Source organism: Maylandia zebra, linkage group LG18, assembly GCF_041146795.1.
Source record: "Maylandia zebra isolate NMK-2024a linkage group LG18, Mzebra_GT3a, whole genome shotgun sequence".
Taxonomy (NCBI): domain Eukaryota; kingdom Metazoa; phylum Chordata; class Actinopteri; order Cichliformes; family Cichlidae; genus Maylandia; species Maylandia zebra.
In genome coordinates this window covers 2,856,175-3,093,972 of record NC_135184.1, presented here as the reverse complement: position 1 = coordinate 3,093,972, position 237,798 = coordinate 2,856,175, and the positions used below count along the sequence as shown (strand labels likewise).

The following is a 237,798-nucleotide window of genomic DNA, read 5'->3' as shown; positions in this document are numbered from 1 at the left end:
ATTTGTCTGACCTTGTAAGGCATCTCTACCTGTCACATCACGTTGGGCTGCAAGTTTTTCTTCCCTCTCATGCGAATGCTGTCTGTTTACCTTGAGCTGCACCTCCCTGACATTAAACAGCTGCTCTAATGAAGACTTATTTTAGTAAACAGAGATTTCTTAGCAGCTCGTTTGGGTTTCAGCCAGTCAGACACAAATTTGTTCTGAAATAACTGCAGAGGAGAAATGTGCAGCCTGTACGCTCGAAATTCTGCTCAATAAGCAGCACAAAATGAACTTAAAGTATCCAAAACTTTGTCATATTTTACTGTTACATAATTATTCATGAGTATATCACGTTAATGTTGCAGCTGGAGATGGTTTCTAATGATTTCATCTGTAATAATTTTACCGTGCAGGATGACACGATGCCTGTTCAAATCATCTCAGACCGGTTTCCAGGGAGTTCAGCCTCCACAGGCACCAGGCCTCCGTCAGCTCCTTCAGGATGTAGTGGAACAGAGATTTCCATCATGGACGTGAAGTGATGCTGTCATGTGAGTACAGACCTGGAGCTCTATGTTGAGAACACTTGGTGTTGAAATGTGCTGCAGTGTAGTTCAGCTCTGTGTCCTCGCTCCGTCTTTCATCCCCGTCACTTTACATGTTCAGGAAACTGCTCGGATATTTACCTGCATGATTTACACACCCGTGCGCAGTAAATAGAAGCTGAACACCGGGCCTTAAAATAGTTTCTATCAGGTCATCTATCTATCGTAAGTTAAGGTGAAATGAATCATAAACCATATTATTAAACTATGTGACAGCTTTGTTACATGTTCTGCATGACAGACGTATTTTTTCCTGCATTTGAAGGTCAAAATAAACATTATTATAGAAATGAAAGCTTAGTACAAACCTAGTTTAGTGATACCCTCTGTCCAGAATCCTGTTATGAAATAAACCAATTTTTTAATCAATGAATTTATTGATAAGCACATTTAAAAACAACACAGGTTGACCAAAGTGCTGTACAAAGTAAAACGTAGAACTAACACACATAGAGAACAAAAGAAAAACTCAGTCACAATTAAAAGCAGGTGAGTAAATATGAGTTTTCAGACGGGTTTTAAAGAAATCGAGTGTTGGAGAGGCAGACTATTCCAAAGTTTGGGCGCAGCAATCCCAAAGGCCTGGCCTCCTCCAACGTTTAGTCTGCTTCAGTCAGAAGCAACTTATCGGCTGACCTCATAGTTCTAGTTGGAGTATTTTTAGTTAGAAGATCAGAGAGGCAGAGCTAATCCATTTAAACAAGCAATACAATCTTAAAATCAGTTCTATAACGTACAGGAAGCGTAAACGAGCCAAAACTGGGGAAATGTGGTGGTGTTTATGAGTGACTGTGAAGAGTCGGCTGCAGCACGCTGAACAAGCTGAATATGAGAGAGCAGAGCCTGGCTCACACCAACATATACACTATTACAGTCGTCAAGCCTGATATACTGATCCCAAACAAAAACCACATCCGTAATATGAAGCGTCTGCTGAATGAGGCCACGATGTTTCCTCCAACACCTCAGAAGGATTCAGATTTGAAAACTGGCACAAACAGAAGATTATTTAAAATTAGACTTTAACAACTCCGACAGAGAAAAAAATAATATATGGATGAAATCAAATTCACATCACATATATGTGAAGAAAAACACGTCTGAGTATCAAGAAACAAAAAAAAAGTAAAAAAAAGATGACAATAATAGCAATAATAATGATGGGCAGTGATAACCACATTAAGTGTGTGCTGCAGCGTGAAGCTGCTCTCCTCTCCTGGTTTTCTGCATCACGCAGACGACAACAGCACAAAGCATCAGCTGCAGGCCGCTGAGCAGCATCCACCTGACTCTGTAGAAGGTGGAGTAAACTCCAAAGGGCTCTCTGTAGACCAGCAGAGTCGTCGATGATGACAGGCAGCGCTGATGTGAGTCCAACACTGCACACATATACTCTCCTGCGTCCTGCGCTGAGGTGTTGATGAGCACCAGGCTGTTATTGGGTTGGTTTGTTGTGCCCTCCTGTGTTTCATTGATGTGAACGACTTTCTCTCCTGTTTGGATCGACTTCCTGAACCACTCAAACCACGCCTGTGACGTCCACTGAGCACATCCGAGAGTGACGTTATCACCCTCCGAGAAGACCTCCAGGGCAGGCGGGCCAAACTTTGGGCACACCACAAGCAAGTACCGCTCGTTTATGTTGGGCCCGCCACAGCCGTACCAGCCTGAATCGTTTAACGTCAGCAATGGAAACACCAGCGAGTGGTTTCGCCCGACTTCGAGGTCAGTGTTGGAATAATTTTCCAGCTTCCACCAAACCGGGACTGAACCAGCGAAGGCGCAATGCAGCACAGCCGGCTCTCCCACTGGGCGGTAGATTAGCATTGGTAGCTTGAACAGATGTGCAGAGTGGCTGCTCACACACTGCTGTTGGTTCATCACCAGGCAGATGTATAACGTGTAAAATGTGACGTCGGACACGTGAAGAACTGATGTGTTCTTCACGTCCATGAAGCTGTCTCTTATACTGTCCACCTCCAGAGTCGTTCTGTTGCTTAAAACCCTCGACTGTTTGTCTTTTCCAAACCTGAACTCATATCTGATCCACTCAACTGCCACACTGCCGCCTGCTCCTTCACAATGGATGTCTGATGTTTGTCGACCTTTTACTACTTTCATACTAACTGCAGCACAAACAGTCAGGCTGACGGTTTCCTCATACATGACTTCGCCCTCGCTACGGCACACATGTTGGTACAGGCCAGAGTCCGAGTGGGTCAGGTTGTGGAGAGTAAATGAAAAAGCCTCGGATGTTTCTGAGACCGAGAGTCGTCCCATCAGATCCTCACACTCTGTGATGTTTATGTTCTCAAAGTGAGAGATGTTCCACAGGACCAGCATTTCTTCACCGGCACGTCTGGAGGTCACGCAGGAGCTCTTCTGCCTTGGCAGCCAAAATTCGAAAGATTCTCCTTCCTCTCGTATGGCGATGATTTCTCCTGCACAAATGTCGCAGATCAGAGCGAAGAGCAGGGGGAAGCAGAGCTGAGCGGCTGCAGCCATCCTGCTCAGAGGTCACCTCACGAGTGCTGTGCAAACGCTGCTCGCTTCGTAAGCTTCCCGTGCCTGCTGGAGGACGGACGTGACTTCTTTATCACAACATCGATGGACACTGAAACACGTACCTCAGTATCAGCAATCTGCTTAATGTTATGAAACAACACAAACAAGAAAAAAAGGAAGGTTTAGTAAAAGCTTCTGATCCTAAAACTGAACTCAAAGCCAGCGAGAATCCGAAGAATGACGCTCCAACCTGAAAACATCCTCAGATCCTGCGAACAGTCCCACACAAAAGTCTCTCATTTCTTTATATTTTTCTATGAAGATGTGAAACAGGTTCAGAGATTCATGGAAACATGTTCAAACGGAGGTGGATGCTTCTGTGATTTGTTCCGTTCTCTGTCAGGATGATCCCACACTGCTTCGGTAACGTTGAGGTTCTGGAGAGAACAATAACTGATGTGGTTTTGTCTGCAGCTATGCTTTTACTGCATTGGCCGTGTGTTTGCGGTCACTGACCTGCTGGAAAATGAAGCCACTGCCAGTCAAACATTTTCCGGATGGATCTAGATGGTGGTCAAACGCTGATGGTACTTTTCTGTGTTCATAATTGACCAAAAGAAAGAGATCTTAGCTACAAGGGGCAGAAATGAGTTTCCTTCGAAGAGAGGGCGAAGAGCTCCGCCACTCGAGCTCGCATCTCCTCCACATCTTGGTGGCCCCCCAGACTTCTCCGCTGAGACTGGTGCCCCCACAACCCAAACCTGGATCATTGATGCAACGATGGATAATTCCATCATTTCTGACACGATCTCCAACACCACTGACTCAAATGCAGCCCCACATCATGACTGTTGTGGCTCTCCTACTGTACTCACAGTGATTTCAACCAAAAATGTCAAATTTGTTTTTATTATTCTATTGCTGCAGATTTTCAGTCCGATTCTTGTGTAATTTGGCATCACTCAGACTGTTTTTCCTGTTTCCCTTCCTGAAGAATGGACCCTGAGAGTGTTTCTGATGAGGCTTCAGTGAACAGTAGATGGATCAGCTGAAGGGTCTTTGCTGGATTTATCACCGGTTTCTTCACAACATGACTTTCAAATAGTTGTCACCTGCTGTAGGTGCTTTGTAGGCCCGTCAGTTGAAGACACACTGCACACCTCGCTGAGATATGCAGGTTTTCAGCTAAAAGCTCTTTGAGTATCGCTTTGTCGGTAGGAAATACTATTTTATGTCTGTCAAACGGTGTATTCCATAAAATTTGTCATTGATTCAACTAAAGAAATGGGAACAAATGTGTTTTTATGACAGGCTGCTAGTAACAAAGTGTCTAAAGATACAACTTAAAATTGGTTCTTTGCCAGTTTGTCTGTTATAAGCGAAACAACACCAGTTCATCTTTGAGTTTGGAGCCGTTTTAATGCTCAAATGAAACATTCCTCTGAAAACGGTCAGGTGATAAATGAGTAAAGGGTTAAAGTGGCTCTGAATGATGTTTTGGCTCTTTCACTTAAAGAGAAATTAAATGTGAAAGTTTGCCTGTCCTTCCAGCTCAGAGCACACCTGCACATCCTTCCCCTCCTCATCCCTGACGTGCGTTCACGTGGGAGGACAACAATAAAGTTTTGGTTGTGGTACTTCAGCGTCTAGCTAACTCTGCTGAGAGCATAAATGAAGTAACTTTGCACACAATCAGTCTGCTAGCTGGAGCTACAGCTGCTGTTTAACAGAGAGAGAAAGGTTTGTGTGTGATAAGCTCACAGCAAGAGATAAAGAAATGAGAGGACAGGCGAGGACGACGGGAGATTTCTTTCAGAGATAAGCACTGATCTGCGAGCGGCCTATGATAAACTGGAAGCTTGAAGATTACATGTAATGTCCTAATGCTCATTTCCTATTAAGAAATGTCTTTGATACCAAATTAAAATAAAATACCTTCGTGTCATTCAAGGTAATAGTGGACAGTTAGAGCGGGTTAAACTGAGCAGCTCACAGTGATGGACCTGTGCAGGGCAGCAGAGACATTATTACAGACAGAGATACTGAAATAAATCTAAACGGAGGATTTTACAGCAGCAAAGGTGGTGGGAGTCAAACCTCCAGAGAAAAAAGCTTTTAAAAGTTTATTTGTGGGCAAAGAGTCAAGAGGTTTTTATCAGAGCTGACTGGATCGTCTGGACGTGTCGTTTTTATGCCCGTTGACCAATGAAATGAAAGTTAATTTAGATAAGGATTAAAAATAACAGCCAGTGTGTTTCAGGGTTGCTGCTGAACAACTGAAGGAAGAAATGTGCTGCTTGTAGAAGGACTTTGAATCTAACGATGTTCTTGGGGCTGCATGCACCCAGGGAAAGTCAACACCAACAACACAGCACGCAGTGTGACCGATGCCTTTGTGAACAACACAAATCTCTGCTGTCTGAAGAAGAAGTGTCACAAACAGCAGCTCGTGTGGAGGGCGAGAGCACCCAAAGTGCAGGACGCTGGAGGAAGCTTTGTCCAAAAATATAAAGTGCAAGAAATCTGAACGTTCAAAACAGCAACAGAAATAACGAACCGCAATCAAACACACAGAGACAAACGGTAACGACACACACAACAAAGGGAAAACTAGACATTTATACACAGTGAGACTAATCAGAGGGAGTGGAGCCACCTGCGTGCTGTAACAACTGTTATCATGGCACAGTAGGGGAGTGTCGTTCCACTATTGTGGGAGTGAGCATGCGCATAGCCATTACAGATGAGCATGCTGCTCTCTTCTCACCTGCTTATCAGAGAGACCTTACCCTTGTAACAGGCTGGCGTGGGCATCTACCTGCCCCCGACACATATGTGGGCAGATTGTGTAGAGCCGTGGAGACCTGGATTGTGTGGTCTTGTTACTGGTGATGCCAAATAAAGGCCTGCTGTCCTACCTACCTGACTAGCCTCCGAGTTGTCTGGTTGACTTCCACGCTGCGCTCCTGCTGGACCAAACTGCTGTTTGGTAGGAATAATGGAATCATGGGGACAAAGAACTACCAAAATAAAACAGGAAGTAACTAAAAATAGAGAATCCACCACTCTATAACCATGTTGACATGACAGCGTCACACAGCTGCTGCACACCTATGATGAGACACTCATCAGTTTGAGCAGCTGGAACCAGCCTGTGGTGTTTAACCGTGTGCTCCTCACCTTCATACCACCAGCAGCTGGAACCATCGATACAAGGCAGGATGGATCCATGCTTTCATGCTGTTCGCACCAAATTCTGACTCCACCATCTGAATGCAGCAGCAGAAATCGAGACTCATCAGAGCATGTTGCAGTTAACTGCTGGGTGGCTTAGGATCACTCACTATGTAAAATCCTGATCTGAGGGCTTAGATGTCCTGTGGAAGTGTTTGGATATTTGGTGTCTGGGAGACGGTGGGCTGTATTCACACTGTCAGTGTTTAAAACCTAAAGACATGATACACGTTAACAGTGCTGATAAAAAGCCGGAGAGGCTGAATAGTTTTTGTGTCACTGTAGCACATTAAAAAGACAAAAACATTGTTATATACTTGAACTGGAAGTCAGTACTTTAGCGTTTTACAAGCTTAGGTACTGACTTAAATCAAACAAGCACCAGGCTGCACGTTCATGTGATACCAATTTATACCACAAGATGGCGCAGTGAGCAAATGTAACATTTAGGAGATTCGTTAAGCACACGCTCTGACTGACAATGAAAGGCTGCAAAAGGAAAAACCCAAACAAATATAAAAATAAAAGGTCTTATGAGGATATAAATGTGGTTGGGCCAAGAAGAAGAATGCAAAAAAAAAAAAAAAGGAGCAGAAACAAAAGTCTGAAAACATCTGCCCCCTGGTGGTGGTAAAGTTATTTTAAAGGAGGCAATCAATTAACTATCTTTAACACTACAGAGTTCAGCTGAGGATAACATGACTGATTTTGATCAATAAAAACATGACTTTATGTGTTACTAGTTCTTGTGACTAAAAGACATAAAGGTCACATGATTTTTGTCCAAAAAGCGGAAATAATCCTAAAAGAACTGAAAATGAATCTTGATTAAATGTGAAGGTAAACAAGTGAATGATTGTGCCATTGTACCAACATTTTAATATTTTAACTTTCACCTAAAAGTGCCATCTCAACCATCTCGTCAAGCAGAACGTGTCAGAATTCAACAGATAAGTAATAATAAATAATAGTAAAGCTTTTATCGGACCTTTCAAAAGTAAAAAAAAACACACAATAAAATGCAAACAAAATAAATGTAAAGAATGTCAAAATATTAAGAATATTAAAAATGAATTAGTTCACATAGTTTAAAAAAATGTAGACTTAAAATAAAATAGAACAGGATCAAATAGTGTGTTTAACACTTAAAATTAAATAAAAATCATCTATAAATGCAGTTTAAAGAATAAAGTGAAGGTAAACTAATACATTTATAATAAGTGTATAATAATGACCTGCTAAATATGAGTGATTTATAAGATAAAGAATAAGCACAGATGTATAGTTTTTATTAACATGAAACAGCTGGAGGAGCTGCTGCATGCTGTAAAACTGATTGGTGGTTATGAGCTGTAGTTCAGACTGCTGGCTGACAGAGGTCAGCAAAGGTCAGAGATAACGGGGAAGCAGCAGGAGGCGGTGTGATGCTGGTAATTGCCTCTGCTGTGTGAGCAGATGTGAGGCTGACTCACAGCTATCCTCCGCCATCGAGGCGCCGCTCATTTGCCTAACGGAAGGTGTCACATCTGAAAAACGACAGATTCGTAAAGAAAACGCCGTCTTTCTCACAGCTGATGAGCCATCATGTTGACTGACAGTTAGAGCTGTTAGCTCACACACACACACACACACACACACAGATCAAAACACTGACAGAATCCATGGATGGCAGGCTTTTGAGTGTCCTTGCAAAGAAAGGTGGCTATATTGGTCGCTGATTTGTTTTTGTTTTGTTTTTGAATGTCAGAAATGTATATTTGTGAATGTGGAGATGTTATATTGGTTTCACTGGTAAAAATAAATAATTGAAATGGGTATATATTTGTTTTTTGTTAAGTTGCCTAATAATTCTGCACAGTAATAGTCACCTGCACACACAGATATCCCCCTAAAATAGCTGAAACTAAAAACAAACTAAAAACTACTTCCAAAAACATTCAGCTTTGATATTAATGAGTTTTTTGGGTTCATTGAGAACATGGTTGTTGTTCAATAATAAAATTATTCCTCAAAAATACAACTTGCCTAATAATTCTGCACTCCCTGTATGGAAGCCAAGTGATGCCAATATTAACCTGAGAAAGCTACAAATCTGATACATTACTGAATGTAACATAAATATAAAACTGAACAACAGAAATAGTCTGGTTATAATAATGATAAAAAAAATCTGTATGTATATATATTATTTTAAGTATGTCAACAAAAAGCATGTCCCCCCTGTTTTTTACGTTTTCTATTTTTAATATTTTATTAAATGTAAGGTTTTTCCAATTGATTATTTTTACTGATATTTAAACTGGTTTTAAAAAAGTAATATTTGATTTTGTTTTATGTATTAAACACTTTTTAATGCTTTTATAACTTAACTTGAAAAATGACACCCAGGAGGTTATCTTACTGTTTGCTTTTTTAAGAATGCTTAGGAGCATTTAACTAAATATTAGTGTGTTTATGCATATTTGATCCTGTATGTGACCTCGTGTGGATTAGAGAAAATCCAAAATAAGTTCAAACTTCATGTCTCATCACTGTCTTGGCCAACGCTAACTCGAACACTCAGGCCTCAGGCACAGAGGCACAGACACCTTCACTGAAATCTGGGAAATGGGTTCAGGAGGATCGTGTCAGTCGCTAGCAAGGTTATTATAGCCACCTTTATTATAGCAACTTTATTTGTAATGTCTCAAATCAATACTACAGTTGTCTCAAAGTGCTTTATATTGTAAGGTAAAGAATATAATAATAGAACTATAACTATAAATAATACGAAACTAAAACCTAAAACCTAAATGTGAAAAAAAACCTTTTAGTTAAATAAAATGAAAATAAAAAATAGACTTTTAAAAACAATGAAAACTGCCTGAAATAATCTGGAAAACAAACTAAAATAACATTAAAAATATAAAGGAAATGAATGTAGTTTTATTATCTGTTAGCTTAATAAGAATCACTCTGATGTTGACAAAACTGTGAGTCAGCTGTTTCCAAAAAGTTACTTGTTTCCCAAATCTTGCCTTTGATGTTTGCTCTCCATTTAAAACTAGTTAAAAAGACTAAAACTAATATTGGAACTAAGAAAAAGTCAAACTAACCACCCTCAGGCTCCTAGTATAAATCTAATAATGCAAGGGGACTTTCAAAGACTGACCTGATTCAAACTTTACTAGATGCAGCTGTGGTACGAATTTTAAAATCGTACGTCACCTAGTTCACGAGTTAGCGCGTTCACAAACTTGGCGGTTGCCATCCTGTCAGCCTTTCACAGCCGAGAGGTAAAAACTAAAGTGAAACGCTCTGGAGACAAACTGAAACTAAACCGAATCAAAAACAAAAAGTCAAACAAAAAAAAATCAAACCTAATTAGAAAATACAAAACTGTAATAACTGGGGTGCAGCGTGACATCGAGCGCTCTCAGGCCGATGTGACTGCGGCTTAAACAACCACAGGCTTCATTAATAACACCAGTTCTCTGAGGGAACTCGGAGCTCCGTTAACTCCAAACAGTCAAAGTGAAAAAGTAAACGTCAGCTCTGACATTTACTTTAATTTACTGAAGTTGTTTTACAGATTTTCTTGTGCACTGAGGGATCGTCAGTGACATTTCGGATGCTCACCTTCGCACCGTAAATGTATTTAAACAGTGTGGAAAAGCCGCCGGTGTGGACATAAGCACTCTGCAGTCATAATGCGACACTTTATAATTTCTCAGATATGGATCCAGACAGATTAAACACCTGCTGCTTCTGCGACGAGGCCAAATCGATGCTGTGAAAACAGAGCAGTTAATGTGGTTTTATCATCACTCTGAGGCTTAAATACTTCTCTCTTCCTCCTGTTCTGTCTCTATACGAGCTTTCTGTTGCAGACTTTCAGTGTATACTCGTAATTTATTAAAGACAGAACTGTTTTTTTCTGGCGCTGGTGTTTGCTGAAGGTGCAGAAAGTTTCCTTTCTTCACTGCCTTCGTCAGTCGGTTGCTCTTCGTCTGTGGCTTTGTAGCTGTCACGGCGAACAAAGGGGAAACGTTAGCGACTGAACATTTCAAGTAAGACTTTACATCGTAGCCTGAGAGCTTTTCACCTGAAACATGAAGCGAAATAAAAGAGAGAAGGGAGCCTTAAATCCGGCGCAGCTCTTCAACTTCACCCCCGTCGTACAAAATGTAAATCCTACCTGTGAACGCATGTTACGGCGCCAAAAGAACACATTTGACAAGTCAATCTCAGAGAGTCCTCAGGAAAAACCAGTGCAGCCTATTCAAGAGTTTCTGGCTCAGAGGAGGAAGAAGTGTTCGCACTCTGAAGGAGAAAATGAAAACATGTTAATGGAACTCCTCTTTTCCTTCCCCGCACTCCACCCGAGGCCGTTTCTCTTCAACAGATTGCTTGAAGAGCTCAATTGTGCTCAGCTAATGCATAACAAACAGATGGAGCCGAGCGCAATCGCTCCAGAGTGGCGTCTCCGTCTCTTTCTCTCCGAAGCGCTGAAATAAATCAAAATTATGGTTTTTGGCATCGGTGAAGCTGCGCGGGAGGAGAGACGGTGCAGAGAAACACACAGTCACACATCACTGGGATGACGAGCGTTTTAATTACCGCCGTTTTTGCTCCACTTCTCTCAAAACTTTGATGGGTACGGTTGCTGTGACAACCTGGTAGCAGGTGAAGCGTGGCCGAAGCGCGGGTTTCCGCAGGTGTGGGCTGATTTCTACGTGGAGGAGTCATCGCTTGCCAAGTTTGCCAAGGTTATGAAAAGCAGCAGCGCTGAAATTAGACAGAGCCGCTGCAGCTCATTTACACTGAGACTCACCCACTCAACACTGTAACGCAGCACTGGCAGCTAATCAAAGCTCCACCAGCTGTTACAACTCCAAACCATCACAGGTTAGATTTACAGTGTTTTGGTGACCTCTGTGTCGTTTCCTTGACGACAGATGTGATCATAGAAAAGGAACAAACGCAACAAATATAAACGGAAAGGTTGTGAAAGGGTGACTTGGCTAACAAAGTGATGATAAACAATGGGACTTAATTGTGGTTAATGACAGTAACAGAGCATTTATGATGAGTGAAATTTCATCGAGCCAGCTTTTTGATGGATGCAGGATATACGGGGTGTTCCTGATGTCCTTCTTCCCAGATGCATTCTTCCAGTTCTTCCTCGGGCATTTATAGGAGCTCCCAGTTCAGACGAGAGGCTGAGGCTTTGCAGAAACGTAACCACTAACTGTGTTACATTAACTTGGACGTGTGACAATACTGGTGCAGGATATGGTGAAAAAGGCCCCACACAGACCACTCAGCAGCCACTGGTGATGATGGAAACCAGGATTCCCCAACCAGCTGTGAGTCACTGCTGAACTTAGGCCTGCAGACTGGTCGGCTAATAGTTAGCAAGTATTAGCAGACAAACATGAGAAACCAAAAGTAACCGTGACAACCAAAGCAGTTAATCTTAAAATCTGATTTCACCCAATGAGAGAAGCCTCCAGGAACTACTGCCAACCAGCGGGAGAATACATGTGTTTCCATAGCAACCAGCGGTTGTTTCAACTTGCGAGCATGTGTGCATGACGTCACGTGAGAAACCTCAGTATCCGGTCGTTAAGTCTGACGTCACTAGCCGTGTCTGGGCCTAAACTCCGCTGCAGGTCCATATATCAAACGATCACTGTGGCATTACTGAGAGTTGAAAAACTGTCTAAAGTCTTTCATCTTTAATAAAATGATCAGCGTTCTGCTCTACCAGGTGTAACAATTGAGTTTAACATCCAGGCATCCATGAAAACGGAATTTATGACATTTAACGGAGTTAGAAGTTAGCAGGGAGTTAGCTCGCTAGCTTCTATCTAAATACAATATAGCATGTCCTGACTGCAGGGTTTTGGAAACAAATTAAAACGTACAGTTCTGTTATCACTTCCAGCATAAATGAAGACAGAAAACTAAACAGCAGTGACGTTTGTAGGGTTACTGAAGTTTGGCTAGCTGGTATATAATGATGTGCTACGTGACCGCTAGCGACACAGCTATGTTAGCATAATATAAACAAGCTAACTTTTTTTCCACTCGATAAAAGTTAACGTGAGTGTTCTCGGTGGTCAGGAACAAATGTAATCGCATGGCAGGATGCTGTAAAAGGACCAAACTTCAGCCAGGAGAACAACTGAGATAATCCATCAACAATACGAGGTTAGTCATTCATATACTGCTGCATGGGCTGGGCTGTAGTTACATCCTAAGGTTTTAAAAACTGAGCTTAAATAAATGATTAGCGGTAATAAAAGCCGAGGGAGGTCAACAGTGATCACTGACTGTTTTAGGAGCTTTTTGAGATTAAATAGAAGAAAATACAAAACATTAAACATGTTAACAACACAAAAGCCATATTAAACGCAGACTACTTTAGGCCCGGAAGTAGGATTCACTCACGTCATCACTTAACGACCGGATAATCTCTCCAGCAGGTAGTTGGACGTAGGTAGGAGGCGCACAGGAGAAATCCCAATAATGTGCCCGAACTGCCTCAGCTGACTCGGGGATTTGCCTCCGTGCTCCCTCCGGATGTCCGAGATCATCGCTCTCTCTGAGGCGGAGCTGAGAAGACTCCTTTCGTCTGTTTGCATTTGTGACTGCCGGCGAGGGTCTCTGTGTAACTTCTAAAACTTCACCACTTATATCAGACTTTTTTGTTATGAAGATTTAAATCAGCAAAACTTTTTTGTATCAGGTTGTAAACGTTTTTCTTCGTGCTGTCGGACTGTGGGGACTGACCGGCTTTGCAAACGTTCTCCCTGATCCTGGAGTTTTCAGGTATCAGCTGCTGCCTGCAGGCTCACCGTTTGCCTCGGCCTCTAATTTTGTCTTTGTTCACAAATTGGTTTGTTCCAAGAGCCTCGAAGTTCCTCAGCTGAACAAAACATATTTCAGTCGGCGTGTGACAGATGAAATAACAATGTTTTCCTTTCAAAATAAAGCTCTGACCGGGATGCACTCTACAGATAATTGTATTATCCAGAGCCTCTTTGATCGTCCTTCATCTTTACAGGGTTTGTGTTGCAGCCGGTCAGTTTGATTGGACTCTTTTAGGAAATAAGAGCCCCGGGGTTTGTAATAAATGTAATAAATTCATACTTGACAAACTGCAGCGGTCTCTGGCCATGCAGAGACGAGTCGCACTGTAAATCCCCTCTGGAGCGAAGCGTGGTGATTGGCGTTTCATTTGGAGGCCGGCGGCGGCAGCCGAGGGGTGACTCGGCGGGACTCTGCTGACTCGGTTGAGCAATCTTGTTTTACCGGTGCTGACGTCCCGGCAGTAATTTAATTTGAGCCACAGACAGTTGCGATCAGAGAGGAGGGATGATCAGAGCTTCTGTTAAACAGATGTTACTGACAAAATCATACATCTGTAAAAATATGAGCGTCAAAGAGTGAAACCTGATGAAAGTCAGAAATCTAATTACAGCAATATGAATTGTAATCTGCCCACAGGGACCGATGGAGCTCAGCAGTGATTTTATCGATCTGAGCTGTCCTGCATTAACCTGATGAGTTAATGGAGTTCTGAATTGAGTTTAAGTTTTTAATTAAAGAAAAATATCTCAAGCTTTCACATGAATACAAACAAGGAAGAGCCGGAGAAGTGTATGGGCTCAAAATGTGGTCATAAATATTTTGTACTTGTAAAAAAGGTTTGTATGTGTAAAAAAGATTTGTATGTGTAAAAAAGATTTGTGTGCGTAAAAAAGATTTGTATGTGTAAAAAGAATTTGTGTGTGCGTAAAAAAGATTTGTGTGTGGACTTAGAAAAAAAAAAACCCAAGTTACAAGTACGGATTTTGACCCTATTTTTCTTCCTTTCATCTGATTGGTCAATGTCATGTCAATCACAAATGTAACAATCCAATCAGAGAACAGATGGGTTTAGCTGTCGGAGGGGCGCTTTTTTGAACTGCAGGTCCTTGAAGGGTGATACAGTTTGAAGCTGGAGGATCGCTATATAAATATCCGATAGCAGTTAGGTCCCCTAACTTTCAGTAGCTGTTGAAAGGAAAAAGTTGTGGTATATCAGTGGTTAGAAATACCATTATTACTTTAGGATTAGTTTAACACAAAGTCAGGGCTGACCCGGGACCATTGCTGTGAGTCACAGTGCGCAGCATAAAAGTCCTTTCACATCGGACGCAGGATGTGCTGCTAATGCTAACTGCTAACTAAAAGCAAAGGATCCAGAATTTGTTACGCTGGCTGCTGGGCTCTGTGGGTTTTTGCAGCAGCTCTACCTGCACTAGATGCACCTGCTCCTTGTCGTTTCTATCTCTGACTTTATGTCCTCTACAAGAGTTTGTTTTTTTGCTGGTTCTTCAAATGTTCAATAAAAACATGTATGCTAATTCATGACGAAGAAAGCTTTGTAATTAAGATTGTCATTTCCAAAACACTGCCCGCCCCCACCCCGCGGTCCGCAGCGCTGTTGAAAAGGCTGTGGAAGTCCCTGTATTAAACATGTAGACCTGTGACACAAAAATCACCAAACTCGGACGACCACAGACTGTTTTCCTTCGTGGTGATGAAGGAAAACGCTGGGTTGGCATGTAAAAGGGCATTTATTCCCTTCAAAGACCTGCAGTTCAAAAAAAGCGCCCCTCGACAGCCAAACCCATCTGTTCTCTGATTGGATTGTTACATTTGTGATTGACATGACATTGACCAATCAGATGAAAGGAAGAAAAATAGGGTCAAAATCCGTAAGTGTAACTTGCAGGGGTTTTTTTTCTAAGTCCACACACAAATCTTTTTTACACACACACAAATCTTTTTTACACATACAAATCTTTTTTACGCACACACAAATCTTTTTTACGCACACACAAATCTTTTTTACACATACAAATCTTTTTTACGCACACACAAATCTTTTTTACACACACACAAATCTTTTTTACACATACAAATCTTTTTTACGCACACACAAATCTTTTTTACACATACAAATCTTTTTTACATATACAAATCTTTTTTACACATACAAATCTTTTTTACAAGTACAAAATATTTATGACCACATTTTGAGCCCATAGAAGTGGACCCACCACATCGGGCTGAAAAATGAATCAACACTGCAGTTCCTCTAACGTCCACTAGAGGCTGCTTTTAAAGGTGAGTCACTGCCCATAGACTTCTATTTAAAAATGAGCAATTTTACAGCAGAAATTAACAATTAACAATGAACAAAATTAACATTCAACCCGATGCAAACAATATTTTTGGTCTTCTCTCCTCATATCAACAGTACAGAGGCCGTATTTGTTTACAACTCACCTACCTTTTAAGCTAGCGGAGGTGTAGCATCTCGGCTAAACAGAGTGGCTGAAGTGGACGTGTGCGCATGTCTGTGCTGGAGGTGCAACAGAACTTTATCTCTTGATGTTCATTGCTGAACAGTGAACCCTGAATACGTCTGTGTGGCAGCTGATAAAAGTGAAAGTTCAGTTTATCAGGATCTCCGTTAGCTATAGCGGTGCAGCAGCTGGTCTTCCCGGGGTCCACGGAACAATCTATTGTCTCGCTGGCTCATACTGCTGGGAAATGATTAATGTTTATGTAAGGTTTTGTGTCTAAAATGCGCGCAGTTCTAACTGTAGAAATGAAAACTTTGATAAAACCCTGGCAGCACTAGTATGGAAGCCAGGAGAAACCTGATGGCTAAACTAACTAAACTTGAGCTGTGAGGTCTAGCACCATCATTCTGAAGCCAAAAATGTCGTAATGATTGTTGACACTGGTCGTCTTTTGTCTGTGACAGCCCAAAGTCACACAGCATTCCCAGTTTATGGATTTTAACACCGTAGAGGACGACCTGTTCTCCTGCTGGCCTGCATCTGTTTTATATGACTGTATTTAATCTGCTAGAAGACTCGGGCAGACTAGAGTCCTTTATGCCCCCCCCCAGTGGAGTTCATAAAACTTTATTATTGTTTCCTGACACCTTTTTCTTTTTTCACTCACTGATGTGTCCTTGTTGAGTTAATTACAAACTGTTTGCCTGATTATAAATGCTTTATGCTTCTCAGGGCGCTCTTGAAAAGATGTCTTCAGTCTCAACGAGATGACCTGATTAATAGATTGTTGAGAAGGAAGGGACCCAAAGTGGAGACAGAACAAATCACTCTGTTCAATCATTCTGTTACAGTGTCACATATTTAAATGTAGTGTTTTACCGTACAGCTGGCTGAATAGGGTACAGAGACATTGTAGAAACCCTGTAAATAAAAAAAGTGCAAAGTATCAGTCCTGACTTTAAGCCAAAATAAAAGCTAATTGGGTGAGTTAGACCTGTGCAGGTGTAAACAAACGTTTTCTGTATCAGGTTGGGAGTCAATGGGCCCGAGTCATCGCTGGAGACAGCTTCTAGTGGACATTAGAGGAACTGCAGCTGTAGTCAGGTTTCATTATTCAGCCCTGGATGTTGGTCTCTCGGTCATAATTAGAGCTCTGACTTGATCAAACTGTGTGTGGACGCTGTATGAATAAAGGTTTAATAACAAAGGAAAGAATAAGCAACAAGGTTTCACAAGAACTTTATTTATAGAAAAATGAAATAAAGTGAACAAAGGCAGCTGTTTTTCATCGTGTGGCTGATTATTGTAAAAATGGAAGCTGAGCTGTAATCAAACGTGAAAAAAGAAAAGCAAGAAGTGAATCCAAATATAATCTACTGCATTAAACTCTCTCAGCAAGCATAAGTAGTAAGATACACAGGAAGTGTATTTTCAAAATAAGGCACAGCACTAATGTATCACGGCAGCCCTATGAAAGCAAAGCCTCTAAAGAGTATCTGATGACTGAAACGTGGAAAACTTTAAATCCTGTGATCCTGATGGAGGCGGCGACCTCAGTAATCACTGCAGGAGAATAAACTCAGCGTGCTCACTGAACTTCAAAAGAACCTATGAATATCAAGCAGCAAAAAATAAAACATTCATACGCCAAAATCTCTCACAAACCTTTGAAGCCACCAACACCAGAGCTCAGACCGCCTCAAATCCACCACATTCAATTTCAGACAGTAATTACAGTCTGGCTAATGTCACTGCTAGAAGGGGCTGCGCCGCTCTCGACTCCATGCAAACTTTTTATTAGTTTTAGCACCAGATCCTGCATCTGCTCCTCTATTAAACCTAAAGCTGCACCTAGAAAATATTTAATGAAACGCGTTTGACGGCTTTAATCAAACTTTATTTAAATTCTCTTGGACGTCCCAAAGTTTCTGATGTTGTTTCAGGAGAAAAACAACCATAAAGATGTCCGTTTGGGGAGTTTGGGGGGGTTTCGTGGAATGATGCAGCCAAAGAAAACACGGGTTACTCGGTTTAAATATTTAACCTGCTGTAAACAAAGATGTAAAACAACATGTATCTTTAACCGGTTCACGCTGAGCAGCCTGGCGCAGATTTAAAGGTATTTTCTGTAAAAAATTTAATGAAAACTTTAACCACAAGGTGGCAGTGTTCCAGCTCTAAATACTGCGCCGATGTTACAGTTTCTCTCCATGTTTGACATTCTTAACACTTCCTGTGTTCTTCTGCATGTTAAGTTGACACTTTTACTAAATTTTAAACGGTTTTAAACCATCTTTAAATGATTTAAGCTCCTTTCTGAAAAATGTTTTATTAAATATGACTTCAAACGGAGCCCATAAAGTAATCTGGAAGTTTAGTGAGGTCACAAACCCCTGAAACTGAGGGCTTACTTATAGAGGAGGCGCCCCCTGCTGGTCAGAGAATCCAGGTTTATTCTGCATTGGCTTCAGGACAGCGTTGTCCATCCTTTATGTACAGTCTCTAGACAAATAGTTCCTAAAATTGGATATGTCACTTCCTGCTTGGCACCACGTCTCATAAACACTTTCAAAAACCTTCTCAGTGGCTTCTGTGAGGTCATTGGTTTATTTAAAGTTAAAGCGCTGGCTGATGTCGCCTCCAACTCTACAGGGTTACCTTTGCACACTGAAACCAGCCTGACATCGACTCTGTGTTGGTGTCTTTTCCCAACAGGCTTCTCAGAGACCAGCTGAGGCCAGTTTTACCTCTCCTGTGTAAATATATATATATATGTATACTGTATATGAGCATCCTGATAAAAAAATCTCAAACTTTTGTTGTATTTCTCTAAGTTCTCATCAACATCTGACGTCTTTCGTTTCCGTTGTGCAATTAAACCTCGACCTCATCTGCACCTTTCACACTTTATGGACCTTTGATTTAAAGAAACCTGAATTTGTCTCCGTGCATCAGCTGATTTAAATATCTAGCGAACCTTTTAAATAACCAGTTGATATTCTGATGAATTTTCTGGTGTCAGTACCAATTTCTTCCTTTAAACAGTCAGACAAATAAAATGTCCTCCAATGATGTCGACCAATCACAGACCTTCTCTTTGATGTGTCCTACTTTGGGCCTTCTACTTCCTGTGATCTTCCTCTGCTATCCGGGTGGCACCAGCTTCCTCCACAGGCCCCTCCCTCTTGCTCTCCAGTGCGACCTCGGTGTAGGTGACCCCCTCTTCCGGCTTGCTCTCCTTCCCTTGGAGCTCGGCCTCGGCGCCCTCCTGGCCCTCGGCGACAACTCTCTCCTTCTTCAGCTTGATGCGGAAGGCCTCCTTGCTTGGAGCTTTCTTGGCGATGTTCTCTTTGAGCCGCTCGCCAGACTGCTTCAGCCGCTCGCCAGCCTGGTGCATCTTCTCCCTCCGCTCGGGTGGCATCACCTTCTCGCCCAGGTGGTGGAACTTGGTGCCCAGGTTATCTTTGGTTTTGCTCATGTTCTCCTTTGAGAAGGCGGCCTTCAGTGTTTCCGTGCTCTTCATGACCGACTTCTTGAGTCGAGCAGCTCGCGAGGGGTCGGCTTCTTCCAGACTCAGGTACTCCTCGTCAGAGGAGAGGTCGGCGGGGACGTCGTAAGAGTCCGGCTCCATATCCAGCCCCTCCAGGCCGGGTCCTTTAGGGGACTTGGTGACGGCCACTGACGGGACCTCTGTCTCACCCTGCAGATTAAATGAAAGTTAATTAAATATTAGAGATTTATTATCGAATGTTTTTATTATTCCTGTTTTTAATGATTCTGTGTTACTGTCCCATCTGCTGAGTGTAAAAGAGATTTTAATCTCAATTAGAGATGCACAGAGTTCATTTCTTTTGTTTCCGCTTCCATGTTACAGACAGAAAACTTAGATTTTGGCTTTAGATTGAGACACGTTGGTGGTTACAGTTTTTAACAGAGCTTAAATGTGTTTGTTCAGCCCTGAAAACATCACATGGAAATAACTTATTTTCTTGAGACTGATTTTATGAGAAACAACCCAACAGGACCCGTAATGTTGATTTTCTGCTTTTGTTTCCAGTTTAGTTGAAGTCAGGCTAAAACACTTCTTATTTCTGTCCTGGATGAATAGAGGTGAAACACATATCCAGTTAAAGCATCTGAGTCTGTGGAGGACAGACATCCATCTCAAATGTGCTTTAAAGATCTGGAGTTTGATTTTTATCCGTCTAAAGTGCTCATTAATCTTAAATATGCTTGACTCCTTACACTTTTGCAGCAGAAGTCATCATTCATTAGCAAAGCGCCTCGTCTATCTCGGGATAAACACACGCAGTTGAAACTGATATCCATCTGTCTCTTCTATCCACTGAGGATAAATTACTCTGCTGCTCGTAAAGCTGAAGGGAGCTCGCACAGAAAACTCGATATTCCTCTGAGATACTCTGTGAGACTCAACCTACAAGCTCTGAAAACACCGGCAGCGTCATAAGATCCAGTTTTTCTATTTTTGCACATGGCGAGTAACCAAGGAAGCGGCTGGCAGGAACGACACCTGGAACACAGAAATACTAACTGCACCACCCGGTGAAGTCGGAATTCTGGTCCCTGTTGGACTGAACTGTTATCACAGCTGATTCGAACAACTTCTCATCTCATTCTGTCAGATTAGCATCTCGCATGTGAAACAGTGGCCGCAGTATACCGTCCACCAAGAGACAGTCGTGTTTTACAGCTCGTCCACGTCAGGAGACGAGGGGCGGTGGTGGCATACGCCCACGAGACACCGATCCCAGTCTGGACCTTTGAGTATTACGCTCTCTGTTCAACTTGATGATCACGGCAAAATGTGTAGCAGACATGTGGACATGCACACAGAAGATGCACTACCAGCAGGGGGCGATAGTGTATTTAAAGCCCAGAAGTTGGTAGCAAAAAAACCTCATATGAAGTACACTGCAGGGTCCTTAATCGCCAAAGATTAAGCTAAGTGGCTAACATGTACATATAAGTTAATATGTTAATAATATGTGTTTAAACACTTTCCTGTGATTATTTTCATGGTGGCTTGAAATAAAATGTCCCTCTGCTGTTACTGCAGCGTCTGCATGATGCACCGACGTGTCCGTGTCACGCTTTGCCATCATATCAGGCTGATCTGTTACTTTAGCTTTCACTCACTGAAAGATTTGCTAAAAACTTCTCGCCTCAATTCAGGCGCTAAAAATATCTCAGCTAGTTTTAGGTGCCAAAAACTGCTTGGCTAGCTCTGGGCACAAAAACAGATTGTTTAAATTCAGGTGCTAAAAACCGTAAAGAGGCTTGATTTGTTACTAGTTTGCTAATGCTAACTAACTTATTGTATTTTCGGACAGTAGAAGGAGAATTTGGTGAGTAAAATAAATGAGAAAAGGAGGAATTAAATGTCTCACATCCAAAGTTTAGTGCCCTCCTTAGTGCATGATGGAAACCTGTGTCCATGTGCTCGGGTTTTACAGCGACCAAGAGTTTTAATTGTTTTCGCGTCTTTACTCTTTCAAATGGCCGACACAACGGAGCAGCCGCTGGAGGAAGCTCGTCGCAGGCCTGCTCCACCTGCTGCGCCCTACAGGTGACTTTGGATGTGAAAGCCAATTAATCCTAATTAAGCCGTGGCCACCTGAGACGATGACACTCATTAATCAGGGCGGAGTCGTCAGAGCGTATCCACACGCTGTGAATGACACAATAATTACACCGGCAGGGAATGTGGGTCGAAGTATGTATTAATAACCTCGCCAGTAAAGGAGGAAGAAGAAACGGAGAGAAACCATCAGAGCTTTTAATTATGTTAACACACTCAGCCACACTCGAATCCCAACCTTTATGCGTTTAAATCATGAACGGGGTCTACCGCGTGCAGCAGCAGGGGCCAGGGGTCAGCCTCTAGTGAGCGTTAAAAAGAAACACAAAGCCACTTCCAAGAATCACGCGAACAAATTAAAGAATGACAAGAAAATCACAGCAGAGAGACGCAAAGGACAACAGAAACACGCAAAACAGGTAAAAAGAAACACGGAGAAGCACGAAGAGTCCAAAAGTGTCTGCAGAGAAGCACAAGGTGATTACAAGTGACCACAAAGAAACACAAAACAACCAAAAAGACACAAAAAACCCTCAAGGAGAAGCACAAAACAACTATAGACACATAATAAAAGAACACAATGACACCAACACAAACAAAGTAAAAGCACAAAATTACACAAAAATATCTTAAAAGTCAAATTAAATTACTTCAACATGACGACTGGATGGAAAATAAACACAAAGAAACAAATAAATAAAATAAACAAAGTATTGATGATCACTATGAGGCCCGTCGTGGTTAACAAAGCTGCACAGTGAAGCTGTGAGTACGTGTTCAAATCTCAGCCGTATTTGTGGCGTTTGAAGAGCTTCCTGCTGCGGCGCCTCCTGTTAGCAGGGTGACCTCCTTTAATCGTGTTTGTTCACTCCTCATCGTCTCCCTGCAGAAACATCACAAACTAAAAGCCATCAGCTGCTCTAAAATTACACATTGTCCTCTGATGTCCGCCGCGCGCACCACAGCGGCCCTGAGAGTAAACCGGCGGCCATTTATCTTTTTCTTATTACTGCCCACCGTCCGCCCGTCATCATTCAGCCGCCGGCAGGCGACGAGCGTCTCTAACAAAGCGCTCGCTGCTTCCTGGTTAAACGGCCGCAGCCGAAGCTCTATATTAGGAGACGAAGGGAGGCCTCAGAATAATGACAGCACATCGGTCATGTGGAAACTCAACACTGCAACTGTCTGCAGAGGCACCGCCCGGGACCAGGCTGAGCTACAGCTGGGCTCGCTGTGAAGAAGGACAGCAGTATCTCATGTACTGTAGCTGGGAACACGCACAACACAGCAGATATGAATCATCGTCCATATGCGCACACGGCCTGGGGCGCGGTCATCGAGTGAAGAACTGCTGTATGATTTAATGATTTAACCCTTGTATGGTGTTCGGGTCTGTGAGACCCGTGTTCAGTTTTTTTCAAAAGAAAAATTAAACAATTAATTATTTTTTCACGTGTAAATGTGTTGTGTCTTTCCACTCACTCCACTTGATTATAACTGATTTATTTATAACATTTTATATAAAAGAAAAACGAGAAGCACATTAATTCATAAATATGATCTAACAAAGGTAAAGGGAAAAAATTAACCATGTTTACTGTTCATATGTCTTGTAATTGGGATGAAGTAAACATCTGTTGAGTAATTTAACATAAAATTGTTTGATAGTGTTAATTTGGAAAGCCAAAACTCTAGCGGGTCCACCAGACCCATGAACACTGGCTGAGTAACAAAAATACGAACACCACACAAGGGTTAATAATGACCATCAAATTAAATCAAATCACTGTTATTGTCACATCACATGTGCAGGTACACTGGTACAGCACATGTGAGTGAAATTCTTGTGCGAGCTTCACAAGCAACAGAGTTGTGCAAAAATACAATAACGTAAAACAAGCAAAATATAAGAATGGCTAAATCTGAGACTAATAAATATATGTACAATATATAACAGTATATGCATTACTGGATGTCAGAAATCAGTCAGAAACGAGAGGGTTAAAGGGTTCATGAGAAACATGATGAGTTCAAATTACCCATGATGCACTGGAAAGTAAGAACTGTATTAACGATGGACATGAAACATGAAGATGGTCCACTGGTTTGTGGACATGTTTTAGCCTCATGTTAGCATTTTGGCAGCTCCCATGTTGTTTTTTGGAGACAGAAATGTAGTTAAGTGCTAAGTTAGCCGCTAATGTTAGCCAGCTTGGTTCAGTCTACATTCATAGACTGTATAAGTTCATCACACAGACACAGATAACTGCTAATTAACGCAAAGTAACAAATAAGAGAGCACTGAAATATTACAGTTTCACTCATCAACACAGTTTTTACTGCATAGCGCCCGCATTACCCCATACGGAAAAGAAATAGAAAAAACTTATAAAAGACTTGTATGAGCTTTAGCTTGCTTCATATAGTGAATCATATCAGGCTTACATGATTTACTCATGAAAGTGGCCACTTTCTCATTACTTTCATATATTGTTTTTAGGAGGTGTCCATAACATACAAGTTTCATTTATACAACTTTTCAAGGGATCTTATATGTGTTTTCACTCTTGTATGCTTTTCATACAAGTGTCACACAAGACAGATACAAACTTTATAAGATTTATATATATCTTTTCCATATGGGTCTGGTCAGAACACTGCATTAAAAATGCTCCAACAGCAAACCAGAGATTGAATAGAAAGTGAAAACAAGCAGACAGCTAGCAGCTACAGCAACCTGTAACTGCGTCTACTGACACAGTCGGTGGGAAAAGGTCAGTCAAAAAGACACCACCCCAAATAATCCATCCATTCACTTCTGCTTATCCTTTTTCAGGGTCGACCCCAAATAATGCAAATGTTAAGTCTCAATACAACTTAAATAGGTGTGGTACAAACTAAAAAACTAAAAACTAAAATCAGCCCCTCTGTAGTTTTTATAACAGAGGAAAAAAGCAAAAGAAATATATGCAAAAGGATACAAAATTAATTTTTAAAAACTTTGGAAAAAATTACAAAATTAAAGCACATGACCGCAAAGACACGCAAAACAGTTATACATGCAAAACATACAAGACAAACTACTTTTAAAAAACCCACAAAACACACCAAAGTCATGCAAAGCTGCTTGAAAACATTAAAAAAACATAAAAGTATCTAAAAAGAAAGAGTTTAAATGATCACAGAAACATGCAAAATGTCCACCTATGTCACAAAAAGACCACAAAACTGCACAAAAATGTTAACAAAGAGACAAAAAACTACATGAAAACGACTTCAAGCAGAGGTTAAACGAACAACTACAGACACAAACTGTTTTTTTTGTTATTTCCAGAGTAAAAGTTCTTCTGAAACGACCTCAAAGAGATAAACAGGTCCAAATGTTTCCACAGTTTAATCGTGCACAGCATTTTCTTAAATACTGTAACCATGGCAACCCAATGCTGCTCAGATTTGCAGCAGCGCAGAGATGTGACCTGGACACCTGGAGGACTCTGACTTTCTCGCTCTGCAAGACTGTAAACTGTGTCTGCTCACAAACTCCCGTCAAACACAAGCAGGCCGAAGACGCGTTCAGCGGTTCGAACTGTGAAATGTGACGGCGCAGGCGAGAAGAACAAAACCCACCAAACAAAGTTGAGTGGAGCCCATAACCCTCCGCCCTCCCGTCTCTTTTTTAATACAGACTCATCTCACAGGATTTTTTATCTTCTGTTATCCTTCATCTCTTTGGCTGCTTTTTAGCAGCCGGTCAGGTTGATTGACGTCTCGTTTCTCGCCACATCCTGACCGCTGTGATAAGCTGACATATCAGAGCCTGACTCTGGCTGACAGCAGTTTATGGCCTGTCCCTGCCGGCAAAGAGGGAGAACGCTGTGATCCCAGAATAGGCCCCTCTGTCACGGATCCACAGCAGCTGTTAGCAGCACACACAGAGCTCCGGTTACTATTCTGAAGTCTGAAGACATTATTGAGGACAGCAGGACCTGCAACTCACTGCTCAACTTATCTCTGCAGAGCTGCATGGAAAAGAGAGCAGGGCAGCTCCCACAGCTTCCCACTGGAAATGTGTGAAGGCTGCTTTTTGATTACAGGCCCAAAATATTTTCTTTATCAGCGCTGTAATGGACTCATTTCACTGTGATCTGATGTCAGTCACGTCTATAACTCTGCAAAACTCATACAGTGAATCTGACAAGAAAATTAATCTAATAAAAATCTGTAGCACTGGCATAAAACACTAAAAAAGCACAAACACTCCAGTTTCAACCAGTGAGAACGAGCTCTGCAGCCAACTGTCTTTGAAGTCAACCCAGTTTAAGACTTTAACTGTCTTCAACAGTTAAATGCAGACTTTGGCTTTTAGTTGTCTTTGTACAGAAATAACCAGGCTAAAGGTTTCAAGTCTCTGTGCTAACCCAGGATAAACACGCCGTCACTACAGGCCGAATAAATAGGTCCAACTCTGAATGATCGATGACGCGCCGCGCTCTGACTGAAGTACTCTTAAAACAAACTAGAACATAGAAATACCAGCAGCGTTTGGAGGATCAGTGAGCCGGTTAGTTGACACACAGTGATGTGCTACCTGGAGCTATAGCTAGGCCAACGTGAACACAGTCAGTGGCTACATCCATGTTTGACACTATCTGTGTTTGGCACTTTAAATCTTATAGCTTATGATCCTGTTAAATGGACAGATGAGAGTAAATAGCACAAACTAAAGCTTTAAAATACACGACACGTACATTTGCATCCCAAATATAATGGAGTAGAAGAAGAAAGCATCATGACACAGAAACACAATATTGTAAGATTAAAAGTACTGCAGTCTAATGTTATACATCTCAAGTTTTCAGGCCCCTCTTCAGGAGACAGACACTATCTCTATTTTAAGGCCTGCTGAGGCCTCAGTTTTAGGCTTCAAACTTTCCTTTTTGCTAAAGCATATAGTTAGGGCTGGATCAGGTGACCCTGAATCCTCCCTTAGTTATGCTGCAACAGGCTGCTGGGGGATTCCCATGATGCACTGGGTGTTTCTTCTTCACCCACTATGAGTTAACAAACCTCTGCATTGAATCATATCTGTTATTAACCTCTGTCTCTCTTCCACAGCATGTCTTTATCCCGTCTTCCTTCTCTCACCCCAACCAGTCACAGCAGATGGCCCCGCCCCTCCCTGAGCCTGGTTCTGTTGGAGGTTTCTTCCTGTTAAAAGGGAGTTTTTCCTTCCCACTGTCGCCAAAGTGCTTGCTCATAGGGGGTCATATGATTGTTGGGTTTTTCTCTGTATGTATTATTGTAGGGTCTAGCTCACAATATAAAGCACCTTGAGGCGACTGTATAAATAAAGCTGAATCATCAGTAGGTGACGTGTACGAGTCTGTGATCTACATCTGTGATCCTTTTAACGAGGACTAAACACAAGACTGTAAGTTCATGCTGCTGATTGTTAGCACCATCACTAAACAAACAGTCGAGCACTCCAGTCTAAATGTTCCTGATTGAGATTTAAAATCCGACACAGCTGTCATCTGACAAAAGCTGAACTTATAAGGCCCGCAGCTACGAACACCGAGTCTTTGATCACCGTTATAAATCTTTCAGTTCGCAGAAATGTTTTTTTATTTTCTGTCCATCATCCGACCAGCTCCTTCAGCAGAAAATCCCACCGCACTGCGGCTCCCAGCTGCCGTCTCTTCACGACTGTTTCACAGCATTCGGACTCACTCTGTGCCCTTAGAATATCATGTCTCCTTGGAAGTGACGCTCATAGTTTAGCTTTAATTTTCCAGCCGTTCAGGGAAGACTCGACAGGAGCTTTTATTCTTGTAAATGTTGCTGTGCTTTCTAAATTAAAGAGTTCAGTCGAGTGTTTCTTATTAAAACTTTGAAGTGAATCCACCTGATCTGATTAAGGTCGCCCACACTTTGGCTGAAAGTGCGCCCTCTCAACATAACGAGGATGCTTTTCTATTAATTGCCAATGTTTTGGAGTCGAGGGTTCTTATGAGTTTGAACTTAATCCGCCCTTCATTTCCTCACATCGACGCTTGCGCCTCTCACTGCGTCCACCGCTTAATGAACCGAGTCAGAGTTCATCCAGTTAAGATCTCGCTGCTTGGCACAGACTTGGTCTACTTCATTTCTGATGCTTAATCATTCTCCAGTTGCTCGTAAACAAAAATTTGGATGTAGCTCAGAGATCTTCTCTGGGGACTAAATTCAGATTTTATCTGCTTTTTTAACTCATTCCACCGTTTAACTAATGTTCTTTAGCAGCTCCGCAGCACCGAAGGACAAAAGAGTCATTTTACACCAAATTTAAGGGTTGAGCTTTGGCCTCTTTTTTCCACGTGGAATAATGAGATGCCGTCCTAATAAAGCACATTAGGTCTCAGTCATGCAGGTCTAGAGACCGTCAGCGAGTCCACTGTCAATCACTGGACACTGGAAAAGAAAAGGGGAATTCCCAGTTCCAGAGTTGTTGCTGTGGTGGTTATTCTGGTCTCTTTTGCTTTTTGTTGCTTAACTATCCTCTTAAAGTCTGATAAACCCTGAAATTACTCAATTCAGCAATTAGCCAGCCCGTGCCAGTTATTTGCTGGTCATTTGATTAAGCTTGCTCTAATAAGAAGAGAGTTAGTGGCTCCCAAACATTCAAGATTTCTCTGCTTATTGCCTCTCAAGACGTGACATCATTCAGAAAATTCAACAACTTTTGTGAGAAATTCTAGAAAATAGACTCTTCTGATTTCCCGCGCTGAAAATTTATTTATTTTCCTTGATTAACTAAATCTGTTTAAGTCCTGATGAGGTCATCGTCAGAGAGACTTTGTGCTTCTGCACAACTATCTAACTGGTACTGGTACCAGTTAGATAGTTTTAGTACCAACATCTTCCAATCAGACGTTGTCAGGCTGAAATGTGACACTTAAAACTCCAAACATGATTGTTTCTACTTTTCTATTCAGCTTCTAATGTGAAAATTTAAAAATATTCTGATTGGCTGGGTCATGAATCCTCTTCTATAAATTAGTTTATTGGATTACTGAGTGAAGACTGTTGACTTTGCTGTTATTTAGCTGCAGTTGTTCAGCTTCCCTTTAATATATTTTTGGTTTCTTTTGGTTTTCATTGATTAATTGTGTCCATTTAAGTCTTCAAAGATGTCAGTGTGGCACAATAATAAGTCTTTCTAAGAGAGAATCTATCTAAACCCTGCAGTTAAGCCATTAACCCACAGGCTCACTGTGGTGTGTTCAATGGGAAGAATTCATAAAGTCAACGTTTAAACATCCGACTCTGAGAAACTCTGCTGACCTGGTAGATGACGACTCTGAACTTGTTGCGGGTGAGCAGCTCATCCTGCGTGGACTCCACCTTCTTGACTCGGACGTTTTGCTTCTCCACGCGTGTCCGGACCTCCTTGACGTTGGCGCTGACTTTGCGGGTTTTCTGCAGGAGCTTCTCCACAGTGCCGCTGGTGTCGGTGTGGTCCTTTGCCAGCTTCAGGACGTCCCCCTGGATGGTCTTGATGTTGTTCTCCAGATCCTGCTGACGCTCCTCCATGCGCTGCTGGGAGGACTGGACGTTATCGATGATGCTGGCCACGCGCTCCAGCAAAGACAGGATGGTCAGGGCGCTGATGGGGTTCCCGGCCTCATCCTCCATCCCGGCGATCTCCAGCTTCTCCTGGATGCCTGCGCTGTGGTACTTGAGCTGATCCATTATCAGGACTCCTGAGATTCAAACTTAAGTTGTAAGAAAAGTTGTGGTTGTGCAGAACAGAACCAGGATCGTTGGGGTTACCGTCAGGGAGACCAGGGCAGCAGCACCGAGCACTTTGACCCAAACTCCGGTCTGGGGACGGGAGAGAGGAGCAAACTCCACCTACTCCTTTTAAAAAAGGCTTCGGATCCAAAGGGAGCCTGATTCAGTCCTCATCGGGATGTGGGCCAGGTGATAAACTTAGAGGGGAGCAGCAGTGCTCACACGAAACCCCCCTGCAGCTAAAAATAAAAACTCTTTGTAAGGCGACACGCTGACATTTTGGGAAATGCAAAGCAGGAGATGATGGAAATTCCCATTCAAGTCCCACTTTTCGATGCCAGCCCCACACAAGACTGATTCATAATTTTCCGTCAGTTTCACACGTTACACGCCAGCAGCTGTGAAACATGTACATCAGCAGCAGCTTAGGAGTCACTCTGCAGGCCTGCAGGGGCAGATGCAGCGAAGTCCCAGTTGTCTGGTGTGATTACACAGCGCGGGAATGTTTAGGGGATTAAACACTGCAGCTCTGCCCTTTTTGCTTTCCCAGGACGACAGAGTCCAAACATTGACTGAGATTCAGATCTGAGGCTCTTTATAGAGATGACTGACAGTTCCAGAGCGTGAGGAGGAGTATCAGAGCGACACTATTTTAATACCTGGTCCTCTGAAGCGGCACCGCACAGAGGGGTTTATTTAGTCTGCACTGTTCAGTGTGCAGCACACGTGTGTTAATATGTTGTATTTAGTGCTCGTTGCTTCACAGTCTGACAGCATGAAACCAAACGCGCAGGCTACACTTCATCCTTCAATGACGTGCTGAAAAATGGGTGTTATGAATTAATACACCTTCGCTTAAAGCCCCTTCATCATGTACCAGCAAACTGAAAACAGTCTCACAGCAGTCTGTGAAATACTCACAAAATGTAATCTATTGATTTGTGTTCCTGAACACCAATTTTACATTTTGTAGAAAAAAAACATGTTTGTTTGTTTGTTTTTTTTACAGTCCAGACTTTCTATTGATTCACATGTCAGAACAGGAAGTGGAATTTTTCCAGACGTAACCTCTGAGGTCTAACTCATTGTAGGTAATAACCCTCACCTAATACTATACTTTGGACAAAAGCAAAACTGACCTTTCGGAAATGAAATTTTTATATCAGGTAGAATTAATGTTATCCTCATTCCCAGATTGTCAAAATTTGGACAAATGAGGGCTTAACATTAAAAAAATCTGTATGTAGGAGCGTGATGTGACACTCATGCTTCTGCATAAAGTAGTAGGCATGTCCCCGCTCTGAAACTCTATACTGTAAGTTGACGGGCACCTCCCTAGAAATGTGACCGATGCAGCCCACAAAGACCACGATTGGCCCCTTCAGTACTAACAGTATTAACCCCCTGTGCATTTCCTGCTATCTCTTATTTTGCTGTTAGTTTTTTAAATGGAACGAAAGAGAATTTACGAACTCATGCTTTCATGTCAAGCTTGCACTTGACTCCTTTTATGAACCAAAACTACTTACTACAGACATACACAGACATTAGCTAAATGCAGCCTGTCTGTGGGAAGGAAAAAACCAGCATGAGTAAAGACTGGACGTCTTATGAGTCGCTGTTAATTATGAATAGCTTTTCTCAGTCATTAGCACAAATTTAAAGAGGACATAAAAGGATTTTATAAATAATTACTATTGTTGGAATTTATTTAGTGAAAAACTGGGATTTAAATTGATTACTTGTTAAATTATAATTGATTTTCGTGTAATAGAAACTTTCTGGCTCAGTGACCACATCACAGGCTTGGTTAGTTGTACAGCATTACCAGAAGAAGACGAGGCTGGCAGGCATTTCAACAACATACCGAGACTCCTTATATATACTTTCCAGTCGAGCAGGAGGAGAGAAAGAGTTAGCTCGGAGGAACTGGGTATTCAGAGGGGTTGGGCAGCATCACCTGGTGCAGGTGTGGACAGTGCATGGAAATGCCGATCAGCTGTCAGGGTACTGGTGTGGATCACATGCTTGTTTCCCCATGACCGACATTTACCAGATGTTCTGCTGCTGATGTTGGAAATGGGCATGCATCAGCAGCAGGTACGCTAACAATAACTAATGATAGCTTGTTAGCATCTAAAATGTGACAAAATGATGTCTGAAACATGAAACTTTATAATTTAAGTATGTCACAAATTCTGAGTTGCCACATACACTATCACTGTTTGGTTAATAAAACGTTCTTTGACCTGCTAGTTTGCTAACTAGCAGTAGTTCTGAGGTATGGCTGAGATATGGCACAAAAAGCATAAAATTATAGATGTTCTACAAAAACTAGCCTTGACTTATTTATGGCTTGTTTGACCCTGTGGTTAAACGAGGCTAACTGCACAGACAGTCTAACCTAAAGTGCTCCTACAAACCCTAGCATTGTGGCTAGCTATCACTTTTGTGCAGCTAGACAATAATGAGGAATCACTCGCTGCTTAAGTGGTAAAGAGAGCAGATGGACTGTGTCTCCTTGGTTTTTACCTCTATTAAATTAATTGCTGCAGCGATGACTATGGCCAAGTCCAGGAATATCGACATCTATATAGTTATCTGGATATTTGCTGAGATCTCTGCTCTGTAGCCTGCCACATCTGTCCCAGATGTGAAGTATACTTTAGCTTCAAATCAAAACTTTGTGTTATTTCCATTCAGTCACTGCTTTAAGTGATGTATACATCAAATGAAACCAGTAGAATTTGATCAGCACAGAATACCATATTATTACCTTTGTTGTCATCCTTGTGTCTGATTGGTACACAGTGTTAACCAGCAGTGTTTGACAAATTTTGCAGCAAATCTAATCTGATCATTTATCTGAAGCCCTGTCATAGCTGGCAAATGACTTCAGTGCTGCATTTGTCCTGAACTCACTGTTATACTGTACACAGGGTAAAGTAGGTTCATTTAATATTTATATGGATTTTGGTTTGTTTAGAAACAGCTCTCATATAAATCAGTTTAATTACACAACAACAAACATTTATAAAGTTACTGTTTTCTTTCTTCTAATTCGCTGTAAGTCCAGTTCAATAAAGACCAAACATATTAAATCAGCAGTTGCTCGCTCTGCCTTTATTTAAGCATTTCCTATGTTACATAACTACAGTCCATCCTTGTTTATGGAGAATAAACTACCTCTGGAGGCTGTTGAATGAGTGAAGGTTTGATCCTGGTAGGTTTTCTTTTCACTGGCTGATAGTTTGGAGCTGACTGACTGCTGAGTCTGGTCGACTGAAATCAGCAGCTGCTGCTGTCCCTGAATACCCCCCAACCCACCCAGCTCTGCTTCTGCACCCACCACCTCCAGTCTGCATCTCTATATTTACCCGGGGTGGCGTGCCTGAGGCCCCGCCACTGACAGAAATGTATGACACCTATAATGTGGCGGGTTTATTTTCATATGGCGAGCAGTGACCTCTGACATCTGCACACCAGGAGAATTCGGTTGGACAGTCGACGCTCCTGTGAGGGGGGGGTGCAGCGATAGTGGGAGCTGAAAGTACGACTTTCATATCCAACATCTGTGTTTGTTTTCAAACCACAAACTCCCACATCAGGGCTGATGCACGTAAACACTGTAACCACGCTCTGTCATTTGAACACTATTATACTGAGATACGCACGACTCTGGCAGCTCCACTTAATGACTAATTAAATCTGATAGGTGAGTACAAAATACCATGAGCCAAGTTCATTTTCATGTGCTGCAGCCTGGTGGTCGTGCCAGATGATGCTGCACAGATATTAGAAAGTAAAGTCATCCCACAGTCCAGCTTTTACCGCCATTACTGTCTTTGTATCAGGAGAATATGAGGAAGATCCTGAAAAACTTTTTTTGTAGACTCAGCTTCTTCACACCTGCCTCATGCCTTCATCTGTCTCCTGACCCTAATCATTTTGACATTTATCAAATTATGAATTTATTCTAAGGGCAGAGTTACCTATTTTTTCAAAGTATTAAAATACCCGTGTGTGTGTGTGTGTGTGTGTGTGGATAGGGCCAGAGAGTCTAATTATTAGTGAAAATAACATCAGCCTGTTACGGCAGATGGCCCCACCCCTCCCTGAGCCTGGTTCAATATACAGTACAATATATAGTACCTTGAGGCGACTGTTGCTGTGACTTGGCGCTGTATAATAGATGGATGGTGTTTCCAGGTCTTAAAGTTAAGTGCCTTAAACCTGCATTCTTTTTATGTGCCAGCAGGGGGCGACTCTTTTCATCCCTAAAAACAGGTGGTTGAACACAAGTCTGTAGGTACGGAACCCCGCAGGGGACATGGGAGAAAAAAAATTAAGACGGACTTCGAGTTTGTTTTAAACGCGTGCTGCGTTTAAAGCGTGGAAGTACTGACCTTACTTTGAGTTTGATTCCATAAAAAGTGACAAAAACATTAGCGTCCGCTGTGCGTGGGAAGAAAACTTCTTTTTACAGTGAAAAAAACCCCCTAAACTTCCAAGCAAGCACAGAGTGCGCTACGAAGTAATGTAAAATTCACAGAGAAACTCACGGATTCTTCAACTGACAGCTGCGCACACCTGCACCAGGGTAAACCTCCGCCTACCGCAGTCCTGCTTTACAGGTGAAAATAGAGCAACAGGACTGCTAGTCTTTGATTTTATTTATTTTCTGCTGTGTTTTACTTGCATCTATTTGAAAGACTGAGTGTAAACACACAAAATATTTTATTTTATGTGCTGGAATGTGCAGAAAATAGGTTTAAATGTTAAACTAATTTCTTCCAGTCAGAGAATGTTGCATATAATTTAATGTTTGCTTGATGCATAAAGTTAAAAGATTAAAACTAATAAAACAAGTTTTAAAAAAAGACTTTTCCATTTGATTACATTTTGTATGATGATTATGTAGAAAAAGTAGAATTGGGCTTTATCACCTCTTCAGGTTGTAAATCGTGTTTTTAAAAAGTAACTAAGTAACTAAGTAATTAATTACTTTTGAAAAGAAGTAATCAGTAAAGTAACGGGATTACTTTTTTGGGGAAGTAATGAGTAATTAGTTACTGATTACTTTTTTCAAGTAACTTGACCAACACTGCTTATAAATACATTGAAATTTAAAATTCACAGAGTGATTAGAAACTACTAAACAGAGTTATTGAATCAAAAGCTGTTCTGACTTTTATATGAGGTTTAACAGAGACGAGCTGGATGCTGATGAAGGGGCAGAGATGGTGTATGATGTGTAATTTTAGTGTTCAGTATGAAATGAGGACATCGTGTCTGTACAGGAAAAACAAAACTGTCTCTGGTCTCCAGCGACTGATGATGAAGGTCATCTCAACACTCAGTTTAAAAAACATCATTAATTCATCACAGGGCGTCGAGTGTGCCGTAACACGAGAGCATCAGTCACGAGAAGACGCAGAAATCGAAGAGAAAGCTCACAGGACACTCAATCAAATGACGCCACAGCACTCCGGTGTACATTAAAAAAACATTTTTTCTTTTTTTTATTTCGTCAGAGACCAAAAATAGCCTCGCCGAGTCTACATGCAGAATATAACATGTCAAACACATTCTAGTCACATTTAGAGAAGTCACGGCTGCGATGGTCGACAACAAGTAGAAACACGTTGCTCAGCAGAGGGGTGGGGGGAGGGGCTGACCTACAACCTGTAAATGTAGACTAAGACGGTACAGAAAACGTCAAATCAGAAACATACAGAGAAGAAAACAAACCTCCCTGGACCTGGGCACAGCCTCGGGGGCGTGGTCATGAAATCTGGCGGCATCACCTGCTCATGTCTCACCTTTACCAGCAAATACAGTAAATTATTTACAGTTATTCAGTCGTTTTTGTGTATTAGCTGAACCAAAGGACTGTTTGGTCTCAGTGGATGATGTGAGTTCGCTGCTGGTGGATGGTTTCTGAATTAAATTTTAGAAGTAAATCAGCTGACACTTTTGTTTGCATTAAATACATGAGGATATTTTTCTTGTGTTGTATTCCCACAGACAAACTCTCTGACCAACTTCAACTTTAAATACAGCGTAAATGAGTCAGACCTTAAGAAAGTTGGCAACTTGGTGAAAAACAGATTTAAGGATTTTCTGACCTCTTGAATTATTACAACACGACTTAAAATTAGTGCTGTCGGCGTTAATCTCGTTAAAATGACGCTAACGCCATAAGGTGGCAAATCTCCATTTGCCACCTTAACGCGGGTCGCCCCGTGCGAGCGGCTGCACAGCGTCGATGCACAAGTTAGCTTGTTAATGCGTTAGCGCCGTGCAGCCCCTCGAATGGGGCGATCCGCGTTAACTCTCTAATGGAGATTTGCCACCTTATGGCGTTAACGTCATTTTAACGAGATTAACACTGACAGCACTACTTAAAATGAAATGTTGCACCTTCAGAAATGTGTTAAAGTTCACTTTCACTGAAGAATGACATCCTTCAAATTTAACACAATTTGAAATGAAATTTGGATGTTGTGACAAACAAAAACACAAAGCTGGACTCAGAGTCGCACAGGCTCGTGACGGTCAGGGACACGAGGAACGACACAGAACTCATTCACCAGATGACACAAAGATCCCACGGAAACGTCGGCGTGATTGCTGTCGGAGCAAACCTCAAATGTGTTTTCTTGTCGTACGTTGCATTCACACAAAAAATAACACCAAATTAGCTCCAACTGCTCTTGTCATGGTATCACCTCTTAAGCCTTGATTACAGTCTGTTGTGGACTCGGACAGCCGGAGACGGCACGGCCGACTCGTCAGTCCAGTCAGTTTTCTGCATTTCCACCAACTGGGGTGCAAACGTAGTTGGTGCATCGGAAACTCTCACAGAAACTTGCAGGCACGTCCACGAGGTGACGTTTACGTCACTCAGACTCTAGCAGACGGGCAAAGCTTTAACATTAGCCGGCGTGCTGGCGACCTGCTCGGGGCTGTGGTTTTAGCCACGAGCACACTCTCAGAATCTAGACGATGCTGCCGCATGGAAGTCAAACAGGTGAAACGTCCATTACAAAAATAATCAAAACTTTACATCGAAACAGAACAAAAAGAGGAGGCTTGGATTATTTATTAGGATTACTAAATTACTCAGGATACTGATCAGATTTTTCCTCCTCCTCGCCGAAAGTACTTGACTGTGTTTGTGTGAATAACGTAAGGCCAAATGACGCTATGATTTCATCTAAAACCATGAGACACACATGTTCATACCAGAGAACAGAACGCTGCTATATTCTGTATTATTACTGTGTTATTTTTTCTCGTGGGATCGTCTGTGCTTGGAATGTTTTGCTGAGGGGAAAACACAAAACAGAAAACAAAATTATTCCCTCACATTCAGAGAAAATCCTTGATCGAAGCAACCAAGACTTCCGTGAAAATTACCGTCAGGACGTTGACGTCGATTTGAAGTCCAGCCCTTCCTTTACAGTCTTGCATACAGCATTCCTGCCTTTGTGTTCATGGCTTTACTGGTTTTACTTTCCTTTCATCAACGACGGGCAGAAATGCTCGTTGTGTGTTTCCTTGTCTTGATAAAGCCAACATTTGATTTCCAGACAATGCACATTCCTTTTCAGGGAAAAACCCCCAAACCACCCCCCGACTAACGCCTTCGTCCTCCATTCGTCAGTCCAACTTTTAACCGTACCATCGAAGGAGGGGCGGAGGAGGCATCGAGGCCGACAACTTTTCCTTTTAAAAAGTTAAAACTACACCACAGTACACAGTTATCACAAGTCATGCTAATATACATAAACTACAATTTCGAAGAAAAGTTAACATAAAAACTTCCAGTAAAAGCTACTTTCAAGAAAAGAATTCTTCATGGTAAGAATAAATTATTAGCTTGTTTGAACACAGTGAAGTCTTTACATGGACCAAAGGATGAGTGTAAACATATCTATGGTACCAGCTGGCCCCTCTCACCTCTACAAAAAAGGACGGAAACAAAAAACACTGCATTTGGTAATCAGCTGCACGTTATTAGTAAAAAGCAGAAAAGAAAGGGGCAAAGAAATCAACTTTTCAATAAATAGCACATTCCAGAGGGGCAGATGTGACTCTGTTAGCCAGCTCGACAAAGATACCGCAAAGCATTCAACAAAACCTCGTAGCAGGAAAACTGAGACGGCGGACATGGCGGCGATGCAAAGTGACAGCGGGTTGTGTTGAATCGGCTCCTTGAACTATTTGCGGCATTGGAGGAAAAAACTAAAAAATAAATGCGCAAAGATGCCATCCAAAATTAAAAGGAGGGAAAATAAGGCCCCTGAAATAAATATTCTTCTTTTAACAGTTTCCTAGGAGAAAAAGAAAACTCACTACACCTACTGTTAAAAAATGGTATATTCCCGCGCCGTAAGAAAACAATTATCAAAAAAGACCTCCGGCAGACACGGCTATACCATCCTGTTGTTAGTGTCCGAGGAAAAGTGTCCGAGATTTTGTTTTTGCCGGCGACCCCTGTTGTTCTTCGGGCATTTCCTGAAGACAAAGAGAGCGAGAAAGTCGGTGTTACAATTTGTGTCCGTTACTAAAATCAGATTTATATGCTGTGATTGAGTCAATCTCCCAATTTGGTGCCTTTTCTTTTTTAGATTTTAGATTGGCCATTGTACAGTATTGTGCAAAAGTCTTTTTCTTTATATTTTCTTTCCAAGGAGTCAGACTCGTTAGTTAAAGTGGTCTTGGCCAAAACTTCTCCAGGTTTTCTCTGCCTGACCATTTTCAGACAGAGGACGTGTTTTTCTTTCTTTTTGTTTGTCGAGCATAAAAAGGGCACAGATCTCAAGCACTGAACCAGCGTTGTGTCTACAAATAACGGGCAATTTTGCAAAAAAACATTTTTAAATTGTATCTTCGAGGCAGCGTGTCACAAAACCTCATAATGTGTTCCAGTTTATTTAGTTCAGTCCACAAAAATGTCACTGGCAACACATTTTGACAGATATAAAAGAGTATTTTTACACCAACAATGTGATTCCCAGAGAGCTATTTGCTGAACACATATCTTGGCGTGGTGTGTTCTTAAGTGGAGGAATAAAAAGTGACCAGTGAAAAGGAATTATTATTATTATTATTATTCAAGACCTGGACTGAAAATCAGTGACCACAGGTCTCATGACGGGACGAATGTTCAGTTCAGGTTCGGTGAGGGGAGCCATCTGTAAAACATGGCGGAGGCTCTGTTGTGTTTGGAGCTGTACTTCATGCAGTCGTGTTGGAGATCGTCACAACTGATGGTGTATTAATGCAGAAAGTTACCACCAGGCTTTTCATTAGCATGTAATGATCCCAATGATCCACACTGCCACTGCAGGAAAACCAACCAGCTCAACATTGTACAAACTCTGCTTTTGCCTTATTTACTGTGACTTCATGTTTCAGTCAACTCGCTGCATCTAGTTTTCTAGTAAAGTATAAAATAATTAACACAATACTACTGCTATTACAGTGTTGAGGCTCCTGTGAAAGAAATGTCGCTCTTTTGATAAATACTGTAAGGACACAAAAGCTTTGTATCAAGCAGAAATGCTAAAGACTAAAATCAGTTAACACTTTGTAAGTATTTTAATGAGACGTAAAGACATAAATATTTGACAACTAAAACTTTAAACACTATTTTTTTCTTTGCACTTGAGTACCTTGTGATGCACATCACTACGGCAACAATGATGGCGATCTGCACGGCTCCGATGATGGCGGCGATCAGGACGTAGTGCAGCTTCTGTCCACTGGGGACCACGTAGAGGATGTTGAAGTCCTGAGGCTCGTCACACTGAGGACCTTTGTATCCTGCGTCACATCTGAGTCGGACACACAACAAGACTGTGTGATGTCACATGTTACATACTTTAGGATGGTGTAATAGTTTTGTGTTTGTTTCATGATTTAAACTTTGACATTTCACACTTTTACCACCACACTTCTGATGAGATCCATTAACTTGGACTCTAGTAAAAACAAACGCTTCATTTTTATGTATTTATTTGAAACATTTACAGCGGAGGCCGTTACAAACCTGCAGGTGGCCATGTTGTACTTGTTGATCTCACATTTCCCGTGAACGCAGAAGCCGGAGAAGCTGTCGGCACACGGGATGGACATTCCCGGGTAGAAACCTTCTCCGTGATCCACAATCCTGGTGTCTGAAAGGACGAAACGAGAAATCAGAGACACAAGGTGAGAACAATAAAGGGATTTTTATTATTGATTTACATTTTATTAAATATTGATTTATAGTTTCTGTATCAAACACAAATCTTTACCACAATGCTGATGATGATTTGTTAGATTTTCCTTTGTAAGCTTTTCATTTTCGTTAGTTTCTTCCCTTTTTTCTATATTTAACGGAACAAATCTTCTTCCATAGTTTGTTTTGTGATGTTTATTTGATTGAACTAGGCTGTTTTTCATATTTGGCCTAATCTGATCTCACAGCAGTTTGTGAAACAGTCACAACCTGTAATCTGTTGATGTGTGTTTCTGGACAGCGACCTTGAACACGGCGTTTAATCTTACAGGTCTACAAGTGTGAATGATTTTCCATTTTAAAAGGTAAAAGCAGTTTGTAGTAGGAGCTCGGAGGGATGGTGGTAGAGACCCACGATCAGATTTTCACACATCATTTAAACACAACATAAAGAGACCTGTGCCCCCCAGCTGTGTGGAGTCTTTCATAAACTGTTTATGCTGAGTCTGAGTCTGCAGAGGGTCCCGGTGATGTGGAAGACATCATGCCTCGTCCCTGTACCAAAGACGCCTCGTCCCAGTGGCCCCCAGGATTACAGGCCCGTGGCACTGACCTCCCACATCATGAAGACCCTGGAAAGGCTCATCCTGGACCAGCTGCGACCCATAGTAAGACCACATCTGGATCCCCTTCAGTTCGCTTATCAGCCTCGTCTCGGAACAGAGGACGCCATCATCTACCTGCTCAATCGTGTCTACACCCATCTGGACCAGCCGGCGAGCACTGTGAGGGTCATGTTTTTTGACTTTTCCAGTGCTTTCAACACCATCAGGCCGACCCTCCTGGGTGATAAGTTAGCAGCGATGCAGGTGGATGCTTCTCTGGTGTCCTGGATTGTTGATTACCTGACAGGAAGACCACAATATGTACGTCTCCCACAGTGTGTGTCTGACAAGGTGATTAGCAACACAGGGGCACCACAGGGTGCCCCTGTCCTCTCCCCCTTCCTCTTCACCCTCTACACCACAGACTTCAGCCACTGCACAGAGACCTGCCATCTTCAGAAGTTTTCTGATGACTCTGCGGTGGTTGGATGCATCAGCAGGGATGATGAAACAGAGTACCGGGCTGTGGTCGACTCCTTTGTCACGTGGTGTGAGCAGAATCATCTGCAGCTCAACGTGGCAAAGACCAAGGAACTGATCGTGGACTTCAGGAAGACCAGGAAACACTTGACCCCTGTTTCAATCCAGGGGGTCAGTGTTGACATTGTGGAGGACTATAAATACCTTGGAGTACACATTGACAATAAACTGGACTGGGCTAAAAACACCACAGCACTTTACAGGAAGGGCCAGAGTCGTCTCTATTTTTTGAGGCGACTGAGGTCCTTCAACATCTGCCAGAAAATGCTGAGGATTTTCTATGAGTCTGTTGTGGCCAGTGCGATCCTCTATGCTGTTGCATGCTGGGGGAGCAGGCTGAGGGTCGCAGATGCCAACAGACTTAATAAACTGATCCGTAAGGCCAGCAATGTTGTGGGGATGGAGCTGGACTCCCTCAAGGTGGTGTCGGAGAGGCGGATGCTGTCCAAGATAAAGACAATGTTGGATAACACCTCCCACCCACTCCATGACATGTTGGTCAGTCACAGGAGCTCGTTCAGTGAGAGACTGAGATTACCGAAAAGCACCACTGAACGACACAGGAAATCATTCCTGCCTGTGGCCATCTCCCTGTACAACGCATCCACTTAACACACTGTTTGCTGCTACAACTACACATGTTTCTTTTCCAAATATTTATTTATAAGTGACTTATGTATGTATGTATGTATATATATGTATATATTGTACTATTCTTAGTTAGCATATTGTCTGTCTTGTCTTAATGTTGGTTTAAAATGGAGCACTGTAACAAAAAATAATTTCCCCCAGGGATCAATAAAGTATTCTGATTCTGATTCTGATAACCAGCAGCCTGTCACCTGGTTTGGCTCAAGTGTTAAACGGTAATTGTTTGGGGTTTGAAAAAGTCACGTTTATTTTAAAGCTTCGTTTGAGCCTCCCCACGGTCTCAACCCCAGATTTGTGCGTCTGACATAAAACATATTTCATGCCAGCGAGGACAAATTTGTGATAAAGTGTTTCAATAGGAAATAAGTCCATTTGTGTGAAATAAAGAGGAGACAATAGATTCACTACATGATGATTTAAAGACCTGAGACTGGGCTATAACAGTGATTTCCCATCTTTGGGATAAATAAAGCACATCTTACTTTATTTGATCTTATATCATAATTTTGTAAAGATATATTTGGTAATTTGAACACACAGACACGTTTCATTGAGTTTGACTGTGACGTCGCTCATCTTACATTCAATTAACGAACATTATTAATATAATAACAATATACTGTTGTTTTTTAATGTTAAAGCTAAATTTGGTAAAAGCAGATCTACATTTTATGCTCCTAATAATAATAATAAATGAAGTGCTGTGCCACAAACGGAGTCATCTGCTGTGCGCTGCAGCGCTGTGCGAGGGCATAAATCCTAATAAGTCACACAGATCTGTCTCTCCGTGCTATGATTCACTGCAGTCTTAGAGGAAAAGCTGACAAAGCAAACTGTGCTGCTCATTAAAGTGACTGAAACGTTATATACCAAATCCACATTAACATGAAGGAAGCTGTTAACAAGAAGCCGCCTGTGTGTGCGTGTCACCAATTTTAAATTCTGCTGTTCGCCATGTTTACGATGGCCGCGATGACATCTCAGAGATTCGCGAGCTTAAGACTGTCTGAGTGCTGCTGGATGAAATGTTTGAACGAGATTATAGGACAACCTGACTGACAGTGAGAGCAGCGCCCCCTGCTGGCTATGAGAAAGGACGCGTGACTTAAATCCGCGTTTTACATCCAGACTGAAGTAAAATCACATAAAGTAGAACAAATGTGCATTCTTTTTAGTGGCAAGCAGGGGGCGCTCTGTGTGGCAGCAAACCCTTCTGTTCCTGTTGGAAAAGGATCCTCTGCTCTGATCCTAGTGAACACTTTCCCGATGAGATAATGAACTTCTCTGCTTTGGCTCATTTTGGAAAAAACATCAAGCCCATCTTATAAATTTCATTCCCTCTCAGAGTCAGAAAAATCGATCTTTTAAGCCGCCTGTGGTAAAACGTTGTTTTAAAAGGTTTTTTTGTGAGTGAACTTCTTCACTCCCTTTTTGAGTTGAGCCTTTTTAACCTTTCACTGTCTTTGGGAGCCGTGAGTGATGAAAGCTTGTAGTGAAGGGCAAGTAGGGACACGCCGCGGTTTGATTCATTCGTCACTGAATGATTTACTTATTTGAAGGACAGGCGCCGATGTGGTGAAGGTCACCTGAACGCGGCACAGAAGGAGAAGCTCAGCCTTTCTCAGCTCTTTATCGGAGGCAGAAATGTGTTGCTGTGTCGTTCCCTGTTTGCGATGTAGACAATGCTGCAGTTTAATCCCGCGCTTCTTTTGTCCGAGTTAAAACTCGGAGCGAAGGAGCTGCGGAGGAATCGCTCCCCCTGAGACGTTTCAGTCGGTGATGTAAATGCACGGCGAGCTCTGCAGATAATAAAACGCTTTCGATTTTGTTTCATCTCCTCTTTGATCTCCAGACTCAACACTTGCGTCGTGCAGCTGATGGTTAAGGCGCTGAAATGCCCTCATTCTGCTCCTCTAATCTGCATGTTGACTTATGAGAAATCACACAGTCGCACCGGGATCAGGCTTAAAAAACTGTGTACTTTCTTTCTTTCAGAGCTGTGCCTTTTGATTTCCTGCACTTTTTTTCTTGCCCCCCTCTGAGGACCTTATTGTGTATTAAGGAGATTTTCATTAGGTTTTATCCTGCTGCTGTTGCTCCTCAGCAGGTTCAGACGCAGGTTAACAGGCTGCCGAAAGGCCGCAGGAAGTTTTACCGCATTAGAGGCAGGAAAAGTGGATTTACAGTGTGGTTATATAATATGAGCAAATACAAACAGAGTCCCAGAGGTTGTTAATGCGCAGACTGCTAGCCATGCTAGCGGCTCAGCTCCGTGCATATCCATCACATAGTGACACAGACTGAATAACAAGTAGAAGCTCGTGTCTGGATGGACGGCGTCCTGTAATTCTTCATTTAATGCCATCGTTAGGTCAACACACCTGTGGTATGAATGCACCTGAGCTGCAAATCTGCACTGACAGGAAACTCTGTCGCTGCCAACAGTAATCTGATTCCTGAAAGTATCTTTTCAAGATTCAGTTTGACTTGTCTCTGTGTTCTCATATATGCATGATGCTAATGATGCTCAGGTTTGAACATAGGGAACAAAGACACTGACGTACAGGTAAAAGCTGTGCTGACACACTGCACAACATCTTCCTAATGGGGTCATTCTTGGCCACTGGAGGCTCCATCCCCACAGACTCTCGGGGGATGTGGGGATGGAGCCTCATGTTAAAATGTCCATAAAGAGTTCATCTTTTAAGGCTTTTCTAACAGCTGGCTGTAGCTGTTAGCGCTCTGCTAGCTGAACTGGACCTCTCATGCATGTTTGTGGTGTTGGAAGGAGTCTGCTCCACTTTTGAGGAGTCAAATTAAACGCTACATTTTTATGTGAATCAGTGCTAATTATCAGGTGCAGTTTACAGACGTATCTTGCAGTGTTAGCTGATAACTTGCTACACTATCCTCTCCTCTAAATCATTTTTTGCTTTGTGATCCACGCTGGAAGTCACACACAGTCAGAGCAGTTTACAGTACATTATTTTTCTTTTTCATTTTTATTGACTATAAATACAAAATCAAGTGTTTGGAAAGCTGCATGGAGCTTTGAGGGTGTTGTGCTATTTTGTGTCTGAACCTCTACAACACAGCTGGAGAGGGCAGTGTTCGTATGACTCACAGGGGCAAAATAATAGGGAAAAAATCAGGTGGAAATAATCTACATTTTCCGTTAACTTGCAGAGTGCAGCAACCTGGCAAAAAAGGAACATGAGGCGTGTTGAGCTTCCTTACCCAGGACGTTTCCTTTGAAAGGGCTGCCGTCGTCTTTCTTGCCCTGTTTTTCTTTGTCAGCTGCAGAAGAAACAGAAGGATGGAGTCGGTTACATTCAGAAATCCTCTCTAAATAAGCTCCAACAGTTTATTTTTTCCCAACGTGATGGAAAACAAAGATTTCAGCGTTTCCATCCAGGCGACGGCTTGAGATCATTTCTATTTCCTCGGGTGAAACAGACACTGCCTGACCGCTTGACTTCCTCTTCGCTGTCTTGCATCGTGTCTTTTGTGATCTCTTTATTGACTCTGTGTGTGTGTCTGTGTGTTTACTCTTCAGGACAGACTAAAGGAAGTGAAAGATGTCGGGGGATGTTTACTCGCCATCTGAGTTTCGCTCTGTTAGAGTCGAGGTGGGTCAGTCTGATGGTCTGTGTGTGCTTTGTGTGGCCAACAGTGGTGGGTGCCAATAAACAAAGAAGCAGCAGGGTTTGGGTTCTTGTGTTGTTGTGGTTATTTTCCTGTTGACAGGCTTCATGTCTTCGTGCCGTCTGCAGGAGGATCTGCTGCGAATGTTAAACAGGGCATACACTCCGGTTTGTACGTCTATCATTGTGGGGACCCTGGTATACATATAGCCCTTATCCACTGGTACCTACTTAGCTCGGCTTGACTCGGTTTGTAGACTTTTCCTATAAGGTGGTAGAACCCGTTTGCTCAGCCCGCGTTAAAAATGGATCCAAAAATGTGGTGTCACCAGTGGCCAGCCAATGGCGTCACTCGACGAGTCATGAGACTGACTCCTTAACAAAAATTAAAATGCCATTTTTGAAACCTGGCAACGAAGGAAATGTGTCGCATACAAATGATGTTACGAGACTTTTGGCCGCATTGCTACAACAACCCCATGCGCACAGGAGGTACAAACAAACCAAACTGAGTAGAGTCGAGTAGATACTGGTGGAAGCGAGGCTGTGGTGGACTCCCAGGACAATGTTTAATCATAACCTTTCGAATCCAGATGTCAGGATCAGAGGTATAGTTTAGTGAGAAACCAAGAACACCGTCTACTCATTAGCTTAATTATGAACTATGTAACTCATTTCAAAGTCTTTACTGAGGTCAGAGAACAAGTTAACCCAGGGCTGTTCTCACAGGGCTTATTTTTTCATACTGTCAATTCATTATTTGATACTTTGGCCATGTTTGATATGATTCTCCACAAGTGGAACAGTGTACACATATAAATGAAAAAAAAAATCCAAGAAAGATTTTATTTCACAGGGAATAAATTATAACAGCACAGCTTTCGTTTGCCTTTACCGACTGACGAAACTTAAAATCTCTGTGTAAGTGATAACAGCGATTATCAGTGATCTCTTCTAAGTTGGGCTTTGTGCTTCAGGCTCTGTGCGTGCTCACATGTGGCAGTGTTTCCTGGGATATATGACTCTTCCACACAAAATGATCCCTATGAGTGTCACCTCCTCCACTCAGGAACATAGAGTGGACACAAAAAGTATAACAGTGAAATGCAACACTGTGCCAGTAGCATGAGAACTGGATACATTTAACCATGAACAGTTACTGTTCCACGGTTTAATACAGACGATGCTTTAGTTTGTCAGCAGATCAAAATGAAATCAGGTGTTCTCGATGCACGGTTCAGCAGTGTGAATAAACTCAGCAGCAGATTAGAATCAAGTATAAAAACATTTACACCGTAACCATGGTGATTTAGCCAGTTAAGATGGGAGACACTTTGAATTTTCTGTTTTATAAGGTCAATACAGTTCACTAAGACATCAGCCTGACTTTTAAGGTCAGGTCCTTATTTTGTCTGTTGATATTTGAAATCACACCCAAAGGGAGGATGTAAAAAACCCACATTCTACAAAGTTGTCCTCATAATGCACCAAAATGCACTTGGTCTCCACATAGACATGTGTACACGCACACACACACACACTCATCCATTTTTAATGCTCCATCATTCCTGAGGAAATATTGACAGAAATCTCTTTGTCTCCATCTTACCCTCCCCCTCCCTCCCTCCATCAGCATCTCCCCAAAGCCTCATTGTTTCCCATCTTTGCTCTTGCTCCGCTTTTTCTGTATTTGCAACCAAAAAATAAAAATCATAAAACAGTCTGCTGATGCAAGAAAAATATGAATGACAAACTGTTATAATAATTTTATGTGGTATAAGCATTAATATATGGACACCCTAGACCAGGGGTGTCCAACTCCAGTCCTCGTCTTCTTCACTTGTTCAGAGTCTTTAGTTATTTCTGGGTCCAAATGAGTCACAGATTATTATGTCAGGGTGATTTCATGCTGCAAGCTTGTAGCTTGTAGCTAGCTTGTAGAATCTCCTGGTCTCGACTCTGTGAGCTTTCTTGTGTAATTGAGTGTAAATATCATCGAATGGCTGAAAGGATCCATCCACATCGTCAGGTTAGTTATTAACATGTTAATGTGTGGTTTGCATCTCTCACTATGAAAAACTCGATTCTAACAAATCATGACTGGTGTTAATAAAAAGCTGGAGCTGTAGAGAATTACAGCTTTTGTAATCAGTTAACAAGCTTACGTGAACCACAGGTCCACATTCGACCAATATTTGGCTCCGCCGCTGTGGAATAACAGGATCAATGTGTTCAAATCCTTTGAATTTGGTTTCTTGGCTGTGGTGCACTGAGTCACTGGCCTGCTGCCCTGAGGAAATAACAGATCAGAGAAGGTGGCAGGTGCTCTTCACCTCAGGGTGCAATACCACCCTCACCACCCACTCACCCTCACCGCCACCTCACTGAGCCAATCAGATCACTGGCCACCTAAAAGCAATAACCACTGACAAGAAATCCATAACTCTTCCCAGGTTAGGGTCTCCTTAAAGTTCTATCTTATCTCTTATCTTATCTTATCTTACATTGTGATTCAAGGTGAGTCCATCAACATAAATCAGACCTGAGGCTCAGAGCTGTGCCGAGGCTGGAGGAGCTCTGGGTGTTGGCACAGACTCTGAAAAACATCACGCAGCAAACTGTGACTGCAAATGAGGTTTGCATCTAACACTTGCACCTCACCCTCGGCTCCTCTGAGAGGAAGAAACCTTCAGTGATGGTTCAGAGGAGCTGTGACTCATCGCAACGGTGTTTTCATCTCTGCCATAAAAAGATGCTCTGCATATTTGAGAATCAAACATGGGATTAAATTTATAAAACTGCGAGAAATCACTCAGAAAAAGAACTAACAGGCAGCCCAAAGCTGGAGGATGCTGATGAACCTTTGGACTCCTTTTTCATGTTTTTTGGCTGTAATTTACTCTCTTTTAAAGCTTCTGAGACAAGAAACCTACAACACTTTAAAGAAGAAAACCTTTAGTTACAAATGTCATTTAGAAGCTAATCAACTTTAAGCTTGAAGTCCAAGTCAGAGTTTTGCAGTCACAAAATGACCAGCAGCTTAAAAAGGTTCAAAGTAGTCTCATTTTCACCAACAGTATTACTATTATGATGCACCACAGTGTTCCCCTTTAATGTACTTAAAGTAATGTCATTTTATTCAAGTTTTCCTCCATTTTATTCAAGAAGAAAGGAAAACCATGAATCCATGACTGTGCATGTGGACATGAACCTCCTTATGCTCAGTAGGGGGCGACTCCTCTTCTTTAAATGCACAGAAATCTGACAGACGAAGGTGACGTCAGCGCACATGTTCTTGGTGAGTTTATGCTGTCAGTCACTAATCTGACTGAATATAACAGGATGGTCCCTCAGTTTGTTCTATGAACTCTTAAGGTTAGGGTTACTAATAAGCAAGATTACAATAACAATGTCCATATATGGTAATGTTAGGGAGGAGTTTGGGGTCAGCGGATGGGTCATTTTGATGACTCATATTTCCTATAATGCTGATCATTCCAGTTCTTAAGAGAACTGCTGTTCATGTTAATCTTCTGTTACAATGAGTCATGCTGCATTTGCGCTCTTTATCTGCAGAGATTCGTGGAAACACTTTGACTGAAGCATCATCGAAACTTTACTAACCAAACGGTGATGTCACAGGGGCAGAATTCATCATAGCATGTTTGACATACCATGTCAGCACCCACCAGTTTGTAAAGCCCTGCTGTGACTCCCTTGAGATTAAATTTTTCCCACCCTGGTGTCTGAAACCAGATGTAATGAGTGAGTCATTACCCAGCGAGCATATCTGGATAATAAGCTTTTTTGACAAGTACAATTACCATAATTTATCAAAAGAACTCAGGGTTTTATTGACCTGAAAGTAGAGACTGAGACCCAAAACTCATCAACAGGAAAGTATTTACAGAGGTTCTTCTACAGGACGTGAAGCCTTTTGGCAACCGGAGGTAGTTTCACTGGTAGCTACCAGAAATAATTCAGGTTTCACTTTTCAGACCCACAAGTCACATCCATCTTTTATACTGTCTGTCTGGACTATGGGTATGCAGCTTACCCAGACATGCTTGTGCACAGTCCTCTAAAAGAGCAGTATGATGATGCTAGGCATCAGCTAAATACAAATGAAAAATTAATAATAAAAGATTAAAACAGCAGTATGAAAAGAACAAAGAAGAAACGGTCGAGTTTTCACTGTTTTCAAAATGAATTCAAATCAGGAGTTGATGATAATTAAGGCAGGCCTACAGATTAGCTAGAGGCCACATGGAACCACTGTTTGGAAGAAAAGTGAGTATCCCCGACCACTTCCTGTATGGCTGACGCTTGCTTATGAAATTGGTCACAAAGAGGTGTTGCACTGGAAAATTGGGATTTTTTTGGGTCTCTGGTAGGCTGCCGCAGTTGCCTTCAGTTTGTATGGAAGATGCCAACGTATCTGCAAACACAAACTACTCACTAAGTAGTTGAAAAGTCTGAATCAAGTACAAGTTTGCAAGTTGTTGTTTAATTAAGGCAGAATTTTTGTTTGGAAGGCAACGTCCTACATTTTCAGGTTTCACTACCTCTCAGTAGTTTGTGTTTGCAGACGAGTTGGTGGCTTCCATGCAAACTACAGGCGACCACAGCAACCTGCTAGTGACCGAGGCAGTTGTAAGGAGGGTTTTGGTTGCAGCACCATGTACCTCTTCTTTCTAATGTGATTTATTTCCCTCTCATTTAAACGACTTAAAATATTTGGCATGAACATCCCTACGGGTTATGCGATTCATATAAAGTCTATTATTTTGGTGGTGTTGTTGCAGACTTCCTGTTTGATTTTGCTGGAAGAAGCTGCAGGCAGCTGGGAACTCTTTCTCATAGTTTTCCGAGTTTTCTGGTAGCTTTGAAGTCTCCCTGCATTTCTGTTGTTTTGATTGTCTTATAGCTTTACCTGATAGTTTTACCCGAGTACTTCAAGGCAGAATGAATTCTGTTGGTTAAGCTAGGCTATAACAAACTATGGCCTTTTGAAATTTGAGAGTTGTTCTTTTAGCGATTGATAAAATGAAAATACTGCACTGGATTTAAATTCATAGGTTATGGCTCATATTACTCTGTAGGTGAAACTGATCTGAACTTGAAGTCTCTGCGTCTGTTCACTGTACTTAAAGTTGCAGTACAACAAACTAACTCTGTATTTCTGACTGATGTTATTTAAACCTGCTGTTGGTGCCAAGCAGGCCCTGCGTGTCAGATTATTTCAGGATGTTAACAAGGTGTGGATTAATTTCTTGCGGATTAAAACTGCGGCTCCTGCTCACTTGATTTGTTTCTTAATTGAAAACACCGGTGATTAGATGCATTAATTTGTCTGACACGGTTTCAATAACGAGGCTGATTTATGAAACGGTCACAGTCGTGCAGTCAGCAGTACTCAGCGAGCCCTGAACGCCATCAGTCCTGCATTTTACTACATCAGCAAGTCAATGTGAAGTAATGACCCACGTCTGCAGCCAGAGGAATAACGCTCAAGCTGGAAGATTTAAACAGCAGCAGTGACGGTCTTCAACTTAAACAAGTTTTTGAAAGTGAGCTGGAAAAACAAAGGAACGAAGAACAAGGTTTCAGTCAAATGAAGCAATAAGGACTAAACAGAAACAGAAGTGGACTCATATAAGAACGTAGAAGGAAAAAGTAAAGAAAGTAAAAAAAGATGGAAAAAGAAAGGAGTTAAAACTGAGGAAGAGAAATAAAAAGAGGAAAGCTTACATTTCTGAGAGAAAGATCAAAGACATCAGGAAAGAAGGAGAGAAAGGGCCGAAGACAAAAGAAGAACATGAAAGTGTGATTAATGGAAGGATGAAAAAACGAATCTGGGAAGAAAAGAAAAGTTCAGTGAGGAAAATAAAGAAGAGTCAAATACAAAGAAGTGAAATGAGTACTAAACTTCTTCGTTTCATCCATTTAGAGTGTTTTTCCTTTCAGGACGGGTTATTGTTGAAGAACGAGCTTATTTCATAATCCACACAGCTGATGGCGACCGTTTTCTGAGATTCGGTGAGATTTTCCAATCTGGATCGGATCAAACAGCCGCGGAGGCGTCAGTGGGCGGATTTCTGTCTGAACACAGAGCGGCGAAGCCGAGAGCTGCTCTCGACTTGCTGCAGTCGAGGTCAAAGGTCGTCGGAGCGGCTCAGACTGTTTACAGATCATCATGGAAGCATCAGCAGAAGCTTCGCTGAGCCACGGGGGACGAGCAGCGAGGGTTTACTACAGGCTTCAGCTCCTCATCGAGACTTCATCTCACAACGTCTTTTGTACCAAAGCCACAAATGTTTGGTCCACGGAGTCACGAGGACGAGAGGCCAGCTGTTGACTAGAAGTTATTTAAACATGCTTTAAATGATGTGATTGTCTCATGTGTGCACCATGAATAAGATCACTTTATCAGGTTTTAGCTTTTCTTCACAGTAACCTGTGATAGTTATCCTTCTGACAGCTGCATTTAATGCACATTTATACTGTCAGACTTAATTATTGTAAGCAGATCAGTTGATCTCAGAACTCAGCTGAGAGAATTCAGACTCAGAAATGAAAATTGGCGTCAACAAGCTAACTTTATGTTCATCAAATGGTTCTGAGTAACAGGAAAAACCAACACAGCATTAAAATGTCTCTTCAAAGAAACCGAAACATGAGGAATCAATCAGTCTGTAAAGTCGGTGATGGTGCCTGATGAGGTTAATCCAGCTTTGCAAAGTGAACGATTCGTTTCCTGTGAATTTGTGACTTCAGACTCGGTAAACTGCAAATCTGTTTCTCTGACTATTTAAGCCTCCTCAGGTTTATTATGAAAAATGGATTCAACTTCCTCCTGTTTCTTATTCGATGCTTAAACAAGCCTCTGGGTATCGTCGAAACGCCTTCACATTCAACTTGAGTGTCTTTAAAAGGTCAGTCGGTGTTTGTTTTCTGAACATTGATCAGCTCTGTGGACACGTGGAGCACAAACCAGCGCTGTGTTTGCTGCAGGTCAGGTTATTAGGAAAAAAAAGGAAACTGAACCATAATTACTGCTTTGTGTGACACTGAATGCCTCATTTCTGTCACACAGGAGGGACGTCTGTTTATCAAAACCCTCCATTTTCTGTCACGATCGTCTCCAGAGATCCGCTCTCCTCACTGGCTGAAAAAGGTGTTGGCGTCACTTATTCACACAGCGCTTCCTGCCGGCCGCCACAAAGCTGCACGTGGAGCTTTGAATCCAGTCGCTCATGCACGTCAGGAAACAGCGTGATGACAGAGAGCTCAGAGAGCTGAACAGACTGTGGGTGGAGGCGTACGCCATCATGATGGAGGTAAATCAAAAGCTTAAAAAACAGACGCTCGGAGATGTTTTACATTTTCACGTGCAAACAAAACCAAAATCACAGCTTGGTATCTCATCGCTCTGTGTCACAGGGCACCACCACTGTCAGAAACAGCTGAAAACACGAGGCATTGACGCAGTCTTATCATGGAAACACACACACACTTAAATAACTCTCTCCTCATGCAGATAATCACACCAATTATTCAGGATTGTTTATGCAACTGAAAAAACCCAAGAAACTCAATATTTCTTCCTCATCTTAGGAGTCAGCAACCATTTTGCTTTTAGTCAGAACAAAACAGCTCTGCTGCAGCTTCTAACTCACCGTGCACCTGCACCAGTGGAATGACCAAAGTATGATGCGCCATTTAAAAGTTCAAACACCTCACTGGATTCAAATTTGCATGCAAAACAGGAACACAGCCAAAGTGACGTCACCCACCCACATTTTTTAAACAAAATCTTCAGCTAGCACACTGAGAATATCGCTCTAATACCAGAATCTTTATTGTCAGTGTAGCATCGAAACACTGAACAATAAACTGAGGCCCAATTCTCAGTATGGACACTGGTGTAATCACGGCTCAAATAAGTGGATCGTATATCAGTAACAAGCCGCTCGGTTCAGTTCAGTGCTCTGTTTGCTGGTGGGAGAGCTTACGTAGCGTGACAGAAACTGAGAGCAGCTTTTATTTCGTCTTTCTCTGTCAGCTCCACATGTGCCAGAAGGTAAGTAGCAGCCAGGTGCTCCTAATCAATGCACCTGATTAACTGATCACGAGCAGGTTTGAGCGCCTCTATAAAAGTGACAGATTTGCTGGTCTGGAGATTCAGGTGTGTGTTAACAAAACACAATCTTCTCAGGAGTTCAAGATCACGCCATGCTGTTCTCAAAGAACGCGCACAAAATCCAAAGAGCTTCATTTTACCCTCTACAGGTCTCAGCATGTTAAAGGCAAAGTTCATGACAAGACAATTAGAAGATTGAACAAGAATCAGTTGTTTGGAAGCGTTTCCAGGAGGAAGGTGCGTCTAAAAAACATGGAACAAAAACATCTGGAGCGATGTTCTTTGGACGGAGGAAATAAAACACTAACACAGCCAAACAAGAACATTTTTAAGTTATCTAAGTGACTTATATATCATGCTTAACCTGAGTAGAGAAAGACTGCAGGGGTCTAAAAATGATGTGCCAGGAGTCCGCTGTTCTCGCCGGCTCTAGTGAGGCTTGAATCCCCGGCTAGCTCTCGAGCTGGTGGGTAACACACGAAAACGTCGGAGCACTTTTGCAAATACGTGATGTCCTGATAAACTGAGCAGATATTTGGAGTTTACACAGCTACATTCTAAAAGTTTATTTTGTGACCCAGAAAGATTAATAAGAGTAATATTTAAACTAATTAGCTGCCGCCATTGTTGGAAACTGGAACTGGCTGTCCTATGAATTCTGGGATAGTTTGGGCCATGAAGGATACACCCGACCCATCCTTTAAATCTGGGGAAATGAAGGAGGCATTTGTCTGCCACGTTTGGAGCAGCCTTCGTCGCCTGGCTGTGACGTAATTGGCTGACAAATGCGGTCTCCGAAAGATGCGGCCAAGGAATTGGGACATACCTATTGAGACTGCCAGCATGGTTGGGGAGGGGTGATGATTTGAGCAGTGAACCCCTCTGTACACCAAAGTATTGTAGAGTCAGGAGGCCGTGTGGCTGACAGCTAAACGCTGGCTAAAAGTAAGTCATGCAACGGTCCAATGATCCCAAGCTGAGCTGCAAATCTCCAAGAAAATGGCTGAAAAAGAAAATGCACCAAAGTCCTGACCTCAGCCTGATTGTAATGTGACACCTCAGGAGAGCTGTGCATAAACAAATGCTGCAAAAACCAGTGAAGTGAAGTGACGCCGTAAAGAAGAGCGTGAAAGACTGATAACATCATGCAGAAGTTACTGCTGCTGAAGGAGGATCTACAAAGCACTGCATCGCGGGTGTAGTTCTTCACAGGACTACAGACAGTCTGGGTTGGACGACGGGGTTCTCTGCAGTCTTAAACAGGCCTTAGAGGGGCTGAACTCTAAGCTGCAACAAGCCTGATAAAACTGCATCGTGTTACTGTATCACCACCTCTGCTTCAGCATGCAGTCATTTATAAACGAGTTACAGTTACAGCCTCATTCTGTGATTTAAGATGAGATTAGCTTCAACGCGTCAACCTGAGCAGCTTTAAACTGCCCACAGAGCTCGTGTAATGCAATCGTGTAATCTCGTTAGGTCTTATGGGGAGGGATAGCTCAGTAGGTAGAGTGGTGGCCCCATGATCGGAAGGTCGGGGGTTCGATTCCCCTGAACAGCTACCCTGAGGTACCCCTGAGCAAGGTACCGTCCCTACACACTGCTCCCCGGGCGCCCAATGGCTGCCCACTGCTTCACTGAGTGAATGGGTTAAATGCAGGACCAATAAAGTACACTTTCTTCTTACCGGGGCACCTGCCCAGGTGTTTGACATCGATCTGCTCCTGCTTCATGCACGAGGCCTCTCTGACCAGGCAGGGGTTGTTGTAGGAGTTTCCGTCAGTGGCGCACACCGGGTTTTCATTGTGACCGCTGCAGTCGATGTTACATATGCACCTGAAGGGAGGAGAGGAGTCGAGTCAGGAGAATAAATGTTGTGTCTTCAGTCTGAACGCGTCTCTGCCACACAATCATTAACTGAAGTGCGTTTAGAGGAACGAAGACGCTGCTCATTAGTCCTCCACAGACCGGCTGCAGATACAAAGAACTAATTTCAATCCCTTTCAAGAACTCCTTCACTCGTGATTAATGGTTTCAAATTTACTCCCAGAGTTCAATGGTGGGACCTAAAAAAAGAACTTTTTGACTCTTATTTCAGTCGATTTATAGTCTTGTTTCGCTACGCTTAATAAGTCAAGTCGAGTTCATTTATGTAGCCCAATATGCCTGGAAGGGGATTGCAATCGATACAGTATAAAAAGCCTGTTGTCCTTAATCAGATCAGAATATCTCCCTTAAAAAACAACTTATAGGTAAAAATATGGAGGAACGCTCACAGAGAGAAGCAAATATATTGCTCACATAGAAATCAGGACCTTTATTTACCTCAACTACAAAAGTCAAACGGCCTTGGAGACGGATCTTATTTGTAAATCTCTCTCTGTGTAAGTCTGTAAAAGCCTCACTTCAGTTTATTTAAGTGGATTTTTCCAGTGTCATATATTTTATTCCTAGAGCAGCTTTGCATGATTGACAGCCCCAAATAATCCTTCTTTATCTCATACCGGGCCTCAGTTTATCCTGTCTGAAACAAGCTGTAAGCTAACTCTATATGATTGGCTGCCGCACACAAACAGAACAGGAGACAAAAAGTGAAGCTTTGGTGTTGTTGGTGTCAGTTTGTATTTACACAAACCTCGGGGGTGAGCTTCGTATGAATGTTACGAGTCGAACACTCACCAGACGTCCTCCGAGTCTTCGTCACACTCTGCTCCGTATTTGCATGTGCTGCACTTGGTGAACTTCTTCCCGACGTCTGAGCCCGAGCCCTCGTCGTCTGAAAGACACAAAGAAGAAAAACTTTGAGTATGAGTGTGCCTTTAAACAATAATGATTATTAATCAGTGTCTTTTCACTTTTTGTAAATCGCTTTGGACCAAAAGACGGTGCAGTGAGCAGTGAGATATACCAAAATGTACCAGTATTATTCACGGAGGCATTAGCTCAATTTTCTACAAAAATCACACACTGGTATCATGTAGCTATATGGAGCATTTTTTTAAAGGAACACACACATTAGATTCCTTAGGGGTCATTTTGAGACAGGACCCCCTTTCAATAAACAGTCGCTACGGGAAAATGTTGTTTCCCAACCAGTAGGTGACTATCTGGAAACCACTGGGTGGAACCTACGGGTTGCTGGCAGTCGCTAATGGGAAGCCAACTGTTGCACCAAAAACTTTGTTGTGATTGCAACTTCTCCTTTGACGGAAGTGTGTGTTACCACTGAAAGCACATTTCAAGAAATGCGGCTTTTACTTTGAAGGTGAGCACTCCCCATTTCTGGTCACATTTCTCGAGCGTCGCTGCAGCTCAGAAAGGAAATGAGCAACTGCAGGAATCTGCCAGCAAAAAAGCAATCGCACTCTCAATAGAAACCAATCATCAACTAGTGGGGGAAGACACAATTTTCCCTTGCAACTAGTGATTACCAGATGGTTGCTGACCAGTGTTTTTATGTGGGACCAAACCTTAGGCCAGCAGTGTCCAACTCCAGGCCTCGAGGGCCGGAGTCCTGCAGGTTTTAGGTGTATCCTTGATCCAACACCTGGTGGTGAAAGTTTTCAGTAAAACAAAAGCTCAGGTCACAGTGATTCACTCTGATCCAAAAGTTCAAGGCCTGAACTACGATACATGCAGGGTTTGTTTCTACTCTTAACTCTGTATGAGGTCAAAGAGGGGAGATTTCCCTAATATGGTCATGTCAGGCACAGGAAGTCCCACCACCTTCTGTTTATCTGGTGCCTTAAAGAGAGCTAAAACAGCTTGTTTCATGCTGCAGGTGAAGCAGAATAGGCCCTCTGTGCCACACTGAGTACTGGTGAACCAGACCTTGACCTGTTTGCTCTTCCAACACATGAACCCAGAACCTGTGACTGTTTAAACACAGTTATAACGTCTGAATAAATTCAGCTTCACTTAAAAGTAAAGACGGGTTGTAAAGGAGGAGCCATGGTGTTGTTGTTGTACACTGTTACTGAGGAGCAGAGATGAGAGCTTGTACTGTGAAAAGTGTGCCGTTATTCACCTGTGACACTCTGCTTGTTGTTTCTCCAAAAAACTCGTTTTAATTTCAGCGCGCCGTCTGTTTTGCTCTGCTGGCTGTGAAACTCTTTATTCATCACTTTCCCCTCATACTTAGCTTTTATTATTATTATTTGTGCACATCTTTCCAGAACAGAAACCTGATTTCATTTCAAAAACAACCTCCAGCTCACATCAGCTTCTGTTCCGGTGAGCGCCGCCGTGCCCTTAACGCCGCAGGCGCCGTTTTCCACCATCAACACGCGACACGGCTCACGCGCTTTTCTATCAGACACAGCTGAACGTGTGAAGAGGCTCCCGAAGCTTATTGGCCAAACGGAAACAGAGACAACGCGTTATCATCTTATGATATTATTATTATTACCATTACAGGGGGATGCGTTTAATACCATCTCGCATGACGGCGTCTATTTTCCAGCAGGGAGCGAGTTCAGAGCAGATGAGGCGGTAACAACCCACAGCATCAAATATCAAAGAGCCGCGGGGATTATCCCAACCCGCCTTTCATCAAGGGAGCAGTTTTCATGATTCATCAAGTGTAATTTTGTCATGTAATAGAGGAAAAGCTCAGAGCCATCAAGGGGACGGAGATTAATCCGCAGGAAATGTAATGAGCATCCTCAAAGCTGCGCCCGGAGCCATTAAAACATCTATTCAACCTTAAAATCCAAAGAAAGGTGAGATCAGAGCTGCAGCTCCACTGCAAACAAGCAGCACCCTCAAAAACACTGGAAATAAAACACGAGTACACGTATAAGCAAGAGAGCCTTTACTCCAAAATCACAGTGTTGGACAAAATCACCAACACTCGTCTTTAAACCTTCAGTCTACTCTGATTAATACACAAGCAGGAGATTTAAATTTACTATGATCCAAAATCAGGATTTAAAATAAAAAAATCAGAAAAGGAAGAATCATGTAAAGATTTCAAGGAAGCTTTAAATTGTAAGTGAAAAAAGTCCTTCAGCACTAGAAGTTGCTTTTGAAACTGACCCCAGAGGATTTTATTTTGAAGGGTTTTCATGTAGGATGACATCAGATGATAATCCGTTTAATCTAATTCTGCACCTGCATCAGATTCATCCTCACTGATTACCTCGTATCCAAGTTTGAAAGATCATATGTTCCTTTCTACTTCTAATTTTAAAATCTTATGAGAATTACTAGATTTTTCTATTGTTGTCAGTGTTTATTGTAATGACTTCATGCAGCCCATTTGCAGTACCTTCATGGCCCGCTGCGGGGCTGCGGGCCACACTTTGGGAATCACTGATTTTGTTAATTTGATTTGGTCCAAATGTAGCTCGACGTTTTATTACTTGTTTAAAAAGATGCTGAAAAAGTGACTTCGACGTATCACAGACTTTTAGGTTTGGCTGAAAGGTGAATGAAGTCGCCTTTTTAGGATGCGGGAAGATCTCCGTATGCATACAAAGCCTCTGAGCAATTTTCTACTCTGATGGTTCCTGAATGATGTGAAAGGCCAAGCTGTGCTTTAGTGGTCGCGGCTGCTTAGAATGCTGCCCCGCAGAGCCACACCTGATGGATGGTGGGTGGGTCCAACCACATGCTAAATAACTGCATTCAGTTTGGTGCAAAACGCTAACTAGTCAGTCTCAATCAAACACAGCTTTGAACAAAAACACGACTGTAACAGGAGCATAAACACAGCAGTGTCTCGAGCACTCACCAACACTTTTATTGTCTCAACAGACTTTAAAACCACAGCAAACACTGCAGTGGAGACATATACGGTACAGCGCTCATATTGTCATACTGCTTTCCTTTAAATGACTGTTCGCTGATGATACAAGACTAAATTTATCCTTAACCCTTAAATCTAAGCAAATGAGAGGTTGTGAGTGAATCAGTCCAGATCATCATCGTTCAGTTCAACGATGCAAAGACATCTGCTTTGTCTGTCTGTGAAACGTTACACAAAACAGCTCCACTGTTCACTTTCAAGGAAGCGAGCATCTGTCCGCACATGTCGCACATCTGCAACCGTTACTGTGAAATGTTGGTTTCACTTAACGGGAGCTGGTCAGCTGACACGTCCACCATCTTGGCATTATTATGAAGGAGGACCGTGGCAATATCTGAGTTTTAGTAAGCAAGTCTAGTTTATTTATGAAGTGTTTTTCACAGACATGCACAACAAAGTACAAAAAAAACTGTAAAAACTATAAAATCAAAACCAAAAGAATAGAAATATTCACAGACTGAAAGGTTTCGTCCTCCGTGTTCTTCAGTCTCTGAAGAGATGAACAAATTCTGAGCCTGCGATTGAAGACTGCGAGCTGCAGTGTGTTTAAGAGAGGCTGGGATTAAAAGATTGTGGCTCAGGAGGCAGCGCAGGAAAGGTTGGTGGTTCAATCCCAGGCTGCTCTAGTCTGCCAAAGTATCTTTAGGCAAGATACTGAACCATCTGAGAGTGATGTTAGATAGAAAGCATGCAGACGTAAGGTATGCTGTACAGAGCATGATATAAGAACCAGTCCGTCCTAAAATCTCTCTTGAACTCACTCAGTAGTCGGTAGTCTGGCTGCGACGCTGGAAACACGATTTCTCTAAACAGGGCGTTCCAGTGTTCGTATCGCTCGTTACAGACACATTTATAGAAGCTTTAAATAAAAAAGTATAATTAAAATTCCTGTTTGTTTAAAAAAACAAACAATTACAGTGTTATTTAAAGTATTATCCTCTGTGGTTTATTAACACAGCCAGACGCTGCTGTTTTATTATTAATGTGTGGCAGCCAGATAACAGCTGGCCACTCATTAAAAAAAGGTGATGCCTCTCTGACAGCCTGTAGCATGTTCACATTATTATGTCCACCTCGAGACACACAGAGCTGCATTATGAGTAAGGATGGAGAGGTCGCGCTCTTATTATTTCTCACTTATTGCAAGATTTCGACAGCAAAAGCATGATTAAAATGACTGGTGAAGACAGACGCTGCAGTGTGTGTGCGTGTGTGTGTGTGTGTGTGTGTGTGTGTGTGTGTGTGTGTGGGCCTGCTGGCTGACAGATTGGCCTGCTGTGTGTGGATGTATTGAACACGGAGAGCTCAGCTGGGGCTCGGAGGCTGCCGATCGATTGACGGGGATCTGCAGCAGAGAGGCTCATTTGTTTCTGTTCAACTCTGCTGACAGCAGGACGCTGCTGCTCCAAGCCGTCTCCACCCACAGCCAGAAACACAGCGACTGCACCAACAGCTAAAGCCTCCTCATATCCACACAGTGTCACATCTGGACTTTCGTGTTTCATCATTGAACGGGTGTAGAAGTGGTGCTCTCTCTGTGTATGAGACTTTGTGTCTGCATGCATGCACATAGTTTATGTAAAGACAAATTCATACACGGCGCAGGTACCAGGCTGTGTACAGAACCACTCTTAACAGTGAAGGAACTACACATCCCATAATGCACTGCAAATGCAAGATTCTAACGCAAATGACTTCCAGTATTCTTATGCAAAGTGATTCAGTATCATAGTGTTTAGTATAGTTTTAGTCTGGTGTGTGTCAGTACCTGTTTATATATCTTTGTGGGGACCAAAAGTTGGAATGTTACTATAGTTGTGGGGACCAACAGTCACAGCCCAAAGTGTCTGTCCTCACGAGTTTGAAGGCATTCTTGAGACTCAAAATGTGGTTTTAGTGTCAAGGTTACAATTAGGTTATTGTTAGGTTTAGGCTGAGGGTTAGGGATTTACTTTTGATATTTAGGGTAAGCGGCTAGGGAAAACATCATGTAAATTACATGTCCTCACTAAGATATCAAAACGAGAATGTGTGTGTGTATACTGAAGTAAAGTACACATGCTCCGATGTGTAAACCGTGTTTTGTTCCCGAGTTCAATCACCGCTCTAATTGTTTCTCAAATTTCATGCTTGCCACTGGGTTTAAACATTGCCATGGTAACAGCCACCTCCATTAATCAGACAAGTCAGTGTTTCAACTTAGAATTGTGGGTAGAGTAGTTCTTTTCCCTGACATCACAAATAAAACGTTGATATCTTCGAGACTTGTGTTTTCTACAGGAGCATCTACAGCCGTTTCACTGTTGTGACTGTAAATAAGTCTAGTTTAGATGGTTACAGCTCATAATTATGACATAGTGGGCGTCTCGCTTTTTTTTTTTTTAGAATTTTGTCATTCAGATATTATAAAGTTCAGGATACTCTATGTGTCATGTCTCCTTTCATAGAGGATTTCATAGATGTTAGCGAGGTTAGCCACGGTTGAATTACGTCACAGCTAAATCTCACATCTTTTGGATCCATCCTCATGTAGAAATCAGTCCACGCGCTTCATCCTATCCTCTGGCTAATGTTAGCTAACAGTAGCCAACATAGCTAACCATAACTTTGTTGCTAACATCATCAGGATGTTATCAGCTGGTTTTTTTTGCCCTCATGAGAAGTTATGTGTGGATGCTGCTCGCTGTTGACAAGAGGTTTTGAGGTAAAACACATGGGAGCAGCTTTAAACATCCCATTGGTTTGGATTTCTGTGGAAAACCCATCTTTGTGGAGTCTTTCATTTAGAAATCAGTCCTCAAGCTTTCCAAGGCAACTGAGAGTCAAGGAAGGCGCCATTTCTTTAAGCTGCGCTACAATCGATTCACACTTTAGCATTAATAAAAATAATTTAACACACGAAAAATATGAAATAGTAAAAGATCCACTGAATCTGATTTTCTGATCATCCAAACCTTAAACCGGTTTTGTGTCCAGAAGTGGACAGAGATCAGGTCTTCATCCTCCCCCTCATCATCACATCGCTGACATCTGTTCAGTTTCAGACCAGGAGGCATCGAGGTTCAACACACACACACACACACACACACACACACACACACACACACACACACACACACACACACACACACACTACAGAGGCAGGAGAAGGCTAATTAGACGTCGACAGAAAAGGTTAAAGTATCAAACTGACAGCTCAGGGTGGAGGCCGAAAGCAGCAGGTCGCCACCCGTGAATCATCCACAGCATCATGTGTTTAATCCAGCGTCTGTTATCATGAAACTAATACGTTTAGCATGACTGCAGATCAGGACAGATGTGACAGTCAAAGACAAAGGAAGGAAACAATAAGCTTTAAATGATTAATGTGACACAGAATTAAAAACTATAAATTATATTCCAGCTACTGTGCGATCAGCGCTGACGCTTAGTGCCAAAAATGCCTCTGAGAAGTTAATGGGTTTGTTGAAATGAAACCGTGTGCGTGACTCGAGCGGCGGAGGTATTTCTGTTCTAACGCAGACGTTATTTATTGGATGAATTATTCACGCCTTGTACAGCTGATTTGTTTGTTGTTGTTTGTGAATGTCAGGCTTCGTTTTATCAGTCCCGAGCAGATGCACTCGCTCCTCCTGTGAAATGGTGTGAAAAACTGCAGTGACCTGCTGTTACAGAGCCTTTTCATTCAGCCGTGTATTTGTGAGCTGAGGTGACTCACAGGTTCTGTATTTTCCAGCTTATTAACTAAAAACTTTCATTAAAAAGTTTTTTTAAGGCTGCAAATTAGATGTAGATTACAGGATACAGGTATATTCTTGCTTGTTGCATTTAAGCTGTTTAAAAGCTTAAATAAACATGAAGTTAGTATGGATTTCCTTCCAGTCACTATAGATCGAGTTGGCTTTGTTTTAGTTAAAGATTTGTCTCACTGACCTGTAAATAATGTGACTTTATTAGGTGATTCTCAGCTGTTTATGGTTTATGTTTGTAATGCACGAACCTTATATTTCTTTCCTTATCTAACATTAAATGTTAAAGCTATTTTCTCAAAAGCTCATATATAATAAATGTATATTTAATGACTTAACCAAGAAGCAGAAACTTCTTTGGAAACCCATTTAGCTGCAATTTAGAGCTAAATCACAGCTGCTATTTAGTTGCTATTACAGCTGCAATTTACTGCTAAAAAAGGTCATGCACTGAAATGATAGATTTTTCCTTTCCTTTGCAGATTACCTGGAAAATAATGAAATAAAATTTCAAACTGCTAAGAATGGAGGGGAAAATAAATCTCATCGCGTATGCTCATATATGAACGAACCCACGGCCTGACACAGGGTTAAATCTGGCTTTGCAGATGCAGAAGCGTCGTGTTAAGACTGGTTAGTGGACAGTTTAAGGTTTCTAAGTTATTGGGGCGATCGTGGCTCAAGAGTTGGGAGTTCGTCTTGTAATCGGAAGGTTGCCGGTTCGAGCCCCGGCTTGGACAGTCTCGGTCGTTGTGTCCTTGGGCAAGACACTTCACCCGTTGCCTACTGGTGGTGGTCAGAGGGCCCGGTGGCGCCAGTGTCCGGCAGCCTCGCCTCTGTCAGTGCGCCCCAGGGCAGCTGTGGCTACAATGTAGCTGCCATCACCAGTGTGTGAATGGGTGGATGACTGGATATGCAAAGCGCTTTGGGGTCCTTAGGGACTAGTAAAGCGCTATATAAATACAGGCCATTTACCATCTGGACAGTCATTCCCAGAATGAAGAATGCTGGAGCCCAATTTTATGGACGTTTTGGATCTTCTAGTGCAGGAGTGTCCAACTCCAGGCCTCGAGGGCCGGAGTCCTGCAGGTTTTAGATGTGTCCTTCATTCATCACAGCTGATTTAAATGGTTAAATGACCTCCTCAACATGTCTTGAAGTTCTCCAGAGGCCTGCTAATGAACTAATCACTTGATTCAGGTGTGTTGACCCACAGTGAAATCTAAAACCTGCAGGACACCGGCCATCGAGGCTGCAGTTGGACACCATTCTAGTGAGTCTTTTGGCGAGTGTGATCTTTCATCAGCAGCTTTCATTTTGTCTCACCACGGCCATCGCTCCATTTAAAACTGTGTGGTGCCACTGCTGTACCCCAAATCATGACCCTCTTGATTGGGAGTCGTCTGAAGGCCGTGTCCTCTGCTGTCATCACCAGTAATCTTGGAGTTGTGTTTGATTAGTCCCTGACACCAATCTAAAGCAGAGCTCTACATGCCTGTTTTTACAATATCAGAATTTTTAGTTGATTGCGTTTCTAAAGAGGAGCTTGCTCATGCACTAATGTAAATGTATGTAATCCTGTATCCACTTTGGTAATTTGAATCTTTCTCACTCAGTAAATCTGCCCTGGATTTCTCACAGACAACTTCAGCCAGCAGGTCAAACACACGGTGTCGTATCACCGCAGTACTAACGCTCCTGCCACAACTTCACAGCTACTGTCACTGTTTACAATTAGAGTTTCTCACCTACGGAGCATGTTACTGTCAGGATCACAGCTGTGTGGTTTCTCAAGTTCTTCGACTTTAAGACGAATGTTTGTTCCACGGCCCATCGATACGGGGTGATGACGTTTCCAATGGCCCTCAAACACTGCCGGTAAACTTGCTGTCGTCTCCTGACAGTCAGTGGCGGCTGGACGATCCACATTCACCCAGCATGGACTGGAATTGATTTACATTTGTGCAGAGATTTTGCAAATAATCGCACCACGAGAAAACCGCTCTGGCTTGGTCAGACACACAGTAATAATGTCTCTGCTTAAACAATCTGACCCACTCTGGATGAATTTTTACAAACTGCCCATCGTTTATAAGGACAAAGCTTTTCAAGCTGGTTTACAAGAGCAACAATTGCTGCTTTTTCTAACATCTACAGATGGGTTTGTTCTCGTTGAGTCACTCTGTGCTGCACTATTGTCAGTAGGGCAGCACAGCAGTGAAAATACATTTTAACGGCCAATGAACAAAATATTTAAACAGCTGAGTGCAAGTAAAAAATATGTTGAATGGTTAAATTCGAACGCAAGTCTGCTTCTTTGTGTTTGAATCCAAAGCTTTGTGCAGACACATTTGTCAGTCAGCCTTTACCAAAGAGAAAACCAAGCCTTTAAACTTGAGCTGTAACAATTTGACCCTCAAAAAATGAACATGAAAGCAGCAAAGCCCAAAGAAAATTACAAATTACAGTGGAGAAGAAGGACTTGGCATCATCATGTCTCCCAATCAAGTCGAAATTATTCACACGGATGATCTGTGAGGAAGGAAAATCACCACATCTCCACGTAATCATTCAAATCACTCTTCATAAAGAACTTATCAGCCCTGAAGGGAACCTTTCAGATTTTAAAGGACAGACATTACACATGAATAGGGTAAAATCTTTTACCTAACAGATCTCATTAGAAAACTCTGCCAGTTGGTTGACCTACTTTAAGGGCATATTTTCTTACCTACTTTCTCTGATTTATTTAGTAGAGATTGCATCCTTCTGAATTCAGCAAGCATCAGTCTCCAGCTCACACCGGAGCAGTTTTCCATCATGGAAAAAGGTGGACTGCCATCTCAGGAGGGAGAGGAGCTGCTGCCTCAAGTTAAGGAGTTCAAGTATCTCAGGGTTCATACGTAGGGGAGGAGTGGAGCAGGATATTGGTGGACAGATTGTCTACTGTGGTAAAGAGAGCTGTGAAGGCAGAGTTGCTGGTTTATTGGTTGATCTATGATCCTATCCTCCTCTGTGCCCACGAGCTTTAGGCACTGACTAAGATAAACAACAGAATAGAATCTGCTTTGGATTTCATTAAAAAGTTCTCCAGACTGTTTCACATCTGTCATATGTGCTCAGGGTGAATCTGCTCTCACTCATTCACAGCACAGGGCGCCAGTGGTGGATCTGCCAGTTCTGGTATTCTATGGCACAACTAGAGGAGTGATTCTCAAACTGTGGTACGCGTACCACTTGTGGTACTTGGGCTCTCTCTGGTGGTAGGCGGGAAATCTCCAATGTTTTTAAAGATTAAATAATGTACCATTGTGGAGGTATGCAAAGACGACACAAGAGTTTCCGAAGCTCTTCTGGCAGCCTGAGTCGACCAAAAATGTCTCCCCGAGCGTGAGTCCTCTATGAAGAGCAGCCTTTCCTTATCGCCAAAGGTTGCGGCTGTTACAAAGCGCTGGCGGGCTGGTTTCCCAGGGTCTTAAAACTGCAAAGGCGGCACAGCGTTGTCACGCTGATGCTTAAAACACTGCCCTTTTCCGCGGTGCCACCGTGCTGCGATCCCAGCCACCATCGATGAGTTGAAGGCCCCCGGGAGAATTGGTGGGGGTTCAGTAGATGCTGTCGGTGAGTCGGGAACTATCGCCTGGATGCCAAAGCGCCTGCTTGCCAGGAGAATCTGATCCGCTTCTGCGAGTGAGCGGTTATTCTTTCGCGGCCAGCAGCGGGGAGTTGGCAAGGCCAGCTCGCACCGGCACCTGTCAGAGGAAGACGTGAGTGAAGAGGAATCCGCCGTCATCCTAGCAAGGACAGTGTACTCTCTGTGGGCTCGAGAGCGGTACCATCACCCAAGCCCGAGAGAGAGAGGAGTTTCTCAGCCGTTCTGCATCGGAGAGGGAATAGCGCAGCACCAGCAGAGCCTTGAGAGCTGCGTATTTCCCTTGGGATCCCGGAGGAGGGTCATCACACGGCGGGTGGACAGCGGATCCAGCAAGGCCACCACAGGATGGTATTTTGTGTCGTTGGCTGAAACGCCACGAAGACCAAACTGAGCTTCGACGTGCACAAACCAGGAAGGCCTGGAAGGCCGCCACAGCAAAAATTTAAACGTGCAGCTCTGCTATCACTTCCAACATAAATGAAGAAAGAAAAATAAACAGCAGCGACACTTGTAGGGTTACTGAAGTCGGGCTAGCTGGTATACAATGAGGTGCTGCGTGGTGGCTAGCTACACAGCTATGGCTAGCATAAACACAGTGAAGCTGGAGGATGAACGCTAACTTTTTTCAATTAAATGACAGTCTTAATAAAGCAGAGTAGTTTGGACAGACAGCGGTCCTGCTGATGGGTTGAGGGCCTTCTATGGTCCTGCCCAGCTCTCCTAGAGTAACTGCCTGTCTCCTGGAGAGACAGATATTGATGTACCATCCTGGAGGAGCAAACTCTGTAGGGCCCAGGTATCACTTCATGATACCATTAGTGACACTGACGGCCAAACTAGTGAAAAAACAGCGAAAAACGATGAGGAGGGAAAACGTGTCAGCGCTCTCTACGTCTAAAAACTGCTCCTGTTTTTGGGGTTGTCTCATTGTTGCCCCTCTTGTGCACCCGTTATAAATTTCATTAACACTAAAGCAGCTGGAAGTGATTAACAACCCCCTGTGATACTTACCTGACCAGATCAATACAACAGACGTTTGATTGAAATGATGAAGTTGAGGTTCCTCAGTCGATGACTTACATAAAGGCTTAGTTTGTAATGTATAAAATTGTATGTTTGAATATAAACGAGGTATTCTCATCATAAATGCACACAGATTTGTGCACATGTACAGTTAACAAAGTGAAATAAAGAACTAAATGTGTGTTTTAGTCAATTTTATTCTGCATGTCACATGCAGCCATGATTTACTGTTAGGAAACAAGTTAACAGGTGTGAACATGTTTAAAGAGCTGCCGTTAGTTTTCCTAACCTTTTCTAATCCTCCATGGATCAGCTCTTCCATCTCCTGCTGCTCAGAGGCCCCGCCCACATGCAGATGGCAGCGGATGGTGGAGGTACTGCCTCTCGAGCAGCCGCCTCCAATTAAAACCCCTCCAGCAGCCAAATTAAACAACAAACACTGTGGTCCGTGCTCACAGATGGTTGCAAAATGTCTCTGTTGCCAAATTTGGCAACAGCGAGGCTTTAAGCTCGACTCCCACAGGACAGACAACACCATCGTGTTCTTCAGGGAGGACTTAATGAAACCTTTATTAGAGGAGTTAACATTCAGCGAGGGGCTGCAGAGGCACAGAAGGACTCACAGAGGCAGAATAAACGGATCTGCGTGGAGGGGTCGTTCAGCCACGTTTTGACCTCAGTGATTAGTTTCTTCATATCACAGACGGCTCACAATACAAGCAGTTAATGTTTGTGCAGGGCAGATAACGACTCTGCTGTAATTGATTTGTGTTTGACTTTCACCCGCAGCAGAAGTGAAGCAGGAAATGAAATCTTTAAATAGCCCAGTGAAAGACAGACACTCACCGTCTCCATCTCCTGAACCAGAACCGGGATCTGCGAAGACACAAGAGACACAAACCATCAGATTTCTGCTTGTTATTAAACCCTTAAACCAACCGTCTCCTGGACGGGAAGCCATGCAGCTTTTTAGTTCCTTTAGTGGTTTATTATATAAAGATCTTTTATTTAAGATATGTGCTTTTACAAACTTCATGTATAAAGTTGTTATTTATTGTAAACCCGAATAGAATTTGCAGCCCTGAACATCCAAGGGAAGATTTCAGATATATGCAAATGCCCTCCATGTTACGGATTCATAAGACTGTATGACTTTTGGGCTTTTTAAAAAGAAATCAATTCCATTACTGACTGATGATGAATTTTCGGTGTGGGCTTGAGCAGGTTTGCAGCATTAAAGCCACTGTTACTGCGATTATCAGGGACTTTGAACATTATTGAAAGAGGTGTGCATGTAAAAATTGTCACTACCATACAGTAAGTGAAAATAAACCTTGGAGATGTTCCAGGGAGTACGCGTACCACTTGTGGTACTTGGGCTCTCTCTGGTGGTAGGCGGGAAATCTCCAATGTTTTTAAAGATTAAATAATATACCATTGTGGAGGTATGCAAAGACGACACAAAAGTTTCCGAAGCTCTTCTGGGAGCCTGAGTCAACCAAAAAATGTCTCCCCGAGCGTGAGTCCTCTATGAAGAGCAGCCTTTCCTTATCGCCAGAGGTCGCGGCTGTTACAAAGCACTGGCGGGCTGGTTTCCCTGGGTCTTAAAACTGCAAAGCCAATTAGTCCAATCCAGTTTCAGTGGATTGGACTAATTGGTACTGGTATAAACAAGAACCAGACCCATTTATATAGCATCAGTACACAGTCACCTACGAGCAAAAACCTGGAGATGGTCGAAAGGAAGAACTCCCGTTCAACAGGAAGTGACCTCCAGCAGAACCGAGCTCATAGACTCTACTTGGATAGACCACCCAAGTGACTAATTTTAGCATTTTTTTTTTATATTTTCAGTGATAATCATGCAAATCATGATCTATTGTTTTGTGTGAATAGCCTCAATGGTTCTGCTTTGATTTACTCAAACCAAGTACTAAATCAAACCCCATAGTTAGTAAAAATAACGCTATTTCACTCAGGGGGACTACAAACTTAAATATTGTTCCATCTATGAGATTTATCAATGGGTTGTGCCTAAAGGCATCAGGTGAGCCATCGGGTTAAAAAGAGCTACAAACCAAGAGCTTATAATTTCCAAATTTGAACAGAAATGAACCAAAATATACTTCAAGCATAATTCAAATGTTTAAACCGGCACAAACATATAAAGGCTGACACATGAAGCTGCAAACATTTGTACTGAACCCCAAAATCAGGGCTATTGATCTTGTACTCATTGATCAACTTTCATTCATTCATCCATTAACAGAGCAAATACATGTCAATCATGGTACAGCAGGTACAGGTATGTGGATGTAAGGGTGTATTCCTCTCTGGCAGCAGGTTTAAATAAACAGGATTATGTTTGCGGCGCCTCGTTGGCTCAGACCTGCGGCTCCATCAGGAAATTGACTGACAGCATAAAACTTGGCACGTCTGCCTCGAATTAAGAAATGGACGCCGCGTTTGGAGTTTCTGGCACGCAGCTGCTGCTGCATTAAGAAATGGACACCGGCTGCTTTGTTCAATTAAATTTCACCTTTAGCTGCTTCACTTCTTTACAAAGTCATGATGAGATTGTTTTTCATGGGAAAGCAGGAAGAAATGGTCCAAGAGTGGGTACAGATATTAATGGTTCTGTCAGTATGGTATTGATTAAACGTTAAGAGTTTGGTTGCAAACTGTAGGTGGGACTCTGCTTCAACCTCTTAAAAGCAAAAAAAAAAAAAAAAAAAAAAAACATCAGTGGGTGAGGGAGATGTTAATTTAGTAAAGAGAAAATTATTTAATGTTCAAGGTGAAGGGTTTAAATCTTTTTCCAAAATCAGTGAGCAGTGGGGCTTGTTCTTTGATGCACTATTTTATGACCAGTATTCAGTGTTTGTAGTCATGTGACTGCTAATGACATGACATTAAGTGTAAAGAGAGCATAAAGAGACGTTGTAGACCGATCTGCAACCACAGGCCAAAAAGGGAACGTTCCCAGTTTCTGTTTGGTGTCCAAGTTTTTCAGGTCAGCTAATAGTTTTTGGCTAGCTAGCCAAATAACATCTCTAATCACATAATATATTTTCATAATAATAACCATAGGTAGCAAAACACAGTTAGTCAGCTAGCTAGAATTAAATTGATAAAGTAACTCACAGTAAAGTATACTCTATTCCAGGAGTTGAATTAGCCAACCACATCTATATTAACATAGTTTGCTAAATAAGAAATCTTAAAGCATGTTTGTGTCAGCTGATAGCCACCTTCATGTGTCCACTTGCTGATATTACAAGGAGAGAATCCAGATAATGAAAAGATCCCGGGTGTGGTGAAGTTGCTTCCTTGTACAGGACTCAGAAAATCATCTTAGGATCAGAAGGTGCTTGATCCCTTACGTAGCACCTAGCTAGCTAACTTTAGCTAAACTTGCTAACATTGTTATTAGCAAAATGCTATCTGAAGCTACAGCAGTGGGGTTTTTTTGTAGTTATGTGGGGTTTGTGAGCTGAGAGACAGCCTTTTATTGACATTTGTTTGACATTTAATCATCTGTAAGCTAATATCATATATTTTAGCATCAAAACTGAACTGAGTTCTTAAAATCAGTCCACAGCCTGTCAGAGAAGTCAAAATGTTACAGTTACAATCTGTTCTAACACTGAAAAAAAAAAAGAACTTGTGAAAACAAGTTACCCAACATACATTTTATGAAATAATGCATTTATAACCACACTTCTGTGTCCTTCATGGTTTAGTTTGATTTCCTACAATCTAATCAAAACCTATAAAACAAGAGCTTGAAACAGACGTTTGTTGGAAACGGGTCTATCAGGGATTTAATTAGATAAACGAAACATTACAACGCTGTATTGATTTGCTGGGGGGGGAGATTTAGTTATACATGAGCGCAGAGCACACTTTAGAAACTGATAACAAGTAATGATTAGAATTGCACTAGATGAGACAAAGAAAGATAAATCACGGAAATATATGCACCGTGGGTAACGAGAGGAGTCAGTTGGTACAGATTGGAAAATAATAAGGAACACGAGTGAAAGTCATACTTTTTTTTCTAAAATCAATTTGGCCTAACTTGAAATAAGAATATAAAACAGAAGCTAATGATCCCTGCTGGGAAATGCAAGGAAATCAGCTGTCAGTCAGACCCCACTGCGCTCACTGACCTGCCGCCATATTTAGCCTATATATGAAAGAGCGATGGGTAACAAACTAACAAGGAATGAAAGTAATTACAGGTGGGAGAAATATACTGAACTCTAAACCTGTTTTTACTGTTTAATTCATACATGATGTGACAAAAGAACAAATAATCCATAGTCCACTGTCATTCCCACACAGCAAATTCAAAAGTGTTAAATGTTTTGGTGTTAGTAGTCTTCTTGCAAAAGTAGAGTTTATTTTACTCTAAGTAGAGTCACATTCTTTTAATGTAACTCTGAGGTGTAAAATGATAGTAGTTAAAATCGAGTGTTAAAAATGAGTGTTTCTATTTCAAATCTGGAGGTGTTACAATGGAAACATTAACTCTTGAACTCTTGAACTCCAACAGGGGCTATGACACCAATAGAGTAAATTCACAGACTCCGCCCCCAGCACCATAGGCTCCAAACGAAGCTGGAGTGAAGCCGTTTCAGAACATTTTGCTCTACATATTTGAGTTGTTTGCCATGCTTGGTAAATCATTTTTTCAAAGATTGTTTCAATTATTATTATTATCTTTTACTTCTGTGGCTCTTTGGAGTTGAGACAAAGCTGTGTGAAAGGCATTAGCCATGTTGCTCCGTGATAGCATAATATTCTGTTTTAGCTAGCTGAAAGGTATTGTTTGCGGGCAAATACCACAGCCTTGAAAAACAGCTTGCATGTGAATTTTCAGTCGAACTTTTGGTCAAATACACCTAAAACAATGTCTAGAATGTGAAATGTTGGTATAATGGTGCCCACATCAAACATTACTGTGTCTGATGTGGGCTTATCTGATCATTACTGTGTTTTCTTTGAAAGTAAAATCTCAGCCCACACAAATATATCAACAGCAGTGATCACAAAACGGTGTATAACTGAAGACAGTAGTGAGATCTTTAACCAGGTCTTCCCATTAACACCTGACCTGTCCAAAGGTTCAGTCAATGAGCTCGTCAATAGCTTTAATGCAAAAATGTTAAATGTAATGGATACTATTGCCCCCATTAAGGTGAAGGTTATCTCTGGAAGGAAAAAGTCTCCATGGAGAAACTCCACACTAGTGAAAAATGAAAAAAGAGAGTGTAGGAAAGCTGAGCGCAGATGGAGAAAAACAAACCTCCAGGTTCATTATGACATCTATAAAGAGAAACTTCACAATTATAATTTACAACTGAGGAGTGCAAGAAGGTCCTACTTCTCTGACATCATCACTAAAAACAGCCATAATGCTCGGGTCTTATTTTCTACAGTTGACAGGCTAACAAACCCCCCTGTGCCAGTGGCAGCTGAACTTCATTCGACCATGGCCTGCAATGACTTTGCCAAATTCTTCACAGACAAAATCAAAAAGATTAGACAAGCAGTTGGTACATCAACAGCAGATCCAGGATATGTACTGTGTCCACCGAAAAACTGTTTAAACACCATCAAACAGTTTGACCCTATTAACAGCAAAGACCTGGAGGACATCTTAGGTCAACTGAACTCCTCCTCTTGCTGTTTAGATGTCCTGCCAACAAGTTTTTTCAAAAAGGTCTCAAAGACTTTGGAGTCAGACCTGTTACAGATCGTCAACTTTTCCTTAATGTCAGGTGTGTTTCCAGAACCACTAAAAACTGCTGTAATCAAACCTATACTGAAAAAGGACAATCTTGACAAGACACAAATGAAAAACTACAGGCCGATCTCAAATCTCCCATTTTTAAGTAAGATCATTGAAAAAGCAGTTTCTCAACAGCTCAATTACTTCTTAAAACAGAATAACTGCTATGATGCCTTCCAGTCAGGTTTTAGACAGAATCACAGCACTGAAACCGCTCTGACCAAAGTGTTCAATGACATATGTCTGAACACAGACAGTGGAAAAATGTCAGTCCTAGTTTTACTGGATCTCAGTGCAGCATTTGATACAGTTGACCACAACATATTACTCAAACGACTGGAGAACTGGGCAGGTCTTTCAGGAACTGTACTAAACTGGTTCAAAACATACGTAGAAAACAGGAAATACTTTGTATCAGGTAACTTCAGGTAACTTCACATCCGAGCAGACAAGTATCACATGTGGAGTTCCCCAAGGTTCCATCTTGGGACCCCCTCTGTTTAACATTTACATGCTCCCACTGGCACAGATTATAAAGAACAACAAAATAAACTACCACAGCTATGCAGATGACACACAAATATATATCACAATGTCACCAGGAGACCGAGGCCCTGTACAGGCTCTTGGTAAATGCATTGAGGAAATTAATGACTGGTTGTGCCACAATTTTCTCCAGCTAAACAAAAACAAAACTGAGGTAATAGTCTTTGGCGCCAAAGAAAAACGATTACAGGTCACCAGAGAACTTCAATCTATACATCTAAAAACCACAAACCAGGCGAGAAATTTGGGTGTAGTGATGGATGCAGACCTAAACTTAGAAAAACACATTAAGACAATAACAAAATCAGCTTACTATCACCTCAAGAATATTTCAAGGATAAAAGATCTGATGTCTCAACAGGACCTGGAAAAACTAGTCCATGCATTCATCTTTAGTAGGCTTGATTACTGTAACAGCATCTTTACAGGTCTACCTAAAAAATCAGTCAGACAACTACAGCTCATTCAGAACTCTGCTGCTCGAGTCCTCACTAAGACCAAAAAAGTGGACCACATCAGTCCAGCTCTGAGGTCTTTACACTGGCTGCCTGTCCGTCAGAGGATAGACTTTAAAGTTCTGATGCTGGCCTATAAAGCTCTGAATGGTTTAGGACCAAAATACATCAGTGACCTCCTGACCCAGTATGAACCTTCCAGATCCCTCAGGTCATCTGGATCCGGTCTTTTATCAGTTCCCAGAGTCAGAACCAGACACGGAGAAGCTGCATTCAGCTTTTATGCTCCTTATATCTGGAACAAACTCCCAGAAAGCCTCAGATCAGCTGAAACACTCAGTTTATTTAAATCCAGGTTGAAGACTCACCTGTTCTCAGCTGCATTTGAATAAAGCACCAAATCCACACTTTTAAGCTTATATTCCAAAACTTACACTAACTACTGATCTTATCTATTTCTGATTTTATCTGTTTTGATTTTATATACTGTTTTGTTTGTTTGTTAAGCTTAAATTTCAAAACTTACATTAACTACTGATTTTATCTACTGTTCTGATTTTATCTGTTTTGATTTTATATACTGTTTTGTTTGTTTGTTTGTTTGTTAAGTGGGTTTAGAGCTCTGGGTAGCTCCCCAGCTGGGTCTAGACTGGGTCTAGAGAGTATTTTAAATTCAGGGAATTTAAAATAGAAAGTAGCTCGTCCACAGAAGGACTGGTAGCTCCCCTTACGATAAGGGTTCAGATTGCGCAAACAGGTGTGAAATGTGTGTGTTTAGTTAGTTAGTTTATTTGCTTGTTTTAATCAATTTTAAATCATGCTTTTTATTTGTTTTTGTTTCTAATGTCTCTGTAAAGCACTTTGAATCACCTTGTTGTTGAATTGTGCTATACAAATAAATTTGCCTTGCCTTGCCTTGCCTTGCCTACTTGAAGCCTGAAAACGATCTCCCATAAAAAAAACCAAAAACGAGCAAACAGCAGTAGCAGACGTCCTGACTGGATTCTACGTTAGCATAGATCCCTCCAGAGTTTTGTGCACATGGTTTAGGTAAAAATGAAAAAGGTTGAGGTTTTACATTTAGTTCAGTATTACCTGTTGCCTGTGTCCTTGTCTTTTGGGAAAATACTTTATACAAGTAATGGCTCAAAGAGGATTCCTTTTTTTTTTTTAACTGTGCTGCAATTGATTACTGGATTATTTGTGTCATTAATTAGTGTCAACTAATTTTTATTCAATCTCCACATAGGATATGCTTGTGAAGATGGAATATGGGGGAGAGCAGAAGTGCGTTGCAGTTCCACAAAGTGATGAATGAAGGACATGCATATTGTATTTTGTATTTATTGAAATAAGTGATGAGAATGCTGTTATTTGCATTTACCATGTCAGACCTTTTGATAAACAAAATTCTAATGAAAGTGAGAACATGTACACTGTTACATCTTTCAGAAAATGTTTTGAAATTGTGGTGCACAGTTCAGAATAAATGTTTTTCAAAAACCATTGCATCTTTTTAGTAAATGTTTATTTCCAAAAGAAATTTCTAGAAGTTCAGAACAGTAAAATTCCTGCTTTTTAGAATGAATTAGAAGATAACTCTTACGTAGTTAAACTAAAATACTCTTTGAGAGTTAATATATAAACTCTTAACACCTAGTTAGCATTAGTAAGTGTTAAATTATCAACTCCAGACAGATTTGGTGTTTAACACTAAATCAGAGTTAACGTACCAACTCTCCAAAAAGAGTTAAATTAACACTCTCTGGTGTGGACCCATATAGACACTTTAATAGTGTTGAAATCAAATCTGACAGTGTTAATTTGGACATGCTGGATTTGCTGTGCAGGACATCTAATACTTGACTGAGTTTGTCAAAGTCATTGATTTTCACAGACGCAGACACGTGGTGTTCCTGAAACGATTTTGTTGCCTTTTCTGACTTTGGGTAAATTTTATTCCTCAATTAAATTGAAATGGTCGGGTCATATTAAGATTCGCCATGCACTGTTATTAACTTAAGAGACATAAAACTACAGTAAACGTAGTTTCTCTGTAAACTTGAATATTTAAACATTGGACTCTCAGCTTTGAACAAACCTCAAGTGGCCATTGGAGGGACTGCAGTTTATGGTGTTTCACTGCTCGGTTGGCGTAGACTGAAGAGAATGTTTATAAATGTGTGAATGTGATATTTTTGTGTCAATAAGACTAGAAAACTGCTAAATAAAAATCAATCCACTTACAATTTACTGTTCTGATGAAATGCAGATATCCAGCTGTTAAAGATGACTGCCGTCAGTATACCGACTCACAGTATTTATAGAAAGCACTTATTTAGATAAGCTGGCATGTGGACAGTATACTGTCATGAATCGCCGTGCGGCAGGCAGGAGTAGGACCCAAAATGCAGGACTCACAGGCACGAGGGGATGAACTCAAAACTCAGCTTTATTTTCCGGCAGAACCAAATATACAAACTTAAACTAAACTGGGAAACCAAACTAAGAACTCACAGAGAGACACAGGGAGATCCACACACGGCATGAGGGACGACGTCACACTGAACAGAGGGAGACGCAGACAGAAATACACAGAGGGTTAACGAGGGAAGTGGGAGCACACGGGGAACACAGCTGACACAGATAACCATAACGAGACAGGGCGGGGTGAACTGAACACTGACGGGAGAGGTGAAACAGGGAGCACAGAGGTTCAGACAGGAGGAGAGAGAGCACGAGTAGAACACCAACATAACAGGCAGGGGAGACACGGAATAAACACGAAAGGGGACGAGGGCTCATAAATACATAGAGGGCACACAGGGGGAAGAGAGAGCACGGGGAGAACTTAGACATGATGGGCAGGGGAAGCATGGAATAAAACATAAGGAGAGACGAGGGCTCACAGATACACAGAGGGGCACACAGGGAGACATGAAGGGCAAGGGATCAAAACTAGAAGCCATAGAATAAATCACAAGTACAATAATACGAAAATCACAAAGAACTAAAAACGCTGGGTCAGGAGACCCAGGACCGTGACATATACATAGTTTTAATTTGGCTCTGTCCCATCCTTGGCTTATTTCTCAGCCCAGGAAATTCCTGCTTGGTCCGACCACAGCCTCGGACAGAGGTCTGGGATTTTGAACAGTTTTTTCTTCAGAGTCCTGAGTTTGGATCTTCCTCCTTCGAGATATTCAGAAAACTGAACTAAAGTGCAGTAAAACAAACAGTAAAGCACAAAATGGTCATACTGGACCAGAACCACGGTATCCTTGCTCCAGCACCCTCCCTCCAGCTTGCAGCAGTTTAAAACAGGATTAAATGTCTGTCTGAGCAGTGATGTGTTTGAGACGTGAGATGTCACCAACATCTGAAAATGACTGTTTACCCTGCAGGATGAGAACACACAGGGCAGGATGGAGGCAGTTTTCTGCAAAAAACCTTTGAAACAAGTTGTTTCTTTATCAAAAACTGAAGAAAAGCTCAAATTTGAAGTTTACAGTTGTGATTTGATCAAACCTGAAAAAGCAGGGATGCAGGCAGACAGGAAGACGGAAGAAGATGAAAGAATGCGAGGTTGAATCAGACTGAGAAGCTTTAGGTTTTAGATCCAGCTGATAAAAAGAATCTGTAACTGCGTTGGACACTGGATCGCAGACACCAACTCTTTCTGATCAATAAACTTCAAAGAACCTCGGATTTAAAAAAAAAAAAACTTTCATCCTGAGAAGAGAAAAAAGAGCATCTTTCATTTAATCTGTGAAAACACCTTCAGCTGCGTCGCTGCTTTTCTAACACCTTTGTCAGCCACCTACAGACGGTGGAGGATCATTATAATTATAAGGATACGTAACTGTTCATTAACCGCGTGGACACGTTCACTCCTACAGAGTTAAATTCCTACAGAAGAATCGGACGCTGCAGCCGCACCGAGTCAATAAAATGAAACATGGCTGACCCTGTGGTTAATGAAGCAGGCCGAGGCTTTTACCGCAGCTCGCTGCTTCCTCTGCTGCCGTCCACATCTGTAAATCAATCTGCTTCCGAACGCTAAATATCATTAAAAGGTGTTCCTAATGTGCAAAATAATGAAAAGCAAATGAGGCCTGACAGGACGAATGATGAGCTGAAACCCACCTCCTCAAACATCCTGACAGATGTGGAGAGATGTAGGTGCGATAATTTAATTCACATTAAATTTAAACACAAGCTGCTGTTTTTAACCCAAAGCTACACGAACTTTACTGTTCACGTCACAGGGCTCTCAAAATTTCAAAATCCCTGGTAGCCCTTCGGGCAGGGACTCTTCAGTTTTTGGTAGCCCAAAATAAATGTAAGTAGCCCGAATAAAAAAAAAAGAAAGAAAATTTTTGATTGATGTTTTGTTTCCTTTACAATATTATACTTTAATGTATAATATTGTAAAGGAAACAAAACATTAATCAAAAAATTGTTGAAAAACAAATTACAACATTGTATAAAAATTGCAATCATCAACTCAAATACTTGGTTCTAATTGAACAGAAATTTCTATGAACTTGTAAGAACTGTGTAGGACATGAATCAGTCTGTGTCAGATCCTGAATTTGAAATTTCCACTGAAGTCACGGGTAAGAGGCAAGTGGAACCAAGATCTAGGACATTTGCTTTTTGAAGTTTGCAAAGACTGCTAAATTGTGCCAGCGGTAGTTCACTCTTTGCAACATAGTACGCTGTTCTAAACAGATTTTTCAGGTTTATTTTTAGTATGTTATTTGCAATTGGTGTTTGTTCTGGGAAAGATATTGCAGACTGAGCAATAATGCATTTCTTGCATTTCTCATGGGTTCTAATGGGGGCCTTTCTTAAAATGACTGGTCCCAGTAACAAAGGCGCTTGTCGACTCAGAAATCGATAGAAAACCAACAACACACCCGGCAGAACATTATGTTATTTACACGGGTGCACATAAGTGGTCCGCATGTGCGCACTCGCTGTCAAAATAAAAGACGCGCACCAGATAAGAAGTTGCAACGCGCGTTTGCGTACATATAAAAAGCACTGTTTTTGTCCGCTAGAGTGGGATTTTCACGGCACATTCCGCACCACATCTCTGTGCGTTCATCATTTGTTTGAAGCCAGCTCACCTCCTGCAACCACTTTTCCGAGAATACGCGCTTCTTTTGTGGTTCGGACTCCTTCTGATAGTTCTTTGGAGGTAGAGGAACACCAATGTAATTGCTTAAAGGAGCTTCTTCGACATCTTTAAGAGTTCTAAACAAATGTCTGTCCTCCTCCAGAAAATCTTATGTATGCAAACACGCGTTGCAACTTCATATCTTGTGCGCGTTTTTGTTTTGTTTTTTTGTTTTTTTGACAGCGAATGCGCACCTGCGGACCACTTATGTGCAGCCCTGGTTATATAGCTCATCATATCCCAGCCACAGAAATTATTTTGTCCATGAAACCATAAAGCTGCACTTTCTTTTTGCCTTATAGTCTGATTTGTCATAACTTTTCCATTTTGTGGTAAGCTTTTCTTTGGCTGTCACTTCTTCACCCTGACCTGTCTTATTTGGCTCAGCAGAACTAAAATATATATCCTGCTGCTTTTACACACACACACATAACGGTCAGCGATTCTCTGCTCGATCAACCTCTCACATGTTTAAGCTTGCTGAGGGAGATTTCACTTGTCATGTTTGCATAGTAAGCTAACGATTGATAAAACGATGTCAGAGGAATTGGTGCGCAAATTATCATCACTCACAGATCAGTGCTGTCGCTCTCTATACACAGTTCGCGCGATTGCAAAGTGAAAGCAAAAAACAAGCGCAAATTCAAACGCGACTTCAATATGTCACATTGACAGTGGCTCACCGGTGCTAATGACATAATTACCCAGCTACATTTCTGAAAGAATGCAAAAGCATTGACATATATTTTCCTTCCTACAATAGCCCGACGGGCAGGGCAGAGATAGATTTTGGTAGCCCGACTGAAAAAAATCGCTAGCACCGGGATGTCGGGCTAGCGATATTGCGAGCCCTGTATCTGATTGAGGAATCACTCATCTTTGGAAAAGAGAGTTTATTACAGAGAAATGTCTCTTTCCAAAATAAAAGCTATACTATCCGCTTCTTCTGGGCTATATTCTCAGCAGCATAAGGAGAATCACGTGCTAACAGCTGTCTAAATGACTCGGCTAAAGTTAGTAGCATGCTTGCTTTTTTTTGTCTGCTTCCACTTGTCTTTGCACTAGGATGATGTCGGCGTAAACGTGCAGTCATATTCGTTGTGTTCCCACTAGTGCTTTCAGGTTAATCTCGTTGAAATGACCTTAACGCCACAACACGGCAAATCTCCGTTAACGAGCTACCGCCGATCGCTCCGTGCATGGGGCTAGACGGCCAACACGTTAACGAGCTAACTGCGCTAACACACTAGTTCACACCAATGTAATTGAGCATTGCATGGCACATTCAACATACTGTTTTACTTTAGTCCATGACTCGCTTACCTTCAGGGTCATACGTCACATGAAAACCAAAATAATTCCAAACGCCAGATCTGAATGACGTTCAATTTGCCTGTTGCAAGGAGAGCTTAACTTCTGTCTTGCTAGCTTGCCCTGCGCTCTTCCTTCTGACTATGCTGTCTGTGTGGAGCGCTCAGTGGATCTGCGCTCGACAGTGCAGCCTATATTTTTCCTTCCTACAATAGCCCGACGGGCAGGGCAGAGATAGATTTTGGTAGCCCGACTGGAAAAATTGCTAGCCCCGGGACGTCGGGCTAGCGATATTGCGAGCCCTGCGTCATGACCAGCCTGCTGTCATCCTGACAGTAAGTCTGCTGTCCTGTGGTGCCCTGATGCATTCGGTTATGACGCTGCAAACGCATTGTTTATTAATGAGCAGGGTTACTGTCGTTGATGAGCGTCTTATAACCCAAAATTCTTTTTCTAACCAAACCAGTAAGGTTTTAAAGCTAAAACCAAACCGAGAGGACTCTGCTGCCTAATCTAAGCTTCTTTTCAGTGCTGAAACCTTACCGAGTAGTTTCTAGTGTCTAATCGTGACTGAGTGCTTATTTACACTTTAAACCAGTAAAAATATCATTTAAAAAAGAGCTGATACACCAACACCTGCAACCTTAAGACGCTACCATCATTCCATCCTACTAATAAGGACTTTCTTTGCCTCAGACAGTGCAGTTATCTCTCAATTCAGTTCAGTTCAATTCAATTTATATAGCACCAAATCACAACAGCAGTTACCTGAAGGTGGTTATTATTGCAAGTTAAAAACCCGTCTTTGGCCTTTCAGTGGCCACAATTGCTTCACCCATCAGAGCCATGATGCCAAAAATACTCCTTGAATGTCACAAGAGATGCAGAAGGTATCTGATGACAGAGGATTATGTCACCAAACCCAGGTCTGGTCTACACATTTAGAGCCTCGGTCACCTCACGCCGGACCTGTTACTGGACTTCGCTTCAATATTGGTGTCTGCAAAGTCTTTTCCTTTGTCCTTACAGTTGTCGATGTTTGTAGTGTAATGAAATAAGTCAGAGACAGAAATCTGAGACGATTTACAAGTTTATGAAAAAGGAGAAAAATGCAGTTTGCTGGTGTCAAACTAATAAACCTTCGTGTTATTTTAAATTAAGCGCTTTTTCAAATGCATTTTTTTTTCGCTTGAATTTTTTACTTTAAACAAGAAATTTTAATATCACCGCTACAACCATTAGGCTAGTGCATTGATTTATAATGCATGTGGAATATTTTGGGTCTTTGTTTGAGGATGTGTTGTGTAACTGGACCTTCTTAAATATTATTACATTTAAAAATGTCATGTAAAAGAGCAGGAAGTTAACCAAACCCTTCTCGACAGCCTGGCTCCCCGGTGACCTGCTGAGTGTTAAATACACCTGTAATCTGTTCAGTAGGTGTGAAGAGAAGAACCTACAAAATCAAGAGGATCCATCCTCTGGAGACTAACAATCCCGGCAAATATGTTAAGATGAACCACTTAAAGACAGAAAAAGGACCAAAAGCAGGTTGATTTCTTTTTATTAACTATGAAGTCCGTAAAACTACAACCAGCTGAACACTGGACAATTTCTACAAATGATCTGGTACTGTGACAGGTCAGAAATATCTGATGTTGTAACTCAGACCTCAGTGAGTTTTAATAATCACCCAGAAAAAGGGTTTTACGTTAGAACATCCTGCACACTCCAGCTCCTAATTAAAGGGGAAGTATGTTTCATCTGCAGGGCGAGTGCTCTGACACATAATGAAGTGCACAAAGAGCTCGTCTTTGTATTGATCAAACAACTGATTTACAAACTAATTGGGCCAAGAACAGGATCTGAGATTAATAAAGATTCCCACCTCATCCAGAGCGCCTCCACACCTCCAAACGCTCGCTGCCTAAAGGACACAAGTCTCCCTGCATTAGCACTAAATGTTGGCTTCAGATATAGACTGGTGTGGGACTGGGCGTAATTCCTGGGGACGCTGGCCTGGCCATCGATAAGCTCATTCCGGCTCCAGCGGGGCCCTGTTTGTATCTCAGGTTCACATAAACATGAAGGAAAATCGATGACATTGATGTTTGTCCCAGAGCTGCTCACTGCATCTGCATACTAAACAGCACATGCTATCGATAGCCAGGTCCAGTTTTGCTTTTAAAGTGGACCTCTTGTGCTCATTTCCACCTCTGTAGTTTTTACTATTGGACTCCACTAGAACAGCTTTGCATGACTCACAGTTCAAAATAATCCTTATTTATCTTACGAACCTCGGTAGAGCCATTCGATTCAACTGAACCAAGCTGCTTTAGCTCATTTTCTTTGAGGCCAACCTCCCTTTAGGCCAATCAGAGCCGATCTAAGAAAGTCATTCTGCTTCCACTTAATCAGACTATAAAGACATCAGGTTCCATCCAGGCAGGGAAATGATTCAACACCCATAACCAGCTGCTTCTGCTACACATGATCGGTTGGAGTTACTGGTTGGAAACAGCAACATCGAGGGTCCTGCTGTAAACTCTGAACAGACCAGTCTGCGTGTATTTGTGCAACAGTCTTTTATGGACAGCGTCCTTGTAAAATAATAATAAATAAAGACAATAACTGATATTTTTTTTCAGATTCTGACTTATTCGTGAGGACAATCTCATGAGTGGCCCCCATGAAACCAAAAGAGCGCAGACAGTGAGAACTGTCTTGATTTTATTACAATTTTAATATTTCATAGAATTTTTCTTATTTGGTCACATTTTGACATATTTGGCTACAGTGGTGCCGTCTTTAAATTACAGTCTTAATGTTTATACCCCTCCACACCTGACTGGTGCTGGAGGCTCATGGGTATTGTTGTTTTTGATTAGTTATTTACATTTTTTTCAATTTAATTCTACTATTTTACACACAGTCAAGTAATAAAAAAGTGTTCAGGCTTTCACTTCTTTAAACTAGAGCAGCTCTGCTTGATTCGGTTACAATTTATCTTCATTTATCTTAGAAACTTATAAACTTTTGCCCTCCCCACACCCCAACTGGCCCCTCCCTGAGCCTGGCTCTGCAGAAGGTTTCTTCCTGTTTAAGGGAGTTTTTCTTTGCCACTGTCACCACGTGCTCGCTCATAGGGTTGGTCTGATTTTTGGAGTTTTCTCTGTATTATTTTAGCATTTTATCTTACAATATAAAGTGCTTTGTTGCGATTTAGAGCCATATAAATAAAACTGAATTGAATTAAAGGATCAATAAGCTCATTCCAGAATTGCTACTCCTACAGTAGTGGTCCAAATTTAATCAAACTAGCACAAACTAATGAGTTTTTACCCAAACTGCAATCAAGGTAAAGGTCAGATATGTTGTTTCACTGGCAACGACCTGAACTGTGATGGATCATGAGCTCGCTGATTATTCAGAGTACTCTGCTTTAGCTGCAGGAGTGCATCAATAATTTAGTCGTTTGTAATTAATGAACATCTTTACTGGTCTTTATCTTACAATATAAAGCGCCTGGGCCTTGGTCCATCCCCTCAGTTTGTTCTCTGTCTGAAACTACACGATTTAGCCCCTCCCCCTTTGAGCCTTCCCTCTGATTGGCTGCACAGCACAAAAAAGGGTTCACTGCTACAGCTGTGTGCCTCAGATGACTTATGAGGGCTATCCCCTCTCTATGACATCATGCAGATCCAAGACTAGAAAAAAACCTCAGGCAGCCATCCGTCAGCCTCCTAGCAGACACACCTGTGCTGCCATAGTTGACAGTGACCTAACGTTGAGGTCGAGGTCACTGAGATTTAAACTTTTAGTAAATCCACTCATGGTAAAACTTTGAGGCTCCTATATCGCCTCAATCACAAGCTTAGTTGTCCACACCGCCCACCCGGTGACGACGTTACCGCATCAGCCGTTTATGGCTGTGGGGTAAAGACTGTGTGAGTGTTTAGAGCAGGCTGAAGCCTGAGAGAATATCCACATTTGCTGGCATCATTATTTGATACTTTTGGTATAATTTAATATGAACACCCACTGGAACAGTATATATATGGCAGAAAGCAGAAGAAGTTCCCTTGAAAAGTTTGCTGTCTGAACTTCAAAGGTCTGTAATGTCACATCATCTTCTTCCAGCTGTGAAATCTGCTCTGCTCTCTGCTCTCCTCAGCCAATGGAGCCAGAAAGCCAACAACGAGCGTTTTAAAGAGTAATAAGTCTGACCTGAGGCTAATGTGGAGTCTCAGCCTCTCAGCTGGGCAGCTACACCCACCACTGACCTGTGATCAGATCCCAGCGAGGAGTCTCAGCTGTCCCAGCTCCTGTAACCTCCCACACTGCTCTCTAAGAAAAAAAGGGACCCAAATCGCTGCATTTCCTCCATCTCCTGTCCTGCTCGGGGAAATAAAATCAGCCGAGCTTTCGTGCGGTTGCCTCGGCTCAAAGCCGTCGAACGCTCCAATTACAGGAAGCATAAATCTCAGGGAGAGGAAATTGCAGAAGGCCAGGAGGGAGGCAAGGAAAGTGGAGGGCACAAGCTCTCCGGTGTAGTGGGTAATAAGAGCAGAGCACCAGCCGATGCCTCCTGGGAAATCAGGCCACTGCCCCTGCAGATGGAGTTGACCACCACCACCAACGTAGCCGCTGTGGCGTTGCTATAAGTTTCCACAACTCATTTCTCAGGAGAGGAGACATAAAATCTGTCTGGCCTGCAGAGACATCCGAGTCCAGGGAATCTGCGGGGTGTTTGATGGGGAAAATGCTAACCTGTTAGTGCTTTAGCGTAGCTCTGATGGATGGCTGGTGAGCATCCAGCTGTGGAAGACCAGCAGCCTTTGGGAAATGAAACCTGATTCATTCCTCACACACGGCTCTGTAGATATGCAGCATATGGCCAAAGGTTTGTGTAAATACAGTCTCATCCTGTTTTTATGGTTTGCTACTTTTAATTATGTAATTAAAGTCAAATATTTTTGCACATTTAAGTGTAACAGTACATCTGCTCACATAGGCAGAACCTCAAAGCAATGGTTTTTCCAGTGAGGCGTTGGAAAGCCAGATCACCAACTGTTAGCACCAGCAGCAGCTCACTAATGGGAGCAGTGGGTTCAGCATCTGGAGGAAAGGCTGACTAAAGGTTACAGCAGCACAGTAATGATCATGGCTTCAGGATGGCTGTGGTGTGACGTGCTAATGTGGTATTAATTGTCCTGATGCAGTAAAACTCCATCTGTTAGATCTTAAGCTTTAAGTGGTCAGGATCTTCGTAAGTAATCAGGATACTGTCGGCCTTGTGCTGTAATCTGACTTCTTAAAGATAATGAGTGGTTTTAATGATCTACACAGGCTTTCAGAGTAAAACAGGCCTGGGAGGGGACAAGATGCCACAAAATATATAACAGAACCAAAGTGTCTGTCAGAACAGAGCCCAACATGGAGCGACCATTAAATGACCCACGCTAAATCAGATGCTACGGCTAAACTTCGGGCATCTTCTTTTTTTAAATGATCCAAAGCTGAGAGGTTTTCAGGTTTGTAAACAGAAATTAATATAATTGACTTACTAGACGACCACGAACACAGAAATCAGACTGAAAACAAGGACCACCGAGGTTTAGAGCAGTTAGACGTTAGCAGGAAGTTAGCTCGCTAGTTTCCTTCTAAAGATGATAAACTGTGTTCTGATTGAAGTAATTCTAAAAAACTAAACTGCACGGCATTATCACAAGCGTGGGAATAAGTGAATACTAAACAGCAGCAGTGTTTGGAGCTGTAGCTAATCTAATTTAATATTAAAATAAAGACGTTAGCATAGGGACGATGGAGGATGAGGGTTAAATGTGTGAGGGGCAAACTTCAGCCAAGAGAACATCTCAGACGATTACTCAATAAAAACACCCGGCGCTGAGCTGGACGTCCACACTGAAGTCTTATTTGGACCAAGAGTGACTCTTTAATGAAGGGTTAAAATATCTGGAGTGGCGGCGCCCCTGGGCTGCAGTTTCACTGTGAGGTTTTAAGCAGTTAAAGATGTGCTGCACATGAATAACGCCAATAAAAAGGCAGAGGAGAGCGAGGACTATAGTTTTTGGAGGCTTGTTTCATTTCTCAAAAATAAGAGCCAGAACTGCAGCACATTAAAAAGACGAGAGGCTCGGGCATAGCAGGAAACCCTCGGACTAGAAAGTCAGTCGATACGTCATCAGAGAACAAGAGAAATTCAACAAACAAATAACCAACCTCCGTTTTTAAATGGCTAAACACAAATAAGGGGCGAACAGAGCTCAGATCAAAGACACGACGAACAACTGGAAAGATTTTATTTCATGACTCAGGAAGATTATTTGCACTGAACTTCAGACATTCCTAAAAACGATGCGAGAACAGGAACAATAGTCCAGACTGAACTATTCTCCAGTAGTTACTGTTGTGATGTGCTCGGAAATAACTTTGAAGACTATAAGTGATGTCAGCATCTTAACGACCCAACGGTCAGAAAAACAAAGAAAGCGGAGGCTCTGTTGATTTAAATCGATATAACGTCAGAAGCTCTCACCGCCTGCATTCTTCCCGCTCGCTGTGAGCGATTAAACCGGCTGCCCGTTGTTTTGAACATGCGCGTTGGGCGTTGAAAATCAAGATTCAATCTTCTGTTCCAGGTTGTGTTGTTGCTGTTCGTCTGTGTGGGTGTTGGTTCTGATGCAGGAGGTCCACTTTAATAACTGATCAATGGATGTGACGGTGAGTCGGACTCCAACACATCCCTGAGGTTTACAGAGCTCGTCAAAGGTCATCAGAGCTGCAGCTATTTTATTTGATTTATTCAGCATGAACTGATTTTAACCACACATATAGATCCTTTCAATGTCAACAATATGTAGAGACGTTTCATTTCCCTGAAAATAAGATAACACAGCAGACCTGAGCTGTTAGAAAAGACAAGCTTTTAACTAGAAACTGTATAATATGAAGTATTTCAGGTGTTTCTCTGCACAAACATAGAACTCATCATATTTCAAACTCTGGCTTTTATAATGTGAATAAGTGCCTCACTTATACTTTTAATTATGCTCCAGCAGTCGGCCTTGCTGCCGCGTTTTCATGCCTTCCGAGTTCACTGTCATTATGTTTTTAATTGACTGAACATCAAACGCTGAGAGCTCGTCCTCGGCTTTTCCTCTGAACTCTGCACAACGTCATCAGTCACATTGATTTCAGAGAACGAGCCAGTTAATCAGCCGCAGATCAATTTTAATTACGAGTCGCTGAACGAGTCAGTAAAATCCTCCCAAACCTGGAGGGTTATGAAAGTCCAGGGTCAGAGACCGAGCAGTTACACTCAGCAGAGGCTCAAATGTGATCTATCAAATCTGTCAGCAACAAAGGTGATTTTTCCGCTGGGGTTACTTGTGTAGTAGCATTCCAACAGCGCCCTGTTTTCACCCACCGTCTAGTTCCAGTAGCCCAGCTCTCATCAGGGTGTCCTGGTTGCTCAACACCTGATGCGGTCCTTGTTAATCTGGGCAGCGCACGTGTCTGAGGTAGGCTTGGTTAGCGGGGGGGGGGGGCAGCTTAGGACCTTTACTGGATACTGACGCTCTGGTCGGGAAACGAGAATTGTGTGTATATATTAAAAAAAAAAACGTATAATTATCTGCTGCTAACTGTGGCTGTCAAAAATATTCTAAATAAACAAAGCGGCACTACCAGTGTCTTTGTCTCTCGTAAAAAGCAGTAAAATGTACCTTTAATGGTTTTAGCTTGTATCTAATAAAAAGGTCTATATAAAATTTGAAAGTTATTCGATACTTTTTAAAAAATCCCTTTGTGTTAGAAAATGTCGGCTTTTTAAAAACTTCCTCTCGTAATGACGGTCACAGCAGACTAATTACAGCTTAAAAGTAGTTTTTCTACAAACTTGAATGAAAATATTCTGTTGGAGAGGATGTCACGAGTACGTGACTGCAGCGACATCTCTCTCTATTTAAGCCTCAAAGTTTAGTTTCAAACTGCTCTGGAATCTAAAATCGGGCAGTTTTCTGCTTCTTCTTCTTTTAGCTGCTAAGATCTTCCTCTTTTCCTCCAGCCTGGCAGCTCCATCTTCATCATCTTTCGTCTAATATATCCACCTTTCCTCCTCTGCACACATCCACATCATCTCCACCTCTGTCTCTTGAGTGAATCCAGTCCTTCCTGCTCACTCCCAGTGAAAGTCTTACTCTTAGCTCGGCCGCCTGTCTTTGTCAGTGCTACTGTCACAGCAGAATGATGCACACTACCAGCTTTAAACCTTCCCGTCCACTCTGCTGCTGTGCTTCTATCACAAATCACCGCTGACACCTGCCTCCACCCACTCCACCCTGACTGTCCGTTGCTTTGGTGTCCAAATGTTTAAACTCTCTACCTTCATTATGTCGGCTCCTCTCAGCTTCACTGCTGCAGCTTTTTTCTACTCTTGGATTTATATGATGTCACAGAGAGGGGATATCCCTAATATGGTCATTACAGGCACAGAAGCCCCTCCTGCTGTTTAAAATCTTTTGAGCGAGGCAGCCAATCAGAAGATTGTTAGCATAATGGGAGTGGGAGGAGCTAAAACAGAGAGCATCTACTGGTGGACAGCATTAAGGCCCAAGATAAGATAAATAAGGATTATTGTGAACTGTAAATCACACAAAGCTCCTTTAGTAGAGTCCAAGAATAAATGGAAACTTAGCAAATTTCTCATATTTTTTCTTGAAAAAGAATCTGTGCAAACTGAAATGTGAAATTAGGTTTTAGTGTCAGAGCAGCAGAAGACTTGTTACTTGAACTGCTTTTTGCACTCACCTGCATCACTCGCAGCATTGATTGATTATATCAGGCGCTGAGTATATATATATTTAAAAGTTGGATGCTTTAAGACGGTGTGTATATCATGAGGTTGTATATGAGGTTGTTTCTCGACAGTTTCTCTTCGTAATTCCCTCTGTGCTGTTTTAAAAAAGCCATTACATCATGAGTGATGGAACAGAATGAACACGAATGAAGGCGATGTTCAAATGAAGACGCCACGACTCTTAATATGAGGCGGCAGCTGAATGATTCCCTCAGATGACGCCTTAAACGGCGGAAGCCCTCATAGCCTGACTGATGTCCTCGCAGCTCGATATCAGTAAATGAGCCGTTATAATTCACTTTTCTGACGAACCCTCACTCTCAATCGGTCAGTCACCCGGACAGCGTTAATTCCCGTTTCCATTGCGTCAACACTGTGTACTTCCTGGCACACACTCACCGGTGGAGCAGGGCCCGTCGGACACCCGGGAGATGAGTCTCTGCTGCTTGCAGGACGCCTGTCGCCTGTAGCACTCGTTCTGGTAGGTGTCTCCGTTTGAGCCGCACACAGGGACGTAGTTTTTGTGACACTGGAAATCAAACACAATCAGATGTTAATTAAGCTTCAGTGTGACAACGGAGACGAACCATGGAGAGAGGGGGTCGCTTCACTCAGGGGGAGGAGTCAAAAACATGTAGATTGACTCTAGCACAACTATGCAAAACTATTGATTACATCAGCTATATACATTACAGGAATTATTGTTGGTTACAATAATAATGATGATCAATAAGGTCTAGTTTTACATTTTGGTTTTATTTTGCTCGTTTGAGTCAAGCTTTTATTGTTAAAACATGTTTAGATGCTTTAAGTTTCATCAGCGTTTATCAGTTTGAATGTTAGCTTTAGATTTTACTCGTTGTCATATGGACGACATTTCTCAGATTGTAAGTCACAAAGTTTAGAACAGAAATACAATAAAAACACTTAACACATGAGTTTCATAGGAGTCACGTGTGTGAGCACATTATAAGAGCAGAAGCTGTGGAAGTTTGCTGGTGTGGAACATTAAGGTGTGTTAACACAATTTTCCCAGAGAATTCACCCCAATCTCACACCGTCCAATGCTCAGAGAAACTGCAAAACCCCCGAGAGTTTTGTGACAGCATGTTACAAAGCACGGAGGTGGAGAAGTGATGATTCGGGCACCGTACAGTTGACCTTGAACTCCTCTGCATATCGAAAGATTTTTGACTCAAATGTGAGGCCATCTGTCCCACAGCTAAAGCTTGGACCAAACTGGGTCATGCACCATGAAATGACCCAAAGCACAGCAACAAATCTACAACACGAGGGCTGAAACAGAAAAGGACCCAAGTTCTGCAGAGGCCCAGTCAATGTTCAGACCTCTGACCTCCCGACTGAGATGCTGTGGTGGGACTTAAAGAGAGATGTGCATGAAAGAACCTCAAAAAGCAACGCTGTGAACAAGTCTGGGCCAGAATTCTTGTATGACGATGAGAAACTGTCACGATATGATCACCTCGAGTTACAGCCGCTAAATGAGATCCTACAAGCAGTTTTTCACAGAAACACACACAGTCCTGAATAAAACCCTTCAGATACAGAGTATTTTATTTATTTGTGTTACATCAGAGTCAGAGAAACGTTACTATGTTATCAAATGTAATTCGCTATATTATTCTGCAACACTGTTGCAATGTGGTTCTAGTTTTCTTCTTAACTGAGCGGCTCTCAGCATGTTTTCTTTGAAGGTCCTGAGCCTGAGCATCACCTCCTTTGGATGTTTGCACAGAAATGAGTTCACGACTTGAAATGAGTCCATGCAGTGCACGTTTAAAGGTAGAGAGGAGAAAGATGGTGTTATCAAGCCTGTGCTGTACATGTGTGATCAATATGGGTCAAATATGATGCAAGCTGTCAGGCACTTACAGAGTTTCATTCGCTCTCCATGGAGGTTATATAAACCCACTCTGCTCACACTGTCAGCTATAAGCTACAGCTGCCAAGGACACATATCAGTGTTCAGCAATCCATATTCTATTAACTCTCACACATCAATCATTTAGCAGGAATCCCCTGCAGGTTTGACCTCCGTGACCTCCAACACACTGCAGAAGCAGTCCAGGTTCATATCCAACAGGAAGAGAGTCCGATGGAGTCGGCAGCTGAAAGACAAAACAACCGATGAGCAGCATCCAACCTCCAGCTGAGAGGAGAACATTTTTCTGTCCTGTCAGGAGTCTTCCTGGTTTGCTCCGTCAGCATTTTGTGGTTTTGTTCTGCTGAAGTAAATTTGTTGTAACGTGTTTTTTTCTTTCCATCAGACTTTCAGCTAGAGCTCATTATCAGCACTCATCAGCATGTTTGGCTTTCTTTGTTCAGTTTTAGTGACTGAAGCTCTTTTTCTGTTCAGAGAAGCAAACTCAGAAGTTTTAATGATCGGGAATTAGTCGGATCCCTGCTGGTTAGAGGAGAACAGAAGGCTTATTTCGGTGAAAATAGAACAGATTAGTCCTTTAAATGAAGGCAGGTGTGATGAGTTTCATTGGAGGTGAATGTTTGATTTTTTTGACTGCATGGCCCTGCCTGCAGGCAGGCAGGTGGAGCAGCTCCTATCAGACAGTGAAATAGCTTTAATGAGGATCTCTGTCATCTCACTAAAGCGTAACACACGTAAAAATGTGTGTCTTGGACTGATTTACATTCACACATACGCAAACCTGCACAGAAACCATAAAGTTTTAATGGTTTCGAGCTATTTCAAGGCTCCACGGGAGATAAATCCGCTGAAAACTGCTGACTCGCAGTGCAGAGTTAGATTTATTTATCTGCATTAAAGGGCCACTTCAGCTCTCAGACACTTTTTACTTTCACAGAGCCGATAATGCTGCGAGGTGAAGCACAGCCATTGTCAGAAACTATATTTGAAAAGGGAAAATTTAAATAGTGCCAGTTCTGCTCATCTCCAGCTCCATATTTTTACTCTTTTAGAGTAGCTTTGCATGACTAACAGCTAAAAATAATCCTTCTTTATCTCACAATGGTCCTCGGTGCAGAGCCTCAGTTCCCCCTCTGTCTGAAACAAGCTCCTCCCCTTTAGGCCAGCTTTGTACTGACTGGCTGACTGTCACAAACAGAAGGTTTGAAGAGCAGGTGGGTGGGGTTTCCAATCTATGACATCACCAAGATCCAAAAGTAGACGCAAAAGTGTTTTGAGCAGTCTGCAGCCTGAGCTTTAGGCACACGAGGAAGTTTAATATGAACATCCACTGCTGGAAGAGGATATGTATGACAGGAAATGACTTGCCTCCAAATAAAACTCACTTTGCAAACATCTGGATCATGCTCCCAGTTGACTTTGGGGAAGTTCTCGTCCATGAATATTCTTTGTGAAGATGCAGACGTAGAGAACTGAACACAGAGACGGGCACCTCCGCCTGCCCACAAATAAAACTCACTGAAGCTTGAACCACTTTTCACATGGTTTGCTTCGGTGCTTTGTTTTCATATAAATTTTCAGATATAGAAATCTGAATCAACTGGGCCTCGATCCCCGCTGTTTGATCCCATTATAAAACCCCCAGAAGCGCCTCTTCCCCTACACTACATCTGCTCTTCCCTGCAGACACGAGAACACAGTGTGATGTTTTTTTGCACCATCAACAAGCAACCTTCAGGCTGTCCTTGAGGCCCTTTGTGGAGACAAAACAGAAGATGGGAAACAGATGACAGTCAGGTCGTTCTCAAAAGGATCCAGCGTGCTTGACCTTTCAAAGCCTTCCAATTACAATTACTGTTCATCTTGTTAGCAAGTCTAGTGGCAGAAAAATGAAAACAGAACGATTTAGCTGTGTGAGGTTTGTGGAGCAGCCAGAAAGGCTCTGCTTCTGCTAATAAGCGATTTTAGTGTTTATTTATTAATAAGCTTGCACTGTTTAATATTAAATGTAGATCCAAAGCTGCAGCAGGAAGTAGTAGACTTCTGCATGTTTGAACTACCTGTAACGGCTCTTTATTCTTCTTTTGTTTTGCCACGATACACATTTGGACACTAGGGGGCAGTCACCTTTTAAATGACTGCATTTATAAAGGAAGGCTTGACATGATGATAACTATTTACAACAAATTAAAGGGTCATTCCATGAAAAATCACCCTGCTTGTACCATAACTTGTTTAACTCTGTTGTTTTGAGCCCTTGGAACTTCATCCATGCAGGAGATTTCCACGTGAAGTTCGCAGGGCTGAAAGACACCAAATAAATGTTACTGCGACTCCATCTGTGTCCTGATCTGAAGACAAAATCAAATCTCTGTTCAGCCTTATTTATACCTCTACTTTGAGCGTCACTATCATGGATACACGTCTGTGATGTGCAGCAGCAGAAACAAGCTTCGGTACTCGGATGTTTGATCTTTTTTTCTCATCATTCGCCAGAGAAAAACTTCAAAAAGTGCGTTTTGGATAAACTTTAAAGGATCGGAACGTCGTGTGGGATCAGTTGCTGCTACAGCACATGCAGGATCTTATTGTACCTGTGTTTGCACACCAGGCTCATCTCCTAGTTTTATAATATAATCATATTTTAACACTTGTGAACATGACGAATGGCGGTGAGATGGAGAAACGGCACTGGTGGTCTCACACAGCATCACACTGATCAAATAACTTCAGGTCCTGAAGAAGCGTTCTGGGTGATGTCGGGGCTGCGGTGTGGACTTACACGAGTCTCATTCTGCAAGTTGTACTTGACTGTATTGCGCGCTTCAGGGCATGAACTGCATCAGGTGGTCAGGGTGGGCGGTGGGTTTACAAAGGGCCGGGCTTTTCATCATGCAGTCAGTGTGGACTGGAAGGCTTTCAGGCTCTTCCTCCTGTTACAATCAGAGTTATAATTCAGGCTGTCGGTGCTTCTGTGTGCAGCTGAAGACTCCTCAGAGCCGCCGTCTCGCTCGGACAGCTGTGAAACTCCTCTGATCACGTCGAACGGCTGCGCTCGCTTCGCTCTGTCCTCTTTGTGTGCACATGAATGTGGGTTCTGCTTTCAGCTCACGGAGCGTGACGGCCAGCTTCAAACAGCCGCCGTGTGTCTTGTTATTGCGGTGAAGCTGCGGCTCTGTGGTGAATTCTGCTTCCAGGAGCTGCCCTTCACGCCGCCGCTGCTTTTATTTTGCAGCCGTTCGATTAAATATGCAGCGAATACAACAGGCTGACGGGAGAGTAATTATATTTTGTTTCATATCAGAGGAACACGCTGCAGGCGGGTCATGCTTCTTTATGTGTCAGAAAGAACTTCACGGTGTTTTTCCTCATTTTAGCTCCTAAAATTTTTTTTTTTTTTTTTTTGCCTGTCCCGTTTGGCTCTTTTGCCCTCAGAATTGTTGTCTAAAGGCAAAGAAAGATGCCCAACGGATTTACTTTACCAAACTGACCATCCCAGCCTTGCCGTAATGGTCCATTTGATTCACCTTTTATTGTTTATTTTATTTTCACTTACTGAATACGGGACAGACTTGACTGGGGTCACTTACTGAACACGCTGCAGGTGGGTCATGCTTCTTTATGTGTCAGAAAGAACTTCACGGTGTTTTTCCTCATTTTAGCTCCTAAAACTAACAAGAATTAACTGAGAAGAGACCGCAGACAGGCTGGCTGCTCGCAGGATTTTATTATTCACACACTGCTGCTGTGACTGCTCCATTTTCATATTAAAGAGGGAGGTGAACATGACATGCCTGTCTCATTTTCAGAGGTAGGGCGCCTGAGCTGCCAATGAGAGATAGTGCTTCCTTGTGCACTGATCAAAGTTAGCATTCTGGCTACCACCATGTTAGCTTTTTCAGAGCTAGAAGTGACCGGCGTGTGGACAAGAGGGTGGAATTATCAGCTAATGCTACCTAGCTTTGTTAGCGAATTTATTTCATAAATGGGGTGCAAAATATAGACGCACATAAGTGTTACTAAAGCATGGAGTGTGCATTCCTGTCACACAGTGTTTACACCCCTCACCCCCAACTAATAGCTGCCCCTCCCTGAGCCTGGATTTGGTGGAGGATTAAAAGGGAGTTTTTCCTCCCCGTTTTCAATTCAATTCAATTTTATTTATATAGCGCCAAATCACAACATAAGTCGCCTCAAGGCGCTTCATAGATACAGAGAAAAACCCAACAATCATATGACCCCCTATGAGCAAGCACTTTGGCAACAGTGGGAAGGAAAAACTCCCTTTTAACAGGAAGAAACCTCCGGCAGAACCAGGCTCAGGGAGGGGCGGGGCCATCTGCTGCGACCGGTTGGGGTGAGAGAAGGAAGACAGGATAAAGACATGCTGTGGAAGAGAGACAGAGGTTAATAACAGATATGATTCAATGCAGAGAGGTCTATTAACACATAGTGAGTGAGAAAGGTGACTGGAAAGGAAAAACTCAATGCATCATGGGAATCCCCCGGCAGCCTATGTCTATTGCAGCATAACTAAGGGAGGATTCAGGGTCACCTGGTCCAGCCCTAACTATATGCTTTAGCAAAAAGGAAAGTTTGAAGCCTAATCTTGAAAGTAGAGATAGTGTCTGTCTCCCGAATCCAAACTGGAAGCTGGTTCCACAGAAGAGGGGCCTGAAAACTGAAGGCTCTGCCTCCCATTCTACTTTTAAATACTCTAGGAACAACAAGTAGGCCTGCAGAGCGAGAGCGAAGTGCTCTAATAGGGTGATATGGTACTACAAGGTCATTGAGATAAGATGGGGCCTGATTATTTAAGACCTTGTATGTGAGGAGCAGGATTTTGAATTCTGGATTTAACAGGAAGCCAATGAATGTTGTCCCCAAAGCGCTTGCTCATAGGGGGTCATATGATCGTTGTGGTCTCTCTGTATTATACTGCATAGGGTCTTTATTTTACAAAACCCTGACACAGGAGCTGAGACGTGCATCTGGACATTCATCCCATCCACCTACTGTTAGACTACTTAAATGACAAGAAATGTTCAGCCTGTGTTAAGGAATAAAGGTGGTCACACCAAACATCAACGTTCAGGCTTGTTAGAATTGCACAAACTCTGTTTTTGCCTCATAAGCTGTATTTCTGTGCATGTTTGCATGTTTCAGTAAACTGCTGCAAACACTTCCTGTTTTCATGGCAACCTATAAAGACATGCGGGGTGGCAAGACTTTTGCACACAGCTTTCCAAATATTTACTAGAATACCGTATTTTTGCACCGTAAGGCACATTAAGCAAAACAAAACAGTCAGATAAGTCAAACTTTCCCATGTTGTTGCAGTATATTAATGACTAATCTCGTATTGTGGATGGATTATCTCAGTTGTTCTCCTGACTGAAGTTTGGTCTGTTTACAGCATCCTGCCATGCGATTGCATTTGTCCCTAACCATCGGGAACCCTCACGTTAACTTTTATGGAGTGGAAAAAAGTTAGCGTTCATCCTCCAGCTTCACTGTTTATGCTAACATAGCCGTGTCGCTAGCGACCACGTAGCACATCATTATATACCAGCTAGTCCAACTTCAGTAACCCTACAAAAGTCACTGTTGTTTAGTTTCATGTCTTCACATTTTAATTTTTTCAGAAATCTCTCAGTCAGAACATGCTATATCATGTTTAGGTGGAAACTAGCGAGCTAACTCCATGCTAACTTCAAACTCCATTAAACTTAATAAATTCTGTTTTCATGGATGCCTGGATGTTAAACTTAATTGTTGCACCTTATTACAACGCTGATCATCTTATTAAAGATGAAAGAATTTAGACAGTTTCTAACTCTCAGTGATGCCGCAGTGTTCGTTTGTTTTTGGGACCTGAAGGGACGGAGTTTAGGACCCAGATTACTCCGCGAGGCTCCTGACGATAGCTGTAATGCTCCGACAATCCATCAGGCGGTGCGGCTTCGTAGCTTACCAAAGTCGTACAAAAACATTTTCTAACAGATTTTTGAGCGCCGTGTACCACATAAAATGGGTTTGAGGTCAGTAAGCACATCAGAATTCACACATAAGGCGCACCGGATTATAAGGCGCACGGTCGATTCTTGAGAAAATGAAAGGATTTAAAGTGCGCCTTATAGTGCGGAAAATACAGTAATACACTTTATAGATAATATCAGCGAATGTTTCTGGAACCTTGTTAACATCAACTAATGGAACACAACTCTAACTTAAACATGTCATTGATGAACAGGTAAACGTTTTATATCCAATAAGATTAAAAAAAAAGCAAAATGATGTCATCTACCTGGAACTGGCAGACACACTTGAGCTGAGCACCGTCCTCTCTGCAGGTGCCCCCGAATCGGCAGGTGGAGTCATCACAGACCCTCAGGTCGCTCTTCTTCTCTGACAGATCTAACGGCAGAGACACAAACAAAGGCAGCGCGTTAAATACGGAGACAGACAACAGGCAGGCGGATCAATAAGGTGAGTCACACCTGCGGCACCTCCACGAGTGCTGCTGCTAAATCCCGACATCCCGGCTCTGATCACACGCTCCGTCCAGACAAGTTTATGAGTTTATGAACAATGAGAGCAGACGGCGAGCTGAGCTGCAGGAAAAATACGGACACGACAGAGATGATTGTTTATCAGCCCGAGCAGACACCTGGACTACAGGTGAGTGTTTACACCGGGGAAATAACAGATGGACTCGCAGAGCTGAGAAATCTGCTCTCCTCAGAGGGAAGAAAACTGGTGGGTGGTATCATCATTAATGCACAAAGCAGAAGTCACTTCTCATCTTCACCTGCCTGAGGAGCTGCTCACAATTACAGGAGTCTGACTGTACTCTGACTCACAGAGACGGTTCAGGTGGAAAAAAGCTCTCTCCCGGGGAATCGCTGGCTTCTTCGCTGTGATTTTTCCTCTTCAATCTAACGCGCTCGGTTGAATCGGTTACTGTGGATTGGTGCTAAATAAATCAAGCTGAATTGGTGGTGTAACCTAACCATGAAAACCCTGCTGTATCCCAGTAAACCAGCCTGATACTATCGGTAGATCCAAGATAAACGGAATAATCCGGGATCAACCTATCCTGACAGTGTTTACATGGATAAACATGTAAACACTATGGCTCAGTTTCACAGGGATGGACAACAGTCGGTCTCGTCTTAGACCACAAACTGTTTTTAATAAAGATCCTTTCAGTTCGGTGCTAGGCTAATCCGAACCTGGTAAACTGGCTCATGGAGTTAGAACTCCAAGAGGTGCTACTGTATGACTTCAAAGGATAAAATAATAATAACAACAATAATAATAATAATAACAATAATAATAATAAGCCCCCAGCTTTGCATGGTGCACAGTCAAAATAAGCCTCAGAAGGATTGTTAGCAGGTGGGAGGGACTTCTGTGAGGCAACAGCTAATTTGGGGGATTCTGGTGTAACCAGCACATATCTGAACCAAACTTTGGCCTAACAGCCAATAAAAAGGTACGATAGTTTACAATGAAATAAACAAGGAGCCTAAAAATACATAAATTATAATGAGTTAATAAAATCCTCATCAGGAAGCTTGTTAGTTTTATTTTATTTATTGAATGTTTAGTTACATTAAAAAGAAATTCAAAATAAAAATCTTTATAAGTTAATGCACGACATGGTTTTTATTCTCGGACTCTGACTCGTTTTATCCTCTCGGTTCATCCGTCTGAAACAAGCCCTTCTACCTCCATCTATTCAACTTGTTATTTGCCTCCCCTCTCACACAAAAGGTTTTAATATCAGAAGCCCCGCCCCTCTTAGTAGTAGAAAACACACCTATATGATACTGAGTGTTGAAACTCGTTGAAACATCAGAGCGCCGCTCTCAGGCTGAATGCTGTGGGGACAAACTCGCAGCTGATCCTGAATCAGTTTGGCTTTTAAACTTTCACTCACGATCAGTTCATGAAATGTCACAAGGCGACTTATTTATGGGCATTTTTATCTGCGAGACTTCTAGAGCCGACACACACACACACACACACACACACACACACACACACACACACACACACACACACACACACACACACACACACAGATAATAACAGGCCTACACGGCTCAGAAATGTGCTGTGAACTTGAATAATCCACATTTCCTTTGAGATTCCTGCAGCAGATTCCCGCCTCGGTGCCGGCACGAGCGCTGCCGAGTGGCTTTGAGGAGCCGTGTAATGGCCTGTAATTACTGTTTGCAAACCTCCCCGAGTCCCAAAAATGGCCGCCGCTGGCCGCAGTAACAGCCAACCCTGGAGCTCAGCAGCGTCTCAGAGACGGGCAATGTGAGCCTCCAGCTGAGAAAATAACACTCAGACTCAACGAGCAAGAAAACAAAAGAGTAACAGGCGAGTTTGGAAGAAGTCGTTCAAGGTAACAACAGCCGAGTTTTAAAATGAATGTTATGGTGTCTGATGTGAAAATCCTCTTACGTGTTTCAGCCAAGGCCCACGCGCAAACAGATGCTGTTTAAGAAATATCACAAACATTCACCGATGCTGAACGTGTGAAGCTTACACATGTGATCAGTTACTGATCAATAATTTCAGTTTTCCTCACCGTGAACCTCACACTGAGCCAAACAGCTGAGGAGTCTCACCTGTTTGATCTGAGAGTTAATCATCAGGATGCTGATTAGTGAACGTGAACGTCACATCATCAGAGACGAGCAAACAAAACATCAGATTTCACTTTCAGGGGTGAATTTGTGACAGAGAAAGAAAAATAAACTGCGGTTAAAGTTAAAAAGGTTAAAAAGAGCCAAACGGGACAGGCAAAAAAGAAGAAGAAAAAAAAAAGTTAAAAAGGTTAGTAAAAATCCAAAAATGTGGTAAAAGTAATGAGAAGTAAAAACATGAGAGGAAACAATACAAATAACAAACACAGAGAGCTTCAAAGATTTTTAACAAGTCAAAATCTTTTAAAAATAAAGTCAGAAAAATTGTGCAAAAAAAAAATTTCAATATGAGAAAATCTTAAATCTGAGATTAAAAGTATTAATCTCATATTAAAATTACTGGAAAAGAAAAAATGTCAAAAAAACTAGAACAATATAAAATATGAATATAACACAATGAGCCAAAAATAACATTAGAAACAGAATCTCAAATATGAGAGAAGTTATTCAAAAATTCAAAAAAGTAAATACAGGAAAAAATGAAATAGCAAATGAAACACGTGAGACACAAAAAAAAAATACAGAAAATGTGAGATATGAAGTTTAAATTCTGACAGTAAACGTTCAGAGCTGCAGAGCCAACCATCGTTAAACATCCCAGAGTCGCATCATCGTTTGTCCTAATGCCATCCGATCGTCCGGCTGCTCCAGTTTCCTCCACTTATTGATCTCATTTCTCAAATCTCAGGTGTCACCTTCTCGATTTTGACGTCTCTGTGAGAAATAATGGACAAACCCAGGAGAATCAGAGCAAATGAGCCAGTTCAGCAGCCTCGTGTAGGTCTGCAGGGCAGTCGTGGCTAATTAAGTCCAAGCAGCAGCCACATCCATCAGCCTGGAGGCTGACTGCTGATCAGCTGTGTGTGTGTGTGTGTGTGTGTGTGTGTGTGTGTGTGTGTGTGTGTGTGTGTGTGTGTGTGTGTGTGCGCTGCTTCCTGTTTGCAGGTTTAATACCCAGACAATTTGGGATTATGCTGAACGACAAGCCGAAGTCTTTAAACCTCCAGCTGGAGACAGACACACATGCAGATGAAGGCGCCTCGTTCACAAACCAGTGTTGGCGCTGTTTGTGTGTTGGCGCTGTTTGTGTGTCCGCGCCGTGTTATCTGCCTCCGCTGCTGATGTTTTTCTGTTTGTAGTCGACCCCGGCCGTGTTGTGTTCGGGTTCCTCGGCCTCATACATTTTACAACAGAAACAGGGATTTGAAATGCACATAATTCCCTCCTTTGGATCGGAGCAGAACTAAAGAAGCTGACGGAGCGTGGCAGCAGCCGCCGCCCGGAGGCACATCCACCTCCCAAATCCCTCGAGCCCGGCCCGGTCGTCATGGCCACCCCGCCTCTCCTCCGGCTCGTTATCTAACCCCCCTACCCCCCCTCCCCTGCAGCCCTGACTCCAGGAGATGGACGTCAATACTTCATCTTCTGTCTGCTGCTCCGAGTCCTTCGACATCCTTTTAACCCTTTCCCTGCAGAGACACAGATATGTGACTCCAACACACCGGAGCAGACACAGCCCGTCTGAAAGGTGGTTAGAACTGCTTTTCTCTGGATTTACAGGCAAATCTGGGAAAGACTACTTTTTTTTTCTCCTATTAAACCCTCTACAGGACCCAGATGAGCTACCTCAGCCCTAAATGTTACCATCGTGTTCTTCTTTCACCTTTACTTCATTTAAGATGAGACCCAGGCTGTATGAAGACTGACCTACCTGCAGTTTATTCCACATCTGGACTGCATTTCTTCACGTTATCTTTTTGGCCACAACGATGTTGCTTTTAACACTTTTACCAGCTCAAACACGGCCATGAGACCCAGTTCAGGGACGTCACGCCTTGAATTCCTCCACCCAGTTTCATGAGTCAGATCTATAATAAAATATTCCTGCTACAGCTGTTATGCTGGAATCAGATATCGTGTGACTCTGTGGGGACAGACTCAGTCTTTAAGCCAGCCTCGAGTGGACATTAGAGGAACTGCAGACTCTGGCTCTGTAGTGTTGGTTTAAGCTTTGTAGCTCTGGAGTTCAGCAGGTCCCGGGCTTCATGGAGGGATGTTTGTTTGGTTTTGGAGGTCAGCGCTGACCCTGGGATGTCTTTCCTTTAGCTAATGCTAATGAATGCTAGCCTGCCTGCTGAGGTCAGCGATGTCCGGACCTTTGAAAGTTTACTTTGTCTAAAAAACAAGAGTAAAAACTGGCACAAATGTGTGACGCTCTGCAGGCAGCCTATGAAGGAGCGGCCTGCCCTACGGTGCGTTGTGTTTAGTTTGTTGATGATCTCACGAGGAAAGATGATTGGCTGGTTTATGCATGAGGAGTGACTCAGAGACCCAGCAGCGCCAGAGCCGCGGAATGAGTAATTTTTTTTCTTTGTGCTGTTTTCGTTTTAACTGAAACAATATTTCTGTTTTTGTTGTTTTAGTTGTCGTTTTATAAACACAGCAATCATTGTAGATATGTAGATACAAAACTGCATCAGATCAGATTACTCATCGAAACTCAGCATCGCCTTACTTAACGATAATGTAATCCTTGTAAAATCAAATTAGTAAAGTAGCCCTAATTAGGCCCAAATGTGTCTGCCATCTGAAACATATTTGAAAATTTTACATAACAGAAAACCACGGCCTCCTGGTGGGCAACGGCGGTACTGCACGTAAGCAGCAAATTCAACTTCTTTTATTTAACTGAAAATCTTCTTATTTTCTTCTTCTTCTTTTTTTAAAGAAACAGATGCACAACCTTAAAAATCAGATGGTTTAACGTTTATATGACTCACGCCTGACTCAGAACATGTAGGATGTATTAATTCAATTCAACTCAACTTTATTTATACGGCACCAAATCACAGTCACCTCAAGGCGCTTTACATTGTAAGGTAGACCTTACAATAATACATACAGAGAAAAACAATCATATGACCCCCTATGAGCAAGCACTGTGGCGACAGTGGGAAGGAAAAACTCCCTTTTAACAGGAAGAAACCTCTGGCTCAGGGAGGGGCGGGGCCATCTGCTGCGACCGGTTGGGGTGAGAGAAGGAAGACAGGACGAAAGACATAATCTTTAATAATCCTCTATTTCTGATCCTGAGAAATTAAACTGGAGAGTAAATCACCACAAAATCAAAACAAATAAATAATATCACAAAACTTTTTTTGTGCAGTTTTGTGTGATTTTCTGCTCTATGATGATCACAGCAGTCATTAAAAGGTTTGGGTTTGCTGCAGAAGATTTAGAAGTGGGCCTCTACAGTCTGGAATTTGGCCGGCTGCTTTAGAGCGATGCCAAAGATATTAGCAGCAGATTCTCTATAGCTCACAGTCAGCTGCCTCCCAAATGGCCCTCGGTACGGGGAGCACCAACGACAGCTTCACGATACGAGGTTTAGTCCCGACACCTTTCAATCTCCATCACATCCAACACCCTCACCATTCACGTACGCCCAACATATCCAGACCTCGACATCTATGCTATCAGGATAAGCCGTGTTATTCGCCTCCTAATGTTCTGGCTCATCGAGGATTCAGAGTTTGAAAAGGACATCGGAGAAAATTAGAGCGTCCTTAACAGCGTCATCAGTGAAACTTTCATCGCACTCCTTTCTTCTCCAGACAAAAGATCGTTTTCAAAGGCCACAGGAAGTTCAACATCCTCTGAAAAGTTCTGATAAAAACCATTCACACACACACACACACACACACACACACACACACACACACACACACACACACACACACACACACACACACAGGCTGATATCTCCAGAGTGAGGTTCATTTCATAGAGAAGTGGAACCTTCTCAAGGACTGCTGTGGCGTATTGATTTGGTTTGCTAAAAGCAGAGGATTTATCCTCGGCAGAGACGAGAAACAGGAGAGGGAGGCGGCGTGACATTCATGTAAAGTACAAACATCAGTGATGCATGATGGGACTTCACCCCCCCTCTCAAAAACCCAAATGTTCCACTTCTCTGTGCCGTTACAGGCACAATGGACCCACTGCATAACAAAACTATCGGTTTGTGATCGTTCACTTTGTGCCTAAAACCCATCGTGAATGCTGATGTGTGAAGCTGCACATCCAGTATATTCAGATTTACCAAAGCCACGAGGAAACATGTCAGAGCGCCTTCAAAATAAAGTCAGAGCTCCTTCACAATAAAGTCAGAGCACAAAGGAAATGGCTGTGAAACAGAAGCTGCTGCAGAAGAATCTCATTCAGTCTTAACGTCCCCGGTGATTTACAGCTACACAATTACTTCATTACGAAACCTGGAGATGATCCCAGAGTTTAACAACGTAAAATACAATAAACTAACACAGATGACAAAAGCTGCAGTTCCCCTAACGACCATTTGAGTCCCATGTTTAAATGTTGAAATGCCCTCAGCCGTGTGTTTTGTGTGAATTAGGAAAAAACGGTATGGCTTCCTCTGAGGCAAGAAAACAGACTTTCTGGGAATCTTCATCCGAGGATGAAACGGTCACCTCACCAACACCCACATCTACCAGTTTTCAAGCTACTACCACCTTTCAGTGTTATATACACACAGCACCAAATCACAACAACAGCTGCCTAAAGCACCTTGTGTTTCTGCAGCCATCAGTGATGATACTTAAAAAGACAGTTAAAGGCTGAATAAGCTGCACAGGTGCAATGACCTCATCCAGGTATCTGCTAATTAGCGCTCAGTGAAAGAGTTTCTCACCAAACCTGAAGCAGAAACTTGTCGGATGTTCTGACCATCACGGTGAAATTTTAACACACCAGCAGTTCCAGTACAGCCCACTGGTCCTGCTCAGTGATTCCAGTTAGCTGAGGTGAAGCTAAGCAGACAGCTAGCAGGGACACTTCAGTTCAAGTAGTAACTTCTCTGTTAGGCCTTAAAATGGCTCAACTGAGTAACAGGCTTAAAGTTGTCCTTTAAGGCTGTAAACATGTTTATTTCCTTTGGACATTAGAAACACTGGAGTCTGTGTGACGGACTCACTGCTGGAGCCTCTAGTGGCCTTTGAAGAAACTGCAGCTGTTAGTGTTTAGCTTCATTTTGAACCCTGAGCTGACACGATGATGTTGATGACTCAGTGCACGAGAAAGAAACCAGAAAGGCAGTTTCTGTCGCAGCGAGTCTTCACTCAGTCCTCGATTTGACTTTGACTTGTCTCAGTAAAGTTGAGTGACGCTGCCTCTGTGCAGATGTTCCTCTGAAAATCATGAATTCTGATTAATTACTACAATAACTGTTTCGCTCAAGTTTTATATTATCGTAGTTTTAGTAGTAAAAATAATGCGCTTTAAAAACAGCTACATCTTTATGAGGCGGGATCGTCTGCCAGGTTTCACTGCACCTGTTTCCTGTCTGGGATTTATTCTCTGATTTATTGATACTCCACAAATAACTGCATGCTTTTTGGAAACAGGCTGTGAGAGTTGTTCATAAATGTGTCTTCGCTATCAAACATGTGGATGTGAAGGAGAGCGCAGAGTGGGGCTGATGATGGATCTGAGCTCTGCTGACTGATGAAGAGTAAACGCTGCGAGCTGCTCGGCTCCTGTTTCTTCCTCGATCTTGGTGAAACCTTCTGACCGCAGCAGCTGGATGAAGAGCTTTTGTCTGTTCTTCTTCTGCTGCTTGAATAAAACATGAAAGCCCGACAGCCCCTTCCTCCTCCTCCTCCTCCTCAGCTTTATCGCTGCGAGCGATGCGAGCATGATGTCTTTAACTTTAACACTTTTAAATAAAGTGTTTGTTATTTTTTTTAAACTACAGCTGCCTCCCTGGCCTTCAGTTAGCGTCTCAGAAGACACGTTTAACAAAGACAATCTACAGACACTGAGTTTTCAATCTGCAGGGTCGGAGAGAGAAAAAAAACTTCCTGCAATAAAACAGAAACTCAGAAGTGAACTGAAATATTCTGGGAACGTTAACGTTAACGTCCCTGTGATGTCTCAGTCTCACAGACTGGACACGCTGCTTGTTAACCAAGCTAGTTAGCAAATACAGTGACCTCTGGCTCCAAAGAAACAACATGGCGGTGGTAATCATGGCATGAGTAGGAAAATGCAAATTCAAAGCAAATACAAATACATATCAGTGCAATTTAAAAGTCTTTAAATTAAAAAATCCACTTGATGCTGAGTCCCAAACACTCGTCGGTTTTATAAACTGGATTCTCGGCGATGGAGGAAAAGCTCCCTGATGCTGTCTGAGAGCAGCTACGTGACTTATCGTGTCCTACAAACAGAGAAAGTCACTGGGCTGAAAATAAAACTGATCCCTAATCCCAGCTGTTGGTTATACTTTGGAAGGAAGTGATTCTCCCACTGGCGTCAGAACTGAATATTTATTATGGGATTTGAAATGGACCCAAAATCCTCTGAACTTCATATCTGGTCTAAAAACATGGTTACGATAAAATTCCTCCTGAGCGCGCTCGCCCTTTCTTCCTCGCTCTGCTGGGCTCTGAACGGTGTTTTTTCCTGAAACGATCCGACGTGTGAAAACAAAAGTGCAAATGACGCCAAAGCAGCAGCACACAGCACAGAAACATGAGGCGGCGATTACATTTCAGGGATTTGAACCCCCGACCTCGTCTGAATCTCAGCAGATGCTGCCGAAGGACCTGCTGTCCAATCACAGCTCCTCCTCCTCTTTGTAACTGCAACTAATTTGTCCAGGTTCGAGTTTTTATTTCCTCCAGGGCGTCTGAGCGCGGGAGGCCTGGAGGGCCGGCAGACGCTCAGCTCGTTTGGCTTCATCAGCCGCGGCTGCTGCAGACTAATCTTCACCTGGGAAGCAGCGAGTGCAGCGCAGAGATAACAGCTTTGATGTTTTATTCATGTCGAGCAGATCAGAACGACACCAAAACTCCTTTTAGCTTCTTTCTGGAGTCTGACGCAGAGACAGAGCAGGAAGTAATTGACCTCCGGGGAAGTCTCTCCAACAAGTCGGGTCGCAGTTTGCCGTCAGCAGATTGGCTCGTTAGTAACAATCAAGCCTGAGAAGGAGTTTTCACAGAGACATCGTCTCAGATTTTAGAGGGAAAACCAGCACACCGCAGACCACGGCCTCTCTGTGTGAGGATCTAAACGTATTCTACGCTAGATTCGACACAGCGAACACCATGAGACCGGACAGTGTGCGCACCGCGGATGACGTCAGTGCGCACACTGTGTCTGAGGAGGATGTGCGGAAGTGCTTCAGGAAGGTGAACGCGCGCAAAGCTACTGGTCCGGACGGGATTCCCGGCCGCGTCCTCAGGTCATGCGCGGCTCAGCTGGCTGGAGTGTTCACGCACATCTTCAACCTTTCCCTCTCTCTGTCTGTAGTCCCAGCCTGCTTCAAAATGGCCACCATCGTCCCTGTACCCAAATCCTCCACCATCTCCTCATTGAACGACTGGCGACCTGTAGCCCTGACCCCCATCGTAAGCAAATGCTTCGAGAAGCTGGTCAGGGACTTCATCTGCTCTGCACTACCCGACTCACTGGACCCTCTACAGTTCACATACCGCCACAACAGGTCCACTGATGATGCCATAGCCCTGACACTACACACTGCCCTGTCACACCTGGAGAAGAGAGACACGTATGTGAGGATGCTGTTTGTAGATTACAGCTCAGCATTCAATACCATCGTTCCCTCGAAGCTGGACAGGAAACTGCAGGATCTAGGACTGAGCAGCTCCCTCTGCAGCTGGATCCTTAGCTTCCTGTCTGACAGACGCCAGGTGGTCAGACTGGGCAGCATCACCTCATCCCCCATCACACTGAACACTGGTGCTCCACAGGGGTGTGTACTGAGCCCTCTCCTATACTCACTCTACACCTACGACTGCACAGCCACTAACAGCTCCAACATCATTGTGAAGTTTGCGGACGACACTACAGTGGTGGGTCTTATCACCAACGGTGATGAGACGGCTTACAGGGAGGAGGTCAGCGCCCTGACCCACTGGTGTCAAGACAACCATCTCACCCTCAACGTCGCAAAGACAAAGGAGTTGATAGTGGACTTCCGGAGGTGCAGAGAAGTACACACCCCCATCACCATCAACGGCGCTGCTGTGGAGAGAGTGAGCAGCTTCCGGTTCCTTGGAGTACATCTGGCTGAGGATCTTACGTGGTCAGTACACACAAACAAAACAGTGAAGAAGGCGCAGCAGCGCCTCTTCTTTCTCAGGAGACTGAAAAGATTCGGCATGAGCCCCCGCATCCTCAGGACCTTCTATCACTGTGCCATTGAGAGCATCCTCACTGGATGCATCACCACCTGGTATGGCAACAGCACCGCCTACAACTGCAAAGCTCTCCAGCGAGTAGTGCGGTGCTCTGAACGGATAATTGGAGGTGAGCTTCCCTCCCTCCAAGACATCTACAGGAAGCGCTGCCTGAGGAAAGCGGGGAGGATCATCAAGGACTCCAGTCACCCCAGCCATAAACTGTTCAGACTGCTTCCATCAGGAAGGAGGTTCTGCAGCATCCGGTCCCGTACCAGCAGACTGAGAGACAGCTTTTTCCATCAGGCCATCAGACTGCTGAACACGTCATAGACACCTCAGCTTCACTACTGGAACTTCAACATTATGCACTCCACACTGTATATAAATGCCACTTGTTTTGCACATGTCTCAACCAACTCTGTATATTTTATATATTTTATTATTATTATTATTATTATTATTTTATTTTATTTTTTTACTATTTAATTTGTAAAAATGTGTATACACACACACACACACACACACACAGGAAAATATTTAGTATACACATCCAGAAATGCATACACTATTATATATTGTACATATATTTATTAGTTTCAGGTTGGCCATTCTTGTATTTTGCTCGTTTGTGTTGTTGTGTTTGCACATCTCTGTTGCTTGTGGGGCTCGCACACAAGAATTTCACTCACATGTGCTGTGCCAGTGTGCCTGCACATGTGATGTGACAATAAAAAGTGATTTGATTTGAGTGATTTGATTTTCCATGCATTCTGGAAAATCTGGAATTCTCTGTGCAGTAGTGTCAGAGCAGGGTTCTTTCCTTGGACTCTGGATATATTTGGATTTCATTAATTCAGCAAAGCGTTAATTCAGACAGGGCGCAGAGCCAAGCTCCACCGTGATCCTGGCAGATCAGCTGATCTCAACGCCAACCAAGATCAGCTGATGGCTCAGCAGATACCCGTCTACACAGCTAGCTGGCAAAGCTCACAGAGGGAGCATTGTTTAGCATCTGATATCTGAACCAGCTTAGGCTGTGCTTTAGCCACACGCTCAACAAGAACATGATGAGAAACTGGAAGATGTCCCACACACGTCCACATCTTGAGTCTTCACTCTCAACAGTTACAGAAAATGAGTGTTTCCTTCAACACAAACCTCACAGGCTGTTGGCTATAAACAGCTAATGCTACCCAGTCCTGTGTTTAGGCTAAGGTGTGACCCACCTGCCACAGGCTTCAGTACAAGAGCAGCAACTTCAGGTCAGAGCGACGGCACAAAGTAACCAGCTTGAATTCACGTTTCTATAAATCTGCAACTGTTCTGTTGTGAACACGCTGCCAGATCTCTGACTGATCTGCACTAATTTCAGCTGTGAAACCAGCAGCTAAACTCCTGCCTTTTACAGCCCGTCCTTCAGGTGTCTCGCCATCACTAAAGTTTTTAAAGTCGTCCCCTGACCTGTCCGCGTATCGTCACGGCGAGCTGCAGAGGTGTGAAACAGCCGCTGAGCTGTGACACACTTCAGACCGAGGCGTTAAACGAGCCGCCGGACCGACTCGTTATCCAGCCCGGTGCGTCCGTGAAATAAAACTCACTGAAGTGCGATTTATTTATCCCGCGGGCCAGAGCCCCGCCTCCAGGTGGCAGCAGCGGCGCTCACCTGCCACCTTAGCGCTCGGCGGCTTCCCGCCATCTCGGCCCGACGAGGCTTTAATTGTGTTTGTAGTGTTTATGAAAAGCTTCTCTGAGGCTGGTTTATTCATGGACCTAATGATGCCGGTCATCACAGCCGCTGACGCTGAGCCACACATCAGGGTTCATTTAATCACACCAACAACAACCCGCTCCTGTCCTGTTCTTTAATTACACATTTCAGCACATATTTCACTCACAGAGGCACCGAGAGAATCAAACGGCTGCTTTTCACTTTACTTTCATTCAAGACATTCTCCAAAAATCCATTTAGTACTTTTAGAGCTTCATTTAAAAAACCTCACTTGGAAAAACTGCAGAGAGAAATGAAGAGAGATGTCCTTAAAGCTACCCGACGCTGCAGCTGACGCTCCTCGCTGATTCACTGCTCTCAATATTTTTGTTGTTACAGTTAATGGAAAACCTATTTGCAGATGGAAAGTACTTTCAGCCATAATTCAGGCTGTATTTTATTTCTGTTTTGCCTGACTTACAGTGCCATTATACAGGCGCACATTATGTGCAGTAAAAGCTGCGCGACGGGGAGCACTTTTCAGCCAATTTGACTTCGCCCCACAAAGAGCTGACAGCAGGACCTGCAGGCTAACATTTGGCTGAAAAGTGAAGGTTTTAAAGCTATTATGTGCTCCTTTTACATGAGATGGCAACCATCAATTGTACCGCAGCAGCACGCTGACGCTGAGGTGGAAAATTATTTTTGGAAACACACAAGAGCGACAACAAAGTAAGATTGTGATTTCCTCAGCTCAAAAGTGTGTCGCTGTATTTGGATATTTCACATTTATTTGTTATATTTGCACATTTAAAATGTTTATATCATGCGTATCATAGCTCTGCTGTTACTAATGTTATTAAAAATATACAAATATCAGCATTTTTCAATGGAAGCTCATCTCTGGGATCAACACGGATTACCAAGTGTTGATCCCAGTTTTCTGTTCGTACTGCATCAGCTTTATTATTATTTACCAAAAGGACAATCTTCAAAGGTAAATGCTCTTTCAACCCCACACAGAGCCAGTAAGAGTCTGTGACGTATCATCGCTCAGTTTGGATGCAGCTCATCCTCGAGTCAGTCGCCACAGACTCCTCCTCCTTCACAACGACCGTACGGCGAGTGACTATTTTTTGGATTTTGTTATGGTTAAAAGTTAGGGGTGTGGCCTCTGCTGGAAGGTGACACACTCGACTGCTAGGCTTACCTCTAATGAAGTCATCACCTGGAGCTCTGATGCCTCTTTGACGTATCCAATAAATAAACATCTACTGGATGCACTGGGTTTGCTGCCAAAGTGTGAAACTAAGCACTAATTATATATGCATGTTGCACGTGCTTATAGATGCAGCTTTATAAACTAGTTACCATTAGCTTGACACAGAGCACACACCTGCTTATCGAAACATGACTGGCTCCAAAACAAATGCAGAGTCCAGAAACCAATGGGTGGATGTGTCCATCTATTATATCCAGTCTGTGACAGACGGATGAAGTCCATACTAGAAGATAAGGAGGGTGGTGCACGGTGGAGTAGCTCAAACTTGGATTTGAGACGAGACATGGGTTCACGTCAAGTGTTTGGATAAATATTTCTGGATGAAGTCGTCTTATTTTTCATGCATTTCATTTTTACTTTAGCTTCAGTCACTGTTTGGTTTGATTTCTGAACCCAAACTACTTTGTTATGCTTATGAGGAGATCACCTCGGGGCGCCCAAGTGATCTCAGCAGAAAAACTCAAACAGTGGTTGCATTTTTTAAAGAGAGATTAAAAGGATTGATGTTTCCAGGCTAGCTCTTCCACTAGAGTCAATCATTTAAAATCTCCACCCTTCGGTGAAGGTCGGTGATGTCGTCAACCAGGAGAACAAAGGAGGAGCTTGTTCTTTTCTGTGGAGTCGGCACATGAGTGGTTGGGTCACTTCACTAATTTCTATGAGAGCAGGCACGCATGAAAAGAAAGTACAGGCCAGGAAGTCTGGCCGGATTATCACAATAAAAGATTTAAAGGTCGGTAAAGTATTTCACTGCATTTCTGGAGCTCTAATGCTTCGATATGCTTCTTCATTTATATAAATGAGGGGATTGCATTTCCTCCCACTGAGCTCTAATGTGGTCCTCGTCTGCTTACATAATTAAAATTAAGGACAGTCAGAGAAGATGAAGAAACAAGAAAATGATTTTAGTTCCTGAAGGCCGAGTCAGAGCTGAGCTTCAGAGAAAGAAAAGAGGAGAGCGAGGCAGAAAGCAAAGACAGCTTCTAAATATCCAGCAGACAGTCGGAGGAGGAGGAGGAGGAGGAGGAGGAGGAGGAGGAGGAGGAAGACGAGCAGAGAGCTGACGACAGGATGAAAGACTTTAAGTGCTGAAAGAAGTCAGAGGCTGGCTCACCTCAGGCTCTTAGTCTGGAAGATATATGCAGTGTGTGTGTGTGTGTGTGTGTGTGTGTGTGTGTGTGTGTGTGTGTGTGTGTGTGTGTGTGTGTGACAGAGAGAGTGGGAGAATCATGACTTGACGTTTGGCACCTATTATCTAAACTGTAATCAGGCTGACATTTGAGAATCATTAGAAAGAAAGCCAGTGTGTGTGTGTGTGTGTGTGTGTGTGTGTGTGTGTGTGTGTGTGCATATCCTTGTATTCCTTATACTGTGAGGACTTCGTTTTTGGACTAAAAACATGTCTCTCTAAGACAAATTAGGAAATATAGCTGGTTTAAACCAGTTAATCAGATGATCCAATCAATTATTTGCAATTTTTAAAAAAAACCCCAATAAAATATAATAAATCTTCAACTTTCAGAAAAGATTTGCTGCTTTTCTTTTTGCAACTTCCACGTAACAACCTTGAGGACAGTGAATGATAAAAGTCTGGCTTTGTTCTTATTTTCCTTCTCAATGTTTATGCTACAGCAAACAGTGTAAAAATGTTAGCCTAGCTAACAAAACTGCTTCTATCAAGCCTGATTTCCTTGTCTCTTTATTGGCTAATCATGAGAATCAGATAGATTGGGAGCTATTTTGTGTTCATGTCAGCATTAAAAAAAAGATAATAGCTATATATAGCAAAAACTATAACTGCTAAGAGAAAATTAAAGTGGATCTGTCCTTCTCTGTCTTAGCTTCTGTCATATAAACTTTAGCCATGTTTAGCATCCACCACTGTAATAGTCGTGGATGCTAAAGATGGCTAAAGTTTCCAAGTAATCTTTGTAAGCTAAAAGCTAATGCTTCAGACTGCTCTGCAGACTCGAGTTTCAGGCATTTTTTTCTACCCTATCTAAACGATGACAGAATATCCCTAATATGGCCATTTTTGCCTCCAAAAACAAGGTCAGAGGACAGAAATCATTCATGTCAATATTCCTTTAGTTTAAACGCTCATATTCATTTAATGGTGGTGTGTGAAAGAAAGAATTCAAGTTTATTAAAGCAACATTCACCTTCACTTTTCTGATGATGCTTTCCTGCAGGCGCTACGAGATTCTCTAATTATTACAAGGACGAATCTAATTGTTTTTAGGTTCACTAATTTGCAATAACAGAGTATTTCTGGGTAAAAAAATATGAAAATATTTCAGTTCCTGGCTAAGGCATTAACAGAAGTGTAACCCTGGTGCAAGCTCGAGGCAGTAGCTCAAGGTAATTCTCCTCCCGTTCACCTTTGGCTGCGACCCTGACAGTAATCTGTTTTCTACTCGTCCATCAGTCCACTGAAACCTCTGCTCTGCTGCTCTCCTCACTGTTCGAGCCGCTGCAGAGGATCTCCACACAAACCTCCTCCCCTCCCCCAAACTCTCAGCCTGCCACAGGAGACCGAAGCACTCAGGTCGACAACACAAAACGCACACGAAAAGAGACGAGGCCAAGGCCAGTCGAGAGGAGGAACCGCGGGCGCTTTCATTCTGCGTGTTTGTTGGCAGCTTTTATCCGTCTGTCCATGTTGTTCTCTCTTGTCAAGCTTAAAGGTGGTTTCACCGAGGACAGAAATCCAAACAGGCCAGAAACTCCTGCAGCTGCTTCCACCACCACCGCAGCCAAACGGACATTTAGGAAAGAGCAGCGCTCCAAAAAGACTAACAGTCAGATACTCGAGGAGCTAAAAGGCCCCGTTAATCACATTTAATAGCCTCACTGGCATTACGGGATGCCCTGCAACAGTTTTAGGATGGTGTCCTAGAAAAATGTGCAATAACCGTCCATGCGTCTGAATCGTAAAGAGCACCACTACCATTCAATCACTGCGCTCAGAAGGATGTCATACGATCCACTGACTGCTCCTGAAATCAGACTTTCAAATGTATTATTTTGGTTTCGTTGACTGAATGTTGGAACCTTCGTGACTTAATAAATATAACATCTTTATTTCACTGATTTTGTTCACCTTAGTTTCACGGCGCACAAGCACAAAATGTCTGAAGGCTTTAAAGGCTAAACAACAATCAAAGACCGACACTCGACTCTGACACCTGATGGCTACGACGGGACCCCGTCGAGTGAGCCGGCTGGAGGGGAAACACAAGAAGGGCTGAAGCTAGTTAGCAGTGACTGAACTTTCAAAATAAGAGCGCAGATGACGGTCCATTAATTACAAATGATGCTGTGTTTAAAAATGACTACGATGAGATGGAAAACGCACCTGGACAGCTAAAGATACACCTGAGAGGCTCAAGTACAGTCAGTGTGTGAGACGCAGTCTAACGGGTGAAAGAGGCCGTCCTTCAGCAGAAGCTAGTAAAAATATGACAGTCATCGGGTGACTTATCCAGTGACAGGAGCAGATTTTGGGGTTCATGGTGGATCTAAGACATCTGACGGTGATGCTGGAACAGAATATGTGCCTGTGTGTTGAGACCTGACTGACTTTTGGCACAAACAGCAGAAATCTGGCGACGACGGTTTTACAGCAGCTTACCCAACAGGGCAGAAAAAGCCCAATCTGGCACTGCTGGCAGGTTAAATAAAGCAGAAACACTGTAGCCGCTTTCCACAGCTTGAAGCTTTGAAAATAAAACTATCTGCTGTTATTATGTTGAGGCGACTCTTTGAATTAAAGTTGACATATGGGAAACAATAAATAGCTTCTATTCATTTGAAAAACGGAAAGCTGAAAAGTCCTGGGAGCGCGTTTGTGTTGGGGGCTGTTTGAGTGCAGAACAGTCTGCATGTGCGGCTTTGCTGAGTTTCAGCAGGAGTGAGTCTCAATAACCTGCAGCAGACTTCACTGACATTATTGTGATATCTCAGTTTGTGTCACTTTTTTGGCAAATAATCCAAAAATGAGCTGTGCTGCAAAGCTCCACAGGTAAGAAGATGACTTTGAATTTGAAATTAGACAGAATTTAAATCAGGCAGGTCCCAGCCCTCACAATCAGCTATTTTTGTACACAACCTTTGACCTTCCTGCTGTGAGAAAAGGATCTCCACAAAGGGAAAATGTCCTTTTTCTTTTCTTAATGTTGAGCTCGGAGAACGTCATCAGCAAAAAAGATCCAAATAAATCCATCAGGGCAGGAAAACACTTTTAAGCTCTGTTAAAAACTGCAAACAAATGATTGTTGTGCTGCAGCCTGAAGCCAAATTCTGTTTTTCTTCTTTTTAAATTCAGCACGATTTGTTGATAGCCAAATTGAGCGTGAGTGTTATGGGACAGATCACAGCTTAGTGATATGAGCTCCGTATCAATATGTGGGCAGAAATTAGTTTAGAGCCAACCCCACATGGTGATGTGACCCTCAAAAGTTCACCCAAAATGCATTTTTGTAAAGTTTTATCTGATAAATCACCTGCTCGTCCCTCTGCGTCACATCAGACCGCTGCAGTTTCATGAAACTGTAACATTAAAGTAAAGAGGAAGAGCTCACACAAAGGAAAGACAGGAGACAGAGAAGGGCATGATGGGAAACACAAGAACCACTAACGAATGAGGACAAACTCAGGACCAGAACCTGGTACCACGACAGGATTTAGTCAGGGCCGCTTCTTCTCTGCACATGAGCATTGTTGCGTTAACGAAACGTATTCCTCATTATCCTTTAAATTTCGGTCCTTTGGTGATTTCTCTGTCTCTCTTTCACTGCTTTCCTGCGGCTGTCTCACCTCCTCCACCAGATGTTTCCATCCCGGTGGTGCAGCTGCATCCAAACCCTCGAAGCAAACCGCTTCCTCACAGTCGCCATCATCCTCCTCATCACCTCGCCACCGGCTGTGAATTAGCTTGTGTGTCAGCCTCTTCAACTTCCTCCACCCCCGCGAACCGCTGTGTAATTTGCATAATTACCGCCCTATAACTTCATACAGTGTAATTTGTCTCAATACGATGTCGGCCGGTGAATTAACACTGCAGCGAGCTCAGCTTTACTGTATGTTGGTGGGTTTTTCTTAGACTGTGGCTTTTTATGGCAGGAAGGATGTAAAGAGCCACTTTGTCTCAAACCAACTGAGCCTTACTCACAGCTCTCAGAAAAATGTTACACTTCCCAATCTGCAGCAAAGTGTTTTATATATTTTCGACTCAGCCGATGTCGGATCTATTCTGTCCCATCTGCTCTCACCTGCAGAGGATCTGACATTCAGACTAATGTGAGAAGGCAGATTTTTGGTCTCATTTATGTCACTTATCTCGCCTTCAAAGACATTAATGACCGCAGGGACGGGGGTTCAGCACACGTCAGTTAAATGTAGCTCCGCCCACTCTCTGTAACAGGACTCGGTATTTCTGCAGTGGCACCAACGGAGGATAGGAACAGTGGATTTTTATTTCGCTTCTTTTTTTCAGTTCTGAATTGGTGTCCATGCAGATGTGTTCTGGGGTGCAGCGGTTAGAACATCTGCCTCACGTGTGACAGCGCTGGTTAAAGACAGAGAGCAGACACAAACATGCACTTTCATCCCCTTTGGGAAATAAGTGAGCAGCTGGGTGGAAGCAGTGCCTTCTTCTACATGCATGATGTGAGTCAACAGGTAAACCTGCAGGTCTCGATGTTCACCTGGTTGTTTAACGCGGTTTCATCCTCTCTGTGGGTTCTGCAGCATTTTTATGTGCACAACACTGAAAGAGGTAACAGCCAGATAAGAAACAACAATGCTTGTAACTGTTGTGTCAAACAAAACATGTGACATCACACGATTTCTCCTCATAAGCTTCTATAGATGAACGATGAAGTCGGGGCTCGATCGCGGTCACAGTGATCGGTGCAAGCTCAACAAAGGCTTTTTTTCCTATTAATGAGTCGATTCAGTTTTATTTATACAGCTCCAAATCGCAACAGTCACATCAAGGTGCTTTATATTGTACAGTAGATTCTACTATAATACATACAGAGAAAAGCCCAACAATCATATGACCCCTATGAGCAGCACTTTGGCGACAGTGGGAAGGAAAAACTCCCTTTTAACAGGAAGAAACCTCCAGCAGAACCAGGCTCAGGGAGGGGCGGGGCCATCTGCTGCGACCGGTTGGGGTGAGAGAAGGAAGAAATTCAATGAAATTCAATATTAGCATTAGATTAGATTCACCTTTACTGGGATCTCTGCATATAAAAAACACACACTTGTGACTCGACCACAGCTTCGTGCATCTCTGCCATCTTTGGATCTGCTTCACTGAGCCCTGATGTCAAAACCAGACAGACTGGCTTCATTTTAAATGAGAGATTTGTTTCTCTCCATGTTTGCAGAGGCTCGTTTATGTCCTCCTTAACTTTTTGTTTCAGCAGGTGTGTAAGAAAGAGTGGAGGTGAGACAGGTGAGGCATTTCACACACTGCCTGAGAACGATGAGGGCAAACGTTATAAATCGAGGCTCGCGCTGCTATAAACTCCCCGTGAGTGTTTCTGTCTCACCAGCTCTCATGAGTGTGCTGTTGTGTTATTTTTAGTCTGTATTACTGAGGGTGGAGAGCGCTGACCTGCACTGGTCTCGGTCATGGAGGCCACACAGCACGACGATGTTGGACTGAAGAGTCTCGTTTATGAGACTAAACTTGTGATCCAGCGATGTTCTCCCCTTTGTTTGCCACATCACAACCAGGCGTGCAAGAAACGATCTTACAAAGAGTTCAAATTGAATAAAATCTGTATTTGTGTGTTAATTATTGTGTTTCCTTGAGCGAGACCTTTGAGCTCTGCTGCTGGTGTCCAGTTCTGCTGCGTCTGTGTGATTTCCCGGCTATAAAAGTGCTGCTTTCACTGTGGAAACCTCTTCAGAGCGTCTGCGAGCAGCGCCAAGCAGAGCCTGAGAGGCCCCTTTGTCCTCCTCGCGGCCGTTCTCACAGACTGTTTACGGCCTCTCTGCATGTTAGGACTGTTTATGAACCTCGCGGACGCCCCTGTCAGCTCGCCACGACCTCGCAACCGACCCAAAATCTGTCACAATCTTCCCCCGCGTCCCGAGGAGCGGACAAAGAGCCGGCGAACCTCACGACAGCAGCAACGACACATTTAGAAACCTTAATGATTAAACTGGATTGTTTAAAGCCGCTGTCACAAAGCAAACAGACGACCGTCTTGGTTTTCTGCCTCGCCTCACATTTGCATTTTCAATTTCAAGCTCTCACGTTGGTTTTATCCTTTGTTTTATTTCCCCTCCTTAACCGTCTGTCAGGATCTGTCTTCCTTTCTGCCTCGCGGTGTCTAACCTCACCCTCACCTAACCCAACCAATCACATAAATCTCACATCTGGCGTGTTAACGGCGCAGCGGAGATGGAAAATTTCTCACCCTGGTATTGATTCAGAAGCAACGTGATGAGCGCCTTAGTTCGAGACATCGCTTTGTCTCCTCTGGAAGACAAAAGAGAGATTTTAGCGGCGAGATGCTGGAGACAGAAACGGCCTCCGGCTGCAGTCGGAGCACTGCGAGACAAAAACCTCAGAAGAAGAAGCAGAGCTACTGAGATAAACAAGCGGCAAGACGCGAACTGCAAACAGGTGGAAGTCTGGCGAAAGCAGCCGGCCCCACACAGAGCGAGGGGGCTCATCAAGCTCGGCCGACATTTTCAGCGCCATCAATCAGAGTCAGACAGGAAGAGCGTTTAATTTAGCCGAATGCAGCTCAGCGTGGAGGTTCCTCCTCAAACGCAGGCAAGTTAAAAGAAAACACCAGAAATAATCCTGCATTTCATTATTTCTCAGTCTCAAGCACACTTGTTAGCTTCATTCCCAGACTTTAAAAAAATACAGCATTTTAATAACTCCGGTCAGAACTAGAGGATAAAACAGACGCGTGGCTGGGTGTGGGCGCTCCACGGCTCCTGTCGCATCCTTTACCGGTGTTGCGCCAAAACATGATTGCTCGTATTTAAACTGCAATAATAACTTGTTGGTCTATAATATGTGAAACATATGTCAAATGCATCCCTCATGAATGTCATCAAGTCCTCCTGAGCCACAAACAACATTCCTGTAACAAGGTAGAAGCTGTATCCTTATGTGTCCTTTATTTATGCAGTTAAAAAAAAACCTTGTTGACATTAAAAATGTCTTTTGTAAGAGGAATCAGCAGACCTGGCAACAAATATATCAATAGTTCTGCAAACATACTTTAAGTGGACAAAAAGAACCGGATTGGTTATAATGTAACTACAATAACACAGAGTTATGAAGATATTTCAAAAGCAGGTAATATTTAAATGTTATATAAAACCCTTTGTAAACCCTGTTCACCAACATACAAAAATATATTAGACACAAAAAACACACGGAAACATTGGAAATCAGTTTTTGGCACAACGCCTCTCAATCATATAATCTGTAATCTTTACAGATGGTTTTTTCAGGACACACTCAGCCTGCTCTCAGGTGTTAGTCTGTGATCGTCGCAGCTCTTTGTGCTCCAGGTTCTCCACATGTGCCTGCCCACCTTCCACCAGCGCTTCCTTTATCACACAGTCTCTGCATTATTTCAACTGTCAATTAAAGCCTTTGGACCTTGTGGTCTGGTGTCTGCGTTTGGGTCTGCCAGGTCTCTGAGCCGTCACCTGAAGATCAGTTGTTGTTTTAGGTTTTGCAATTTTGAAGCTTTGGCTTCATCATGCATGCATCGTCATCCTCACCTCCCGTAAGCATCGGCTGACGGAGGTCGCTCTGCTTCAGGCTGAACCGCGCTGCAGCATGTTCTTCTGTTGAGTCGGTACCACAAACTAAAATGTTCACACACAACCAACCACAAACTCTGAATGTGATGAATTCACCGCTCACTGCACGACACTGATGACTCTGAATCTGCTCTTAAAGTTCAGCTGCTACAGGTCGCCAACGACACGAAGCACAACAGAGGTGCATCCATTTCAACAGCACATGGCAGCTGCAGCTCCTGCTCACAGGACTGAAACCTGAATGATGGAAGGTGTTAAATGACAAATTGATGAAATGAGATCCAGCAGCAGCCATACAAACGTGAGTCATACGTCTGAATGATTCAGATTAGGATCTGAGATGTTGCTCTACTGTTAGTGCCCCTGTTAGAAATTACAGGGACGTTAGATCAGTCTGCAGATGCTTTATTCGTGGCTTTGCTTTCATGTGACGACTCTGATGTTTGTAATTCATCAGAGTAAAACAGGTCCAACCGCTGCGCCTCAGATCCAGACCAAAGGAAAGCAGCTTTGGTTACAGTTCTTGGAAACATGGTGGTTTCAGGTCAAAGTGAAGGAACATTTTCTGTCCAATCATCGTTTTATGTGCAGAGAAACATCACACAAGTGCGTACACGAATATAGATTTACTGCATGTTATTTATTAGTAAATCAATCGATGCAAACACAACGACGATAAATAACAATCCACTCACACAGCTGAGTCCAAACTGTGCGCGCGTTGTTCTGTGACGCGTCAGTGAAGCACGTGTTTGTGCTTATTTACAGGATGTTACACGGATTAATTTATGTCATTATAATTAAGAATAAAATAATCGTGATTTTCTTGACAGATACTGTTTATTGACCCGACAGCGAAGCACAGAGCCGAGTGCACTGCGGGGGTTTGTCTGTGAATCACTGATGCACGCCGTGTTTCCAGCTGCTGGGTTACTAACAGAACAACATAGAACTGAGCAGCATAGACCGACCCAACATCACAGAGCCAGGATCATATGCTAAACTATCCAGATAGTAACTCGTCTCATAAGCTAACAAACATATAGATGTAAGAGATTTTAAAACATTTTCCTTTAAATTAGATTTTAAAAAGTGTATTTTCTTCTTTTTTCACCCTCCAATTCAATTTAAAGTTACGACGGAGCTAAAAGTGACATTTTTGTTGCATCTTTACAGATTCAACAACATCCTTGTCAGTGAATATTTGTTTTTTAAGGCTGTTATTATAACAAACAGGAAGTAAAAAGCTGTACCTCTACCCGACGATGACACAGGTACACATTTTTCCCATAATTTCAGCCGTTTTTAGCGGTTGTTAAATTTACATGCGTTTACATTTGACAGAAAAGCCTGGTCTCCAGGAGGAACGACAAACACACTGAAAACTCTCAAACACAAAAACACGACGATTATAATGTTTCTCCCAGAGAAACAAAACGGCAGCCTTCGAGATCAGGCCTGATCATCTCAATCATGTGCGCCCCAAACACTGAGCCGGAGCCCTGACAGATTTATATGTGAAGCACTTTTTCAGCCCCTTCCCCCTATCCTCCTCCTCCTCCCCCCCTCGCTTCACAGAATGGATTTGCCCAAAGAGTCGGTGATGCGAGACTAATCAGGCCCAATTCCAATTCCGGGCACAGCGGAGGACACCAGACCCCTTGTCCCCGAGCTCAAACAGTAAACCAGCAGGTGATTTGCACTTGATGCATTTTAATTGGAGCACAAAGAGCTCCAGAGCTGTGTGTGTTTTGGGCTGTGAAATGCATCTCTGCCCCTCCGCCCTCCCCCTCTGCAGCGCCTGACTCTGAGGAAAACAGGAGCCTTCAGACGTTGCTCTGGGTTTAGAGATGCCTGGCTGGAGCTGGAGGCTCCTTCGATCAATGGTGTGGGTGGGGGGAGCTAACCCCGAGCGCTGCAGCGGCTAATGGCTTCACAACAAATCCTGCAGAGAATATGAGCTCCTGAGGCTTGTGGTGACAAAGGCCGAGGAGGATGAAGGAAGGGCCGCATCGCTGTGCACACGCATACCAACAAACCACAGTGAGAGTGATGTACGAGGGCTGCAGAATTAAAAGCGAGGGCTTCACTGAATTATTACTCACCTCTGGCATGGAAATACTGGTCCAATCAATTCCCTCAGAATAAATAAATGTATGAACGGCCTCCGCGGGTGATTTTTGGATGGTGGAATTTATCACCATCAGCAAGAAGCTGCTCTGTATCCTCCAGCTAATAACGAGACATGAAGACAGTGTTCAGTCTCCCAGGCTCGCAGCTCACCTACAGACTGTTTACCAACGGCAGCGTTTCCCACAGATTTAAACTGTGTTTGTGGAGATACTGAGTCAGAGAGGGTGGATGCAACAATAAGAAAAAGCTGAGCATTTACACTTCGTAGGTTTCTCCTTCTGTGGATGGACAGCTCTCTGCTCTTGGACTGTAGATGCTAGTGGTAGCTCCAGTGGGACTCAGTGGTGCCAGTTTTCCTGTGGACCGATGGAAACCCTTTGTTGTGTTCTGCAGCTCTGAAGCTGCACAAGTGCAGAAAACTTACGTTTGATTCATCGACAAAGAAGCACCGAAAAACGAGGTTGCTCGATGAACTTTCACATACACGTGTAACATTTGTCTTACTCATTTAAGTTAAGGGAGATAATTTGAACTTTCTGTACTAAAATTTTTATCCCTTTGGAGATCTGGATGTTTTACTCCCTTCTTGGCTTCAGGATCTTGAAAATGAAGAATAAATAAAAAAAAATGAAAGTTGGAAAAGTTTATTTTTTATGGAAAATGAATTTTTTTTTTTTCAGAGCGCAACTGCTCAAATGTGTAGCTTCATTAATGTTTTATGCTGAACAGGCTTCACAAGGCATGAAGTTGTTTTTCCGGCCTTGTTGAAGAAGTTTCAGGGGATTAAAACACAGTTTGGCCGACAGAATCCATTAAGGCTCTTTCAAGGTAAAAATGGCAAGGCAAGTTTTTAATTTCATTATATACTGTAATCTAATTGGTTTCGCCTGTGGTTAAATGGATTTCAGGGAGAAAAACACAATAAAACTGACCTAAATTAAACCTTTGCTGATTCTGAGCCTGAATTAATGATCATCGGTTTGAAGATACAAATGTGTTTTATGGGTTTTTAGGAGGAAAATTCAGGGCTTGACTCACCGCTGAACTGAACCTTCATTAAACAACAAAACTCCTCGGAGGTCCACCTGCTTTGTTCTGGAGATTTTTGGACTAGTTGAACAGATTAATTAATGGATTATATAACAGCAGGGTATCCTAAATCGGCTTGTCGTGGGGTCGATTTGGTTTTGGATACTCGTGAAACTTTAACAACTAGCAAAGTTTTTTTGGAGGCACGTCTTCGGCGTCGTAGGTTGCAGACAGAAAAATGAACAGATTAGAACATTTGAAGGAATCCTAATGGATTTTCCGACCACACTGATGTTTTTGTGTCAGGACAGAAGAAGAGAGGATCCCATTTAAAAGTGGCCAAAAACAAAGCCGCTGCTGAATGTGAGCCATAATTAGAATCGAGGCGAGTTTGGCTTTAATGTTATTTGGCAGAATTTAATGGGATTTTCTCCTGAAAAAAGGCACGAAGCCAAACCAAAATCTGTCAGCATATACAAAATAATCTAATTATTCAACTAGACATGTGTAATAAGCTGTTATTATCAGTTTTTTCTTGACAATGCTGTTTTCTTCATATGTTTGACGTCTCTTTCAGGCCCAGTAAACTGACATTAAGATGCTGGTCCATTTCTCAGGCACAGTTTAGAGCCCGAGTCTTTGTCTGTAGGCGACAGAAAGCCCTTTTCACAGCTTGATTTGGGAGGAGAGACTTTCCATAAAAGAAAAAGGAAATGTGCAGAGCTGGAGTGGAGACGGCGTGGCTAAAGCAGGCAGAATGTGGCTATCTGGATGTGCAGCCACGGTTTTGAGAGGTGGGGAGGCTGAAAAACAAAGAAGACAACACTGTGGAAATGAGGCTGGTGAAGCATCGGGAGTCCTCTGTTGCCATGGTGTTTCTCACAATGCTGAGCTTGAAATGAGGGACGTGGTGTCAGCGGAGGCTGAGTGCCTGAATAAATGAATCCCCACAGAACGCCGTATGTACGTTTAAAGCTGCCTTAATCAATAATTTATACGTAGCATGCAGGGTGCTGAATGTTGTGACAAAGCCACAGAAAGTTTCAGTGTTTCTGCAGCTCTGCTGAGACTTTTAGCCTCTTTTAGGTCCTCGTTTTGGTTTTGCAGAACATTTCCTTCTCAATATTCTGGCAGGCTGTTAACCTCCATTGTAATCAGCTATGAATCCGTAATCAGAGTGAGGAAGAACATAAAGTCTCCCCAGCAAATAGCCCACTGTCATAGGCAGAGGACCAGGCTACTATTGCAGGCCTACATTTGTGCTTTACATTACAAAACCAGGAAGTAGGAAATTCAGGGTTTCAGATCCCAAACCAAATCTAACCAAACTGCTTTCATTACAAACTCAGTTAAAGCCTCCAAAGCAGGTTGTAGACGAGGACCTGCTGCCAATCATTGCTGGGTTTTATTATGGATTTCTGGCACCTTCAGCAGAAAAAGGAACATCTGTGATTTCACAGCACCGAAAGTGACGTCTAAAGATCAATGTACCATATTTTCGATGATTATTTTTGCTGTCGCCATGTTGGTGTTTTGGAATTGGACCGGATGAGTGAGGAGCTGGTCTGACTGGGAAACTGAGCAACACTGATTGCTCATTGGCTACCAAGTTGTGATTGTTAAGTCGTAAGCCAATGAGCGTAACCTAGGCAACCCTCCTGTTTGACTCTATTAAACACCATCAATTAGAAAATGAACATGATGTTGTTCAGTCAATAAGGCATCAGCTGAGGACAAATTTTCTGTAGACTTCTTTGGAAGTGGAAGTCTTCCTGTTGGTCATTAAGAAGCTTTGAGGAAATTCCCTTCAGATCCAGATCTGAGGCTACGTCCACACTAGCCCGGATAGATCTGAAAACAGCGTTTTCTGCGTCCACACTAGCGTTTTCATTCGTTTTCACAGAGTTGTGCATCCACGTTGAAACGGCCCAAAACGCTTCCGTTCCAGTCCTGCGCAAAAGCGAGTGAGAGTTTGAAGAAAAGCTACCTGGAGCATGCACAGACTGATATTCATCTTTTTAGGGCTGTCAAAATTGAGAGCAAACAAAACAACTGCTGTATTATGCACTTCGCTATGTTTGTTTAATTGGTCACATGACTGCATCACATGACTGAAATGCATCATTGTTTTAGAAAGTCTGCGTTTTCGAGCACCCACACTGGGACAGGACAGCTCCGTTTTGAAATGTATGCGTTTTCGAGAGCATTTTCAAAACGCTGCATTTGTCCTTGAGGAAAGCGCCGTCTCAGTGTGGAGGGGAGGCCAAAACGAAACAAAAGGTGTGGCTGTAGCCCGAATGTCTCTCTGTGTTAGCTCTGCGACAGACAGACGACCTGTCCGGGACCCCGCCCCTCGCTCTATGACAGCTGGGATAGGCTTCAGCCGCACCACAGCTCTGAATTGGATAAGCTTAAGAAAATGGATGGATGGTCCCCCTAAGAATCAGCGAAGGAGGATTAAGTAGCACACGCTCATTTGCTAATGACTCCAATCAGTCATGAAGCTCATCACACTGACAAAAACACTTTTTTATAACCGCTTATCCATTCCTAATTTCAAAATCAATTACACCTAAATTAAACCTTAGACCAGGGGTTCCCAAAGTGGGGGGCACGCCCCTAGGGGGGTGGAGGGTGCGTAGATTTTCTTGTAAAACAAAGGGGGGCTACCAAAAACTACCTTAGACTTACCAGCCATTCTAACAGTAATGTTAGCAATGCTAGCACCGGCAGCCTTCCTTCTCTGTAGGTTAACACAACTGATCATTTCTTTATCAAAACACTGCCTGATTTTATTAAAGTCATCCATCCTATAATCCACCTGACTCGGCCATAGCTCCCATTACTGGATACAGTCAGAGATGAAATTAGTAATTGGTTTAATAAGCTAGCATTTCTGATGTTGAGCGCTAAAGGTTCAGAGCTAAAATAACTTCTGTGTTAGCCTTATTTTTTAACAAACAAACACCCACATAAAATATTGTGATAGTTTAAAGATATGAAAACATAAACCATGGGACAGATAATAACTGGCACCCATTGAGTGGGCTGGTAACATTCAGAATAGGAGAGCTTTATTGTCTCCTGTGTGCCGTCTGCCACTGGATGCAATGAAGTGTCACAATGTGCAGAAGAAAACTATCAAGCGAGTTCTGCCACAAAAACATCATATTTTCTGTTTCTTTGGGATGAGTGTCACACTGAAACAAAAACAACAAAACATATCAGTGCGTTCACATTTTACAGACTTATTTTTGGCATAAATATCAGAAATCTGGCCCCAACAGTTTTACAGTAGCTGACCCAAATGGGCAGAAAAAGCCCAATCTGGCATCACCGGCAGCTTAAATAAAGCAAAAATCCCTGGTATTGCTTTCCAAACCCCGAAGCTACAGAAGCTGCTATCAGGTTATCGACTGCATCCACCAGTGAAAGGCAAACACAAGAGAAATTCCCACACACGAAGAACTGCGTGTAAATAAAGCAGGCACAGCTGCTTTCTGCAGTAAATATTCAGAGCTGTAAACTTCCTCCGGGGATTTGGAGGCCTGAGAATAAACAGAGCATCACATCAGCTCGTCGGATGATAAAACATCATCTCCTCCTCCACGTGCTTCTATCTGCCCAGAATGAAAACTTCACAGTTCTAGAATCCATTAATCAAACATTTCCAGGCTCCTCGTGCTCCTCCAGCAGGGTACAAGCTGACCAGCTAACATTTGCTAATGCAGATGTACAACATCTGTCTAATGTGTATTTTAAACAAGCCTCAACAGGTTTGAATGTAAAATTTGGAGCTGCTGAATCATCCATAATTGGTCCAGTTTAGCTCATCAAACTTCCTGTTTTAGTTTCTGCAGATATTTGACAGAACTTTCATGATGCTCTCCTCCACAGAGCGAGGAGCATTCAAGCATCAGCAGCTAAGTAGCAAAACTCTTCATAATGATTTACTAGGTGCTGAATCACAACAACAGTTGCCTCAGGGCACTTTCCACTGCAAGGTAAACCCCTACGATAATACAGACAAACCCCAGCGAGTCAGACGGCACACACTTGGCGACAGTGGGAAGGAAAAGGCCTCTTTTTACCACAGTCTACGTGGGGACACCTACATATTCATTCAGGAAAACCTGCACGGCAACAGCAAGGATGTGGCCGTGTGATGACGCAGTGGCGGCTCTTAAGCCGTCTCGTTTTGTCCTCTTCTTCTTTTATCACACTTTGTCACACTTTAGCCATTTTTCCCACAGTGCATTGCTGGTGTATTGTTTGATGACTGTTTGGGCCTCAGTGCCAGCCGAGACAAACGACTGCACCGTCTCTGAGATAGAAAGTGCTTGTGGCTCCTCACAGCTTGGAAACACCCTGATATTCCAACCAAAGCTAAATCCCAACCTTTGTATTTGAATCATGTTTGCGAGCCCTTTTTTCTACAATCAGAAGCGAATCCGACAGAGAGAGGCAGAGTTTGCTGTAAGAGAGCAGCGGGCAGGCCGAGCCGCTCTAAATCTGACAAATGAGGCCTCTGCAGTCCCACTGGCTTCATAAACCTGCCGTTCACGCCTAATCTACCAAACCATTGACGCATGCTGTATCACCTCACATAATTGGCAGCCCACGCATTAAGCCAATGTCACCGAGAAATCATTTTCATTCTTTCAGCCAGGACGGAGGAGGCTGTCATCAAGTCTTAATTGTTCCTTTGGTTTGACGCCCAAACATCAAAAAAGATCAAGACGTGTTCGCAGGTTGTGTGAGTCAGACGCTTAGTTAAGAGACGCTGCGGGCGCCTCAGTCTGCAGTTCTTCCAGGAATTTGACATATTTAGTCTCATTTATCAGCAGCTCCATCCAGGAGGCGCCTGATCCTCCCGGAGCAGAACAACAAAGCCAAAAGCTCCAGCCAGAGTCATTAGAAACCTTCATCGAGCAGAAGATCAACAGATGGTCCGAACCCCCACAAAGGCTTGATATCAACATCATGGAGTCAGTTTGGTCTCACAGGAGGAGACAGAAGACACTGAGGCAGCTTGAATCTATGTTCTTCACAGTGAACATGCAAGGAACCTTGAAAAACTGTTTGCAGGATGACCTCATGCATCAGTTTGTGGACTGCACCATGTTGGAGTGACGAGAGGGTGGAGACTGTACGGTGCATCACACGGACAGCCGCTAATTAGAGCTTATTAACAATAAAATCCTGAAGTTTCACTCAGTGAAACATTAGCTTAGACTTCTTGGACAGTGGCAGTACAGACAAGCACACAGCAGCTGTATTATTCTTCTGATAACAGCAATAGAAATACAAACACAGCCCAGAGGTCCAGTTCAGTGACTCCAATTAGCTGCTGAGATTAGCTCTCTGATGGGTGAGCTATAAAAGAAATAAAGCAATCATCAAGGAGGAATGAGGGAACCATCCGTATAGGCCACACTGCTGCAAGCCAATGGCTGTGATGGATTCATAACAACAAACAAAACCAAACATATCAGAAACAACACTTCTTTTGTTTTGTGCGAGTGTTCTTCTCTTTTTCTTTTGGTCTATGTGCTTCCACACCTGTCTCCATCTGGCCTGATCCAGAGCGCCTCCCGGCGTTCCTTGATCTGATCCAGCCATCGCCTCGTTGACCTTCCTCGAGGCCTTTTCCCTTTCAGGCTCACGTTTTGAATCACACGTCCACACCATCAAACTCTGGATCTCGCCTACCACCATTCGCTGTCGCACAGCCTCGGTCTGAGTGAGGCTTCGGCACAATTTACAAACGGTTACTCGTAGCAGCTAATGTTGGGCTCTCAAAATAACTGAAGCGGATAGCCGACGTCGCCGTGACTCTTCTATTAAAGCTGCTTCAGGCAAATGTTTTTGTGATTTGATGCTTTAAAAATAAAACTGAATTTAACTGAGTCGAATTACAATCACTTTATAGACACAAACACTGAGTCAGGTTCAGTTCAGCTCAACTTTCAGCAAGGAAACTGCAAATCTTCCAATGATGAAGTCAACAGAGTCGTAAAATTAAAAGAGATCATCTACAAAAATATGTCCAGGACTGTTTGTAGTGTTTATATTTGAAGGTATTTTCCTGCAATGACATAAAATAAAGTGGTCATCAAAGCAAAGTGATGCTCCAACCCACGACCTTTGCCCTCCATCCTGATAAAGGAGGAGGCGATAAGGAAGGAAAAACCACAGGAAGCGAGGGCTCGTGTTCCTGCAGCCTGAAAATAACTTGAGCTAATGAGTGTGAGATCAAAGAGGTGGATCGATCAAACGCTGGCCCCTTCAAACGTCCACACCTGCAGTCAGACGCTGTTAAGATTTACATTTTGGGAGTGAACGTCATCTGAGGCTTCAGCTGAGTCACGCCAGCCCTCGTTTGAAGTGCAAACATCGGTATTTCACGCTGCAGCGATACAGAGAGACGTGATGTCAGCTCACCTGAAGGCCTGCAGGCTACAGCACACCTGCAGATCTGCAGGATCACGTTACCGGGAGCTGCTGCAGCTCATGAAACACGTGTAGAGGCTGATGGATGTCCTGCATTTTCAATGTTTCAGACATGTGAGCGCTGTGGTTTGTGGTACTCACAGGTTTCCACAGAAAAGCTGTGCATTTCCACTTGACACAAAGATATCTAGATTTGTTTATTTTATTTGTTTACTTTTGCACATCTCTCCACAGAAACAGCAGCACTGACAAACAACGGTGACGCCAAGGAACAAGATCCTTCTCAAATCCTCCACCACATGCCAAAATGATGGGTTCAAAAAGCTGTTTTATCCTGAAAAACAGACAAAAGAATCCCAGACTGCTGAAGTGCTTTTTAACCGCATTACTGCCGAACCTGCAGGGACAGCAGTGGACGTCCTCTGCTCCAGACTGCAGCTCAGCCACTGTTTGATGGGTTTCTATGAAATTTTGCAGAGATATATTTATTGTCCCCCAGATTGAAGAGAGAAGGAGAGATTGCATGAACTGTGAAGAATTTATGTCTATTAACCTGATTACCTACCACAGAACAAATCCACCAGAGCTCATCTTTACATTTTTAAATGCTGCATTTTTGGAGCATTACCCCTATTTACACATCAATACAACCTTTATATCCCAAAATTTAACAATATCGATGTAATACGTCCACAGTAAATAAATATATTGCAAAAAAAGTGCAATAAAACACAAAGAAATTGACTGTGTTCATAAATTCATTTTTGAGACACCCAGTTTTAGAAGTTGTTGCAAAAGGTTGTTACTGTGCACAAGTAACATGATGACGGATACTCCAAAGTAGGATGTGCTGAACAGCTGATCAGACTGAAAACGGATCACAGTGTTGTTGCTGTTTTGTGTCCTTTTCACTTGATTTCAGCAAAACCCATTGGTGGAAGGAAACCATGCTGTGGGACGCGCTGGTGCACGATATGTAAGAGTAACTCCTGCTGTTTTATATGAAAAATAATTACTGTGCTAACTTATAGTTAAATGTCTGCCGGCATTTAAAAACAGAGCGCAGGCACTCTTCTTTATAATAAACAGTTAAGGGATGCTAACTGGCGTGGTCATTAGCGCCTTGAGGCGACTGTTGTTGTGATTTGGCGCTATAGAAATAAAATTGAATCGAACTGAAAAATTAGCTTATGTAGCAAAGCTCTTCTGTTCGCTACACGTGCTGCTTTCGCCCAAAACATATATACATAAAACCCCTTTGCAGCATTAATTAGCTACTACTATTGTGCTAGTGTGCATGACAAGCTTAACTTGACCACTAGAGGGCGTTTAATTTCAAAACATATGATGTCATAACAGCTTGTCGCTTGTTGTTGGGAGACGATCATGTGACCGCCAGCCTGTTCAGAGGCGTAACAACTCTGTGAAAGGCCCCAGGGCAGATATCGCTTTACCACCACATCACACTGCAGCAAACACAACTACAAGTGCAAAAATATTAGCAAATAACAAGCACACCCATTTATAGAATTCCTCATTCAACACTCATTCCCAGTAGACTAGCTTCTACATACGTCACACAACATATTACAGTACGAGTGCGGATTTTCGGCATATAAGTGGCAGCAATGTTTCAGACATTTACAAAAACACAAACAGAACTTCATCTTTCGGGGCTCTTGCTCTGCAAAGTCACTGATAACGCTGCTAAAGTCCAAAGTCGAGGCGATGTGCTCATCCTGCTCTCGTCTCTTCGTCCTCGTTTGAGCGCCACTTTTTCTCTTTGCTTGTTAAACATGACTTAAAATGCAGCTGTGCTGACAAACTGCTCGAAAGACACTCGCTGAAAATGGACTGCTGCGTTGTTGACATCGAGGGGTTTACAGGCATTCTGCACAAATGACAGCAGGCAAGGTCAGTAGGTACAGGTAATATCTTTACCAGCACGTTTTAACTAAAGGAATCCAAAATTATTAAATATTTATATTTGAAATTCAAGTCATGTGTCCATTTTTATCCAGAATATACTCCATGTAACGTGTAAGGGCCCATTAGGTAGTCATGTTTACTGGACTCTTGTTTTCTGGGCTTTAGGGCTTTGTCCTGGCTGCCCTGCAGGATATTATGTCTTTGAGCATGCTAACACGCTAATGTTAGCATTCAGGTCAACCCATAGCCTCACAGAGGCTGCAGACACTTAGGCTAGTACATGTGAAATTTATCATTAAGCTGATCACAAGCTGCAGTTGTGGGCCAACACAAGCCCACTTCCTGTGTCCACAATGACTACTGGTCTGGAGTTTCTAACTCCAACAGAGCTGCAAGCAAGGCTCCAGATGACTCGCTGAAGATTAGACGGTAATAAATGTGAAATTTATGTCACTGTCGTCACAAGAACTCTCTCATATGACAGTGGTTCCCAATCTTAAGGTTAATGGGAGAAGCTGCACAAAGTGGTCCTTATTTTTCCAGACGTTCCTCTAATTCCCTTTTCTGCTTCTTGTAAATCAATGTCAACTCCTGCTTTTTCTGCAACATTTAAAATATAAAGAGTCTCCAGAACAAAATAGTCCTCGTAGCATTGGTCAATGCATGTAAACACGAACAGAGACAGCACGAGGGGTTTGTTTCTTTCTGTTCACAGCACGACTCAATTAGAATAACACTTCCAATCTCTGCTAGATAACTTCTACATTTAAGAATTTACTGAGACTGAAATATTAGATATCATAGTGTTACTGTCATGTTTTAGAGAAATGATTTGAATCTGAGTCAACTTGTGAATCTTGAGTTTAATAAAAACAACTGCAGACACTGTGTGACGTCCGCAGACCTCCTGACAGACAACCGAGCCTTCCTCCAAAGAGCACCGTGACTTTATGGCTCGATTTATCCTCCAGGCTTAATTAAACTCCAAGAGCCACAACAGATTTAGAAAGTCCACATCCAGCCAGTTGACAAACACCCTTTATTGCCTCGTGGAAGACAATTAAAAGTGTCTGTCACCCTGTAGCGCTGCAGATAATTGGTTTGCCCTAAACTCAGCCCGCAAACCTGATCGGCGGATAATTCCTCCTCAGCTGGAGAGGAGCGACGCCGGGAGAAAGCGAATCGACATCAGTGAAAACGCCACGCGGGTTGATCCGATCTGTCCTTCACAAATATAATCTGTCGAGCACACTCTGTGCTGGCATTTCAGTTTTGGGTTGCACTGACTCAGAGTGAAGCAGGTGGTCTCCGTGATTCTGCAAGTAAAAGGTCAGCATGACTTCAGGCTCCATTTTTATTTGTGAGACTCGAATAAACTCCAAAAGAAAAGGAAGGTGATGCAATCCAAAATTCATCGCTCCCACTTTAACCCACAAACTCTTGTTTTTGGCATTTTAAGAGAACAAACCCAGACCTCTGAGGCGGTCCGATCACCCTGACCCACAAACTCCAACAGCTCAACCTGAAGTTCCTGAAATCTTCAATCCTTTTACTGATAAAGTGCTCAGTTTGACTTTCATTATGAATCCAGCTCTTTTCTTTACAGCGCTGCACTTTTACTCGTCCACAAACGCACAGATTTACTTCCTCTATAGTTTGACTCGAGTTAAGATGACTGAAAGAGAGCCTTTGTTTAACAAGAACAACCTACAGGATATAAAAACGTGGTGGTGTCTGCAGACGCCTGCTTTTCCCCCACAGAGGGTCTTGTGTCCACCTTCAGTCGTGTTGGTTGGTTCTCACGGGTTAATTCATTTTTAGGTGACTTATTTTTTAGGTGTGAAGAAATTCACTGTCAGAGACTCTTCAGATCAATACATGCACAGTGTTTGTAAAGTTAACAGCCCCAAGTAACTGTGTCAAATAATCGAGATCTCAATTTTGACTAAATCAATTGCAATTAGTGGTTCCTGCAACACTGGAGCAGCCCAACCACCGAGGACACAGGATTCACCTTCTGGGAACCATTAAGGTAGAAAGACTACGATGACGAGGGAGACGGTGGAGCAGAGGTGAGCGCCGTTTCCTGCTGAGTTCAAATCCACCGAGGGGCTCACAGGTCCGAGTCATCACTGGAGACAATCCTCTAACCTTACTCGGACCATTTTCCCTGAAAACATCCACCAGGTCAGCGATGATGTGGGGACAGGAACTTCAACAGCAGACACAGATTCCTGACGACGGGCCTTCAACCTAAAAAAACCTACCAAATGAGACGTGCAGAGCTGCTGTGGTGACTGCTCGTGAATTTACAGCATGTCAAAATAAATGCACGAGACTTCATGTGAAAGGTAAAACCGTCTAGTCTAAGACAATCTCTCTACTCTCCGTCTCTCAGTCCTGTAAAGACGGCTGTTAAGACATGAATACTTTAAACGTCGTATAAAATGACATTTAAAGCTGAAGAATGAGGATCTTAATGCTTCTGAAATTAGAAAACAAGCTCAGCACAAAGACGACATCCAGCCAGCCACAGCTAATGCGACCTGACAGCAGATCTACGACAAATGAAGGTCTGATTCACGGCTCCCTCCGGACTCCGTTATGTAACAGACGTAAAAGCCCTGAATCAAAGTGTGAACCGGACTTCATACTTTTCTGCAGACCTTCTGGAAAGTGGCAGGTCTTTGGAGGCTTTAAAAAGCATTCGCTGTGTTGTTGTCTAACGTTGGCGGTCAGAGCAAACAGAACATTCAGTTCTCACACCTCAGAGGCTCCGGTGACGAGGACAGAGGGGAGGGTGACGTCCGTTCCTCTGCCAGCAGGCTTCACCAAACCACAAATATTTTATTGATTACAAGGAAGATTATTTTCTCACAGTGTCCCAGAACCCATAATGAGATTTTTGAATCTCTTGTTTTGTCCCAAAAGCTCTTCAGTTTTCTGTGATGCAGAACAGAAAACTGCTCAACAGCACATCATCAGTGGTGCAATAACAGTATAAATACTGAGGTAATCGAGTTAGTTCTGCTCGCAAACAAGCTCTGAAAACAGACGCGCTCCGTCGCTGTCTTGCTCTGACTTTGGTGAAGTTTGGCGAGGTCAGCTTCACATTAGAATAGAATAGAATAGAATTCAACTTTATTGTCATTGCACATGCACAGGTACAGGGCAACGAAATGCAGTTTGCATCCATCCAGAAGTGCTTTAGTGATATAGATATATTACAATATATACCATTCATCCACCGGCTGCAGGTTTTGAGATGTTCTTCATCTCTGGTACAGTCAGAGCCCATCAAGCTCAAACTTCTGTCGGGGTTGTTTCTGCTACGTGCAGATTATTAAAAACAAAAATCTTAATCTAAACAAGCCTAAAATTCTGACAGAGGATATTTCAGTTCAAGAGTTTTCAAATAAATGACTAAATCTGTATTAAGGGGCTCATTAAAACGTTGAAGTGATTTCTTCAGCGTTGCTTCGCATTCAGACTTGTTCCCATCCTGCTAAAGAGTGTTATCTCACTTCTAATTCATATTTAATACTCGAGCTTTCAGCTCTTTGAGCTCTTAAAAGACAAAAGACATGAATTCAGATGACAACTTGTCAGCTCTCCAACTGCTGCTGTCATGATAATTTGGGATCCTAAAAATTGGGCTGTGATACAGAAAAGGCTGAGAAAATGACTGTTCTGACATTTATTTTGTACAAAAAGACAAAACTGCCGTCAAATTAAGTGCAGAAATGTTCCCACCAACTCCTGACCTATTATTTTCTCAAAGAGTGGAAAAATCAATTTTCAATTTTCTCCATTTGACTCCGGCGACCGGTCCTGCTCCTTTCTGCTCCGTGTCTCAGGAGAAGAGAAAATTCTCTGGGAAGTTTTCGGGCTCGTCGTACCTAAACTCGTTAATTATTCAAATTAGGAGACAAAAAGCAAAGTTTAACTCAAATATCTGGAGTTTATTCAGGATGCGATCGTCCAGGAGACGATAAAGACCTTCTGACATGAAAAACGGAGTCACAGAAACAACAAGTCCTGAGTGTAATCATCTCAGAAACTCCCAGCGCTGCCTGTGCTCGTGTTTATGAAACAACAGACGTGTCATCAATCAGGAGCATCTGCATGGAAACACTTAAAACTGCCTGATATGTACAATCCTGGAGGAGGTATTGTGTCTGTGCCAGAAATATGATTAATGTTGTTTCTGCTGCGCTGTGAATAAATTGATATTTTGGTTGTTTTTTCCTCACAAGGGGACCGAAGCAGAAGGAACATCTTGTCATTTATCATCTGTTTGTTTCTGCTTCATTACGAGGAATAAAACGCTTGTTAAACAGCCAAAACACACACACGCCATCACCCAAAATGCAGCTTTGTGTTTGCGTCGCTCCTCATCGTCAGCTTCAAACTGATACTTCTGCAAAGACTTTAAGGAGAAATAAAAAATGTGGACACCCTGTGCTTAAAGCCAAAAGTGAATCCTTAGATGTTTGTGCATTTCCAGATTTTAATCCCAGGGTTTTTATTTCTGCAAGAAAATATTTGTGGGAATAAAAAAGGACTAAAGCTTCCAGCGCAGACTCGTTAAACCAAAACCCTCCTGTGATTGCTTTGGTTTGGTTTCTGCCGACTACCCACCTGTCTGCAAACACTCACCAACTACTTGCTGAGACTCAGAGAAGTGTAGCACAAACAGGAAGTGGACGACATTTGACTTTCCCCTGTTTCATACATATTCCGTGAGTATTTGGATCCATGCAAACTTCCCTACAAATGTGGGAATTTAATGAAATAATTGCAAGTAGGGATTCAGTGCAGGCCTGTATGCATAGATCATGGTCGGGGAGGTCCAGTGTTTGACGTAGTCAGATCTGGCCGCCTCAAAGTATTGATCATTCCCGGGACGTAAGAAGGCAGCCTTCAGTCTCGACCGCTTCGTCTTCCCTGGCGCCGCAGTATTCTGCTCCAGATGGGACATCGACATGTACAAACCACCACCTACTGATCAGTTCTCTGGAAAACAGCGTCACCATTCCTGGAAGCTCCCTCAGAGCTCAGGCTGCAGATAGAAAGAGAGAGTCTTTTGCTTTTAAAGACTGAAGTCTTTCCCAGTCGAGCATCATTAAGAAATCCAGATTCTTAGGGGCTTTTTTTATTGTGGCTGCAAGTTTACAGTGATTTTATTATCCTATCAGCCTTTAAAAAGTGATATGATCCTAAAACAGGGAAACTAAGACCGGTTTTCTTGTTGAACTTGCATTAAATTGAGACTACTCACTGGATTAAATCCTGTTTATGGGTTCTTCACTTCCTCTCAGACTCTGAAAGGCTGCCGGAGTTCCAGCTGAAAGGACGTAACTCTTGCTGCAGGAATAACCTGATTTAAGCAGCAAATCAATGTCCCTGAAAACGCAGTTATCATCAGATCTTCCTGAAGCTTAACGACGGGACAGTGATGCTGATAAGTGTGCTACAGCGCTGCTCTGACCACTCAAAGCACTTAAAACACACATGTTCATACAGCTCTTTATAAAACCACGCGCGCTGTAAAGCTTTCAGAGTCTCACTCTGCTGCTTTGTGTTTGTAGTTTAAGCTTTATTTCAGAAACGTGCTGCTCTGCCTCTTTTCTGGAAACTCACTCATACCTCACATTGATAAACCTGAGATGATCGAGCTGCAGAACCACCTTCATGTGACTGATGTTAGTTCGAGGGAGGCAGGATTCAGTTAGAGCCGGGCCTATAATCAAAGGCCTGGTGGCCTGGGAACAGTGAGTCAGCTGTGCAAGCTGATTGGTTGGCTGTTGGCCCATTTGAAGGAGTCATGGTGTTTCTACCAACTGATTCACCCGAGATGCAAACCGTTGTTTTTCTTGCTGTCACTGTTCAAAGTTTAAAATCGTTGTGATTTTAAATTTAGACAAAAGTTTTTAGTGGCTCCCGTCCGCCCCGACTCGTTTCACACAGCGACGGGATGCTGAATAAAGAAGACGCTAAAAGGGGAGCTGTGTGTGCAGACTCGACAGACAGGCTTGTTTTGTTTGCCTCCATCTTTAAATTTAATCAGATTTCTGGTAAACTTGGCCGCAGGCTGTCAGCAGCCGTCCTCCCTCTTTCTAGCTGGGACTCCTGCAGCATGCTGGCAGAGTCTAAAGAGGGGAAAGCATGTCCTCCACTACTTTTATATTATAGTTTTAGGTGCCGTATATACAGATATCGATTTATTGTGCATTAATCATTTAAGCTGTTATAGATTTGTTGTATAGAATATTAGCCTACGAGTATTTGAAGTAACTACAGCTTTGTGGAGCAGTAAGTCAGACCTGCCTGCACGGTGAGGTGAAAATGTTACAACTGCTGAGAGCAGGTAAATCCATCACTGACTATTTTTGGGAGAATTCTTATTTTATTTTGCAAATTTCTGAATAAGATCACAGGATAGCGCCTCCCTCCTTATTTATATTGAGCCAGAGTGGAAGCTGCACACAGACACTGACATGTGTTTGGCAAAGAAACCTAAAGAGATGCAAAGCACACAGACTTTACTTCCATGAGCTGCGCAGCCATATACTGCGACTCACTTTTGCATTTTTTTATTTTTATCTGTGGTTAAACCGACAGGAAGTGCGCTGGATATCATGTTACCAGCAGCTGCTCTTTCAAAATAAGAGCGAGAGGATTGTTTAAATCAGCTGTGGATGGCATTGTTATTTCAGATGGATTAAAAACTAAAAGCTGACAACCCAAACATATTTACATGTATTCATTATAGTGTGTGTGTGCGAGAAACGCTGTCCTGTCAGTTCTTGATTTCAAATGCAAATTATTCATGTCGTCTCATTATCATGTTGAAAAACAGGTCACCAAAGATTAATCTGCCTCATCGCTGATGACATTACCACAGCGACACCTGAACCACGGCCCTCTACCTGCTCGTCACTATTCTCCTCCACCCCTCCAGCTTGGCAGGAAGATTACTGAGGGGTGTATGTCCTTCTCATCATCAGCTGCTCGGCTAAACGGCCTCCGAGTGTAAACAGTAAACAGCATCGACAGAACATCAATATTCATCCGCAGCTCTGTTCATGTCGGAGCCGCTGCTGAAAATTTAATCGCGCCCGTTACACTTTCCCCAAGTAAATTTGTCGTGTTTGCGCTGCCTGGCACACACGTACGAGCCTCTGAGCGTGCTCCGTGGGGCGAGGCGGAGGACTTTGAAAGGATCTCCCAGGAGGCGAGCGTTTAAAAGCCTCGCGCAGGGCCAAATTATACAATATGATTTCATTTATCTTGGCGAGGGTGAGTGAGCTCCGTCCCGGCTGTCAGGGAACATAACCCGACTCAGCCCGAGCGAAGCGCCCGACAAAATAAAAGCAGATCGTGACTAAGTGCTCCTCGTCCTGTCGGGAAACAGCCGACTGCTATTAATTACAGCCCATCTCTGCTGACATTTCCCCAGTTTTCAGGTGACATTTGGGCGAAAATAACTGTAGAGTTTGATTTCTTTCACTTCTTTGCTCCACCTGCCCGTCCAGGCACTCGTCCAAGTCCTGCCATTTTACTGTATGAGATTTATTACTCATACTGCAGCTGTGTAAGTAAGAAGTAGAGCAGGGAGCTGGAGAAAGCCACAGGAATTAACTTGTTTTGACCAAGAAATAAAATACTTGTTGTGTGCCACGGGTTTCAAACTTAAAGCTTGAACGACCACAGTCACAGCGAGACTACAAACAGCCGACACAAGAAGGACAGATTTACAACTGACGTCTCATTTCCTCTGAGTTTGATCAAAATCTTAATCTATAGGTGGAGCTAAATCTCCACCTGCTTCCATTAAACCAATGCAGATGAAGAAAAGGCGAACGAGCAAATATTAATAAAGTAGAGAATAAAATAGGCAACATGACAAGGATTTCTAATGGGTACAAATTCTACCTGAACTCAGAAGAGCTGAATTTTTACAAAGGTTTTCGATTCCATTTATTTAAAATTATTTAAAATTCAATCATTAAAACTCCAGTTCCAGACTTTCAGCATTTAACCATTTTCATGCCACCGATCTTGGATCCAGTCATAGGCTGTTTACTGGACGATGGGGCAACATTCAGTTTCAGGATTTTCCTGATAGAGTCGGTCATGACCAGAGGTTCCACTTCCCTCCACACGTTACTGAACCTGGATGCAAAAATTGTGAAATTTTCAAAAAGGCAAATACAAAGCTCAGAGTTATTCAGGTAAAGATGCTTGTTTATTTGAAAAGGAAGTGAATCTATTTTCAATGATGAAAGATGAAAAAAATGATGGTTCCCACCAAAGATAATCACCAAGTCTAACATCTGCTTCATCAGATTAACTCGATGACATCACTCAGATCCAGGAGCAGAAAAAAACTGCTTCAAACTGAGTGTCAGGACGATCAGAGACCTTCATACTGACCTCGTTTTCCAAACTTTGACCGTGTTAAATATGAACATCCACGACTGGAACAGGAGATATATGACAGGAAACAGAGAAATAAGGAGAAACAGAATAGGCCCTTTTAAGCATTTAATTGGCTGAAAAACAGCTCTAAACCACATCCTCGGATACAGCGAGGGGAGTCTGCTGAACATATGTATCCTCCAGAAAAATAAGCATCCCAAATGAAATGGTTGGTAGGCCACAAAATTACACAGTACAAACATATGGAGGACAGAGCTGACGTGCAAGCAGCCGACTTCAAAGTCTGAGCTTCAGACTCGCCGATCTTACTTGTTCTTGCAGTAATCTGCCGATTATGGCAGAACGTTTCACCTGCGGACGACTTTATGTCCAAACACCTCACCTGAACAAACAAACAAGACGAGAACCCTGAAAAGTCGGCGTCTCCGTGGGCCACGCTACATTTACTGTCTTCAGACAGAGTCGCGGCATCGCTGCACAGCTCGAGCTCCCTGCTGCTTTTCAAACCTTCACAGCTGCATCAGCATAAATCACATCTCTAAAAAGTGAAAAACTGGGCACTTCAGGGTTCTCCGCATCAGCTCTAGAGAGGGTGCAAACGTTCTCTACCACAGTCTGGGAGCACCGTTGAAAATAAATATATTTGAAATATGAAGACAAACTGCTGGCCAGTATTTCCCCGCTTCAGCACAAAGCCTTGACTATTGTTTGTGATGATTCTCCCCCAGCAGCTCCCACTTTCACACGTGAAGGTTCATAAATCTATTTAAGGTTTTTGGCATTTTTTCCTGTGGAGCTCTTTGTAATTATTTATGGTTGGTGTGTTTTTCATTCATGGAATTGCAGACCTTGTATATTTAACTTTTTTATTTATGAAATCTTCCGATGTCAACAAAAACAGCAACAATGCAAACTAACAAAAGAAATCCCCTGGGTTTGGGTAAAAACCTGGATGAGTGGATTAATGCATCACTGAGTCGTGGTGTTCTCCAGCAGATACAGATTTCTTTACCGAATCTTGGTTTGAATCAGTCGACTTGCAGCTGAGAGCTCCGCTCTTAGTTTGGCTCTTTTTAAGGGATTAATCAACCAAAGGTAAACTTGAGAGCATTTTTTGGCTGGGACACAATCATCAGTCAGCTGAAGGACTTCAGGAAAGGAAACTTTCTGATTTCAGGTTTCAGTTCCAGCTATCGTGGCCGTCGTGTTCGGTACATGCAGGCTAACAGGTCTCACTGCCTCTTCTGTGCAGACACAATAATGCAGTGCTGGAGTTCCAACATCCAGCATGAAGAGAAAGTGACGTAATCTTTAGCAGAAAGAAGCACTGAATCCCCAATAACCTTCTTTACATACACGAACGACTTAACCTCCATTAATTAGTGAACATTAGCAGAGAAGTACACACCCCCATCACCATCAACGGCGCTGCTGTGGAGAGAGTGAGCAGCTTCCGGTTCCTTGGCGTACACCTGGCTGAGGATCTTACGTGGTCAGTACACACAAACAAAACAGTGAAGAAGGCGCAGCAGCGCCTCTTCTTTCTCAGGAGACTGAAAAGATTCGGCATGAGCCCCCACATCCTCAGGACCTTCTATCGCTGTGCCATTGAGAGCATCCTCACTGGATGCATCACCACCTGGTACGGAAACAGCACCGCCTACAACTGCAAAGCTCTCCAGCGAGTAGTGCGGTGCTCTGAACGGATAATTGGAGGTGAGCTTCCCTCCCTCCAAGACATCTACAGGAAGCGGTGCCTGAGGAAAGCGGGGAGGATCATCAAGGACTCCAGTCACCCCAGCCATAAACTGTTCAGACTGCTTCCATCAGGAAGGAGGTTCTGCAGCATCCGGTCCCGTACCAGCAGACTGAGAGACAGCTTCTTCCACCAGGCCATCAGACTGCTGAACACGTCATAGACACCTCAGCTTCACTACTGGAACTTTAACATTATGCACTCCACACTGTATATAAATGCCACTTGTTTTGCACATATTCAACTCTGTATATTTTATATATTTTATTATTATTATTATTATTATTATTATTATTATTATTATTATTATTATTATTTTATTTTATTTTTTTACTATTTAATTTGTAAAAATGTGTATACACACACACACACACACACACACACACACACACACACACACACACACACACACACACACGTAGGAAAATATTTAGTATACACATCCAGAAATGCATACACTATTATATATTGTACATATATTTATTAGTTTCAGGTTGGCCATTCTTGTATTTTGCTCGTTTGTGTTGTTGTGTTTGCACATCTCTGTTGCTTGTGGGGCTCGCACACAAGAATTTCACTCACATGTGCTGTGCCAGTGTGCCTGCACATGTGATGTGACAATAAAAAGTGATTTGATTTGATTTGATTTGATTTGATTTAAACTGAAAATAAACTGTATCAAGTTACAAACTTTTGCTGATCAGTTTAAGCTTTTGTTCTTTTTTATAATTTTACTAATTTATGCTCTATTCTAATGCAAACCCCGAGGCCGCTGGGATCTTATTATATTCTCGGTCCTAATGAGAATATAATGTGTCTGAACTCAACCGTCGTTCTGACTCGAGCTGTGCAACGTCGAGTTTCCGGACTGCGCTGCATCGTTGTGCTTTTATTGCACAAGCAAAAGTTTCCTGATGAGACTTGGGTGGCCTGCCCTTGCATGTTGATAGCCGCCATCGTTGATTTTGGGGTTTGTTTTTCCCCCTTCTGAGTAAAAGTTGCGATCCTTTTACTAGTGGACAGCGTCCTTGCTTTTATTTTGATAGTTCAGTCGATGTAAACAGGTCCTTGTCGTGTTCCTCTGAGGGCTTGTTGGGTTGCGGTTGTGCCGTCTTGTCCTGCTCTAACTGCCATCTTGGACTACAAACAGAAGTCCTGCTCCAGCTCTGGACATCCACCCGGAGCTGGTGGAGAGCTGCTTGTTTGCTTCTACACCAAGGTCATCGAGCTGAATGAGGACGACCGTCACCAGAAGCCAGACAGAGTTCATCCACAGAAGATGAATTTCTGATGTCACAAGTTGTTAATGATATTAATTAACAGAAGAACACCTGAGTGTGTCTTCGTTGGCACGCCACAAGTGCAGTCCAATTCAGCTCACAGACAGGAAACACATGGATGTGTGATACAGGTCCTGATACACTTCATACAGGCTGAAGAGCTGCCCGGTAAACAGCTCACGCATCCATCCCGTCCACGTTCTTTGCCCAAATTTGCTCTAACTTAAAGTAACTGGAAACGACGGCAGCAAATGGAAACCAAACTCCAAGCTTCACGTCGCCCCTCAGCAGCAGATGGCTGGTGCCACAAATGCTTTTCCACATCTTATATTTTACACTTCAGTACCAGAGAATATTGGTTCGCTATGAATGCTCGATGTTTCTCCAGGGCTGCATTTTCCCTTCAAACCCTGCGGCACGCTGCTTCCAACAAAGTGCCAAAACCCATTTTGTTCCGTCTCTCTCGAGACGGCAGAAGCTCGTCGTTTATTCTGTTTTTCAGACGAACACCAGTTCTGAAAGAAGCGCCGTCAATTATTATCTGGTATCAAGACTCAGTCCTGTGCCACGCGCTTATTGTTATGCATGGAGCGCTGACTGTGTGAATTAGGCTTTCCGTGCTAAAAATCAAGGTATTTGGTTTGTTTAGTGACTCGGAACATTTTCATTTGCCTCTGCAGAACGTGGCATTATGTTCTGATGAGGATCGCGGCGCTCGTCTGCGAGGAAAACGCTCCATTTCTTAATGCAAACACCGCGAGTGGCCCGAGCAGAAACAATTCAGAGGTTCATTAATAAAACATGAGCGAGGCGGGTTATTCCAGAGTGACAGCTAACACTCATTTACATGGCTGCTGCTCCTTTCCTTTAAATATTTCATAAAAGAAGAAGAACAGAGTAACGGTGCAATGAATGCATGAATATTAGATATTGATGCAGCAGGATGCAAACACGATCGCAAATAGCATCGACTAAAATCCCTGTCAGAGTGCATTACGCTAAGAGTAAGTGATAGGCTTATAGAAGCTCGGTGCTCGCTCACCGCAGAGGTCACGATGAGGGTGTTTCAGGGATGCTGGACGTGAGCGGCAGCTCATTGTTTTATTATATGAAAGAGCTGTGGTGCTTCTAAAGGGAAAATACCAATATTTTCACTTTCCTCATAAATGTGATAGTATCCAATAGTGCATTCAAACTAGATTTACATAAACAGTTTTAGTCTATATATAATCAACAGTTAATTAGTTGTATAACAGCTAATTCATTTCCATGATGAAAACAATCTGGAGGCAGAGGCTCAGTCATTAGCAGCACATTTAAAGCTTTAATATTTAAATTTTCTCGACTATAAAACATTTCACGCCTGGTTCAGGCTCCTTGTAAAAACAGAAGCTTCCAGTCAACTTGTTCTCAATAGTATTGTTTTCATAAATGACTCTTTTTACTTGAAAAACATCCACGGATACTCCGCACACCAACAGAAGACCCCAGAAAGCCGATCCTCACAGTTTGAACCTGGATAAAAACGATCCCAACAGTAACACAGTCACGAGTCAGTATTCTGCTGCTAGTCTGCTGTTAGCTGGTTTGCACAGCTTGTTCTCACACTCCATGTGCAAACAACCACCGGCCAAAACAGCGATACATAAATGAGACTGTCCAGGGTTCCTACAGGCACCAGAGAGTTTTTAAGGTGTTTTTCAAAAGATCTGCATGAACTTTAAGTCCAACAAACCAGGAGACATCAGCCTCCTGGTTCTAGTGCTCTGTGCCGAGTGTATTAAAGCGTTAAACGTTTCCTCATCTGCATCCACAAAGGGAAACGTGTGGGAGCTGCCTCATAGTACCATCTCAAACACTTCCTGCACAAAGTAATTTCACAGAATTCACATGTCCGCTTGTCTTTGACAGTCAGACAACTTGGCTTTAAAAATTATGCATGTTGTTTCCTCTGTTAGCTCGTGTGATATTCATGCTCATCAGTAAATTATTGAAAAAAATCTGTAAGTGCTTGTTTTCAGAAAAAACGATGAATAAAATCGACTCTCTTGACGCCTGAAACACTGACCGAAGACTTTTAAATACCAACTATTTCCATATTTTCAGATGAATTAATTTAATACATTTCAAGACTCTTTAAGGACCTGCAGGAACGCTGCTAATCGTTTACTGTCAGTCATGTAAGCTGTGCAGCGTCTGAGGGACCGGCGTGGATTCTCTACATCTTAGTAGTTTAGTGTGATGCTGAGGTACGTTTGCTAACATGCCCTGTGCTCCTGCTGGCAACTCGGCAAGAATGAAGAAGCCATGATGAAAGAGAAAGAGGAGGAGGAAGAGTCGGATACATGAGTGTGAGATGCTGTTCTTCCAGTTTATAGATGTTGTTGCAAACTGATGTTCGTGTCAGCTTTCAGTAATTTTCTTTAGAGATGAAAACAAGTCTGCATGTCCTTCTTGCTTTCAGACAACCTAATTCACTTTTTTGAGATATACTGTCGAGACTTATAAAACAGATGCATGTGTGACGTGTTTGAAATTTGCAGAACGTTTGGAAGATGAGCAGAAGTCTTCCTCAGAGCTTCGATCACTTTGGAGGAGTTTAGTTTCGTCTTGTTAGTGTTTCGTGATTTCTTCGTGCTTCTCTTTCCTCTCGGCTGCGTCTCCCTGGCCTGAATCTGATGGAGGTTTCTTCCTTCCCACTGTCACCGAGCACTGCAGAGGGACTCAGATATTTGGAGCCATCTCTGATATTTATCTTGCAATATGAAGCTGTATATTAAATGTGTCCGATGCATTAAAACTGAACTGAGTGGGCTCACATCAGTCAGAGCTGGTACCCGACTGCCGTCCCAGGCAAACAGAAGAGGACAGAAGAGTAAATCATGTGTATGTGTGAGTCAGCAGGGATTGTATTAAATGAGAAAAGCAGAGATTAATTATTTGAATGTGACACAGGCCGTCTGAGAGCCTCGCTGTGTTTTCCTCCCATACATAAAGACTGAATATAAGAAATGAAGTGTGTGACACCGTGGGGGGTTCCACTCAGAGTGTCCCTCCACCCAACTGCTCCCCTGAAACCTGCACGCCTCTGCTGGTGTTCCTGTAAATGCAGTTTTAAAGCTGCATTTTCACCTAATAAGCAACTTTAAAATCATGAATCCAAAACTGGAGAAGTTCATTAAAATCAAACAATTTACTGCTTTTCTCCCTGAGAAAAAATAGAAATGCAGCTTTTGCTGTTTTCAAGACATTAGAGAAGCAAACTGTACCAAAAATTTCAAGGTGCTCTTAAAACATTTTATTTTGCATTTGATTCTTGTTTTTATGTCAATAACTGAACCTGCTTCTGTGGAGAACAGATCAGCTGCTCGGTTTCTTCATTAACGTCGGTCTTTAGTCTGGTTTCTTTCAGAATTTCTTTCTCTTTGTTTTACAGGTTTGTGTATGTTAGTTTGTCCATGTTTGAATATTTTGTTTTTTCCCCATTTTTAATGTTTTCGTGTCTGTGAAGCCCTCTGAAACTTTACATGTGCAAATAAAAGCGACTCAACATTCCTGCTTCAGAAAGCAGACGGACTGTGAAACAGGAGGAAAGAGCTTCAGCCAACAGTTTGGCCAAATTTATCAAAAGAACAGCAGGAAAGTTTGAGACAGAGACGCCTTAAAATAAAAAGGTTAAATCTAAACTCTGAGTTAAATTAAATGAAAAATAAAATTATAAGTACAAAACAACAACAACCCACAAAGTGACTGCAGGCCACACGGATCCAATCATGACAACATGGACCAGATATACAACTCGGATCAGCTGTGATATTGTAAACAGCTCTTTAGGAATAAATGCGTGGATACTACAGCAGATTAAATTCACAGCTCACAGACTAAACTGACTCGCAGCAGCAGGAACATTAACCCGACTCTTCATATTTCAGCTCGAAGCTCAAACAGGCCAACAGACACGGACATGCAGGACAATGAGGATTCAGTGAGATTCAAAGGTCACCACAGCAGCAGCGGCTCCAACAAGTCCCCGAATCACAGAAGACGTGCCCACGGGAATATCACACATACAGACCCGTGCGCACATCTCGGCATCAGATTAGGATTATTCAAAGCACAGAGGCTGATTTACAGCAGGAGGGGTGGAGGAGGTGGAGGTCTTACCTGTGCAGTCCTTTCCTTTGCCTTTGCACTCGCCGCTCTGAGGATAAGACCCCCGAGCCTCCAGCAGCAGAGACAGCAGGCAGGCGGACACCAGGCACCGGACGACCCCGCCGGGACGCCCGCGATGCCTCGCAGGGCCTGACAGCATCGCGAAGAAGCCGATCAGACCTGCAGACGCCAGCGGGACGCAGCGCTCGGATGTCGGTTCAGGTGGAAAGCACAGCTTAATCCCGGGTGCAGCAGGCGGAGGCTGGCTCACACTGTGCCCCACTGACGGAGAGCGCAGAGGGGGGAAGGTGGAGGAATGTGCGGGTAACGCTCGCCGGATCCGCGTTCAGGAAGTCTGGGAGGCGGTCCAGTTCGTCCGGGCAGGGAGCATCCTCCCCCTGCGTCCGCGCCTCTATCTTCAGGCAGACCGAGCTGCACCGGCTGGATCCGGCTGTCTGTCTCGCGCCGCACACGAAACGATCCCGCGCGTCGTGGATCCGTCACGGAGCTCAGCGGGGCGCTCCGGCTCACAGACGCGCTGCAACCACAACAAAGAGATCCGGACCGAGAGCAGGGAGGACGGGCGGGCTGGTCACGTGAGAGGACGCAACGCTCCCCTCCACCTCCACGCCCCTGACGCACGCGCGCGCGCACGCACACCTTGAGCTGCAGAAGGCTGCAGTGAAAGAAGCTCCGGCAGGTCGCGGACCTGAACCCGTCAGCCCACATCCACGGCCGGCAGCACGTGCGACACCGAACGTGACCGTTTTGTTCAGTATCGTTAACGATGCAAGAAGGAGCACGTGACACTTTAGAAGGAAGCGTGTCCACTCAGGACGTGAAATCGTTCCGGTGGAGGCTGCTGTTCCACCAGCAGCTGCTCGGAATCCGCTTCAGACAGTTTTCACATTTTTCTATTAAGAAGTCCCGGGAGAGAGGCGGGAACGATCTCACGGGAACGATCTCACGGGAACACGCTGCTGAACTCTCCTGAAAATAAAAAGTCACGTGATTAATAATCAGCACGAGTCACGATGAATTGATTATCAGATTAGATCGATTGATGAAGAGTTTGTGCATCAAATGAAGACTCTGTGACTCTGTTATTGCACCTGCGTGATCATCAGTCCTTCGTGGACACTTGAAACTGTTTTAGAGTTACTGCTGAACTTTCTGTTTCCCTCTGATCTCTTAAAAACATCACTTTAATGTCACTGAGACTTTCTAGCTGGATAAATAAAGGATGGTCACTTTGCCAGAAACTGATCACAGCTTCTACCTCGTGACAAAAACGTTCTCTGTGGCTCGACATGACTTCATGTCATTGATGGGAGAAATGTTTGACACCTGTTTCACAGATTATAGGCCAACAAGTCATTTACAACGGTTTAAATATGGGCAAGGTTCAAATCTGGCTGGCCCACTGATCAATAAGAAATCATTTCATACAGGATGATGTATTTTTGAAAAGTATTTGTTTTAAACGCTCCTCAAACGTTGATTCTGTTCATCTGGAGGTTCCCTCACTCATCAAAGTGACTTCAAATGACTTTGGGCTTTTTAGGCTTTCCAGGATCTTTTCCTGGATCTTTTAAAGTGCTTTCAAACTAAGGGTCAGTTTCACACTGCACAAAGTCCAAAGACTGTTTTACTCAAAAATCATCACGTTGGTGCTGAAACTGGAAAACAGTTTAGTTCCACAGACAGGCTGGTTCTAAAAACCAGTCGGTCCCCACAGTGACTGGGTCACTATCTTCGCTGTGACTTGAACACAGCACTGCCTGGTTTCCTTCACCTGAACTGAGTCACCAAAGCCTAAACCCCAGTCGGGAATCACCACCGTGGTTATCAGCACTCACCGCTTTAGACTCTGAGCACGCTCATTAAAAAGGGGCGTTTCATGCCTCATATGACTCCAATCAGAAATGTTATCAGATGATGATGATTCATTAGAGTTAACTGTTTAACACTGAGCAGGTTTCACATTAGAGCTCTGAAACTTTACACCTGAAAGGTTTCTGTCCCACAGTCTGTGTTCTAGTTTCCAGTGGAGTGAAACAGACTCAGCAGCAGATTAGAAAATAAAAACATGCATCATCAGGTTAAACCAGGCATCCTCCAGTGAGTCTGTATCTCTGCCTTCGTTTCATGCTTTTAGTAGCCTCAACAACTTTAGCTGAAATTCAAATATTTTATCAGTCACTCAGTTCTAATTAACAGGAAGTCTGTTTATGCTAACCAGGACAGCGGTCATTAACTTAGCCGTCCACCTCTCGTCTCACTGCAGCCTCTAAACACCAACGCAGCAAAAACATTAACGCTGAGCTTAAAAACAAAGCAGTGAGCGATGGAGGCGACATCTGTCCATCTTCACATCTGTTTTCATGGTTTTATTGTTTTATTTTATACTGTATGTGCGCTTTTATTGTTTGGAAACAACAAATTGGAGGTGACAGAGTGGAACATGTTGAGAGATTCATTTGGAGCGATCAGAATAAATGAAACATCAGAGGTGGAGCTCAGGTGGAGCTGTTTGGAGACAGAGTTAGAGAGGCAGGTGACATGGTTTGAGCAGAGGAGGGATCGTGGATATACTGGATGACGGATGTTGAAAATGGAGCTGCCAGGCGGGAGGAAGCTCACAGAGGAGATTCATGGATTGGTGCTGGTGTGACAGAGGTGGATGTAAAGGACGGGGTGAGGTGGAGGCAGAGGATCTGCTGTGGCGACCCCTAAAGGAAGCAGCTGAAAAGAGAAGGGTTTTGATTGTTTCCTGTGACTCAGGAGATCCAGGCTTCCCTGTTTCAGTTAACAAAGGTAAACATCAGCACGAGGTTGTCTGACTGTGTTCAGTGCTTTCAGTTTTCTGCAGCTGCGTTTTCTTTTACCCGTCGTGGGTTTTGTTTTTACGGTGTGGCGTCAGTATTTCAGAAAGGATCTGAATGCTTCCTGAAGTGTGCGCAGCAGAAACCACACGTTCTCTCAGGAGACGTGAGCCAGCATCACGAGTCCCTGTCCTCTGCACACGTGATGATGATGATGATGATGATGCGGCGTCTGATGTTAGGCTTGAATGTCAGTGTAGCAAACAGCAGATGTGACATTTTGAACCAGATCTGTCCTGTTGTTCTGATGACCGACTTTCCTCCTGATCGGAGCTGTGCGGTCACTCCAAACTGAATGACAGATTTTTGTGTCCATCTTTAAAGCATCTAAACAACATCTGACTGATACTTCCTCTTAATGGCGTTGTGTAGCAAGGTTCCAGCCCCGCTCACACATTTCATCACCTCTGTGTCACCACGTGAGCGAAACCTGAGCTGGTTGTATAAACGGGCCCAAACACGAGTCATTAAACCCTCCTCGCTGACTGGATTAATATTTACACTGCACATATTGGCCCACGGCTTCATTTTGGCCTCCGCTGGCACTCCACCAAGGTGGACCTATTTGGCACGCTGCCTTTCATCCTGCTGCTGTCGGTTTGTCGTCTCTCCATCACGTGCACATTTTTCTGACGTGGAGGCAGCAGCAGCAGCAGCAGAGGAGTCTTCAGCAGCGCCGTTGGGCATGGTCGGTTCCACGCCAGCAGCTGTAACAGCTCTCCCGGGTGCTATCACCGCCTGCCAGACGGCAGAGTGGAACGAGCCTGTTCTAAATCACTCACAGCTCTGCTGATTAGCTTCCCGGACGAGGTTAAAGACTTTTCAGAAGATGTGGAAGGAGAGACCAGAGCTGAGATAAAGAAGTCTTCCCTGATTTATTTCACGTCACGCTGACACTGAGCCAACGCTGGCAGAAGCTGACACCCGGACTAATGTCCGCCTGCTCAAAGTCCCATACAGACCTCGACTCATATTAATGACTCCTGAGCAAGGCACTTAACCTCGGTGGCCCAGCAGGTGAATGTAGAGCAGTGAAGGTTTACTGCCAGAGCTGCTCCGAGGTTTAGAGAAAAACAAGGAAAATTGTTGTTGCATCTCTTTGTAGGGACCAAAGTCCAGGTCCCTACAAGTTTGAAGACATTCTTCAGACTCAAAATGTGGTTTTAGTAGGGGTGGGTTTTTATAATCGATTTATCGATTAAAATCGATTCGGCTTGGATAACAGGAAATCGATTCTTTAAAATCCTGAATCGATTTTTTTATATAAATTTATTTTGCCCGAAATGCCAGAATCTCAGGTGAAACCTCAAAACTTCAACAACCAGTGAATGAGAGCAGGAACACGGCTTCTGCACAAAGACGTAAACACAAAGCTCTGACCGCGGATCAGAATCAGTGACATGTGACTTTCTCACATGTCACAGCTGAAAGCTGACAGCTCGCTGATTCTGATCTGTCGGCAGGTGTGTTCACGCCCTTTTTGTGCTGATTCTAAAGCTGTTAGTTTGATGTCTCTCCAAACAACATTGACCGAACCAGCAGCAAAAGAAGATCCAAACTACGCTTCACATAAACATCGTCATGAACTCACTCTGACTTTTGCTGTTTTGCTTCCACCACGATGCACAGCTCTCTCTCTCCCCCTCTCCCTGTCTGTCTGTTTTCTGCATTATTCGCTTGCTTGTTACGCACAAGTCTACCGTTGTTTACAGGCTGTCAGCCGCTGTTTTTGTTTGTTTTACATCTGAAAAGAAAACCTAATTTCTGCCGTTCAATACTGAACAAATGTAAACTTTTTAAAATTATGCAAAATGCAAAATGCTCAGCCGTGTCTCTAATAAAACCGCTGTAACTTCAGATTACAATCATGTGTTGATTAATGGTTTTCTTTCGTTTTTGATCTACTGCAGAATATTTTTATAAAATCCCAGAACAGGAAAATCTCCTTCATGTTTTTCTGTGTTATCTTCAGCTACTTTGACACAAAGGCCTCTGCTGTGACACTTACACCTTTGATAAAGTCTTGCATGTGTCAGCTTCCTTTTCATAGATACAAAAATATGTAAATGTACTGATCTGAATTATAATATTTCTGACTGTCAAAATTTCCCAGATTCAAATCGAATCGTGGATCGAATCGATTCGGGACCTTGTGAATCGGAATTGAATCGATTCTAGAAATCAGTGACGATACCCAGCTGTAGTTAAAAGCATTATGTCGATTAGGTGTGCCCACAACATATCAATTACTAACGTGTGTGTGTTTGTGTGTGTGTGTGTGTGGTTTACACTGTTCACAGCAGCATCTGTCTCCTGGTGTTTTGTATCAGCTCATTAAGTGATGATGCTCAGCCTCGGGTCCAAGTGTTTGTGGCTTTAGATGAGTCACAGCGCTTTTAACAGATGCATGACCCCCAACATTTTTAAAGCCCTCAGTCTCCCACTAAACGCACCTGTGGCATCAATTTGAAAAGCTCAGGTGCCTTCTTGAGTTATTGCATTTACAAGATTTTCAGAAAATGTGACCTCTGACCTTGAACTTATTTGATACTTTTAGGATGTGTTTTATCTCCAGTTGACGTGGAAACCAAAATATCAAGACTTTCATCCTGATGATAACATGTACGAGCCCATCCTTGTTCCTGCTGTTCCTTTATAAGAAATAAATAAAGAGGACAAACAGAACAAAACCCTGACGACACGTTCAAACGTCTGCACAGTTTCACTCACGGCTGCACACGCTGCAGAGGAGGCGTTGCACAAATCTGCTCGTTTAACAGGAGCTTCACAAACAGCTTCAGAGGGAAACGTTCACAAGCTTGTGAGCTTCCTTAGTGTGGTTTGTGCGTTTGTTCCTAAAAAACAGATTCCTGCTTCTGCTTTCCATTGTTGGATTTCGACTTTATTCAGGCTGATGGTTTGAAGACATCTGCCATGTGTTAAAAATAAAACTTCAGCTAACAGACTGTGTAAAACAAACAGGTGGCTCGGTAATTAGAAAGATGCTCTGCTCTGTATTCTAGAGACAGTAGGTGAAAAACTAATGGAAGTGCTGTTTTGTGACTCGCTCTCTGAAGGTTTTGTCTTAATTTCTCTCTAAGCTTCTTCAGCTTTGGTCGCCTGTTTGGGGTTTAAACTGAAGCTTGGCCGTCGTCAGATTATTCCTCCCACCATATGCTCCCATCCCACCGCAGAGATTTACAGCCTACCTGGTGCTGACGACATATTCGGCTGATTTTACAGCTTGGAAACTGCAGAGAAAAACAGTAACTCGCCAAGTAAACATACTCAAGCAGAAATAACGTTTTGAATATAAAATGAAGAGAAACAATTTTAAATAACTAAAAACAGATATTTACATGTAAGTAGAGAATTTCTTAATCTAGAGACAAAATCTTGGTTTCCATTTGTGGTGAAGTTTTGTCTGGCATCGTTTCTCACTTCAGGATCCAAATGTTCCTCCAGTCCCTGAAATCAAACAGCTGAGACTTAAAGATGGTCCAAACTCCTTCAGCTCTAATAAAACGATCAGTGTCTGTCCATCCAGCTGTTACAATTAACCCTGCACATTAACGGAGAAAGAAAACTAAACAGCAGCCAAGTTTAGAGAGTTACTGAAGTCGAGTTAGCTGACTTATAATAATGTGTGACTGGGTTTATCTAAACACACCAGCAGGGAAGCTGGTGCTGATGGGGAGACAAACAGCGAGGAAGACGATGCCGTAAACGTACCAAACTTCAGTCTGAGGTTGGTCACTAACATGTTGCTGCATTCATTAGATGATGTGAAAACGTCCTGATCCTGAGCTTAACGTCCACGCAGAAAGTGATTCTCCTGAAGTGTTTAGCGTCCGTGTGCTGCAGTGATTAAAAAAAAGCTCCGTCTCACCTTTAAAACACGAGAAACTCAACCAGCAAAGGAAACACCTGGAAACACGGTCGAGCGCTGCTCGCACAAGTGGACGGTCACTTTGGGCAGGTTGATACCAGAACAAAGATCATGCGACAAGCAAACAAAAGATTTCTTCAACAAAAATGCATTGGCAGAGGACTCTGTTATCCCCCGACAGAGATTTAGCTAAAAAAATCGAGGTCCATTCATAAACAGTGACCGAGGAAGTCTTGAAACAGACATTCAGGCTGAGGAGACGAGTCAGGGGTATTCCAGCATCAGTAAAACACATCTGTAGTTAAGATGTATCCACGCTGGTCCTTAATTACGCTCTCAAAGAATATTTGCTGATAAAAAATAAAGTAGTGATTTCAAAAATCACATTTTAAAGGACTTAAACGTTACATTTTAGGCACTAAAACAACTTTCTTTGGGCTCTGCTGCTTCATAACGATTAAACTTACTCTGAAAAATGCTGACTTTGGATAAACACTCCGAATCTGCTGCCAAAAGACAACTTCTGTAAAATAAAAATGCATAAAATCGTGTTCACTGTGGTGCATATATAAAATTGAACTGTTACCACAAACACGGCTGAAAGTGGTTCCAGAGAAAACGTGAGCAAAGTGATGAAAGGCTTTTATTTCTTCTGTTCCAACCTGATGCTCAATAAACAAATTCAGAACATTAAAAAGAGAAAAATCATACTTGGGACGTGAATTCAGTGCAGTGAATAACTCTGTCACCGCACTGATGTGGAAGCTTTACATCATGTTGACCTTTTGGGAAGGGAAACCTGAAGAAAGTCTCACCAAAACTCCATCAACACATCCTTTTCAACACACGTGGAAACCGGCAACTCGACCACTGTTACACCTCTTTCCGGGATGCGTACAAAGCCCTCCCCCGCGCCCCATTCGGCCAATCAGATCACTGCTCCATCCTGCTCCTGCCCGCCTACAGGCAGAAGCTGAAACAGGAAGCTCCAACCCGGAGGGCGGTGCACTGTTGGACGGACCAATCGGAGTCTGCGCTGCGGGACTGTTTTGATCACGCGTGTTGTAGAGACCCACCTTTTAGCACATCCCAGCACACCCACTCACTTCACCAGATGCACCTTGTTTAGTTCTCTCACCTTTGATTGGGTGTGGTGCTTGTCCTTGATTGCACTCACCTGTCACACATTATATGTCACACAGTATATAAGGACTGCATTCACTTTTGGCTCACTCTTTCCGCACTTCCACACGGGGCGGCAGCTGAGGTGAGGTTCTGTTTGGGTTTTTATTTTATGTATTGTTTAAGGTAATGAGTAACTTGAATCTCTGTTTTCTTTCAGCATTGGCAGTCCATGTGTGTCTTTGTTTCCTTCCTTTTTTGCCTTATTTATTTGAGAATAAAAGGAGTACCCTGAAAATAATTCTGCATTAGATGGCTGCTTTTCTTATTCTAACCGGATGAGCCCATGAAGCTGATTGCTTCAGCCCTGAACCTTCCTCCCTTCAAAACATGGTCCTCCGAGCCGGAGAGGTATTAGCATCATGGATACACAGCAGCCATTTAGAAAATCCAGTCGTGATAGTAGACCTCCTGCCTACCTGCAACAGTATGAAGTTCAGTACCCTGGAGCTAGAAGAGCTACATGTGAGACAGAGAGCCAAACTGAATGCCAGCACAGTGATAAAGACACACATGGGCTGCAGGATCCTGTCGGAGAGTCAGAAAGACCACCAGAGACATCCCTTGTTCCTTTACCCACCACCCAAGATGAGGTCATGAGGGAACTCCTAACGACCATGAGGGAGATTAAGCAATTTATGGTTCAATCATCTCCTTCCCATTCTCGTAGCTCCAGATCTTCCATTCGCACAGTCTCATCTGATGGAATCAAAGCTTCTGTATGCAGTTTACGAGCCAGTCCTCAAACACATCAACAACATGAGCAGCTCCCAGTGATTGATACAGTAACCTGTCAATCACCCTTCCAGCCCCCGCAGATTAGCCGTCAGTCTGGCTTAGTTACAGCTGCCAGCCCTCCTTTACCTAATTCAACAATACTAGATGCTGCTATCCCTTCAACTGGTTTGCCTAGACCAGTCCTTGCTACAGAAGATGAGACTCCCTTTGATTTCCTGGCCTTATCACGGCAGGATCCCGACCAGATCTCATGTGTTCAACCTGCTGTTCCTTTAGCTGAAGACCCTGTTCAACCTCTCATTCGCATATCTGACCACAAGCATTGCCCTCCTCTAGAGCAGCAACCAGCTACATCCAATACCTCATATGAACAGAAACCTTTGATATCTGGTACTGCTAGCTCGGGTCACTCCTCTAGCACGAGAACACATGTATATAAGCTTGAAGGTCCTTCATTTCCAGACCTTAGTAGAGAAGACGAAATGCAATACAGGATGTTACGGATGGCCCTTACAAACCTTCTTGATCCTCATGAGACAGAGCACTTCAAATATCACGTCCTTCTTGATCACCTCAAAGTAGACCAAGCTAAACGATTAGCTCTTGCCTTTTCCTACGCTCCTGACCCATACACTCAAGCCATCAAAGCCCTTGATGAGCGTTATGGGCAACCAAGACAGCTGGCATTGAAAGAGCTAAAGAATATACTGGAACTGCTTCCTATCAGAGCAGGTGATGGTCAGAGCCTTGATAATTTTGCTCTTCGAGTACAGGCTTTAGTTGGGTTGCTTAGCACTATGGGAGAACAAGGACGTGCAGAACTAGACTGTGGCTCCCATGTCGATCGCTTGTTAGTGAAGTTGCCTGCAGAGCATTTCAGTCGCTTCAAACGGCATGTTTACAGGGAACAGGGAGAAATGATGTATACCTTGCCTTTGTTCTCATCCTGGTTGCAAATGGAATGCAGGTGTCAACCAAAGAAGGCCAGTCCTGTTCCATCCTTCAACCAGACACGACCTGCCCGTAAGTACGCTTCTCCACTTACAACAATATTACATGAAGCAAATACATCTGATGATTCTGTACATGCAACACAGCCGATCATGACAACTAAGGCTACATGTGCATATTGCTGCTCACCAGAACATCACATTAGTAAGTGTCCTGGGTTTATTCAGAAGACAAAGGATGAGAAAACAAACTGGATAAAAGTAAACAAACGGTGTTGGCGTTGTGCTAGGAATCATCAGGCCGCAAAGTGTGACCTGAAGAAAGCATGTGCCACCTGTATGGGACTACATCTCCAGATCCTATGTGATGTAAATAAGAGATCTAAAACTGACACTCATCCTGTAGTGAGGACGCTATACTTTGATAGACCTAGTGATTGTCCTAGTGTCCTTTTAAAGGTCGTGAAAGTGCTCCTGCGAAATGGCAAAAGAACCCTTGAAACATATGCAGTACTTGACGATGGCTCCCAGCGTACCATTCTTCTGACATCAGCTGCACAGCATCTCAACCTAACTGGGGAAGCAGAGAGATTATCACTTAGAACGGTCCGTCAAGAAGTTGAAACTATTCATGGTTCTTCCGTAAGTTTCAAAATCTCACCCATCGCACACCCAGAGAAAACCTACACAATTACTAATGCCTTCACTGCAAATCACCTAGCACTTTCAGACCACACCTACCCTGTATCATCTCTCCAACGGAGATACAAGCATCTTCAAGGTATCCCATTACCCATTATTAATAAAGCAGCGCCACTCCTGCTCATAGGCTCAGATCATACTCACCTCATCACGCCTACTGCTCCATTGAGACAGGGACCATATGGGTCTCCTGCAGGAGTTAAAACCCAATTAGGATGGACACTTCAAGGCCCGATCACAGATTTTCAGCCCCAGAGCAGTACAGAGCACGTGCAGTGTTTGTTCACATCTCTCAGTTCATCTGCAGATGTACTGCGTTATCATGTTGAGAAGCTATGGCAACTAGACACTTTACCTGAATACAGTGAGAAATCTGTGATCCGATCAAAGCAAGATCAACTGGCACTGGAACTCCTTGAACAGGCCACAAAAAGGGTTGAGATCAATGGTGTTAATCGCTACGCCACTCCTCTTCTTCGGATGGCAAACTTTCCTCCTTTGAATGTCCCTCCAAATGTAGTCATGTCTAGACTCCGCAACACTGAGGCTCGGTTAGCTAAAGATCCTGGCAAAGCCATGTCTTACAAGGATCAGATTTTGAAATTGGAGCAAGCAGGCTATATAGTCAAACTTAGCCCAGAGGAGATGCACAATAGCAAAGAAACCTGGTATATCCCTCATCATATGACAAGTCACAACAATAAAGATCGCATAGTCTTTGACTGCTCTTTCACATTTCAAGGTCAGAGTCTCAATAAGTACCTATTGCCAGGACCAATCCTAGGCCCAACACTTCTTGGTGTTTTGTTGCGTTTTAGGCAACATTCAGTAGCAATAAGTGGCGACATCAAAGGCATGTTTCACCAAGTCAGTCTTCTGCCTCCTGATAAACCACTCCTCCGATTCCTGTGGCGTGACATGAACAAAGCAGCTCCCCCTTCAGTGTATGAGTGGCAGGTACTCCCCTTTGGCACGACCTGCAGCCCTTGTTGTGCAATCTATGCACTGCAGAAACATGTGAAGGAATATCAATCTGACAAAGATGTGCAGTCTTCAGTAATGCAGTGTTTCTATGTTGATAACTGCTTGCAGAGTTTTCCATCAGCAGAGTTAGCTCGAACACTCCTAGACAAATTAAGAAACCATCTATCAGAAGGAGGCTTCGACCTTCGCCAGTGGGCCAGCAATAATCCTGTTGTGATTAGCCATCTACCATCTGAGGTAAGAACGGCAAGTAATGAACTTTGCCTGACTGAAGACAAGCCATCTGGCCCACATGAACGCACATTAGGATTATTGTGGAATTGTGAGACTGATTTGTTTGCCTATAAATACAGAACTCTAGCCTCACACCCCACCACAATGCGTCGTATCTATGCAGTACTTGCTCGTCTGTATGACCCCTTAGGCTACTTACTCCCATTCACAACACGCGCCAAAACCTTGGTGCAAGAGCTATGGAGAAAAGAGAGAGATTGGGACGACCCTTCCCTTCCACACGACCTCTTAGAGGCATGGAAGTCCTGGGAAGAAGAACTTTGTTATCTCCCACAAATTGCCATCCCACGTTGCTATACTTCTAAGGAAATGGATGTTTCTACCACAGTTCGAGACATTCATATCTTCTGTGACGCTTCAGAGCGAGCATATGGTGCTGTCGCATATTTGAGATCAGATGATCTTGAAGGCCATGTAGAACTGAGTTTCTTGTTAGCTCGCTCACGTGTTGCTCCTAAACGGCATTTAACAATACCCAGACTGGAGCTATGCGCAGCCCTACTAGGCGCACGCCTCTGTGAGCTCATACAAACAGAACTCACCTTACCAGTCAGGACTACCACCCTTTGGTCTGACTCGACAACTGTACTTCACTGGCTTCAGTCAGATTCCTGCCGTTTCAAGGTATTCGTAGGAGCCAGAGTCTCAGAAATTCAAAACCTCACAAACAGTCAAGACTGGAGATACATCAATTCAGCCACAAATCCTGCTGATGATGTTACGAGAGGTAAATCCCTGAAAGAGTTCCTTAGCTCAAACAGGTGGACTGAGGGTCCCTCGTTTCTGCATGAACCTCCAAATAACTGGCCCACAGTTACAGATCTCCATCCTGATGATGATCAGACTGAGTTAAAGAAATCCTACTTCTTTGGTATTGTCAGTATACCCTCCCATACATACACACCCAGCTTCAGAACGTATCAAGAGCTATTGGATTTCACGGCTCATTCACTCTCCAACCAAAAGGGTAACATTCCTTCTGCAGCTGATTATCAAACAGCAGAACAAGAAATCCTTCGTCAGGCACAACTGGACAGTTTTGGTGAAGATTTAGCCCGTTTACAGTCAGACAAACCCCTCTCATCTGACAGCCGTCTATTGTGTTTGTCACCAGTGTTGTGCAGGAATTCTGGACTTATCCATGTAGGAGGCCAACTACGGCAAAGCCCAGACTTGGAATTGAATGTCATTCACCCAATAGTACTTGATCCTGCTCATCCAGTGACCAAACTGATCATACAAAATTATGATGACAAACTGCATCATGCTGGTTCAGAAAGACTTTTTGCTGAACTACGTCGGAAATTCTGGATTCTCAGAGGAAGGGAAGCCGTACGCAGGCATCGGTATAGCTGCGTCGCATGTCAGAAATGGAGAGCACAGCCCATCATTCCAAAAATGTCAGACTTGCCTGCTGCTCGTCTTAGGTTATTCAAACCACCTTTCTACTCCACAGGAATAGACTGCTTTGGACCATACAAGGTCAAGACAGGCCGCAGATCGGAGAAAAGGTGGGGAATAATATTCAAATGTCTCACCACTCGGTGTATACATCTTGACCTCCTAAACAGTATGGATACAGACTCCTTCCTCATGGCCCTCCAACGATTCATTTCTCGACGAGGAACACCCCTGGAAATTATATGTGATCAAGGAACTAACTTCAAAGGAGGAGATAAGGAACTACGGGCAGCTTTTAACAACCTTGCTCCGACTCTACAGCCGGTCCTGATGACTAAAAGAATCCATTTCAAATTCAATCCCCCGCATGCACCCCATTTCGGTGGAGCCTGGGAGAGGGAGATACATTCTGTGAAGAATGCTCTGAAGAGAACCATTGGTGCACAGATGGTCACTGAAGAGGTCTTAAGAACAGTCCTAATTGAGATTGAAGGCATTCTTAACTCAAAACCCCTAGGCTATGTATCCTCAGACATTGCGGACATTGACCCCGTAACCCCAAACCTTCTCCTTATGGGCCGACATGATTCATCACTCCCCCTGGTATCCTATTCTGATTCTGACCTCCTAGGCCGACGACGATGGCGACATGCACAAATATTGGCAGATCACTTCTGGCGACACTTCATAAGAGACTATCTACCATCCCTCCAAAGAAGACCCAAATGGCAGAAGGAAAAACCAGATCTCACATTGAACTCTGTCGTCATGATTATGGATTCACACCTTCCACGAGCCCTTTGGCCTGTAGGAAGAGTGACACGCTTGCTGAAAAGCCCAGATGACCACATCAGAACTGTGGAGGTCTTAGTACAGGATAAAACCTATATCCGCCCTGTCTCCTGTCTGATCCCCCTGCCCTCGCTTCCTGACGAAGACTGATCCTGATCATATCAACATATTTCTCACTAGAAATATGGGGGCGGCTGTTGTAGAGACCCACCTTTTAGCACATCCCAGCACACCCACTCACTTCACCAGATGCACCTTGTTTAGTTCTCTCACCTTTGATTGGGTGTGGTGCTTGTCCTTGATTGCACTCACCTGTCACACATTATATGTCACACAGTATATAAGGACTGCATTCACTTTTGGCTCACTCTTTCCGCACTTCCACACGGGGCGGCAGCTGAGGTGAGGTTCTGTTTGGGTTTTTATTTTATGTATTGTTTAAGGTAATGAGTAACTTGAATCTCTGTTTTCTTTCAGCATTGGCAGTCCATGTGTGTCTTTGTTTCCTTCCTTTTTTGCCTTATTTATTTGAGAATAAAAGGAGTACCCTGAAAATAATTCTGCATTAGATGGCTGCTTTTCTTATTCTAACCGGATGAGCCCATGAAGCTGATTGCTTCAGCCCTGAACCTTCCTCCCTTCAAAACAACGCGGACTGGGAAATGTTTCACGTGGCCGCCAGAGACATTGATGAATACACAGACTCAGTCTGTGGATTTATCAGGAAATGCGTGGAAGATGTCGTCCCATCCAGAACAGTCAAATCCTTCCCAAATCAAAAACCCTGGATTAACGGAGATGTTCGCGCGGCACTGGCGGCACGGAACACCGCCTTTGCCTCCGCGAACACATCGGACTACAAACACGCACATTACCAACTCCGGAAGACGATCAAAGCAGCCAAACGTGAGTACAGGGACAGGGTGGAACAACAGTTTGACAACCCTCGGAGTATGTGGCAGGGACTCAACACGATCACAGACTTTAGAGGGAAAACCAGCACACCGCAGACCACGGCCTCTCTGTGTGAGGATCTAAACGTATTCTACGCTAGATTCGACGCAGCGAACACCATGAGACCGGACAGTGTGCGCACCGCGGATGACGTCAGTGCGCACACTGTGTCTGAGGAGGATGTGTGGAAGTGCTTCAGGAAGGTGAACGCGCGCAAAGCTACTGGTCCGGACGGGATTCCCGGCCGCGTCCTCAGGTCATGCGCGGCTCAGCTGGCTGGAGTGTTCACGCACATCTTCAACCTTTCCCTCTCTCTGTCTGTAGTCCCAGCCTGCTTCAAAATGGCCACCATCGTCCCTGTACCCAAATCCTCCACCATCTCCTCATTGAACGACTGGCGACCTGTAGCCCTGACCCCCATCGTAAGCAAATGCTTCGAGAAGCTGGTCAGGGACTTCATCTGTTCTGCACCACCCGACTCACTGGACCCTCTACAGTTTGCATACCGCCACAACAGGTCCACTGATGATGCCATAGCCCTGACACTACCAGTGTTGGTCAAGTTACTTGAAAAAAGTAATCAGTAACTAATTACTGATTACTCCCCCCAAAAAGTAATCCCGTTACTTTACTGATTACTTATTTTCAAAAGTAATTAATTACTTAGTTACTTAGTTACTTTTTAAAAACACGATTTACAACCTGAAGAGGTGATAAAGTGATAGATCTTTCAGCCCAATTCTACTTTTTCTACATAATCCATCATACAAAATGTAATCAAATGGAAAAGTCTCTTTTTTTAACTTGTTTTATCAGTTTTAATCTTTTAACTTTATGCATCAAGCAAAACATTTAATTATATGCAACATTCTCTGACTTGAATAAATTAGTTTAACATTTAAACCTATTTTCTACACATTCCAGCACATAAAATAAAATATTTTTTGTGTTTTCACTCACTCTTTCAAACAGATGCAAGTAAAACACAGCAGAAAATAAATAAAGTCAAAGACTCAGCGGTCCTTTTGCTCTATTTTCACCTGTAAAGCAGGAGCAGGGTAGGCGGAGGGTTACCCTGGTGTAGGTGTGCTGCGGTCAGTTGAAGAATCCGCGCGAGTGTCTCTGTGAGTTTCCCATCACGTCGTAGCTACTCGGTGCTTGCTCGGAAGTTTAGGGGTTTTTTTCGCTGTAAAAAGAAGTTTTCTTCCCACGCACGATGGACGCTAATGTTTTTGTCACTTTTTATGGAATCAAACTCAAAGTAAGGTCAGTACTTCCACACTTTAAACGCTGCACGCTCATACTCTCTCCCGCACTCGATATATTATCCATTGTTGATCTGCACACAGCTGCTGTCACCAACGTCGCACTTGCTTACGTCACTGTCATGAGACATTCTCGCAAAAAAAATCACGGTTTTAGTAACGCAGTAACGCAGCGTTCCTACGGGAAAGTAACGGTAATCTAATTACCGATTTTGCAATAGTAATCCCTTACTTTACTCGTTACTTGAAAAAAGTAATCAGATTACAGTAACGCGTTACAAGTAACGCCTTACTGCCCATCTCTGGACACTACACACTGCCCTGTCACACCTGGAGAAGAGAGACACGTATGTGAGGATGCTGTTTGTAGATTACAGCTCAGCATTCAATACCATCGTTCCCTCGAAGCTGGACAGGAAACTGCAGGATCTAGGACTGAGCAGCTCCCTCTGCAGCTGGATCCTTAGCTTCCTGTCTGACAGACGCCAGGTGGTCAGACTGGGCAGCATCACCTCATCCCCCATCACACTGAACACTGGTGCTCCACAGGGGTGTGTACTGAGCCCTCTCCTGTACTCACTCTACACCTACGACTGCACAGCCACTAACAACTCCAACATCATTGTGAAGTTTGCGGACGACACTACAGTGGTGGGTCTTATCACCAACGGTGATGAGACGGCTTACAGGGAGGAGGTCAGCGCCCTGACCCACTGGTGTCAAGACAACCATCTCACCCTCAACGTCGCAAAGACAAAGGAGTTGATAGTGGACTTCCGGAGGTGCAGAGAAGTACACACCCCCATCACCATCAACGGCGCTGCTGTGGAGAGAGTGAGCAGCTTCCGGTTCCTTGGTGTACATCTGGCTGAGGATCTTACGTGGTCAGTACACACAAACAAAACAGTGAAGAAGGCGCAGCAGCGCCTCTTCTTTCTCAGGAGACTGAAAAGATTCGGCATGAGCCCCCGCATCCTCAGGACCTTCTATCACTGTGCCATTGAGAGCATCCTCACTGGATGCATCACCACCTGGTATGGCAACAGCACCGCCTACAACTGCAAAGCTCTCCAGCGAGTAGTGCGGTGCTCTGAACGGATAATTGGAGGTGAGCTTCCCTCCCTCCAAGACATCTACAGGAAGCGCTGCCTGAGGAAAGCGGGGAGGATCATCAAGGACTCCAGTCACCCCAGCCATAAACTGTTCAGACTACTTCCATCAGGAAGGAGGTTCTGCAGCATCCGGTCCCGTACCAGCAGACTGAGAGACAGCTTCTTCCACCAGGCCATCAGACTGCTGAACACGTCATAGACACCTCAGCTTCACTACTGGAACTTCAACATTATGCACTCCATACTGTACAGTAATGCCACTGTTTTGCACATATTCAACTCTGTATATTTTATATATTTTATTATTATTATTATTATTATTATTATTATTATTATTATTTTATTTTATTTTAGTTTTTTTTACTATTTAATTTGTAAAAATGTGTACACACACACACACACACACACACACACACACACACACACACACACGTAGGAAAATATTTAGTATACACATCCAGAAATGCATACACTATTATATATTGTACATATATTTATTAGTTTCAGGTTGGCCATTCTTGTATTTTGCTCGTTTGTGTTGTTGTGTTTGCACATCTCTGTTGCTTGTGGGGCTCGCACACAAGAATTTCACTCGCATGTGCTGTGCCAGTGTGCCTGCACATGTGATGTGACAATAAAAAGTGATTTGATTTGATTTGATTTGATTTGATTTTGTGTGCAAAAAGGTCAAAATCCCAAGAAGAAGAAGCCGTTTCTGCCAGTTTCATGTGGACGTTTTCCAGCCTCTGCCATCGTTTCCAACTCGGCTCCTCTCCCGCTGTTCCCGTTCGACTGTTCTTGCTGTGGTAACAGACAAAATCCTCACAGCACCCCTTCAGAAACATGTGCTGTTTGCTGAAGTCACAGTCTGCGAGATTTTCAGCTTCAGAACGAAGACAAAAAACACCAATACGTGCAGGAAGTGGGGAAACAAAGACTCTGAGGAGAAAGAGGTGGATTTGTGTGATTTGTGTCATCTTACATATGCAAACAGACATTTAACAAACTGACATTTTGCTGAATTTGATGCCAAGTTAAGCACATTTTTCATGCATTTGAAGGACGTCACGGGTGAAATATGTGCACAATCTTTGCTGAAATATCCTGAAGTATTTCTGCTGATAAAAAGTCTCTTCTGCACATTTTTAAACTTTAATTTCTTGGCTCGGTTGGTGGGCCGCCTGCCTGCCGCCTGCCTGCCTGCTGTAACAGAGTGTAAACGGGAGGGGCGGATGGGATGGGTCGTGTGGATTGTGGAATGGAAAGAGAAGGATGGCAAATGAGCAATGCTAATTCGATTAAGTTCCACGATAGTTATCTCTAATTGGCTTACTGCGTTTGTTGTGGATTGGCAGACACTCGGAGTCTGTTGTCTCGCTGTGGCATCGCTGTAATCGATGCCTGCTTGTAAGATAACATTAAAGCAGAAAACGCTCGGATCTGGGAAAATTAGCAATGCAACAAGTTCTGCAATTAAAAATTTCACTGCGAGAAACATCAACCTGTGGAAGAATGAAAAGTTTACAGAGAGCCGACCCCCCCTGGATGATTAGAAACCTGCACCTGAGGGGAACCCGGCTGTTTTGGGGTTTTAGCTCTGATCCTGATCATAGCGTGCAGACTCTAATTTCCTCCGCCATCTGTAGCTCCAGCTCGGCTACAGGGGAGGCGCGACCCCCTCTGCTGCCGATAACGGGGAGGGGGAGATAATCCAAACCATCCTGCAGGGCCGGAGAGGGGAGGGTGGGGTCGGGGTATAGAGTTTAACCCTTTGCTAATCACCACACAACCCTTCGAGTGCAGGAGTCTCAACGAGCCATTTAATCTCAGCCACCGTCTGACGCGCTGTTTCTGCTCAGGATTAGATAAGCAGGAAACAAAATAGTTTATTACTTCTGATTTTAGAGCATCAGAAGAGCAGAGACAGAGATGCCAGTGTTTTTTTTACCTTGCATACCCAGTAATTGAATAAAGTACAAACAATTACACTCAGCTGTAAGTATAATGACAATCTCATTAGTGCACTGATTTGTGAAATTATTGCAAAAGAGGCATTAAAAGGATGACTGAGTTGTTCCAACGATTGTGTTGACATCAGCTGGACTTTTGTTCAGGTTCATGAAGACAGTCGTGGCTCGTTGGAGCCGCTTCTCCTGATATAAGAGCTAATGGGGGGGTTGCAGGTATTTAACCTCTAATCTTCACGGAGGTCTTCCTGAGAGTCGCTGACCCAGGCAGAAGAGCTCTGTCATTCCTTATGTGGCAGGATTGTTGGAGAAACTTTCTCCATGCACAACTTCCCGTTGCACCTGAGACCCAGCATCACCGTCAGACCTAAACAGGCTCATCCCAAAGGTCATGTGAGCGCCCTGCAGACTCATGGCCCAGCAGCTCATCAGGCAGGAAACTCATGAGAAGACAAACGTTTGAGGAGCTTGTTTATGTCCACCTCTAATAACCATCTTTGAAGAGGTGGGGGCTCAGATGAGTGAACAGAAAGTCACACTTTGACCCACGGCAGCCTGAATAACCCACAGGACTGCAGGATCATCTCAGGCCCACCTCCAATGTGAAGACCCCACCCGAGGGTAAATACCCGTGACTCCTCGTCAGCTTTTAGAACTAAAGATGCCTCAGAGATGAGAGATGAAATAATACAATGGCAGTTATATTGTATATTTTAATTTAATGATGACATATTCTAAGTGTCGTGTCTCCTGAAAACATCACGAATGCAAACGTGTTCGTATGTGAAGAGCTCACAGCAGCTGCACAGATTTGTAACGGGACACCCGCCCTGCAGAGCTGTCCTCCTCCTCGCATTGAGCTTCAGAGGAGGAAAGTAACCGAAGATTCATCTTCCTGCGCAGCGGTGCCTGATTTTACATAATTAATGACTGCCATAACGTTTTAATAAGCTGACCCTGTCCTCTCCTCAAAGACTCTATACAAAGCCCATAAACGGGCTAAGTTCATAAAATCTAATCGTCTTAAAGCCACGACTGACACATTATATATCAGCTTTATGTGGCAGTCATGTCATTTTTTAAAAATAAGTCATTAGACGAAGTGATTTACGAGGCTTTGGGAAAGGGAGTTCATTGAAAAGAGATGAAACTGTTGAAGTTTTTCTCTCGCCACATTTCTCCCGGTAACAGTTTTTCTTCCATTAATCTGACGTCTGCAGCTGCTTTATAAATTCAGATTGCACTTTGGACGAGATTAATCGTAACGAGGCGGCGTCCGCTAAATGTCCATCATTCACAGCACAAGTTAAGAGGCCTTCATGTCAAACTTCATTTTGTTTGATTCGCTGCGTTTATTTACAACCTGCGTGTCATAAAAATGTTTGGAGACAAAGTTGGAGAGATGCTTACATAAAGTGGACAAAGGATGATGAAGATGGAGCTGCAGTTCAGGAGGAGACCTCTGAGGATGTAGTGAAGGAGGACTTGCAGAGGGCTGGTGTGACAGAGGCGGATGCTGGGATGAGGTGAGATGGAGGCAGATGATCAGATGACACCTGAAAGGAGGAGCCAAAAGAAGGAGACGTCATAAAAAAGCCAAACACAGAAGTTATTTGGGGGAAACTGAGCAGAGCGCCTCGTTTCTCTGACGTTATGTTCTCAGATGCTCGACAGCTGTTTCAGGATACATCGAAGTAAACCATGACCTGTCTCTATGCTCCTTCCCCTCACCCTCTGACCAGTCACAGCACAGAGCTGCCTCGTGATCCACCACGTGATATAAATTATAACTCTTAAAAGGAATATTTAATTAATCTTTTAATTGTCAGAAGGTTTAATAAACACACAAATCTATGATTTTCTGGTGATTATTTCCTGGTTCAGACTGTAAAGCCTTAAACCTGCCAGGTTCCTTTGTGTCACCGCAGAGATGACTTATTTATTTTTCCTTGTGGTCCCCATGGAGGACTTGAAGATGTAAAGCAGAGATGAGCTCCTCTGTAAATCTTTGAGTAAAAACCCGACCACCCCCCCAACAGGAACGTCAGAGCGAACCGAGCTCGCCCCGGGACTTTGATTCAGACAATTCTACATCAGGTCGGAATCGCTCGCCCTGGGCCTCGCTCCTCTCTTCCTCTCTTCAGAGCTTGAAAAGGAAATGACTTTTCCCCTCCATCTGTCACAGTGCTGCTGCGCTAATTGAAAGCGGAAAGCGTGAATCCATTCAAAAGGAGCTACATTTTCATTTTCACAAAACCTGTCCGATCACAGCGGCGGATGAACCTCGCTGCAAAAATTAAATCAGGATGAGTCACAGAGGACGTTCGGTGCGGGAAGCTCGTTTGTAACTTTGTGTCATCTATAATTAAAGGGTGAGATGATGTACAAATTAAACTTCTCTGTAAGATTCGGACTTTAATAACGCTGATTACTCCTCAGCTCCTGGTGGATTGCGGGAAACTGAAGAAAATGGGTGAACCAGCCAGATGATTGATTCATTCAAACTGAACAGAAAATCTCTGTGGAGTTAAATTTGACACTGAGGATACAGGTGAAACGATGCTGATGATGCTGCTTCCTCAGCTCAGTCATCACATGATGTAACGTGTTCATGTTCCAGCCCTAAAGTGAACATTTACTGGCTCACGTCTGTACATTTTTTAAATTGCAGCTAATTATTTTATTGCAGGGTGTAATGTCTCAATAGGGTTAACTAAAGTCTGGCTTTCTGCTAACTTTAAATCCATACGATGTTCTGCAAAAACTGCTGAACTACAGTGGTCCCTCTGCACCCTGCCACCTTTTTAGACTTCAACAACAAATATGTAGCATCATAATACAGTATGCATCAGGTAACCGATCAACAAACAAACAATCAGCCTGTCAGCCTTTGAGCAAACTCTAAATTTCATGTTGGCGAGCTGTTTAAGCTGCTTTAGCCTGCCTGCTGTTGCTAATGCAAGCCACTTTGCAGCCCACCTTCATCCCAGCTTCTCTTCTTCGTGCTGTCTGACATGATAAATATCTGTCGTTCTGTAAGTTGCTGCTGCTAACATTTAAAGTACTGCAGCTTTTACACAAGCTGGCTGGTCCATGGGCAGAAGAAAACTCAAATTATAAAAAATACTTTTTGCACAAACATGTCTTTAGAAGCGGTTAAATGTATTGATGCACTGATTGCAGTTTTCTTGGCCAGTTCTGATTTCCATCTGTGACGTGCCGATACCAGTTTATGACGATTCCAGTTTTCTTTCTCAGAACTACGACTGACAGCATATACAAAAAAAAACCTAAACCAGAAAGCAGAGCAAAATATTAACCTTCACAGTTTCCCCCAAAGTGCAGCAAATCACAGGATCTAAAACTCTTTGCTACTGAAAAAAGGCACAAACAACAAAAGAAAGTGAGCTGCTGTACGCCCAGCGTGACCTGATGTATTTGACCTTACTGAACAAAAGCAGGTGCAACAGATTTAAATAGCAACACAAATAAACCGTCATTGACCCTTTTTTCTTTTTCATCATAATCTTCCACTGCTTTGCTCCGTTGCTCATACCGAGGCTGCTCTGGAAAGCTTTGCCTCCACAGTGAGGAGCTTCTACACTAATGACATTTATCACATAAGCATGCCAGACCAGCTTCTAATTGGTGATATGTGAGACTGACCGAGAATGCTGGAAACCAGCGATGTTGCTCCTGGCTGGTCGATCACTACATGTCTTCTAAAAAGAATGAAACAGACCAGCAGCTATGGCAGCAGCAATCTGGAGCTCGACTGTGACTCTTAGCAAGAAAATCCAGACTTTCATTAACACTTGTCTGTGCTAGACATCATCTTCAAACTGAGGCAGAACCAACCAGCAGAGAGGGGGAAACACTCTTCAGGAGCTGGATACATTTATTCCAGACCGAGACGAGGACGACACGCCCAGAAACACGCGGTGATTAAGAAAATGACATTTAAAAGCTGAATATAGCACAATCACAGGACTCTATGGAGTGAAATAAGTTAATTAGATAAAACTATGAAGCAAAAAAAGTGCACTTCCTTTTGTTAACCTTTCTTTTACTGAGAGGTTAATATCTGAAGGCCATATTATGGGCTGTGTTTGCTCTCGTTGTCTCTCTGCTGCTCATTATAAACTGTTTGTGTTTGCACCAAAAGACCACTCATTTCAGCTTCTGTGGCCTTTATAATTAGTGCCTCATTAGAAGCATTTTACCAGAAGTGTTCTGAATATTTCCATGAACTTATTGGTGAATCTGTGTTTGTTTTTTATTTTTCTGACAGCCGCTTTCCCATCAGCCCCTGCTCCCCTCGCTTGGTGTGCAGAGCTTTACTTTGATCATCACCCGCCTCTCTGAGTCGATCTGTTAATGAAGTGGACCTACCGGAGACCCGCAGCTTTAATCCTTCGATACAGCTGGAAGCTTATCGATACTCTGGCACCGTGCTGGGTTTTTTCAGGTTTTCATATCACCCTCCACCTCCACCTGCAGCAGCTCCCTCTGAATCCCCCTCTTGGTGACAATCGATTTAGACGGATCAGAGAGAAGGCTTACCCCGGCAGCGCTATTGATTTCACCCCCCACCCCAAGCAGGTTATGAAGTCAATTCAGTTTTGACCTATGAGAAACAAATCGCCCACAGAGTAATCACGGATCGGAGAAATAGATAAAGGAGGTAATGACATGGTTGGAGCGCTGCAGCTCGGTGATAAGGAGTCCTGAGAATACACAACAAAGCTGCTTCGAGCAGGAACCCGACCACAGGTTTAGAAAAGTGAGTCAGGAGAACATTTTATGTATCTGATGTTTCTCTCGTCTGATTTAAGAACTGACCGACGACATTGTTTATGAACTCGCCATGTTTTAGGTGAGATGTACAGACCACAGAGCTGGTTCACCCTCTGCTCCTGATGTGATGGTAGCAGGGTGATGTGGACGTGGAGGGGTCTGGGCTGGGTGGGGGAGGAAGGCCAGGTCACGATTTCAAAGCTGATCCTCTGATTAAACCCCTCCCTCCTTTGGGCCTGGGGACTGCTTCGTTGTGCAGTGGGCCGGCTCCCTCTTGTCTGGGGGAAACTCAAAGCCACAGATACCAGCTCAAAAACCCGGAAAGAAAATCAATCTTTGTGTGTAAAACTAGACAAAAAGCAAAAATAGGGATGAGCTGAATGACCTTGAGCTTCAGAGGAGGCTTTTTTCCATCCCCTCCTGAATGGACCCTTTAAAATGATCAGTTCTGTGTTTATGTTTTGATTTTTGTTCGTCTTGTGCCTCCTTTGAAAATGCCGTGCGCATCCACACCGCACTCATCTCCGTGTTTTTATTATTTCCTACGTGTTCATCTCCCGCGTCTTGTCCAGAGTCCGAACAACAGTTCAGAGGTTTTCAGTGCTGTGGGCTGTTTTTGGTCATTAAAGCATCCTTCAGTGGATGTTTCTCACACTGTGGTGTTACCACTGTTTTGGAGAAAGATTTTAAATGACTGCAAACAGCAACCCTACCGCTCCAGGTAAGTTGCTACCTCGAACGGAGGATTTTCAAAGAGAGACAGCTGACCTCGAAGGAGAAGATTTGTTGGTTCATCTTCACTGTTTCCCTCATCGACAGCTGCGAGTAGTGCCTGGAAGTTTATCCTTCGTGCTCTTTGAGCTCAGTCCTTCACTTGCTCACTCCAAGTCGAGATGACATGGTTGTCCCAGACTCCCGAGGAGGACCCAGGATGTGAGGGAGGGGTTTTATCTTCTGGCTGGCTTGAAGGGCAGCTACATGTGGACATGTGCAGACAGGTGCCTCCTCCAAAATGAGTTTAAACAACTACTTTTTAACCCATCCAGCTCTTGTGACATCAGACATCACTGAGGTAAAGATGTGTGAGGTCACTCCTGGGTCTCAGACTTATTTTCACCTTCTGAGCAGAGCCCAGATGTTGTCACTGACGTGAGGACAGAGGTAACAGAAGCAGGAGCCGTGCCAGTGGCTTCGTGTCACTTTCCATCATGTCAGCGTCGAAGGGCTGCGGGATGAAGATGAGTCATGGAAGTGTGTGATTAAGGCTCAGACTCGCCCTGATTAAATAAACATACAGGAAACAGTCACTCAGCGGCGGACTCTCATCAGGCTGCCGAGCAGAGCGGCTGATGAGAATCTGTTCACTTTGATCTGCGTCAGGCTCAATGATGTCGACAGCTGCTGTGTCAACGCTCACGAGGGCCTCAAGGACTTTGCTGTGTGACCGCCGGCCCCATGTTTGCATAGTCCTACAGGAAAGCAGGTCAGAGCTCCGCCGCTGCTCCACAAATGTTCATATACTTCCTGCAACGACAGGAAGTCATCAGTCCACCAACAGTTCGCTGAAAAGCTGGGAATTAGACAGAGCAGTGTAATGTTTCTGGCATCAAACGTGGAGTACAAACACGTTCTTACTGATACTTAAAGGGAACGAACTCTTTAGGGAACAACAAGGCATCTCCATGGTAACCAAAGCAGATAAAGCCTGAGTCATGTTGAACAGGGGAAGAAATCTTTTTGAGTTTGGGTCGCTGTTTTTAATTTTCCTGCATTTTATATAATTTGTGCCTCCTTGTCTCCTCCTGTGACCTGAAAGTCAGTCTTAATATGTATCAAGTCCTAAACTCCACGCGGAGGACAGCGGACTGAGGAGGCCCGCCACAGCAGCTGCACAGATGTGCTGTTAGCGGATGTGTTGGCACACCGCTGCGTGGACTCGTCCTTTGTATTCAGACGTTTTCTGAATAGTGTCTGTTCACTTAAAAGAAAAGAGGTTGCATCTTGTCACGTGCTGCTCCAGGTTGTACAGTTAATCGAACTGTTATAAACACGTCATAATCTCTGTGACATCTGAGATCATAAAAAGCAGCCATAACAAAACAGTTTATGAGGCTCCGAAGGGACGACGTCTCACTGTTTCTCTCCTCGTGGATCTGCTGGTGGGACAAAACTGTGAAGGAGAGGATGCAAGGAAAGGAACTAAGGATGTACAGACTGAAACGTGACAAAGAGAAGATCGGCCCTGTCCTCGTTCAGGCTGCGGTCAGTCTCTGGTCTGCATCACTGCAACGTGTAGTCACACTTGCAGGAGCTGCGTGTGCTTACGGCGTGCACATTTAACACGGAAGAATAAATGCCCGTCAGTTTCATCTGTGCCCGTCAGCTCCGTTTGCCCTCGTCCTCATGATGTCATCACGCTGCCTTTGCCTCGTTTTTGGTTTCCTGCTCACTCATCATCCGCCTTCGTGGATGTTATTTCTCTGTGTCAGCTGTTAATGACTCGTTTTGCTGTTTATTAATCCGTCTCACTGCCTTCTGTAGAGCCTCTGTTCGTGTATTTAAACGCAGGCGTTGTATTTTTGTGAAAACTTGTTTTTTACTTGTGTTGTTGTTCATATTTTTTATGTTTTTAATCTCTTGTTATTGCACAGTCGGTCAGCGCCTGCTGTTTGTAAGTGAGCGCATAAATAAACTGACATGACTTAAACTAGTTGCTGTAAATGATCTGAGTTTATTATAAAAACAGCTGCAGTGATGACAACATTGATAAACACTCGCTGTCTTGTTGTACAGCAGAAAACAAAAACACGACTCGTGATAAGAAATGAGTGAAATGTGTTTTTGTGAGCATGAGGCCAGTTCTGAAAGTTAAGTTCTTGCTGATGAACTTTATATCCTAGGATAGAAAACAATAAATGAAACTGTTTCATTTCATTGAATTAATACTATTTAACACAGATAATTACTGAGGTTACTTGTACTAAGGCTGAGTTTCCTGTCAGTGATCAGCAGGCTGTTGCACATCCTTCAGTGATTTTGTCGATCAGGTGTTTCTAGCTGCTCCTCCTGTTTGTTAGTTTGTTGTCAGCTCTCCTCTCCTCATGCTCTGAAATACAAAAGAAAATCTTTCATTCTTGCATTATTGGCAGCTTTGCTTCAAAACCTGCAATAAACCTCGTCCAGTGTTTGAGTTCATATCTGTTCCAAGCTTGTCAAAATGTTATGAATGTCATGTTTATTGAGTTTAACAGAGTTCCAGGTGAGTGCAACGCTGAGTCAGAGCAAATAAAACAAAGAGCAAAAAGAAAAACATTTATTAAAAAGTAATAAAGTGGATGAAAGATTACAGTTGGTTTATGGTTCCTTCTGACTCTTAACTGACACAAACATCGTCCTGCTGCTGTTTAAATGTAATGAAAAAACACAAATAAATAGCATTTGTCTTTTTTAAGTAATACGTCACACACACACACGCACACACAGGAAATAGCAAACACAACAACAATTAAACTTTGCTGGTTCTTTTATGCTTTAAAGGGATTTTAAACAATGTGAATGAAAAATAAAATTATGAAACCGAACTTCTGACAGTTTGTGGTTCAGTCAACACTGTGGAAACTGTGGTACCACTGTGAGCGTGATGGGGGGCAAAATCTGATCTCCTGATAACTTTTCAACAACATAAATGTCAACATCAAATATACGAGCAACCAGTTACAGTGGGGCAAAAAAGTATTTAGTCAGCCACCGATTGTGCAAGTTCCCCCACCTAAAATGATGACAGAGGTCAGTAATTTGCACCAGAGGCACACTTCAACTGTGAGAGACAGAATGTGAAAAAAAATCCATGAATCCACATGGTAGGATTTGTAAAGAATTTATTCGTAAATCAGGGTGGAAAATAAGTATTTGGTCAATAACAAAAATACAACTCAATACTTTGTAACATAACCTTTGTTGGCAATAACAGAGGTCAAACGTTTACTATAGGTCTTTACCAGGTTTGCACACACAGTAGCTGGTATTTTGGCCCATTCCTCCATGCAGATCTTCTCGAGAGCAGTGATGTTTTGGGGCTGTCGCCGAGCAACACGGACTTTCAACTCCCGCCACAGATTTTCTATGGGGTTGAGGTCTGGAGACTGGCTAGGCCACTCCAGGACTTTCAAATGCTTCTTACGGAGCCACTCCTTTGTTGCCCGGGCGGTGTGTTTTGGATCATTGTCATGTTGGAAGACCCAGCCTCGTTTCATCTTCAAAGTTCTCACTGATGGAAGGAGGTTTTGGCTCAAAATCTCACGATACATGGCCCCATTCATTCTGTCCTTAACACGGATCAGTCGTCCTGTCCCCTTGGCAGAAAAACAGCCCCATAGCATGATGTTTCCACCCCCATGCTTCACAGTAGGTATGGTGTTCTTGGGATGCAACTCAGTATTCTTCTTCCTCCAAACACGACGAGTTGAGTTTATACCAAAAAGTTCTACTTTGGTTTCATCTGACCACATGACATTCTCCCAATCCTCTGCTGTATCATCCATGTGCTCTCTGGCAAACTTCAGACGGGCCTGGACATGCACTGGCTTCAGCAGCGGAACACGTCTGGCACTGCGGGATTTGATTCCCTGCCGTTGTAGTGTGTTACTGATGGTGACCTTTGTTACTTTGGTCCCAGCTCTCTGCAGGTCATTCACCAGGTCCCCCCGTGTGGTTCTGGGATCTTTGCTCACCGTTCTCATGATCATTTTGACCCCACGGGATGAGATCTTGCGTGGAGCCCCAGATCGAGGGAGATTATCAGTGGTCTTGTATGTCTTCCATTTTCTGATGATTGCTCCCACAGTTGATTTTTTCACACCAAGCTGCTTGCCTATTGTAGATTCACTCTTCCCAGTCTGGTGCAGGTCTACAATCCTGTTCCTGGTGTTCTTCGAAAGCTCTTTGGTCTTGGCCATGGCGGAGTTTGGAGTCTGACTGTTTGAGGCTGTGGACAGGTGTCTTTTATACAGATGATGAGTTCAAACAGGTGCCATTCATACAGGTAACGAGTGGGGGACAGAAAAGCTTCTTACAGAAGACGTTACAGGTCTGTGAGAGCCAGAGATTTTCCTTGTTTGAGGTGACCAAATACTTATTTTCCACCCTGATTTACCAATAAATTCTTTACAAATCCTACCATGTGAATTCATGGATTTTTTTTTCACATTCTGTCTCTCACAGTTGAAGTGTACCTCTGGTGCAAATTACTGACCTCTGTCATCATTTTAAGTGGGGGAACTTGCACAATCGGTGGCTGACTAAATACTTTTTTGCCCCACTGTATAACCAGGACATCAGCGATGAGTGTGTGCTGTCGCTGTCACCTTCAGTATTTTATCATCAAGGTAGCATTTACGTAGCCTTTAATCCCTTTCTAGTAACACATCACTGCCTCAGCTGCCTCCTTCCTGCTGCTCGAAACACACAAGGATGTTTTTAAGGAACATTTGCTGCTTGTGGTGTGAAACATCAAAACTGAAACAAGCCTTAGCTGCTGTGGACGTCCACACCTGATGGAGGCTCCAGAACTCCTCAGTTTGTCTAAAATCTGAATCTCTCTGGTAAAAACAAACAAAAAGAGAAATGTGTGTAACTTATATTTGTCCATCTCTCAGCGCTGGACTAAAGCAGCATCTCTCTGCAGTAACCACCAGTGTGACCTGTGATTCCCGTGCTGATGGATTTTATGGTGTCACTGTGGGAAGTTCCACCAGGATAAGACAGAAAACATTAAATATATCTATCAGTCAGGAAAACAAACATTTTCTGGTGTGTATAATGACTGTAAAGCATTAAAAATGAGAGTAACTGAAACGTGTGTGACTTTGATTGTTGCTGTGTTTGCAGAATAATAGGAAACCAATCACATCCAGGTATGTTTCCCAATTAGCTGCCCTCACTAAACAATTAAAATCAGCAGCAGTTTTAACACTTTGAAATAAAACCTCAAACCACTGCTCAGAAGCAGCACACGGGCCTGAATCTGGCACTTAATGGCACGACGTTTCACAGCACACGTCTGAATCACCGAGTCGAATAATTGTTTGAGTGTCACACTCGTTTACATATTGAGTGCATTTCCTGGGAACATGCCAGGAAAAACTATCAAAAACAACACGCGTGGGCGGACAATTTCAGCTAAAAGCCATTGTGCCGTCTCTCACACGAATAATAAGTGCTGCTCCTTTTAAAGCCTGAACAAATACCGGCGGTGTAAGCTCACGCAGCTGGCACAGGAAGCTGAATATGTGAATAATAATGAGTGAGCGACGCTGCGGCAGCTCCGAAGAGGAGCTCACCTGAACATCAGTGCAGTCTGTGGAATAAATAAGAGCCGAGGCCGGGTGAAACCGAAACAGCAGCGCCTTCAAATTAACTGTTTTCTGAGCTGATTTTGGTCAGTACTGCTCAGCCGGGCGGGAAAACATCTTATTGAACAGTTTCTGCCAGTGTGTGTCGGTTTGTTTGTTGGGGAGTGCAGGGAGCTGACAAGAGGCTCGTGTTCAGTTAAGTCTGTCCCACTGAACACCTGAGCACCCTCTCACTCCAATGTAAAGTATTACAGCATTAGAGGGAAAAGCCAACAATCAGACAATCCTATGAGCAGCACTCGGTGACAGCAGGGAGAAAGAACTCCATTTTAACAGGAAGAGACCTCCAACAGAGCCAGGCTCAGGGAGGGGCGGGGCCATCTGCAGTAAGTATGTGGGGGAGTAAGGGGACGAGAAGGGGGAAAAGAGAGTATAGAGATGAGGACTAACACAAACTGTGGGACAGAAAACACTGAATTATATTGACTCAGTGGATCATGGGAGATCCTCCAGCAGTCTGATCCTATAGCAGCACAACTAAGGGACTGCTCAGGATCAGCTGATCCAGCAGTAGTTTGAACCCTAACCTTCAAAGTAGAGAGGGTGTTTTTGTCTCCTGAAGCCAAACTGGGAGCTGGTTCCACAGCTGAGGGCTGAAGGCTCTGCCTCCCATTCTACTTTCAGAACCACAAGAGTTCTGCAGAGAACCTTTGTAGAGCCTATGATGTAGCTTGCACAGTGACCAGTGTCGTTGCCCACATTTATGCGTGTGTGGTGCATTATGTCTTCATTACGGCGTGGCTGTCCTGACGTCTCACACGCAGCGACAGCTTTTTTTCCTCTTTCTTCATGATTATTCTGATAGTTTCAACAATCTGCTGACATTTGCGTTATGATCATTTATGCTTTATACACAGGTGATGATTGTTTTTGTGTAACTGTTAAATTCAAAAACTGTGTCAAAAAAGTTGCGGAAATGCAGATGAAGAATCGATGAAGCTGAACAGGCCACAGGTTGCATTTCTCTGGAGCTGCACATCAGGTTATGATGTAGATTTCCCAGTGAGGCTCCACTATGCTATCCAAAAGCCCAGACTCCAAACTACAAGTGTATTCTGCTGTTGGAATAAAAAATGATTTCAAATGTGAGTCAGTGTGAAAGTTGACATTAGAGGAACTACCAGTGTTTGCTGCTCTCTGGGCGTCCACACATCAGAGGGTCAGATCCACATCAGATCCAGCTACCTACAACCACCACACAGCTTCATCCATGTTGGCCAGCTCGCCCTCATCCATCGGCTAAACCCTAAATATTCATACAAAGAGTTACAAAGAGTTTATTAGTTAGACTTTGTTTTCCACTCAAAGTCTCTTTCACGCTCTCAGAGATCAGCTGACAGCAGGATCATAGATGATTTTATACAAGGCACTCAAACACGTGACCTAAATTTAGCATCTGTATGGTTTTAATAGAAAGGAAAAAGTGGCCATTTTTTCTATCGACCGTGCTGAAAAGCTGTATACTTTCATATACCCTGTAGCCATACAGCTTCTTGCTGTGAAACTGTCACTACAGACAGAATGTGGACAAATCACCAAAAGCTGCAAATGGAGTGGAGCTTTTGAACAAAACTAATTCCCAGGATGTAAAAAACAGCCGAAGGCATCGTGAAGGACGGCGGTGCAGAAACACAGGAACTAAGATGTGCTACTTATGTTAAGAGCTGAGCCCCGCTGAGAGGAAACAGCTGAAATAAATAACAGAAGGTGGATTTCTTCTGAGTCTACTTAAGGAAATCTCCGTCGTGTAAGCCATTTATTTTCACTGCACCCCACCCACCCACACCCCAGCAAAGAGCACACTCCAATCAGACAAAGGAAATGTCCCGCAGAACCATTTCTTCTTCTGTTGTCAGAATTTAAACTGATGTGTTGTTTCTCTCTGAAACTCAACAATAAGTGCTCCCTTACAGTCATTACGCATCAATGATGTTATCAGGACAAAAATGAAGAAATGCTTCAGGTTACGGGCTGTTTTTGGACTTAAGCAGTCCACCTGAAACATATAAGGAGCATTGTCATAATTATATCCATGTGACCTTTAACCAGCGGGGTCTCGATGCCACTCGGGTGAATTTGGGGGACTCAAAGGAGCTTGTTAAACTAACTCAGCCTGTTAGAAATACGACCGTGCTTCCAGTTTCCAGCAGAAAATTACTTACTAAGTATGCAGGACACACAAGAGGCAGAGAGAATAAAATCTGAATCTTTTATCCAGTCAGAGGTCACGCGCAGGTAATCAGGTGGCGTGGCAAACAGGCGGGTGGAGAGCGCGCAAAAGAGCAGGAACATGAAACAACTCAAAGGACGAAGAGAGGACGGCCGAGCAGCTCGAGAGGAAAGAACAGTACAGTGTGAGGCAGGTGAACAACAGGGTGACTGGTTAATTCAGCACAGGTGATGCTAATGACGGCCTCGTTTAGAAAGTGATGCCAATTAAATTTAAAGTTTCACCAAGTGCATCATAAATTCTTCTGTTCATGTTTTATATTTAAGGCTTTTGATCAAAATCACATCAACCAGAGAGATAGGATCCATTTTTAGTCACATGCACCGAAAGAACTTGTTTGTATGTTCCAGCTGTGCGAAGCATACACCTGTGCGTCCTCGATTACAGCACCTCCCACAGCCTCCTCTCCCCTCATGATGCATTTCAGGAACTGAGACGCACTCGAGAGCGTGTACTGAGAACACCGGCAGGAGGACGGAGCATGGAAGAGACGAGGAAACACAAATAGATGAAAAAACCCAGAACAAAGAATGGAAGTAAAGCCCACAACAGTGTGAAAGCACTGAGGATTACAGGAAACAAACAAACAAGAAATGAGCCAAAAAAATAAATGAAAACCACAAAATATGGCAGACGTGATCATTTTAGGCCTGATTGTAATTTAAAATATTAAACAACAAATTCATTTTTTAGTGTTAGAAGAATCTGTTGTGGGCTGTGTTGCCTCCTGCAGTGGTGTACTGTAAAAAGAAGCTCAGGCAGGATTGTTCAAGTTTGTGTTTCAGGCTGTGAAACGTCAGTTTCTATTCCAGAAAGTCAGCGAGCTGCGAGGCGAAGGCTCCATATCCTGAAATGTTCGTGTTTAAGATCAATAAACGGATCCTTGTCCCCCGACAGTACAACCGATCATCAGTGACTGTTAAAAATAAATCAGAAGGACGTATCCTGATATTTTTGTTTTTATAAATGTTGGAAGACAAAATCATTGTGAAACTGGCTCTGCTGACAGGTCGGTGCTCATCCAAATCTGATCACTTCTAGATACAAATGAACAAAAAACTGAGGCTTCAATGTGTCAAAACAAAGCAAACAACAAAACAGAGGGTGATGTCACGTGGCTGCGTCCATCTTTTATGTACAGTCTGTGGTTTAAACCCAGTTTGAAGCTTTGTGCATGCGCTCCTGCAAAGGCGCGACCTCAAAATGAATCCGATGTGCTTGCGTGTATTAATGTTCCTTTGTCCAAAGTCTGTTTCACCCCCTGTGGTCTGTTCCTGTGCACTCCAACTCTCGCTGAGCGACTCTTTCTAAAGTTGTGTGGGCGAGCTGTTCCAGAGCGTCCCCTCGGGCGAAAACTGAATTTGCATTTCTGGCATGGGAACGGGCGTTTTTGGCTTTTAGAGCTGAGTTAGAGATTGAATTTGAGAAGCAGAACTCGGAGCAGATGAATAAGAAACCACCGAGTCAATGGCTTCGATTGAAGCGGGCATTGTCCATAAATATATTATGGTCATCGGATCTGCTGAGGGTCATAAAAAATCCCGTTTCTGATCTCTTTGATCAGCCCAGAAGTAACGAGGGCGATCTTTTGATGTCCTGCGAGGGTGTAAATTATTCACATAAGGCGGTGATGAGTCTAACGAGACCTGTGAAACACAAAGGCGCGTACAGTGCGCTCAGCTGTCACGTTAAACTCCCAAACTCAGGCGAGCATTTCCTGCACACAGGAAAACAGTGAAATAAACGCGTGGAGCGTAACATGGTTTCATCACATCCATCATATTAAAGAAAGCCTTAAAAGAAAGTTGATGAAACTCTCCGACACACTGTAAGAGCTTTCCCTGCGAGAGCACGCTGTCAGTGCAATCGGCTGGATTTGAACCGTAACTGGGTCATTCTGCCTCAAAAATGAAACAACTTCAAGTCTGTGGTAGAAATTTAAAGTTAATAACTTGCAAAGTTTGTCTTATTCCATTAAAATTCCCTCTTTCTGATGCCGTCCCTCTGCAGACTGTCGGGGAGCAGAAGAAAGAAATTAATTACACACTGAGAGTTTTGATTGAAGACTTTAAAAACTGCCGACAGCTTTAAATTTAAATCATTTATTTTAGAGGACTGCATCTCCATTAACGCGCTCTCACAGCTCTCTGTGCGGCGGCAGTGAAACGGTCTCTGGGTGTCACCTGGTCTTAATTGCTGATTGTCTGCGCCTGACAAGGTGTGTTCGCGCGCTCTCCTGGCGATCATTATCCAAGACTGCTTATATATTCAAAAAGTATGATAAAGCAAACCCAGCAGGCCGAGCCATCACTTTCAATTCTCACGTTCATCTACAACAGTTTTACTCTTTTATGTTTTATTGTTTGTAATTACTGGCGAGGGTTGAAAAATAGCCACATGGCTCTTTCACTTTGCTAAAATCACTTTAAATAATCATACTAATAATATTAAAAATCATCTACATGCTGTGCCAGGTGGTTTGGGTTAAAATAAGGCGGTAAATACATTTTCCATGACTAAATTCTCAATGAAACTTTTAATCAGTGTTGTGTTTGTTTGTGTGGTTTGAATTTGCACATTTAACAGTACTGGCATTACTGATTACTAACGGCATGAAATCATTTTTATTTTAAAGGTTATGGCAAAACAATATTGTGCATATATGTGATTACTGGAGACCTAAACACGCTTGTGTTCATGTTTCCCTCAGATCACTGGGGGATAATATGAGGACTGAGCTTTAATTCAAGAATGTTGGTGAAAACAGATCATTAAACATCCAGCCCTGAGATTAACAAAGTGAGAAGAAGATAATTTAACATAGTTTGAAAAGTGTTTAGTGAAATGAATGAAGAGCAGAGGACAGAGCACATTTGTGTCATTCACAGAGGTGGTTTTCTTGTAGGAGGTCGCCCCCTGGTGGAGGTTTACTTCACTGTGCAGTATTATTGCAGCTCACTCCCATCATTAAAAACAAATATTGCACATGTCAACTGTGAGCTTGTATTTATAACTTTCTAATCTCACCCAACACTCGAAGCACACTAGACTACAAGTTTAACTACAGCACTTTATTCTTTACACGTGAAACACTTTATCTTCTTCATCCTCAGCCAGTCAACCTTACACATGTCTTTGGGGCTGAGAGAGAAAGCCCGAGTTCCTGGAATCACCACCTGCACTCACTGAGAGGCTCGAACCAGGAACCTTCTTCCTGTGAGGCGACGGCGCTAACCACTGCACAACCACACCACCTAAATGCAGCTGTGGGAGCAGAGAGCAGGGATGAAATGAACCCTGTCATAAATACAAACACAGGGATGGGTGATGATTGGCTAATAATGAGACTAAAAGCAGCCTTCAGGTGCGTTTACACCCGCTGAACTGATGCGGACCATGATGCAACAGCTCTGCACTCTTGCTCTTTAATGACACAGATATTTTCTCCAGCTTCAGCCGCAGACTGTGACTCTGTGTAACAAGAGTGCAGTGAAAGTTCATTTCTGTCAATCTAATTACTAATCACTGAACTTCACAGTAACTGCACGAACATGTTTGAAGTGAGTAAAAGGTTCATATTTAAAGTGTTGCTTGATGCAGGACTAGACATGCTGTGTTTGGCCAAACAGGTAAAATGCAAGTTTTACACTTTGAATTTTAAGGTTTTATTGTTCAGTGAAGTTAAATGGAACCAAAAGACATTCTGAAAATAATCAACAGAAAACCAAACCCACAAATTCCTGAAAGTTACCGACACAAGTTGTTTGGTTTGATTTAAACAGCTGTGCCTCGATGCCATCGTTATGGCACCGAGTGAAGCAGCAAACAGACGGTGCCTCGTCTACGTTCGCGCCCCAGGTTTCAGCCCTCATGGTTTGGTAGCCAAATTTCATTAAGTCTGTAGGTCTCCATGTTATTGCTGACTAGCAGACAGTGCAGCGCAGCCGCTCTGAGATCCAGGAAACGAAATATGCAAAATGCACTATATGAACCTTTTAATGATTTTGAAGGATTCATTGAAAACATTTTAATGCCACCTGAGGCCGTGCTGCAGGAGTTCTGGAGTTGTTGTTCTTCTTCCCGCTGCTCGGGTTTCCCTCCACTGTCCACACATGCATGTTAGCTTAACTGGTGATGCTCTGTAGATGTAGGTGCAGATGTGAGATTTTTGAAATTTTGATGGGTCAGTAAAAGAACTTATAGCTACAGTGAGAAGCTTCTTTTCAGAGTTTGTTTCCACCTGAAAATGTGAAATCGGGCAGAAGTGAACGTAAAACAGGTTTAACAGGACTGGGAGGTATTTTTAAATGTTTTTCTTCAGCTGGAGTCACATCCTCACTTCCATTCTGAGGTTTTTTTGGTTTGACAGAAGTTCAAATGCCAACTGAAAGTGAGCTAAAGCTGCTCACAGACCTCCTGCAGAGGCTGAAGGTGAAGCTCACGCTCGAGTCTGTGCGCGGTGGAAAAAGGTGGAAGTGTCTCTGCTGCCGAACGCCTCGTCCCCCGTCTCACAACCCTGCAGCTACACATTAATAGTTAATGAAGGCGCTGGCCGCCTTGTGGCTGACCTCACCGCGACCTTTCCAGCAGCGCCGGGCAGAGGCACAACTGTTCATTTATGGAAATGACTCTGCGCTCTGTCATCTACCAAAGCCCCCAAGGCTTCATTTCAGCTCGAACACGTGGAGGTGAAGCGCTGAGAGGAAACCTGGGGCTGAGGTAAACTTCCTGCTGGTGAAGTGAGTCACAGCGAGATCAACACGCATACGCAGTGTTTCTCCTTTTATGGGCACTCTCTAATTTTAGATGGATGCTTCTGAGTACATATTTAAATTCAGTACTTAATAATAGAAGCTGGTGAGACAGATGTCTTCCTGTTTATCTTTGCTTTAAAGAAACATTTGGAAGATTCATATCTGTTACATATTGTTTCCTCAGACTGTTTGTCCTCAGTAGTTTTTCATGTTTTGGGATTTCGGTTTGTAACTTTTGTTTTTGAAGAGCTCCAGCTCTTCCTCGGAGAGTTCAGGCTGAAGGATAAAGGTGGTCGTACCAAATATTGACTTTCAAGCTCATTAGAAACATAAAAAACTCAGTTTTTACCTGATAAACTGTATTTGATATGAAACAAAAACTTCAGCTTGCTTTGTGACTGTAGCTGTAGCTGTATTTTCATTCATTTCATTAAATATCATGTGGTGTTTGTTAATTATTTATTGAAATGCATGGACTGACTATCAGCAGGTCTGAGATATTTTGAGAATCAGGCGGCACTGGGCTTGTTCCCCTTTGTGCGGGAAGATAACTCGTTTTGCAGTAAGAGCTTCATTTCCAGCTGTCTGATAACACAAACACGCCCACCCAACAGCCTCAGCTGAGCCCAACACTAATATTGTTCTTGTGGGCTGGGTGAGAGGAGCTCTGTGTGAACATGAGAGGCAGATGAAGAGCATCACATGTTGACCTCTGTACAGCGAGTCTTCAGTTTACTCAGCCCTGCCTGTCTGCTATGAACCACCACACAGACGCGATGAGTCCTTACAGATGAAACGTCCACTCAGCTGTCATCAGTGTTCATGGCTGTGATTCGGGTCATCTTCATGAATGTGTGCGTAAAAGGAGAACACAATGCACATGAAACAGAAGACTGTCAGAATAAAACAGGAAGTACAAACACTGAAAGCAAGACTAAGACACATGGGATGGTCAGGGACTGACGAGAAAACAGACAGACGTGTGCACGACTGCGAAGGCTGAAAGACACAGAGCTGGAACGACTGAGCTCAAGAGACACGGACATCGAACTAGAACCGTAACAAACACAAAAATGGGTCAGAGACCCAGGACTGTGACTTCCTGCACACAGTCAGGACGTGCCTTCCACAGTTTACTCAAGTAGTTTTTATTTTACTGTACTCATGTGTAAGAATATCCCTCAGACACAGGAGCAAAGTGTGCAGGTCTAATCTTAACAGATGTACCTGTTAGTCATAATTACTTCAAAGACCTCGAGAACTGCAAACATACATGTTACTAAAGCGAAAAAGGTGCATATTTGTATTATTTCTTCTGGATTCAAGCCCCTAAAACACAGAAGACACAGGACATAAGGACGGTGCAGGAGCTGGCAGGGAGGACGAGGAGCACTGCTGATGAAAAATGTTGCATTCAGCCATAACTTCAACTGTCATAGATCAGCAACTGCAGATGACATCTTTACTCTGTGGTCACAAAATAAACAGACCACAAAGATTCGCCGTGTAGTTTCAGATGTGACGTTATTACAACCTCAGCTCCAAAGATTTGAGATGCTGATTCATCTTTATCATGTTTTTCATGATGAACGTTTCAGTAGATGAAGAGTCTGGACTGCACCAGACCGGTTCAACACTTGGACTCTTCTTTTATGACGCCATGCTGTTACAATAGACGCAGTATACAGGTTCATATCATCTTGCTCGAACATTCATGGCAATCCAGATGTTATGTGGATTGGAGCATGTGTTGTGTATACCTTTCAGCACTGATGGTACCTTTCCAGATGTCCCAGATGGTTCCTGGGTGGATGTGGCATTCATGTTTTCCAGAATATTTCAACCCTCTTCCCCTCAGTGCATTTTAAATGAGCTTTGGACCAGAGAAGTATTTCTTGATGGTGCTCACATACAGCTTTTCATCATATGACAGAGCTTTAACCTGCGTCTGTGGATGGACGGTGAACTCTGGTCACACTGATTTCTGGAGGTGTTCCTGAGCCCCTGCAGCGCTTTGAAAGCATCGTATCTGTTTGTAAAGCAGTGCCGCCCGAGGGCCTGAAGATCACAGGCATGAATATTGAGTTTCAGCTTTTTCCAGTAATTTTACACTGTGGAAAATTATTCTGCAAACGTAGACACGTTTTTTTCTTCCTTTTCTTTTTGCAGATTGGTGAACGAATGCAAATCTTTACTCGTGAGAAACTCTGCCTCTCTAAACTGCTTTTTCATACCCAATCATGTTACTGGACTGTTGCCAGCTGACCTAATAAGATGCAAAATGTTCCTCCAGTTGTTCTAAAAAGGTTTTTTCTTTAGTATCAGTAATATTGTTACTTATCCAGCTTTTTGTTTCCCAGTCCCAAACTTTTGTAGATGACACTTTTCATTACAGTCAGCATGACTTTGAAATGAAGCAATGCTTGTGCCTGTCGCATGTAGGTGAGAGGTGATTGAACAGAAACCCCCAGAACCAGGTTGTTTTTGATGCCCAGTGATAACTGGGTAGTTTGTAATATCTTGTTATTATCAGTACTATTTGTTGACTAAATTTGTTTTTTGGTGTCTGAACCAGTAAAACGTACTGAGCAAACACAAAAGAAGTCAGATAAAGTACTGACGTTTCAGCATTTCTTTCAAGTCAATGAAACTCCTCCTCCATCCTGGTGGGTTCTCTCCAGAAGGAACTGGCTGAGGTGCACATGTGAGAAGGGGAAAGCTGTGAGTGGTTAGCAAGCCTTAAAGTCCTTAAAAGAAAAGTCAGTGCATTTCCAAATGACTGAAAAAGAAACATTTGTAAAAGGAAAGTTTAATGAGAACCTTTGAGAGTACTGCCATTGTGCCCCTAAAGCTAGAATGAGGTGCAATCATTTCTGAGGATGTACTAACAAGCCTGATAAACTGTTTCTGCTTCGTATCACAAAGCTCCACTGAGGTCCAAAAATAAAACTCATCAGCACATTCCCGTGAACGCACACAATGCATTTTATTTTCACTCAGCGCCATCATGCTGCCCCAAATAATCAGCAGAGCAGGAAATGTGAATTAGCTGCTGCTGAAGACGAGCTCACGGCAAAAACGGAGCAGTTTTACAGTAAAAAGCTGGAAACACATTCAAGTTTTAAAAAAGTCCACGCAAAACTGCTAAACCTGACAAAAAATGATCATCATAAGCGATGATCCCAAACTCCTGTGAGAAATCCTGTGATTTACACCAGCTCAGCCGTCATTACTGCATTTTTTATGCAAAGTAGGAGAAACATGCAAGTCATCTGACATCAACAGAAAGACCCGTGGAAACTTTAGAGCTTTGCATTCTGCACTGTGGACCAATTCACTGAGAAAAGGTGGAATAGTCATGAAAAAGAAATATGTTGGTTTCTTTTGTTACACTCAGCACAACTTTCAGACTGATAGATTTCAATAGAAAGTACTTTTGCTTCCACTCATGTGGATGTTTTCAATAATCTTCTATGGGGATCAAATGTGGTAACATCCCAAATCATAAGCTCTGCATTACAAGTCTAACATGTTACTGCCTACACTGGACAGTGTTTTAGTTTTCATTGCCTAAATCTAACTGAAGAACAAAGCTTCAATTTTAGTAAAAGTAAGATGACAGTCAAATGGTTACATTGTAACTTTGGTTCTTTGAGCGAGAGACTCTCTTCACTCTGTCGACGCCCACATATGGAAAACGCAGCAGACAGTCGCGATGCTGCAGAGAACAGCAAAGTGAAATGCCGCCACCAGTTCCTTTTGCTTCCAAATATAAAATTTTATTTCATCTTTTAAAATAAAAGCTTCATTTTTCAAATGAAAAATGATGTGCATGTAAATAGAAACAGGGAAATTAATGAACAGGTGAAAAACACACTCTGAAATTTGAAATATATATATATTTATATACACACACACACACACACACACACACACACACACGATATAATAAAATGAAACTATATAGTTGTTCCTTTTCCTTTGTTGTCACTAATAAATAAAAGAAGACAAAAACGGTTCCTTTCAGTCATTTTCGTTTCTTCTTCTACAGTCTGAGTTTACAGACCCTCTTAATCAAATATCGTTGATCCTTCAGGAGCCAAAAACATGTTTGTCTGTTGGTTTATAATCACAAAACACGAGCTGCATTCAGTTCATCTGTTAACACCGACACAAAGATCAGGTGTGGACAGAATACTCAAACCGCTGTTTGTGCTGAGGGAGGGTTGGGAGACAGATTTGGGCGACAGGTGATTGTTTGGATCCATCTGGGCTCAGCGTTCAGCTCAGCGGGGAGTTATCTCCTCTGAGACCGAGCCGTCCCCAGCTGATCTTCTGTTATCTTTGTGCACAACGTGAGACTCTGAACTGCAAACATTTCACACTGAAGCGAAACCTGAACAGTAGCGCTGTGGTAAGAGTATTCAGCACACTGCACACATGTATGATGTTAAAAGACCTTTTCTGTGGTCACAGGAAAACAGGTCACAGCTGCAGGATTTTTCCAGTCAGGAATAGATAAGCAAAGTTCAGTGACAGGTGTGTTTGTTTCAGCACAAGCTGCACAAGTATTACCGAATCACCAACTGTGCAGGAAGGTTAAAGAGGCGGTTAACGTAAAAACAACAACAAGGAGCTGCAAAAGAATTAGAGACACAAAGATGGTAAGAAACGAGGCGAATCAATAACAACTGACCACAGGGAGATCCACAACAACTGTGATTAACTAAAATGAGCACAAAAAATACAAAAAGTCACAAAATAGACACATGACGAACATAAAGAGACAAACATGTAAAAAAAGAGACGCAAAATGACAGCAGAGGCCTGCAGACAAGACAAAAAGAAGCAAATCAATGAGAGATATAAGCCGAGTCCAAACAGACACAGAAAGACACATAAAAATTAAAAATAACCCCCAAAACACAGAAACCAACAAAAAGACACAAAGGGGCAACAGACTGGTGCAAAATCACTGCAGAGAAACTCAAACGTTCTGCACATGCGCATCAAAATGATACGAAAAAGCACAAAGTGACTGAAAAGAATCGCAGACAGACACAGAGCTCAGAGTTTTCCTTCTGCGTCGAGTCTGCAGCGTCATCACACATCAGAAGAATTTTATTTTTAACTGAAGATAGAAATAATTCATTCACATTCTCACTGGTGTTTATTATCATGTTTACCAACTGCAGATGACCAATCATCTTCCTTCCCGCCCTCTAACCGTGACTCTAATCCTCTGAGAAACCAAAGTGATGCTGACTCTTCCCTCATTCATCCTCCTCTTCCTCCTTCAAACAGACCTGGACAGGACTGCGCTGTCACGTGATCCAGCGCTCAGTCACATGTTGCGCACTACTGGCCTCCTTAAGAATTCTGCAGTTCCCCTATGATGCATTCAAGTGCTGCTGGGATTTTCTGACTTATTGGGATCGATTAATTTTATTCTGCAAATGTAACAAAGATAATAAAACCCCCAGGGAGAAAACTTTAAAGTTTGATTCTTTAAATATGAAAAACAGACCTGAAATATTTAGCTAACAAGCTAACCACGCACAGGGCTGCATGCCACAATCTGCGCTAACGTTAATGCGGTTATGGCGTTCATGTCATTTCAACGAGATTAACGCTGACAGCACTAGCTGATACAATGAACTACTGGTAACTGCAATCTCATAAATCTGAGTATAAATAACTTTTTTTTTTTTTTTGCCACAGGCAGCTTTAGTGTATTTCACCTGTTTTCAGTTTAATTATGAGCACAAAAAAATGCAAGCAGGCTTTGTCTAAAGTGCTGTACCAGTATGACAGCAGCCGGAAACCTCAAACTCTCAGGAGAGACATTTAGAGGTCATTTCTAGCTGCAGTTAACGATACAGCTGATCAAACAGCAGCATTGATGCTGGACTCAGGACTAAACATTTTGGTGTTAGTGTAGCAGATTTCAAATGGAAGACTACGTTGTGAGGACAGACACAGACTGGCTGGAAACTGGATTTATTTTCTAAAAGACAAAGTGCAGCAGCAAAATCAGTGTCACGCAGCAACAGCAGGCCTCTCCTCGTCCCTGTTTAGCACAAGTAAGGAACACATAGACGGATGGTGTAACAGATAAAAGGCAGTTCGTATTATTATTTTCCTCGTTCAAAGTAATCAAAAACACTTTGGCCATAAGAACTAATACTTAGTAAAGAAAACACATAATAGTACAGCGAGAGGAGCTACAGAAAGTGTGCCTTACCAGTGGGGAGTCCATGCAGCTCGACCGGGAACCCCCACACAGCATGTTTACAAATGGTGTCACACTGATTAATGCCCCACTTCAACAGTGACATGTGGAACTAGAGGTGGGAATCACTATGCATCCCACGATACGATATTATCACAATACTTAACGCACGATATGATATTATTGCAATTTTTTAAAAATATTTTGCGATATTCAGATTCTGTACATAAAGGTAAACTTTATCAATATTCATTTTATCTAATATCAAAGTCTCGCACTCAGTCTTTCTCTCATTTCAGTCATTTTTATTGTTGACAAACTGAATGGTTTGTATTACAGTCTAGTCCAACTTAACTCAATGCAACCATCTGGTACAATTATAGCTATTCTGAACTATGCAATTTATGAAAACTATGCAGCCCCTTCAGCAACTGAAGAATTTGAAAGTAAACGAAAACACAATATAATTTTACATTAAATAAAAAAGTTTTAAACTTAATTAAAATAAAACATATCTTAAATTAAAATAAGTAAACTGTCGTGTTTATTGCTGCCAAAAAAAAAGTTAAACACATTTGGACAGTGAAGGAATGTCAGGATTCTTGCTCAGAAAAAGGACCAACATGCTCTGAAGTCAGAGCACAAAAACCTTTTTTGTAACAAAATATCGATTTCTGCCGTCCCTGTATCGATACATTATTAGCAAACAAAATATCACGATACTACACAGTATCGATTTTTTCCCCACCCCTATGTGGAACCTTAGTTTTACAAAAATTAACTTTACATAATAACAAAAATATACTATATACAATACAGTTTTGAGAATGTTCACACTCAGTATATTACATCTCAGCTACATTAGCATCTGCGCTAACGATTACTGCTGAAATTCAACAAATGTAAGAGAGCCACGTGCAGGTTTATGACCCTCAGCTAAAAGAGCTAAACTGTTATAATACAACAATAAATCAAATTCACTGTGGTTTAAAGGCAAAGAGGAAGTGTTTTAATCAATTATTAAATCATAGAAATATCAAAGGTGCATTAGTACGCACAACAGATCAGCTGCTGCAGGCGAGTGACGATCTGTGAGGAGCAGACACAACCTGGCCCTCCAGTTAATGAAACCTATTTAAGAAATATTAGTCGAATAATAGAACTGGTCAAAAGGGATAAAATTATAAAAAAAATTATGATTAAAACAAAGAAATGTCCGTTAAAATGAAATGCACGATGAAGGCATTAAGCCAGAGCTCCTCTCAGACAGTGTGGTGCTGAACTGTGGAAGGCCTCATGAAGAATTTATAATTCAGCGTGAACGTTAAACAGCAAACAGTGAAAGAATTCAAACCAGGCGAACTCGTCTCAGTCGACATCCGAGCAGCAGAACTCTGATTTAACCGTTTTGTTCTTCAGGAAGACGATAGTTACAGTAACTGAGGTGCCAAAAATCACTGTGAGCTTTCTATTCCTGCTTCTTGGCTCAAAGTGAGTCCCTGTAAACTATGAATCACTCTGCCATGTTATGTAGGAAGGCTCATGCTTAGAATTTGCATTTTGCCTGTAAACATATTTTATACACTGCACATATTTTGATTGAGCTCCGTAAGTCTGCTGAAATCGAGCCTTTTTATCTACATCGGTCAGTCTTTTCCTGCAAGGTGTCAGGAAATAAAGCACAGAAAAGATTCAGCTGTGAAAATTTACATTTTCATTGATAAATTGGAGTTTGTCATCGAAGCTGGCCTGTGCCATCAAAGTTTACTAATGAACGGTGAAACTGCAGTTCCTGGAATGGCCACTGGAGGCTGCCTACATGTTTAGTTAATCCTTTCATGTTTACAGCAGCTGCTACGGATAGTTCCCCCACAGTTTTTACACTTGGTTAAGGCTTAAAGTAAGGGAGCATGGCTGCTTATACTGACAGGTGTTATGGCAAACTTATCCATGTCTGTGCGTTGCATCTGTACTGTTTTCTCCTGCAGCTCATTAGGATTAGTTGGTAAATTTGCTCTCCACCATCTGGCTCTAAATAAAACACCAGGACAGTGGCCAAAAACGTGAGTCCAGAAACCTGCAGGATCCTGTTAATTTGTGCTATATCTTGTATATAATATCCATTGTGATAATATATTTCAAGTTATTGTTTTGTAAAGCAATATGTAGCTTTTTTTTGTATATTTCTGTTTCTTCAACTTCTTTTTTGTAGCTGATTGTTTAAAAAAAATGACTATACAACTCATCGATGTATTGATGGCTCCATTTATCAGACTAGTGATCCTATCTATATTTTTGGTAAAATTATGTGCAGAGCCTTTTTTTTGTAAAACATTCAATCTAAATTGAAACATACGGGTCAGATCTATTTTGTGACGGTAGCGTGCTCAGTTTGTCGTTATGCTAATCACCTTTCGTTTCCCTCCTTCTGCCCCGTCCTTTGTATGCTCAGATTTCCGACAGCCAGTGAAGGTAACGCATCCATCAGCCGTGGTTACCGGACCGAAGGGGACAGAGCGGCACCGTGAAGCGTTCATTCATCCCCGCAGAGGATAAAAGCAGCACAAGCTCTCATTGTAAGTGGTTTCGGTCATTGAAAAGGCTCGCTTAAAACCTCTCTGCGGCCGCCGGGAGCCCCAGCACGGCCGGTCCAGTCCGCTCCGCGCGGTGGCGGCAGGAGCTGGTGCTGATTTCCGGGTTGTCGTCTTTGTGCACACGGCACACGGCTGGTGCGGAGCGCACAAACCCAACGTGTTACTGTTTACCTCCAGTGCGAGTTTGTGTTTCGGGTCAAATGCAGCCACGCGTGGCTGCTCGTACCACCGGGGATGTATTTTGTATGTTTTATTAGCCCTGTTTGAGCGACCGAGCCTCGGCAGCACAAGGCCCAAGCCTGGCCCGGGTCATCTGGCAGATATCGTCTTTGAGCATCCTCCGAGAAATTTAAGAACTAACCAGGGGTAGCAGCGTAGCTAGCCGGCTAAACCACCGTTTAAAGGGGAGGAGGTGAGCGTCTGTGTGAGCGATATCGTCACTCATCGTTAAAATTGAACACCGCACACTCGTAATCATTAATACTAATACGATCGGTTTCTTATTTTAAGCTAACTTCCTAATGATCTAAACCAGCATCCGCTAACTTGGACGAACGGCACACCAAGATCCATTCAGAAAACGTCTAATTTTAACATTTCTCCTCGTGTCAAAGGACGCGTACTTCAAGTTTATTGTGATAAAATTCTTTATAAGCTGCTGCTTAGATCGGCTTAAATAAAACCTTTTTTCTGCACAGTGATCTCATCTGCTGTGCAGTTTCCATCTGTCACGGTGGGCTGCCGGTGTTTCTATTGTGTCATTTATTCACTGTAACTGTGGCGCGCATCTGTTCCATCTGTAGTTACTTACTGGGTGAGTCTCGACTGCAAGTTCTTGCAATACTTGAAGTTGAGGACATTTAAGCAGTAATGTTGTAGTGAGCACTAAAATCCCCTTTGACTCAGTGAACTGTTTTCACTTCCTTAGAAAAGCAGAGTCTCAGTCTGTTTCTTTGGTTTCTTATTTAGAGGGTGAAATGGTGAATCCTTTAAATAGAAACACAGACAGACATGAGTGAGTAAGCTGGGGAATTTCTGTGATTTCTGTTTATACGGCTATACTTGAGAATGGCGTCACCTATAGGCTGTGGGGAAATTACCACGCATTCGTGATTATGGATCCTTCATTAGTATCCTGTGATGAGTGCTGGAGCTTACTATTTTAATATTAGGTTTTAAGAGTAGATATTACATATAAATAGGTGATATAAATATGTAATAAGGGTTGTTTTTGATCAGTTACCCGTGGAGGGGGGGAATCTAAAACTGCGCCCTAGTTAAACCTAGCTAAAGCAAACGTAGTCTCAGAAGATAAATGTTACTTCAGATAATGAGTGCATTGGAAATCTGTTCAGATAATATGAGATAGACTCTATTTGTCTCAGAGATGGGAAATTTGCAGCAAAGTGGACGAAGCAGCATGCCTAAGAACAACAATACTGTGCAACAATCGAAGAGAATATACACTATACAAGGGAGAAGAAATTTATATCTATATACACAGCAGTGCAGTACACTGGTAGCAGAATATTACAGTTTCAATGTTGGAGTTTATTTTTCGTCTATGATCACTGTTAATTAGTTAATGTCCCCAAATGATGCCCCATGCTTCATTGCTCTGTCTATAGAATAAATCAAACATCTTTTGGGAAATTTCATCAATAATCAATAATTAAAAAATTTCAGTTTCATCTACTGCTCAGCTCTCTGGTGTACGAGGGGCAGCCAATCAGAAGAATTTTGGCTTCAGGTGGGAGGGGCTAATAACAGTTTGTAGAAGAGGATAAATTGAGGACCCAGGAAGGCCCAGGATAAGATGCCCACCGATTACACAAGGACTGTAATAGAGTCCAAGAATAAAACAAATTAATCGTTTCACTCTGTGTTGCCTCTTCCTGACGTGTCAACATGTCTACCGTCTCTTTTTGTCCACAGGAAGAAGAGGAGATGAGTGCAGTTCTGGTTCTGATGTTTCTCTTCGCCGTGAGTGGCGACTCATTAGGCGCCGTTACAGACTGCAGCGGGTCCACGATGGAAACCAACAGCGCGGTTCGTTTACTGTCCTCTGTCGTCGACGCCCAGAGAGCCGAGCAGAGCCGGAGGGAACACCTGGAGGCTCTGTTCAACAGGTGAGCTCCTGGCAGTGAGACAGGTGGAGCTGGTCCAGCAGCTGGTTTGTTAGTCAGCAGCTGAAGTCATCGATCGTCAGTCTGTGTGTTAGCTGCACAGGTGGCTGCAGGCCTCACATATATGCGCCATGTTTAATCGTTCTGTTCCATTAAATCTGACAGATATGGAGAAAACGGCACCATCTCTCTGGCCGGGTTGAAGCGCCTCCTTCAGAGCGTGGGGCTGGGTCGCATGAGGACTGTTATGGTGCAGCATCACGAGCAACCCGGACACCATCCCCACCACCACCACCACCACCACAAAGGCCACCACCATCACCACCATCCCCATGAAAGCAATTCTGATCACCTAAAACAACTTTCACAGCCCCCGAAGTTTCCAGACACCCCCGACAACCACGACGGTGCCGTGGGAAAGAAAAGCGAGGATCCAGATAGTCGTCTAAACCTCTATGACAAGAAAACCACAGTGGCGGCGGTGGCTCAGGAGGTCGGCACCACGGTGACATACAGAGCTCAGCACGTGGTGAAACAGCAAGATGGAAGCCAGGGGCGACCGTCAGGGGAACAAACGACCAGGATCGCCGTCACTGAGAGCCAGACACAAGCAACCGCAAGCGGCGACAGCGAGCATGACCGCGATCAGGATCGTCCCCACGGCCGCAGCCAGAACGGTTCAGAGGTACGATACTGGTTTCTGGCTCAGTCGCAGTCAGCAAATCAGCTGATGTCAGCCGAGATGTTTGTACTCGTACACGTGATAAATCAAGTCTCTTATCAGGTGTTTTCTTTACTCAATGTTGTTGTTTTAATTTTTCCCCCTCTAGTGTCTGAACGCCTCCTTCATCCTCTCCTCACACGGGATGTCTCAGGAGGCCGGCGTCACGCTCAGAGACTTCAGCTTTCTTTGCCCCGCCCTCCTCAACCAGATCGATGGAGGAGCGTGCGTGCTGCACGGAGACGCCTCGGCACACGGGGCGAGAGGTAGGACCAAAACTCCTCATCAGTATCTCCAGGAAAATGTGTGCAGCTGCTGACTGATCATCACTTCGGTGTTTCATACCAGAGAAATAATAAGAAAGCAGAACAAGAAAAACAAGCATTTTATTTTTTGTTGAGTCGAGATTTTCTTGCCTCTGCTGTAAAATCGAATGACTGACGTCTTCTTTAAGCAGACTTTAGCTGCTCTTTGTTTGAAGCTGTTGGGCTGAACGGTGAACCTGGCTCAGCGTTTGCGGCACTTTGTTGGATCTTCTGGTAAAATCACATTCCTGTTGCATGACTCGCTCGCTCCGAGTGTGACAGTGAATGCGTCTGTTTGACTCCGGAGAGCGCTGACTCTGTCCTGGAATCAACAGGCTGCTCAGTCACGTCACCAATCAGAATCATTTTGGTAACTCGATTATTTTACACAGTTATTCTTTAAGAAACGTGCTGTTACTGAACTTCAACACGGGACCATTTACAGGCAGTTTCTTTAACCGTCACTATAATTCAAATGAAACCAAACAAAAACGAGGAGGAGGAGGACAGGTTCATCTGGTTAGGCGTTGGGCCTCTATTGTGACTCCAAAGGTAAAGGGTAGTGATGAGTTAACTCGAAATAATAACTAAATGTGAAGTGAACGGCTGGCAGGAAGGAAAGAAAGAAAAGAAGGAACATTGAATGCAGCACGGTCTTTGTTTTATCACCAAACATTTGGATTCAAATTAAAATAGTTTTGCTCCCAGTGCAGCTCCGTCTGTCTCCAGGCCTTCGAACATCTGAGGAAAGTTCCCACCAGGATTAAACCCCTCAGGCAGGACTGCAGCTGATTACTGCTGTCAGACTCTGACTTTGTGGTCTGATTGCTGTGATCTGGATATTTTGATCCTGATATTTGATTCGATGGCTGGAAAAAACAGATCCGAGTGTTTGGGAAATGTTGCCACCGACTGGGAATCAGGAGCATTTTGTATTTTATGATGAACTGTTTGCTTATCATCATCATCATCATCATCATCATCATCATCATCATCATCATCATCATCATCATCATCATCATCAGTGTGTTTGTGTTGAGTGTAAGCCTGTGGTGTTTAATCTGGTGAACCAGTTTAAACCAGTTACACTCTGTCACAGTGTCCCGTCCTCTGACCTCAGCCTTACGGCTCTTTGAATTTGTAAGAATGAAGTAATAACTTCTGAATTTCATCTTTCCTTCTTCCTGTTTTTAGAGCATAAGCATCACAAGCATGCTCACGGTCACCATGGAGACCACAACCACTCAGACCACGACCACAGTGAGCACATGGGCGGGGAGAACAGCAGAAACATCACCACGGGTACGTTTAATGTGAGCCGTCTGCACCACCTAATCCTCCTCAGTGTGGGAGGAAAGTTAATCTCAGAAATATTATTATTAATAATATTTCTGCTAATATGAAATGTAAACACGGTATTTGTATCACACTTTTTAAAATGCAGTCATAAAGTTTGGATATGAACATAAAGAACTGGATATATTCTAAAATGCAAACACAATCAAGCACATGTATAAACTAAACTGTATATGTCGATACAAAGTCGGTCTGAGGAGACTGAGGCATGTTTTTAAGTTATCAGCTGACAGTAAAAGAAACAAGACTGGGTGTCAAATCTGAACCCTGGTGAAAAACAACTCTGGAGGTTCTTAGCAGGAGGTTTGATGCTGCTGCGAGGAGGCCGTGTAATGACCGAGCTCACTGTACAAACACTGAGACTGAGCTTGAACATTAAAACATCCAGTTAGTGGAAGTTGTGAAGCGTTTACTGAGGTCAGAGAAGCTGCTGATGTATTCAGGAAGCCACAGCTGTGTGTCAACAGCGTAGTAATCGTAAGAAGGATGGATGACGACATGTAGTCTGTAAATGTAATTGTGAAATGTCCGATAGTGTGATGAAAATGATCTGACAGCGCTGGTGTCAGACGCTGCAGATGAATCAAACTAAAACTGATTATTCATCGAGCAGCTCCGTTTGCAGACTCGTGTCAGGTGAGAGCATCTTTGAAGTGAAATTTGTGGTCCTGTGAACGTGTCCGTCCAGCGGTCTGCAGTTACTGTTTGCACAGCAACAGAAAGCTGAGCTGCTGGACGTGGACGACCTGTAGAGTTCATCAGGGAAAGAACGAATAAATGATCAAAGATAACACAAATACAGTGAGGACACTTCAGACTGCGACTGCTCGAGGGCCGCCTCTGTGCTGCTGCAGCAGAGTGAAACCAGTCTGAGGACATGACTCAGGGATCGCTCTGGGTCGGCACTGAGTTTGTGCCTGAAGTTGAAGAATCACAGCGTCGTGTGCTGGAAGCAGAGACGGTGCGGTGTTTTCTGTCAGCAGCGTTTTGATGTTCCTGAAGCTTGTGTTTGTGTTGCAGCGTGGGTCGGCGGGTTCCTCTCCATCACCATCATCAGCCTGCTGTCTCTGCTCGGCGTCGTCCTCATCCCGCTCATGAACAAAGTTTTCTTCAAGTTCCTCCTCAGCTTCCTGGTGGCGCTGGCCGTGGGCACGCTGAGCGGCGACGCCTTCCTGCACCTCATCCCCCACGTGAGTCCCTGCAGAGTGCGACCACCTGACTTACAGGAAGTCTTACAACACGTGACGTTCATGCTCTCAAGTTAAAGTGATCAATGACTTCAGCTGTTGAACGCAGCGGCGAGCGAGCCAGCAGACAGAGGCTGCTTAGCTGCACGTTTGTAAATCTACTGCAGCCGTGAGGTGAAGCGAGTGTTCGAATCCCTTTTTTATCAAATTTGACTCTTTGTCGAGCTCTAAAACCAAACCTGATCTATCAGGTAGATCACGTCTCTGATTCTAATCAGCAGCCGGCTGATTGATCAGCCTCTAATTATTCTATTATTTTATCATAGTCTTCATTTTTCCAGTTAAAACTCACTGAGACTGTAAACGTCTTGTTCAAGAGCGATGTGGACAAAAGGGAAGCGGCCATTGCAACGTGTTTACACATTCATAGACACACGCAGACTCCACACATTATAAATGAGGATCATATGTCACGTGTGTGACATCATACGCATTCAAAGATCACAACAAGCACAACTTTAAATTATTTTTTTAAGAACAGTCAGATAAAGAACATTTTGTAACCGTTTACAGAGATTTGTGACAGTTTTTCTGTTTGCTTTTGTTCTGATAATAAAGACCTTCATCATCATCATCATCATCAGTCGATGTGTAAACATACATGAGATACTTTCAGCCTAATTATTTAGTTCTTGCTGCTCCCCCTGTGTCACATATTTATGCTAAGCTAACGCTGTGTGATCAGTCTCAGGGAGGCCACCATCACCACCACGAAGATGCAGCGATGACGGGACACCATCACGAGCATGAGGAGAACCTGGACGCGGTGTGGAAGGGCCTGACGGCTCTGAGTGGCGTCTACTTCATGTTTCTCATCGAGCACTTCCTGACGCTCGGAAAGATGTACAAGGACAAGAAACAGAAGGTCAGAGACGGCGAGTTTCTCTAACAGTCAGAATGACGTTTAAGACTCCTGCTTCCTGGTGTTCGTGCAGACAAACTGTTAAACTGACCGTTTAACACACTGAGACCTGAGTCACATCATGCAGCCCGCTCTTACTTAGAATTTAGTTACTTAAAAGCCCTCAGTTAATAACCAAAGGTCAGAACAGAGCATCGTACAGTCACAGTCTTACAGGCAGACGGCCTGTTTGTCCAAACATCCTGATGTCAAAGTTCAGGATCTTTCTTCGGGGCTTTGCACAGATCTTTGAGACAGCTTCACAGACGTGTGGGAGATTTCATTAAAAAAGCTCTTTGATCACATAGTTTACATGCAGTGTGCGGCGCAGCCTTCTGCCATGAAATTGGATGAACACAAACACCTCAAAATTTCAGTTTTTCACAAAAATCCCCGACTCAGCTCAAACACTTTGAGGTTTGGCTCTGAGGAACATATTTTGCTGTCGTCGCCTTTTTTCAGCTGAGGGAGTTTCTGAAGTCCGCCTCCCCTGCGTGGCTGCAGATCGCCGCCGGCGTTTGGTTTCAACATGACTTTGCAGTTTTGTATTTTTTCAAACATCATGAAAAATCGATGCATCCTCTGTTTACGCTTTGCAACGATACAGTCGGACACGAACGGTCTGATTTAGCATCAGCTTTCCTTCTCTGTGCAGATAGAGTTAATTGGGACACTTTGCACACAGCAGCTACAAAGTTGAACAATAAGTCTTTGTAACATGTTGATTTTCTGTTCTGATTGTTCACTCTTAAAGGAACTATTTATTTCTCATCTCATGGGTTTTTTTGTTGAGAAGTTGGTGTCTGACTTGGAGGTAAAATGAAGGCGTTTAAGCATTCATGGTAATTGTAAATATTCTGGCCTACAAACCTTCGTGCTGCTGTCAGAAAACTGTAAACTGGTCCTTTCATGTTGATGTTGATGAGTTTGTACGAACTCCACGCAGATCCAGAAGAAGTGTGATCAGAACGAGAACGCGGATCCAGAGAAACAGCCGGCGCTGGAGGAGAACAGCGTGAAGCCGAGTGAAGGTGAATTATTTCGTGTTTTGTTCAACAACTCAAAGTGAAGCCGAGCGTCACTCGAGCCGAGAGCTGAGATGTGTTTCTGTATGGAGGCTTGTGTCAGCTTGGTGCATGTTAACAACTGTGATGTCACGTTTGGCGTGAAGGCTTTAAGAGCTGCAGGTCGCTCCACCATAGAGAACAGAGCTCTGACCTCTGAAACGGCGCAGGCGGAGGTCGACCTCCCGGCCTAACCTGACCAGATCTCCATATTGTGTCTCCAGATGTGGAGACTAACGGCGCCAGCACGTTTGGCGACCACTCGAGCAGCCTGCACGGCAGCAACGTGGCGGAGGAGGAGCAGGTGATGCTGGCGCCGCAGGTGTCCGTCGTTTCGCCGCAGGCTTACGGCCGAGCGTCGGGGAGCGCCGCTAACTACACCGACGAGGACTGCGAGAACAAATGCCACTCCCACTTCCATGACACGGTTGGCCAGACGGACAGCAGGCACCACCACCACCACGACTACCATCACATCCTGCACCACCACCACTCTCAGAACCACCACCCGCACAGCCACTCCCACTCCTACTCGGAGCAGCACTTCCAGGAGGCCGGAGTGGCCACGCTGGCCTGGATGGTCATCATGGGAGATGGACTGCACAACTTCAGCGACGGCCTCGCTATCGGTGAGTAGAAGGGTCACAACCCGTGATGTCACTTCCTCTTTAGCTTCAGTTTTTTGTCTTGAACTCGTTTAACAGCAAACACACCAGTTTCTAACCAATCAGAGCCCAGCAGGGTTGGTTTGACGTGAATAAACATGGTGCTGAGAGTTTGTCATGTCACCACAGGAAGTGACCATTCAACAAGTCATCAGTTGGATATTTGTCTGCAGGAGAGAGATGAAGTTATATTTGTGAGGGTGTTAAAAACTAAATATGTGGTTTTGTTGTCACTGATGGGGATGAAACTCTTGAGCCTCAGCTTAAGGAACCAGTCAGTGTCTGATTACACCTGAGGCAGGTGTGAGTGGGCGTGGTCTGCAGTGATAGGCAATACAATATGGACCCAAACAGGGCGGGGCCTAAAATGGATCCCTGTGGAACGCCGCAGACCGAAGAAGCTGTTTCAGAAAGCTGATGGAAAACAAGCTGTTAGTCAGATATGAGCTGAACATACTCAGTGTGTTACCACGGATACCAAAAGACAGGAAATCAACGTTTCACGATTCACAAGTCGTACAATGAATGACTCACATCAGCAATACTCTAAAGATGCAGAGCTGTGATGTCATTTCAAACCAGACTGAAGAATCTCAACAAAGATTAAGAACTTCGGATGAAAGATTGTGGCGTTGGTCCAAAAGTCTCTGAAGACTCTGGAGGGACAGATGTCGTAATTAGTGGGTTTAAACTTCTCAACAGTTTGAAGTCTGGAAGCGAGACTGGTTGAAACTGATGGGAGTGGAGAAAGTAGAAACATGAGAGAGTCACGGGATGAAGCGTCAGTTCGGTGCACAGAAATCATTTTCACAGAGTAGGTTAGAAAGTTGGTGCACAGCATATTTAACATACTTGACCACTGACGGCAGAATTAGTAATGTTAGAACAAACTGGTGATTAAAGTTAAACGTCAGGAGGATTCACCCTCAGCCACGGTAAACAGTGACATGAAGGTGTGCATTTTCATGCTGATGTTTGCCTCTTGCTGCTGCTGGTTTCTAATGTTTATCTGTTTGCAGGCGCTGCGTTCAGTGAGGGTCTGTCCAGCGGTCTCAGCACGTCTGTGGCTGTTTTCTGCCACGAGCTGCCTCATGAGCTGGGTGAGACTTTTTCATCTTATCTCAGTGGAACATTTTCTCTGTAAGCCTCAGTCTTACCTACATAAAGTCCTTTATTGTTGCAGTGGAATAAAGAGATATTGGCTTTGAAAGAGTGAAGAAACCCTTCTTTCAGACTTTTAAACATTTGTTCATTTAAATATGGAAACCTTTCACTGGGAGGTCACAGCGTGTTTATTTTGTTATGAAATCAAAAGGTCGCAGCTGATTCCTGCGTTGTGCAGTCGTTTTGAAGCAGTAACATCACAGTAAGAGACAGACAAGGTTTAAATGTGTGGAACAGCAGAAGCTGAAGAGCTCGTTCCTTTCTGCAAAAGCAACGCAGCTCATTTACTCAACCACCTGAAAATACACCACAAACTGCACGATCTTTAATGCATGAAGGCAAAGAGAAACAGTGCAGTGGCTGCAAGGCTGAACCAACCAACACCAGCTCAGAGTGAGCTGTGCAGCACGTCTGTCTTTGTGCACAGTCCTGCTCTTGATTCTTTTCACGTGTTTCTCTGATGTTACTTTGATTTATTAGTTATCCTGTCCTTGGACGCAGTCTGATCCTTAATTTAGTTCACGGTCAGAGGTTTTATCCACATCCATCATGCGGGTGCAGCAGTCGTAGTGAGTAACAGTCTTCTCCGATTCTCAGGTGACTTTGCGGTGCTCCTGAAGGCCGGCATGACGGTGCGTCAGGCCATTCTTTACAACGTGCTGTCGGCCATGATGGCCTACCTGGGCATGATCACCGGGATTTTGATTGGACACTACGCCGAGAACATCTCCACGTGGATATTCGCCCTCACAGCCGGGCTCTTCATGTACGTGGCCCTGGTGGACATGGTAAGTGAGCATTACCCTCCAGCCAATCAAAAGGGAGCATCCACTCTCACATCCTGATCCACAGAGCGAGAGGTTCACTTTTAATGCTGTGAAATTTAAATGAATATTCCACATAAAAAATGTTCCTTTTGCTTGACACTAAATGCAGAGTTCAGCCTGAGATGAAGATACTGCCATCATTTTATTGGCATCTCATAAATCGTAAAAATCCCGTCATATAAATGTCTGTACGTCTGAAAAACAGCTGCAGGAGGGTTTAGTGCTGGAAAACACAGCAGAGCTTCTTTCTCCTGAACAAAGGCGCCCTCTCGTGGCTGTCGCCCTGCTCTACACTCTAGAAAAGCTTATTCGAATTTTTTTTTACCTCCTAGTGGTGTAACCGGGTACTGCAGCAGATGTGCGGTGCATTGTCCGTTCATTTAAACTAACGTCTCCTCCTCCTTCATGGGAAAAGTTCCTGTTTTCTGCAGAGGGTCTGTGAGCCTGAGACAGTTTTCTTCTTTCAGGTCCCCGAGATGCTGCACAATGACGCCGGCGACCACGGCTTCAGCCACTGGGGCTTCTTCCTCCTCCAGAACGCCGGCATCCTGCTGGGCTTCTGCATAATGCTGCTAATCGCCATTTTTGAGCACAAAATCCAGCTGGACCTGGGATACTGAGAGGCAGTCCTGAGCTTCACGGGCATTCCAGTACCGCCATCAGAGTTGTAGTGTTTTTTTTAATTGTTGTTGATAGACGCCTTGAGTTAGTTTTTACTTGTGAAGCAGGAAAGCAGCAGCTGAACTGAGCCCGTCTGCCGCTGAGGCGCCGACCTCGGCCGGCTGGAGGTCAGCTGTTCAAAAAGGGTTCAGAAATATATTTTTTAAGTTTTTTCTTTGTGTTAAACTTGTAGCTGTTTTTGTCTTTGTCAACAAACACGCACGACCATCACAAGTGGGAAACACCTGGAGTCCTCCCAGGATCGCCTGTCACCAGTTATCGTTTCATATTTATGAAGAATTCATGAAGGAGAAACTGTTGCTTTCAGCCGCCCGGAGCTCTTCTGAGGAACCTGTTTTATTCTGCTTTTGCTGCTTTTGTGTCTGTTTTTCTTCTTCTGCAGCTGAGTGAGCCCGATCAGTGTTACAGTGTTATCCTCTAACTGTTTTTCCGTTTCTCTGCGACGCTCTGGACAGATTTCTTCGTCACAGGCTGAAAGTGAGAGTGAATTTCACGTTGCTTCAGTGTCTTCCTCTCACTCAGGTCATCAGCCAGTGTCTGAAGCCGCAGTTTGAAATCTGTCAGTTAATTTTAAATCCTGTGGGTTTAATTAATCTTTAAATTTAAATATTTGCCAACAAGTAACCGTTACACTGAGTTTTAAAGGTGTTTGCAGCCAGCTGAGTTGTGCTGGTTGTGAACACCTTTGTTTAGCTGAAGTTAAACTCTGGAACTCATGTAAGGAAGTTGAACTTTCCGTTTCCTGTCACCAGCTGGAAGTCCGTCCAGTTAATGAGAAATCTGCGACATGTTACCTGAGCTCTCTACAGGATGAAATCACAGACAGGCTTCAGATCTGATATAGAAATTAGTGAGTATAAAATAAATCTTCTGTTAATCTACTAAAATTTCTGACGTGTAAACGATCCGCTCGTTCCTGTGGAGCCTGTTTTTAAAGAAAAGCAGTTTTTGTTCCTGTCATCGAAACAGTCGGTTCATGAAAAACTGAAAGGTGATGATTACAATCAAAAAGGGGAAACTGAGCAGTCTGCTTTTTTTCATTTAAAGTTCTGCTTTTTACATTTATTTGATTGTCAAGAGTTAATGTGGCAGCTCAACGTAAAACAAATATTTCTAACAAGTCTCTGTTACGGCCTCGTGCACCGGCTGAACGTGGACTCGTTTCGAAGCATCTTGTTTTAAAGGTTCACGGTTCGTTTTTCAGACGCTGCTCTGAGGTTTAGGTCAAATCACGTTCTCCTCTTAAAAGAAGAAAAATCACCTCAAAGAAAAAGTTCAGACTCTCACTGTGCTCGTTACATGTGGACCATTATGTGTGTAGTACTTCAAAAGTATGCAGTTCATTTGACTTCCTGTGATGTTGATTGTGAAGATCGAGGATCATACAACACGTGTTTAAAGAAAAAAAAGAAGTGGTTTTAAATTTGTGGGGAAAAGTACGGAAACCAAAAAAGCAGCGACTTCATGTTTGTGTGTTTAATGCTTCTGTTCATGAAAGGTGGATAAAATCATACAGAAAGGACAAAGAGCTCTGCGGTGATGGTTTCGTTCAGATTTCATGCTCTTCCATGTTTGGCCTGTGAAATCATCATTTTTACTTGTTTTCTGTATTTTATTTAAACAAAGTTTTTTTTCTGTTTGTGGTAACACAAAGTAAAAGCTGTCGTTTCTGTATCACTGAGAAACAACCAGCTCACACCTCAAAACCTCCTGGAGCTCGTCTGCACTCTGTATCCTCAGTTACTGGTGATTAAACAGATGCATATTTATGGTTCTGCAGAGCTGTTTCAACCTGTTATTTTGTCCACCCCTGTCGCCGACCGCAGAGCCCTTCAGGCAGCTTTGATGTCGACTTGCTGTGCTCTGACATTCCTGAACACCAATAAACTTCACACTTCACACCACCTGCTGCTCTGTGCGTCTGCTTTGGCTTGATTTTAGTTGTTAATCTTTCGATTGAGGTCACATTTGAACGTTATAAAAGTCACGTTCGTTTTTGAACTGATATGGAATAAATGTTTTTTTTTAAGTTATAACATTTACAACTATTAGCGCTGTCAGCGTTAATCTTGTTAAAATGAAGTTAACGCCGTAACTGTTTTAACGCGCCAAATCTCCGTCAGCGAGTTAGCGTGGATCGCCCTGCGCGTGGGGCTGGACGGCGTTGATGCGCATCAATGCAGTTATGCCGTTAATGTCATTTTAACGAGATTAACGCTGACAGCACTAATAACTATAAAATAACATGAAACATTTTGGTCCCTAGTAAAGATGGGAACTGATAAGAATTTAGTGGCTGATTTGATTATGAATAACACATAAATTTAATTTCTCATTGATTCTCTTATCAATTTTCATTGGCTTCTTATCGGCGCTGCTTTGAGAGTCACTACCATTGCTAAGCAGACATTAATTCAAAGACATGACATTCAGTCTAGTTTATTTCCTCTGGGAATACAGAACACTTGGCTAGCTTTATGTTAGCATGCTGTCTGTGCAGGTCCTTACAAATAGCCGAAGTTGTGTTAGCAGGATGTGCAATAAAAAGTAAGTAAGGTCCATATTCCTGCTGCACATTACTGTTGTGTCTCTGCACACAAACTGAAATCAGCTGATTGTAGCAGGTGGAACCAATAAGAGGAATCAGTAGGCAATAAATGATTCCACTAGCAATTCCAAGGAAATTAATTACTGGAAAAGATTCTCATCCCCAGTCATTTTGAAGACATGCACTTTCTCTGTGTGTGGGTGAAGATTACAGATGGTCTGTATTATAACAATATATTGTATAACAATATTAACACAGTTAAAACAGTAAACATCTAAAACTATTAGCACCTTCACATAAAGAATTCATTCTTTAAAAACGATTTTTTTAAAAACTGGAATTTAACCAGTTTTAACTAAAACCAGCAGACACACTTTCAGATGCACCTCAATTATCAGAAAATAGCTCAGTTATTTTCCAGAGTCTGTGTGAAACTAATGTGTAATAAACTTCACCTGAACAGAATTTAATGACAACATTTTATTTATTTTTCTACACAATCTATGCAGGTGTGTTTGGTTTCTTTAAACTTGTTACAGAGACTCAGGTAGGATCACTTCCTTATTCCAGCATTGGTTTACATCACTATTGGAGGAATAAAGCTCACGTAGAGCTGCAAGAGCAGCTGGTTTAATAATCAGTCATTTTCTATGGCAGCTACGTCATAATCAGCTCTGTAAATGCTCGCGCAGTTTTCAAATCAAAGACTTTGTGTGGATGTTTTGTTCCAGTTATGTACTGATAATCATTGTTAAAGTATGTCATGGTCTACATTAGATCTAATAATAATAAAAATAATGATAAATATGCAAAGAAAAGTACTTCATCTTCAATGACAGTCACATCACCTACAGTTCATTAATTCAGTCCAAGTGAAGCTAAAACAGAGAAATTAATAAAGAGCTTGAAACAGAAAGAATCCAGGATAATCATTTAATGTCACATCTCAGACATCCTAACATTCAAATGTAAATGTGATTTTTTAACGAGCATTTCTAGACACGTTTTTCCAAATCACATTGGAACAAAAAACAAAAGGAATGAATCACAAGAAAAACCATGCTGTAGTGTCAACAGGCTGAGAGTTACAGACACTGCATTAAACTACAACTGTTAAATGATGGACTATTAACAGCTGTTATTTCGACATCTGTTACCATGGTGATCTTAAATACATCAAGCTACCAAAACAGGAATGACCTGTAATTAAGACAAAAAGTTATTCTGTTTTTTTTTAATAATAAAAATAAAAAACATCTGGCAGCAGTGGTCCAGCTGTCAGAGATCATTAAACATGTTAAAAAGAAAATTTTCCACATAGACAAGAAACAATCTGCTAATAGATTCTGGTTTAATTTAATAATTGTTGGGAGATTACAATGAAACAGATAACAACTTGAAGAGAAAGTTTATTCAGCATTGTAAACTATAGTTTTAGCATCAACTCTAGCTTGGCCTCTTTTTATTTTACATGCTTATCACGTTTTATAAAGCTGCTTTAAATTGTTTAATCCTCATAACACCTCCAACATATCTGTAGACCTTCGTAATATTAACCTGACAATCCAATGTGATTTAGAAATTTCTTAAAGAAGCCTTTCTTTTCCTTCTTCTCCTTTCTTTCCTCGGATAATTCCTCCTCCGTTTTTGAAAGTTTGTCTCGTCGCGTTACCTTGGAGATAAGATTTGCCCTCTCCTTCATTGCCTCCAAAGATTTGATTCGAGCCTGGTAACCCTCTTTGGCCTCTGATCTTTCTCCCTCAATCATCATGTCAATGTACTCTGGGGTGGTCAGAGGGTTTGGCCTCAGGCTGATCTCTTGCAGTCGAGTTATACACTGAGCTGACTGATCTATGAGGGACACCATCGTGTCCTGAAGGTGAACAATCTCTTCTTCCTGCCTCTCAATCAGTTCCTGAACAGTCATCTTTTCTTTATTAGCTGTTTCATACTTGCGTTTCAGCTCTTGCACTGTCTGCTTCTCTTTCACTTGAACATACTCCCAGCTGTATGTCTGATTGAAATGCACACTCCAAATGCATTTTCCAGGACAGACAGTGCACATCCCGTTCATATCCATTGATGCACAGCCACGTTTCTCACTATCTTGTGCTATTGCACATGGGTAGTGACATGTTATTGAACATTTCTGGCAGTTGGTGATGAATGCTCCTTTCTCTGTGATTGGTTTTTGGACTGGTTTAATAACATCCACCTCAATCTCAAAGTTTTCATTTGAAGTTATGACTGCTTCATACTCTTTGATCTTTTCTTTGGTTGTCTTAATTTCTTCAAGCTTTGCTAATCCAGTTCTAACTTGTGGCTGCAAACCTTCGATGGCTGTTTCAAGCTGTTTGCGCTCCTTTAAGACTTCTTTGGTCATTAGCAAGCTTTTGGTTTCCATTTTACCCAAAGCAGTGAAGAACTTCTCCATACTCTTGGCTCCCATCTTCCAAAACATTTCATCAAAGCTGGCATCATCTTCATCAAAATCCACTTCACAGTCTCTGTTGCATCTGTTGTCTGCAAATAATGCTGAGTTATTGAACTTGAAGTGAACCGGAAGCCCTAACTCATTTTTTGGACACGGGACTGCAGAAATGGTTATTGCCTCAAGAACTGGTGGTTCTTTGCCATCAGCAAAAGTCACCAGCATTTCAATGTTCTCTGCCACATCTTTGCCAAAAATGGAGAGCACCGAGTCAAACACATATCTCTGTGTTGCTGTTAGTCGTGCAAGAGAGGCCTGAGCAACAAAACACACTGCATCAATCTCACTGACTCCATTAGGAGAGGTGAAAAGCCTGCGGATTTGCTCTGTGATCTCCTTGTCTCTTGCTACTCCTCTTGTATCTCCAAAACCTGGAGTGTCCACAATGGTCATGGAGAACGGGATTTTAAAGCCTTCCTGGTGGTGGATTTCATACACAGTGACTTCAGATGTCTGACTGTGAGCTTGTGAACTGGTTGGATCCTCATCAACTAACTTAAATCTGAAACCGTCGTTCCACTCTACACCAACAATGTAGTTGATCATTCCATTGATGAGAGTAGACTTTCCTGATCCTGTTGCTCCAAGCAGCATTATTGTGCGATTCTGCCTCATGCTTTCTTTGCCAAAGATATACCTCCGAAATCCATCCATGTCCATATCTTCTTCTTCCAGGGGCAGTTTGTAAACTGAGGGCAGCTTTGAGTTTGTTTTCTTGCTGATATGTTTTAGGTACTCAGCCAGACGTGCAAATTCACGCTTTGTTGTGCAGACATTAACAATGATGCTTTCCTTGCTTCTTCCATCTACACCACAGTCACATCTGACCCTGACTGCATATTGTGTCTCTGACTGAAGCCCTGAAATGATGGCCTTCTCACCTCCTGAAATTGTTTGAGTCCACTCGAGGTCATTTATTGTTGAGCTGCTATCTGTTTTTGCATATTCCACCATGTAACTCAATATCTGCACATCCTCTCCGAGCTCAGCAGGTTTCTCCCAGCTCACTGATATCTCACTTGAATATGGCTGAGCTTGAGGTTTTCCAGGAGGGCTGCAGGGTAAAGTTTTAATGGCATCACTGATTACATTAGCTGGTCCGACACCTGCTGAGGTCACTGCTCTGCATCTGAACACATACTCTGTGTTTGGCTTCAGATCTCTCACTGTGACTTCTTCAGCCTTTGCTTCTGTCTTTTGCTGCCATCCATCCTCTCCACTGACACAGTACTCAACAGAGTAGGAGGTGATGTTCTCTGCTCCAAATCTGGGTGGAGAAATCTTCAGTGTCACACTGTTGTGGTTTATGTCAGCTGCTGTCACAGTTTCAGGCTTTGAAGGAGGCTCAAAGTTCTCACTGACAGCAAATCCACCTTCATAAAGGTAGATGCTGGAACTTTTCTGAGTTTCATTAGTTAACCCCACTGTCAGGAACTTCATGTTCTTGTTTTCCTTGTTGGCCTCTGCAAAATCACTGAAGAGTTTTGCTTTCTTCCTCATATCATCTGCTACTTCTTTTGAAAGGTACCATTGTTCCTTCTCTACATTGTAAGTATGATAAACGTGAACGTCTGTTTTGGTTGTTTCTTTCAGGTAGTTTGATAAAGCTGAGAGGTACGGTTCATCCTTCCCCAGTGAGGTGAAAACAAAACACAGGCCATACTCTGCACTGAGAAGTTCCTCATGTAGATTATTCTGAGATGGGACAGTCTTGGTGTTTTTCATCATGTTGGTGAAAGACTTTAAGATACTGATTTCTCTTTCTTTACAGTCCATCCACTCAGTCAGGTTTTTGCTGTTGAAAGGTGAAGAATGTCTCTTCTTCAGGATCTCAGCGAGTTCAGCCTCCTTTTCTCCTCCTCCTCTGATTGATGGTAGTCTCTTCGCTAACATTCGCTGAAATCCCAGTTTGAACTCTGAACACATTTCTTTAAAACTTTTCAGTTTTTTGCTAATCTGTGGGAACTGTTGGACAGTGGAAGTTCTCAGTGCATCGTTACACCTTGTTTCCAGTTCACTGAAGTCCTCCAGGACGCTCTGTGATTCCTGAACTAATCTTATACTTATCTGACGGACGAGTTTAGCAGCACAAGAATCTAAACTGGTTAAAGGCAACAGCCAGACCTTCATTGGTACAGCCTTTTCGCCATTGGTTCCTAGTAATGTTGGAAGGCTTTTGTAGACTTCTACAGCTTCCTGAAATGTTGTTGGAGGTTTCTGAAGGCAAAAGTCTCCATAGAATCTGCAGGAGAATTTCTCAACACTGTTTTTGTCCTTATCTTCCATTTTCAGGGAACCTTCACCCTCTATGGAAAGCAAGGGGATCTTCTTGATCATCACCTTCAAGCTGCCCTGGATGTCTTGATGAGTTTCCTCTTTAGAAACCTCACGGTCAAACACAAAGAAAGCTTGAGCCCCATAAAGGATACCTGTGACTACATGTGTTGCTATTCCTTGCTCAAAAACATAGGGATGTTTTACGTTGCCTCTTCCAAGGTGATTCATTGACAGTTCCTGGAACTTTGTTGTTATTTTGTAGTTCAGTGTCACTCTGGCCTGGTATTTGGATGTCTTGTGATCATTGAGATATTTGGCTGATCCTCCAACCTCAACCAGTCCACCCAAGAAACTTGCCTTCAGGGATGCCTCAACATTTAATGCTGAAGATTTGTCCTCAATTGATTCAGATGCCACTATTTCAGATTCAGTGTTAGGTTGTTCTTGTTCTCGTCTATCTTTTTCCAGGTCATTACAGTCCCACAGTGTCATTCCTGTAAAATATGTTACCATTTATTTTGGGCAAAAATAGATAAAAATAAACAAAAAACAAAAATACAATTAACAACTGCCTGTCTAAAAAGTCCTCTTTGTTTTATAGTGAAAGCATTATCAGTTAAATTAGTTAAAGGCTTCCACAACATCCCATAAGTGTATGTTTCTAACTCAGAGCCCACTGACAATTTGAATCCAGCCCATAATTTACATTCATTGTCACAAAAAAAGGTAAGTCTGTACATTACATTTAAACTATGATGTTTTACTTTTACATTTTAAAAATTTCTCACCCTCTCTTTGACCTAATTAAAAAAAAAAGTCAGTACATTTGTACTGAATAACTGCTTTTGTCTTTACTAACACCAGGAATTCTGGCAACTTAAATGTTCTTCTGTAGCTAAGTATACTTTCTTTACTTTTACATTAGCTAGCCAGGCTAAAGAAGCAGCCCTTTACACCACTGCTTCTCAGCATCTTCTTGACCAACCATGGTCGGTCGTCAACAAAATAGACAAACTGAACCTTCCTCTCGCTGCACAGCCACTCGTCCACAACTGTTGTGTCTTGGTCGTCACAGAGACATGAAACTAGCAGGCTGCACAATGCACCTCAGCGACTGAATGGCTACAGCAGGGAAAAGCGGAGTTTGTGCAAAAGCATTTACACACATAACAACTGGTGCACAAACACTAAGATCATCATCATAGTCTGCTCCCTGGACATAGAGGCAATGTCTGTCATGTGCAGATCTTTCTATTTCCCCAGAGAACTGCCCGCAGTGCTAATAACACCAGTCTATATACCACCAGATGCAAATGTTAGCTCAGCCTTTGCCTACCTGCATGACTTGATCTCTGAACAGCAACGGACATATCCAGAAGGAGTACACATAATCGTAGGGGATTTCAACAAAGCATGCTTAAGAACTGTGACTGTGCTACCTAAATTTGTTCAACATGTTTACAGATCTGTTCCCCTCCCCCACCACAGTATATCTGACCACCTCTCTCTGCTTGTTGTCCCGGCAAACACACCACTCAGAAAAAGGACAAAGCCTAACATCAGAACTTTCAACACCTTTTCTGAGGAAGCTCTGGCACAGCTGCAGAACGGTTTCGCCCTCACAGAGTGGAGAGTCTTCGAACATGTCCAACTAGAGACTCACACTGCTGCAGTGCTGGTTTACATCATGCATTGCATGGACACTGTCACCACAGAAAAGTGGGTCCGGGCCTACCCCAATTGTAAACCCTGAATGACAAGTAAGGTTCAGGCATTGTAAAAGGCAAGTCTGCAACTGTGTACAAATCTCAGATAACAACTCTAAAAAGGTATGGGAGGGCCAGAAACACATCACCAACTCCAAAGGTAACAGGGCAAATACAGATAACATGGACATCTCATTGGCAAAGGAACTTAACCACTTCTTCGCCTGCTTTGGGAGAACTGTAGACACCCCTACGATGCACACCACCCTGCCCATAGCCTCCTCTGAGCACAGCCCACACACATTTACTCTCCAAGAACACTGGGTTTGCAATGTGTTTAGAGCAGTTAATATGAGAGAGAAGCCACAGGCCCTACATGGAATACCTGGGAGCGTGCTCAAAGCCTGCTCCCGACCACCTGGCTCCTGTGTTCACCAGGCTATTCAACCTCTCCCTGTTACATGCCACTGTCCCTCACTGAAATCAGCAGCAATAGTCCCAGTCCCCAAGTCCACCACCATCAGCGGCCTCAATGATTACAGACCCATTGCACTGACTCCAGTGGTTGCTAAGTGCTTTGAGAAGCTGGTCCTATAGCACATAAAGGACTGCCACCCACCCAGCTTTGACCCCCACCAGTTTGCCTATAAGGCAGGATGCAATTTCCACTGCCCTCCACTCTGCTCTGCATCACCTGGAGAATCCTGGGACTTCAGTAAGGATGCTCTTCATTGATTTCAGCTTGGCTTTTAAAACCATCATCCCAGACATCCTTATAGCCAAGCTGGTAAACCTGGACTTCTTCCCCCGCTACATGTGGATGGATCAAAAACTTTCTTACAGACCGATCATAATCTGTCAAGGTTGGCAACCGGAGATCATCCTCCCTGTCACTCAGCACTGGCTCACCGCAGGCATGTGTGCTGAGTTCTCTCTTATGCTGCATCTACACCAGCGACTGCACCCCCACGCATCATCAGATTTGCAGACAGCACTCATCACCAACGATGACGACACCGCTTACATAGATGATATCCAATGTCTGACAGAATGGTGTGACCACAATAACCTGACCCTCAACACCAGGAAAACCAAGGAAGTGGTCTATAAATATATTTCCTGGGGGTGAAATTCCCCTAGGTGGCGTTGTCATTTTATTATTTCCTTTTATCTAACCCCGCCGACCACTTGGTCACACAATCTTACATGCCCTCCCAAAGGGCAGGCTAAGGAGGAGGAGTGCAAGCTATTTTCCATTACAGCTTATTAATGAACCAAAGACCCTGACAGAGTTTTGGTTGATTTGAAAGCCTAACTCTTACCCTTGTACACCTGAACTGGAAAACTCAAACACTGGTTTTATTTGTTGTCTACCTTTCTCAGAGGTTCTCTCTGAATTTTTAGACGTAAAAAAACTTCTTTCACTATATTGGGTTCTCTCAAAATGTAAATGAGACAACTCACCTTTTCAATGACACTCTGGCTTGTTCTGACATGTGGCAAAGAAACCGAACATTTAACAGTCTTCCCTGAAACTGTCTTTTGTCTGATTACGTCTTAATAAAATTTAACTTTGCAATAATGGATTACACAGCAGTAGGAAATGCATATCATTACAGTAGATAACTTTCTGAATATGCTGAAGTTCATAATGCAATTCCTCCACCGCTAACTTTAATGACATGTGCTAGAATATGGCAAACTCCCTAGAATCTATTCCTACTGATGTCAATTATCTCATTGCTGTGTATATCTCATAATGTAATTACTCTAAAAAAGAAATACTCATATGAGAAGTGCTCCACTCCCTGGTATAACTCTCAAACACGCACCTTAAAGCAGATAACATATAACCTATAGAGAAATGGCATCACACTAATTTAGAATCTTCATTTTGCCCCTGGAAAGCTAGGATAGCTCACTGTTCTTTACTGACTGAAGAAAATAATAACAACCCCTTTCTTTTTAGCAGTGTAGCCAGACTGACTAACAGTTAGAGCTCTCCTGTATTGAGGGCCACAAGTGCTAAAATTTGTTAAATAAAGACAATAGTACTTTTTGCCAGACATTCAGTTTTTAATGCTGAAATTGCCACCCTTACTATCTGACACGGGAGTTCTCAGCAGTGTTTTTGGCCATTGTTAACATCCCGCTTGAGCTGACTCTGCGGCAGCGCTTGGCAAACTCCATGACGTCATCAGCGCAGTAGAGACAACTAATTTAGACGCTGTTTTTATCGTCGCTGGTGACTTTAATAAGTTCAACTTATGGACTGTACTCCCCAAATATCACCAACATGTGGCCATTCCTACCCATGACAAAAACATGGATCATGTTTACAGCAACATACACGGTTCCTACAGGGCTGCACTATGTCCCCACTTTGGACAGTCTGACCACATCTCTCTGTTCATGTACCCGACTTACAGAATATAGGGCCACCACCAACTCCATCAGCTCTGCAGGCAGTCTGCCAGATGATCTCAACGTGTTTTACATCCACTTTGAGACCCCCCCAGACCTCCCAGACCCTCCAGACCTCCAAGACCTTCCAGAACCCCCAGATCACTCGACCCTCTCCCCTACCAGCAGTCTCAATAGACCAAGTACACAAGGTCCTGAGGAAGATCAACCCCCGCAAGGCAGCAGGACCAGACAATATCCCTGGACGGGCCCTTAGAGCACGTGCTAACGAGCTGGCTGATGTTCTCACCTCCATCTTCAACCTTTCCCTCAGCCAGAGCATCATTCCCACATGCTTCAAGATCACAACTATCATCCCCCTCCCCAAGAAAAGCCCAGCCACCTGCCTAAACAACTACAGATCAGTTGCACTCACTCCAATCATTTCAAAGTGCTTTGACAGAGTGGTGCTGGCCTACATTAAGAACAATATTCTATTAAGAGCAATATTCCACATACTCTGGATCCCCTGCAGTATGCCTACCGGCCCAACAGGTCCAAGTCAGACGCCATTGCTGCTGCCTTTCACTATTCCCTCTCCCACCTGGAAAATAATGACTCCTACATCAGGGTACTCTTTGTTGACTACAGCGCCACCTTCAACACAGTCATCCCTCACAAACTCATCCACAAACTGTCTACACCTGGCCTGCACCTCACCCTCTGTGACTGGCTACAGAACTTTTTGACTGGCAGGCTTCAGTCTGTCAGGATTAGTGTTACGGCCCTAGCTGGGCCTCCTGAAACTACCCTTGTGTGGGTGTGGTGTTCTCTCTCCGCCTCCTCCTCTCTTGCTCCACCCTCTCTTTCTCACTCTTTTCTCTCCCCAGGACACAGCTGTTGTTCATTGGCCTCATTCTCATTTACCACCTGGGCCCAGTCAGCAATCATCTCTGAGGTCATATAAGCTGGGGATGAACTAGATGAGAGAGGGTGGTTTTCTCTGGTGTCGCTGCTTTGTGTTCTAGGTGTGTGATTGTCCTGCCTGTGGTGTGGATGCATAGAGTTGTGGATGCAGTGTAGCTTCACGTGAGTAGTGTGGGCCTCAACACAGTAAAGCTAGCTTCTGCTAGTGACAGGGTGAGACAGGGTATGACCTCCTCGTGGTGTGTTGTGTTCTTTGTTGTTGTAACCTTTTTCTTATTCTAGTTTTATTGGAAAAACCGCGTTGCTGGCTCTTTATGCTTTGAGCGGGCTTTCTGTTTGAGTTTTAACTTCAAACAGTCAGCAACGAGGTGGCCAGGTTTGTGGCAGAAGAAACACAGCTTTGCTTTGGCTCTTGAAACCACAACTACATTATCCTTGTTAGCTGGCCCACTCTTACCTCTCCAAGAGGTACTATGGCGCAGAGGAATATCATGTCCTACAGCATTTGCTTTGAGTCAGAGTAAACTCATCTGCCATGTTGGCAGTTTGCTGTAAAGTGGAAACCCTCTGTTCACTTAAATAAAGAGCAATACACTCAGGCACCGCGTTCTTGAAGTCCTCTACCAGCACAAGCTCACGTAACGACCCCAAATCATTAACCTGGCTTGCAGAGCACCACCTATCAAAAAGGTGATAGCAAAGTCAAGGTAGGACTGACCCTGTGCCAACTCCAAACTTTGAAAATGCTGCCTAAAGGCTTCAGATAAAAGTTCGTAGGCTTGCAGCACTTTTAATCTTTTCATAAGCTAGGAAGTCGTCCCTAGACGGACTGGAACAAGCTTCCTGAGCCTCACCTGTCAATTTACACAGCAACATCACCCTCACACGTCTTGAGGCCACTGTAATGCAGTTGCTATGCTTTCAAACACACTGAAGAAGCTATGAACACTGGACTCACAGATAACTGGAACCAGGTGGATGTTATTGCTCACAAATGAGCCTCTAGACACCTGTGCGCTAATAGCTATATCATCCATTTTAGGGGCCGGAGAAGGGTTAGAAATAATACCCTAATTAAGACACAACCACACCCCTCTGCCAACTCACTCAGAGACTACCCAGTAATTAACGGATTAATGGTGACATTAAGGGAGGAGACTGGCCTTGTCCCAACAGCTCTTGCGGCAACATGAATTTTGCCCGGCGGCAGGAGTGTAACAAGTGTGGTGCACCCAAACCAGGATATGGAGGTGACAGAGGCGGTGGCTTTAGAGGGCGTGGAAGTTTCTGCGGGGATGACCGTGGAGGAGGAAATAGTGGCAGCTCCTATGGACGACAGAATTATGGTGGCTATGGACAGCAAGAAAATTATGGCCAGTCTCAGCAACCGAGCTATAATAACTATCGACAAGAGTCCTCTGGGTATGGTGACAAGCCCTCCTACGGACAGCAAGGCTCCTACAGTGGTCAGGGGCAAGGTGGAGACAGTTATGGACAGGGCGGTGGTGGTAGTAGCGGCTACAGTGGCCAGGGTGGTGGCAGTGGTGAATATGGAGGAGTAGGTAGTGGTGGTGGATATGGACGATGGAATGAAGGTGGTGATCAGGGTGGGAGGTTTGGGTGTGACTATGGAGACCGTTCAGAAGGAGGGGGCTACAGAGGCAGAGGCGGCGGTGGGTATGACCGTGGTGGTTATGACCGTGGTGGTTATGACCGCAGTGATGGAAACAATCATGCTACGGCTCAAGGGATGAACCAGCTGGAGGGCAGGACAATCACACACCTAGAACACAAAGCGGAGACACCAGAGAAAACCACCCTCTCTCATCCAGTTCATCCCCAGCTTATATGACCTCAGAGAGGTGATTGCTGACTGGGCCCAGGTGGTGAATGAGACCAATGAACAGCAGCTGTGTCCTGGGGAGAGAAAAGAGTGAGAAAGAGAGGGTGGAGCAAGAGAGGAGGAGGCGGAGAGAGAAAATCACACCCACACAAGGGTAGTTTCAGGAGGTCCAGCTAGGGCTGTAACAATTAGCAACAGGACTTCAGTCAGCATTACCACAAACACTGGCGTTCCAAAGGAACAAAGGAAGAATTTCATTGCACAGAGAAATGCTACTAAATTTCTACTGTACACATGACAATAAACACCTTGAATCTTGAATCTTTGTCATTAATTAGTCCATGCATCCATCCACTTGTTTTCCATGGCCCTAATCGGTCTGTCAATCTTGTACCTAGTGATGGCCAAAGGAAGCTTTCTGAAGCATTGAAGCTTGTATTGAAAAACGGTTCATTACTCGGAGCTTTTCAACATAGTCCTCTCTGGTGACATCTGGTGGCCAAAAATATGAAGAGCAGCTTGAATCCACAAAAGAAAACCAACTGCTTCGTAATGATTGCCCACTCTACTGAGTGGAATTCTGTCTGATATTGGGCCACCGTTGTGTTGCTTTAAACGTGTATTTTTTGGGGTGACAAAAATGTTGTTTAGTACTTTAATAAATAATTTTGACCAGTAAGCTTTCCTTGTTTAAACATGCACCATGGTGTGGTCTTTCTTTGCTTGTGACTTCTTGATGTTGGTAAATACAGTAATTGAAAAATACCACATTACATATAATATACATATAATAATGTACAACACATTATGAGGTATGCTTCTGGTGTGAGGTCCTGCCTCCATGTACTTATGCAGTTAATCGCTAGACGGGTGTATTTATAAATAATATTACATTAGGGAAATTTGCCTATACATATTTTTGACCTGGGAGTAGAACTGATTGTGAACTGGAAAGGGAAAATGTTTATGAACTTGCAAATTAAAAAACATGATGCATTTAAGTAGGGCTGGGTATCGTCACTGATTTCTAGAATCGATTCAATTCCGATTCACAAGGTCCCGAATCGATTCGATGCATCGCGGTGGAAGCAAAACAGTAAAAGTCAGAGTGAATTCATGATGATGTTTATGTGAAGCGTTTGGATCTTCTTTTGCTGCTGGTTCGGTCAATATTGTTTGGAGAGAGATCTAACAGCTTTAGAATCAGCGCATAAAGGGCGTGAACACAAAGCGTGGACCAGCCGACAGATCAGAATCAGCGAGCTGTCGACTTTCAGCCCCGACTATGAGAAAGGCGACATCTAACTGATTCTGATCCGCGGGTCGCGCTGTGTGTTTAAGTCTATGTGCAGAATCCGTGTACCTGCTCTCATTTACTGTCTTAACTGTTTGGTGGTTCTTGAAATTTTGTGAGATGTCACCAGAGATTCTGGCATTTCGGGCAAAATAAATTTATATTAAAAAATCGATTCAGGATTTTAATGAATCGATTTTACGTTATCCAAGCCAGAATCGATTTTAATCGATGAATCGATTATAAAAACCCACCCCTACATTTAAGGTAACCCTTTTCCATTTGTATTTAAGAAGAAAATTTGTTCCACTGTGCGATGGCTGAACCTGTTCCTTTTCATGGAGATCATTTCTCCTGCCTTAAGTAAATTCCCTTCACATGGCACAGAGGAGGCTGGAGTGCAGAGAAACTGGTAGAGATGCAGTTATATAGTCTACCTGGGCCCCACAAACTATCACCTGAAGATAATAAATAAATTCAATTGCTGCACATTTTGCAGACTAACAGTTTAAAATTATTTAAAACATAAAATATATATTTTCATAACATTAAATGTAAAGAGTCAAATAGAAGTCTTTCTAAAGTTATTTAATGATATTTATGTTGTGAAAAGCAGATTTTTGACATTTGAAGTTTTTCCCGTTGTCAGATAAAATAAACACGCACATGACCAAAATCAACTAAAAATACTCCCACACAACAGAACCTCCTCTATTCCTCGCTGGCTCCAAATCTCTCAATAGAAATATCAGTGGTTCGCTATCTGTAACCATCAAAACACTCCACAAATCCCGCGAATGGTTCACCTGCTTATAAACCATTGAATCAGATACCGAAGCAGTCACGTTCTAAATGAAGCTTCGGACGTCACTGATCACGTGACTCTGGCCAAACGAATCAAGCTTCGACACAGTCTGAAGCAGTGTGTTGATTTTTTTGACACAGGCACCGGAGCGTCAGCTTCAAGCGGGCCATCACTACTCGTACCCCTCTTCCCTCACTCCTGAACAAAAATGTTTTGAAAGAAGGTCGACGGACCATTAAAAAAAATATATATTTGAAAAGCAGTTGATAGATGAAGCTTAAATTTCGTACGACTCATATATATTCAAACTTTGTGCCAATGTTCGAACAGAAAATGGTCTAAAAATTGGCTGATTTCAGACTGAATGAGCCAGAATAAATATTTGATTTATCCAAAGGGGGAAGTTGCTTATTTAGAGAGGTGATGTAAATGCGGCTTATGGTTCAGTTAAATTTAGTTAATACTTGTGAATCCTTACCAGGTATGACTACATCCTGGCGGCAGTCATACAGCATCCCAAGGCTGAATGGGCGGCCAAGCACCGCAATTTCCATCGTTCTGCTGGCTTCAGTGTCCATCTCTTTGTCTAGACTAGACAACAGAGACACTCTGGGTTAGTTTGATAATAGTTTTTATTCTCCTGCTGTTCAAAATGTTAAGCGTGGCATGTATACATCCCAGCCACTCAGAATAGGCTCTTGGTATATTACAGCAGGAAAAACAGAAGTACAGTTATTTATAGACTGGTTCTGTGTGACAGTATCCAAAATACCAGGGCTGTCATGGAGCAATAATTAGTATTAATCACACTTTCATATTTGTATTTTGTTTCTGATCTTGTCTTTAAATTTCCTATGAAGGTATTTGGCCTCATTCTGGATTTACGGACTTAATAATTCATCTCGAATAAATAAGATGGAGTAACTTTTGAATATTCCACATTGCCAAATTCTGTTATTACAAAACAAAAACAGATTTGGTTCGTAAATTACATTTTACACATTACACATGTAAGAGATAAAATGTAAGATAGACCAAAGGTAAGCTCCATTCTTTGTACATATACATACAAATACATTCCATGTCTTTTTTTCTGTTTAACACATGGAGGTCCATGAAAGCCATTTCATGAAGGTCTGTGTTATCAGTTTCAGCAGCTCAGTGGGTAAAGGACAGAAGCCCCTGAACTGACACACAAAAACCTCAGCAAGAGTCAAAATGTAGGGTCCATCGTTTCTAAGAGATTACTAGAGATTTAACCTTTAAGTTACACACAGCATTCACTATTGGCTAATTTAAGAAACAAAACAAAACAAAACACATTTAAAGTATATCCAAAATCTTTGTCTAAGTAATAACAAAAAAAAGAAAAGAAAATACAGGTAAATAACAGCCACCTACATAAATCTAATTATTTATCCAAGACATACAATAATGCATGCAGGAGAATATCAAAACAATATTGCTGTACTTACAGCTGATATATATGTGAACTTCTGAGGGAGTGCTATTGTTTCAGACATTATATACTTTGTGAGAAAGACCCGCCCCTTTAGCTTTACTTGGGAGGTACCACAGAGGAAGATCAAGCTGAGTTCTCAGAAATCACATGATCTGCATAAGGACAAAAATACTACTTCTGTCTATAATATGATACATTTAAAGTTATTTGGCATTTTCCACAAGCCAAAGATGTGCAAGATATATTTATTGAAAATTAATGGGGTTCAGGTTAAGACTGCAACTTTAAATCCATTACTTTGATGTAAAGATTTATTTTACTGAACATTTTTGCTGAAAACATTTATGCATAGGGTCAACATGAACTCTGATACGTGAGTAGTAATATACCTGTACTTTTTTTGCCCCCCCCCCCCCCCCCCTCCCCCCCTCTCCCCCCACACCCCACTCTCCCCCCACCCCCACGGGCATTTTCCCCCCTCCCCTATCCCCCTCGGCGTCCATGTGCGTGTGCACGTGCGCGAGAACGGACTTTTTGCACGTGCATGTGGGTCCAGGGGTCATATGAGTTCACATGTGTTTAATAGTGTATTATTTAATGAAACCATTATGTGTTTTAATTAAACTCTTTTTAAAGGATTGTATAGGTCTCAGAGCTGTTATTTAGACATAGATGATTTAATTGAACTACTTTAGGGGTATTTTAACTAGTTAGGAGCCTTTTGCATTTTCTTCAGTGCTATTTAGGAGCAAATAGTTTTCAAACAGAGGGCCGCAAATAACAGGTATCCCTTTAGAAATAAACAGTGATACTTCTAAAAACCGGGTATTCCCACACAGCATTTAATTTAGCTAGTTTAGGAAGATTTCACTTTTCTAATAGTTTCACAGGCTAATAGTTTTTAAATAGAGCACCACAAACAACATTTATCCCTTTAGAAATAAACTGTGATACTTCTAAAAGTACATATTCACACTAGCGCTGTATCAACCTCAATGTGGCTTTAATGCAACTAGTCTTATAATTATCTACTAGTCTGCAACAGTTAGACTCGCTGATTACACATAGATGATTTAACTACTTTAGGGGCATTTCACTTTTCTAAAAGTTTCACAGGCCAATAGTTTTAAATAGAGCACCGCAAACAACATGTATTCTTTTAGAAATAAACTGTGATACTTCTAAAAGTACATATTCACACTAGCGCTGTATCAACCTCAATGTGGCTTTAATGCAACTAGTCTTATAATTATCTACTAGTCTGCAACAGTTAGACTCGCTGATTACACATAGATGATTTAACTACTTTAGGGGCATTTCACTTTTCTAAAAGTTTCACAGGCCAATAGTTTTAAATAGAGCACCGCAAACAACATGTATTCTTTTAGAAATAAACTGTGATACTTCACAAAGAGCTAATTCCCACACTCTGTAACAGTTAGACAGAGGGGGTTTAGGCTCCCAACAGTCTGTAAAAAGGTATGAAGCAACAAAAGAGGCTCCCTTATCAAGAGCATCCCAGCCCAAAGGTGTTTCTTCACAAACAGTTAATTCCATTATTTTATCTTATCATGTCAGAGGCCAACAGAAACCATGTCCAACACAGTCTCCAAAGGCCTGCCATCTTTCTTCCTTACATCGTGCTCTTTTATCTCTACATCTCAGAGGTCAACTGAAAGTAGCCCCACCTACATAAAAACACCCCATCAGACACACAGTATTTTCCTCAGCACTTCACAACTGCCGCAAGGTATAGCGTTTTAACTTTTTATTTTTTCACCTGAATGTGCGTTGGAGCCGACTTTGCTACCAGCACAGAGCGTTTCTGACAGTCGGGCGCTGCTTATACAATAGAGAAAAGCAACAATACAGAGTGTTTCTCTGCTCCAAAATCCAAAAACGGCTCCAATCCTTTGTATTAATGATCTCCCCCCTCTCTCTCTCTCTCTCTCTGTGTGTGAGTGTGAGTGTGTGTGTTTGTATGTGTGTGTGTGCGTGCGTGCGTGTGTGTGTGTGCGTGCGTGTGTGTACGTGTGAGTGTGTGTGTGTGTGTGTGTGTGTGTGTGTGTGTGTGTGTGTGTGCCCTCACAGAAGGAAGGTCACAGCAGGAGCTTTTCTCAAACGCATTACCAATCGGTACTGCTCACAGGGGGTCATATGATTGTTGGGTTTTTCTCTGTATCTTTTATTGTGCGATCTACTGTACATATGTAACAGAGTCATAAATCACATTGTTATAGTTACACAAAATGTGTTCTAAACCCCCAAACTTCTCCTTTTATACCTGACTTTTAGGACCTCCAAGCCTGTAGTTGTGTTCATTATCAGTTAGAGCCCCTCCTCATTCTTTTCTTCTTCTTCTTTGGTGCAATACTATAAATACAGTGTACCCCTTTTGCCTCTCCCCTTTTTCTACAATTCCCCTGTGGGAGAGGTGGGTGTCATTTCTTTCCAACACCTTAAAACACACATAATTCATATTTAGCCACCCTGATGTTTATGATTGCGATTTTAGTTCAGTTATTGTCATTATTAAGCCTGTTTTTGTAAGATGTTATAAGTGTGTAGTATGTGTGTATCATAAATGTGTTTTAGGCGCCATAAATGCTAGCATGAATATATACTCCTTGCTAGCTTGGGAGCTGTGGCGGGTTGAGCTAACCCTCTTCCCCACTATTTGTATTTGGTCGTAGGAGCTGGAGTGGGCAAACTATTTACTTGGAGGTCTTTCTTTCTTTTACCTTTTTTATCAGGTATGTCAGATTTCATGTTGTTGTTTTTGTTTTATCTTATGTCAAATATGTTACGTGTAAATGCATACTTTATGTTTAATGTAAAAAATAAATGCCAGCCCTTTTTCTACAATTCCCCTGTGGGAGAGGAGCTGGAGTGGGCAAATTATTTACTTGGAGGTCTTTCTTTCTTTTACCTTTTTTATCAGACACAACGCAGAATCACACCGGTTACACTTGGTGCCGCTGACCCGTCACATCGCCAATCCGCGATCCACCCCTCCTCCTTCTGCTGCCGCTGTTTTCCCGCCTCCTCTCTGCAGCTGTGTGCCAGAATCCTGTGCCCTGCGCTTTGACTCACAGGTTTTTATATAGCGTGTGTGATCGATGCCCCGAAATTAGGCTTGCAGGCATCTCTGTCACGTGTGAACTTAAAGGGCAAATACGTAGGTGATCATTTCTGTCACTGTTTCATATTGTTGCCTCAAATTATACAGGCAGGGATTGTAATTTTTTTTCTATTGATATTGGCTTTTACAGCCTGTTTTAATTGAGAGGAGAAAACAACATTTTATTTTCTATGGTGTTTTGATTCTTTGATGTTTTTTTTCTTCTCCCCACATTTCATTGTTTTGTGAAGTTTTGCATAATTATGTGTGGGGGTTAGGCTCGTTTTTTTTTCGCTGTTAAACAGTGATATCTCACTTGGGCCAACATGTTAAGTGAGGAAACTGTGGATAGCGCTTTGCCTGATCTGTTCTCTGCGGGGAGTAATATGACCTTTGGTTTGGGGAGGGGTCATCAGATTGCTCCAAAGTGTTTTGGGAGGGGTAGGCCAGTAGTCCCGGGTATTGGTGCCCGCACTGTAGACCAGTCAGTGATGCACTCACCATTAACGCCAGCAGCTAGCTCCACACCAGCTGCTTGCGAACGCCAAACACACACCCAGGCTGTCACTAGTGACATGTTGAGCAGCTTGATCACTGACTTAGCAAAGCAAATTGGGGAAAATATCACATCCTCTCTTAACTCTATGCACCAGCCAGCCCCCACCCAGCCACAGTCTCCCCAGAATGTGCCCTCGAGCTGCAATGACCAGTCCCAGCTGAAGGTTGTTGTTCAGTCAGACACCAAAGCTCCACCATACTTCAAGGGTGACAACACAGATCTATTTCCCATCGGTGAATGGGAGGACATGATGAGATGTTATCTGCACAGAATCAGCTGTGACACAGATGAAGAAATGTTTGCCATATTAATGTCTAGACTAACTGGCAAAGCCAGAGATGTGGTCAAGGTATCACTTCGTTGCCGCCCTGAGTTGAATCGGAATGATCCTATTACTGCTGAGTTTGACATACTGAGGTCTAACTTCAGCGACTTGACATATTCCAGCCTGCCCATGAAAGATTTCTACAGTACTGTGCCACGTCCAGGTGAGAACGCCATGGATTACTGGATCCGGTTGAACAAGTCTATTGATGCTGCTGATGAGTGTCTCCGCAGGCGCGGCTAGCTGGTAGAGGACCCCAGTAGTGAGGTTGTTTCGATGTTCATTAATCACTGTCCTGACCACAGTCTTACGTTGTCTTTTCAACTGAAGGCCCCTGAGGAGTGGACTGCAGCTGAGGTTCAGAGCTGTCTGGACAACTATGTGAGGAAAATGAGACAGTCTAGTGTTTTGTCTCATAATACAGCAAGTCTGTCCATCCCACATCAGAGCCCTGTTGCTGTTAACAGCCAGCCCCACTCCAGCGGTGCTCAAGCAGTCCCAGTAACACATGAGCCAGCCTCGTATCCTATGATTCAGGAAGTATGTCATGCACACTAAGTGAAGAGGCTGATAGCAAGCTAAGAGCCGCTGGTGTTGCTCTGATTCCGCAGCATGCCCCTGAAAATGTGGTGCTGGTTGGTTGCGGTGGCCTTCTCACACAACCGAAATGCATCTATGATTTGGACATTGAAGTATATGGGACTAGGTTTCTTGTACCAACATTTGTGGTTCCTGGGCAAAAAGGTGAGCTCATTGTGGGGAGCAATGTGATCCGGCCCATCATTCAGAAGATGAAGGCTGATACAAAGTACTGGGAGCTTATTAACTCCAATTACACTGGCACTGATTGTGAAGACTTCCTGCAGTTGCTGAGCTGTATCTCACGGTGGTCTGCTCCTGTGTTGCCAGATAAAGTAGGTACAGTCAGGTTGCGGAAGAGTGTCACTCTCCTGCCACAAAAAGAATATGTAGTTTGGGGAAAGCTGCCACCTTCTGCCCTTGTGTCTCCAGAAAGTACTGTCGTTGTGGAACCCACGTCAGCCCGTTCCACTCCAAAGAACATAATGGTGGGGCGCGTTATAACACCCATGTGGGGAGATCGTTGGGTCCCTATGAAAGTCCTTAACCCAACAGAGAGCCCTGTGACACTTCGTCGCAATGCTAAGATTGCGGATGTCTTTCCTTGTATTGCTGTGGAGGACCTGCCCATCACTCAAGGTCTCTGCGAGACTCTGACTGACCAGCATACCAGTTTTCCCCCCTCATCAGACTCTGTGCCTGACTCTGCACAGCTACTCAAAGATGCTGGGTTGGCTGACATTGATATTGAGGGCTGTGAAGTGTCAGATGGGTGGAAGAGGAAATTGGTGGAGCTTGTGTTGACTTACCAAGATGTGTTCTCTAGAGACAAACTGGACTGTGGTGAGGTGAAAGACTTTGTCCATCGTATCCACCTCACTGACGACCGCCCTTTCAGGCTTCCCTATTGCAGAGTACCCCCGGCTCACTATCATAAGTTGCGAGAGGTGCTGTCAGACATGGAGATGAAAGGCATCATCAGTAAGTCCACCAGCGAATACGCCTCGCCACTGGTAATGGTTTGGAAGAAGTCAGATGACTTGAGGATATGCACTGACTTCCGCTGGCTCAATGCCAAAACCGTTAAGGATGCTCACCCACTGCCCCATCAGGCTGACTGTCTTGCTGCCCTTGGTGGGAATGCTTTCTTCAGCACCATGGACCTCACATCTGGGTTCTACAACGTTCCCCTCCATGAGTCTGACAGACGGTACACGGCTTTCACTACACCTCTTGGCCTGTATGAGTACAACAGACTTCCCCAGGGTCTATGCAACAGCCCAGCATCTTTCATGCGGATGATGCTCAGCATCTTTGGTGACTTGAACTTTTCCAGCCTCCTGTGTTATCTTGATAACCTGCTGGTGTTTGCGCCTTCAGAAGAGGAGGCCCTAAGATGTCTTGAGATTGTTTTCTCTCGCATGAGGACCAGCAATCTGAAGCTGGCGCAGTAAAAATGTCACTTTCTCAGATGCTCTGTGAGGTTTTTGGGTCATGTCGTGGATGCTGGTGGTGTCTCGGTTGATCAGGATAAAGTGAGGGTTATCGCCAATTTTCAGAAGACTGACCTTATGGATGGTGACGGTTGCACCCCTTCTCAGAGGAAAGTGAGATCCTTCCTTGGCATGGTGATGTTTTACCAGCATTTCATTCCAGGGTGCTCTCGTATTGCGAAGCCACTCTTTGCTCTAACTGCCGGTCAGAAGAGGACTAAAGGCTGCCATGGGAGTTGGAAACCTGGAACTTTTCGCAAGCTCACCCCTCAAGACTGGACTCCTGCTTGTGAGAAGGCATTTGAGGGACTCAAAGGTGCACTCCTCAGCTGTGCGGTGCTGGCACATCCTGATTTTGAGAGGCCATTCATCCTTTCTTTTTTTTTTTTTTTTTTTCTAAATGACATCAGAAACAGCAGTATGCGACATTACGTGATGGCAGAGCTTCAGTTCATCCTTTGTCATTTTTTTTTTTTTTTTTTTTTTTTAATAAATAGGACAGGGGGAATGAATGAGAGAGAGAGGGGGAGAGAAAGAAAGAAAACCAAGGGGGAGAAGAGACGGTGAGAAGGGGGGAGAAGAGAGACAAAAAAAAAAAAAAAAAAAAAACTCCTGGGTCACCTGTATGGAGAAAAAAAACAAACAAACAAACAAACAAAAACAAACAGAGGAGACAGCAAACAACAAAGAGCAACATAATAATAGAGAAAACAAAGCACCATCACAATAAACTAGCTAGTCATAGATATCAGTATTTACTAAGTAATAAACGATATTGTGCAGCACGCAAGATAGACAGCGCACAGTGTGCTTTGAGGCAGCAGCCAAGAAAGCTTTAGTCCGCGTCTGTGAATACCCATGTGTGCATACCTGTGTGGATCAGCATGCTTGCATTCCAAAGGTTTCTCCATGTAATGATCTGCTAGGGAGTGTGGGGGGGCCACAGCCCCGTCCTCCAGGGTGTGACGCGGGTATGGAGGAGATCAAAACTCCAGACATCCAGAGGCCCCCAGAACACAAGAGACCATGGAAGACCAACAGAGGGGCAGCCGCGCCACTGTCCCAGTAAGAGCTGAGGAGAGTCCCAGATGAGGGCTCGCCCAGCAGCCGCGGAGCAGAAGTCAGGGGGAGTTGCAGTGACGCGCCCGTGAGCTCCGCCGGCCCCCAGCTGCGCCTGAGTGACCGAGCCCTAGGCCGAGAGGCCGGGGGCACCCCACCTCCAAAGGGGCCCAAGCGAGCCCCAGGCCCCAGGCCCCGACAAGCGGCCGCCAAGGAGTGAGCCGGTGTGTACCCGGACGCCCACCCCCAGACACAAAGAACCACCAACACACCGACACCTGAGGGAGTCCGCCACCGGCAGGGGAAGTGGTGGTGGGTGGAGATAGGCCATTCATCCTTTCAACTGACGCTTCCATGGATAGGCTGGGTGCTGTCTTATCCCAGGTGCCAGCTGGTGAGGAGAGAGCAAGACCTATAGCCTTTGCTAGTAAGTCTCTCAGCCGCAGTCCGGCCAAATACCCAGCACACCGGCTCGAATTTTTGGCTCTGAAGTGGGCTGTGTGCGATAAGTTCAGCCACTGGCTCAAGGGTCATCGGTTCACTGTCTGGACTGATAACAATCCTCTCACATACATTCTGACTAAGCCAAAGCTGGATGCCTGTGAACAGCGTTGGGTCTCTAAGCTTGCACCATACTGCTTTGAGATCAAATATGTTCCTGGAAAGCTGAACATCGTGGCAGACACCCTGAGCAGGGAACCGTTTGTGAGGCCGTTGGCCCAGCGGCTCCTGTCGGAGCCCTACTTTGAGCTGCTAGAGCAAGTCAGTGATGTGAAAGATGCCAGTGTCCAAGATGCCTTCCGTTCGACCTGTCAACCTCAATCGATACGCAGTGCTCCACCCTCTGCTGTGCTTGATGTGTCTCTGTCAACTGATGACGTGTCTTCTCTCATGTCTTCCCTCTGTGAGTGGGAGTCTGCTTCTCGCCAGCGTGCAACATCCCTCGCTGGTCACCTAACCTCCATTAGTCCACCTGACTGTGATGTTACTCATGCGCTGTCCCGTGTTGATCTCCTGTCTCATCAAACAGGGGATCCTGTGATCTCCAGAGTAGCCCGCTATGTTGAGCGTAAGCGCAGACCCTCCAGACGTGAGCGCTGTCATGAGAACCAACATACGTTGCGGCTCCTGAAACAATGGGATAAGCTCACATTCCTCGATGGTGTCCTCTACAGAGTTGTGAGGGACTCACTGACCAAACACAAGAGATTCCAGTTTGTGGTACCTGACTCCCTAAAACAAGTGGTGCTGTCTGGCATACACAACAATGCTGGTCATCAAGGTCAACCTCGCACACTCTCCTTGGCTCGTCAGCGTTTCTTCTGGTATAATATGGAGAAGGATGTGCGCGATCATGTGAGAAATTGCCACAGGTGTGTTCTCAGCAAGACCCCAGAGCCAGCAGCTAGGGCCCCGTTGGAAAGCATTAAGACCTGTGCTCCACTGGAACTTGTGTGCATTGATTTCTGGTCAGCTGAGGACAGCAACAACAAGTCTGTGGATGTCCTTGTGATTACTGACCACTTCACAAAATTAGCACATGCATTCCAATGCCCGGATCAGACAGCTAAGAGAGTTGCTAAAAAGCTCTGGGATGGATTCTTCTGTCTGTATGGCTTCCCTCAGCGCATTCACTCTGACCAGGGAGCTAGTTTTGAGAGTGAGCTGCTTGCAGAGCTTCTGGTTTTGGGTGGCGTTGCCAAATCCCACACTTCACCATACCACCCCATGGGTAATGGTACCACAGAGAGATTTAATCGCACCCTTGGAAACATGTTACGGTCCCTCCCCCCCAGATGTAAGCAGAAATGGCCGCAGATGATACAGTCCATGACGTTTGTGTATAACTGTACGGCACATGAGACCACCGGCTTTGCGCCATTCTACCTGATGTTTGGGAGGGTGCCAAGGCTGCCAGTTGACCTCATATTTCGGGATGTCTTTCATGATGACACCATTTGTGACTATGATACCTATGTCAAGTCACTGATGGATGACCTGCGCTCTGCCATGCTCCGAGCCCAGGAACACAGCACAATGGAGCAGAGACACCAGTCTGACCAGTACAACAGAAAGGTGAAGGGTCTGCCTCTTTCACTAGGGGACCAGGTGTTGTTGGCAAACAAGGGAGTCAGAGGAAAAAGGAAGCTCTCTGACAAATGGGAACCTGTTGTGTACACGGTAGTTGACTTGGATCCTGCTCTTCACATCTGCCGTATCAGAAAGAAGAAGAAGGTCATGAGCGTGTGGTGCATCGCAACCTGCTCCTTCAAGTTAACTTTTTGCCCTTGGACACAACACTGAATGACGATGCTGCACATCCTGCTGTGAGTGTCAGTGGCCCCGCTGAGTCTGACCTGGATGGGTCTGTGACATCTTTTGGGTGCACAGGAGCTGTACCTCCTGCCACCCGTACTGTGGATTCCGTCTCCAGCATTGGCGAGTGTGATGACCGCACACTATCATGGATCCATCAGCAATCCGCCGCTGACCCGGTCGAAGATGGCGTTCATGAGACCCCTCCCATAATGGGTGTTCCTGATCTTGGTGGGCTGGCTGGTGATGGAGCCTCCCCAGGCTCCCCTGCTGCTTTCCCGTCCCACAGTTTTCATTCTCTTGAACCCGAAAATGTGGACGTGGATCAAGGACTTACCACACGTTTTGGTAGAATCATTAAACCAGTTCGTCGCTTGATTGAATCAATGGCTCAACTTGAAACACTCCTTGGTGTTGAACCTGTTCAAGCAGCGGTTATCGATGTGTGAATTTGTTTATTTCTGTATGTTTTCCATTGCTATTGTTTTTGGAAAAGAATAATATAGGCACAGAGTTCATTGTATTTTGTCAGTCTGTGCAGTCTGATAGTGACGCCCATAGATTTTATGGCCTGTTTTGTGTGGTGTAAATGGCACCTCATTTAGTCTATAGTGTGTCCTGGGATCTTGCTAGGCGCCGAGCGGGTCTCAGGTCTCTTATCCTCCTTGGAGGAAGCTATGTTGCTGATGTAATTCATTGTATATGTGATGTGAATTTGTTTGAGGCCACTGTATCTGTTATTGTGGGTTTATACTTTTTTTTTGGTGTACCCTTTAGGATTTTGTGTAATTCTTGGGGGGTGAATGTAACAGAGTCATAAATCACATTGGTATAATTACACAAAATGTGTTCTAAACCCCCAAACTTCTCCTTTTATACCTGACTTTTAGGACCTCCAAGCCTGTAGTTGTGTTCATTATCAGTTAGAGCCCCTCCTCATTCTTTTCTTCTTCTTCTTTGGTGCAATACTATAAATACAGTGTACCCCTTTTGCCTCTCCCCTTTTTCTACAATTCCCCTGTGGGAGAGGTGGGTGTCATTTCTTTCCAACACCTTAAAACACACATAATTCATATTTAGCCACCCTGATGTTTATGATTGCGATTTTAGTTCAGTTATTGTCATTATTAAGCCTGTTTTTGTAAGATGTTATAAGTGTGTAGTATGTGTGTATCATAAATGTGTTTTAGGCGCCATAAATGCTAGCATGAATATATACTCCTTGCTAGCTTGGGAGCTGTGGCGGGTTGAGCTAACCCTCTTCCCCACTATTTGTATTTGGTCGTAGGAGCTGGAGTGGGCAAACTATTTACTTGGAGGTCTTTCTTTCTTTTACCTTTTTTATCAGGTATGTCAGATTTCATGTTGTTGTTTTTGTTTTATCTTATGTCAAATATGTTACGTGTAAATGCATACTTTATGTTTAATGTAAAAATAAATGCCAGCCCCTTTTCTACAATTCCCATGTGGGAGAGGAGCTGGAGTGGGCAAATTATTTACTTGGAGGTCTTTCTTTCTTTTACCTTTTTTATCAGACACAACGCAGAATCACACCGGTTACACATATAAAGGTACGCACTAAGTTACTATATGAAATAAAATACAGGGATGATTTCTCTAACATTACACACGCAGTACTACGATACTATTTTGTGTCAGAGGTTGCCTGTTAGTATATTTTAAAAGAGATAAACAACACACACCTTTTCCCTGTAAAACAAAGCCCTGAATGGACAGGCTCCCGGGTATTTGTCTGACCTCTTGCAGACTTATACCCCCCTTAGATCTCTTAGATCAAGTGATCTTTTGCTTTTAGCTGTACCAAGGTCGAGGCTGGTTCATAGAGGTGATCGAGCATTTGCAGTCGTAGCGCCTAAGCTGTGGAATAATTTACCCCCTATACATCAGACAGGCTCATACTGTCAATCTTTTTAAATCTTATCTTAAAACGCATTTTTAATTACTGGCTTTTAATACAGCATGAGAGTTATTTGTTATTTGTTAATTCATATTTGGTGTTTGCTTTTCAATTCAATTCAATTCAATTTTATTTATATAGAACCAATTCACAACAAAAGTCGCCTCAAGGCGCTTCATAGATACAGAGGAAAACCCAACAATCACATGACCCCCTATGAGCAAGCACTTTGGCAACAGTGGGAAGGAAAAACTCCCTTTTAACAGGAAGAAACCTCCGGCAGAACCAGGCTCAGGGAGGGGCGGCCATCTGCTGTGATTGGTTGGGGTGAGAGAAGGAAGACAGGATAAAAGACATGCTGTGGAAGAGAGACAGAGGTTAATAACAGATATGATTCAATGCAGAGAGGTCTGTTAATACATAGTGAGTGAGAAAGGTGACTGGAAAGGCAAAACTCAATGCATCATGGGAATCCCCCGGCAGCCTATGTCTATTGCAGCATAACTAAGGGAGGATTCAGGGTCACCTGGTCCAGCCCTAACTATATGCTTTAGCAAAAAGGAAAGTTTTAAGCCTAATCTTAAAAGTAGAGATAGTGTCTGTCTCCTGAATCCAAACTGGAAGCTGGTTCCACAGAAGAGGGGCCTGAAAACTGAAGGCTCTGCCTCCCATTCTACTTTTAAATACTCTAGGAACAACAAGTAGGCCTGCAGAGCGAGAGCGAAGTGCCCTAATAGGGTGATATGGTACTACAAGGTCATTAAGACAAGATGGGGCCTGATTATTTAAGACCTTGTATGTGAGGAGCAGGATTTTGAATTCTGGATTTAACAGGAAGCCAAAACAGGAGAAATCTGCTCTCTCTTTCTAGTCCCTGTCAGGACTCTTGCTGCAGCATTTTGGATTAGCTGAAGGCTTTTCAGGGAGTTTTTTGGACATCCTGATAATAATGAATTACAGTCGTCCAGCCTGGAAGTAATAAATGCATGAACTAGTTTTTCAGCGTCACTCTGAGACAGGATATTTCTAACTTTAGAGATGTTGCTCAAATGGAAGAAAGCAGTCTTACATATTTGTTTAATATGTGCATTGAAGGACATATCCTGGTCAAAAATGACTCCAAGGTTCCTCACAGTGTTACTGGAGGCCAAGGTAATGCCATCCAGAGGAAGAATCTGGTTAGATACCATATTTCTAAGATTTTCAGGGCCGAGTACAATAACCTCAGTTTGATCTGAATTAAGAAGCAGAAAGTTAGCGGCCATCCAGGTCTTTATGTCTTTAAGACATTCCTGCAGTTTAACTCATTGGTGTGTGTTATCTGGCTTCATGGACAGATAGAGCTGGGTGTCATCGGCATAGCAGTGAAAATGTATGCTATGTCTTCTAATGATGCTGCCTAAGGGAAGCATGTATAATGTAAACAGAATTGGTCCTAGCACTGAACCCTGTGGAACTCCATAATTAACCTCAGTGTGTGAAGAGGACTCTCCATTTACATGCACAAATTGGAGTCTATTAGATAGATATGATACAAACCACTGCAGCACAGTACCTGTAATACCTACAGCATGTTCTAATCGCTCTAATAGGATATTATGGTCGACAGTATCGAACACTGCACTGAGGTCTAGCAGGACAAGCACAGAGATGAGTCCACTGTCAGAGGCCATAAGAAGATCATTTGTAACCTTCACTAAAGCTGTTTCTGTGCTGTGCTGAGCTCTGAAACCTGACTGAAACTCTTCAAATAAACCTCTGCAGATGATCTGTTAGCTGTTTGACAACTACTCTTTCAAGGATTTTTGATATGAAAGGAAGGTTGGAGATTGGCCTATAATTAGCCAAGACTGCTGGGTCTAGAGATGCTTTTTGAGTAAAGGTTTAACTACAGCCAGCTTGAAGGCCTGTGGTACATAGCCGATTATTAGAGATAGGTTGATCATATTTAAGATCGAAGAATTAATTAATGGCAGGACTTCTTTGAGCAGTTTTGTAGGAATGGGGTCTAAAAGACACGTTGATGGTTTGGAGGAAGTAATTATTGAAGTTAACTCAGAAAGATCAATTAGAGAAAAAGAGTCTAACTTAACATCAATGGTACTAAGAGTAGCTGTAGATAATATTACATCTGTGGGATGATTATTGGTAATTTTTTCTCTAATGATAAAAATTTTATTTGTGAAGAAGTTCATGAAGTCATTACTAGTTAACGTTAAAGGGATGGTTGGCTCAAAAGAGCTCTGACTGTTTGTCAGCCTGGCTACAGAGCTGACGAGAAACCTAGGGTTGTTCTTATTTTCTTCAATCAGTGATGGATAGTAAGATGTTCTGGCTTTGCGGAGGGCTTTCTTATAAAGCAGCAAACTTTTAATACTCTAAGTTGTTTTATTATGTATGTTGTATTCTTGTACAGCACTTTGGTCAACGCTCCTGTTATAATTAAATGTGCTATATAAATAATTAAACTATTAACTATTAAACTATTTTAAATATCTGAAAAAAAAAGGATACATTTCTGAACACGTTTCTTTTAAAAACATTCAAGCTGTCAGAGAAAGAAACTGCTTTACAATATGACCTTTGAGACTAAATGTTATTACTGATCAGTCTGTTTTAATTCAATGTGCTTCCGACATGTCAAAATTAAAAATATCAAAGTGTCTTCCACAGATCGAGTGTCTGCTCTGATAACCATCTTACCAACAACTGATAACATTGTGGAAAACTTTGAGTTTGAGGTTAATGATAGCCACGAATATGATTGTGAAGAACAGGACTTTTTCATTTTCACGTTCACTATTTCTGGGAATCACTCAGATTCCTGTCACAGTTCAACTTTTTTTTAGGTTAGAGGTAAGATCCCCTTATGTAGGAGGCTTACGTTTTCAGATACTATCATCAGAGGAGGAAGAAACTACAATAATGTTTTCACATTCTTTTGCTTTGAGGTTAACCCTTTAATGCCCTTTGTATTATATTTGATACATGAGTTTGATAGACCTCTATCTCATCAACATGATCAATACTTGCCATCATTTCAAAATGTTATGGACAAAACTTTTTTTTGTCTAAAAATAACATTGTTGTTAAAAAAAAGTTGCCAAAAATGTCCAATGTATCAAATGCGATACAAAAAATTCTATAATAAATATACAATAAAAATATATCATACACAACATGTTATATCAAAAAAAAAATTGTGGATTTTGTTATAAGGGTTAATAAACATCTCAGTTCCAAAAATTCAGAATTTTCTGTTTATTTTTTGATGGGTTGGGTCTTACAGGGTTAATGATAGCACTAAATGTGACTGTAGAAAATTCTTTCACTTTCAAGCTTACATATTACATCTATATCTCTTAGTTCCACCCATGTGCCATAAATTTTTCTTCTGCTTTTGTTTTGAAGATGACACGAGTAAGGAGGAAAAAAAGTAACATCAGAGCAGATAAAAATGGGGAGTGGGGACGTGACAGATAAAAGGAACCACAGAGTGCAGTAGAGCAGAACTTGCGCTGTCTTTCTGATCAGAGAAGTTGCCGTAAGTAGTTAAATACTGATCTGTTTTTTCATTGTATTCATCTGTTGCTTTCAGTGGAACTAAGCTTTCCTAGTTTCTGGTTAAACTCATTTGTAATATTCCTGAAATCAAAAAGATGTTGACATTTATTAGTGTTTCTATGTTGCAGGACTAAATGTTAAATCTACACAAACACAGATGAAAGAAAATATTAGCGTATACATTCTGTGTTTAACCCATCACACTTTTAGAGTTAAATAAATTAAACTCCAAGCATGAAGTTGGAAAAGAATAGCAACTTTTAGTTTTGCAAGATAGAGAATACTATTATGATTGTTTGCAGTTTTGATTTGCTTCTCCGATTGAAAAGTATGTTGACTTACTGCTGGCTGCATCACACACACACAGCTGTTAAATAAATTCAGACAAGATATTTTGACTGACCAAATTTGATTCTTCTTACCCCATCCTACCAGGAGTCTATTGACAGCTTAATTTTAAAGGAATTTTTTTGTAATGTATTAATTATTCTTTTTTCTTTCTTTTCTTTTCTTCTTTTTTTTTTTTTTTATCACAAAACGCTTTGAGCAACTCAAAAAGCGCTATATAAATGCAATCCATTATTATTATTAAACTCAGTGAAAATATTTCAAAATGTGTGTTTGGTTTAAGGAAACACAACTGTGTCTATGTGACCATATAATGATCATACAGTCACACAGCCTGGATATGTATCATTTATGGTAATGCAAATGACACCATCCCTTATAAATTGCGTCATTTCTTGGACCAAGCAAAATTTATTATAAATCCATTTCCAAATTAACATTGAGTATCAAAACCAGGTCTACTTGTACC

General features: G+C 43.1%; 4 protein-coding genes across 5 annotated transcripts; 1 reads left to right on the top strand and 3 right to left on the bottom strand.

Annotated features, from left to right (window-relative positions):
- Positions 1–16,896: 16,896 nt before the first annotated feature.
- Positions 16,897–29,238, bottom strand: cavin4a (caveolae associated protein 4a). Its single transcript, XM_004569473.5, has 2 exons — positions 28,596–29,238; positions 16,897–19,373 (listed from the first exon to the last, which is right to left on the bottom strand). The coding sequence occupies exons 1-2, from the start codon at positions 29,001–29,003 to the stop codon at positions 18,795–18,797; spliced, it is 987 nt and encodes a 328-aa protein (XP_004569530.2). The 5' UTR covers positions 29,004–29,238; the 3' UTR covers positions 16,897–18,794.
- Positions 29,239–34,539: 5,301 nt separating this feature from the next.
- tmeff1a (transmembrane protein with EGF-like and two follistatin-like domains 1a) lies at positions 34,540–147,993 on the bottom strand. The gene is made up of 10 exons (XM_004569474.5): positions 147,115–147,993; positions 97,481–97,590; positions 89,670–89,799; positions 67,942–67,971; positions 55,539–55,635; positions 54,547–54,695; positions 44,310–44,369; positions 39,106–39,232; positions 38,729–38,890; positions 34,540–37,568 (listed from the first exon to the last, which is right to left on the bottom strand). The coding sequence occupies exons 1-10, from the start codon at positions 147,260–147,262 to the stop codon at positions 37,484–37,486; spliced, it is 1,098 nt and encodes a 365-aa protein (XP_004569531.1). The 5' UTR covers positions 147,263–147,993; the 3' UTR covers positions 34,540–37,483.
- Positions 147,994–192,526: 44,533 nt separating this feature from the next.
- Positions 192,527–206,195, top strand: slc39a6 (solute carrier family 39 member 6). Of its 2 annotated transcripts, XM_014410504.4 has the most exons (13): positions 192,527–192,703; positions 193,093–193,216; positions 195,170–195,363; positions 195,526–196,045; positions 196,191–196,347; positions 197,581–197,688; positions 198,763–198,932; positions 199,675–199,854; positions 200,837–200,921; positions 201,179–201,583; positions 202,639–202,719; positions 203,381–203,571; positions 204,078–206,195. In XM_014410504.4, the coding sequence occupies exons 3-13, from the start codon at positions 195,182–195,184 to the stop codon at positions 204,228–204,230; spliced, it is 2,232 nt and encodes a 743-aa protein (XP_014265990.3). In that variant the 5' UTR covers positions 192,527–192,703; positions 193,093–193,216; positions 195,170–195,181; the 3' UTR covers positions 204,231–206,195. The 2 variants fall into 2 exon arrangements, with proteins under 2 accessions (XP_014265990.3, XP_014265992.3); XM_014410506.3 differs by lacking the exons at positions 192,527–192,703; positions 193,093–193,216 and adding an exon at positions 193,312–193,646.
- Positions 206,196–207,758: 1,563 nt separating this feature from the next.
- On the bottom strand, positions 207,759–222,068 carry LOC112436399 (uncharacterized). The gene is made up of 3 exons (XM_024805952.2): positions 222,061–222,068; positions 221,064–221,176; positions 207,759–212,101 (listed from the first exon to the last, which is right to left on the bottom strand). The coding sequence occupies exons 2-3, from the start codon at positions 221,161–221,163 to the stop codon at positions 208,392–208,394; spliced, it is 3,810 nt and encodes a 1,269-aa protein (XP_024661720.2). The 5' UTR covers positions 221,164–221,176; positions 222,061–222,068; the 3' UTR covers positions 207,759–208,391.
- Positions 222,069–237,798: the final 15,730 nt, after the last annotated feature.

Bases quoted from the DNA above. Each gene is read 5' to 3' on its own strand.
- cavin4a (XM_004569473.5), bottom strand. From the start codon at position 29,003: ATGGATCAGCTCAAGTACCACAGCGCAGGCATCCAGGAGAAGCTGGAG. The intron at 19,374-28,595 runs GTCAGCAGAGTT...TTTAATCTGCAG, and splicing joins TCAGAGTCGTCATCTACCAG to GGTGAGACAGAGGTCCCGTC.
- tmeff1a (XM_004569474.5), bottom strand. From the start codon at position 147,262: ATGCTGTCAGGCCCTGCGAGGCATCGCGGGCGTCCCGGCGGGGTCGTC. The intron at 89,800-97,480 runs GTAGATGACATC...TTTGATTTCCAG, and splicing joins AGTGTGTCTGCCAGTTCCAG to TGTCACAAAAACTACGTCCC. The intron at 37,569-38,728 runs GTACTCAAGTGC...CTTTGTCTTCAG, and splicing joins GTAGTGATGTGCATCACAAG to GAAATGCCCGAAGAACAACA.
- slc39a6 (XM_014410504.4), top strand. From the start codon at position 195,182: ATGAGTGCAGTTCTGGTTCTGATGTTTCTCTTCGCCGTGAGTGGCGAC. The intron at 195,364-195,525 runs GTGAGCTCCTGG...TAAATCTGACAG, and splicing joins CTGGAGGCTCTGTTCAACAG to ATATGGAGAAAACGGCACCA. The intron at 197,689-198,762 runs GTACGTTTAATG...TTTGTGTTGCAG, and splicing joins CAGCAGAAACATCACCACGG to CGTGGGTCGGCGGGTTCCTC.
- LOC112436399 (XM_024805952.2), bottom strand. From the start codon at position 221,163: ATGGACACTGAAGCCAGCAGAACGATGGAAATTGCGGTGCTTGGCCGC. The intron at 212,102-221,063 runs GTAAGGATTCAC...CATATTTTACAG, and splicing joins CCAGGATGTAGTCATACCTG to GAATGACACTGTGGGACTGT.